This window comes from Neovison vison, chromosome 8 (genome assembly GCF_020171115.1).
Source record: "Neovison vison isolate M4711 chromosome 8, ASM_NN_V1, whole genome shotgun sequence".
Lineage (NCBI taxonomy): Eukaryota > Metazoa > Chordata > Mammalia > Carnivora > Mustelidae > Neogale > Neogale vison.
In genome coordinates this window covers 70,846,739-71,090,299 of record NC_058098.1, presented here as the reverse complement: position 1 = coordinate 71,090,299, position 243,561 = coordinate 70,846,739, and the positions used below count along the sequence as shown (strand labels likewise).

The following is a 243,561-nucleotide window of genomic DNA, read 5'->3' as shown; positions in this document are numbered from 1 at the left end:
TGGGTCCCGTCTTGAAGAACCGTGGCCCCCGGCAGATTGTCCTCCTGAGCGAGAGAAAGTGGCACCCCAGACCCTCACCCGGTGCATGCTGCAGTGAGGAGAGGGCCATTCCTGGGTTTTGCGGACTGGCACTAAACCCTGTCCCCATGCACATAAGCAGCCGGCAACCCCAAAGCATATGGTCCAACTTCTCATGGCTCTGAATTACCTCCGCAGCATTTAGAATCCTGGCCCAGCCTAGCAGCTTCCTTCTGGTCGTCAGAAGTGATGTAGTCACAGTTTTGACAGGTGGGGGTGGGGAGAGCCATATGTTGCCTACCGATGTATATAAATAGAACAGCCGCTACACACGGAGAATGGTGTAGTATTATGCAATGAGATGAAACACAGCACCAACTTGCAGACTGTGGCATTTCCCTGAGATCTGGAAATTGGGATGGTAAGGGGCTCAGCTGGCCTTTCTCAGCCTGGAGTTGGTGCATTTAGCCCCACACACAGGGCAGCTACTCTGAATGCTGGAAACCCAGGGTGGCCGCAGGGAGGGGAGCACACAGGCTCCCAAGCCCTGTTTTGCTTCAGCCAGCTGATCTCTGAGGCTGGGGGTGCATCACAGAATCCCCCAACCCTCCTTTCTTCTACCAGTGTTGTCCTTGGGAATGCTTTTCATTACCAATCAGGAACGTCTGAGTCTTCTCAGACAAGAGCTTGCTTTGTTGGTGTGGATTTCGGTTCTTAACTCCCCCGTTGAGCAGCTTGTTTTCCTCCTAAGGGTGCACAGCACAGCCTGTAAAACCCCCTTTTCCTCCTCTGAGTCTGAGCTCTGCCGCACCAGGAACCCAAAGCAGCCATCCTGAGAATGTCAGAGAATTTGGCTCCAGGGCCCATAACGTTTTTGCGGACAGATCCCATTCTAAACCCTGTTTGGCCTCCACTGACAGTCAAGTGAATTTGTTTTCTCCATGCACAGTCTGTATTGGAGGTGGAGGAAGGCAGGAGCGGGGGGAGCTGATGGATGGGGTGGATGGAAGCGGTTTTAGAATTAGTTTTGTGCTGGTTGATTGTCAAGTTGAGGGACTGGTTCTCCGCCCTCTGCTGCAGAGGGGTCCCTGACCTGGAGGAAGGCCAGATGCTGCCTTCATTGAAAGGAGGGGGTTCTTGGACTGTGTAAAGGAACAATCCTCTTCTGGCCCATCTTCCTCATCTAAAGAGATCATCCCAAGGACAAATGCCAGAGTCTAGTCAGACATGGTGTGACCCACCAATATCCATAGCTTCTGACGGGAAGTCTTGGAGAAACACCAGGATGCCTCACACTGTATGCCCAAGAGGCATGGGAGGCCGTGAAATCTCCCTTCCCGGCAGTGAAGGAAGCGTATGTGCCTGGAACACACACACACATGCACACACATTAGGAGTCATGTTTCAATGTCAACCTCCCCTTTCCCTGCTCCAATTCATGACCAGAAGGGGAAAATGTGTTGGGATCCGAATGTTACTCTAGCTACTTTGATTAATTTCTCATTGGGATTGGGATTGAAACCACAGACCCTAATCTGTGGGTGAGGCAGGGAGGCAGAGTGGTCAGGACAGAGGTCAGTCTCACTAAATCCTGAAGGCCCACACTTCAGGAGTCACAGTGACTGTCACTCAGGCCAGCTGGTGACACCCCTGCCCCACCCAAGCCATGGCTGGGGTCACACTACAGAGATAGCACACTGAGAGGGGCACATATGCTCTAGACCAAGGCCCTCTCATAAGGCCTAGAAATACATTGTCATGCCAATCCCTCTAAAAGAAGGAAAGATGAAAAGGCATCCAATTAGAGGTGTCACCCAGGCAACAAGCAATAACTTGGGGATCTGAAGCAGACAGAGGGGGTGAGAGAGCCCCATGACGGAGGCATCTAGACCATGAGGACTCGTGAGCAGGCAAAACAGCAGCCAATGCAGAGGACATGAGCCCCAGCGACAGCACAGGAAGCTTAAGACCTAGCTAACGAGGTTCTTTAAGCTAGACAGGCCAAGGAGGTGTCCAGGGGATCGCACTGACCAGCACACAGGACTGCACAGAGCTGTGTCTCCACGGGAGGGAGCAGGACCCGCCTCCAGAGAAGAAAAATTCACAACCTTCCTTGGCAGTCTTCTCTGTCAGCAGTGCTTCCTAAAGTCTATCCTAAATTGCTCATGCTGCAGCCTTCGCTGTTTTCACTTCTCCACTGCTTTGCCTTGGGAAGAAGACAATTGCGAGCAGCTTGAGCAAGCTTCTGAAGGAGCCATAAGCCTGGCTGAATGGGGACAGGGAAGGGACCCTTCCCTCTCATCAACCACCCAGAGAAACACCAGCCCTCCAACATACAAAAGGAGCTTAGGATCCAGAGTCATGCTTGTCTTTTTGCCCATGTTCCCCTAGTGCCCTCACCCAAATTCAGTACATTGTTGTCCTTCACCTCCAGCCAAAGGGCTCAGTGTCCCAAATGCCAGGGGCTGCTTCCCAGGGGGGTGGGGAGAGGCTGGGTTCCCAAAGTTAGGGGGATTGCTGGAGTCCCGACCCCTGCCCCAAGGTCTCTTTGGCATCCTTCTCGAGAACCAGAACTGGGGTCCTACCATCATTTGGGAATAATAATGTTGATATGGACCCCTTTTCTTTGGTGCAGTTTCTTCTGAACCTCAAGCTAAGTAAGGCTCCATCCTCTTAGCTACTGTGCCCTCTCCCACCATGTGGGGATCTCCAGTTGGAGCCACGGCTGGTAGCTCCCAGTGGTCTATGACTCCCCCCGCTCCCAGCTCCTGGGGTTGCTGTCCCACCTTATGTCCATACTCATCCCTCTCAGGCTGGGGCTGTGGGGCTCTACGCAGCCCTGCCACCCGCTGTGGCGAGACAGAGGCCAGGGTCTTAGTGAGTGGCTGTGGGACTTCTCCAGGATGAGGAGACAGGTAAGGAAGCCTGCCCTCCGTCCCCCACATCCTTGCTTGCTAATGAGGCCAGGTGGTCAGGCTCCTCTGTCCTCTGAAGCCAGAGTCCCCAGGGCCTGGAGAAAGAGTCAGAAAGCTCAGGCTGTGTCAGGCCCTCAGCTTGTGGAAAATGCTATACAGTCCTAGGCATTTGCCCAGGAGCTTCACACATCACCATATCATGTGTACGTACATGCACGCATGCACACACATGCACACACACACACACTCACACACACCAGCCTTACCAGGAGCTACTAGCCCCTTTCCCCAAGGAAAAATCCCAGTCTGGATCACGTTGAGAAGAAAGCTTTCCCATTTTTAACTCCCTGGAGATCTACTAGGGCCTGGAAAATTCCTCTCTGCCTTGGGGGAGTTTCACATACACTCTGCATGCATTTGAATCTGTGTTTTACATAGAAGCCGGCGTCCAAACCCAAGCCAAACCGTGGAAGATAGCTGCTAAATTTACGCAGGCTCCTCCACCCCTCAGACAGGCCTCCTAACAGATGCCCTCTTCCTGTATGCTTCGGGGTGAGGGGAGCTGAGTCCTCACAGCCAAAGGAGAAGCTTCTGGGGAACCAAGGCGGATGGAGGCCCACAAAGGTGGTGGCCCCAGGAGCTGTGGGCCAGGCGGGTTCCATCTTACTGTAACTTTTTACATTCTCAACAAACAAAAAGCACAATTCCACACGCACACTGTCTGGAAAGCATAGCCAGACAGACTGCTTCGGGTCCTTCTGAGTCCAGAAAAGATACTGGGGCTTCTGGTTGCAGGGCTGCGGCTGGAGGCTGCTGCAGTCTCTGTGGGCTGGGGTGGGGGTAGGGTTGCCAAAACCATTCCTGAGCCAGGGCACATTCCTCGGCGTGGACTCGGGGCCTGGACTTGTGCCCTGGACTTGTGCCCCCTTCCTAGGAGCAGCCCTGGCACCTTCAAGCGCCTTCTTAAGTGCTGAGAAGCGATGAGATTTCTGTACTCACAGGGCCTGAGACCCTCCTCTCCTTTCCTTCAGCCTCTTCCTCCTCTCCCCTCTCCCCAGGGAAGCTCCCCCTTGCTTTACAAGTCATTTTCTATGCTACTGTGTTCTCTCAGGAGGGGGGTTAGAGCATGTGGGGCAAGCCTGCAGGGTTTCTTAAACAATACATTTATTTTTCTGAGCAGTACTCCAAGAGAGGAGTTGAAGGGTGTTGAAATTAACGATGAATAAAATGCAGCCTGCCACCCCTTTAAGCTGTTTGCTGTCTGTCTGTCAGAGCCTCCTGTCTCCCCACATCCCTGATCACACCTCCTCTCAGGGGCCCCAGGAGACCTGAGCTCCTTGAATTGGGCCCCAGCAACAGCTCCCTGGGGAAGTTACTCAGCAAAACAACAGGGACATCCATCTGAGCTGGGAGGCACCAATGTACCTTGCAGGCAGCTTGGCTGAATTGGGGCTGGGCCAGTTTCTAATAGCTGGGCCCAGAGAGAAGATGAGCACAGAGGAAACTGGCTCTATGGTGGCAGCGGTTTCCAATCCTGGTCCTGCACTAGATTCTCCTGAGGCAACTTGAGAAAATACTGATGCCCAGTCCACCCCCCACCCGCCCCCCGCCAGCCAACCCCCTTCCGCAATGTCCAGCCCCTGTGGAGATTCTGATTTCAGTGGTCCTAGGAGGAGCTCAGGCAGACATTGGAATTTTGTGGGCGGTGCCCAGGTACTCCCAATGGGCAGCCAGTGTCTTGAACCCACACTCTAAACACAGAGCACTCTCGTCATGGTGTGGAAAGCAGGCTCACTTAGAAGTTAGGGAGTCTGACATCTAGTTCCGCATCTGGCAGTCACCTGCTGGCTCAGATCCTCAGTTTTCTCATCTCTGAAGTAGGATAATGATGTCATGGACACCCCATCTCTCCCCCCACCCCAGGAGTCTTATGAAAAGTAAATGAGAGGTTGAGAGCAGAAAAGTGTCAGATCTCCACAAATGCCAAGGGTCCCCCTGAGAGGAACCAGGCAGCCCCGAAGCTTCTGCAGTGCCAACTGGGGAAGAAGGTTCCATCCAAATGATTGCTTCTGCCGATGGGGCCATCATAATACTGCAAACTCCACAGCCCGTCCCCGGGTCACCCTTCTCCCTTGGGGTGCCCTCCCTCCAGCTGAGAAGTAGTTTATGGGTCCCTCAAGTATGGCCCTGGCCACCTCAATCCACAGAATCACCCTCTCGCCCCCAGCCCCAGAGGTTTCATAGGACTGTAGTGACAGGCAGCATCTTATTTTCTGTTTTCTTTTGTTTTAATGCTAGTCAAAGCCGTTAAATTGATTTCCTGATGAATCACACCCAGCAGTTTGAAAAACGCCAGCCTGTAGTGGAATGATAGCGTCCTCTTACCCTGCTTCCAGCTAAGGCCCATTTGCCAGCTGTGGCATCGGAGGGGCCCAACTTCTGGTGCCCCTCAACCCTCTTCTCTCTCTGGGCTCTGGGCCCCAGCTGTGTGATCAGCTCAGGCAGGGCAGTCACCTGCACAAAGGGCTCCTTACCTTCTTTTCAAATGGGAGGTCTATGAGTCCTTTGCCAGTTTTGATCCACTGCCAGCCACGCCAATGGGCAGACGACCCTCTCCCTTCTATGGTCAGTTCCCCTTCTGTTTTTCTGAAGGAGAAGATAAGAAAAAAGAACTTACATTTACCAAGCCAGGCCCTCAGACAAGAGTTTGCATATTGATCTCACTGTCTCTTACCTACCCTAGGAATTTGGTGCCTTCCCCCATTTTGTCCTGGGTCAGAGGGTAAGTAACCTGTCCAATTTAGGGCCAGCCACCCCCCTCTTGTTAGGGATGGTCCCGGAATTTTTTTTTTTTAAAAGATTTCATTTATTTATTTGAGAGAGAGAGAGCGAGCAAGCATATGAACACAAGCAGGGGGAAGGGGCAGAGGGAGAGGAAGAAGCAGACTCCCAGCTGAGCAGGGAGTCTGATGTGGAGCTTGATCCCAGGACCCCAGGATTGTGACCTGAGCCAAAGGCAGGCATGTAACTGACTGAGCTACCCAGGCATCCCGGGAGCTAGAGAGACATGGGTGAGAAAGACAGCATAGCCCTCACCATCCCTGAGCTCCAGGCTTATGAGACGGGGCACCACAATAGGCAGGACAGGTGCCTCAGATCCACGGGAAAGCCTGGACCATGGGGGGACTCAGGGGAGGCAGCCAAGGCCTCCTCAGGGACGGCCCTCAGAGGCAGGCTGTCCAAACTGAGCGTGCTGATGAGGGGCAGGAAAAGTCCCAGGCAGGAGCAGTGGCAAGTGAAAAGACCAGAGAGGGGAAGTATAGTGGAGTGCTCTACTGGCTGAAAGAACTGGAGTCTAGGCCGTCCCTCGACAGAAGAATGGATAAAGAAGATGTGGTATATAGATACGGGAATACTATTCAGCCATCAAAAACCTGAAATCTTGCCATTTGCAACAACGCGGATGGAACTAGAGGGTAGTAGGCTGAGCAAAATAAGTCAATCAGAGAGAGACAATTTTCATATCTCACTCGTATGTGGGATTTAAGAAACAAAACAGAGGATCATAGGGGAAGAGAAGGAAAATAAAACGAGATAGAATCAGAGAGGGAGACAAACCATAAGAGACTCTTACTCATAGGAAACAAACTGAGGGTTGCTGGAGGGGAGGGGGCTGAGGGGATGGGGTAACCGGGTGCTGGACATTAAGGAGGGAGGGCACGTGACATCATGAGCACTGGGTGTGATAGAAGACTGATGAGTCATAGACCTCTACCTCTGAGACCAGTAATACACTATATGTTAATTAGTTGAATTTAAATCTAAAAAATAAATAAGTAAAGAGGGCGCCTGGGTGGCTCAGTGGGTTAAGCCGCTGCCTTCGGCTCAGGTCATGATCTCGGGATCCTGGGATCAAGTCCCGCATCGGGCTCTCTGCTCAGCAGGGAGCCTGCTTCCCTTCCTCTCTCTCTGCCTGCCTCTCTGCCTACTTGTGATCTCTCTCTGTCAAATAAATAAATAAAATCTTTAAAAAAAATAAAAAAGAGGGGCGCCTGGGCGGCTCAGTGGATTAAGCCACTACCTTCGGCTCGGGTCATGATCTCGGTGTCCTGGGATCGAGCCCCGCATCGGGCTCTTTGCTTGGCGGGAGCCTGCTTCTCTCTCTCTCTCTCTGCCTGACTCTCCGCCTGCTTGTGATCTCTCTCTCTGTCAAATAAATAAATAAAATCTTTAAAAAAAAATAAAATAAAAAAGAAAGAAAGAAAGAAAGAAAGAAAGGAAGGAAACTGAAGTCTGGCAAAGCAAATTATATCCATGGCCTCTTGCTGCTCCATTTGGAGGGAAATGTTCACAGAAGGGATGTTGATGGAATCACTAAAGGAAAGGCATAACCGGAGGCCATGAGTGCTGCCTTCTACCCTGTGACTGCTGCTCTCGCTAGCAGCCAGCAGGCCTCTCTCCCTCCCTGGGATCCTTCTCTGTGTCAGCCCTGGGAGGGCCAGGCCTTTGGGCTCTGTCATTCTGGGGCTCAGGAGGAGAGAGGGTAAGGAAGAAATGAAAGAGTCCACGGGGCTGCCTTCAAGAACCATGCTCCACAAACACCTGCCAAGTGCCTAACCCAACATGGACCATTTGTCCCCCATCTTTCTCCCTGGACTGCACTGAGCAGGACTGGCCATCTGGACACAGGATGGAAGGAAGTGTGTCTGCGGTGGGCTGGCCAGCTTCCTGCTGAAAGCTGCAGCTTCTGCACACATTCCCAAGCCTGTGGGAACCTCTGTGAGCTCCAGGCCTTTGTCTTTCTGGGTCCCTGCTTCCTCCAGGACCTGTCAAGGACCATGCTGGATTCTGTCTGGTGCAACACCCACCAGCCACACCCAGCTATTTACATCCAAATGAATTTAAGTTACCAATTAATTACCAATTCAGCTCTTTGGTTGCAGAAACCACGTTTTAAGTGTTGAACACTCACATGTGGCTAACAGCTACCATATTGGACAGCACAGATAAAACCTATGTCTGTCGCTACAGCAACGCCCATTCCATAAGCTCTGGGGTCAGAAAGCTCCAACTCCAGGGCAGCCACAGGGCTGGGGGGTGACAGTGGGTATTCATCAAAACACCCAATGAACATGGGAGTTTATAGACCTCTTCTACCCAACCCCCAACCTCTCTGTTCCTCCCCCATCAGATCGTTCCAGATCAGGTTCTTACAGTCCTTCTCCTCTTTTTTTTTTTTTTTAAGATTTTATTTTATTTATTTGAGAGAGAGAGACAGTGAGAGAGAGCATGAGCGAGGAGAAGGTCAGAGGGAGAAGCAGACTCCCCATGGAGCTGGGAGCCCGATGTGGGACTCGATCCCGGGACTCCAGGATCACGCCCTGAGCCGGAGGCAGTCGTTTAACCAACTGCGCCACCCAGGCGTCCCAGTCCTTCTCCTCTTAATCAGGTCCCAGTTCTGCTGGCTTTCACTGAGGAGGCACAAACCACAGTAGTCGGTCATACCCACAGCTGGGGTAATACGGCCTGCAGAGGAGTGATTAGGGGTTGTTGATAAGGCCCATCAAAGTACCTGGTGGAGCCTTTGCCTTCATCAGTCTAGGACACTCTCCTATTCCCTTTGTCTGGGAACAATATCCCTGTCCTGTCCTATTGAAAAACTACCCCATCTCCCTGTGGTCTAGCAAACCTGTCAATCCCAGGATGCCTCCTGTGTTAGTTAGGAATGCATTCAGCTGCAAGTAACAGAAAATCCAATAGAGAGGAGCTTAAAGAAGCAGAAGAAGGGGATTTGATTCAAATAACCAGAGTCTGGTGGCAGATGCTGCCATAAGACAGGAAGGCCAGCCCTTCCTCTCTACCCACTTGCCATGTTTAGCGTGTTGTCTCTGGTTCTCATGCTGGTCACCTCGGTGGCGAGGTGGGAGACCTCCCAGTCTTCCATCTGTGTTACCAGCAGCAGGCAGTAGGAAGGGAGCCTTCCTGGGAAGTGGCTTTTCCAGGCCTCCCTGTGCCATTCTGCTGACATCTCATTGACCAGAACAGTGTCACACAGTCACCATCCCCTGCAATAGTTCCTCTACAGGAGGATGTAGGGAGTGAGACCGCCTCTGTACAGGACCTGGCACCCTCCCTCTAGGCCAGATCATCCATGGTTCCACATCCTCCGACATGGTTACTGGTCTAAGGGAGGGCACATGGCCAGGCCAGGGGAGCACCTCCTTGGCATTCCAAGGATCAGGGTGATTGAGTGTCCCTTTCCCTTTATAGGTTACGAGCTAAGCCCAGTGCACCAATCAGGGCCAAGTTAATACAATAGAATCCAGTTCAGCTGGTTTAAGCAGATGCAATTTATGATTGGGGACGAACTCTGACCTGGCCACCAAGGTCACTGACACTGACAGCCCGGCTGAATTTGCGGGGCACTGGTGGCATAGCCCCCGGGGAGAGACCCCTGGACCATAATCCTGAGATGGGCATCTCCAGCACCCAGTAGGCCCCTTCCAGTCCCCCATGCTTAGACAACTGACAGATCAGTCAGCATCACTACAAGACTTGGCTTTCCTGCTCTGGGACACAGAATTTGCAGTCTTTCGATTTTAAAAGATGTCACCCATTTCTCCTCCTTAAACCTCATCTGAACAGCCTTCCCAGACCCTGTCCCGGATGGTTTCCTGCTTGGCTGTACCGTGTTGTCACTCTTTTTCTGGTCTAATGGCCTGTACTTTGTATTTAACCCGGGCTATCAAATGGCCTGTGTGTCACCAGGAAAGCCGAAAAGACTCTGGGGGATGCTCTCAGGACTGACTCTTGGGAAATACATACCAAGACAGCCAGGTCCCTGAGAGGGTTGCTATCTCTCCTACAACTGGGAAGCAGCCGTTTGTGTAAAGGCCACCCTGGTAAAGAAGTCACTCCAGAAAAATCAGACATACCCCCTTGTCAGCAGCCAACAGCAGGGGCACAGGCTCTCTCTTCCATCTGCTTTTCACATCTTGTGCAGGCACATCTAACATGCAGAATCGAAATCTCAGCCAGATCAGTAGCTGCAAGAGAGTCTGGGGAATGTAGTTTTCAGCCTCCTAGTCTCTGCGGTACAGGACAGCCCTCTAAAAAAGAGTGTGGAATGGATGCTGAGTGCCTGTCCACCACATCCTGCCTGCAAGGGCTTTGGGGCAGGGACTATCCTCCCTCCTGGGCCACAGGGAGCCTCAGCCTGCAAGAAGGGAGCAGGAAACCATGCAAAGGGAAGTGGAGGCAGGCCTGCCTTAGCCCAGTGGTGCCCTCTCAGCCTGGCGCCTGCATTTCTTCCCCCAAATCCTCAGCTTTCTTCCCACCAGTACGAGCCAGTAATTTCCCCCTTGGTCTATGAACTGAGTTAGGTCACCCTGCAACAGAAAAATGTGAACTAACATTGTCCTTACCCAGGATAACTCCTTTCCTGCTCTTGGAAGGCTGCAATGTCTTTTGTAGCAATAGCAACTTTCATGGGAAAATTCAGTCTTGGAATGCAGACATCCAGGGAGAGAGAGTGCAATGACATATTCTCACTAAAGTGTAAATGACTGTCAGTGGAGTCTCTTCCAAGACCAGATTCTGATGGAGCAGAAGGAGGCGAAAGCCTAGGCTCCCAGCATATGGAGATGGGAACCCTACTAATCAGTTAAAGGTCACAGAAAAGGTCATTCTAGAGCATCATTGATTCACCTTGCTGACTTCGGGCTTCAGAGGACTGAAGATGAATGTAAGCCCTAACACTCCTTCCTTTAAAAGACAAATTCCTGGAGCACCTGGGTGGCTCAGTTGGTTAAGCCCGGTCTAATGGGCTTTACTTTGTATTTAACCTGACTTTTGATTTTGGCTCAGATCATGATCTCAGGGCCGTGAAATGAGCCTTCTGTCAGGCTCCGCACTGGGCATGAAGCCTGCTTGAGATTCTCTGTCTCTCCTTTTCCCTCTGCCCCTTCCCCTCCTATCTCTCTCTCTCAAAAAAAAAAAAAAAAAAAAAAAAAAAAGACAAATTTCCAGCCATCTCCTGTTACATTTCTAACGAATACTGTCTCCAGTGTTGACTTAGTATTTAAGGAACAGGGTCTCTGTCAGTCCAGCTTCTGATACTATTAACCAAACACCCCAAGATTCACAAGAGTCTCTCAATCTGTCTCCTTCTTCCATGTTCCAACTTCCCTAGATTCTCTTCCGAACATCCAGAGCTTGGGGCAAGAGGGCAGGAGCGAGGTTTCTACCAGCTAGAGAGTCTCTCTGTTCTGGAAACTGAGAACATTTGCCCCTCCACAGCCCACTTATCCTCACCTCACCCTCCCCAGTAGGGGATTTCCCTTTCCACTGGTTAAAAATCAAAATAATAAAAGTGGGGGAAAATTATGATTATGGCTATCTTATTCATCCTAAACAAGTTATCGGGAATAATGCAAAATCCCTGGGGGTGGACTCAAGCTTTCTGGCCAGGAGATGTCTTAGGGCCCAGCCTTCTCCTGGATGTTGCAGCTCCTCACCCCCCTTCACTGAAGGTATCAAGCCCCTCGCGGCCTGCAGTCTTCCCGCAGTGAGCACCCCCGTCCTCTGTGGGGCCTGAGCGTGGACTCCAGGCTGGGCTCATGCCCCGCTGCTCCACCACCAATGCCACTGGGAAGCTTTGCTCCTGCTGCAGAAACTCCAGACAGATCTGCCACCAGAGCCCAGTGCCCCCTTCAGGGCAGTGGGAATGCAAGCCAAGCATTGCTGGCTTCCCTCCAGCTCACCCACTGCACACTAGGGAGACCAGGGAGACTGGGGACACAAGGAAGGAGCTGCCGCTCCCCGCTCCCCACTCCAGAGCCTGTGCTAGCCACCCTTCGCCAGGGTTTAGCCTGCCCTCCTGTGTTACAGATGAGGAGCCTGGGGAGGGAAGGGAAGTGATCTGCTGTCCTGGTTGTATATGGGAAAAGCCTAGAACAGAAGCAGATCTGCCTCTGAGGTGAGATTTCCAGGCATCTCCTCCCTCTTTCACTTAAAGAAAAATAACTAACACTCCCTACCAGCTCCTGGTGCTGAATGCCCGTGAAACCACCTCCTATAGAGCCTTTGAAATAAACATGGGACTCAGGTCCTGGCACGTTTTGTTGAGGTCCTCAAGACTACCCTTAGGTTCGATGAAGAACTCATAGAACTCAGAAAAGCTATGTTACCCACAGTTGTGGCTGATCACAGAGGAAGGGTAGAGATTGAGATCAGCAAAGGAGAAAAGCACAGACTGCCGACTCCCGGAGAAACCAGCTGCAAGCACCCAGTTTTCCTCTCCTGGTAGGATCCTGGGGTTGTGCCAGGAAGAGGCTAGTGGCCAGAGTGGCAAAAACAGTGGAAGCCACAGACACCCTCCCAGCAGAACCAACCCAGCCCCCAGGCCCCAAACCCTCTTTCCTGCAACAGGGACCTGAGGGGCTGACATGTTCTCTTTGGTGTCCATTACAATGGTCCTGCTCAGGCTATCTGTGGTGGCCTTTATGGCCCTGTGGAAGCCTCGCTATACCTTGTCCCTTCTCCTCCCTGATGCCACGCAGTGAGATGGCAGCGGGAGGGGGCGGGGAGGAGGGGAGGACGACACACTTCTCTCCCGAAGCCACAGCTGACAACCCCTCACTTTGTCACTTTCACACACATCTTGTTTTCCACTTTCTGGGGAGTTAGGATTTCTCTCCCAACCAGCGTTACAGTTTCTAAGAGTGTCTCCAAAAGGGGCCTGGCTGTTTTTTCTTCTTCTAGTTCTCTTGCTCAAAGAGCCAGGGATAACGAGGGTCAAGTGTACTCATAGGGCACCACACAGACAGCTTCCCAAAAGTGCCTCTCCCCACAGAGTTAAAAGGTCCAGCACGAGTGCCTTCAGCCTCTGCCACCTCATGGGGACTTCCTCCTCTACCTCATCGACTCCCTGGTGGAGGAGAGGGGGCAACCTCTTCATCTATCTTGGGGTTGTGTCCCAGGAACCCACTCCAAAGGACACAAGGACTCCTGAGGTCTCTGTACAGAGGTGCGCCAATACAGCCTGGGCCTGCCAGAGTGGTCAGGCAGGGAAATGAGTCCCCCACAGAGATGCAAATAAAACGGGGTTATAATCACTCCAAAAGACAATATATGTGAAAAAATAATGTCTACCATTGAAGGCCATATGACTAGAAATGAGAATTAGTATTCTCTGACAAACTTTATTCTCCTTCGGATGACTTGAAGTGTAAATAACTAGGAAGAATGAGTAGGCTGCACTGGTACCTCAAGGGGATAGGGAGAGGGGTTTGTGGGGAGTTCACAAAAGCTGGGTAGCTTTACAGTTTGTCAGAAACTCAGAAGCACCCCCCCCCCAAAGAGGACAGAGCAATTGTGGCAGCTTGTCGTCAGGGTGGGCCTGCTAACAGAAGCCCTTCCCCCCACCCCACGAGACAGCATCTATGAGGGACAGGCCCACCAGGGCTAGTTGGCATAGACTCTGGAACCAGGATGCTCCCGCACAACAGACGGCCATCATGCGGGCAAGTTAACATAAAGGATTTGATCTCCAGAACCAAATCCATAGTCTGGGCTCCCAAACCCTGCTGCCCGGTGACTCCCAGCCTTGTCTCCTTGGATGGTGACATCAGCTTGAGGCCAGGCCCAACAAACGTTGTTCCAGGCAGCCCCCAGCTGGCAGTACTCGGCTTCCGCTCTCCCCTCCTCTGAGGGCTGCCATTCAGGTAACTCTCGCTCTTAGCCTTTACCCTCTTCAGTAGGCACTGAGAAGGGTACAGTTGTTTGCGGGGGGGAAGGCAGGGCTGGGTGACATGGGAGGGGAGAAGGCCACCCCCGGTGGCACACAGCACCTTTTTTTCCCCCCCAAAGATTTTATTTATTTATTTGACAGAGATCACAAGTAGGCAGAGAGGCAGGCAGAGAGAAAGAGGGGGAAGCAGGCTTCCTGCTGAGCAGAGAGCCCGATGTGGGGCTCGATCCTAGGACCCCGGGATCCTGACCCGAGCCGAAGACAGAGGCTTTAACCCACTGAGCCATCCAGGCGCCCCCACTTTTTTTTTTTTTTTTTTAAGATTTGTATTTATTGATTTGAGAGGGAGAGTGGGTGTGCGTGAACGGGAGGGACAGGGAGAGAGAATCTGAAGCTGACCCCATGACAGAGCCCAAAGTAGGACTGGAACCCACGACCACAATATACTGACCTGAAGTGAAACCAAGAATTGACACTTAGCTGACTGAGCCCCCAGGCTCCCCCTCCCCAGCACACAGCATTTAGGACAGGTATGCTGAGGGCATGGCCACACCTCTCCTGACTCCTCTGGAACTAACGAGGGCAGCCAGTCTTCCTGGGCTGATACTTCCTCGGGGAGGCCGGATCCTCCCTCACTCCCACAGCACACCCTCATTCATGCCCAAACCGGCTCCACCAATCTGCATCCACAGATTTTTGGGGTCAGTGGGTAAATCACTGGGTTTACGACTGGGTAAACCACATCGTAAAAGCCAACTCTCGGTGCCCACCTGGTGCTGGGTTGACTTTTAGAGTGTGTGGGTTTTCTATTCAGACCAGTCGAGACGAGGGTCCTATTAAGCGAATTCCCTAGTCCTTGGGGTATTAAACACCTTGAAATGAGAAAACAAACCCACCTGACTGCATTGGTGTTGTGATTACCGAAATGGTTATAAAGTGCCAAACATAGTGCATAGCAAGGACATTCAATGAATATCAGCTCCCCTTCTCACCTCCCCTCCTGAATCAGCAAGTTCTACTCTTCTCTTCTCGTGCTAACCTGCCTATCAGGGGCCATCCATCCAACCAGCTGTCCATCCATCATGTGCTTATATTACATCTTTCATTGAGCACCTTCCATGCATACAAACCACTACAAATTGTCCACAGAAGTATATATAGGGACATACCATCTAGAAGCAAAAATTAAACACTAAGACCAGACACAAATAACTTGGCAGAAAGTAAAGAGTGTCGTAAAGGAGGTACAGAGAAAGTGCTGGGAGATGGAACATTCCCAGTCCTCTCTTCAAGCTCCAATAGAAAGCAATTGCCAGGATTACATACGATTTAATAAAACATTTCTTTCTCTAATGGAGAACACCAGGATAGTGGTTTTTCCCTTCCTTTTATAGAAGGAAGAAGCCTCGAATTCTAATTATCCTAACCTGAGCAATGGCTTTGTCTCGCTTTTCATTTTACTCTTTTCAGCTCTTAGTTGGTCCACTGAGGACAATGTACACAGCCCAGATTCCTTCCAAGACTTTAGTTATTAGACTCTCCATGAGGGATTGTGAAACCAGCAAAATGAGCTAAATGAGAAGATGATGGATATGTTGAAGACAGCTGCCTGGGGCCAGACTGTCCCTGGACAGCGGCACTCAGGTGAGCTGGTGAAAGGAGGCTCAGTGCCTCAGCACGAACCTCCACCTCTTACACACCTCTACTCAGCACGTGGGTCTGGCCCATACTTCAGTCAACCAAAGGAGGAATTAGAGAGACAGTATCTTGCTATAAAAGTGTCTGATAAACAGCATGGAGATGCATCTCTCAACATGAAGGAGGAAAATCTGACAAATTTTGTTGCCACCTTGAGAAAGGACTCACCAACATGAGAAAGGAAACACTGAAATCTCTGCAGACCACGCAGACCACGACTCACCCCCACAGGAGGAATTTAACTGCAAGATTCCTACGAAGATGTCGTGGAGCTAATGCGGCCCCCGATCCTGCCCCCACCATCCCAGTGAGTTTGGGCAAATTCCTCCAGTCCTCTGAGTCTCCGTGTCCTGGTCAGTGCATGGGGAGTACTCTCTCGGTGAGCACTTCATGGGGGTAGGGATGAGGGGGAGCAGGAGGCATGCGGGGCAGCCGTCTCCATTATTCAACTCAGTGACCTCAGGCAAGTGACTTCCCTTTTCCCAGCCTCCATTTTGGTGTCCCTACAGGTGGCAGGTCTGTGTGTGGAGTAAATGAGATTATGTGTGCAGAACGTATGGTGCAGACTGGGTGCTCCAAGGCTTTCGTTCCCTTCTCCTAGACTTCTGCTGTCCATGTTCAGCTCCCCTTGGCCCAGGACAGGGTCTCCCTGAGGCCCCAAGCTACTCCTTGACTAATGAAGTCATAGTAGTTCTTGGCCTCTAGAAAGAGATTTTCCAAAACGCTTCCTCATTTCACTCTAGCTACAAATTCATGCTCCCATTCAGTGTTCCTTTACAAGACTTTAGAATCATTTTTCCAGCGCTGGCCTTCGTGAGTTCAGGGATTTTAGCTCTTTGTGCCTCAACACAAAGATATCTTTTTCTTCCAAGAGGCCACCGCTGCTCATACAGGGTCTTTGTGGGAATGAGAAGGAGGTGGCCCTTGGAGCAGACAAAGCCTGGCCCAGAGCACACAGAGGACACAGTGGAGCAGGCTGGCATACAGCCAACTCGGCGACCAGCTGGCGGCCCTCATGAAAGGCTCAGAGCACAGCCCTCCTCCTGTCCTCTCCATTTCCCCCTCTTTTCACCCCTTCTCCTCCCCCCGCCCCACCCACCCAGCGCAGCAGCTGACTCTTTCAGAAGGCTTTGAAGTCGCAGACACGGCTCACCCTTCCCCTGCTGTATCTCTTCTAATGTTCCCCTCCTGCAAGGCAGTACGTGGACATGCTGTTCTCAGCCCTTTACCCCTTCTTCACTCCTTTGGGTCACGATGCTTCCCATTTCCTCTAGGGAAACTGTCCTCCCCAGCGCAGGGGCAGGGGTGAAGCTGGACAGCAGGCGGCAGCCCCAGCAGAGCAGAGCGCAGGAAGTAGCTGGGCCGGGGTGCAATGGGAAGACCCAGTTGCTTGTGGTTAGGAGGACTGGCCTCAGCATTCGAAGCAGTGAGAGTGCTTGGTCCTTCAGCTGCCTGGGCTAGTAGGGAGCATCTGGGGCTGGAAAGGCAGAGATCTGCAACCTCTAGGAAAGGAACCAGAGGCGGTAGGGGCTACATGTGGACGGGAAGCAACTCAGCTTCAGGCCAAGGAGGTTGGGACTTGTTTTCCTTGGCCTTTGGGCTGCTAGGGCCCAGGCGAGATATACAAGAGAATGTCTTAAAGCTAATCAGAAGCTAAGCCCCTAGAGCTCCCAGGGGGCGGTGTCGGAGCCGGTCTCTGAGCTACCACTTGGGACCTCTCTGGCTCTGGACGTCTCACAATCCCTCACAGGAGTCACTAAGGGACTAGCTCCAGGGGGCCATGTGTTGCCTCTGTAAGGCTCACCAGTGCTTCCAGCCCCAAGGGTGGAACTGCTCACTAGCCGGAGACTCAGGGCTGGCTGCCTTCGAAACCACAAGGCCAGCCAAGGACAAACAGGAGACCACTTTAAGTAAGAAGGAACCAAGAGACAGGCATGGATTAATTTCAAGCAGTCTGAAGGATAATATCATTCAGCGAGCCACAAATACCTGAAAAGTCAGAAGAAAGCAGAAATGGCTTCAGAAAAACAAAAACAAAACCAAGAAACCCCTATGAGGTGACCCCGGGCCTCTGTCAGCGAGATTCTGGGAAGGCAGGAATTTGGCCAATGACCTTGTAATTGTCTGGGTAAGTCCCGAACTGGCCATTCGTCCCCTGGAATGTGTTCTCCGGTGAGGTGTCCTTGAAGCACGATTCCTTCCCTGAGGGGAGGACGGTATTTACAGCGCTGCCCTTTAGAAATATGACACAACTCCTAGAAAAAAGAAACTGTTCTTTCTTCCAGCTCATTTATTTTCTGGCTCCTCAGTTCTCAACACTAAGGGGGGGAAAAAAAACTGGTGGGAAGTGGGGGAGAGAAAAGGATCCTCTTAATAAGTATTACAGTCTTCGGAAGTCTATAAACAAGGTACAAGAACAATAATTACCATTTAGACCTGGTGCTCAAAAAATCACTTCAGGTCCATTATTTCCAGCTAAGCTAATCAATCCCAAGAGGAGGGGAGGAGAGGAACAATTTCCGAATACATAAGAATTTATTATCCATTTCTGTTTTCTTAATGATGCTGTGTGATGAGGCTTTGCCTTGAAATCAGTGTCCGACTGAGCTCTGTGGTCTGAAGAGGTGCCTGAGTGTCGGGAGGTCCACCCACCATCCAGACAGCTCTGCCACCAACCAGCCATGAGACTCAAGGCCCGTCTCCACAGCTCTGCATTTTGGCTTCAACACTCTCCCAGTCTATTCTGTGGAAGGTCATTTTGTTCTAGCCATGCCCACATCCAAGGGCTTCACACCCTTCATGACAGCCCAGAGGGAGAGGTATACATGGGGCACCCTGGAGTGCTCAAAGGGGCCGATAAATGGGTTCCCCCCGGAGCTTACACTCTCCACACCGGTATGCCCTGAGAACCTATACCATGCCTACTATACTCAGGACTGTGAGCAAAACTGACAAGATCCTGAATTTGGAGCTTAGTTGGATTCAGTGGAAACAGGATTACAGAACAGACTAGAATCTGAAGAAGTTATTACACAGGAAGGAGAACAGAAACCAAAGGACACTTTGAGAGGAAATAAATATTAAAGAAAAGGGGGGGCAGTTTCGAAGATGGTGCAAGAAGAGGAAATAGCATTATCCCAAAGCATTTACCAATCACCAAATTAAAAATCCCCTGCCATTCCTAAACACACTTTTCAAAACGAGTTTTACCAAGTGCCCCAGTGAGGAAGGGCAAACAGCCAAAGACTGTTCCCCACCTCCCTCGGCACAGGCACGTGACTTGATTCTGGCCAAGAAGATGCAAGTGGAAGCAATGTGTACCACTTCTCCATTTCCTTAAAGTTAGCAAGAACATCCTCCTAAGCACCTCCTTCCTGCTGTTTGAAGTGTGGTGCATTGGCTGGAGCCCGGTGGTCATATTGCGCCATGAGGGCCTTGAGAAGAGATGTCACACACAGTACAGAAACAAGCTCAAAGAATCCAGGGTCCCTGATGTTCATGGAACCACAGTACAGTACTGAGATTTTCTACCTCCAGATTTCTTTTACATGAAAGAAAAAGAGGGTTTTCAGAAACTGTATTATGAGATTCATAATGAAAATGGCAGTCCCCCCTCTCAGTGCTGTCCTGCTCACTGTCCAGAGGGGGCTGCTTTCAGCTCTTAGAATCCTCTGGCATTTGTCTCCATGCTTTTTGTAACATGCTCATACTGCTATTTCTTTATTTTGCAATTAGAGACATTACCTTAGCAGAAAGAATGTCAGATTTCCTCTCTTACACCCTTCCTTATCCCAAATATATGTATTTTTAAAAATTATTTTTCTTAAATTACTTGTTGGTGTTTAAATTATTATGATTAACTTAATAAAATAAAACAGAGTAGAAATTAGTGAAATGGAAATGGACATATGATAGGAAAAATCAAGGAAACCAAAAGCTGATTCTTCCAAAAGTTAAATAAAATTGACATAATGAGCACTGAGTAATGCATAGAATTGCTGAATCACTCTATTGTACACCTGAAACTAACAGGACACTGTTTGTTAGAGAGACTGGAAGTTAAAAACTCAATAAATTAATATGACTAAAGGAGCAAGATTCATAGTTGAAACAGTTAGTATATATTTTTTAAATGAAATTTTGATATTCCCAGCGTTAATAATCGCACCTACCTTTCTTCCCAATCACTTTTTCTTTGTAACTATTATTCATTGAACCCCAAACTCCTCCGCTACACGCAGACCCAGGAGGCTAGCTTTCCAGGGATTCCTGTCCTCCACCTGGTTGCTGTCTAAATTTGCTGAATTTGAAGTTTACTTAAGTCAGAGCGAATTCCGAAGGTCACAGCCTGCTCTATGTCCTCACCCTCACTCTCCCCAAAACCTGGGCTTAAACTCATGGATTGGAAGTGCTGCTTTGATCCAACCACCTAGCCTTTCCTTGGTCAGGTAACCAGAGGTCCTTCCCCATTCTACATCCTTGGGATTCACTGGGTCTTTTTTTCTCCATGTCCCTTTCTAGGGAAGGAACCACCAAAAAAGTTTCAGGGAAACGCATTATCAATGAGTATTTCTACACCTCGACATACTCGGGTGCTAAGACCACAGCTGATAATAGAAAATAAAGCAGCCAAGTGTGCTGTTCCTGATGACAGAATTACCAGCTGGATCAGAAGCCTGATACTTGCAGAGGGAGCAAGGAGGACGGGACCCCATGGGGGTAGCAACTGGGGTACCGGCGTAGACTACAACAGAGGCTTGAGCCCCTTTTCGGCAAGTGTACAACATCCATTTCATATAATCAGGAACTATTAGACCCCAACGAACAAACACTGGTGGCCCTTGGACAAAATTAGAAGCAAAGACATATTCTCTTGGTCAGCAGCATTTCTAAACTTTTGAATGCCTTTAGGTTGGCATTAGCCTTCACCCCACTACCCTCTGTACCCTGTACCTGCCTGGCCCTGGGCGTGTGGCATTGGAGAACTCTAATAATCCAGTCCCTTTAAATTACAGAAGATGGGGGGAGAGCTATCCGAGGAGGGCCAGCTTCAAGTCACGCTGCTAAGCGGCGAAGCAAGGACGAAGCAACTGCAACAGCCATCCGGATATGCCACTTGGCCGCTCTCACTCAGCCGCGTGTCCTGGCCTGTGCAGGCTGAGTCATCAGTTTACTCACTAGGAACAGATTAAGAGCAGACTGACTGAGAGTCGCTCGGGCTATTCCCCAGAGGCTTGATCAAACATTCCCAGCTCAAGAAAGGACATTTATAACCTCCAAGTCAAGTGATCAGAACATCTGAGTGCACCGGCTTCAGTGTCCTGCTAGCAAGGCCGCTGACTTCTTATTTTATTCCCCCATTTTGCAGGCTTCTGGCCAACCCTCTCATTTCATTTCAGCCTAATCTTTTGTCCAGAGTACAGTGCAATCACTTGATTAGATGGCAGCATTTGGTGATGGGTAAGCATCTGAAAGAAAGTAGGAGCTTCTTAGCTGCCCAGTGTCCCCAGGCTAATAAGCCCTAGATGGCGGCCAATGGGCAGCCGGGCCTTCGCAGATGGAGCCCTCTTGCTGTGTCCCCAGCTGCCACGAGAAGCCTTCCACAGGAGTGGCGGCTTCCACCCCAGAATTAGAAATGCCTCACATCTGCAGCACACCTCCCTCGATTTTCCTTAACTCCTGTTCCTTTGCCTACACCACTCATTTTGACACTAAATAATATTTAGAAAGATTAAATTTATCACCAGTGTGCCTTTCAGATCCCTAACTATATTTTAAGTATCTAAATGGAAAAGGGGAAAAAAAGCACAGATTTTGGAACACGCTCCTGGGGCACAAATCCTCATTCTGCCACTTCCTGGCTGTGTGACCCGGCCAAGTCCCTGAACCTCTGAGGCCCGGTGTCCTTGTCTGTGGAGCACAGACGGTGCCTACCTCTATGAGCTTTTGGTGGAAGCAGCACAGGACCCTGTCGTTTCAGATACCCACCAAGTATTTAATGTTGCCAAATTCTTCACCCAGGTTAAAATACTCAGGATTCATTGTGGAAAGTCATTTTCATGATGTGGCTGGGTCACACAATGTTTAATAATAAAATATCACATTAAAATTGATACTAAATAGGAAGTCCTGATCATTATGTGAAGAAAAGATGGAGAAAATAAAAATACATCTTGCTGGATGGACAATGCATACTGAAATTTCAGATTGGTGGCTGAACTGAAAATAGACACACTGTCCTAGATTTAACTATGCTTAATTTGGCTTTAAGCTATTTCCATTCAAGATTATTTGTAAAATTAAACTGACTGCTAGTTATAAGTGTCACCAAGATTCTAGGAAATAAACACAATAGTAATAGTGTGATGATATAGGTTGACTGCTATGGTTAAACGTACTGGTTGGTTTTGAACACCAAGGGATTCATAGCTATTGTTCTTTTGTTAGAGCTAATGAATTGTCCACTGACAGAATTTTCCTTTCCTCCTCAATTTAACTGTTTAAGGGAGTTTATAATTTCTTTTTACCTCTTTGAAGTGAATCGAAGGCAACAGCAGTGTGGTCTTCTGTTCACCAAGTCTAGAAATAAGATCAGGATGGTCCAGTGACAGCAGCCCAACATCCCATATTGTTCGAGCCATTGCTGAACTTCCCACAGAGCTGGATGAAAGATGTGTGTGGGCACTTCTGTTGGACAAACCACAAGCCAAAGCAAAAATATGCTAACATACATTGAATTTGGACCATGTTCTGAATGTTGTCTGACACCATGAAACATTGCTTCCAGGGAAGTGGGGAAGCTGCTGTGTCAAAGGCAAGGCGAGGTCTCCCCATTTCCCTCTGCAGAGGGAGGAAGGCATTGCTACAAGTGACGAGACGCTTCCTACAAGGGACTACTTTCTCTGTGACAGTGAGCATGGCCGCACAGTGTCCACAGACAGCTGAAGGACACATGGATAAATCCGATGCAGAATTAAGAGAAAGCTGCAGCTCTATCAAGGGAAGTAGAGTGGGGAGAATATCAGGCAGAAAACTATTACTTTAATTTAGGCCTAAATTAAAACTTCCAGTTTTAGCCTCAAACCGTGTGCATCACTCTGGGCATTTTCACATCGGCCACACCCAATACCTTCCCCACTCCCCACAAAAAGACACTGCACCCGGGAAGGCAGTGTTAGATTTCCTTACAAAATCCCTTTTACTCATTTGTTCCTCTTCAGAAGCTGATTAACAGTGTTTAATTTATTTCAGACCAGGAACCAGTTTTTCTTCTGATGTTCGGCGTACCATTCTGATCAACAGAATGTAACTAACAAGCTTAAAGAGCCACTCAATACTGAATCAGCAGCTCATACCATATGCTGTGGGTAAAAACATACTTCCCAAAAAAGCTAAATGCAGAAAGACCAAGGATAGAAGATGCATTTAATACTTAAGAAGTCTAACAGGATGTGCTTAGTATGTGGAACACTGAGATTTTAAGGGGAAAAAGTTATTCTTTAAATATATCTATCCTAAAACATCTTTCTTCTGTTCTGTTACAATTTTTATCTCAAAACAGTATTTTAAGGGAAGAAAATTAATTACAAAAACAACTGCATCTTGGATGAATCCTTAGTGCTAACTTTAAAAAAAATGCAAAAACCATGTATCTTCTCAGAAACGTGGTTATGTGGCCCACAGACTTCATGGTAACAGTATGGTTAAGTTCTAAATCTTGGAAAGTAACTATTTGACTTTACTCTGGTAATATCCAAGTTCATGTTTAAGGGAAGAAAACCCAAATCACATTATAATTAAAATTTTTAAATGCAATGGTCTTTTGCTTTATATCCACCATTCCAAAAGAAGGGAGACTCACTGAAGGCCTGGTTGCTTCATTAGCATATTCATGTAAGAAGCCTAGCTTAGGTCTGAAATATCTTGAAGGGCTCCATTATGTGTTTTTCATTTTCAAAAACATCTTACAACTAAACACTAAATCTCTCTGAGAGAAATGAAAGCCGCCTGATTCATCAGAGCTTGATAGATTACGTTTTCTTAGCATCAACACCCCCTCCCCGTTTCTTATAGGGCTAACAACTAAAACTGTGGGCGATTTCCGTTTTATGCAGGCTTTTGTGTAGCAATCTAAAAACACTCTTTCCCGGCTAAGTAAGGGATGAAATATTTCACTGGAATTTTAAAAATTGCTTTTTGAATGATATGACAGTCTTCCACTTGGAAGTGACTAAACGATTTTGTCACCAATAAAAATTTCCACATTTAACTTTTTTCTAAGTTTACATTCTTCTCAAGCTTTTGGTATCCAGAAAAGAAATGATACAGAACTCAGCCTAAACTGTTGATGATGAAAAAGAGCACAGTAAATTAAAATAAGCATTTTTATTAAAGGGCCCATTGGGTCTTAAATTTTCATTTGCTCTCCTAACAAACAATGGCAGTTTAACAGTAACTATAAAATAGCACCTGCACATCTACCACCCTGGTTGGAAGACAGAATGCTGTAGCACTCTGGAAGCCTCCTAGGGGCCGCCTCCCCCTCAGCACCCCAGTCTCCAGAGACAACCACTCTGCTGACTTCCATATTCCATGTTCTTTAGTCTCATCCCCTATGAATGCACCACCAAACAGTATTTACCTACTATTCAACTATGAATGAGTGGGGAGAAAACTATTATTCCTTTTTCTCATTCTTTTTGCTTATTGTTAAGATTCCATCCAGGATGTTTTGTATAGCTGTAGTTCATTTCCATAGCTGGGTTGTTTCCAGCTAGGGACGATCACAAATATTCTTGCATGCTCATCGTAGTACAACACATCCAAGCATTTCTAGAGCACGGACCTAGGAGAAACTGCTTGGTCCTATGCGTGTTTTCACCATACTAGATATTCCCACCAGCAGTGTTGTCATGTCACATCCTCACCAACAGTCGGCACTGTCGCACTTTAAATGACTGTCCGTCTGGGGGGAGGGTGGGGTGACCCGGCCTAGTTTTCATTTTCATTTTTCTAAATGGTGATCAAAGACCTTTTCATGCGTATGGACCATTTAGATTTCTCTTGGGTAAAGTCCCTAACTTTTTTTGAACCAAGTTTTATGGAGATATAATTCATACAATGCACCCACTTCAAGTGTACAACTCAATGGCTTCTGGTATACTCAGGGTGCAACCATCACCAGTTTTAGAACATATTCATTTCAAAAAGAAAGTTCAGCTATCACATCACCACCCTAGCTACCCATTTTCTGCACATCAGCCATGTGCAACTGCTAAACTACTCTTTTTATATTCCGGACTCTCATATTAACGGAATCATACCATAAACTCTTATACCTGGCTTCATCACCATGTCCATCCATGCTCATCCAAGTTGTAGCATGTAGTAGTCTTTCATTCCTTTTGTGGCAAAATAACATTCAACTGTATAGGTATCCCGCATTTTGCATGTTCCTTAATTCATCCACTGACCTTGGGGTGCTTCCACTTTTTGGTTATTGTGAATAATCCTGCTATGAATTTTTGTGAGCAAGTTTTATGTGGATAAGTCTCTCTTGGATATATACCTAAGGGATGGAAATGCTGAGTCATATGGTAACTCTGAGAAAATGCCAGGCTATTTTCTGAAGTGACTATACCAACTACATTTCTCAGTGTATGAGAACTTCAATTCCTCCACATCCTCATCAGTACTTGTTAACCAACTTTTGATTTTAGGTGTTCTAATGGGTGTGAAGTGGTAGCCCACTGTGGTTGTCATTTGTATCTCCCTGATGGTATCCCGTATCCTTTCACGTGCTTACTGGCCCTGTGTACATCTTCCTTGGAAAAGGATCTCTTCCGACCCTCTGACTTTTAAATGAATTGTCTTTTTGTTACTGAAATGTATTTACTAAGACTCTTAAAGACCACTTTCTTTGTAACTGTATAGTAGTTCTTTATATATCCTGGTAATAAATCTTTTGGTATCTTATGTATTACCAATATATTCTCCCATCGCAGATCTAGTCTTTTCATTTTGTGGTGCCCTTTAATGAAAAGAAACACTTAGTTTCAATATAGCTGAGTGGATGGTGTTGTGACTTAGCACATCCTTTCCAAAGCCAAGGCTATCATGAAAATATATTTCCCTGTATTATTTTCTTTAGAACTGCAGAACTAAACATTAAAAGCTTTGCAGTTCATATTGCAAAGTATAAGTATGTAAGTTTATACAGCTTATACATTTAGGTCAAAAATTCACTGGAGTTCATTTTTATATATGGAGCAGGGCTCCAATTTCATTTTGTTCTTATCTGGATACCTCATCATCCCATCACTATTTATTGGAAAGATGGTCCTCCCCACCCATATTCAGCAGGGTTAACCATTCCAACTCTTTCCTATAAAATAAGAGAAGTAGACTAAATCAGCATTCCCAATCTGAAAGGTTTTATTAGAATGCAGATTTCTAAGTGTCCCCACAGAGGGATGTGGGAGAATGGCACACAGGGTGGAGGATCATACACACTCCAGGTTTATAATAAATTCCTTGGCTAATGTATATCCAGTCAACCTGGCTCCTGCCAATAAACAGACACTGTGGAAATTATTTAATAAACAGACCAATGGAAATGATTTCCATGGTTCCTTCTAGCTTTAGGAAGCTTTAGTTTTGCAAAGTCTTTGGGTATAACTTGCTTTTCCCATACCATTTTGCAAGAAACATGTATACAAGTTCTATTACAAAGAAATACAACGCATTTCAAATTCCACAAACTACATGACTTTATTTGTAAAATTCAACACACTGCCTACTGCCCGTGCCCATTTAAGTATCCCTCAGCTACAGCTCTCATTCTTCGAAAATAAAGATCCTTGACAATATACTCAAAGTATTACTAAATATTTTATTAAGTTGATATCCCATGGGTCTCAAATTGCCAGCACTATGAAAACAGGGTTAGTATAAAACAATACAAAAGTGTTCTAGACAACAGCTTATCAGTATTCTCTTTACTCCTTTGGTGGGATTTTCTCATGTAGTAACTTTGGTTCGTGAAATGATTTCATTTACAAAACTATTATTCTTTGCTACTACCTCAGCTTTCAGCTGTTTTAACTTCATTGTGATGTTTTCTTCCGACATTTCAGTAAAAGGCACTTGCTTCACCTTGGATAAAAACTCCTGAATAATTTTTTCACCTTGCTGAAAGATATATGAATGCTCCATTAGTCTTTAAAATGTCTTTTTAAAAAGTCAAAATAAATTGTAATCAATTGTTCCTATAACACACCACCCAATAGTCAAAGAACATTCTTTACATTGTGAGGTGAACTATCCAATATACAGAAAGCCCTTATTTGACTGTTATTTCTCCAAAGCAAGTCATTAAAGGATATTTATAAATACATTTTCAGCTGCTAATGAAAAGGGACTCAATATTTTAGTAGTCCCCCAATCCCTCACCTTTCATTATTGATATATAAACTTAATCTTCTGGGAAAAAAAGAATTCAAGGTTTATAAATACTATAAGGCATAAACAGTCACTGAAAATTCAGTACTCAAATATGGACAGAATTTTTAAATTACTATTTTACTGGCCAATCATTGGCATTCTAAAGAGCATGGCCATTACTTGCCATGTGACCATGGGGAAATTACTTAACCCACATTCCTCATTCACAACAAGGGGATGATAGTATTTTCAACATCACAGGGCTCCTGGGAGAAATGGAGAGTGAATGTGTGTGCCTGGAATTACATAGAACAGTGCCTGGGAAAGGGTAAGTGTTGTGTAAATGTTTATCATCACGTATGAAGCAGAACTAAAAGCCTGCTTTTCATACCGGGAGCTAGTTGGTAGTAAGTACCTTAAGGGTTGACAGGTAGATATCCCAAATGGTAAGGTAAAGAAGATATATTTCTCTATTAAATAACAAATGCACTCTTTCAAATAAAGACAGATTCTAGACTGAACATCGATAGTTATACATCTCCTTTAAAGTTTTTTTCAAAAAACTTCACAATTTATTTAGTATTTTTTTGTACAATGTAATTAATGTTATCAAAAGTAGATGGTTTCTGCTCTATTTAGAAATTAGGGATTACATAAAAGAGCCTACCTAACCCCAGACCACCAACAGCTGTGGTGCTGATAATAACACTCTACCGCAACCTCCCTAACTTAAACTAGTAACAAGATATAACACATTTCTCCTGCCTATCTAAGGACAAAAGACAAAACTATACCTTTTAAGCTTAAAAATCATATACGATCATCTATTATGATCAACCATTATCTATCCTTCAAGTAAAAAACTCACTGGTAAAAGCTAAAATCATGACAAGAAGTATATGCTGCTGGGACCCAGCAGTGAATTAATTTTATTTTCATTATTGCAGAGAATTACCCTCTACTTTAAAAAAAATATGTTGAGCATAAGCTGTACCTTTCTGTACATCTAAATTTCACTCATCACTCAGAGAAGGCCTAACTTAAGATATACTTCTCCCATGAGAAGTGAAACATCCTGCCCAAAAAGAGCTGTCCAGAGTAAACATGTCATATACTGCATGACTCTCCTTAACATGTTCCGTAATATCTTCCCAACCAGATTCTAGACAAATGGAACGCAGGAACTGTTTCTTTCTTATTCCCTTAACTAAGCAATTAACTGAGTAAATATACCATTAACTGACTTGACCTATTTGTTTATGAAGTAATCAAAAAAGTGCCTGGACATCTGTAACTCCTTTGAATTACTTTAAACCTAGACTAACGTTCCTGTCCTCCTACGTTTTAAATGTGGTACTTACATGCTCTCTTTTTGTCAGAAATCAAAATGATACAGATGAAGTCTTTGCAATGCAAAGAAATCAAAGTGAAAGGCAACAATGAATGATCAAGTAAGTATTAACATCACTTGGGACCTGATGGATCTAACACAGGGTTAAATAATTACAAACACAATATGACAAACCTCTCTTTCCAGATAGCACCTCTTTGCTGCTGGTTCCGTATCATCATATCCTTGTGATTCTCCAATATTCTGAAACTCCTCTAGTTCCAGAGCTTTCTGTCTAGCACACTCTATTACATGCCTAGGGAAATTTGCAAGCTCTGCAACGTGAATCCCAAAACTTTGATCACAGACACCTACAAGAAATTTGGGAGGTGTGAGGAGCAGGCAGAAAGAGAAAACAACTGATGTAAATAGAACTTATCCATCTCACTTTGTCATTTGGAAACTTAATTTTGTATTTCAAATACATTAGCCGAATGTTTCAGAGTAACTTAGATGAAGGAATTTTAATAAGTCTTTAGTGGAAAGTAACGCACACAGTGTTTTTTTTGTTTTGTTTTGTTTTTTTTAAGATTTTATTTATTTATTTGACAGAGAGAAATCACAAGTAGATGGAGAGGCAGGCAGAGAGAGAGAGAGGGAAGCAGGCTCTCCGCTGAGCAGAGAGCCCGATGTGGGACTCGATCCCAGGACTCTGAGATCATGACCCGAGCCGAAGGCAGCGGCTTAACCCACTGAGCCACCCAGACGCCCCCGCACACAGTGTTTTATCTTATCCTTGACAAATGCAGTGGGAAAAATAAAAATATCCAAAAAAAAAAATATTGATAGTGATTCCTCAGAGGTCTGGACAAATATCAGAATCTGAAGAAAAATGAACTCAACTGTCCCTCTGACGTTTTCCCATTTCATAAGGGAGGAATTAAAGTATGAAGAAAAAAACAAGATAAATGTGTGTCACTAATAAAGAGCATTTAACTCAAAATATACGGCTTATTACTGAACAGTCCATTCTCTAGATCTGCCTACATCATTTTCTAGATAGACTTCAGGAAATTGGCTTGATAAATAAATTTAAAATACTGGTCTTAGAAAAGTTACGTACCATTCTTACGTAATCTTTCTTTCTTTTTTTTTTTTTTTAAAGATTTTATTTATGACAGAGAGAGACCGCAAGAAGGAACACAAGCACAGAGGAACTGGAGACGGAAAAGCAGGCTCCCCGCTGAACAGGGGGCCCGATATGGGGCTTAATCCCAGGACCCTGGGAGCATGACCTGAGCCGAAGGCAGATGCTTAACAACTGAGCCACCCAGGCACCCCCCGTTCTTACATAATCTTATTCTGATTCTGAACTACTGCAAACACATGACAATGTAATTTTGGACCCAAATTATTAGTAAATTTTATAGACTAGGTAGCTTATCTTCATCCCTGTTTACAGAAAATAAATGGAATCATAACATTCCTTCCAGATGTTTAATACAAGTGATGCTTACAGAGTTATCATGGAGCTTCCACTTTTGCCTCAACTACGTATCAACTGTAAAAATTTTTTTGGCCTAGTTATATAGCCCATGCATTCTGGGGCTGGATACTCCACACAACTAAGAGAAACAAACAAAAACAAAACAGAAGCAAACGTCTGATAAACAGCCATAGTGATGCATAGACACATCACTATTTTCTCCTTGGGTTAACTGGTCTTTCAAAACTCTGAACCCAGGGGAGCCTGGGTGGCTCAGTTGGTTAAGAGTCTGACTTTGGCTCAGGTCATGATCCCGGGGTCCTGGATCAAGCCCCTCACTGGGCTCCCTGCTCATTGAGGAGTCTGCTTCTCCCTCTTCCTGCTGCTTGTGCTCTCTCTCACTCCCTCTGTGTCAAATTAAAAATAAAATTTTGAGCCACCTGGGTGGCTCAGCTGATTAAGCATCCAACCCTTGGTTTCGGCTCAGGTCATGATGGGGCAGGTGGGGCTGTGAGATGGAGCCTCACAGCATGCTTCAGGCTCAGGGGGGAGTCTGCCTGAAGATTCTCTCCCTCTGGGGCGCCTGAGTGGCTCAGTGGGTTAGTCTTCGGCTCAGGACATGGTCCCAGGGTCCTGGGATCAAGCCCCGCATCCAGCTCTCTGCTCAGCAGGGAGCCTGCTTCCCTCTCTCTCTCTCTGCCTGCCTCTCTGCCTACTTGTGATCTCTGTCAGATAAATAAATTAAATCTTAAAAAAAAAAAAAAGATTCTCTCCCTCTGCCCCTCCCCACCCTCTTGCATGTTCATGCTCGGTCTCTCTAATAAATCAAATTCTGAACCCATTTATCATACAAAACACAAAACAAAAAGCAAAACTTCAACTTCATGCTAAATGCCAGGTCCAACTAAAAGTATCTGTATCTTATTTTATTTTTTATTATTTTATTTATTTGACAGAAAATAGGAAAGCTCAAGCAGGGTGAGCGGCCCTAAAAGTATCAACAATAATGTGAACAGAGTAAGTCAAAAGGATTCCCACTGAAGCATAAGAACAAAGGATAAAAGAACCAAAAATATTTTTGTACTTGTATCAACCAACTGATGCAGTAAAAATGTGTTCTTGGAAAATCAGATAGCTATCTGAAAAAGCTATTCCAATGACTGGTGAAACGCTTAGGCAGCACAAACTTTACAGCACATTAATCTCATCAACTTGGTAAATCTCATTAGCTGCCACACCCACAAAATGACACTTTTCTGAAAGGACAGAATGCCTACAAGTCATTCCCTATGTGAGAACTACTAACAATTTCAGGATCTGTGGAAATCCTATCTTTAAATGAACCTGTTTGTGGGGCGACTGGGCAGCTCAGTGGGTTGAAGCCTCTGCCTTTGGCTCATAAAACCTTTAAAAAAATAAATAAATGAACCTGTTTGTGTAATACACCATTAAAATTCCAATGAAGTAATTATAATATGTGGTTTCTTAAACAGTAACAGCGCCCTAGAACTTCAAAGCTTATTATTGTCACTATCTACTTTGACAAGAAATCAGGCTGCCATGAGGTACAAAACCTTCTGTGGTAATGTTGAAGAGTATGGGTTATTCTTTGTATAACTGTCATCCTACTGTGAGACACAGAAATATAATGCACCTTGTCCTTGTACCCAGATTATGAATTAAGGACACGTGGGAGGGGTTAAGCCTCTTCCTTTGGCTCAGGTCATGATCTCAGGGTCCTGGCATCAAGGCCAGCATCGGGCTCTCTGCTCAGCAGGGAGCCTGCTTCCCCCACCGCCCCCACTCCCACCCCACCGTCTCTGCCTTTCTGCCTACTTGTGATCTCTGTCAAATGAGTAAAATCAATCTTAAAAAAAAATTTTTTTTAATTAAAAAAAAAAGTAAACGTGTTCTGACAAACATGAATAATTCACTCAGAATAAGGCAATGGTTCATGAGGTCATGGGTAGAAATTTCCCACTGCCACACCTGAATTTACAGTATACCAGTGGTATACACTCACCTTTCTTCACCTGATAAAGCATAGTTAAGGTTTCTTCAGTAGTTAGTGCTGTGACATGTAGATTATTAACAGTTGGTATGTGATTGGCCAAGGCAGTAAGTTCATGAAAATGTGTTGCAAACATACAAAAAGCACCAATCTTTGTCGCAATGTACTCTGATATAGCCCACGCTAATCCAAATCCATCATATGTAGAGGTTCCTCTTCCCAATTCATCTATGATTATTAAAGAATCTTTGGTTGCAGACCTGAAACACACAATTACATGAAAATCGCCCATGATACAATATGTGACAATGAAAATAAACAAAATTAAGACAATACAATGGGAAAGATGTGCCACAAAACCCAGATTATCTTCATATATAAAAAATTCAATAGTCATTTAAAAGAATAATATGGGCATGGTCATAAACAAGTGATGGAGAAATATTTTTTGTAAAAATTACCAATCTCACAAATAAAAGAATTTCGAATCATCTATCATTCATTTATTGCCAATCAAACCAGCCCAGACTTTACCAATACCACATGAAGATAGGTCAAGGGTGTCATGTTAAGGATGTGCAGCTGGTGGTCATGTAAACAGGCACGCTGGCTGCAGCCCTACCAATCAGATATTAGCATTCTTCCTTTTCTCTTCTTTAAGCGAATGTAAGGAGGGGAATTTTTTTTTTCCTCAATTAAGAGAATTAAGTGGCTCCACACCCAGCATGGAGCCCAGTATGGGGCTTGAACTCATGACTGTTAAGTCAAGACATGAGCTGAGATCAAGAGTTGCACATTTATCTGACTGAGCCATCCAGGAGCCCCAAGAATGCAACAGTTCTTCATGTGCATATCCTTCATTTATTTTCCTGTGAATTTCCACTGACATCTTTTTTTTTTTTTTTAAAGATTTTATTTATTTATTTATGAGAGAGAGAGGGAGAGAGAGCGAGCACAGGCAGACAGAGAGGCAGGCAGAGGCAGAGGGAGAAGCAGGCTCTCTGCCGAGCAAGGAGCCCGATGTGGGACTCGATCCCAGGATGCTGGGATCATGACCTGAGCTGAAGGCAGCCGCCCAACCAACTGAGCCACCCAGGTGTCCCTCCACTGACATCTTTTGCTTATTTCTTTAAGTTATGAATATAGCTTGCTGACCAATTACTATACCAACTCTTTGTACTGTTTCTGTACTTCCCCACAAACAAAAAATGAGCAGTAATTTACTAGGGATCTACTATATGTCTTGTGCTTTAGAAGACACCAAGAAATGAAAGGCATAGCTTCTTTGCCTTTAAAGAAGCGCCTTAAAAATGAAATAAGGAAAAGAGATTTCAGTAACCTCTAAAATAAAAAACCAAATATATTACAGGCATGTCAAAGAGTTCAAAGAAATACCCATGACCTGAAGCTTAATTGATAAGGGAAGTCATCAGAGAAGTAGAATTTCTGTCACTAAGACCTTTAAAGACTGGAAAGGACATGGGTAAACATTCCAGATATTGTGAACAGTTTAAGCAAGAGCATGGCAGTGGTGGGGGTTATAAGGTGAAAAACTACCAGAAACCTTAAGACAAATGAAAAATCAAAGTTATGAATTACTCTTTTAGGACAATATGAAGTGTATAAAGTTCACAAGAAAACTATTAAACTGGATCTGGAACTATTAAACTGATGTTTTATATATGAATATGCAAATGTACATCACAGGACAGGGATATTCATTTCCATTTTGAGGGGACTGGGAAAATCACTCACCTGAGAATAGAAGCAGTTTCTAGCATTTCAGCCATGAATGTGGAGACTCCTTTCAACTGACTGTCGCCAGCCCCTACGCGGGCCAGGATGCAGTCCACAATGGATATTTCCGCTGACTCACACGGCACAAAACACCCAATCTGGGCCATGAGAACTACCACCCCAGTTTGGCGAATATAAGTGGATTTACCTCCCATATTGGGGCCTTTAAAATAAATTACATCAAAAAGCAAGATTATTAATTTATTTCTGCCACTAATCACACATTTATGACTAATCACCTGGTTGCATGGATATGGCATATAAGCAGCAGAACCATCAACTGCCAGAGAAATGCTCTTTTTCCTTCACACAAACTTACACTGCACTTTTCATTGAGAGGACTATGAAAAATATACCTTACCTGTAATTTGCCTAAAAGAACTACAGATTTTCCCACAGCTCATACAGCTGCCGGCAGGGTAATCTTATGTCATCCAGAAAAACAGTACACACCTAACTGATTAACTAAACACTGTAAATCATTAATAAATGAGGCTATTAGTGAATGAGTTAGTATGGTCTAATCCTTCAAATCACTTAAACTCCATACTAAAGCCCTAAGACACAACCTTACTTAACGCTGCTATGAACAACTTGAAAATCCATTTGGGGAACTGGAATATTATCACTGTTTCCCAAATACATTTGCCCAAAAAGTACCCCCTCCACTTTTGTTGTCTAGAATCTGGTTAACATCTAAAAATACTTCAGCTTGAGACATGCTGCATTAGTCTATGAGCAAACTTTTTTCAAATTTCACAGAAATACAGTCCCATGTCTTTAAAAGAATTGCTACCCTAAGCTGAGGTCATTCCAGCAATCAGTTTTGCTTCACCTTCAATGACCTCACTATTGAAAGGTCTGGCTCAAAGGTAGGCTTTGAGGTTGAAGGGATGTTCACTTTTAAACACACGAAACCTTTGGAACAGAAGTTTCATATAAAGATGACATTTGCTCCTTAAGGCCTTCCCCTCCTTCTAAATCTTCCCTCTAACCCAAAAGTGAACATATCAGTAACTAGGATGAATAACACGTTCTTTTTATAACATCAAGAACTAGGATTCTCTTTATCAGTTTTAAATAATTCCACTCCAACATAAAAAAATGGAATCATTACCCCCCAAAAAGCCCATAAATTACCATAAATTAGGTGTTCTTTTTTTTTTTTTTTTTTTTTTTTACCAGTAATGATGTGGAACATCTGTTTATCTTTTTCAAAGTGAACATCATTAGGTATAAATGCAACTTCATCCTGAACTTCAACACAAGCATGTCTGGACGCTTTCAGTGTAATTCTTCCTTGTCCTTTTTCCAAAATGACCGGACGTACATAGGGAACAGGTGCTCCATTTGACACGTGAGCAAAGCTGACAACAGCATCTAGCTGAGCTAACACATCATTGAGTGTCTGCATTGGTTCTACGTATCCTGTATAAAAACAGAAAATGTGCCAAGGAATACTGAACAAAGAAAATACATATAAGCAGTTATAGAAATAAATTTAACTTCCCTATTTGGGAATTTAAAATCCATTTTCTAATTTATTACTTTTCAAAAAATTAACAGAAGTTTGCCATAACCAAACCTGAACACATAAAGCCTTAACACAGTTAAAATGTATTACTACATCTTCCTCTACTATGAATAGATTTCAAAAATAGAAAGAGTATGATGTCCTCTCTTACCAAAATTCATTAAAACAGAAAACACACAGCTGCTTATCAGAAGATACATGCAAACACCAGGCTGTAATAAAATAATGTCACTATCAAGGCCTGTGCCTGTATAAACCTGACCATACGAGTTGTTTGAGCCCCCCCCCCATCAGTACCACATGCAGTTGAATTTTAGCAAAATTTAGATGCCTAATTGTCACTTAAAATACTTCCAGTGAGATTCTACTCTTCTAGAACATTAAAACTAAAAGCTATTATGTATACTAAAAAACCCCTGATATGTGGCAGGCAATTCAGTCCAAGTAATAAAAATGGTCAAAATTTATAGAATAGATTCTAAAATTTTAATAGCTTGGAGGGGTTAGTGAAACATCCCATATGTTATGTAGAACTATCACACAGGCATCAATGTGTCAAAAGCTTCAAAGGACATTCATGAGAATACTGCATTATTTAAAAAAAAAAGTTAAGAGTTTAATCAAATGGCAGTAAATAGGATTCATCTTTGATTCCCTGCTCCCCATAAAAGTGATATAATGTTTTACAAATAAAAATTAACTTATGAATGGCTGAATACAAGTAATTGTCTTACTGTTTCACCACTTCCAATTTATTCCTGTTTTATCTAACAGGTATTCTTTTTAAAAGAAACAAAAACAAAAACAAAAACAAAAAGAATGGTTCACAAAACCCTTTCATGTAGGAACAAGAATCTGCAAGAATTACTTAAACATTAACAGAGTACTTACTGTAACTACTTTAAAAAAGGAAAACTGAAGCCTCTTAAGGTATTTCTTATCACCTAGCTCTTAGCAGCATCACCTATTCTGGTTTAATAGCAAGATAAAGAACCACAGAAATGATCCATTATATTTTTAAATACAGATAATGTGTATATTAGACCAAGAAAAGGTTTCATTTAAATTCAAGGTAACTCTAGGGGCATCTGGGTGGCTTAGTTGGTTACGTTATGCTCTGATCATCTGGCTCAGGTCATGATCCTGGGGTCTTGGGGCAGGGCCCCACACTGGGCTCCCTGCTCAGTGGAGAGTCTGCTCCCTCTCTCTCAGCCCCTCTTCCCTACTCGTGCTCTATTATTCTCGCTCCAAATAAACAAATAAAACTAAAATAAATAAATAAATAAACGACTAAAGTCAAGGTAACTCTAAATACAAAACACCCTCCATTTAAATGTTTGAAGCTAGCACCTTTTTTAACCTAGAAGGTACTTGATGAATCTGAGTTGATACTATTTCTTTTTGAGGAAGACTCCCAGTTTGAATATATAGTACTTAGAGGGTCCTTAAAAATGCAATCTAGGCATTTTCAACTATAGTTATCTGATACCACCAAGCAAAAAACAGAATATTTACAAAACTCATTCACCTCAACACTAATACATAAAGTGTATTAAAACCCTTTTGGGGTGCCTGAGTGGCTCAGCTGAGCATCAGTTGAGCCCCTGCCTTTGGCTTGGGTCAAGATCTCAGGGTCCTGGGATGGAGCTCCCCATCAGGCTCCCTGCTCAGTGGAGAGTCTGCTTCTTCCTCTCCCTATCCCACTCACATTCTCACAAATAAATAAAATTAAAAAACAAAACAAAACTCCAACCTTTAAGTTTTATGTTTATTTTACTATAAAATTCATAATAGTAAAATAATTAATTCACAGAATTATACAAGCACATAGTTTTTAAATGCATGAATACCTTGGAAATGAGGACATCCTCCTACTTACAATACACACCCCAAGAAATAGGATACCAATATTATGTTATGTCTTATCAAATTTCACCAATTTGTCCTGAGTGTCCCTGATAGCTCTTTCCCACCCCCAACTCCTAGACCTGGATCCATTCAGGACCATCTGCTGATCTGCTCGTTGTGTCTCCTTAAGTCTCCTATAATCTAGAACAGATCATGGCCATTCCGTTTTTGCTACCATGACACAGACATTTTTAAAGAGTACAAGCCTTAAAAAGAATGTCCCACAATCTAAATTTATCTCCCTTTCCCTTCTTGTTAACAATCAGGTTAAACATTTTTGTCAAGAATACCACATGGACAATACTGTGTTCTTCCCTCTACATCACATCAAGGTGCACATAAAAAAGTCATTTGTTCTATTACTGATGATGCCAACTTTGATCACTTGAAGTAGTTCGTTGGTGTATTTTTGGAAGGCACAATAAAAGTTATAGTCAATATACAAGTGATGACAGGCAAAACCTTCCAGTTTAACACATCAGCCCCACCTTATGCTAAACATACATTCATTCTGTGTCAAGGGCAACACCACAGTGTTAAGCAATGCAATCAGTGTCCTCCACTCAAACAGTGTCCTCCAGAAGGAAGTCTAAAAATCTACAAAATGGCATATACAACTCGATAAGGCTTGCTTCATGTATCATGTACCATTTCCTATTTGTTTTTTAGTGATATTTATTTCCAAAACTTAGAGCATAAGCCCAAAAATAATACAAAATTATTAGTGCCTTCAGTCCTTGGTGTTTCTTTTCCTTGTTACACTACAATAAATTTTGTGTTTATACGGGTCTGTTTCTCAGGGTATTCCCACTCAGCCTGCACTAGCTTATCTTTCTGTGTAAGAGTTATTTCCAGTTACTCTTCCCACCACAATACCACACACATTATTTTATAGGTAGCCTAACATAATAAACAGTGTGTTAACATCTTTAAAAAAAAAAAAAAAAAAACACTCTTGAAACATATCTTTTCTATTTTTTTTTTTTTTAAAGATTTTATTTATTTATTTGAGAGAGAGAGACAGTGAGAGAGAGCATGAGCGAGGAGAAGGTCAGAGAGCGAAGCAGACTCCCCATGGAGCTGGGAGCCTGATGTGGGACTCGATCCCGGGACTCCAGGATCACGCCCTGAGCCGAAGGCAGTCGTCCAACCAACTGCGCCACCCAGGCGTCCCCACATATCTTTTCTATTACTAAAAACCAGGTTATGTTAATAACATTTGATGCATTGGTTCTGTTAATTTACCTGAAGAAATATTGACAATTTCTTTAACAATGGCATCCTGGGCTTCCTCGTACTCAGTTTTATTTTTGGTATACTCTTCATTGAGAGAAGTCAGTTTACTGCAAGTCAAGATAATCACATTATTAAAAATATCAAAACATCTACTGAAGTAATATGTTCTACATAAAATATGTCCAGAGCATCTATCCTATAAAGCACCAAAACAATAATTAAAGCGAAAATGTGAGTAGAAAATGGGCAACTCATTAGGGGCAGATGTGGATGGAATTCAGTGTATTAACATTTATGCTGTCTGAAAGAGCCTACTGGCACCAATTCTTGCTGTAACATTTATTCCCGAGTATTGATCTGACCTTTTCTAAAATATTTAAATGGAATTAAGTCTTCATCCTCATTTCAGATAGAGACCATCTTACCCCCCACTTTTTTTTTTTAAAAGATTTTGTCAGAAAGACAGAGAGAGAGAACAAGCAAAGGGAACGGCAGGCAGAGGGAGAAGCAGGCTCCCGTTGAGCAGGGAGTCCAATGGAGGGCCCAATCCCAGGACCCTGGGATCATGACCCAAGCCAAAGGCAGATGCTTAACCAACTGAGCCACCCAGGGGTCCCCATCCCCCCTTTCCAAATTTATACACACACCACACTGTTTCTCTCGTTATTGTAGTATATAGCTGCTTTTGATACTGAAGGCTGTTGAAGTAAGAAAATGTTTTGAAAACAAAATCTTACTGAGTAAAGAAAAAAATGAAAACTATAGGTTGAAATAAAAAATGAGGAAGGGGTCACCTGGGTGGCTCAGTGGGTTGGGCCTCTGTCTTCGGCTTGGGTCATGATCTCAGGGTCCTGGGATCGAGGCCTGCATAGGGCTTCTCTGCTCAGTGGGGAGCTTGCTTCCCCACCCCCTCTGCCTGCCTCTCTACCTACTTGTGATCTCTGTCAAATAAATAAATAAAATCTTTAAAAAAAAAATGAGAAAGGACAAGAATAAAGTAAAGGAAAAATATTCACGGATTCCAAAGGAAGGGAATGAAATAAAAAATAAAAAGACAAGATGGGGGCACAGAGAAGAGATGCATTCATTCTACAGAGGAAGGCACTGACCAAGGCCAACAACTGTAAACTTAATGGATTGGCTGATGGCATAACACATATATTACAGCTCAGAACAGTGCATGGGCAAGCAGCAGCAGCAGCAGCAAGGACTACTAGCAAACAGGCAAACAGAAGGAATTAAAGAAAGTCAAGCAAGAAGCAAAGACATTGTAAAAATGAGACCACAGTGTGAGGAAAGAGCTAACAAGAGATGAAAGTAGATGGGAGGGGACCAGACCCTGCAGGTTACAATAAAGACTGCAGACTTCTCTGGATGACAGACACCGGCAGTTTTAAAGAAGGAAAATTATATGATCAAAGAATCAGATACACAGCAAGATTTAATTTGCAGACAAAAATGAATTAATAAATGAATCTTCTTCAACTTTTAGATTAAATGTGGTCATTCAGCTCAATCTCATTTACTTATAACTAACCCATGATGATTCAAAGATGGTTATAATACCCTAAAAGTTCTGTCTCAGCTAAGCCATTACTGAATATAGTTTGGGCCAGGGATATAGTTTGCTAGAAAGACAACTACTACTAAGTTGGGCAATAGGAGATCTAGCTATGAGTATCAAATGTTACTAGTTATGTAATCCTGGGGAACGGGGAGTTTCAGCCTCTTCATCTAAATAATGAGAAATAAACCTATTTATCTCAGAATTGTTATGAAAAACAAAGCAAACATTGTTTTCATTCCTGGGGTGTCTGAACACCTAGAAATTAATGACTGCACATAATAAACAAAATACTCGCTGAATAAATGGATAAAAGGGGATCATATACACAAAACTACCGGTAAAGTCCTGGGTATATTCAGGATGGGTGGATGTAAGGCCTCCCATAAATTCTAACAGAGTACAGAAGGAAAAAGATTAATGTCCTCACCTCACATCATAGAACATTATTTCAAAATAATTCTTCTTTCACCTATAAATAATTTATTTAAGAAACTTTCTAACATCAGTGAAGGAAAAGAAAAGCTTGTAAAATCTTTTTCAATATGAAACAGGATTTTGAAAAAGCAATAATCTAGTAAGTGGCCTCACTAAAGCTGGTAGGCATCTCCCTATCCTAATTTATATATCCAACTGATATATCAGAATTTTTTAAGTTGATAAATGGTATCAAAGCCTTCTTAGAAAAAGCAAATGTGAAAATAATTATAAACCAGAGATACGATGGGGAACTAATGTTAATAGATATGGAAGTGTAATATAAACTAATATAATCTCATATTGACAAAAGAATGGTGAGACAGATATGTGAAAAAACAATCTTTTTTTATATATTTTTTAAGGGTTTTATTTATATTTGATAAAAAGAAAGCACACACAACCAGGAGGAGTGGCAGGCAGAGGGAGAAGCAGGCTCCCCACTGAACAAGGAGCTCGATGCAGGACTTGATCCCAGCACCCTGGGATCATGACCTGAGCCGAACGCAGACACTTAGCCAACTGGGCCATCCAGGTGCCCAAGAACAATCTTTCTTTTTAATTTTTTAAAAAATTTAATTGAGAGAGTGAGTGGGGAGGGGAAGAGGAGGAGAAAGAGAGAATATCAAGTAGACTCCCTGCTGAGTGGGAATCCTGACTGGGGGCTTGATCTCATGACCCTGGGATCATGATCTGAAAATCAAGATCATAATCCCAAAATCAAGAGCCAGATACTCATTCCCTGAGTCACTCAAGCACCTCGTGAAAGAACAGGTTTTTATTTTTTTAAGATTTATTTGAGAGACAGACAGTAAGCAGGAGAAAGCACAAGCTGGAGAAGGGGCAGAGAGAGAGGCAGAAGAAGACTCCCTGCTGAACAGACAGAGCATGACTCAATCCCAGGATCCCGTGATCATGAAATGAGTAGAAGGCAGCTGCTTAACCGATTGAGCCACCCAAGTGCCCCATGAAAGAACAACCTTAAAAACAGACTGAAAGGGGGCACCTGGATGGCTCAGTCTGTTAAGCATCTGCCTTCAGGTCAGGTCCTTGGATCCCGGGATCAAGGTCCCGTGTCAGGCTCCACACTCACCCCGCTGTTCGTGCTCTTAAATAAATAAAATCTATAAAGATAAAACAAACAAACAAATAAAAAAAGATCCAAACTGTCCCTTCAGTCAATGACGAAAAGAGGAGTTATTTATAACAAGATGTGTTGGAACATGTGATGAGGCTCTTAGAAGAAAATAAAGTTTCATTCTCACCTGATACCTCCTATCAATAAGTAAGGTAAAACTTCCTTAACATAAAACATTCATGTCTCATCAGAGAATAATTTAGTTCCATGGACCTACTGAAGGTTTAACAAAATAATGTAGGCATACAAACCTGTTGGTAAATTTAACACCATTCTTCTGAATGTCCACCGTACTGAAGTTTTTATTGTTACGAAGGACTTTTTCTTCCTTACATGTTACGCGAAAGTAATAACCAAACTGTGCATTGGAATCCAGTTTAATCTGTTTTCCAGGATCCAAACCTTCATTATATGGAAATAAAGACAAAGCATGTCATGGATGCCTACAGCCATCTTTCAATGTAAATGTTTAAAATAATTAACTCTTACTACAAGACAGCACAGTGGAAATTACTATGATGACCTAACCGGGAACTATTCAAGCTTTACTTCACTTAAAAACTACATGAATGAAGGCTATCTATAAAATCCTTGAACTCTGTATGAATGGTAACTTCTGACGTGCAAGTGCTTTCTGGATACGGCCAACCCAAGGCTACAGAACACCGCAGTAGGCTATGTCCAGAGCGTTCACACCATACGGCCCCTGACCCTGAGGAGCTCTGTTCTTTACTTCACTGAAGCATTTCTCTGGAACTAACACAGAGTAGGATTAAAATAAACACACTTTCCAAACAAAAACTTAAGTCTCTCACAATGGAACTCTGTAAAACAAGGACACACAGTTTCTGTTAAATGTAGGAAATTTCACAAAATGAGAAATGATCGATCACCTGGATTTTATTTACCTAAGATTTTTGAGTCTGTTCCCACCCTCTCATTCATCAATGTGATCTTTAGAGTACAAACCAGAAGAAAGAGACCATATTTACAAATTTAATTGCTAAAGCATGGCTATCAAATACTAGTAGTAGCCAGCAACTAAAGACAGACTTCACTGGGCTAAGGAGAGAAGAGATCATAGAAAAAACGTAGAAAGAGCTATGAAATGAGAAGAGTAAAGAAAGGCAAAGATTCTTTACCTGGTTAGTCCATATATGGATTCTCCATGGTAACTCTCTGCAAAATTTTTTGTATATGTAGGTATGGACATATTTCTGGGAAGAGGATTCATCAAATTCTCCAGAAATTTATTAAGAATTACTGCCTGAGGGTTCTACTAATATGCTAAGCTATATTTATTCATTCAACATACATACGAGAGATGCTCAAACAAAAAGGTTCATAAATTCAGAACAAATTAGTGTGAATAATAGGAGACTAACTGGGGAATTAATAATCTAGTATGGGGGACTTGGGCTGCTCAGTTGGTTAAGCATCAGACTCTGGATTTTGGCTCAAGTCATGATCTCAGGGTCCTGAGATCAAGCCCCATGCTAGGCTCTACACTGGGTGAGAAGGAGCCTGCTTAAGATCTTCTCTCTCCTGGGGCGCCTGGGTGGCTCAGTGGGTTAAGGACTCTGCCTTTGGCTCGGGTCGTGGTCCCGGCGTCATGGGATCAAGCCCCACATGGGGCTCTTTGCTTGGCAGGGAGCCTGCTTTCGCCTCTCTCTGCCTGCTTCTCTGCCTACTTGTGATCTCTTGTTCTCTGTTAAATAAATAAATAAATAAAATATTTAAAAAAAAAAAAAAAGATTTTCTCTCTCCTTCTCCCTCTTTCCCTCCCCGAAGTTCCACATGTGTTCTCTCTCTCAAAACAAAACAAAAACTGGTATGGAAGGCAGACATTTAAAAAAAGCTGATGTTACCAACATGCTTACGAATACCAAAGCCAAATCAATGAACTAGCAGAATGACGGTTACAGAGGAGGTGATGTTTAATACAGATCCTATTTCAAGGAAATGATGCAAGGGCCTCTTGGTTGATTTGTCTGGCAGGAAGGTGGGATTATCCTGGGGTTGGAAAGTTACTGAGAGACAAATCTCTCACTAGGTGAGGCTCCAAATGCAAAGCATCCTATATCTCAACTTGTAAGTATCTATAATCTTATTCTGTTGAAGGCAGGCCTGGCACTTTAAGCAAGAAGTGGCAAGATCCACTGTCTTCTAGGCAAGTAATTCTGGCACAAGTGGGGACACTATATAGACAAAAGAATTATTCAAGCCACCAATGAGGCCTTCTTACCTAGATCTCTCGCTGCACTTACTAATGTTGACTGCATCTTCTTTTCTAAGTCATCCATTATTTCTCTTAATTCACTCAGATTGGGATCAAATGAAGGTTTCACAAGGAATTCATGGTTTTCCACCTACAGACAGAACAAAGAATAGCTAAATTTTACAAATGATGTGTAAAGATGGAATAACATTGTGTTTTCTTTTCCTTCATTAAAATTTCACTTGTATTTTGAGTTAAACTTATGTTTTAACTTACTCTGCCATTAAGGAGTTCCCATTTATTAGATGTAAAATTCTGTTTATAAGGAGCTTAGAGGGCGCCTGGGTGGCTCAGTGGGTTAAGCCGCTGCCTTCGGCTTAGGTCATGATCTCAGGGTCCTGGGATCGAGTCCCGCATCGGGCTCCCTGCTCAGCAGGGAGCCTGCTTCCTCCTCTCTCTCTCTGCCTGCCTCTCTGCCTATTTGTGTTCTCTCTCTGTCAAATAAATAAATAAAATCTTAAAAAAAAAAAAAAAAAGAGCTTAGAGCTCTAGACACCCAAAAATTACTTAGATGAAAAAGATGCAGAGCTTATGTCACTAGTAGTATTCAGTATTTTTATTTACACTTCCCCCTAAACAATGTTTAATATGTTCTTCCTGAACATTACTAAAGAATGTTCAATGTTCATAGCCTATAACAGAATGTGTAGTTTTTACCTAAACCAAGGATCCATCTTAGGAACCTCAAAATTATAATTAATTAATTAATTAATTAAAAAGCTACAGAATTTCATTTATTCAAACTGAAAGTTGATCAAAATCTTTCAGGGTAGTGGTGGGGGGGCGCCTGGGTAGTTCAGTCATTTGAGTGTCTGACTCCTGGTTTCGGCTCAGGTCACGATCGCAGTATCCTGGGATCAAGTCTGGCGTCAGGGTCCGTGCTCACAATGAAGTCTGCTTGGGATTCTCTCTCTCCCCCTCCGTCTGCCCCTCCTCCTGCTCCTGCTTTCTGGCTTGTTCTAAAATAAATAAAATCTTAAAAAATAATCTCTCTTAAAGGCTTTATTTCCCTAAATTCTTCTAAGAGTCATCAAAAAATCATAATGAAAGATTTCATTTACAATGGCAAATGTACACACAAAATATTTAGAAACAAAGTCTTACTTTTTTTTTTTTAAAGATTTTATTTCTTTATTTGAGAGAGAGACACACACACACACACAGAGCTTGAGCAGGGGAGAGGAGGCAGAGGAAGAGGGAGAGGGAGAAGCAGACTCCCTGCTCAGTGGGGATCCTAATGCGGGGCTCCATTCCAGAACCCTGGGATCATGACCTGAGCCGAAAGCAGATGCTTAACTGACTGAGCCATCCAGATGCCCCTAGAAACAAAGTCTCAACTATTTAGGACTTTGTTTTTTCAAGATAGATAGATTATTGATTCATTTGACAGAGAGAGAGACAGAGAGACAGAGAGCGTGCGTGCGAGTGCACAGGCAGGCAGAGTGGCAGATAGAGGGAGAGGGAGAAGCAGGCTCCCCGCTGAACAAGGAATCTGGTGTGGAACTCGATCCCAGGACCCCAGGATCATGACCTGAGCCGAAGGCAGACACTTAATCGACTGAGTCATCCAGGTACCCCAACTACTTAGGACTTTTATTAAAAATAACTGCTTACTGCAATACTGAAAACAACTGGTAAGCAAAAAGGTTAACTACGAAAAGAGAAAACCAAACCCGATATTAACATCTACTCATTCCTAAGAGATGGTCCAATAGGAATCCCCTTTTTGAAATAAACTTAGACAAAATTAGGAAAGAATACCTTTTAAAAAAGAACGAAGCATATCCTTACAGACACTAAGAACTATTAAAAAGAATTGGGGGGGGAAACAAGTAAAAATTATTAAAAAAAAAAAAAGAATTAGGGGAGGGAAGCCCGAATGTCCCAAAGCAACCAACTCTCATCTCGGGGATTAAGTTAAAAGCCCCACAGTTGGGTGTGGAGCCCATTTGAAAACAGAAAAAAATAAAACAAACAAACAAAAACCTACTAAAAATAATTATGTAGAAAAGCACAATATAAGAGAGTCAGTTTTCTAAGGGAGATTTTTAAAAAACTTTATAAATGGGATTAATAAGATCTCTTGCCAATTACTCCCCACTTATTCAGAGCACACCTTCTTCACATACCAAACACAAGAATAAAGAATTAAAATTACAAAAAGTCAGCAAGAAAACAAAGAATAAAACATTTATCAAATAACTTTCTAAATTTAAACCGACAAGAGATTTATCATACTAAAATACAAATTTTTGAATAAACCTAACTGAAAAAAATACAAAAAGATCTGTAAAAAGTAGCTATACAAAATGTAAAAATGCAAAGATCAACTTTTTCTTTATAAAGGAACTTGGTCTGCAAGTATCTGAAAAATATCAAGGTCGTTAAATAGACCAATATAAAAACACACAATTCACAGAAGAGAAAGTAAGTAGTAAACTAACCCACAGGAAAATGTTTAAACTCAACGATAAAAGATATGAATATTTAAGTAACTTAAGAGACTATTCTACAGCTATTTTATTTTTTTAAAGGAAAAGAAATCCTACCACCAGATACTAATGAGGCTACAGTGAAATTAGTATACTCATTCACTTCCGGTGAGAATCTAAGTTGTTATAACCTTAAAAAAAAGGCGGTATGAGACAAGATTCAGAGATATTTGTTATACTCTTTGACACAAAAATTCTACTCCAAGGAATTCAACCTCAGGAATAATGCAACAGTTGCAAAACAACAAGGGATGAATAAGGTCTCTGTAGATTTATCTGTTACAGCAAAACCCACAAATGATAAACATTTGCACAACGATACATCATTAATATTACACATTTGATTCAAACAGTGAAGATGATGTAGAAAAAAAACCTAAGACTTACAATAGTTTCAAGAAAAAATAATGCTACACTGGTGGGCTAATACTGCTTAAGAATTTGCCTCTTCCAGTGAACTTAAGGGAGGCAGAGCCATGTCAAGCTCTTAGCCTTGCCCCATCTTCCAGAAGTCTTCTGGTGAACTGACAAAACCCTGAGAATACTCACTAATAATCTAAATCTGGAGAAGAAAGCAGAACTGGTATCCTTCCATTTTCCATTCTCAGGAGGGGGAATGACCTCTAATTGTCTGTCCAACTACATCAACCACCTATCACCAGAAACACACACACACTCATTACATCAGACTATACACAGGAGATGGAGAAAAAGAAATCCAGGCTTGGAACTCCAAAATGGGATAATGAAATTAAGAAACAAGGTAAAAGAACAAAGAAAGGAAATTAGGTCATTTAAATAAGAATAAACACAATACACCAAAGAAGAGAAAAGATACAGCTGGATCAAATTACCTGTAGTACAAATACTATATATTATAAGCATTTTTTTCAAATAAATACACAGTTGAGTTAAAAAAAAAAAAAAAAAAAAACTAGAGGTGAGAGCCCCTGCAAAGTAAAGGGTTGCCAGCATAAACCCAGGTTACAAGGCCATTTTTAATAGCCATCTGTAGGGGGCACATGGATGGTTCAATAGGTTAAGCATCTGACTCCTGGTTTTGGGTCCAGGTCAAGATCGCCATCAGGGCCCCTTGCTGTGGGGCTCCATGCTCAGCAGGGAGTCTACTTCTCTCCCTCCCTCTGCCCTTTCCTACCCCTTGCTCGCATTCATTCTCTCAAATAAATAAATAAATAAACCTTAAAAAAAAAAAAAAAAAAAAAAAGAAATCCTCTATCAGGCTGAGCCCCTAAGAGAGGGAAGAAAAAGACGAAATTTCCTCCCTGACAAAAAGTTGGCTTTCACTGGGGTTGGGATTTCAAATGTCTATTTTTGTTGGCAGTGGAAAAGCCTGCTGATTGTTGTCATTTCTACTATCCTCTCCTTCTACAGATAGATCTGACCACTTCTTACAGGATATGTAACTACTAAGAACAAAGACTCCATCTCCAGCATCCCTTGCAGCTAGGTGTGGGGATAGGACTAAATTCTGGCCAAGAGAACAATGAGCAGAAATGCTGTGTACCATTTCCATAATGTGCCCTCCTCTTTCCCTTTTGTCTTCTCCTGCTTGCTGCAATAAAGATAAGGTAGTAAGCTGATGTGTACCTTGTCAGGCAATACCCGAAGGATTCTGTTCTGGAGCAAAAGAGGAGGCGGCAGATCACAGAGACAGCAAGGCTATCCTGACAGCCTCTGCTGCTTCGCTCACACTGCTCTGACAGAAAAGTAAGCCCATATTCTTGCTTATGCCACCATTATTTTATTTGGGGCTTCTTTTTTAGCAGCTAAATCTTTGCTCCAACAAATCCAAAAAGCTCCAGGCTGATAAATTAAAAGTGTTCCTGGCTTATGGGGTGCTGGGGTGGCTCAGTCAGCTCAGGTCATGATCTCGAACCCGCATCAGGCTTCATGCTCCTCTCTCCCTCTGCCGCTCCCCTTATCCACATAATCTCTTGCTTTTTCTCTCTACATAAATACACAAAATTTTTAAAAAACAAACAAACAAAAAACAACAAAAACAAAAGTGTTCCTGGCTTACATTGCGGATATATGGCAAGGGCAAATTTTATCTGAGGGAGGGGGAGGATGTAAGATTTGCATAGACAGAACCGAGATAGGTGCAAATTCAAAATCTAAATATACGTAACAGACAAGGAAAGAAGCCACCAACAATAACAGTCAAAAAAAAAGACTCAGCAGAAACAAGGGGTAGATTTAAACCAAGAAATTTTAGATATGGAATATTAAGTATATTAAAATATTTGAAGTAATAGAGAATGGAACACATGAGCAAAGAACAAAATGCTACTTAAAAATAAAAGGACTAGACAGAGTTAGAAATGAACAAAGTAACTTTTATAAATAAAAAATACAGTCATTGAAAAAGAAAGCCCTATGGACTGGTTAAACATATCAGCGCTAAAGACACTCAATGAAGTGGAACATCTGAAGTAATCACAAAGAGAGCAGCACAGACGCATGGCAGAAAAAGAATGTGAAAGTCTAACATATGTCCGATCACAATTCTAGGAGAAGAGAATGAAGAACACAACATTTAAAGAGATAATGATTGATAATTTTCCAGAACAGATAAAAGATACAAATTCTCTGATTAAGAAAACATAGCAAATCCAAATAGAAAAAAGAAGTCCACTTCCGGACTCAGAGCAATAAAAGCAATCAGTATCTGGAACCAAGACTTCCCAACAATAATAATTCAAGCCAAAGAACGGCACAATACAATCTTACAGATACTAAGGAAAAATAACTATCTGGAATCATACACCCACTAAAATCTCCTTCAAGAGCATAGAGACCTTTTCAAACAAACAAAACCTAACTAAACAGACTGACAATAGAAGAACTCCTGAAGAATACTCAGGAAGAAGAAATGAATAGCAAAGAAATTAGTAAGCATATGGGCAAATCTAAACTTAACACTGACTATATAGAATAGAAATCTAAAGGGGTAAAAAACACAGGACTAAAATACCAGCCCATAATGAAGAAATGTAATCTGATCTCAGATATCCTAAGACCCTATTATTTTGGGAGATAAGTGAGAAGATACTGATAGACTTGATTTTGATAAGACATGTATACACATTTTGTAAAAATTTGCGAATAATTTACAAACCAGTGGAGGTATGATAGGATGGGGAGAATAGGAAAGGGAAAATGGATTTTTAAAAACCCAATCGATGGGGCACCTGGGTGGCTCAGTGGGTTAAAGCCTCTGCCTTCAGCTCAGGTCATGGTCTCAGGGTCCTGGGCTGGAGCCCCGCATGGGGCTCTCTGCTCAGCGGGGAGCCTGCTTCCTCCTCTCTCTCTCTCTCTCTGCCTGCCTCTCTACCTACTTGTGATCTCTGCCTGTCAAATAAATAAATAAAATCTTAAAAAACCCAAAAAACAAAAAACCAGTCGATATATAAGAAAGACAGAACGAGTAAGGGGAACCAGAAAGAATAGGAATCACATAGTAATGGGATAGAAATAAATCCAAATTGTCACTTAAATAAAGATTATCAGGGCGCCTGGGTGGCTCAGTGGGTTAAGCCACTGCCTTCGGCTCAGGTCATGATCTCAGGGTCCTGGGATCGAGTCCCGCATCGGGCTCTCTGCTCAGCAGGGAGCCTGCTTCCTCCTCTCTCTCTCTCTGCCTGCCTCTCTGCCTACTTGTAATCTCTCTCTGTCAAATAAATAAATAAATAATCTTAAAAAAAAAAAAGAAAAGATTATCAAAATTTAAAATAAATAAAATCCAGCTATAAGCTCTGTTACTATAAAGACTCACAAAGGATGGAAAACTACACACCATGTAAAAAACTAAAAAGAAGAACTCTGGGATATCCCTCTTACTATCAGACAAAAAAACCAAACAAAAACAAAACCAAAACACAACAACAACTAAGGCAAAAAGCATCACTAAGGACACGGTCTCTAAAGAATGACGAAGGCTCAGTTCACCACAAAGAAAAATATAGCTGTGTGTTGAGAAACGTATAAAGCAATAATGGACTGAACCAGAGAAAGAAATCCAAACTTCTCTCAATAACTCAGTAGATCAATGATTAGCAAGCATACAGACAATGTGAACAGAACTAAAGCTTTATCTAATCTAATGGACACACAGAAAATTCTGCAACCAAAATTAGGGAGCATGCATGATCCTCAAGTACACAGAGAACATTTATGAAACTGGGATGTACCAAGCTTAGAAATTAAATACACACACACACACACATTTCTAAACAAATGGTAAAGGAATAAAATTCTGACAAGTGAGTAAGAGATTGTACCTTTAAAAACCTGCAAGATACATTCAGCTAAAGCAACACAAAAAGAAAAGTATAATCTTAAATGCTTACTGAAAAAGAAAAGGCTGGAAAAATAGTGAGCACTCAATTAAACAGGTAAAAAAAATAGGTGGATAAATATACATAAGAATATTAATGAAATAAAATAAGAATATATAATGAAATAAAAAGCAAAGATACAAAAGAGGATTTAAAAAAGTCACAAACTGAGTCTCTAAAAAAAATACATACTATGGAAAGGAGGCACAAATTATATTAAAAATAAGCAGGAACGGGTGCCTGGGTGGCTCAGTGGGTTATCTCTCTGGCTTCGGCTCAGGTCATGATCTCAGGGTCCTTGGATCGAGCCCCAGAGCCCCGCATAGGGCTCTCTGCTTGGCAGGGAGCCTGCTTCCCCCACCTCTGCCTACTTGTAATGGATCTCTGTCTTTGTCTCTCTCTCTCTCTCTCAAATAAATAAATAAATCTTAAAAGTGGGGGGAGGGCAGGGAATATTTCAGCAAATACAGCAGTGTTTTTTAAAAAATAATAAACATCACTATGAACAACATGAGGCAAGTGGAAAATGTGAAGTACGTGTTTCTCAGAACAAGGGTCTAGTATCCAAAATATAGACAGAAGTCTTACAACTCATCAACAAAAAGACAACCCAACTGTAAAATGAGCAAAGAATCTGGATAGAAATTTCTCCAAAGACAGATGAATAAATGGCCATCAAACATATGAAAACAGGCCCAACATCATTAGCCTCCAGGGTAATGCAAATCAAAACCATAACGAAATACCACTTCACATCCACCAAAATGGCTATCAAGACAATGCCCAAAAAACAAATATGGTGGCTCATCAGTTGGTTAAGCAGCCGCTCAGGTCATCATCTCTGGGTCCTAGGATCAAGCCCTTTGTTGGGTTCTGCGCTCAGGATTTCTCTCCCCCTCCCTCTGACTGCAAGACCCCACAAGTGCCACCTCTCTCACTTTCTCTCTAAAATAAATAAATCTTTTTAAAAAAAAAAATAAATAATTATTAGTAACAATGTGAAGAAACTGGAAACCTCCTATATTGCTTGTGGCAATGTTAAATGGTGCAGACACTTAGAAAAACAATCTGGTAATTCCTCAAAAAGTTAAACATAAAATTACTACATGACATGGCAATTCTATTCCTAAATAAATACCTAAAAGAACTGGAAACAGGTACTCAAATACCTGTATATCACTGTTCATAAAAGCCCCAATCATAACAGCCAAGAGTCAGAAACAACCTAAAGGTCCACCAACAAACAAAAGCAGAAACAGACCCATAAATACAAAAGAACTGGTAACTGCCAGAAAGCAGGGGGATGGGAGTACGAGCAAGACCAGCAGGGGGAGTGGGAGGTACCAGCTTTCCATTATGGAATGAGTAAGTTACAGGAATGAAACATGCAGCTCAATGGTACTGTAGGAGCATTGTGCATTGAGCAAATAGCATTACATGCTGACTTCTCCATGTCGTACACTGAAACTAATATTAACATAGTGTGCCAACTACACTATAATCAAAAAATGAAAAATAAAAAATAGGAAACAAAAAATGTCAACATGTATTTAGAGATAATTCTAGGTGGGAGAATATGAGTACTTCCTTTTTTAATATTTCTTTTTCATTTCCAAGAACAAAAACACTGAAGCATTTATATACTGCAGTACCTTTATAGCTTACATACACTCACACAATGATATAGCTGTATTAAGATCATGCAACTATGGCTTTTTAAAAACTATTTCAATTTTTGGTCCCAGTATTGTCAGTAAAGATTTATCGAACATTACTTCTTTTCCAGTAATAGAGAAAATGTCAGTTAATAAGTATATACAAAAATTAATATTGAAAGGTAAAGTGCTCAAATATGGTGTAGAAAGATTTTTAAAAATTTAATGTATCTCACTGAATCACCCAATCTAACTGAACCTATTTTTTGGTGAAAATTCATTGCCTTTTTGAACCTTGTCCTGGGGCAGCATAGATCTACATTTCTATTTACTTCAGAAATAGAAAATTTTTTCCATAAGATTTATGGAAAGCAGACATAAAAGCACCTGTAGCATTACATACAAAACTAAGCCTAGGAAAAAAGGCAAATTAACCCAACCATACATGTAAATTACTGCTCCCTTCGTCACTTAAGCTCCTAAGTGCACAGCTGGAAAACATGAGTAAAGCTTTCAGAAATCATACATGAAATGATTGCTCTCCTCTGAGATCTGTTCAAAGTAGTTCTGAGTCATATAATTTAAATGTATAAATTCATTAAAAATATCTACAATGACAGTGGAAGGGTTGAATTCACTTTATAACCCAAGGTAAGTTTAAAGGTTTATAACAGAATAAAGAAGATACTGTATTAGGCTGATTCCCTAGAGAATCTAGAGCAGGTTATAACTAGGAATCATAGTTATTTAAAAGTTAGCCTCACACTATAAAACATGAAAACCTTTAGTTACAGGACAGTATCTTAGTAGACATGGCTGACTGTCTACACCCCAGTGACTCCCCTTCTTCCCCCTTTCCAGTAGTGCTCTCTCATTTGTCTATCTCCAAAAGAGGGATACCAACCACCCACTAGTTGTCTTAGGCCCACATCATGGCCACAATCACGGCTTAAATGGCCCCATAAAGGCAACTTGCAGGGATCTTGCTTGGAATGTTGCATGAATTGCTACTGATAGGCAGCCAACCTAGGAGCAAAGAGGAACCAGCAAGAGTTAAACTGAAATTCAAATCACGAAGATAGAAAAGATCGAGAAATTAGGTCCTCTGGATGGTGTCATTGAGCTGCTGGATTAAGCAACTCTAAATTAAAGCTAACCCTATTTCTAGACTTCTAATTTCATACACCAGGGTATACTGAGATTCAAGTTATGTGCAAAATAAACAGTCCTAACTGATACTGAGTTTAACCTCAAACAGTCTTGTGGGGGTGGGGTAGGATCCACAATTCATATCTTATTGACAGAATAGTTAATGTTGATGAGGGGTCCAGAATATGTCATAATGGCATAAAAATTACTCCAAGATGAAAGCATCCGAGAAAAGACTTTGTTTTTGAACACTCTTATCTCCCTAAAAGCAGAAACTCCCCAAAGAACTGTTGTTGTAAATCCCCTCTGAGGGAATTTCACAACCAAGGAAGTCAAAATTATCATAAATCACTCCTAAAAGTCATTTGTTTTCCCCTTAGTGCTCTTTTTCCTCCTCTGCTATTCCCCAAGCAACGTATATAAGCCCCAAATTCTAACAGCCTCTTGAGTCACATTTTTCTGTGAACTCAAAAATCTGACCTCTTGCTAATCTATCAGTTTAATTAGCAGAGCTCCAAACAATGAACAGAAGAGAACAGAAAAAAAGTTTTTCTTCCCCTACAAAGAACTTAATGTTCTACTTTCAGATTAAGAAATCAAGGTTTGGGGCACCTGGGTGTCTCGGTGGGTTAAAGCCTCTGCCTTCAGCTCAGGTCATGATCCCAGGGTCCTGGGATCCAGCCCCCGCACTGGGCGCTCTGCTCAGCAGGGAGCCTGCTTCCCTCCCTTTCTCTGCCTGCCTCTCTGCCTACTTGTGATATCTGTCAAATAAATAAATAAAATCTTAAAAAAAAAAAAAAAGGAAAGAAAGAAATCAAGGTTTGTTAAAATTTTAAGTGACAGCAATGAAATTACGACAAATAACCTCTTCTTTTCCAGTCTATATCCATATAATTGCACTGCCTGCCTTCCTAAAATCCACTCTTCCCAGACACAAAATCTTACAACACTCTAATGTTGAGAATTAACACTACTATTTTACGGTCACAGTATAGTTTAGTTTAAAAGATATATGTCAAGTATTTCAGATCAAAGTAAAAAATCTTAACCCACAATAAGGAAAGTTAGTATATTTGGAGGTGGAGGAAGCAGACCAGACTGCCAACATTGTCCATCTGAAGAGGGAAGAATGGTCAACTTTTGCCTCTATACTTCTTCGTATCATTTTGTTTCACTTGTACCAATAGTAGGTGTTAACCTTTACAAGCAGAAAAGCTTCAAATAAAGAAAACACTTTAAAGATTCAATTCTGGCATTTTGGTACATCATCATTTTGGCTTATCTGCTGCCAGTATGTATCCCAAGGGCTGGATGTATGCAGTCAAAATACTGCAGGATTTCTGAAAATAAATAAATTGAAAAAAAAAAAAAAAATACTGCAGGACAGGAGGGAAGGCAGGCCGGAAGGTGGGAAAGGAGTAAATCAAAAAGCATAATATGAAGTCAAAGTATCCAACCTTTTATCATTCTGTACTTTCTGTAATTATCATAGGAGTGGCTAATATCTTAGATATGATGCAAACAATCTGCTTACTGCAGAGGACAGCTTTTAATGTCCCAGAGCAGGAGAGGGAGAAGAGAGGTCCTATTAGGCAGGGTCTCTGCATCTATTGGGCAGGATATGAATGTGATGACCCAGATAAAAAGGAGACGCATGGGGTCTTCAACAGAATATCTGTTGAATATTTACATAGGGGGCTATAAATTTTTTTTTTTTCCAAAAGATTCTACTTATCCATTTGACAGACAAAGATTGCAAGTAGGCAGAGAGGCAGGCAGAGAGAAAGAGGAGGAAGCAGGCTCCCTGCCGAGCAGAGAGCCCGATGCGGGACTAGATCCCAGGTCGGGGCTATAAATTTTAAAAAACTCTTCAACGTTCTCAATTTATACACACCAACTTCTGGCCAGATAATGCCCAGTGACTGCCCAAGACCGTAGTACTTGCAGCAGGCTGCAAATTGGTAAAAAGAAATCACAAGCTCATTCTCACTTTGAAAAATGATTGCATTTCTAATTTATTAGGAGTAATTTATTTATAAATTCTCAAAGTGTGGTTGCCAGACAAGCAGCAGCATCTGGGTACATGTGAGAAATGCAAATTCTCTAGCTTCACCCCAGACTGAACGATTCTCATTCTAGGGATGGAGCTCAGCAATCTTAGTTTTAACAAGCCCACCAGGTGGTGCAGATACATGTTTTATGTTCGAGACCCACAATATTAAAGCATGGCAACTTTTAGAAGAATAAAGTTGGCCACAAAAGGCAAAAATCAACTGCAGCATTTCAGGAAAGTTAAGCTGTGGAGATAATGGAACGCTCTGATTCTTGCCTTCCTACCTCCCTATTTTAGACAGTTTTTATTAACCACCAAGAACTATACCTTTACATGCTTTCACCTAAAGAATGTTTACAGAAGCATCTGGGTAGCTCAGTCAGTTAAGCATCTGCCTCCTGGTTTCAGCTCAGGGTCCTCAGTGAGGAGTGTGCTTGTCCCTTCCCTTCAAATAAATAAATAAAAACTTGAAAAAATAAAGACCATTTACAAATATCCAACTCTGCCCCATCACAGGTAACGTCACATCCTCAGCTCCTGATGGCAGTGGTGGTTCCAGTATCACATGTCTGTGAGCATCATTTCTGCCCCTCCCCCGCTTATCTGAAAGTTGTATACCTAAAATCATTCCATTAATAGCAACATGACAGAAGTAACAATGCTAAAATGCAAGTTTTCCCAAATGAGAGCTGAACAATGCAAGTTTTCTGGCTGCTTGAAGCTATCACTGACAAAACAGTACCAGGAGAGGAAAGGATCTATACTTACATATACATATGCAAGGACTTCTAAATCCAAAGAGCACACAATAAATGAGGCTTAAATTGTTTTAACCCTGGGGTAACAATCCAGTGAAACCAAAATAAATCAACGTACCATAGGGCAAACTAACTCAAATCCAGTTATTAAGAATGCAAAGAATCTAACAATTAGCAAACCAAACTATTACCTTAATACAAATAATGTGAGAGCCCGTATTTTCTGTATGATCATTTTTGACAGAAAATTTAGTGTAGAAAATTTTAAAGATATTATTTTTAAAGTCACAAAATTGAAAAACATTACATTTAATGGTCCCATATTAAATGTGTTCTATAAACAAACTTTTGACAGTAAAATTTACCATTCCATAAACTTCACTTTCAAATTAACTTTCATACAAGGATATTTTTAGCTATTTCAGAAACTATTCCCATTTTGTATTTATATATAAAATTACTGCTTAACATTGTTAAAAACCTGAGGATATAGATCGCTTCTTACACCCTAAATGCTCTTCTCGCCTAACAAGAAATTTGGAACTAAATAGTATTTAGAGAATGGTTAACTTTTTAGTTATATCAGCAACTTTTTAGGAAATACACACATATTTTAACCTCTTCCCCCAAAGACTTTCCTACATGAAAAATAAACAAAGGAGAAGTTGCATTCTCATGTGTTCCACATTTACCTTTATCTTCGTCTCTTTTCCAGTGACTACAATTTTCCTTCTCTTTTGCAATTAAAACATAACTCAGCTTGCATATGTGGACTCTTGTACTTGTGAGATTTCCTTTAACCAGGCCAGTCATTTCCTATTAATCTTTATTCATCCACTAAAACAACTGTTATTTTTTAAAAAGCAACAAACTCGCCCATCACTTAATCTTATGTCCATGGTCTCAAAGGTGCCTCACAAAAATACCAAAATCAAATACTAAAGAAAAAAAAACTCTGAAAAGTTTTCTGTCACTCATTTCAAAAATACTTTGCTGCTTGAATTCAAGAGTAGATTACATACCTGATCCATATCTAAAGTTGTTTCTATCATTTCCTGAAATTTGGAGAAATCAGAACGAAGATCAATAAGAGGAGTGACAAAAATGGCCAACAATAAACTCTGGTGTTTTCCTAAAAGAGAGCAAAAAATAGTAAATAAAATTCATCTCAGATAACAACCAGCATTTGATCCAAAAAAAAGTGCAGCCGGTCTCCAAGTTACTATTTACTCCTGTATTTTAATTGAAATGTGTTTAATATTTATTTTATAGGAAGGGAGATCATCTGGCACGCAATGCTTCCTAATAAAACACTGCCTCCCCTGCCTGTCTGTAATCTCCTTCATAAGGAGCACTAGAGATGCAGAAACATGAAATTAATTACAACTAAATGAACTGTATTTCTCTGCAGATTTAATAACCCAAAGTCAAAGTCATTAAAATAAAATGCCTCTAACTTACCCTATCCCTAATTTCCACTAATAATACAGTGTTCGAATTAACAGAGGTTAAATCAAGCCAACTATTTACACTGGCACTTTACTTGATGTTATTTAAGAGCACAAGCTGCGGAATTATATGAGAACGAGTAAGTGAAGCAACAGAGTCTACAGTGTGAAAGGCATGAGGTACAGACCTGGGTGCCAATCCCAACTCTGCTACCTACTGGCTCTGTGAATCTGGAGCACGATACTCTGAGCCCCTTTCCCTTGTCAACAGGAATAATGATAACAGCGACCCAGGAGAGGAATAAGTAAGATAACTCTACATTAACACTTAATATAATATGCTTGACAATTAACAGGAGCTCAGCTATGGTTACCATGTATTGTTACTGGTTACATTGCAAGGATTTTTTTTTTCTGACCTCCAATGAAATCTTTTACAAGAATTCTGCAAGTGATCTCTAGCCTACTGCATTTTGCTCCAAAGCAAGAGTTTCTTCTCTTTTCTAGAAGGAGCAATAGCTCTTGATTGAGAAAACGATGAAAAACTATGAAGTCAGCAATATTACTGCAAGAATTCATCTTTTATTAATCACAACAGCATCTACACATATTTAGAAAATAGTACATATGTGTGAAACATTATTTAGACAGTCTATAAACAACACTTTGCCCACATAGTGTCTGTTGTGCTTCAACGCCTGGTTCTTTATTCTGAATGAACTAGCTCACACATTATTGGTAAATAGGAGAATGATGGAAGCAAGGTGAGGAGGTGGCACTGGTTCACAAATAATTTTTTCCTAGCCCACTAATGTTTTTAAGTGATCAAGGGCAAGCTTTCAGAGTAAACTTAGCCATATATGAAGACCTTGGAGTAATTAGCCCAATGGCCAGTGTACTCACCACTATGCTAAGATACCAAGAAAAGCAGAGTAGAGATGAAAAGAACAAAAACATCTGGTGTTTAAAAGAATTTTTTTTTCAAACTAAATTCTGTACCCTGGTTCAGATGTTTAACTTTCATGAAACTGACCTTTTTTAGAAGCAAACAGCCTTACAAGGCATCTCAAAGGAGGAACAAGAACCCAAGACTTTAGGGCTGCATGCAAAGAATCACCTGATGCTCATGCTAGGTACAAAGCAATGAAAATGAATGCAGGCTACTGTTCTATTAAAATTTGCTAATGCTTTTGCTAGTAATCATTTCAAAATTTTCATGTATTTTGAGGTCTACCTAAACTCCCCCTTTTTTTCCCTGTAAGTTCTGTTATGTTTTCCAGCATACAACATTGAAGAAAGTAAGTTTGCTAAGAATAAACACGTGGTATTTTTACAGAAATACCTGTACAACTTCAAAACCTGTCATCCTCAGAGTTAAGAGGCCCCTTCTGAGTTCACCTACTCCTTATCCTGCAAACTCTCACTAAAGTCTAGAATTCCTTCCACTATCTATAATTTGTACTGAGCCCCAGCTGCCAATATCCAATTGGGTTTTTCCCCCCAAATGGTTATGGTTTTTTAAATTAAAAATAATAGAGATGTAATTCACATACCAAACAATTCTCCATTTTATTTTTTTATTACTATTTTTTTTAAAGATTTAATTCATTTATTTGGCAGAGAGATCACAAGTAGGCAGAGGCAGGCAGAGAGAGGAGGGGAAGCAGGTTCACCACTGAGCTGAGAGGAGAGCCCGATGCAGGGCTCGACCCCAGGACCCCGAGACCATGACCTGAGCTGCAGGCAGAGGCTTAACCCACTGAGCCATCCAGGTGCCCCACAACTCTCCATTTTAAAATATACAATCCAATGGTTTTTAATTTATTGACAGATTTGTGAAACCACCACCACAATCAATTTTCAAACACTCACTGCTCCTGAAGAGAAAGGGAAACCTGTACCCGTCAGCAGTAACTTACCATTACCCTCCAACCTTCTGCCACTCCTCCAAGTCCAGGCAACCACTCTCTGTATTATAGATTTGCCTATTCGCATATTCCACGTAAACGGATCATATGATACTGTGACTGCCTTTTTTTACTTAGCATAATGTTTTCAAGGTTCATCCTTGTGGCACCATGCATCAGTACTCCATTCCCTTTTATTGATGAATATACTGCATTATACAGATACAGCACATTTTATTTATCCATACATCAAGTGAGCGACACCAACTGGTTTTTTATAGACTTCATTTTTTCACTAGTTATCACAGCCTAGAAAGCCCTACAGTCTTTACTAGTGTCTTAACACAAGGACTAGACTCTTAAATTCAAAGTACTACATAAACACAGAAAAGAAACATTTTCTCTAACCTCTAACCAGAATGTGACATCTCCTTCCATTATTAATGTGTGCAATAAACCACAGTGGTATTCCCAGTACCTACGTCTTTGTCATCGAACAAAATCCCAGATATATTTTCATATCATTATTACAGTTTTGGAGATGATTTTAAGTATCATTTAAACTCATTATTAGTTTGGGTTATTTTTAAAGATTTTATTTATTTATTTGACAGACAGAGACACAAGTAGGCTGAGAGGCAGGCAGAGAGAGAAAGGGAAGCAGGCTCCCTGCTTTGCAGAGAGCCCTATGCGGGGCTCGATCCCAGGACCCTGGGATCATGACCTGAGCCGAAGGCAGAGGCTTTAACTCACTGAGCCACCCAGGTGCCCCTAAACTCATTATTAGTTTGAAACTTAAGACCTTAGTAGAACTTTACTCAGAATCATGTTATTTAATGCATTAAGAAAGAGGATGTATTTATCAAGTTTGTTTTTGATTTTGACAAGCGTGTTTCAATATACTTGGCTGCCTCTACGAGTCTGTATTATTTTATGCATTTAAAAACACTATTCTGAAGAGGGTTCATAGGTTTTTTAGGGTCCACAGCACACAGAAAGTTAAAAACCTCAAATAGGCCTTACCTCTCTGGCCTCTATTCCTAACATGGCCCTTATTCTCTATCTCTGTGCTTGATCACTCTAACCTTCCCTTGCTCCTTCAACAAGTCAAGCCTTAAGCACTTGCACTAGCTGGTTCCACTAGCCTCCCCCCAGATCTTAAACAACTGGCTCCTTATCATCATTCAAGCTGTGGAACTCAGGTAGCAATTCTAGAAAGACCATCCTTGACCAACAGTTTGAGTGTCTCCCTGGCCCCAGCCAAGTCACTCTATCATATCAATATATTCTACTTCTTTTACTATACTTATCACCACTTGAAAGTCTTGTTCACTGATGTTTATTGTCTGTCTCCCCCTATCCTTCTAGTATTGCTGACCCTCCATAAAAACAGGGACATTATCTGTCACATCTACTGTTGTACCTCCTAGAACGATGCCCGGAACAAATGAACTAGCTGTTGAACGAATAACTTATTGAAGGAAGCAATCACGGGACTGGTGAAGCAATCACTGGTCATTAGTTTTGATACACACCACGCTCACGTAGCAAGCATACCAAATATGACACAAGGAAATAACTGTTAGCTTCTTAGGTGCATCAAAATATGAAATGTCCAAGTAATGAAATAATTAAAATTTCTGTAGGAACGCCATTCACTGTCAAGCACTAAAAGATATATAACTTCTCAAAATTGCTGACAGCATACACAAAAATAAACTTGAAATGGATCAAAGACCTAACTGTGAAACATGAAACCATAAAACTCCTAGAAGAAAACATAGGCAGTAATTACTTTGACATTGGCTGTAGCAACTTTTTTCCAGCCATGTCTCCTAAGGCAAGGGAAACAAAAGAGAAAGTCAACTGGGACTATACCAAAATAAAAAGCTTTGAAGTGAAGGAAACCATCAACAAAACAAAATGGCGGGCACCTGGGTGGCTCAGTTGGTGAAGTGACTGCCTTCGGCTGAGGTCATGATCCTGGAGTCCCAATCAAGTCCCATTATCGGCTCCCTGCTCAGCAGGGAGTCTGCTTCTTCCTGTGACCCTCCACCCCCCCTGTTCTCTCATTCTCTCTCTCAAAACAAACAAACAAACAAACAAACAAAAAAAACAGGGCAACCTACTGAAGGGTGAAGATATTTGCAAGTAATGTTACCATTAAGAGGTTAATATCTAAAATATATAATAAGAACTTCTACAACTCAAGACCAAAAAACCAAAAACTCTGATTAAAAATGGGCAGAGCATGGGGCGCCTGGGTGGCTCAGTGGGTTAAGCCGCTGCCTTCTGCTCAGGTCATGATCTCAGGGTCCTGGGATCGAGTCCCGCATCGGGCTCTCTGCTCAGCAGGGAGCCTGCTTCCCTCTCTCTCTCTGCCTGCCTCTCCATCTACTTGTGATTTCTCTCTGTCAAATAAATAAATAAAATTTTTTAAAAAATGGGCAGAGCAAAGAAAAAAAAAAAAGGCAGAGCATTTGCGACCATGTGAATAGAACTAGAGGGTATTACGCTTAGCGAAATAAGTCAATCGGAGAAAGACAACTATCATATGATCTCCCTGATATGAGGAAGTGGAGATGCAATGTGAGGGGTTTGGGGGGTAGGATAAGAATAAATGAAACAAGACGGGATTGGGAAGGAGACAAACCACAAGAGACTCTTAATCTCACAAAACAAACTGAGGGTTGCTGGGGGGAGGGGGGTCGGGAGAGGGTGCTAGCGTTATGGACATCGGGGACGGTATGTGCTATGTTGAGTGCTGTGAAGTGTGTAAACCTGGTGATTCACAGACCTGTACCCCTGGGGATAATAATACATTTTATGTTAATAAAAAAAAAAAGGGCAGACGTCAAAAGAAATGAAATCTTGCCATTTGCAACAACGCGGATGCAACTAGAGGGTATTATACTGACTGAAATAAGTCATCAGAGAAAGACAATTATCATATGATCTCTCTGATGTAAGGAATTTGAGAGGCAGTGCGGGCGTCGTGGGGGGTAGGGAAGGAAAAAATGAAACAAGATGGGATTGAGAGGGAGACAAACCATTAGGAGACTCTTAATCTCACAAAACAAACTGAGGGTTGCTGGGGGGAGGGGATTTAGGAGAGGGGTGTGGGGTTAGGGACATTGGGGAGGGTATGTGCTATGGTGAATGCTATGAAATGTGTAAGCCTGATGATTCACAGACCTGTACTCCTGGGGCAAATAATACATTTTATGTTATAAAAGTAATTTTTAAAAAACGGGCAGAGGACCTAAATAGACACTTCTACAAAGAAGACATAGAAATGGCCGACCAGACACATGAAAAAATGCTCAGTATCATTAATCATCAGGGAAATGCAAATCAAAACCACAGTGAAATATCACCTTACACCCAACAAATGGCTAGAATAAATAACACAAGAAATAACAAATGTTAGTGAGGTTATGGAGGAAAAGGAACCTTTACACTCTGTTGGTGGGAATGTAAACTGGTGCAGCCACTGTGGAAAACAGTATGGAGGCTCCTCAAAAAATTAAAAACAGAAATACTACATGATCCAGTAATTCCACTACTGGGTATTTTTTACCAAAGAAAACAAAAATACTAACTTGAAAATGATACAAGTACCTCTCCATTTACTGCATTATTTACAATAACCAAGATATGGAAGCAACCTAAGTATTCACTGACAAATGAATGAGTAAAGAAGAGGTGGTGTATACACAAACATATACACACTGATTATATCACTCAGTCATTGATCCTGCTATTTGTGACAACATGGATGGACTGAGAGGATATTATGCTAACTGAAATAAGTCAGACTGAGAAAAACAAGTATCATATGATTTCACTCATATATGGAATCTAAAAAACAAAAGAATAAACAAGCAAAAAGCAGAAAAAGACCCATAAATACTGAGAACAAACTGATGGTTGCCAGAGGGGTGGAAAGTGGGGAGATGGGTAAAGGGGAGCAGGAGATACAGGCGTCCAGTTACGGAATGCATTAAGTCACAGGGATGAAACATACAATATAGGGAATCTAGTCAATGGTACTGTCATAGGGTTCAGGGTGAAAGATTGTGGCTCTACTTGTGAGCACAGCATAACAGCAAACAGAGTTGCTGAGTAACTATATTGTATCCTTGAAATTCGTGTTATCATTGTGTGTCAACTATACTGATATAAAAAAAAAATTTAAGTTAAAAAAAAAACAACCACTATGTGACTGCTAATTTAATTAAGTTAGATGAGCAAGTAACACTGAAATCAAAACAAACTATAGTCTAGTTCTGGAGAGCAGAAAGAAGTGCCTCCTTAGCCATGCCCCACTGACACTAACCTCAGAGTCGAGGCCTGGCATTAGTCACAAGTCTGCTACATCAGAATGTTCAAATAGTCCATGACTACGAAAATCAACCTGAAGTCTAAATTAATTACACAGTTGGCATGAACATTTTATTCTATTAAATATTTTGGTAAATGGTAATAAAAAGACATCAGTTTCAATTAACAAAGATTTAAACATATATTCTATGCCTATATTTCCTTGACTAATTTTACATAAATTCTTTGTATTACTAATTTCAATCTTGAAGTTTGACTAAGCACTATTAAACTTCACCTGACCCCTTTAATGTATTTATGATATGTATTTAAAAGTCCAGGTCAGGGGCACCTGGGAGGCTCAGTCAGTGAGGGTCTGCCTTCGGCTCTGGTCACGGTCCTTGAGTCCTGGGATTGAGCCCCATATCAGGCTCCCTGCTCAGCGGGGAGTCTCCTTCTCCTTCTCCCCTTCCCCCTGCTCATGCTCACTCTCTCTCAAATAAATAAATAAAATCTTTAAAAAAAATTAAAATAAAGGGACGCCTGGGTGGCTCAGTTGGTTAAGCAGCTGCCTTCGGCTCAGGTCATGATCCCAGCCTCCTGGGATTGAGTCCCACATCGGGCTCCTTGCTCAGCAGGGAGCCTGCTTCTCCCTCTGCCTCTGCCTGCCATTCTGTCTGCCTGTGCTCACTCTCTCTCTCTCTCTCTGATAAATAAATAAAATCTTTAAAAAAAAAATTAAAATAAAATAAAATAAAAAGTCCAGGTAAGTGGAAAAGATGAGGATAAGATACTCCTAATGACCATCTCTGCTCTTCTTTCCCTGTTGTCAGCCACTTTGCAGTATGGGCCTCTCATGCTTCCTCATGGGCCCCGCCACTTACTTCACTCATCCTCTCTTGTCTGTTTCTCCAGCCACATCATCCCTTTTGTTAAGCACAGCCAGTTGTCTCAGTTCCCCCACTTGCAAGTAATACTTTCTCTGACACCACCCCTCATTTTCCTTTATTACTACTGTCATTTTAACAAAATAGTACTTTGCTTTCCTACAATGATTTTTTCTTTGGATTCCACTGATATTTGAGTATCATTTTACACTTGTGCTAGCAGTCCCTGTGAGGTAATAGAAAACATACTCACCACACAGGCACAGAACTCTTATAAACCCTTGTAATTTCCTAAGTATTAAGAACACTAGGAGCATCTCTTATTCAAAAAGGGTGATTTCTAGCGGCTCCTGCCTGGCTATGTCAGTAAAGCATGCAACTCTTGATCACGGGGCTATGAATTTGAACCCAACAATGGGGCAGAGTTTACCTAAAATAAAAGGGTTGACTTCTAGAACTTTTGCTCTACCCCTTCATTCTCCAGGGACAGGAGAGGGAATAGAAATTGAGCATGCCTGAGGAAGCCCCATAAAATCTCAGTTAACAGGGAGTTCAGAGAGGTTCCAAGTTGAGTAAATACAACCCAAACCAAGGACAGTATCCCTGCCCCTCCCAGACCTGGTCCTGTGTATCTCTTCATCTGGCTGTTCATCTGTATCCTTTAATGAAACTGGTGAATTTGTTTCCCTGACTTCTGTGAGCTGCTCTAGCAAATTAATCAAATCCAAGGAGTGGGTATCAGAGGAACCTTCGATCTATAGCCAGTTGGGTCAAAAGAACAGGTGACAACCCCATTTGTAACAGGTAACTTGTGGAACTATGCCCTTAACCTGTGGGATGTGGTGCGATCTCCAGGTAGATAACGTCAGAGCTAAGTTACACTGCAGGATACCCAGCTGGTGTCTCAAAACATTGGTATGGAGGGAAAAGTTCCACACACCTAGAGATCGAAGCGCAGGGCTGTGTGTGACAACAAAGGAGAGACACAGGAGAAAGACTCACAGGAGGAAAAGACAGGAATAAACTGAGTTTTCCTTTACTGTCCCAAGTTCATAAGATTATTTTTAGTTTCTCTCACCCATCACTTACAGCAATTTTCTAATTCTTTTTCTTCTGGTATCTATTCTTGGACCAATAGACTGCATCTTGGACTGTATCTCTGTCCTTCCATCCAAATGATCTTACACCCAGATCCCACTAAACACTTCCAACAAGATATACTAACCACTAAAACATACTAACTAACCACCACAATGAAAAGTAAATAGTGCTTGTGAGTGTATAAAGAAATTTTCTTATTAATCTTATGACTGGAGGGGCGCCTGGGTGGCTCAGTCAGATAAGTATCTGACTTTGGCTCAGGTCATGATCCCAGGATCCTGGGATGGAGCCCCACATCAGGCTCCCTACTCGGCAGGGAGTCTGTTTCTTCCTCTTGCACTGCCTGCTGCTACCCCTCCTTGTGCTCTTATATCAAATGGATGAATAAAATCTCAAAAAACAAACAAAACAACCCTGTGACTATAACTATAAATGAGCACAACCTTCTTGGTAAAGTAATTTGTCAGTAAATAATTACTTGCTGTTAAAATTCAGACCAGGGGCGCCTTGGTGGCTCAGTGGGTTAAGCCGCTGCCTTCGGCTCAGGTCATGATCTCAGGGTCCTGGGATCGAGTCCCGCATCGGGCTCTTTGCTCAGCAGGGAGCCTGCTTCCCTCTCTCTCTCTGCCTGCCTCTCCATCTACTTGTGATTTCTGTCAAATAAATAAATAAAATCTTTAAAAAAAAAAAAAAATTCAGACCAGACCCCTCTGGTCCTACAGGTCAGAGGAAGCAATTACTGTGTTCTGAACTGAAAGGGAAGAAATGATACAATCAGATGGGAAACATCACTATGGGTTCACTGAGCAGGATGCACAAACCATAGGAGGGAAAGGAGCAAATATGAGTTTTTTAAGAAGCAATTAAACATCAACATGATTAATTGGATATGGGAAGAGGAAAAGTTATGCACCTCAATGTGATGGCTATTAGAATAAAATTTATCAATAAAATAATCTAGATATTTAGAGTTGTTTTAAGCACTATCAGAGATTTCCCTAAATGCGCAGCACCATTATTTTACGTTTTGCCTCAACGTTTTAATTTTAAAAGCTACAAGGAATAATAGAAGTTAAGTATACATTTCAAAAAACTATTTCTTACAGGAGAAAGATGATTCAGAGTAGAGTTTCTAGCACTCAATGCAAGTTGGCTTTCTAGACTGTTGCTGCCCCCTGCTGTCTCTGAACTTACTTTTATTTTTTTCGGGAATAATGTTAAAATAACTTTAAACCTAGACTTAAATAAAAGCCAAAAACAAAGCAGGAGAACATACTCAACTTCTAGCAATATACTAATATACTAAAAAGGAGTGCACATGGGGATGGGCTTGGGCAGAGGGACACAATCTCAAATAGGCTCCATACACAGCACTTCATAGATGGCTCAGAGTTTGATCTCATGACCCTGAGATCATGACCTAAGCCAAAAACCAAGAGCTGGACACTTAACCCACTGAGCCACCCAAATGCCCATAGAAAGAACTTTCTTATATTATGATTCTACTTTTAAGGACAATGCATGGGCACCTGGGTGGTTCAGTGGGTTAAGCATCTGCCTTCTGCTCAGGTCATGATCTCAGGGTCCTGGGACTGAGCCCCGCATCAGGCTCCCTGCCTGGCGGGGAGTCTACTTCTCCTTCTCCCTCTGCCCCTCCCCGTTGTTTGTGCCTTCTCTCTCTCTCTCTCTTAAATAAATAATAAATAAAAAGTCTTTAAGGACAGTGCATTTGGTTTATTTTCCCCAGAAGTTAGCCTCAGTTTTGGCTTTCTCCATGCAATCAATCAGCAGGCTAAAGAGCTACACAGAGCTCAGCAAAATGCCATGCCCTTTTTTTTTTTTTTTTGCACCCAACATGTGGCTCAAACTCCCAATCCTGAAATCAAGAGTCGCACGCTCCACTGACTGTACAAGCCAGGAGGCTCCATTTTGTTGTTTTTAAGAAAAATTCAGATTAGTTAGGTTCCCAATGACTAGGGCACACCTGGGGTCGCCAATGTTTTTCTTTCTTTCTTTTTTGTTTTTTTTTTTAAAGATTTTTATTTATTTCACAGAGAGATAAGGTGAGCAAGAGAGAGAGAGAGAGAAAAAGCACAGCAGGGGAGGGGCAGAAGCAGACTCCCCACTGAGCAGGGAGCCCCCTACAAGGGGCTTCATCCCAGAATCATGGGATCATGATCCAAGCCGAAGGCAGACACTTAACTGACTGAGCTGCCCAGGTGCCCCATCCAAAGTTTCTTATAGAATGAAAAGCGGGGTGCCTGGGTGGCTTAGTCGATTAAGCATTTGCCTTCAGTTTAGGTCATGATCCCAGGGTGCTGGGACTGAGTCCCATAGGAGGCTCCCTGCTCAGAAGGGTGACTTCAACTATCATAAAGCAAACATCAGTTGCCAAACTGATAATGTGATGCTTTTGATTTAGATAAATGTTATGTTCTCTTACAGGTATATATAACTAAAGTGTACCCCCTAAAGTAGGAAATCACTGACCCGTTGCAAAACTCTCAAGTACACTGAGCCACCCACACATTTGCAGGAGGAGGACAGTCAAGCTACTCTTAAGCTCAATTCCCAGCTTCTGTGCTTATTTCAGGGAATGAGAAAGATTCCCCAAAGAATGTGCACAGCAGTATATTTTATCCTTTCTCTTGGGAGGAGGGGAGTTTTACAAATGCTTTTGAATATCTGATGAAAGCTACAGATCTCGTCCCAGAAAAATGCAAAATCTTGTATAAAATGTCAAGAAGCTTCTTAGAACGCATGCAAAAGTCCCAGCATTGGGGCGCCTAGGTGGCTCAGTGTGCTGCATATATACAATGGATTATTCAGCCATTAAAAAAAAAAGAAAATCCTGCCATTTGTACAACATGGTGGACCCTGAGAGCATTACACTAAGTCAAGCAGAGAAAATCACTTATCATCTCACTTATATATGGAATCTAGTAATATTAATCTCACAGAAATACACAAGAATGGTGTTTCCTAGCAGCTGGAGGTGGGGAAATGGGAGACGGTCTTCAAAAGGTACAAACTTCCAGTTATAAGATTTAAGTTCTGGGGAATATAATAACATACAGCATGGTGACTTATAGTTAAAAAATACTGTATTATATATTTGAAATTTCTAAGAGATTAGATCTTAAAAGCTCTCAACACAAGGGGCACCTGGGTAGCTTAGTCAGTTAAACATCTGCCTTTGGCTCAGGTCATGATCCCAGGGTCCTGGGACTGAGCACATTGGGCTTCCTGATCTGCAGAGAGCCTGCTTCTCCTACTCTCTGCCTGCCGCTTCCCCTGCTTGTGCTGTCAAATGAACAAAAATCTTAAAAAAAAAGAAAAAAAGTTCAACATCGAGAAAAAAACTATGTGAGGTGACATGTTAACTGAGCTAATTGTAATTATTTCGCAATACATACATATTTCAAATCATGTTGCACACCTACACTTACACTATGTTGTATGTTAGTTATAGCTCAATAAACCTGGAAAGAAAAAAACAGTCAAACTCAGCAGTGAAGGCTGATAAGATAATGACTAAACAGCGCTTGCTGGATTCAGCAGCAATAAGTAACTTAGCAAATTGCTAAGGCAAGGTAAGCTGAGCAAATGGAAGACGGAAATGCAGGCTTTCAGAAACTTGGGTGGGAACAGAAAGTGAAAAACAGGTCCAGGTAAAAGAGGACACAGGAACAAAATTTTTTTTTTTCCCTACAGGAAGGAAGAGATGCAGGAGAGAAAAGGTTCAAAACAGCTGATATACGAGGATAAGAGTGAATTAATTGTAAAGCCTATCGCCATGTAAATCTGATTACTATAGCCTTGCTACCGGTCAGTCCCCTTGTGCTCCCAGTTGATCCTGCTGGAATGGAGCCAGAGCACATGGAATCAGAAAAGGACCAGAGTAGAAGATCTTCTTTTATTGGATGAGGAAACTGAAGTACAGGGAGGGCAAATGGCAGCCTAAGCCACACTAAAGAAATGTGGGCATAGGGTAAGACCCATTTTCTTTAATTCCACTTTGGTGGAACAAAATGCAAGGGCTTTTAAGTGTCATCAGTCTAAAAAGGAGCCTTGGCTACTAGAATGGGAATACTCTTTATACACTGGTACTTAAGGTAAGTGCTTAAGGCATCTTTCATACTTTGCTAGATAATTAAGTGAAAAGGCTGCCATAAAATTAAAATTAAATCTATGCTTATTTATATCCTGTGATCACAGAATTGAGTTTTTTAAGTCTGTCTGCAGAAAAAGCTTTCTCATAATACTGAAAGGTTTAACAGTTCAAAGGAATGGTGATTTTTAACTCTGAAACTTAAAATGCTTTATGTATTAGACATATAATTTCATATAACTTTCTGCAACAAATAATTTAGTACTTACGTTCACAAAGTTAAAAACAACGCTTGTAAGAGAAAGCTGGTTTTACCCACCAATACCATATTGATTGACTACTATGTGACTTTTCATATTTTACGCCGGTAACTTCACTTTGATGTCAACTGTTAGACCACCAAAACCCTGTCTTAGGGCACCTGGATGGCAAGGCTGGTTAAGCAGCTGCCTTCAAGCGTGGGCTGTGATCTCAAAGTCCTAGGCTCGAGCCCTACGTGGCCTCTTGCTCAGCAGAGACCCTGCTTCTTCCTCTCCTCCCTGCTTATGCTCTCTATTGCTCTCTCCCAAATAAAATCTTGGGGAAAAAAGAAAAAAGGGGAAGAACAATAGGAGCTAGTGCCCCTGGACCTCCCCTGGCCTACTGCTGTGAGACTTTGGCTGTGATGCATTATACTTCCTTTGGTGTTGTTGCTAGACTGTACCTTTCTCCTTTAATAAACTATAGATTTAAAAGCAATGTTGTTTTGGGTCCTGAGAGTCTTTAGCAATTGAACCCTGTTCAACTGCCACTGCTAACGCAATAAATCTAGTTACCCCTATATTCACTACTAAAAAGCAAAAATGCAATGTTGTCTTATGATTCCAACTTCTGCAACATAGCTATAGGTCAATACAAACCCAACTTTAGAAGGACAGCACATTTGCTAAGTATATTGAGAGTGAAGGAAAACAAAAACAAAATCATTGTTACCTTCATATTTTTCCAGAGCCCGGATAACATTAGGGAGTTGATTTATACCCTGATACAGTCGGTAACAATCTTGTAAGTTTGCTGCTTGTCTCTGAAATTTCTTGGCAAGTCGGTTAAGATCTGGGAATCGACGAAGTAAATCTTCTTGTAAACTCTGCCTCAATTCTGCATCTTCTACAAAAGCCTCCACTAAATTCAGTCTGAAATAAATTGCACTGGAATTAATCTTAAATATTTCAGTATAATATTAACATCTGTCTACTAGGTGCATAAGAACCAACAAAATGAACTAAAAAATTCCACGCAGGAAGCCTGACTCTATCCTGAGATGTAAGCTTCTTAGAGAGGATGAAAAGCTCCAAATACTGTGATGAAAGCAGTTTCTGATCAGTTAATAACCAAATTAACATTAAATAATATCAGAAGATACTAATACATACCCAATTTCATTTGCCTTTCATCAAATTGCCTTTTCTTAAACCAAAGAATTTTATTATTGAGACACTGTTGTTACTGACACATTAGTGCACATGTAAACAGTGATCTTCAATAAAACAATTACAATTCAAGAATGTTGCCAAATCTAATACTTATTCTATCAGAAGGTCTTATAAATTTTCAGAATGCATTCTAAAATTACCTTATGACAGTACAAAGCCAAAAATTTCTAGCCTGGGTGGCTCAGTGGGTTAAGCCGCTGCCTTCGGCTCAGGTCATGGTCTCGGAGTCCTGGGATCGAGTCCCGCATTGGGCTCTCTGCTCAGCAGGGAGCCTGCTTCCCTCTCTCTCTCTCTCTCTGCCTGCCTCTCTGCCTACTTGTGATTTCTCTCTGTCAAATAAATAAATAAAATCTTTTAAAAAAAAAAAAAAAAAAAACTGAAATAAGTTTATTGCTTCCCTAAAGTCAATATATAAAATCTTGGCCTGTTCTAAGACCTACAAAGCATGCAGTCATATTGTCTTTTTGCATTTAATTGGAATCCACAGCTTTCCATTTTCTTACTTGTAACTCACAGCAAGAAATGTTTTGGGGTGGGGAGAATGCAGGGAAAAAAAAATGTTTTTACATCATGACAGCACACGCATGTAGATATTATAGGAGGCATAATACAATACCTCAAAACTTGCCACTTTAGAGCGGAGGTGACAACAATTAAGCAGCAAAAAGAAAAAGCCCTCTGCCTTTTCCCTGTTTGCCCAAAAGCAGGATATAAACTTACAGATGTCCTCTCCCTTCTCTCTTTACCAGAAAGGACAAAAGTTAACCACAACTCTGAACCCTTATCAGCCTGGAAATGGTGCCAGAGGAATCTACACAACAAATTTTAGCTTTTAGCTACCATTAGCTCCCCATAATTTGCAGCCCTAGGAACTCAAAATCCTTGTCCTTTGTCTTGTCTCTGAAAATTTATTGATCCTTTGCTAAGATGCTATATATGCCCAAATTCTTCTCATCAACCCTGGAGTTACTCATCTCTGAGTGCTCCCATGTATAAGCATAAACTTCAGTTTGTTTTTCTCTTACTAATCTGTCTTTTGTCAGTCTCTAATTCACAGGGCCCCAGCCAGAGAACCTGAGATTTTCCTTCCCTACAATATATAACTAAAATAGGCTTCACAAATACTCATTACTCTTACTATAAGTAATGTACTGTTATTTGTCTTTTTTTTTTTAAGCTTTTATTTATTTATTTATTTAAGGATTTTATTTATTCATTTGACAGACAGAGATCACAAGTAGGCAGAGAGGCAGGCAGAGACAGAGAGAGAGGAGGAAGCAGGCTCCCTGCCAAGCAGAAGCCTGATGCGGGGCTCGATCCCAGGACCCTGAGACCATGACCTGAGCCGAAGGCAGAGGCTTTAACCCACTGAGCCACCCAGGCGCCCCTTATTTATTTATTTGACAGAGAGAGATCACAAGGAAGCAGAGAGGCAGGCAGAGAGAGAGAGGGAAGCAGGCTCCCTGCTGAGCAGAGAGCCTGATATGGAGCTCGATCCCAGGACCATGGGACATGACCAGAGCTGAAGGCAGAGGCTTTAACCCACTGAGCTACCCAGGTGCCCCTGTACTGTTATTTTTCTCACATATTTAACTTATCAAAAAAATGCTAGTTTTCACCCACTAGACTAATTTCATAACCTACTACTAGGTCACAACTCTCAGTGTGAAAAGCTACACTGTGTATGTTATAAGGCAGTAACACAAACACATACACACATTAACTGCAAAGTAAATTTTAGTAATCAAAGGTAGGGTGGGGGTGCCTGGCTGTCTCAGTTGGTACAGCATTCGACTCTTGATCTTGGGGTCATGAGTTTGAGCCACACCTTGGATGTGGAACCTACTTTAAAAAAAAAAAAAAGGGCAAGGAAAATTACCATGAGCATAGCAAATGGTCTTAGGTTCAGAAGGCTATGTATGAACAACCATTTCCTTATATCTGTAAACTAGAAGAGTAGTAAATTAACCCTCAAATCACACAAGGAAAGAAATCGGCTTTCTAAGTTTCTCAACTGTTTACTGACCTCTCCATCAGCATTTACAACTCCTCCATCATCAAAATGTTAACCCAGCACATTATAGGAGGGGAAAACTATGCTGGCCCCCACCGAGTAATCACATAGACAAGATTTCTGAATCTCAAAAAATACTGACATTTAGGCTAGACAATTCTAAGCTCTTTAACAGTTTCTCCAAATTCTACATGACAACCTGGTGACAACCCAAAATGTCTCCAGGCACTGCCACATGTCCCCTTACCCCAGGTTGAGAACCAAAGCTTCAAGAAACTTGAATAAAAATCCACTTTTTAAAAGGTGGAAAGAGAAAAGTAACTAAAATTCTATAGAAATGTCAAGATTTAAAAAAAAAAAAAAAGAAGAAATGTCAAGATAATTTCTGGGCAGCTGGCAGCAGATATAAGCACCATGGCAAATGTCAAATTAGAGGGGAGAAATCTGCTACCAAGCTGATATTATAATGTGTACCAGCTCCTGGGGCTACACAGAAACATCTAGAATACTTAGGCACTTACTGCTCCAGAAAAGACTCTCATGGCTTGTACTGTAGATTTAAACAACAAAACAGAACTTGAGCAGACAGATGCAGTCAAGTCCCATAACCCAATAAAGCAAATTCGAGGGTTCCTACCTAAGCCTCTGGCTCTAACTGGGCATCTCTAAGTCTGATTCAAGATCACCAGCATGGAAGTCACTTGGGGGTGGATAATACAATATTCCTGGAGGTGAAATTTCTACAAGCTCCTCAGGCACCAACAGTTGATAAAATCTGAGTCCTAACAATCACAAGAAATCCTTGAGTTCTCATGACGAAGTGGGGAAAGTGACACAATGGGTTGAGAAAAGGATGAAAGAATCCTGATGGTTGGCTGACCATCCCCTGATCTTTCTATTTTTCCCTTCTTTTCTTACAACTTCCATATCCTTAAGCCACTCCCAGGTAAATTTAAGAATCCACAGAGAAGGTTATTTCTGATCAAGAATCTTCCGGGGGGTGGGGTTATGGACATTGGGGAGGGTGTGTGCTATGGTGGGTGCTGTGAAATGTGTAGACCTGGCGATTCACAGACCTGTACTCCTGGGGAAAAAATACATTATATGTTTATTTAAAAAAATTTAAAAGTGAATAAAAAAAAAAAAAAAAAAGAATCTTCCAGGGGTCCCTGGGTGGCTCAGTCGGTTAGGTGTATAACCCATGGTTTCAGTTCAGATCATGATCTCAGCATCATAGGACTGAGCCCCTCATGGGGCTCCACACTCAGCGGGGAGTCTGCTTGAGATTCTCTCTCTCCCTCTGCCCCTCCCTAACCTCCACTTATGCTTGCGCTAATAAATAAATCTTTAAAAAAAAAAAAGGAATCTTTGCATGCTTCTTCCCTATTTCAACTATTTTATCACTGTTTCCTCTCAAACTGACCAGGGAATAGGTCCTAAGTCATCAACACCATCTTTCAGCCCTGTAATCCACCAAAATGACCAACACAAAGAGAGAGGGGCACACACTATATTCCCTAGGCCTTTGGATAACATGTGGTCCTTTGGCCACAGACAGGCACATCTACAAGCAAGATGATGAATGACACTGTATAGACATCAGGGGAATGGCGGGGTTCGAAAAGTTAACACCCCACAAACATTACCATGGCAAAACTCGAAGAGTCTACAGTGTTATTCAGCATGCTGTTAGCATTGTTGCAAACAAGTTAAGGGCAAGATTCTTGCCAAGAGAATTAGCATACATACTGAGTATATTAAGCACTTGGTTTCCCAAACCTGTGAAGGAGAATGATCAGAGAAAAAGGAAGCAGAGAGAGAGAGGTACCAGGGTCCAATAGTAATATGAACAAGGTTTTGGTTTTTGTTTTTTAAGTATTTTTGTTTTATATACAAAGAGGTAGCGTAGGGTAGGTATCTTGGACATCTGTAATTAGTAAGGTAGGTCTCTTGGGATGACCCATTCAAGGAAGTTCACTTAGACCAACTTAATGAAGCCCATATTCTTCATGCACTAACAAACACTAGTGGCACATGTTAAGGCCCTATTTCTTTTCCTTTGAGGCCCTATTTCTGGATCAGATCATGCTAGTTTATGCTGAGGGAAGGACAAGAATCCTGGCTGAATTTTTCTTTCTTTTTTTCTCTTTAAGATTATTTATTTATTTATTTGACAGACAAGCAGGCAGAGAGGCAGGCAGAGAGAGAGGAGGAAGCAGGCTCCCTCCTGCGCAGAGCCTGATGCGGGGCTTGATCCCAGGATCCTGGAATCATGACCTGAGCTGAAGGCAGAGGCTTTAACCCACTGAGCCACCCAGGAGCCCCCCCCCCTTTTTTTAAAAGTAAACTCTACCCCCAACACAGGGCTTGAACTCATGACCCTGAGATCAAGAGTTGCACACCCTACTGACTAAGCCAGCCAGGTGCCCCTTGCCAATTTGTTTTTTTTTTTTTTAAATGACTCAAGGAAAGTGACCCATCTTGCTCTCTTGGAAGCAATGAAGCAAAGGGTGGACTGAGTTCTTATAATTTCTAAGCTGATTGTTTGCTGAAGTACAAAAAAAAAAAGGAAATACATAGATACTCACTCCTGAAAGGTAATAACTTAGCATTCTCACTGAAGACAAAAGTATTTAAGCCACTAGCTAAAAATAAAAAAGTATCTGTAGTCTCAGTGCAAATAGGTTTTAGTGAATGGAAACAGGAGCATGACAACAGATAAAGCCATTCTGTGGATATTACTTAAATAAAAGCCAAAATAATATGTTCCATGTCTGATATTAAAGTCCAATCTGGGAGAGGCAGGCTTGGACCAGCCCACCGAGCTGCAGCTGCCCTTCGTGCCTCTCCTCACCAACACCATGCTGCAGTTCCTGCTTGTATTGACTCTTGGCAATGTGACTGGATGTATCTGCTCAGAACTATGACATACCAGACCTGGTTTAAAAACTAGAAGAAATTAAAAAGGACTTGGATGCCAAGAAGAAAACCCCTTGCTCATGAGGTGGACTCCAGCACTGCCTTCTGGATATACTGATTCTGCTGTTCTTGAGGGCTTCCTTACCATCTGAACCAAAAGTTTTTGTTTTAAATTCCAGCCTCAATAATTTTCCTGTTAGATCCCACACTGCCTGAGAGCATAGATGGGGCCACAAGTTAAGAACTACCCTTTTCTGGGGGCAGCTGGGTGGCTCAGTGGGTTAAACCTCTGCCTTCGGCTCAGGTCAGGATCTCAAGGTCCTGGGATCGAGCCCCACATCAGGCTCTCTGCCCAGCAGGGAGCTTGCTTGTTCCTCTCTCTGCCTGCCTCTCTGCCTACTTGTGATCTCTCTATCAAATAAATAAATAAATAATCTTTTAAAAAAAAAAAAAAAAAAAAAGAATCCTACTTATCTTAGGGGATTACAGGTGCATCTGACGTTACATAACAGATACATGACAAGTTGTAAAAGAAATTTTATGCCTCTTCACATTAAAAATGTTTTTACATTAAAAAAATAAATAGAGTCCAATTTGGATCAAATTAAGTATCACCGACAGAAGTAATAAATACAGTGCAGCAATTAAGCACATGGGCTCTGTAGACAGGCCAGCCTGCCTTTAAATCCAGTCTCCACCACGTTACAGCAGATGAATCTGAGATGCTTGCAAAATGCCAGGCACAAAGTAGATACCAGTCTTATCACCCTCCACCTTCTAATAGCTTGACAATAATCTAAGAATAATCCCATTTTCATCATTATTCCTAAAGCTATCAACTGAGCTACTATCCTTTATAAATGTATACACCAAACTCAAAGATCTAGTCACATCTACCTCTGCTCTAATGAAAACAGAATAAAGAGAGATTTTTGCTCTCCTTAACAGAATTCACCCATAGCAACATAATTTAAAATTAACTCTTGACTGCCTGGCTGGCTCAGTCAGTACAGTGTGGAACTCCTGACCTCAGGGCCATGAGTTCGAGCCCAATGTTGGCACTAGAGTTCACTTAAAAAATAAAAGTAAATTAACTCTTCACTTACAGATTCCCACTATTTACTCTTCTGGAAATCACCCCTAAATAATGACAGTAAGAAATAGAAAACATGATTTCACTGTTATCCTGAAAAAGATCAATCCTAAATGCTTGAAGAGGGAGACAGGAGATTTGCCCCGATGCCCCTGGAAAGTGTAAACCTGAGGTAGCAGAGCAGGCAGAGTGCAGAAAGGGAGATAAAACAAGGACACTATTCAAACAAGCACCTGAATGAGGAGTATAACTTTCTCTGTCTACTATGTGGAATTTCAGCATTTAGTCTTGAAAACCAAGGGCTTTCCTACTTGCTGGCAAACAAAAAAATTCTCACCAAGATAAAGAGGAGAAAGTATGTCTTCTCATCTCACAGGTTCAGAACAGCAGATCATATTGATTCACAAAGCTCTCCTCACAAGTGTTATTTCTAATTAAGAAGTCTTTTAGACTACCAGATTTTGGAAGTTACTACAAGGTCTGTGGGGAAAAAACCCTTTATTTACCCTCTTAAAAAACCCTTAATTTTGCTATCTTACTAAGTAATTTGTTATTCTCATCCCAGGTATCAGAAGATTCTAAATACATACGTGCCCTAGTTGTTAAGCCAGAAGGGGACCACTGACACTTGCTCTGTTCCCATAAAACCAAAGTAAAAAATATAACCAATGACCTAGAGCTTGAGTGTTAAGTTGTCTTAAAAAAAAAAAAAAAAAAAGACTGGCTGCTCCCAGGGCAATGGTGGCAAAGGGTACAATAAGAAATGTGTCCCTGGGGCGTTTGGGTGCCTCAGTTGGTTGAGCATGACTTGTGACTTGGGCTCTGGTCATGATCCCAGTGTCCTAGGATCAAGACCCATGTTGGGTTCCCTGCTCAGCAAGGTGTCTGCTAGTCTCTTTCCCTTTGCCCCTTCCCCAACTCGAGCTTGCTTGCTCTCTTTCTAATAATTAAAATATTTAAGGAAAAAGAAATGTGTCCCTGGAGCTGTACAACAGAGAGGCTCTAAGAAGAGGTCCCAGGGAATTGGAGGATAAGAATAGGAGAATTATCACTGTAAATCCCTCTGTCCTGTTTGAATTTTGACACATCTAAAAACATCTAATTGTTATTACTTATTCACAGGTAATTAAAATTAAAAATTGTAAACCACCTTGGTGACTTGCAAATATCTAATCCTTCCTATTTATCTTAAATTACTAAATCCAACTCTTCTTCCCCAACAAACCTGACTTCAGAAAGTCATCTTAGCATCTCAAATTCTGCATTTTCAATAAAATACCAGCACTCCCACAATCACTAACCTCCTGAGTTATTTTTATTGTAAGCCTCTTTAGAATGCACAGGATTAACAAAATGAGCTTAGTAGTTATGTGCAGGGTGTCTTAAAAAACACCGACCAACTACTTTATGTTTGCCTTGAAATGACGCAAATACTGAAGAGATCATTGTGCTTTCGTGTATTATCAATCTTCAGTAGGTATTCAACAAATTCTTGAATGATTTGACATGATAGCCATAAAAATCAATCTTTTGCCAATTCTGGCAATGCAATTTAATTTACCAAATGGAAAACATTAGGTACAAAATAAGACCATTAGAAAGAGCCCAGGGATGCCTGGGTGGCTCAGTTAAGCTTCTGCCTTCAACTCAGGTCATGATCCCAGGGTCCTGGGATCAAGCCTTTGCTCAGTGGGAAGCCTGCTTCTCCCTCTGCCTGCTGCTCCCCTGCTTGTGTGCGCTCTCTCTGACAAATAAATTAAAAAAAAAAAAAAAAAAAAAGAAAAAAGCCCAAGTATTGAGAAAGGTAAAATAAAGTACATCTCGTCAATAAAATAAACATTGAATATGAAGATAAAACAGCAATGGTAAAAAATGTTTATGATAATATAAGCAGAAGTGGGGAAAAATCGGGGCACAAAACCATTATTAGGGGGTGCCTGGGTGGCTCAGTGGGTTAAGCCTCTGCCTTTGGCTCAGGTCATGATCCCAGGGTCCTGGGATCAAGCCCTGAATCAGGCTCTCTGCTCAGTGGGGAGCCTGCTTCCTCCTCTCTCTCTGCCTGCCTCTCTGCCGGGCAGATCCTCTCCCACCCACAAAGATCTACTTGTGATCTTTGTCTGTCAAATAAATAAATAAAATCTTTAAAGAAAAAAAAACTATATTAGGATTTATGATTTTTTTTAAAGATTTATGTATTCATTTTAGAGAGAGAGAGAGAGAGAACATGTGCACACAAGTTGGGGGAAAGGCAGAGGGAGAGAATCCTCAAGCAGATTCCCCAATGAGCCAGAAACCCAATGCCAGAACCCGAAGCGGGACTCAATCCTACGGCCTATGAGATTATGACCCAACCTTTAACTGACTGAGCCATCTAGGCACCCCTACAACTATGACCTTAAAAAAAAAGGACTAATGGGCGCCTGGGTGGCTCAGTGGGTTAAGCCGCTGCCTTCGGCTCAGGTCATGATCTCAGGGTCCTGGGATCGAGGCCCGCATCGGGCTCTCTGCTCAGCAGGAAGCCTGCTTCCCTCTCTCTCTCTGCCTGCCTCTCCATCTACTTGTGATTTCTCTCTGTCAAATAAATAAATAAAATCTTTAAAAAAAAAAAAAAAAAAGTACTAATGTAAGAGTCCACCATAAAAAATGATTCCATTTATATAAAGTTCATGGAGGACCTGGGCAGCTCAGGTGGCTAAATACCCAACTCTTGGTTTCAAGCTCAGATCATATTTCAGGGTCTTGAGATGGAACCCAGTGTCCAACTCTATGCTTAGTGCAGTTTGCTTTGGATGATCATTCCCTTCTCCCTCTGCCCCTCTCCCACCCACATGCACTCTCTCTTTAAAATCTTAAAAATAAATAAATAAATAAAATAAAAATAAAGTTCAAAAACAGGCAAAACTAATCCATAATGTTTGAAGGACATTAATCGCTTCTGAAATGAGGAGGGGTAGTAACTAGCAGGAGAATCCAGGAGAGTTACTAGAGACGCAGTCATGTTGTTTCTTGATCTGTTGTTACTCCAAAGTGTTGCTCACTTTCTGAAAATCCACTGAGCTGCACACTTAAGATTTGTGCTCTTATGGACATTATATTTCACTGAAAAATCTTAAAACTCCTATCTAAAACAAAAGATAAACATAAAATATACCCAAATGCTAATCATATTCAGGTGGCAGGATTATAAAACTTTTTCTTTCATTTCCTGAATTTTAGAGATTTTCAGAAATACATGCTTAGGCAACCTTAAATCCTTTCTAAAATAATTAAGAGTAAGTGCTTCCTATGTACTAGACCTTCTTCAAAGTACTTAATGTATCTATATTAAATCATCTAGTCTTCGTAACAACCCTAGTAAGAGGGTATTATTGTCATTTTAAAAGGAAAAACTACAACACTAAGGTTAAGTAACTTACTCAAGATGACTCGGCTAATAACTAGGAGAGCCATAATTTGAACCAAGATAGCCAGGCTCCCAAGTTCATGGTTTGAAATACTATCCGTCCATCTTCATAATAAAACCTTACTTTTTTTATAGTGAAAAAAACAGTAATTAATAAACTAATTTATTCTATCAATCTGAGTCATTACTACTGTACTACTACGTGGAAGCTCTCTGGGCAGTCGGATGCTAAAATATAGGAGCAAATTTGCATATTAGAATAAGTGGCATAATCCTGGAGTAATTAGAAGTTACTTAAAGCTTATAGGAGCATACATGAGAAATATACCTCTCTTCTATTCTGTTCTTATCCAGGAGAGGCTGCTTAATCCACTGGTTGACCAGTCTTTGTCCCTGAGGGGTTTTGCATTTATTCAGCAGTGCAGCCAGAGACTGAGAGCCAGTAGTATCTTCAACAGAACCCTAGCAAACAAAAAACAAAGCAGGAAGAACGGCGTGCTCATTAGTAAAAACCTTACTGTGCCATGAAAAAGAATTAAAGAATTTTAGAAATAAGAACACTAGTATTCTTCAAATACTAAATGAGAAATTTGCACAAAGGTTCCTCTTCCTCAGCTGGGTCACTGTCAGGCTGGATGTCAGTCTATACTGCAGCACCTGAGTATTTTGAATCCACACAGTCAAAGCAGTAGCTTCTCATATGCCATCCCTTGTTTAACCTAGCACATCCCATTTCCATTCTTTTATGACCTCCAAAGTATGGTGACCTCACTTTAAATACTGTCCCATTTTGGGACGCCTGGGTGGCGCAGTCAGTTATGTGTCTACCTTCAGCTCAGGTCATGATCTCAGGGTCCTGGGACCGAGTCCTGCATCAGGCCCCCTGCTCAGCAGGGAATCTGCTAGAAATTCTGTGTGCTTCTCCCTCTGCCCTGCTTGTGCTCATGCTCGTGTGCTCTCTCTCTCTCTCATGTAAATAAATAAAAATCTTAAAAAACAAAGTCCTGGGCGCCTAGGTGGCTCAGTGGGTTAAGCCGCTGCCTTCGGCTCAGGTCATCATCTCAGGGTCCTGGGATCGAGTCCCACATCGGGCTCTCTGCTCAGCAGGGAGCCTGCTTCCTCCTCTCTTTCTCTGCCTGCCTCTCTGCCTACTTGTGATCTCTCACTCTCTGTCAAATAAATAAATAAATAATCTTTAAAAAAAAAAAAAAAAAAAAAAAAACAAAGTCCCATTTTGTCATTCTAACCCATCTCTGGGAAACTGGGACTAATGGCCAGAAAAAGCCCGTTGAAAGTCTTGGATAAAGCAAACCAGTGATCACTTGAACATGGCACGTTAGAGGCCCCCAGCTGGGTGGAAGCCTAGCCTATGTCTCACAGTGCTTTAAAATGTTTTTATGTGTGTATAAATGCATGACACATATTCACATGTGTTGCCACGGCCATATGTTGACAGCCAACATAACTGGCACACAGGGTCCATTAAAGGAAATGAAAGTCTTTCTGGTGGCTATTAAAGCAAAGTGTGTATAAAGAAATAAACATTTTTTCTAAAAAACAAAAAACCCTCTTCCTAAAATAAAATTTTCAACCATTAATCTGTATTTTCCGTAGTGTATTTTCCATAAACCAAAACCACTTTATAATACTACAGTTCTAGACATAAAAGTTCTTAAACTGTAATTTTTAAAAAACTGCTGTGATAAAACTAGTCATAAACCCAGGACAAATACTACTTATACAGGTGGCAACTAGCAAAATTTTAAAAACTGCTTATCTATTCTAACTATAATATTTTAAAATATTTAAGTTCCTTAACCGTATTCTTCAGTATACAACAAAGGAAACATCTTATAACCATCAAAAAAAATTTTTTTTTAACATTTTGTTTATTTACCTGACAGACAGAGATCACAAGTAGGCAGAGAGGCAGGCAGAGAGAGAGAGGGAGAAACAGGCTCCCCGGTGAGCAGAGAGCTCAATGCGGGGCTCGATCCCAGGACCCTGAGATCACGACCCAAAGTGAAGGCAGAGGCTTAACCCACTGAGCCACTCAGGCACCCCTACCATTCAATATTTTTAATCCATGTGTTTTGTTTGTTTGTTTTACCTGGAAAAGGTTAAGGGCTCTGACTGCTGCAATATCCAACTTCATGTACTGGCTGAAGTCAAACATAGTCAGTTCAAACTGTCCGAAGTTCGAATCATCTGATAGGAGATCTAAAAACTTGATTACTGCAGACAATGATGAAGCTGCAACCTAAGATAAAGAATTTAAAATAAAAGATTCTATCACTAGAATCTTAGAAGGCAAAATGGAAATAAATTCTAAACATGATCATTTTCCTTGGTGTTCCTTCCCAATCTAAATCCAGAAAATGAGAAGAGTTTAAATAAATCTCACTTAAGATTAGAAAACGACTTTTAGAAAGTGAAAATTTACTTTAACAGTAGCACTATTTACAATACCCAAAAGCAGAAATGACTCAAATGTTTACCAAGTGTGGTAAGTTCACCCCTATGGTATACTGCACAAAAAAGCATATAAGCACCAACAATCCAGAGACACATGAAAATATGGATAAATCTCAAAAACATAATACTAAACAAAAGAAAACCAGCACAAAAGGCTACAAACTACATGATTCCATTAATATAGACTATTAAAAACAGGCCAAACAAATCTGTGCTGTAAGAGTTGAGAACCAGGGTTACCCTTGGTGGGGTAATGACTAGAAGGAAGCATAAAAAGGGCACTGAGGTACTGGTACTATCTAGTCTCATGGACACTGATTATTTGAGTATTTGCAATTTATGATAATTCCAGTTATACACTTAGGATATATGCATTTTCCTACACGTGTATTTAATAGGAATTTCAGGGTACCTGGGTGGTTCAGTCAGTTTAAATGCCTGACTCTTAATTTTGGCTCAGATCATGATCTCAGGGTCCTGAGATTGGGCTCAGTGGGGTTCTACATGGGGTTCTATACTCGGCGTGGAGTCTGCTTGAGATTCTGCCTTTCTATCTGCCCCTCTCCCCATCAGAACACCCCTTCTCTAAATAAATGAAATCTTTTGAAAGTAAATAAATAAGTCTAAATAAACTGTCTGTTATTACTATAACATAAGAAGTTTCAGGACATTAAACTGATAGCCCAAGGACAAATCCTACATATTAAAGTATAGTTAAGGGCAGCTAGGTGGCTCAGTCAGTTAAGCATCTGCCATCAGCTCAGGTCATGATCTCAGGGTCCTGGGATGGAGCCCCGCATTGCACCCCACATCACATCACACAGCACACTGCATCTCACTGGGCTCCCAGCTCAGTGGGGATTCTGTTTCTCTCTTGCCCTCTGCCCCTCCCCCATTTGTTCTCTCTCTGTGCCAAATAAATAAATAAAATCTTTAAAAATAATAAAATGGGGTGCCTGGGTGGCTCAGTGGGTTGGGCCTCTGCCTTTGGCTCAAGTCATAATCTCAGGGTCCTGGGATCGAGTTCCACATCAGGCTCTCTGCTCAGTGGGGAGCCCGCTTCCCGCCCCATCTCTCTCTGCCTGCCTCTCTGCCTACTTGTGATCTGTCAAATAAATAAAATCTTTTTAAAAAAATAATAATTAAGTAAAATATACTTGGTATTAGATTGTGAATTGTAATTTATTTTCCCTAATCGAAAACAGTCATCTATGTGTCCTTACCAAACTCCAGCAAATGCCTAAGACTGTCAGAATTTCCTACAATGTCACCACACAGATAAAAACACTTGTTAATAACCCTAAGAGTTTCTTCATATTTTCAAGAAGTAAGTTTCTAATACCAGTATTACTACTCATACATACTGGCTTTTGATTGTGCCACACACACAAACATTCAAATAATTACTTAAGTTTATAAGAATCAACTATTACACAACAGTAAATCACCACAAAATCCCGTATCATTAATAGTCCAAGTTCATTCTAGTTCTAACTTTACTTTCAGAATTCTAAGTCATAAAGCTTGTTCTTTTATTTATTCTTTTTTTAAAAGATTTTATTTATTTGACAGAGAGAAAGATCACAAGTAGGCAGAGAGGCAGGCAGAGAGAGAGGGGTAAGCAGGCTCCCTGCTGAGCAGAGAGCCTGATGCGGGGCTTTATCCCAGGACCCTGAGATCATGACCTGAGCCGAAGGCAGAGGCTTAATCCACTGAGCCACCCAGGTCCCAAGCTTGTTCTTTTTGAAGCATACAATAGAATTTTTCATTTTACTTATCAGGGATCCACCAAATATCATGTAAGAGCTTCCAAAGTATTTTTAAATACATTAAGAGTACATCTCAAACCATACCCATCCCAAAGACATGAACAAAGAAACACTTCAACCACTGAAAATTCTGTAAGAAATTACATTATTTCCATATTCATTTTTACCACTAAACATACATAACTAGTGCCATTCTTTCAGCCTGTTTAAATGTAATATTTATTATGCGCTACATACTATATTTACTTTCACCCTTATTACTTCCTGATCTTCGCAACAATCCTTTAAGATTATCTATTTAACAAACAATGAAACTGCCTCTCAAAAAGGCGAAGTAATTAATTAAAGAACCCAGAACTTGTACATTATAATGCTGCGATAGGTCTTTTTTCCCTCCTACAACCACTATACTATCTCGTCCATGTAAGAGACAGGATCAGGCTCTTTCCTGTAAAATCAATAAAACTCTTTCTTGTCCCCAAAGACATATGTGTATAAATAATTATATTTAAGATTGTTTTAATTTTTCTAGTCATTTCCTTAAGTTTTTCACAAACTTCCTCACGGTAAAAATAAACTTCGTATCAATGATCCATAGTTTAGACTTTGAGAGAGATGAAACAGTAGCCTTCTAAAAGTCATGATTATAATTTATACAATTTATATGTAAGAGTAAATTTGTATTTTAATCCACATACCTGATTCTCCATTTCTGGCAAGACAGCACTATTCACCTGCTCTCCCTTTTTGCCTTTCAACAACCGGTTGAGGTCCTGATAGATATCTTTTGTCAAAAAGTCAGCTCTTTTTCTTTCTGTGATCAGAATTCCTCCTCTCTGAATAACCTATTTTACAAGAAATAATTTAAATTACTTCAAGAAAAGGATTTTTTTAAAAATAATTTATTTATTTATTTGACAGAGAGAGAGAGATCACAAGTAGGCAGAGAGGCAGGCAGAGAGAGAGGAGGAAGCTGGCTCCCTGCTGAGCAGAGAGCCCAATGCAGGACTCGATCCCAGGACCCTGGGATCATGACCTGAGCCGAAGGCAGAGGCTTTAACCCACTGAGCCACCCAGGCGCCCCAAGAAAAGGATTTTTTTAAAAATAAGAAAAAACTATATACCATAAGTACAGTAACAACAGCTTAACCAATTATTAGCCCACATTAAATTTTTATATAATGTGAAAGATACTGGTAATTTATAAACATGTATTTTTAAAATCTATGTTTCCATGGCAATTTAAAATTATTTTCACATAAAGCTTTCAAAAAATAGTTCCAACAGTAAAAACTCTAAACAAAATAAGTAATTGTGGAAAGTTGCTTAAATACTAACCTATGCTAACAATGCCCATCATAGTTTTACTCTTTCCCAAGCAGTTCCTATGGCATTTGAAGCCCACAAAAAGAAAAACAATACCTAAATAAAGCATACACTTACCCAAACAATACAATCAGAATTTTTTTTTTTAAAGATTTTATTTGTTTATTTGGCAGAGAGAGAGATCACAAGGAGTCAGAGAGGCAGGCAGAGAGAGGAGGAAGCAGACTCCCTGCTGAGCAGAGAGCCCGATGCGGGACTCGATGATGACCTGAGCCGAAGGCAGCGGCTTAACCCACTGAGCCACCCAGGCGCCCTACAATCAGAATTTTTTAGAAAGACTCAGTAAAAGAGACTAAAAGTTCCATGTGAACTATCAAAAAATAACCCTGAAGCTTTACATCTTACTTATTTGATAAACCCATAGTGTCCTCAAAGATAGAAAGTTTCTGTGAAAGATAAACATCAAGATTATCCTGAAAATACCTTACTGTACTTAGATAAAAAAAAGTTGAGCTCTGAATTTTTTTTTTCTTTAAATAAAGGTGTTTGTTATGTTAATGAGTCTTTCCTAGGCTTAGATTCTCCTCCATCACTAACTTGATTCCCTTACCTGCCTCAGTTTTCCCATGTCTCCAGCAGTCTCTCCTCCTGGTAGAACACATTCCTTTGGTCCAATCTGAATCAGGAGAGCCTCCAAGTTGGAGAACTGATCATTATCAGGGAACTCACAAAGTCCTAGCTTCCTCTGTATGGAGTCAACATACCCAACTCCGACCTGTCTTTGGCCATCAACTGTAGACATTTTAATACCCACAACACCAATGGAAGCTGACATATCATTGTTACCAAAGAGAATGTCTTCGAACTGCGAAAGATTGCCTGGAGAAGCCTGAACAAAAATAAAGAAAAATTTTCAGAACTGTTGAATGTACTTAAAATTTTACTAACAAACAAACATTACCCAACCTTGACCAATTTCATTAACAAAATGTTCTCTTAGAAAAACTGTTTATAACAATATATTCTAATTATTATTATCTCATTTTCTATAAAGCATCCTCCCTGTTTTTTCCAATTATTTTCAGGACATTTGATCAGATCTAAAAATAAATTTATCAGAACAGATTTTCAGGACGCCTGGGTGGCTCAGTGGGTTAAAGCCTCTGCCTTCGGCTCAGGTCATGATCTCAGGGTCCTGGGATTGAGCCCTACAACCGGCTCTCTGCTCAGCAGGGAGCCTGCTTCCCCTCCTCTCTCTGCTTGTCTCTCTGCCTACCTGTGATCTCTCTGTCAATAAATATATAAAATTAAAAAAAAAAAGAACAAATTTTCAATTTGAAATCCCACATCTGGATTACACACACTATCATTTAGGTGTCCAAAGTTCCTGAAGGTTTTTATCAGTATGATCATGATAAAATTTATTTTTTTACAATACGAATCTAAATATTTTAAAACTATGGATTGTTGATTAAAATCTAGATCAAAAATCAAATGGAGGGGGGCACTTGGCTGGCTCAGTCAGAAGAGCATGGGACTCTTGATGTCAGGGTCATGAGTCTGAGTCCCATGTTGGGTATAGAGATGACTAAATTATTTATTTATTTTTGAAGATTTTATTTTTTTATTTAACAGACAGAGATCACGAGTAGACAGAGAGGCAGGCAGAGAGAGAGGGGGAAACAGGCCCCCTGCTGAGGAGAGAGCCCGATGTGGGGCTCAATACCAGGACCCTGAGATCATGACCTGAGCTGAAGGCCAAGGCTTTAACCCACTGAGCCACCCAGGCACCGCGACTTAGAATCTTTAAAAATATATACATATATTTTATTTATTAGTATTTTTTAAAGGTAGGCTCCATGGCCATATGGGGTTTAAAATCACGATCCTGAGGATCAAGAATCACATGCTATACCAACAGAGCCGGCCAGGCACTCTTTAAATTTTTTTAAAAAATGAAATGGAGAAAGCATCTTGCATTCAAATTTTAAAAGCACTGATTCAATTACAAAATGTAAACATCATATTTTTACATATATACTTTGGATTTGTACAGATTATGAAACACACCTTTAAAAAAGTCTCTGAACCAGTAGCTAATAAAATTGTGTTCTTGAGGGTCTTTGAAAATGATAAAGACTGGTAATCTGTGAACTAGATGGCATCCAAGGTCTTTTCCTGCTCTGAATGAACATACCACTGAGAACATGCAAATGCAATCAATCATAGAAATCAACTATTTTAAATATCACTAATACTTTATTATAGACTCAATAAGCTAAAAAAATGTAAAGATAAATCAGTTTATGCAGTTTTAGATCTGAACTTAAAATGTCAGGATGAAGATACCACCTTTTTAATCTGATAAAGATATATATTTGAAAAAACATCCCCCTGACCTAAAATGTAGGCATTAAGAATTCATCTTTAAGGATCTGGATATAGTATAGCATAGTAAGGTGTGATGGGCTGATAATCATGGTAATCTCTTGTACACTTAGGAGTCCACATTTTGGTGTTAACTAATTGAGCTCTATGAAGAATGAAATAGAAAACATCACTTTGTGGTGATTTCTATTAAAATCTTTCTATTAATTTTCTATTAAAATCTTTCAAGACCTAGGCTAACACTCTAAGTAAAAGCCCCACTGTTCTCAGTAAAACACCAATGAAAATCCCCAGGGAACTCTATAATGTACAATGCTATATTCTCCCAGATATTATCTTCAGTAAATGTCTACATTTACAAAGGCTGGCAGGGGGAAGAGGACACACTATGAAACAAGAATTGAACAGAATTATGTTTGGGGTAGTACCAAGATCAAATGTTAAAGGATTCTATTAAACCTCATAAGGGAAAAAAAAAAAAAAAAAATCACAGGACTTTCAAGTTGGAAAGCATCCAAAAAAACCTAATTTTACTGTTTATGGAGAAACAGATACAGAAGAAGGTGGGGAAATTTGCCAAGGACACCCAGAGAGACAAGAGAAGAAAATAAAGAATATATGCTGACTGTAAGCCCAGAGCACGGTCACCCTTATCACACATTCATTCCCCTTCAAGAATAAATCTTGCTCCCCAACAACATTCTGCCATTAATTTATTCCAGTATTTATTTAGAACCTACTCCCCACAGGCAACTGCAGTTGAACAACCAAGAACAGGACCTTAGAGACTAACCGCGAAGTTAGTCATTATAGCAAACAAAACAGTACTACTATCTCCTCGAATGCATAAAATACGCACGTCAATAAGCCTTTCTAGGGACACCAAGGAACAGGATTACCATTAAACAAAGTTCCTGACTTATAAAAAATTACACATTTAATGGAAGAGAAAAGCATATAGAAAGATACAAAGACATTACAAACGTGTACAAATGAGGGGCTCCTGGCTGGCACATGACTCAATCTTAGGATTGTAAATTCAAACTCCACACTGGGAGTAGAAATTACTTTAAATAAATAAATAAATAAAGTAAAAAAAAAAGAGAGAGAGAAAATTTGAGTAAAAAGGGGAGGGCACGGGGCGCCTGGGTGGCTCAGTGGGTTAAGCCGCTGCCTTTGGCTCCGGTCATGATCTCAGGGTCCTGGGATCGAGGCCCGCATCGGGCTCTCTGCTCAGCAGGGAGCCTGCTTCCTCCTCTCTCTCTGCCTGCCTCTCGGCCTGCTTGTGATCTCTCTCTGTCAAATAAACAAATAAAATCTTTAAAAAAAAAAAAAAAAAAGGGGGAGGGCACACACGTGGGTGGCTGATCCTGTTAAGCTTGGGACTCGACTTCCATTCCCATCAAGATCCCAAGGTAGCCTGGGGCTCCATGTTCAGCAGGTTGTCTGCTTGAGATTCTTTCTCTCTGCCTCCTCCCTAATTTGCTATTGAGCATTTTCTCAAATAAATCATCAAAAAAAAAAAAAAAATTAAAATAGGGTGCTTGCATGGCTCAGTCTGTTAAATATCCTACTTGGTTTCAGCTCAGGTCATGACCTCAGGGTCCTAGGATGGAGCCCTACATTAGGCTCCATGCTCAGTGTGGAGTCTACTTGAGACTGTTTCTCCCTCTGCCCCTCCTACTCACACTGTGTCTCTCTCTCAAATAAATAGAATCTTAAAAAATAATAATAAAAATTATAAAAATCTTTAACAAGTATGTAAATGAGGTATTTGGGATACAGTTAATCTGTGTGATACTACTTTAAAAACAAAATCAAATCTTTGTTTAATGCTGGTATTCAATTTTACATAAAATCTATTTTCTTATTTAGGTTTCAGGGATACTGACAAAGCTTCACGTATTCATACTCCTAATAAGGATTTACTGAATTTCTAAACTGCTATTAAACCATGATTTTAAAAACCACATGCTGAAGAATATTTCTCAAAGCATTTTATCACAACCTGATTAAAATATTAAAACACACAAGCGAAGTTCCTCACATCTTTATTTTTTCTACTCTTAAAAATAATAACCAAATTAAAGAGGAAGATAATTACCTTAAATGCCAAATACCAATCATTCTCCTTTGAGGCCTTATTTCCAGCTCTATTCTTATAAACTTCGACTCTGTACTGTCGAACTAGAAGAAGATCTTTTACAAAAGACTCAAAATTCATTTTACTAAGCACAACACTCTCCAAGGTCTTTGTTCCTAAAGAAAAATATTAAAAATACATATTACACATTTGAGGATTTAAAGTGGTTAAGTGTTCAGGTACCTAACATGATGGCGCTCCCCCAGCAAAGCTACATTCTTCTCTCAGTAATTCATTCCTTCAATAAACTGTTAAGTACTTACTACTCATCCCAGTTGAAGGGTATAAAAAGATGAATAGATGTAGCACCCAACCTTTTTCTGTGGAACCTATGCATCAAAATAAAAAATTAAAAAGATACAAAGATAGGAGCACCTGGGTGGCTCAGTCAGTTAAGTGTCTGCCTTCAACTCAGGTCCTGTTCTGGGATCGTGGGATTGCAGGGCTCCCTGCTCAGCATGGAACATACTTCTCCCTTTCCTCCCCACTCATGTTCTCTCTTGCGGTTTCTCTCAAGTAAATAAATAAATAGAATCTTAAAAAAGAATAAGAAGAAGAAGAGGAGGAGGAGGAAGAGGAAGAAAATAATACAAAGACGGGGGCATTTGAGTGGCTCAGTTGGTTAAGTAAGTGTCTGCCTTCACCTTGGGTCATGATCCCAGGGTCCTGGGATTGAGCCTCGTATCAAAGATAAAAAGAGTAAATGCATATCCAGCTAAAACTTACTTGTCCTTTCTTATAATTAGTTTCTCAGAATTTTGAATAAAAATCTTATAACTAGGGGCGCCTGGGTGGCTCAGTGGGTTAAGCCGCTGCCTTCGGCTCAGGTCATGATCTCAGGGTCCTGGGATCGAGTCCCGCATCGGGCTCTCTGCTCAGCGGGGAGCCTGCTTCTTCCTCTCTCTCTGCCTGCCTCTCTGCCTACTTGTAATCTCTCTCTGTCAAATAAATAAATAAAATCTTTAAAAAAAAAATCTTATAACTATACAGTATTTATATGTAATTAAACTTTTCCTGAAAGGCCCATAAAAATGTATGTCATTATTCACTGCCAAATGTTCTAGGTAAGGCAGGTTAAAATTCAAAGGTTCAAAGAAGTACTGCAAAAAGAAGGACTTCCCTTTCACCAATGATCCCCTACATAACCAATTCACCAGCCAAGTGCTATCAGTTTATAAAATATACTCCCAAACACAAGCTATACACATACAAGCATTACTTTGTTCCTCTCTTACATCAATAAGGACATACTACAAACACTGTTCTGTATCTTGGCTTTTTTTTTTTTTTTAAACATTTGAATATATTTTGGAGGTTGTTCCATCATTACAATCAGCTTCTTTCTGTTTACAGCTGTAAACATTCCAAGGACTCTGAGGATGTTCTGTAATTTAATTAGTCTCTTACTGATGGACATACAGGTTGTTTCCAGTCTCTACTATTACAACGCTGCACAATCTTGTACATGCTTCACTCTCCAAATAGGTGAGCACATTTGTAAGACAAAGCCCCCAACTGGACTTTGTCAAAGAATGTGAGTGATTTTGATAAATACTGCCAGAATATTCTCCTTGGTTGGCTGTGCTAATTAGCACCATCATCCATAAAGTATGAGTGCATCTATTTCCCCTCTCCAATCAACACAGAGTTTTCAAACTTTTGGTCTTTATTTTTTTTTTTAAAAAAAGATTTTATTTATTTATTTGAGAGAGAGAGCACGAGAGGAAAGAGGACAGCGGGAGAAGCAGACTCCCTGCCGAGCAGGGAGCCCGATGTGGGACTCGATCCTGGGACTCCAGGATCATGACCTGAGCCGAAGGCAGTCGCTCAACCAACTGAGCCACCCAGGCGCCCCTGGTCTTTATTTTAGATCAATGGTTTTCAACTGGGAACAATCTTGCTTCTCTAGCAGACACCGGTCAATGTTTGAAGGCATGTGGAGTCTTACAACACTGGGTTTCATTCAGTAGAGGTAATACTGATTATTCACTTAATGGTAATACTTCTTAGGGCATCTGGGTGGCTAAATTTTTAAGTGTCTGCCTTCGGCTCAGGTCATGATCCCAGGGTCCTGGGATTGAGCCCCTGCATCGGGCTCCCTGCTTGGTGGGAGGCCTGCTTCTCCTCTCCCACACCCTCTGCTTCTGCTCCCTGTGTCAAATAAATAAAATCTTAAAAAAAAAAAAAAAAAGCTAATACTTGTAGATTATTCTGACAATTCTGGATCTTATTAAAAGTTTAACCTAAATTTAATAATAGATCATGCCAAGTACAAATATCAAATACAAACAAGCATAAAGATTAATTAAATGACATAAGGCAACTGTTTTGTACAGCTAAGCACAGGTGATACTTCCAATATCTCTTTCATTAGTTACAAGTACTAGCAAGAATTCCCACTGTGTGACATGCTGAAAAAGGGCTGAAATCTTGCCTCTCTTAAGGTTCTTCCCTAGAACATTCTGTACCTCACCCAGGACTGGCAAACAATTATCTACAGCAACCAGGCAGGTATCAAACGAGCAAAGGAAGAGCAACAGACCTGACATGGCAGGTGGCTTCAAAAGAGATCATATGGAGTGGTCGGAACAGTGACAAAAGAAGGAAAAGCACACTGGGGTAAAGGGCTATGTTAGAGAGAGCAGCCACTCAGCTCCAAACACACTGCTGAACCATGGGGATACTTATACCCAGAGTTTTCAACTGCGCGGAATTTTCAAAAAGCAGCTCAAAATATGAGTTTTTTTCCTGAAATCTCCCTATCTTTAAAATATAGTCAATCAGGGCGCCTGGCTGGCTCAGTGGATTAAAGCCTCTGCCTTCGGCTTGAGCACCGGGCTCTCTGCTCAGCAGGGAGCCTGCTTCCTCCTCTCTCTCCGCCTGCCTCTCTGCCTACTTGTGATCTCTCTCTGTCAAATAAATAAATAAATAAAATCTTAAAAAATAATAGTAAAATAAAATACAGTCAATCAGTTCAAACTTGGAGCAGAACAATATTTAGGACACCAATTTCAATTCAGTAAGTTTAACAGTCACATTTTCTTACAGACTTGAATACCATGTGACTGCTGTTTCTTTAGGTTGCATTTAGACAGCAAGTTGCATGAGAATTATGTTTACTCTAGAATCCCATTCAACAAGGTCTGTACTCACGTTCTGAGGCATGGGCAAGACTGAAGGCCTCCAGCCTGCAACAGGCTCGTATCTCCCAACTAACACTCACTCAGGATCAGAACCTGAGTGGAATGGTCAGCCCTATCTAAATTACTTCCTGGTTTTGACTAAAACTCTTACCATTTTGCCCGAGACTCTCCCAGTTTTAATACTGAAAGTTTGGTGTTCCAGAAGCCCCCGCAGTCCCAAGCAAATGAGAATGATCGCTCAGCCTAACAACCCATCTAGCTAAATTCCCTGTGAGTAACATTATTCAAAAGATGAGACATCATAAAAATAAAAACAAGGGGAAAAAAAAACTTCAAGAAAAACAGCACAGGCACCAGGGTGGCTCAGTCAGTTAAGCGTCCAACTCTTGGTTTCCGCTGAGGTCATGATCTCATGGTCTTGAGATCAAACCCCACATTTGGTTCTGCGTGGAGTCCACCAGAGATTCTCTCCCTTTGCCCCTGCTCCTATTAGTACAGACTCGCTCTCTCTTTAAAATAAATAAATCTTAAAAAAAAAAAAAAAGCAGCAAACTAGAGTTAATATAAAATCAGAGAATTTCTCCCAAAGGTTCTGATAAACACCACTGTGAATTTACCAGCAACTTCCAGTAAATACAATAGTGAGTTTCAAAAACAGTTTTTCATATCATCCTTTAAATTAAAAGGCAAAATGTAAAATCCAACTCAGCAAAAACAATTCTGAGAGGGGGAAAAAACAAGATTAGTCTGGCAAAACTCTGAAACAGCTCTTAAATCAAACCAGGATATGCCAGCCGAACTGTCTGCCCAGCACAGGGTTTTTAAAGTACTTGATATTGAATGCCATTACAGGATGAACAAGCACTCTCAGATCCACAAGCCCCACCTCTCCCTATTATACCCAACTACTTTGCACATCAATGTTATCTACCTGGATCCGGAGCAAACTGGTCAAAACATTCTACTGCCACTTTTTTAAAAAAGATTTTATTTATTTATTTATTTATTTGAGAGAGAGAGAATATGAAAGGAGAGAGGTCAGAGGGAGCAGCAGACTCCCCACAGCACAGGAAGCCTATGTGGGATTCGATCCTGAAAGTCCAGGATCATGACCTGATCCGAAGGCAGTCGCTCAACCAACTGAGCCACCCAGGAGTCCCTCTACCCACAACACTTTGAACAGAAACACAGAGTCACAACAGTGGTGATTTCTTAAGAGCTGGTGGGGTGAAGAGACAAGTGAGAGGATTCCTCTCCCCCATGGCCTCCTCTACCTCTATTGCTAATAAGACAGTCCAGCCACCCAACTGCCAAGGTTATCCTGCGAAGTTACTATTTCTCTCAAAGGAGTTTTTGTGACACACTGGGTGGTGGCGCATTTTAAGTACTTACTGATGAGAACCGAAAGTGCTACTCTACGTCCCTGGTGAAGAGACTGGCATTGTATGCTTTATCTAACCTGCTGGGAAGTAAAACTGACGTGGTGTAAAATAAGAGAACAGGAACAGAAAGATACCCAGCCTCCACCTAGGGTACAGCAGAAGGAAGAGCCTCAGGTTCATATAAGATTCTTCAAGAATAATTTGGAGACCCCAACCTCATTGAAATGACAATTACCATGTGTCTGCTACATGTGGGCATCATGCTAGGGGCTAGAGTACAGAGGAAGACACTGCTTAAAATACAGGTTCTGCTAAGAGCTTTCAGTCTATTGGGATACACAGGCAACAGGTAGAATAAATGCTTTGTCTAGGGTAAGAAGGCCCAAGAGCAGCGAATACCTAAGAGGGGTAAGGCAGCTAACCAGGCAGTCTTAACAGGGAAATCAAGAAAGGCTCCCAATAGGAGATGCTTTCTAAGCTGAATTATGACAAAAAAAAAAAAAAAAAAAAAAAAAGGCGGCAAAACCCAAGTAATTTTCTTTTTCAGTGACTCAGATTTCTTATCCATAAATTGGAGCTCGGTACTGACCCATCTCACAGGGCTTTTTAAAAATAATACTGTGATCATTAAACGTTGAAGATTAAAAGTAGCTTAAAAGACGGAAGTCTACCTGCCAGTAGAATGAACCAGAGGAGAGGAAACAGAAAGCCAACTCTGAAAGAGGGGATTGGGATCCAGACCACAGCAAAAGGCTCACCTCTTCACTGGCACAATAGGGAGGAAAGAATGGGTACAGATGAAATTAAAAAGTACAAGAAATAACCCAAATGTCTGTGAACTGGCAAATGGGTAAAAACAAGATATGATATATCCATACAATAGAGTATTTTTTGGCAATAAAAAGAAATGAAGTACTGATAGCAGAGATGAACCTGAAAATATTAAGTGAAAGAAGTCAGTGAAGACCACATATTTTATGATTCCTTTTTTTAAAAGATTTTATTTCTTTCTTTGATAGATACAGCAAGCAAGCATGAGCAAGGGGAAGGGGCAGAGGGAGCAGCACACTTTCCGCTGAGCCCGGAGCCAGCAGCAGGACCTGGTCCCAAGACCCTGAGATCATGACCCGAGCCTGAGGCAGATGCTTAACAAACTGAGCCACCCAGGTGCCCTTAGGATTCCATTTTTATGCAATGTCCAGGGTAAATGAAATCTAGATAAATGAGAGGTTAGTGGTTGCCCAGCATTGGGAGAATGAGGGGGGGGGCGGTGGGGGGTGTGACTGCTAATGGGTACAGGGTTTCTTTTGGGGACAGACAAAAATGTTTTAAAAATTTACTGTGGGGGCACCTGGCTGGTTCAGTTGGTAGAACATCCATCTGACTCTTGATCTCAGGGCCTTGAGGTCAAGCCCACGTTGGGTATAGAGATTACTTTAAAAACAAATATATAAATAAATAAGATGTACTGTGGTGGGGCACCTGGGTGGCTCAGTAAGTTTAGCATCCAACTCTTAGCTCAGGTCTTGATCTCAGGGTGCTGAGTTCAAGACCCATGTGGGGCTCCACACTGGGCATGGAGCCTACTTAAAAAAAAAAAAATATATTGCCATGATGGTTGCTTAACTTTGTGAATATACTAAAATCCACTGAATTGGGGCGCCTGGGTGGCTCAGTTGTTAAGCGTCTGCCTTCCACTCAGGTCATGGTCCCGGAGTCGAGCCCTGCATCAGGCTCCCCGCGTGGCAGGAAGCATGTTTTTCTCTCTCCCACTCCCCCTGCTTGTGTTCCCTCTCTCACTTTGTCTCTGTCAAATAAAATCTTTAAAAAATAATAAAATAAAATCCACTGAATTATAAAACAGAACACCGAAATGTTTACATGTGTCAATCAAAAGTAAATGCATGAATCATACTGTATGTGAATAGTATCTCAACAAACCTGTTATATTAAAAAAAGTATCCTTTTGGGGTGCCTGGGTGGCTCAGTGGATTAAAGCCTCTGCCTTTGGCTCAGGTCATGATCCCAGAATCCTGGGATCCAGCCCCACATGGGGCTCTCTGCTAAGGAGGGAGCCTGCTTCCTCCTCTCCCCCAGCCTGCCTCTCTGCCTACTTGTGATCTCTGTCAAATTAAAAAATAAAATCTTTAAAAAAAAAAAAAGGATCCTTGAAGGCAGGAAATTGAGAGAGTTCTAACAATTTGTCTTCTACAGTCAGAGACAAGTTTGACTGCTAAAGAATGTGAGAAAAGGTCGGAGGCTCTGAGATTTGCCTCAAGTGCAAGTGCACGTGACCCTCATCAGGTTATTTATAATTCATCAGGCCTTACAGTCCAGGCATAATTTACCAATCTAGGGTCATTTCTCAATAAGCAATGCTGCCTAGAAACATAACTAACCTTAATTTGATCAAGGTTACCAGGTGGAATAGAGAAGCACAGAAAAAGGTTTTGTTAACCCTTTACCTAAATGGTCTAATATTGAAATGAAGGAAAATTCTTTCCAAGAAGCAAGTATTCGCAGCCTCACACCAACATATATTATTTAAAAAGATGCTCAGTTACACTGCATCTTGTACAGTGAAAACTGCAAGACACCCACTTTGGGGATCTCCAAGACATTTGTGAGAACATCCCTCTTTCACTTATTTCAGCCAATTTCTAGTAACAAATGATCAACCTTTTTCTTTTTTTTCTAATTTTATTTATTTATTTGACAGACAGAGATCACAAGTAGGCAGAGAGGCAGGCAGAGAGAGAGGGGGAAACAGGCTCCCCGCTGAGCAGAGAGCTGGATGTGGGGCTCCATCCCAAGACCCTGAGATCTTTAACCCACTGAGCCACCCAGGTGCCCAGATCAATTTTTTCTGTTATTATCCAGGGCACCTGGGTGGCTCAGATTGTTAATCGTCTGCCTTCAGCTCAAGTCATGATCTCCTGGTCCTGGGATCCAGCCCCATTGTCCGGCTCCCAGCTCAGCAGGGGAGTCGGCTTCTCCCTCTCCATTTCCATCACCCTCTCCGCCTGCTTGTGTTCTCTCTCTCAAATGAATAAATAAAATCTGTAATTATTTAATTTAAAAATTTCACTGTTACTATCCTACCCGAACATATAATAGAACAATCTTTTACCTAAAATGTGTGTTTGGCATAAATGTTTAACCTAAGAACTAGATCCTTAAGAATAACTCACATTTACTTGCTAATCTCTGAAAAGTTAAATTCACCGTTAACACCGTTCTCAATATGAACAAGAAGTGACTAGATTATTCTTAGGAATGCGTTAGTAAACGCCTACATTTTAACTTTCAAGAGCAATGAAAGGAAAAATTGTTTTTTAAAAAGTCTATACTCCACTATAGAAGATTCTGGATATTCATACTAAACTTCCTTCCCAGTAAATGGGTGTAAAGCTTAGCATCCATTATTCGTTTCATAATCTAAATTAGAAAAATAAAAACATTAGAATCATTAACGGGTGCTAAAAAAAATCAGTGATTCAATTTACAGAACCATATAAGTATGTTTACAACTTTTTACATCATTTTATTTATTTTTTTTTTAAGATTTTATTTATTTATTTGACAGAGAGAGATTACAAGTAGGCAGAGAGGCAGGCAGAGGGAGAGAGGAGGAAGCAGGCTCCCTGCTGAGCAGAGAGCCCGATGCGGGACTCGATCCCAGGACCTTGAGATCATGACCTGAGCCGAAGGCAGCGGCTTAACCCACTGAGCCACCCAGGCGCCCTCTTACATCATTTTAAATGCTTAAATTATTCTAAGTTGCATAATACAAAAATAGGAGAACTACATTTACTAGCCTTGAGTAACTTTAAAACTGGAAAGTGACTTAGACCATCATTAACTATGAAGCCATCCATCCCTCACTATCTCTGGCTGGTCTTCATTGATCCTAACACCTCTCCTCTTGCCCCTTCTAACCGAGCCCCCATCTTACAGCCAAACATCCAACACACCTCTCCACCTTTACTTAAGTCATCCAACTTCTGGGCCTACAGCATAAAATTTCAACTCAGCACAACGGAAAAAAAGCCTTCCATCCTCTGACCCCACCCACCTGGGCCACCCTCCTCCCGGTTTTCTGCTCCAGGGACACCAATCTGCCTTTTTTCAGACCCTCTCCCCAGCGAAAGCCTAGTCCTTCAAGACGCAAGAGAAATTTATTCTCATCCAATGCTGCTTCTGTGGTCTCCAATCCTTGCCATTCCTGCTTCTACGCCTCTTCAACAACTTGCTATGGAGCACACACTTCCACAGTTCTTCACTTTCAATAACTGATTATTTCTGCCTTGCTCTCCACTAGAGTGAGCTCTGTGAAGGCAGAGATACTGTCTTTCCCAGTGTCCATAACCCTCTCTGACACAGCAACACTCAATAAATTTTTGCCAGATGAATGAAACATTAACATTCCATCTGCATGTGGTAAAGGCAGGACTAGAACCCACGTCTCCTCACTACACCCTCCCCCTCACTCCGTTATGATGGAAGAATGCTCCATCATAACGGTGCCGGGGAGTAAAGCAATCAACACGAAACATCTAGAACGTCTAGCTCACATAGTGTGAAAAGTCTGCAGCCTTACAGGGAGAGATAATGCGAGACATGGGGCTGGATTACGGAGGGCACGCACAGCCGAGCTGAGGCCAAGACAAACGTGACTAGTCCAAAGTCACAGATGTTAAGTGGAGGCGCCGCGACGCGAATCCAAGAATTGTGGCTCCAAGTCCGAGGTCCTGACCACCTGACACTGCTGCCTGTCAATAGCAACCCGTTCCAGATCCCGGCACTGAACCAGAGTTAAGTGGAGGGTGGGCAAAACCACACCGATGACATGAAATGTTCTCCCAAGCCCCCTTCTATTTTAAATCTCACTCCTGGGCCGGAGTTTGCGCGGAGAGCTACAGGGCCAAGGCGGGACCGCGGGCAGACACCCACGTGACCGCTGTGCAATTAAAAAAAAAAAACAAACAATGTATTAAAACGCCGGGCAGAGGGGACGTTCCTTTCGTGTCTCCTGTTTGTTTAGGTCTGGGGCCGCTGCAGAGGGACCGACTCAAGGGCGGAGGCGGGGCAGGGGCGGATGGCGCCCCACTTGGCCAAGGCGGCGGCCAGAAGAAGCGCCATCCCTGGGAGGCACCGACGTCCCCGCCCCCGTAACTCCTTGTCCTAGAGTCCGCTCGCTGCCCACCGCCCGAGGGGAGCCCGCGCAGTCCCTGCCCTCACCTGCCGGCCCTATGTACTTGACTACCCCCTGGGTCTTGAACACTTCCCGGGCGGCCAGCAGCGCGTCCTCGTGGTGCGCCGTGTAGAAATCGCCCCGGTCGAAGAGGCGCACCGTGGTGGTCGGCTTCTCCGGCATGGCCTGGAAGAAGCGCACGAAGCCGACCTCAGACGCGCTCTCCAGCTGCAGCGTCTCCTTCGGCTGCACCGCCATTTCGGAACCTCTCCGCTGACTGCCGAAAGGAACTGCGCGACCCCGCACCCCGTAAGCTGTTTCCCGCCTCCCTTCCCTCCCTCCCGTGCGGCGTCCGGCCTTTGCTGAGACGCCCAATCAGCACCCACCGCTGCTTTTTGGTGGGTGGGAGCCCGCCGAAGTAGCCAATCATAAGCGGACGCGGCCCAGCTTCCCGCGCACGCTGACGACTCTTGCCTACTGCGCATGCGTAAACCTAGGTCGCGCGCCGACCCTGGCAGACAGCCATCCTGAAAAGATTTCAGATCCAGGTGCTTCTTTCTGCTGCGCTCGCGTGGAATCTGGGTGGATGAATAGTTAGGGAAGGCGGCCAGGTGGGCGGTTCTGGCGGTTTTTAGTTTGTTACGTACCCAGAAGCATGAGAGTGAAAGCAGAAAGAAACTCGAGAACAAGGAAAAACTAGCCTTTCTCCCCATCCTACTACATTTTTTTAAAAAAACTTCACCTCCTCTCTGAGCGCTAATGTACTGAATCGTTGAATCACTATATTGTACACCTGTAAGTAACAACACTACGTTCATGCAACGTGGGAGGTTTGGGGGGTAGGTAAAGAATAAATGAAACAAGATGGGATCCGGAGGGAGACAAACCATGAGAAACTCAATCTCGCAGAACAAACTGAGGGTTGCTGGGGGGAGGGGGGTTGGGAGAGGGTGGTGGGGTTATGGACATTGGGAGGGGTGTGTGCTGTGGTGAGTGCTGTGAAGTGTGTAAACCTGGCGAGTCACAGACCTGTACCCCTGGGGCTAAAAATACATTGTTTATTAAAAAAAAATTGAAAATTAAAAAAAAAAACTGCACCCCTCTCTCCCTTTTCCTTGTTAAGCAAACTGACCAACATCAAAATTACAGGTTTTTCCATTGCCTCCTTATTGTTCTGTACTAGCCACATTCTTGTTTCCTCCACTCCTTAAATGACTGATTTATTAAAAAACATGTGGCCTTCTATGTGCCACCCTCTTCTAGAATTTGAGGTTCACTAGTAATGTTCAGTTTACACTCAAATAAATGAATTCAGATGATACAGTAAGTAAATTAACAGTAGTAAACTGTTAGAAGATAACTGTATCGGTGAAAAAAAAGGATGAATTTTTTTATTTTTGTTTTTTTTAATATTGAGCAAAGACCTACAGGTCAGGATGTGTTCTGCAGTTACCTGCCTTAGGAATGGTATTGCACGCTCCTGTTTGGCTCACACTTACCCTGTGGAAGCGGCCCCAACCCTGACTCAGCAGCAGAATTACTGTGGAGTGGGAGTGGGAGGGCTTTCCAAAGGTATTCCTGGGCCCCATGCACATATAAAGGCTTGGAATTTCTGAAGGTGGGGTATTGGGATCTTTTTAAAAAGTTCTCCCTGTGGGATGCCTGGGTGGCTCAGTGGGTTAAAGCCTGTGCCTTCAGTTCAGGTCCTGATCCCAGGGTCCTGGGATCTAGTTCTGCATTGGGGCTCTCTGCTCAGCAGGGAGCCTGCTTCTCCACCTCTCTGCCTACTTGTGATCTCTGTCTGTCAAATAAATAAATAAAAATCTTTAAAAAAACAAAAACAAAAAACAAAAAAAAACTTCTCCCCGTTGTCTGAGTGGCTCAGTGGATTGGGCCTCTGCCTTCAGCTCAGGTCATGATCTCAGGGTCATGGAATCGAGCCCCGCATCTGGCTCTCTGCTCCGCAGGAATCCTGCTTCTCCCTCTCTCTCTGCCTGCCTCTCTGCCTACCTGTGATGTATCTCTCTGTTAGATAAAAGAGTTAGTGGTCAATGTATAATCCGGAGGCGCTTAGCTGTTAAAATACCCAGACAAAACCTTAGGAAAAAATAAATAAATAAATAAATACAAACCTCTCTGGGTAGGTCTAACTATCAGCTCAGTTCCGAAACCACTGGCCTGCAAGTTAAAATCCAAATACCTTGGGACACAGAGGAGTTTGGATCATCTGACTTCAGACTACTTTCCAACAGACTTACATCCCCTACAGCCTGCAGTACTCCCTGCCTCACTGCAGCTCTGGAATCTGGGCCAGTAAATTCCCCTTCCCCAGTGCCTGGCTGTCTCAATCCATAGAGCACAAGACTACTTATCTCAGGGTCCTGGATTCAAGCCCCACGCTGGGCTGAGAGCTTACTGAAAAATAATAATTATAATTAAATTCCCCTTCTCTTTTGACACTTGTGGCTCCAACACAAAATTGTCCCTCTTCTGGAATGGCCCTTTCCTGCTCTTTGTGTAGCAAATTGCTAGTATTCATTCTTTCTTCAGGCCCAAAAGTATCCTCAGTCAAACCTGCCCAGTTCCTGCAGATATACTTAGTTGCATTATCTTCTGGAGTACCACCTTCTTCATATTCATATTACAACAAAATTCGCTGCATTGTTTTAGAAATACCTGTTCGCTTCTTTGAGCACTTAGAGAAGCCACCAATGGGTGTTTATGTTTGTAGTTAATGATAATGGCTACTGTTCATCAGCATTCATTGACTGTCAAGTGTTTTCCTTATTTTTACATGTGTTTACTGTTTTAATCTTTGAAACTCTAGGTATTACGTCCTATTGTTATACTTATTCTACAAATGAAGAAATGGAAACATAGAGATATAAAGTCGCTTGCCCAAGATTACAGAGTTAGCAATAAGTGATAGAGCTAGAATTCTGTTTTGCTCCAGATTCTGTATGCTTACTCATCTGTGTGATATAGGTTTTTTGAATGTTGGTATGTTGGTGGGGCCCAGAGCCATCAGCCAAGAAAGAATTCCTGAGACATCTTTGGTGCAAAAAGATTTTATTAAAACACAAGGACAGGAACTATGGGCAGAAAGAGCAGCTGCTCTCTGCCTGCTGCCTCCTGCTGCCCTGGGATTATGAGGGACAACTGATTATATACCTTCGGGCTGAAGGGAGTAAAGATAAAGGAAGTTCTAAAAGGATTTTCATATGCTAAAGAGTCAGGATCCTTTTGTCAAAGGACTGCAGGTAATAAGGGCATTTAATTTTATCTACATTTCCTTCTGCCTTTGTTTCCCACATCCTGTAGGCCATAAGGCCTGGCACCTATTAGGTGTGCAGGAAATGTTTGTAAATGAATGGGCTGTGGATCACAATAACTGCTTCTATATGATAACTTGGCTTTGAGTGTCACCTCATCTCTCCCCCAGTTCCCAGTTCGTGTCCTAAATAGTTCAGAGGGAAGCAGCATGGTAATAATAAGATCTATCTCCAGGGTTGATGTGAGGATTAATGGAGGTAATAGCTTTGAAAATATTTTGCAATCCTGGAGCAACTGGGTAGCTCAGTTGGTTAAGCGTCTGCCTTTGGCTCAGGCAGGTCATGATCCCACGGTGCTGGGATCAATTCCCACGTCAGGTTCCCTGCTAAATGAGGAACCTGCTTCTCCCTCTGCCTGTCACTCCTCCTGTTTGTGTGTGCTCTCTCTCTCTCTGGCAAATAAGTAAATAAAGTCTTTAAAAAAAAAATCATCCACCATCATCAAGTGGGATTTATTCCTGGGATGCAAGGGTGGTCAATATTCACAAATCACTCAACATGAAACATCACAACAATAAAAGAAAGGATAAGAACCATGTGATCATTTGAGCAGGTATACAAAAAACATCTGGCAAAGTACAACATCCATTCATGATACAAACCCTCAACAAAGTAGGTTTAGAGGGAACATACTTCAACACAAGAAAGGCCACATATGAAAAACCACAGTTAATATCATACTCAATAGTGAAAAACTAAGAGCTTTACCCCTCAGGTCAGGAGCAAGATAAGGATGTCTGCTCTTGATGAGGGAGCACGAGGCTGGCTGAAGACAAAGCAAAAGCTGGCGCCTTACACCCCCCTCTCCATCCGCTCCCCCTCAGTCATATGTGTAGCATTCCTCAGGCAGCCCTGACTGCCAAGAACAATAAGCAAATAGTTAACTTGCAGGGTTCACAATCCTGCAAGACGGGAGTCTCCCTTTGCTTACAAATGTCTGAAATCTCACTAACAAAGACTATTGATAGCAGGATTGTGATACCCCACGAAAAAGTCTCCCAACTATCTTAATGTTAATGGCTGGTCTAAAGACAACATTGATTAACCCACAAGGGCAAGGCCTCAGGTAGGCCTCGGACATCCTGGCACCTTGTAGGCCCTCTTTAGCATATGAAAACTCCATTGAAACCTTCCTTCCCCTCACCTTCCCCCACTGTAGGGTACATAACCTGCCATCCCTCACAACCCGGGGTAGCAGCTCTTCCTGCCCACGGGTACTGTCCCCGTGCTTTAATAAACCACCATTTTGCACCAAAGATGTCTCAAGAATTCTTTCTTGGTCATCGGCTCCAGACCTCAGCCCACCAAACCTCCCCTAGGTTCTAGAACTTCATCACTCTCTCTGGGGCGCCTGGGTGGCTCAGTGGGTTAAAGCCAATGCCTTCAGCTCAGGTCATGATCCCAGGGTCCTCCAATCGAGCCCCGCATCAGGCTCTCTGCTCAGCGGGGAGCCTGCTTCCTCCTCTCTCTCTGCCTGCCTCTCTGCCTACTTGTGACCTCTGTCTGTCAAATAAATAAAATCTTTAAAAAAAAACAAAAAGAAAAACAAAACTTCATCACTTTCACCACTTTTATTCACTCACTAGAAGTCTCAGCCATAGCAACTGGACAAGAAAAAAGAATAAAAGGCATCCAAATTGGTAAGGAAGAAATAAAACTTTATTATTTGCAAATGGCATAATACTACCTATAGAAAACTATAAATACAGATTCCACCAAAAATAACTACTGGGGGGGCGCCTGGGTGTCTCAGTGGGTTAAGCCTCTGCCTTCAGCTCAGGTCATGATCTCAGGGTCCTGGGATCAAGTCCCACATCAGGCTCTCTGCTCGGTGGGGAGCCTGCTTCCCCCAACTCTCTCTCTGCCTGCCTCTCTGCCTACTTGTGATCTGTCAAATAAATAAATAAAATCCTAAAAAAAACAAAACAAACAAAAAAAACAACTAGGACTGATAAATTAATTCAGTAAGATTGCAGGGTACAAAATCAATGTACATAAATCCATTGTGTTTCTATATACTAATAATAAAGCAGCAGAGAAATTAAGAAATCAATCCCATTTACAATTACACCAAAAAATAATAAAATACTTTGGAATAAACCTAACCAAAGAGGTGAAAGACCTGCACTTTAAAGATTTTGTTTTTAATTTCATTTATTTATTTGAGAGACAGAGAGCACAGAGGAAGAAGGAGAGGGAGAAACAGACTCCCCACTGAGCAGAATGTGATTGTCACCTGAGACAAAGGCAGACACCTAATGTCTGAGCCACCCAGGCACCCTGCTTATAGTTTTTAAAGTACAGGTCTTGGGGCACCTGGGTAGCTCAGTCAGTTAAGCATCTGCCTTCAGTTCAGGTCATGATCTCAGGGTGCTGGAATAGAGCCCCACATTGGGCTCCCTGCTTGGCGGGAAGACTGCTTCTCCCTTTCATACTCCCCTTGCCTATGTTCCTTCTCTTGCAGTCTCTCTCTCTCTCAAGTGAATAAACAAGAAAAAAAAAAAAAACACCCTATCAAGCAATGGGGGAACCTGGGTGGCTCAGTAGGTTAAGTGTCTGTCTGACTCTTAGTTTCGGCTCCAGGTTATGATCTCAGGGTCATGAGATTGAGCTCCTCCACAAACTCCACTCAGCGCAGAATCTGCTTGAGATTCTCTCTCTCCCTTTCCCCCTCTTGCTCGTCCTTGCTCTCCCTCTCTCTCCCTTTACTTCTTTTTTTTTTTTTAAAGATTTTATTTATTTATTTGATAGATAGAGACCACAAGCAGGCAGAGAGGCAGGCAGAGAGAGAGGAGGAAGCAGGCTCCCTGCCAAGCAGAGAGCTCGATGTGGGGCTTGATCCCAAGACCCTGGGATCATGACCTGAGCTGAAAGCAGAGGCTTTAACCCACTGAGCCACCCAGGTGCCCCTCTCCCTTTACTTCTAATAAGTAAGTAAATAAAATCTTTCTTTAAAAAAGCTATCAAACATTGATGAAAGAAATTCAAGGTAACACAAACAAATGGAAGGATATTCCATGTTCATGGACTGGAAGAACAAATATTGTTAAAATGTTCATATTACCCAAAGCAATGTACAGATTTAATATAATCCCTACCAAAATACTAACAGCATTTTTCACAGGACTTCAATAAGCAATCCTAAAATTTGCGTAGAGCCACAAAAGACCCTGAATAGCCAAAGCAATCTTGAAAAAGATAAACAAAGCTGGAGGTGTTAACAATTCCAGATTTCAAATTATACTACAAAGCGATAGTAATCAAAACAGTATGGTATTAGCACAAAAACACACACAGATCCATGGAACAGAATACAAAGTCCAGAAATAAACCCATGATTATGTGGTCAATCTTTGACAAAGGAGGCAAGAACATCCAATGAGAAAAAGACAGTCTCTTCAACAAATGGTGCTGGGAAAACTGGACAGCTGTATGCAAAAGAATGAAGTTGGACCAATTTCTTACACCATACACACAAAAAAACTCAAGATGGATTAAGGACCTAAATATGAGACCTGAAACCATAAAAACCCCAGAAGAGAGCACAGGAAGTAATTTCTCCGACATTAGCTGTAATAACATTTTTCTAGATAGGTCTCTTCCAGCAAGGTAAAGAAAAGCAAAAATAAACTATTGGGACTATACCTCCAAACAAAAAGCTTCCACACAGCAAAGGAAACTATTAACAAAACTAAAAGCCTACTGAAGAGGAGAATATATTTGCAAATGATATCCAATAAGGGGTTAGTATCCAAAAATATATAAAATACTTATATAACTCAACAACAGAAAACCAAACAATCCAATTTAAAATTAGGCAGGAAACATGAAGACATTTCTCCGAAGAACACATACTGATGGCCAACAGACATAGAAAATGATCCTCAGGGGCGCCTGGGTGGCTCAGTGGGTTAAGCTGCTGCCTTCGGCTCAGGTCATGATCTCAGAGTCCTGGGATCGAGTCCCACATCGGGCTCTCTGCTTGGCAGGGAGCCTGCTTCCTCCTCTCTCTCTCTGCCTGCCTCTCTGCCTACTTGTGATCTCTCTCTGTCAAAATAAATAAATAAAATCTTTAGAAAAAAAAAAAAAAAGAAAAGAAAATGATCCTCAGTATCACTCATCATCAGAGAAATGCAAATCAAAACAATCAGATATCATCTCATACCAGTCAGAATGGCTTAAAAAAAAAAAAAAGTACAAGAAATGGGGCACCCACCTGGCTCCGTCAGAAGAGCATGCAGCTTGCGATCTCAGAGATGTGAGTTTGAGCCCCACATTTGGTGCAAAGATTACATGAAAACAAATAGTACATTTATTGTGATGAGCAGAGTAATGTACAGAATTCTAGCACACCTGAAACTAATACAACACTGTATGTGAACTACACTGGAATTAAAATAAAATTTTTTAAAAATTAAAAGCTTGGTAAGAAAAGAAAAAGGAATGGTGCCTTGTTAGGGAGGTCAGTGGGAATTTTTAAAGGAGTTTGGGGGGATGTTTTAGAATGATGGAAAAGAGTTGTGAAATTACGTTCTATCTATCAGAAGTGTATTTGTGGAGGACAAACTTTCCTCTACCCACTTAGGTCCAGTTCCTGGCAGTATGTGAATTAATCTGACACAAGGCAGATCAACAGGAGGCAGTTTTTAGTATTATATCCACAGGAGCAGAAAATTTTAATAAGGCTAAATCCTGAGAACATCAGTATTTCAGAGTCAGGGGAGACTAACACCAGTTAGAAAATCTGTAAGTAGGGGCGCCTGGGTGGCTCAGTGGGTTAAAGCCTCTGCCTTCAGCTCAGGTCATGATCCCAGGGTTCTGGGATAGAGCCCCGCGTCGGGCTCTCTGCTCCGCAGGGAACCTGCTTTCTCCCCTCTCTCTCTCTGCCTGCCTCTCTGCCTACTTGTGATTTCTCTCTGTCAAATAAATAAAATCTTTAAAAAAAAAAAAAAAAAAAAAGAAAATCTGTAAGTAACATACCGGCATAGGAAATGAGTCATCGTGGTGATTAGCTGTGGAGAGATCACATGATTAAACACTGGGGAAAAAGGGCCATTGACAATTGGTAGGTCAGTGTTGTCTTTACAAGCGTAGCTTCAGAAGACAGGACAGAAATGTGAGGGCATGGATTGAAGAACATGTTATTATCGATTTATTGCCTTTTAAGTGCACATCCACTTTTTTCGCCTGCTCTGTAAAGATGCACCTGAAGCTTTGTCAGTAGAGGGCGCAGCACAGACGGAACAAGAGGAAAGGGGTTAGCTCCTCTTGCAACACCTACTATTTCCCCAGGGCACAGCACCCAGGGCTTCTCCAGCACTCGCTCTTCTGTGGGCAACAGCAACCAGCAGCAGCCAGCAGCTTCCACCAGTGCTCCCACTCCCAAATTATAAAAGGCACCTTTATGGAGGGTGTTTGCTGTCTACACCTCCCTAAGAATAGCTCTTTCCCAGCACCGGTGAGCAGGGGTCAACAAGCATTTTCCTTCAAGGACCAGAATAAATATTTTAGGTTGTGCCAGCCATTGGGTCAGACACTAGTCTTTTTCACAGTACAAAGCAGCCACACACAGTAAATGAACATATCTATGGCCCAACAGAACTTTATTAATAGACTGACATTTTTATTGCACGTAATGTTCACATACATGAGAACATTCTTTTCAAACATTTAAAAATGCAAAAACCATTCTTACCTCCCAGACTACGTAAAAACAGGTGGTGGGCCAGGCTGCAGGCTCAAGTTCAAGGTCTCCTGTCCTGGAGAGCAGGTTTTCAGTGAGCCCCTCCAGTGCAGCCTCACAACAGCAACTTCTTGCTCTTCAGGGAGCCACCATGCCCTCTCCCATGTGGTCTAGATCCCAGTCCATGGAGTAGGGCTTAGGAGAAAGTAGAGCACTTTGGGTGCTCTCATCCCTGGGGTAATGGCTGCTCCTTATTATCTGCTACTCCCATTCTCTTTTCATGTTCTCGTTACTTCCTACTGGCTGTATCCATTTCTATTGCTGCATAACAAATTACCACAAATTTAGCATCTGAAGACCATGAACCTTTACAACCTCAGTTTCCATGGGTCAGGGGTCTAGGCATCACACTAGAGGATCTTTTCCTCAGGTTCTCAAGATTCCAGTGATGTTGGCCAGGGCTATGATCTATGATCAGGGCTGGATCCTCTTTCAAGGTCACTCTGTGCTGGCAAAATTCAGTTCCTGAGGTTGTAGGACCAAGGACCGCCCCTCAGCCTGATGTTTCCTGATAGGCGACTCTCTCCACAACATGGCAGTCTGCTTTAAGGATAAAGGGAGAACACATCTAGTTTCTACTTCTTGTCTCCTACCTTTGGGCACTTTTATAATCTCCCTTTTAACTAAGTCAAGTTATTACGGATCTTAATCACATCTACACCTAAAATCTCCTGGCCATTGCCAGAAAATGTAACTTAATCTTGGGAGTGAGAATTCATATTCACAGACCCTACCCACACTCTAGGGGAGGGGATTATATAGAGGATACACATCAGAGATAAGAACTCTTGGGGCCCATCCTAGAATTCTAACTACTATAGAAGGGATAAAAATCTTTGTTCAATCTAGCTTTTACATTTTCTTTAATGTTGTTCTTTTCATAGTGTTTTATTTATTTTTTTTTTAAAGATTTTATTTATTTATTTGACAAAGAGAGATTACAAGTAGCCAGAGAGGCAGGCAGAGAGAGAGAGAGGAGGAAGCAGGCTCCCCGCAGAGCAGAGAGTCCGATGCGGGACTCGATCCCAGGACCCTGAGATCATGACCCGAGCCGAAGGCAGCGGCTTAACCCACTGAGCCACCCAGGCGCCCCTTTTCATAGTGTTTTAAAACATTTCCTACTGAAAGCAAAATACTTCAGGATACTTTAACTTCATATAAAATGTGTTTGTACTGCAATTACTCATTACATAAGATGTTAAACGACTGGTGCTTTAATTCAACTAAATACATCATTCATGGTTCACAACATTCTCCATCAATTCTGCCCCAAGGCGTTAAGTGTTTGCCAAAGTGATTTGTTTAAAACAGAAACTTAGATTCATTCAGAATAAAACTGTTTGATTTTCCTGTTAGAACTTAGGTATTTTAGGTTACACATTTTATATTGAATTCACAAGATTATAGGTACTCATACAAAACTCTTGTAATTTGTAGTTAGCATTTAGAGCATTTCTCAACATGTTACCTTATGTATATACTGTGAAATTTGATTCAATGACTCAAAAGTTAGGAAATTCAGTTTTAAAATGTTTTATTTCATAGTTTATAAAAAAAAGTATTATGTACAAGACTCAAAGTAAATAGAAAGGCAGCTTTCAATCACAAATGGATGAGACAGTCGTCATTCAAACTCTACTGTGGAAGCATATTTAAGGCACACACCTCAATGTTAGGCATAAATAATTTTAACTATGCTCCAAGTTCTGGGTTTTATATCACATCTGCAAATATAAGACCCTGTGGTCAAATTTAAGATTGGTAAAGTCAATCCAAAACTGCTTATATACTGAGTACAGGCTTTACTATTACAAATACAAGATGTTAACTAACAGAATAGCAGTCCTCAAAGATCTTTGTCCCACGCTTGTACACCAGCAATCTGCTAATTTCCCTTCTTGTAGTTACTCTTCAAATTGTAGTCCTTATGCATTGAGTTCCCTATGCATCTCACCCATCTCCTTTATCTGAAATAGAAGAGAAAAAAATTTTAGGTAATTTTCCAGCCTTTTGTTCATCCTGAAAAGTTATTAAAAAAGAGGAAAGCAAGATGAATTATTCAGTTTATGAGCCTTATTTGGAAAAAGTAAAAAATGTACTACAAGAAAGCACACACTGAATGCATGACCCAAAGAATTTGGAGGTATGATGGCCAAAGTGACAGGGAAGTAGCAGGTGAGCTAGATCTGTAAGAATGGATACGGGCTTTATTAAATGTATGCCGTTTTTATATCCAGTAAGAATCAATGTATTTTCTATGATCAATCTTTTAATTTTATAGATGAGGACACGGAGTTCAGAATTAGGTGACTTGTACCAGACCACATAGTTAGTTATATAGGCAGAGCTGAGACAAGATGATGGAAACTACCACTGCTGGCAAACATTCTACCATGTGGCATGCATGGGACCAATACTTTATACTATACCAACTACTCTGTTTAATCCTTACAATAGGTCTGTAGTATCATCCCCAGTTTATAGATAAGGAAACACGGAGGCTTAAAGAAGTTAAATAACTTGCCTGCCCAGCTAACAAGTGGTCAGACCCACATCTGTATTACCATACTATAATATACTGTCATTCCACCTTTCTGTTGTGCTTCAGTTCAGGGAGTCTGTCCCCTAGACCTGTGGTCACTAAACCAGGTAAGCCAGATGATCAACTATGATATGGGAAAAAAAGTTACAACCTTCTAGTTCTACTGGATTGTTTTCAGTATTCTTTTACATTTCTGTGTTTCTTGGTAAGATATTATTAAAAAGCACATATACAAGTATAAGTAAATGCATAAATATGCAAAATGGTGGGTATACTGAAAATGGTATTGACAGGGTTTAGGAACAAGTGTGTTTCACATCCAGTTCCAAGTGACTGACATACTAATGATCTGACAGTCTGTTTCCACACTAATGTACATGACTAGGTAGCATGCAACTGCTCCAGTAGGACATAAACCAAGGTCTTTTTTAATGATTATTTCACTGGCATAGACAGTAAATCAGGTCATCAGTCACAAGGAGCTTCTCCAACATGAATCCATAGAGTATGCCTCAAAGATTCCACTAAAAGCTGACACTTCAACAAACAAAAATGTAGGCTTCCTATCCACTCCTCTGAGGCAAAACTCAGTACTAGCTGGTCTGCTGTGGAACTCATGCAAGAGAATGTAAGCATGGGGCGCCTGGGTGGCTCAGATGGCTAAGGGTCTGCCTTCAGTGGAGGTCATGATCTCAGGCTCCTGAACCCGCAGCCTGTCTCCCCTCAGCAGGGAGTCTGTGTGCCCCTCTGCCCACTTATGCTTGCTCTCTCAATAAATAAAATCTTAAAAAAAAAGGGGGGGGGATGTAAATAATGAAGCACTGAAAGATAGTCCCTAACCCTAAGGACTATACTATAAAGGGGCACCAGCATAACTGAGTCCTATCAGTGTCTAGAAAGGTACACTGATTATCAGGAATAGGAAATTTAAAAAGGGGGTCTTTATATAAAGTAATCCATTTACCTCAGCCTTCTCATACTTGGCCATTCTGTTCTTTCTGGAAATAACCTGAATGGAAAAAAAATGATGACTATTTAAGGACTGCTATCCAAAGAGAAAGTTGATCTAAATTAACATATAAATGTTTTTCATGGATACAATTCATATCTGAATAAATTTAACTTAAAAAATCTATCCACAGACATTATTTCTTAAAATTTCCCTATGAAACTAAAAGAAAAAAAAAGCCTACACTTATCATGAGGTACACTATGTATAGAATTGCTGTATCATCATGTTGTACACCTGAAACTAATGTAACACTGAATATTGTATTAAAAAAAAAAAAAATCAAAAAAAACTTTCAAGACTTCTTTCCCCACAAACCAGAATCTTTTGGAACAACAAAAAGCCTAGCACAACCAGTGAAACCAAAAAACTGCACTGAGGGCGCCTGGGTGGCTCAGTGGGTTAAGCCGCTGCCTTCGGCTCAGGTCATGATCTCGGGGTCCCGGGATCGAGTCTCACATCGGGCTCTTTGCTCAGCGGGGAGCCTGCTTCCTCCTCTCTCTCTCTCTGCCTGCCTCTCTGCCTACTTGTGATCTCTGTCAAATAAATAAATAAAATCTTTAAAAAAAAAAAACTGCACTGAGAAAACTATGAATAATCTTTAATAAAATCTAACAGCCTGGTAAGCAACTTTGCATTTTCTGTTCCATCCTTATACAAATATATACAAAAATACATGTGCATGAGTTCTGGGGAAGGGGAGGCAGTCTAAAAAAATGGGATCATACAGTATTATTTCTCTCTTTGCACAGCCTGTATAATCATTGGAACTTTTCCAGATTAAAAGCTATAGATTATACTAATTTTTTAATTAACTTTATTCCATACCATGGATATTCCACAATCTACTCATCAGTTCTCCTACAAATGTACACATAAGTCATTTCCAGATTGATCCTTAATAGCAACACTATAATACATAGCCCTGACCATGCTTCCTATGAACCTGTGCTTTTGTTTCTGCAGGACAATTTGATTTCTATGATTCTCTCATGTGTTTATTTCCCATCTGGATTTCTTCTGTAAATCCTCTATCCAGGCCTTTTACTATTCTTTATTTAAACTCATTATATGTTATGCTTAACAACCTTTTTCATTTTACCCATCATGAAGATTTTCCCCCAGCCGATCATTGACATTTTTCACTTTCCAGTATCTTTGCCATACAAAATGTTTCATTTCAATTCAGTCAAATATGTATCTTTTTGTTCATGGATTCCAGATTTCTCCCCTTACTTGTTTCCCTTTACCACTAGATTGTACACACATTTCCTAAATTAATTTTGAGAGTTGTTCTAATTTTTTAACACTTTGGACTATCATCCACCTAGAATTTGGGTTTGAAAATGAGTGCACTGCTCCATGATGTGCCTTTCACACAGGTGTGCAACATGGCCTGCCATGGCGGGGTGAAATAGGAACAAACATTTTTTTCCTTCCAGATGGAGCCAAGTGGAATTCCACTGAACCGAAAATCCACGTTCCCACATACCCTCTAATCTATTTCTAAATTCTGCTACGCTGTTAAGATTTGTAATGGTGGAGCACCCTTACATTTCTAGAGTAAACCCTGCTGTTCAGGTGGTGCTTCTACTGAAGCACTGCTAAATTCGATTTGCGAATCTTGTTTAGAATCGCTCTTCGTATTTACCACTTCCAATTCTTTCCATGGTAACGTTAACTGGGTTCTGTTGTTGCATTTCACTGAATGGTCTGGGAGTGCAGGGACTTTGCACTGATGCTAGCAGGACTGACTCGTGGACTGTTTGAGCGAGAGAACTGATGGACATTTGCTGCCCGACAGTCACATAACTGACCTGTGAGGGGCTTGGCTACAGGCTTTTCTCAGATTGGTATCCTTTCTTGCTTTAGAAGTGACTATTTTATAAAAAAGGACCAGATGCAAGAGATTTGTTCACTATATGGAATTATAAAAAATGAAGCTTTTGTTTCATGAACATGTTCCAGAACACGCGTGTAGCTCTCAAGCTGTCACCTTTTCATGAAAGAATATGCCCTTAAGAGAAAGTTGACTTGTTCTATACTCACCAGCACAACGATTCCAGCAATAACTGCTAAGGTCACGACCACAATGACAGCAATAATACCAGCTTGTAGACCCTGCATTGAAAATTCAGGTGGTTTTTCATCAACATAGTAAATTGCAGTTCGACCGGGTTCCAAATCCAGTTGTTCCCCATTTATTCTCAGGTCCATTCTGTTGGAATGGAACAAGGATTCATCTTTAACCTGTATTGAGAAGGAGAGGAAACAATTTAAAATATTTAAGAAAACCCACCATGGGGATGCCTGGGTGGTTCAGTCATTAGGTATCTGCCTTTGGCTCAGGTCATGATCCTTGGGTCCTGGGATCGAGTTCCACATCTGGCTCGCTGCTCAGCAGGAGCCTGCTTCTCCCTGCCTCTTCCCTTGCTTGTGCTCTCTGACAAATAAATAAAATCTTAAAAAAAAAAAAAAAAAAAAAAGAAAGAAAGAAAGAAAAGAAAACCCACCACGGCCACACAGAATTACTTGTCAATTATACACCAAAAGAACTGCTGCCAAAGATTTTTGTAGTTTCAGTGGTAACATTCTCATGTGCTCAAACTTAAAAATACTTTATTGCGGGAAAATTTCCAACATATATGAAAGTAGAAAGAATAGTATAATGAAGTCCCGTTATCCCTATCATTCTGGATTCAACAATATAAACACATGGCCAACCTTCTTCAACTCATTCGTCCTTCCATCCTTCCTCCCTCCCTCTCCTCCAGGCCAGTTTATTTTAAAGCAAATACCAGGTTTCATCAGAAAATGGCTCAATAGAATATATTAAAGTTTATTTTTTATAATAATAAAGTAGAAACAAATGATTTATCTTTTTAAAAAGATTTTAATTTATTTGACAGAGAGAGAGAGCAAGTAGGCAGAGCTGCAGGCAGAGAGAGAGGGAGAAGTAGGCTCTCTGCTGAGCAGGGAGCACAGTGCAGGGCTTGATCTCAGGACCTTGGGATAATGACCTGAGCTGAAGGCAGCCACTTAGTCGACTGAGCCACCCAGGTGTCCGAAACAATTTATTATTATTATTATTATTTTTTAAAGATTTTACTTATTTATTTGACAGAGAGAGAGAGAGCACAAGTAAGCAGAGAGGCAGGCAGAGAGAGAGGGGGAAGCAGGCTCCCCACTGAGCAGAGAGCCTGATGTGGGGCTCGATCCCAGGACCCTGAGATCATGATCCAAGCTGAAGGAAGAGGCCTAACCCACTGAGCCACCCAGGCACCCCCAGAAACAAATTATTTTAATCACACTAGTTCCACATCATTTCTTACTTAACTTCTTGTGCACGGACACCATAATGGGATATACACACAAACTAAGTAACTATCAAGGATGCAATAGGTCAGAATTATGAGAGAAAATATTCTAGGTTAAAGAATTTGAAAAAAAGGCATAAATATCCAATAGGTCAGAAAGGTGTGTGAGAAAGATGAATGGGTCAGATGAGGGCAAAGTTAATCGCAGCATAAGAACCACAAGGACAAAGTGAATTGCAGCACAAGAACCACTCGGGGAACAGAGGGGTGGCTGATGTGTAAGTGGAGAAAAAGATGATGAAAGATCTTCAATCCATTGACAGACAACATTACATTTCTAAACACAGGAATAAAACGAAGAAGATTATACTCACATCTTTTTCAAAATAGTAAGCCACATCAGCTATGTCCACATCACTCTGAGTTTTCTGAGATGAATTTTGCATCAGATCAATAGTGATAAGATCATTTTCATACTGGGGGAGAAATGAAAAATGCAAATCATTATCAATACAACCAAAATCATGTAAAAATATGTTTCAAAAATCTGTATATTCAGTTTTCTATTTTCCGTAATCCACATGTGTCAGTGTTCCTTTCCATTAGTAGGTAACTGTAATTCACAAATCTTTAGGAGATTTTAAAATCTACCCAAGGGAAGACAGCAATACAAATAAAGGTAAAGATGATGCGTATTTTGTTTTCAGAAGAGTATTTTCTTCCCTTGGAAAAAACTTAAAATAAGATATTAAAGTATCTTATTTGAGGACACCTGGGTGGGAGCTAGGTTCTCCCCCTTTTCTGCTTGCCATTCCCCTTGCTTACGGCTCTCTGTCAAATAAATAATTAAATCTTTAAAAAAATTTTTTTTAATAAATAAAGTACCTCATTTGAAAAAAAAAAATTTTTTTTTACTTGAGGGTGCCTGGCTGGCTCAGTCAGATAGAGCATGCAACTCTTGATCTCAGGGTCATTAGTTCAAGCCTCACACTGGTCAAAGAGCTTACTTTAAAAACAAAACAAAACAAAACAAAAAATAAAGTATCTTATGTGGTTAGGACTACTTTAAAAATAAAATGCTAGGGCGCCTGGGTGGCTCAGTGGGTTAAGCCGCTGCCTTCGGCTTAGGTCATGATCTCAGGGTCCTGGGATCGAGTCCCGCATCGGGCTCTCTGCTCAGCAGGGAGCCTGCTTCCTCCTCTCTCTCTCTGCCTGCCTCTCTGCCTACTTGTAATCTCTCTCTGTCAAATAAATGAATAAAATTTAAAAAAAAAAATGCTAGGGGCTCCTGGGTGGCTCAGCTGGTTAAGCATCTACCTTTGGCTCAGCGCATGATCTCACAGTCTTGGGACAGAGCCCCACATTGGGCTCCCTGCTCAATGGGGAATCTGCTTCTCACTCTGTGCTCACTGCGCACTCACTTTCTCAAATAAATAAATAAAATCTTTAAAAAAATAAAATGCTTAAGAAATGCAATTGAAAATGCAATATGCATTTACCATGTTCTGCTTTTAAGGAGCAGAAAAGTATAGTCCCTCCTGTCCTTAAAAATGACATCAATTTTCTGTCTTGAAAAAGTTCCATCACACTGGGGCACCTGGGTGGCTCAGTGGGTTAAAGCTTTTGCTTTCGGCTCAGGTCATGATCCCAGGGTCCTGAGATGGAGCCCTACATCAGGGTCTCTGCTCAGCAGGGATTCTGCTTCCACCACCCCCCTCTCTGACTATTTGTGAGCTCTGTCTGTCAAATAAATAAATAAAATGTTTAAAAAAATAAAAAAGTTCCATCACATCATTCAAGTATTTTTCAACCAGAGATATTACATTTTCCTTAAGGATAAAACAGGTTTTCAAAGATTATGGAAGGAAAACAAGAAATTTGAATTATTAAGTGTCCTAGTTTAAACGGTTGTTCAAATGCAGCTTAACCACTATCAAAAGGTGGCTCAGTAGGTTAAGCCGCTGCCTTCGGCTCAGGTCATGATCTCAGGGTCCTGGGATCGAGTCCCGCATCGGGCTCTCTGCTCGGCAGGGAGCCTGCTTCCCTCTATCTCTCTCTCTGCCTGCCTCTCCATCTACTTGTGATCTCTCTCTGTCAAATAAATAAATAAAATCTTTAAAAAAAAAAAAAAAAAAAAGTCATACCCCAAACACTCTATCTCACTAAGTCTCAGCTAAAGCTCATTTACTCAAAACAAACATCTTACCAGAATATTTGTGATATATTTTGGATCCAGCTGATAACGAGTTGTGATTACCTCCTTAAGTGCACTGTAAATAATTAAAAAACTGTGTTATTAAAAAATGCATACTACATAACATTAAGAAGCACTATTTTTTTTAAAGAAGCACTACTTTTTTTTTTTTAAGATTTTATTTATTTATTTGACAGACAGAGATCACAAGTAGGCAGAGAGAGAGAGAAAGAGAGAGAGAGAGAAGCAGGCTCCCTGCTGAGAGGAGAGCCCAATGCGGGGCTCGATCCCAGGACCCTGAGATCATGACCTGAGCCGATGGCAGAGGCTTTAACCCACTGAGCTATCCAGGTGCCCCAAGAAGCACTACTTTTTAACTAAGCAGGTAGTTCAAGCTCTAGAACTGTCATTAATCAAACTCGTCTTTAAAATGTTATGCCAGGGGCACCTGGGTGGCTCAGTGGGTTAAGCCTCTGCCTTCGGCTCAGGTCATGAGCTCGGGGTCCTGGGATCGAGCCCCATATAGGGCTCTCTGCTCAGCAGGGAGCCTGCTTCCTCCTCTCTCTCTGCCTGCCTCTCTGCATACTTATGATCTCTCTCTGTCAAATAAATAAATAAACAAAAATCTTAAAAAAAAAAAAAAAACCCCGTTATGCCATTTTGCAACTAACAGTGATGCTAAAACTGCTGAGTTATAGTTTGATTAGAAATAGGATATTTAGGGGCGCCTGGGTGGCTCAGTGGGTTAAGCCGCTGCCTTCGGCTCAGGTCATGATCTCAGGGTCCTGGGATTGAGTCCCGCATCGAGCTCTCTGCTCAGCAGGGAGCCTGCTTCCCTCTCTCTCTCTGCCTGCCTCTCCATCTACTTGTGATTTCTGTCAAATAAATAAATAAAATCTTAAAAAAAAAAAAAAAAAAGAAAGAAATAGGATATTTAGGGCTCCTGGGTGGCTCAGTTGGTTAAGCAACTGCCTTCAGCTCCTGTCGCAATCCTGGAGTGCTGGAATCAAGTAACACATTGGGCTCCCCGCTGTGCAGGGAGTCTGCTTCTCCCACTGACCTCTCTCTCTCAAATAAATAAATAAAATCTTAAAAAAGAAAAAAAAGAAAAACAGGATATTTAAACAGGATCCTAGTTCTGCTCACAGATTATAATTATTAATTACAAAGAGGTGAGGCACCTTGGTGGCTCAGTTAAACATCTGCCCTCAGCTCAGGTCATGATCCCAGGGTCCTGGGATTAACTCCCGTGTCAGGTTCCCTGTTCTGCAGGGTGTCTGCTTCTCCCTGTGCCCCTCTCCCTGCTTGTGCACACTCTTTCTCTCTTTCAAATAAATAAAATCTTTTTTAAAAATTAAAAAAAAATTATTACAAAGAAGTAACCAGTAACTCTACATTACAAATCTGATAGATACCTCCTTAACCAGAGTTAACATCACTAATAAAGAAACAAGAAGACATCATGTGCTTCCTGATGTGAAGTACTAAGAAGGACACACGATCACTTAACGAAGTTTTTCTGTCAAAAATGCTTAGCCTGGATTTAATTATGAGGAAACATCAGGTAAATCCAAATCTGAGGGACAGCCTATGAAATAATCTGCCTATACTCTTCAACAATATCAACACCATGAAGAGGTGAAGGACTAAGAAAGGCCAAGACCGTGTTCCATATTAAAAGAGACTAAAGCATCACAACAACTAAATCCGTAACATGATCTCAGACTGGGTTCTGGATGAAAGGGGGAAAAAATTACCATAAAGATCAATGTTGGGAAAAATGACGCAATATGGTATAACATTAAATCTCCTGAATCTGGTAACTGTAGAGTGGTTACATAACAGAGTGCCTTCTGGGGAGCCTGGCTGGCTGAGTTGGTAGAGCATGTGACTCTTATTGGGGTTGTGAGTTCAAGTCCCACATTGGGCTTAGAGATTACAAGAAAGAAAAGAAAAAAAAGCGTGTCTTTTATTCCTAAGGAAAGATACACTGAAGCATTTAGCTATAAAGGGACAAGTCTACAACTTGTTCTCAAATGATTCTGGGAAAAAGATATTAATACATGTTTAGGGAGATATACAAAATACACATCAACATAAAAAGAAAATGGGGCAAAATGTTCATTGATGACTCTGAGTGGAGAGTACCACAGGAATCTGTACTATTCTTGCAACTCTATTTCATTATAGTATACTATTATTTTTTCATAAACACAAAGAAGTATTAAGACTTGTTTTAGTTCCTCTAATGGCTTAGAATGAAAACCTGAATACCACCTATGCAAATATAATGCACCTAACAGTACGTACGTTCTCAAACTTTCTATATCATAAGGTGTTTCTCTTGTTTTGTGCTTCAGTTCAATGATGATCCAGCTGTAAGGTAAAAATACAGTATTTTATGACTATAACAACTCAGCCTTTTATAGTATTTTCCTAATAAGCTAACAGCAAAATTCCCAAGTGGAACTCCAGTACAATCAACAAAAAAAGATTCATGCAATAGGTTTGCCCTTCATTTCTTCCTTGGCCCCCACACATTGCTCATAAAGCACTCATCCAGGAGAAAACACCCTTTTGAACACGTCAACTCTGGCTCTGGGCCATCATATTCAAGGTCATGTAAAGTCAAGGCTTAGCTGGTCATGCTAGGCCACATTCATGGGAAGAGACAAAAAGGCACTAAGAGAAAGAGAAAAGTGACCATGAGGCTCCAGAAGACCAAAGGAGAGAGTGCCTTTCTAGGTGTGGATGACTTTCCAGCTCTAGCCACTTTTAATAAAGCCTCTTTTGTTTAAGCTAGCTTGAGTGTGGTTCTGTTCCTTTTTACTGTATAAAATAAATTTTATTGAGACACCTGGGTGGCTCAGTTGGTTGGACTGCTTTCGGCTCAGGTCATGATCCCGGAGTCCCGGGACCAAGTCCCGCATCGCGGGCTCCCAGCTCCATGGGGAGTCTGCTTCTCCCTCTGACCTTCTCCTCACTCATGCTCTCTCTCACTGTCTCTCTCTCAAACAAATAAATAAATAATATTTAAAATAAATAAATAAATAAATTTTATTAGTTTTTATTTAAATTCTAGTTCATTAACACAGCGCAACACTGGTTTTAGGGGCAACCATATCTCGCTTTAAAACACAATAAATGAGGGGCACCTGGGTGGCTCAGTGGGTTAAAGCCTCTGCCTTCGGCTCAGGTCATGATCCCAGGGATCTGGGATCGAGCCCCGCATCGGGCTCTCTGCTCGGCAGGGAGCCTGCTTCCTCCTCTCTCTCTGCCTGCCTCTCTGCCTACTTGTAATCTCTGTCTGTCAAATAAATAAATAAAATCTTTAAAAAAAAAAAAAACACAATAAATGAGTAAATATATAAACAATTTAAGCTTTTCACATACACTAACACTAACTGAACTTTCAAATCTGAGGAGTGTTATGGAAAAATAGAAGAGGAAAACCATGTTTAGTATACTACCACAAGGAAAATTTTTTAAATAAGAAAAACATATTGCTAGTGAAGGGTCTATAACAATCTGGTAACATCAGTTCTGTGGAGGTAAACTGGGTAGTTGGGGGAGGGGTTGAGATAAAATGGAAACTGCACTGTATACATACCCTTTCCTCTCTTTTGAATTCTAAACCACCAAGTCATATTACATAATCAAAAATAAATTTACTTAAACAAATCTGAAAAGTATGAAAACAAGAATATGAGAGCCCGACTCACTAGGTCCGCACTCGTTCGGAGCAGGATATTTCCTCCTCATTATCCTTATCTGTTCTTCGGACCCCTGCAGTGTTCACACACCAGCACGTGGTGGTGCCATTGCACTGCTTGGCTTTAAAGAGCCCCTTCTCATCACAGTCAGGATCATAGAGCCCATCATTATTCTGGAAAGCCCCTTCAGGTCTCACTCTTCTCCCAGATTTTGAGCTGGTCATTTCCGCCTTCATCACCAAACATTTGGTTGCCACTGTAAAGAAACTTTAATGTCACACTGAAAAGGAACTGCAGTTTTATGCTTAAGGAAAAAAAATTTAATTTGGGGTGACTGGGTGGCTCAGTCATTATGCATATGCCTAGAGCCCAGCATTCGGCTCCTTGCTCAGTGGGAGGCCTGCCTCTCGGGAGGCCTGCCTCTCCCTCTCCCACTCCCCATCCCTGCTTGTATTCCCTTTCTCTCTGTCAAATAAACAAAATCTTAAAAAAATTGAACTCCAAACTCCCAGAGCCAAAGATTATTGCAGACTTACATGTTCCCATGTTCACTTTTTAAATTTTAAGACGCTTCAGCTACGAGATGATTTTGACAAAATAATGATTCAAATTTGAGCCCCCAAAATGCTTCCTGACTTGAGATACATAAATTTAAAAAGACTAGGTCAAAATACAATTTAAAGGCAATGAGGATATTCTACTCACGTTTTGAGCAAATGACGGAATTTTGTGCACCAAGCGAAGTACACTCGCACTGACCGTGTGTGTTCAAAGAGCAGTTTGTGGTCAGTTTATAGTTTTCACAGACACATGCTAGATAAATTAAAAAAACAAAATCCCTTTTTACAATGTGAATCCGACTATGAACTCTGGTGTCTCAGCTAAATTACACTCTAACAATAATGCCTAAGTTACAGAGCCACAAAGCCTTAAAATGTTTTACTTTTCAGCTGTAATTTGAGTGGTTGATACTGTGGTGAATGGTTTGTATATATATATTCTACAGGCACATAGTCTCATTTGCATGCATTCCCATCTCGATTTTTTTAAGCCAAGAATATAGCCTTCCAAAAATCAGATTCAGCTCTGTCTCCATGATGACACTCCAGTCTCAGATCCTTCCCTCCCCAGGTACTGCTAGACAAACCCTTGCCTGTTAGCTACTGACTCTTCCTGAAAATCAACAATTACAATTCGGAGATCTGGAATAACTCATTTCCTCCCTCCTCTCAGCCCGTTTCCTTAAAAAGAGATGCTTGCTTTTGAGCTTAATGGTAACACGGCCAACCCGTGGACAATTTTGTATCTTGGAAAAATTATACTTTCACATGCACTTGGGAGCACTTTTGTTTGTGACCTTCCTAACCAAATTAAATCCTAGTACCCAACTTCAAAAGTGATATTACACAGCTTATGTTGGATAGTAATGCCAGTTTAATAGTTGTATCTTTGGGCACCTGGGTGGCTCAGTCGGTTAAAGCAACTGCTTTCTGCTGGGGTCATGGTCCCGGAATCCTGGGATCGAGAGTCCCACCCAACATCAGGCTCCCAGCTCAGGGGGAAGTCTACTTCTCCCTCTCCCTCTGCCCCTCCATCTGCTCCTTCTCGCTCTCTCAAATAAATAAAATCTTTAAAAAAAAAAAAAAAAAAGGTTTTATCTTTGACTACCTCAAAAGTTCGTTTTAACTTCAAAATGGCAAGTCCCCCTAATTCATTTTAATTGTTAGCTATATTTATATTAGCTATATAACAACAAAAACCAATGTGACAAACCAAAGAATTTTTATACTGCTTCATATGTCAAGTTGGCTTTAGTTATTCCCTGTTTAAGTTATAATTAATATGAACCACCTATATAATCCGTCCAGCACTAAACTCAGTATTGGGATCACAAAAGGAAACAGTGGCTGTCCTCAGGGAGTTAAAGCCTTATGCAGCACTTTTCTGTATAGAGGCTCAAAAGCACCTTTTCATGTCCAAGGGATGTGAAATTTAAAACAGACCAATCAGGTACAGATTTTTCTGAACCTAGAGCAACTACCATCACTTTAAAGCAATTTAAGATTAAGTACTTAGACTTGGACTGGAGCTAGAAAAACAGGAGTTGATTACACGCATTATTTGAAAGTGTAATGAATTAGACCCATGCTCTGTTGGTGAAGGTTTCCTTTCCAGAAAGCTCTGGCCAATTGCCACTCTATCTCTGGCCACCGTCTCACAAAAAAAAAAAAAAAAAAAAAAAAAAATCAAGAGATGGCAGACAAGATGTTTATTCCAAACTAAGAAAACTGTGATCAAACCACATGTCCATTATGGGGATAGGAGCGCGGCGACCTTTCACACCAGAGATTGTCCCGTCACCACTTACACTGTGGTTTCCAAGACTAAAAGAAACGGAAAACTCTAGATGTTATGTGGGACTAAAAACACATATACGCACACAAGATATAGAACTGTGTTTCCGTCTAGGGCAATGTTTACAGCAATGTCTAAAAGAAAAACATACTGGAATTAATAATGGGATTCTCTTCAAGTGCTGGGATTGTGGGTTTGTTTTGGTTTTGGCTTTTACTCTTTACACATACCGGTATTTCTGGGTTCCCTACAGTAAACTTGGCATTACCTACAACATGCTTAAAAAAGGGGAAACACCCCACTCACACGACAGGTTGTGAAGGCCCAGGACTAGCTCCGCGCGCAGGTGCGTAGCGGCCCCGGCGGCCTCCCTGCAGCCACCTGTCCCGCCTTCGAGACCCACATCCGGGGCCAGCCACAGGTGCGGAGGGGAGGAGCGGGGCGGGCCAGCAGGGGGGTCGCCGCCAACTCCCGCTCCTGGCGCCTGCTAGTTTCCGCCCGCTAGGACCCCAAGCGTGCGCCCAGGCCGGAGGAGGCAGGCGCGCACAGACGGCGCCGGAAAGTCCCTGGACATGGCCACTCGGTTCCCTGCCTGCCCCGCGCCCTTGCTCCGGGCCACCTTCTTGGAGAGCGGTGCAAAGCGGCGAAATGAGGCGGCTCCCTCGCGGCCGTGCGAGCGGGCGCCTTCCCGCCGCCTCCTGCGCGCAGAGGGGCCTGGGCTGGGGCAGCCCCGCGGTCCGTTCCAGACGGGCAGGCGCGGCCGGCCGCTCCTTCACCACCATCTCCGCCTCGGATGCCGAGGAGCGTCCCCGCCCGGCCCAAGCCCAGAACTCTGTTCCTTACCTTTCTGAGCCACGGCCACCGTCACGGTGGCCGCCGCGAACAGAAGCCCGAACGCGAGGACCTGGGAGCGCGCCATATTGCGCGCGCGTCGTCTAGAGGGGCGCGAGGCGGGCTGGGGGCTCGCGGGAAGGCGCGCGGAGGGAGCGGGGCGCCGGGAGCCCACTGGCAGGCCGGGGACGCGCGGGACCGCGTCGGAAGTACCGCGGCCAGGTGCTGCGGGGCGGAGGGTGTGAGCTCGCCAAGGGACTGCGCACTCTGCAGACGCGGCGGGGCGGAGCAAACCTGCCCGACCTGGCGGCCCCGCCTCCCGGGCCCGGCCCCAGGCTGCTCACCTCCGCCCGGGGACCGGCGGGCGGGCGGGAGCAAGCGCTCCTCCCCCACACCCGGCGCGGCCGTTGGGGCGCCCACCCTCCCCAGGTGTTAGCGAGCGGCGCCCAGCCCAGGGCGGCCGGCAGGTGCTTCCTCCTGCGGCAGCCCGTGGGGGCTGGAAGGACGGTGGGCTGCGACTGTGACGGTTGGCAAGGACCGTTGGTGGCCACGGAGAAAAACTGAGTCTTCCTTTTACCAGAGGAAGCACGACGTTGCACCTTGAAGAAATGGGGCCCCAAAGAAAGAGAGGTCTGGGAAGAGGAAGGTGGAAGCTGAAATGGAGGAATACAAAGGGAAGCGGGAATACCGTCCGAACCACAATAAAAAAAAGTCGACCTTTGGGCTTCACCTGGCGGCCAGACTCCTTTGAAACTAGAGAAGAGAACTCTTCCTGGCTTCCGGGGTGGGGTGGAGGGGATGACAAATTCATGATCTTTATAATTCTCATTCTTTTACCGTTTTTATAAGCACTTTTAGCACTTGAAGATGTAAGAAAAGATGTTCCCATAGAGCCAACTGATGAGAAGTGAGTTGATTACGGCTTCGATTAATATTGCAGAACAATGTTGATGAATCTTTTGAAGTAGATATGAAGGACAGTCATTTGTTTCAGTGCAAATGAATTCAAATTACGACATGCTATTATTACGGTCTTAAAAATTGAAATGCCTCGAGGCTTTCTAAGTATTGTTTTTAATGTTATTTTGACTAGCTGTAATAGGATAACCTGTTTTAAAAGGCTTTCTTCCCAGTTTTAGAGTTCAAAAGAGGAAAGATGAAAAAGCAATTTTAAGATTCAACTAAATTCGATTAATATTTACAAGTGTATATCAAGTAAAAAATTATGAGGAATAATTACTGAGCAATAATGTAAGTTGTAGTCCTGTTGCCAGTTGATTAATGTAAATAGTCCCATTACAGTGAGTACCTGTAAAACTTGAGTTTTACGTGGACATTAAATAAGCTGTTTAACTACTTAATGGTTAACTTTGTAAGAAAATCCTGTCAGTCTTCTAAATCTGTAAATCTGAGTTACTAGACCTGATTTTGGAACTTCGCAATCTGTTCAGCAATTTCAGGGAAAAGAATAGTAGTATCAAATCGGGAACAAGTTATCAACCCGCTTTTTTGCATTTTGGATATTTTCAGGAAGTTACACACTGCCAGCCCCCAAACCATACATACTTTTCCCAAGAATAATCTCACTGATTTTTGTAGCTTTATTTGTAAAGTGTTCCATTGCGTGGTCTAACTCTGACCTAATCAAGAAGAAACTTGTTGGGTACCTGGGTGGTTCAGTTGTTAAGCGGCTGCCTTCAGCTCAGGTGGTAATCCCAGGGTCCTGGGATCCAGGCCCACATCAGGCTTCCTGCTCAGTGGGAAGCCTGCTTCTCCCTCTCCTGCTCCCCCTGCTTGTGTTCCCTCTCTGTGTCTCTGTAAAATAAATAAAATCTTAAAAAAAAAAAAAAAGAAGAAGAAGAAGAAGAAACTTGTCTTTTTTTTTTTTTTTTTTAAGATTTTATTTATTTGTCAGAGAGAGAGAGCGCACAGGCAGACAAAGTGGCAGGCAGAGGCAGAGGAGAAGCAGGCTCCCTGCGGATCAAGGAGCCCGATGTGGGACTCAATCCCAGGAGGCTGGGATCATGACCTGAGCCAAAGGCAGCTGCTTAACCAACTGAGCCACCCAGGCGTCCCAAGAAACTTGTCTTTAAACTTGACGGATGTTTATTAAATTGTTCATCACAAAGTGAATTGAGTATGATTACTAAATAAATGACAAGATACCACACTAATCTCTGACTCACTGTAGCTGAGTATATGACCAAGATAGTTTGTTTTTAAAGCTCTAACACCTCTGCAGTTTGTCACTCACTGCTCAAAATTACTCTAATTTTATGATTTGATTGTGAATCTTATAGGGTACCAGGGCCATATTGAAGAACATGTCTTAATATTTTTTAAAACTTTCATACCCAAGTATACTCCTAAAACTATTCTCAGATTTTACAGATGTTACTTTCAAATGTTGACAGTAGCCAGTTTGCCGTATAATATTTGACTAAGAAATATGACAAGATAGCCCCATTTTGAGCTCCTTGGTCAGTGGGGAGTCTGCTTCTCCCTGTCCCTTTGCCCCTCCCCCTGCTTGTGCTAGCGCTGGCTCTCTCCCTCCCTCTCTCTCAAATAAATAAATAAAATCTTTGTGGGGACCTGTGTGGCTTAGTTAGATAAACGGTTGCCTTTGGCTTAGGTCCTGGGATTGAACCCGGAGTCTGGCTCCCTGTTGAGCAGGGAGCCTATTTCCGTCTCTTCCTCTGCCTGCCACTCCCCTTGCTTGTGCTGTCTCTCTGTCAAATGAATAAATAAAATCTTTTTAAAAAATCTTAAAAAAAAAAAAGACAGGATTAAAAGTTAAACTTTTCTGACCAAACACCTGCCATCAAATAAGAACCAAATTAAAAAACCAATACCAAGGGGCACCTGGGTGGCTCAGTGGGTTAAGCCGCTGCCTTCGGCTCAGGTCATGATCTCAGGGTCCTGGGATCTAGCCCCACATCGGGCTCTCTGCTCAGCAGGGAGCCTGCTTCCTCCTCTCTCTCTGCCTGCCTCTCTGCCTGCTTGTGATCTCTGTCTGTCAAATAAATAAATAAAATCTTTAAAAAAAAAAAAAAACTACCAAAACCAAAGAATGCATGGAAATGGAAAGAAACTAATTAATAAAAATATACTTGGTAGTAGAGGTGTACCTGGGTGGCTCAGTTGGTTAAGCATTTTTATTTTGTAAGATCTTATTTGACAGAACAAGTAGGGGAGCAGCAGGCAAAGGCAGAGGAGGAAGCAGGCTCCTGCTGAACAGGGAGTCCAGTGTGGGACTCAATCCCAGGACCTTGGCATCATAACCTCAGCTGAAGGAGCCACCCAGGCACCCAACATTGGCTCTTGTTATCAGACCAGGTCTTCATTTCAGGGTCATGAGGGTCACGCCTGTTGAGCTCACTTAAAAAAATAAAAAATAGAAAAAATAAATGGGATGCCTAGGTGGCTCAGTCAGTTGAACGTCTACCTTTGGCTCAGGTCATGATCTCAGGGTTCTGGGATTCACCCCTGCATCAGGTTCCCTACTCAGTGCAGAGCCTGCTTTTCTCTCTCCCTCTGCTGCTCCCCCTGCTTGTGCTTTCTCTCTCTGACAAAAAAAAAAAAAAAAAAAAAACTTTACAAAAAATTGTGTGTGTGTGTATCACAAAATATTGATTGAATAGGGGTTTTGGTTTTGACTTTTTCTTGACTATGTAAGGGATACTTTTTTTTTAAACTTTTTTTTTTTTTTAGATTTTTATTTATTTATTTGACAGACAGAGGTCACAAGTAGGCAGAGAGACAGGCAGAGAGAGAGAAGGAAGCAGGCTCCCTGGTGAGCAGAGAGCCCGATGCGGGACTCAATCCCAGGACCGTGAGATCATGACCTGAGCCGAAGGCAGAGGCTTTAACCCACTGAGCCACCCAGGCGCCCTTGTAAGGGATACTTTTTTAAGTAGACTCCACACCCATGGAGAAAACTGGGAGCTCAAAACTGGGCTTAAACTCAAAACCCTGAGATCAAGACCGAAGCTGATATCAAGAATCTGACATTTAACCAGCTGAACCACCCAGGCACTCCAGTAACTTATAAGTAAAACAGAATCAGCATTGAAGAATCATGTTGCTTAAAAAACAATTAGAAATTTTTAAGAAAAATTACCTAGTTACTAACCTACTACTTAATTTTCTTTAAGAAAATTACCTAGTTGGGGTATCTGGGTGGCTCAGTGGGTTAAGCCTCTGCCTTCAGCTCAGGTAATGATCTCAGGGTCCTGGGATCAAGCCCCATATCAGGCTCTCTCAGCAAGGAGCCTGCTTCCCCCCCTCTCTTTGCCTGCCTCTCTGCCTACTTGCGCTCTATCTCTCTCTGTCAAAAAAAAAAACTTAAAAAAATTTTAAAAAAGAAAATTACCTAGTTAATATCCTATAGTAGCTTCTTCACATAGATTTTAGAGTGTGTGGGTGTGTGTGTGTGTGTGTGTATGGATAATATGTGAATTTAATGAAACCTTAAATTGGATAATTATTCTTGCAGATGGCTAAAGGAAAGTATAATGTGTAAATATTTACTACAAAAGATTGCTAGTTTTTAGAATTTTTGTATTTTGGGGAACCTGGGTGGCTCAGTGGGTTAAGTGTCAGACTCTTGAATTCAGCTTAGGTCATGCATGAACCTAGGGTTGTGAGATGCAGCTCGGCCCTTTGCTTGCACTGGTTATGGAGACTGCTTAAGATTCTCTCTCTCTGGGGTGGCCTGGGTGGCTCAGTCATTAAGCATCTGCCTTCAGCTAAGGTCATGATTCCAGGATCCTGGGATTGAGCCCCGCATATTAGTAGAAAGGGGCGCCTGGCTGGCTCGTTTGGTAAAGCATGCAACTCCTGATCTAGGGATTGTAAATTTGAGCCCCAAGTTGGGTATAGAGACTACTTAAAAATTAAAATCTTTTGAAAAAGAAAAAAAGAATGAAGAATGAAAGTTCTCCCTGCTCATGCTCTCTCTCTCTCACTTTCTTAAATAAATAAAAAAATTTTTTAAAGTTTTTTTGTAGAATCCACAGAGGTGTCTTTCTTTTATCCCTGTTATGATAATTTGTCTCTTCCCTCTTTAAAATGACCAGTCTAGCTAGAGATTCATAAATTGTATTGCTTTTTACAAAAAGCCAATTTTTGTTTTATTGATATTGCTTTATTGTTTGTCTGTTTTCTATTTCATTGGTTTTCTCATTTTTATAATTTCCTTTTTCCCACTAATTTTGGAGTTAATTTGCTCTCCTTTTTCTAACTTCCTAATGTAAAAGCTTAGATCAGTGATTTTGGACTTTTCTTCTCTTATAACATAACCCTTTAAACCTATAATATCCTTCTAAGCACAGCTTGAGCTGCATCCACACATTTTGTTCTGTTATAATTATCATTCAATTAAGAATATTTTCAGTTTTCCTTATGGTTTTTTTATTGGCCTATAGATTATTAAGCAGTGTATTTTTTAATTTATTGGCCTATAGATTATTAAGCAGTGTATTGTTTAATTTCCAAATATTTAAAGATTTTCTAGATATGTTACTGATTTCTGATTTAATTTCATTGGGGTCAGAGAATAAACTCTGGAAGATTTAAATCCTAAATTTATCAAGACTTGTTTCAAAACCCAGCCTTTCTTGGTGAACATTCTGTGTGCTCTTGAAAAGAATTTTGGTAGGTGGAGCGTTCAAGTTGGTTGATGGTGTTTTTCAGGTCGTGTCTATTCCTTCTGATTTTGTGTTCACCTCTCTCAAATATCGAGAGAAGAGTATTGAAATAGCCAAACCTAGATCATACCCGTTTCAGTTATCAAGAGAAGAACATTGAAAGAGCCAAGCCTAGATCATACCGTGTATGCTTTACTATACTTGTTTTATCACATACCTCTATTCATCTGTCTGTCCATCTATCATTAATCTGATGCATTTCCAAGCTAATTGAAGACTTTGTACACATTTTTCTCTAATTGCTGCTATATGTGTACTGTTAATTGAAAATCAGTGTTTGCTTAGAGCTTGTTCTTTCTTTTTTTTCAGTAAAACAATAAGAAGGAAAAAATGTGTTTGATACATACATACACTTGTGATACAGACTCTTATCAAGATAAATATAACTGGGACGTCTGGGTCGCTCAGTGGTTAGGCATCCACCTTTGGCTCAGGTCATGATCCCAGGGTCCTGGGATTGAGTACTGGATTGGGCTCCCTGATCAGGGGGAAGCCTGCTTGTCTCTCTCTTGCACTCCCCCTGGTTGTGTTCCCTCTCCTGAAGTGTCTCTTTCTGTTGGATGAATAGATAAAATCTTTCTTTTTTTTTAATATTTTATTTATTTATTTGACAGATGGATCAAAAGTAGGCAGAGAAGCAGGCAGAGAGAGAGGGAAAGCAGGCTCCCTGCTGAGCAGAGAGCCCGATGAGGCTCGATCCCAGGACCCTGGGATCATGACCTGAGCCAAAGGACCCTGAGATCATGACCTGAGCCAAAGGCAGAGGCTTTAACTTACTGGGCCACCCAGGCAACCCTGGATAAAATCTTTTTTTTTTTTTTAAAGATATATTTGTTTATTTGAGAGAGAGAGAATGAGCAGGAAAGGAGGGGTAGAGGTAGAGGATCTTAAGCGGACTCTGCACTGAGTGTGGAGCCTGACACGGGGCTTGATCCCACAACCCTGCGATCATGATGATCATGACGTGAGCCAAAACCAAGAGTCAAACTCTTAACCCACTGAGCCACCCAGGTTCCCCAGGCATCTGGCTCTTAATATCAGCTCAGGTCTTGATCTCAGGGTTGTGAGTTCAAGCCCCACAATCTCACACTGGGTGAGTACCCTACTTTAAAAAAAAAAAAAAAAAAAAAAGATAAATCTAACCATCATTTCCCAAAAGTCCTATTTTTCTTTCCTAGTCTATCCCCACTCCCTGCAGACATAATCCCAATTTTGATCTGTTTTCCAGTATTCATTAGTTTACCTAAAAGGCGCTCAAGGGCAGTTTCGTGGACATGCAAGCTAGACAGTCACACAGGACCCCATGTTTAGAAGGGTAACATACTTGGTATAATGCAAGCTGTAACAACCTTGAAATTTTCAATATTCTAAAAGTAGTCCACATTTTCATTTTGTACTGAGCCCTGGAATGTATGTGGTTGGGCTCATTAGAGTTGTCATATAAATGGAATCAAACCATCTGTCATTCTTTATGTAAAGCTTCTTTTACTCATCATAAAAATTTTTGAAATTCATCATATTGCATGTGTTGGCAATTTGTTCTCTTTTATAGCTGAGAAATATTGAACTGTATGAACATGCCACAATTTATTTAATCCATCCTGCTATGGGTAGACAGGTGGGATGTGTCCAGTTTGGGGCTATTATAAATAAAGTTGCTATACACATTATTGTTACAAGTCTTTTATGGACACAAGAATGCCTTAGACTAGGTGTCTTAACAGGGGGCACTATATTGTACTTTTGGATAGGATATTCTTCAAAATATTTCAAGGAGATTAACTTCTACCCACTTAATCTACTCAGTCATTTAGACAACTCAAAAAAGGCCTCCATACATTTCCAGTCCTTTGGGCAAGGCAGTTACCCCTTCTAATTAAGAACTATAGCTTTAGGGACACCTGGGTGGCTCAGTTGGTTAAGCCACTGCCTTTGGCTTGGTTTGTGATCCCAGGGTCTTGGGATTGAGTCCCACATAGGGCTCCTTGATCGGCTGGGAACCTGCTTCTCTCTCTGCCTCTGCCTCTGCCTGCTGCTCTGCCTGCTTGTGCTCCCTCTCTCTCTCTCTGACAAATAAATAAATAAATCTTAAAGAAAAAAAGAACTATAGCCTTAAATTATAGCATATCTTGATTTCAGCAACATATTTTATCTAATTCAGTGTTGCTATAAGATAGAAAAAGTAGACTATGTTAATGCAGTGGATATCTTCTATCTAGTGTTGGGCAGATCCTAGGAACTTTCATCTATCTTTCCTGCACTAACCTGTGTTGCTCAACTTACTGGAGGAAAGAAACTGCCCGGAAATGTTGAGTCACTTTAATATTTTTAGACCAATTAGGCTTCTTTAACATAAATACTTATTTTTATCAAGAGGATTCCAATAAAATACTCTAAAGCCACAAAATAACAACAACAACAACAAAGAAAAAGTGGACTACACAAATTCTGCTGGAAGAACAGAATGAGGTCAATGGGACTAGAATTTTGTGATTGAGAGGAGAAGGACCCAAGGGCAGGAGTCAGCTCAGGCAAAGCCTTAAGGAATGGTAAGGATTTTTTTCTGTTGTAGGGAGAGAAGCAGGGGACAGATATGAGTTATACTGTGGAAATATCACTTCTGAATGTTTTGTAGAGAATGCACTATAAGTGTACAGAGTGTAAGAAGGAAGATGAATTTAGAAGCTATTGAAGTAGTCTCAGTGAGAAATCATGTTAACCTGGAGTGTTGGTACCAAGAGTAGTGATAGTGAAGATGGAGAAAAGTACCAGTACATAGGAGATACATTTTTGGAGTTAGAGCAGGTAGGACTTACTAATTCCAATGCAGAACATGAGGTTAAGTGAGGAATCAAAGATCACTCCTAGGTTCTTAGCTTCAGCAGCTGAGAAGGATAATGGGGCCATTTATTGACAACGGTAAGACAGGTGAAAGGGACTTGGGGGAAAATGTCCAAGTAGTCCATTAATCATCCAAGCAGAGATGTCAAGTAGGGTGTGGCATATGGAAGACTAAACTCATACAGAGTCATCAGTATAAAGATGGTATTTTAGGGGCACCTGGGTGGCTCAGTGGGTTAAAGCCTCTGCCTTCGGCTCAGGTCATGATCTCAGGGTCCTGGGATCGAGCCCCGCATCGGGCTCTCTGCTCAGCAGGGAGACTGCTTCCTCCACTTTCTCTGCCTGCCTCTCTGCCTACTTGTGATCTCTGTCTGTCAAATAAATAAATAAAATCTTTTTTAAAAAAAAAGATGGTATTTTAAAGCTAAGTGAGTATATGAAGAAACTAAGGAGAGTGTAGATAGAAAAAAGAGGAGTTCAGGAAGTAACCCTAAGGTATCCCATCATTTAAAATTTGAGCTGAAGGGGAGGACCCAGAAAAGAACATTGAGGAACAGTGGCCAATGAAGTAGGAGGAATAAGCTAGGAGAAGGAGTGTCACAGAAGCCAAGAGAAAAGGGTTTTCAAAATACAGTTATTGGTCAACTGTGCTGAATGCTGCTGAGAAATCAGTAAAATGACATAGAATGGTCCACTCGGTTTTGGTAATTTTGGAAGAATCACAGTAAGCATGGAGAGAAGTTGACAGGAAATAGCAATTGAGGAGAGAATGTATACAGATAAGTCTTGCAAAATGTTTTCCAAGGGGTCAAGGAAAAGGGGGTAGCACAATGGGAGGCAGAAACAGGGAAGGGACTACTTACTCTGAGACAGCATGGCATGTGTACACAGTGATGGGAGCAACCCAGGAGGGGAGGGGTCACTGATGCAGGAGAGAAGAGGAAGGGGCATTCTTGAGAAGGGGACAATGGAAAGAGAATGGGGAGGAAGGAGAGGAAGGGTTAGCCCTGGAGAAGAGCAGGGGCAGCTCTCCTCCTGGAGAGGAAGGTTTAGCCCTGGAGAAGAGCAGGGGCAGCTCAGCTCTTCTTCCAGAAGGATGGAGGCAGATGCATACCAGCTAATATGGTCGTGAGAGAAGGAAAGTTCACTCCCACACTTGTATTTGATCGTGGATGTATGAGGCAAGGTCACCAACTGAAAGAAGGGTATGAAGATGAGAGGTAAGAGTTATTAGTTTATGTTTTTATTTTGACATAATTTTAGATTTATGAAAGAGTTGAAGAGGTACAGCGTCCACAGTGCCCTGTACTCATTTTCACCTAGTGTTAACACCTTATAGGCCCGTAAGAACTAAACAAAGGTAAAATATTACTAGCTAAGCTATAGACTCTTCAGGATTTCCCAGTTTTTCCACTAATAGTCTTTTACTGTTCAGGATCTAAGATCCCATATTGCATTTAATCATCATACGTTGTTAGTCTCCTTCAGTCTGTGACCATTTCTCGGTCTTTCCCTTTCTCTCACGACCTTGACACTACTAGTGAAAGTAAGGACGAGAGGAGACGGAAGTATCTGCCAGACAAGGGTGAAGAACAGGGACAATGGAGCTCACAGGGGAGGAGCTGAAAGGACAAGGGGTAACAGCAGGGGATTTGAAGGAGCTGGATGTTTAGAAGGACGAAAGTAAAGAAATTGTTTGGATGGGGCGCCTGGGTGGCTCAGTGGGTTAGGCCGCTGCCTTCGGCTCAGGTCATGATCTCAGGGTCCTGGGATGGAGCCCCGCATCGGGCTCTCTGCTCAGCAGGGAGCCTGCTTCCTCCTCTCTCTCTCTGCCTGCCTCTCTGCCTACTTGCGATCTCTGTCAAATAAATAAATAAAATCTTTAAAAAAAAAAAAAAAAGAAATTGTTTGGAAAAGTCAAGCAGAACATCTAGGACACTCCTGGCCCTGAGGTGCCTAGGATTTGAGGGGAAAAGTAAAAGAAGCTTCCAGCTGTGGGGGGTGGGGGGGGGCAGGTTCACTCACCGCCTGGAGGCAGAAGGGATGTTCAAGGAAGAGAGGCTACCACGGTGTTGTATGGTGACAGAGCAGGAGTCAGTGAGAGTGCAGTGGGAGAGTGTGGGGAGGGAAGAGAGGAACTGGATAAGATCCAGTGAGGGGCTCAGGCGTCCTGCAGTGAATGGCCAATGTGACACTGGGTGGCCTAGAAGGCTTTTTCTTCTGACAGTCATGGAGGCAAACGGGACAGAAGGCATAAGCCTGTCTGATTAGCCTGACAGGCTCTTGGAAAGAGATGGGAAATCCACCTGAGGTGCAGATTTTGAATATTAGTGCAAAGGTCGAGGATGACTGTCCTGTCCTGCAGAGTATCCTGGTGGGTGGTGGCAATCTTTGGAGGGAGGGGTGGAGGTGCTCTCTCTGGGAGGACACAGTGAAGTGGGGGCTGTGGGGTATCCAGTCTTAGCTTACTAACCACCTGAAGATTTAGTCATGGTCATGAATAAGTATCGAGCCTTTACCTTGTGGCTGACTTAACCATTCAGCACCAACAGCGTTCTTAGAGCGGGCTGGTTCCAGAAATGGTATTGTGTCCCAGACAGAAGGAACTAGGGTGTGGCAAACAGAAACGGACCTTTACCCTCACCTTATCAGGATCAGAGAGGGGTAGGGTTTTTATGATGGGTCATATACAGGGTATGCCACAGCCGTGACGAACCTGAGAGCTTATTTCAGACAGTGTTCAAGTTTAATGACATCTCCAAAGCAACCAGCTGTACATAACATGATTCTGAGGAAGTTCCCTCTCCTGGTAACTGGACAGGGTCAAACAGGACTGTCACCTGGGTTCTCATATTGCTGGTTGAGAAGGAACATGTTGGCAGCTTGCGAGACATGAGAAAGAAATAACAAAGGAAAAATACACACTTACGTGGCCTTCCTTTCTGGAATTATATGTCCCCATAGGACTTCCTGAGATGTCCCTAGAAAATCAAGGTGTGTGATAAGAATGAGCAAAGTATCATAAACTTAATTTCACTGGCACTCCTACTCAGTGACTTATCAAGTGTCATGGCCCAGATGAAACTCCTATAACACACATCACTGTGTACAATACTGACTCAGAAGGTATCCAGTTTGATAATGTTCCTGAGAGATCTAGGCTGCCCAGCCCTAGTGCTAAGGATCAGCAGTCATTGAGGACTGACTGCATTAGAGGGAGAATGATGGCCATGAATTGGTAGAAGAATGTGAAAGAAGAAGGAAATAAAGGAATGTGGGTAGAGGACAGAGGAAGGAGGACATGTCCCATCTTTGTTGGTTCCCTGTTTGTTGTGGGGGGGTGGGATGGAAAGGAACTTCCAGAAGTCTGTAGAGAAGTCTATGAACCAATGATATCATTACCACATTTCCACTTCCATGCAAGATTTATTAGGTCAAAAAGATAGCTAGGGGGCGCCTAGGTGGCTCAACTGATTAAGCATCTGCTTTCAGCTCAGGTCGTAATCCCAGCGTCCTGGGATACAGCCCTCATCTGGCTCTCTGTTCAGTGGGATCCTGCTTCTCCCTCTTCCTGCCACTCCCCCTGCTTATACTCTCTCTCTCTATCAAATAAATAAATAAAATCTTTTAAAAGAAGAAAAAAACCTGGGCGCCTGGGTGGCCCTGTGGGTTAAAGCCTCTGCCTTCGGCTCAGGTCGTGATCCCAGGGTCCTGGGATTGAGTCCCGCATCGGGCTCTCTACTCAGCCGGGAGCCTGCTTCCCTTCCTTTCTCTCTGCCTGTCTCTCTGCCTACCTGTGATCTCTGTCTGTCAAATAAATAAATAAAATCTTAAAAAAAAAAAAAAAGAAAAAAAACTCAGAAAAAAAACTAGCATGTGGTTCTAAATGCTACAAATACCTCATAGAGTATCTCAGACCAGTAAAGGGTTAGTAAGCCATCTAGACATGGAGGACATCATACTTTGCTTGTTTCCTTGGGTACAAAAGGCTTTGAAGGAGAAAGCAGTGGGCCCACTGAATGGCAATGGCTAAGCAGTGGAATTATAGGAGTATAGGGAACACAGGCATAGCTTGGCTTGTACATCACCCAGGCTGCCTCACTCCTATAGAAATCATCTGTTGAAAAGCACAGGTGAATTCATCTGATGAATGTTATTGGGCATAACATGGAAGGCAAAAATGTGAATGCTGGCCTGTAAGTAAGGCTTAAAGGGATGCAAAATTACCTAAGGAGAATCATATTTCAGAACCAACTGGCAAACAAAAACAAAAATAAAAAAAACAGCTGGCGGGGAGGGGAGATTAAATGATTTCTTTCTTTTTTTTTTTTTAAAGATTTTATTTATTTATTAGAGAGAGGGAGAGGGAGAGAGAGCAAGCACAGGCAGACAGAATGGCAGGCAAAGGCAAAGGGAGAAGGAGGCTCCCTGCCAAGCAAGGAGCCCAATGTGGGACTCGATCCCAGGACGCTGGAATCATGACCTGAGCTGAAGGCAGCTGCTTAACCAACTGAGTCACCCAGGCGTCCCAAGTGATTCTGTTTTAACCAACAATCAAACTGGGAGGCTCGGCACTAGTTCTGTGGGGATTCAGGTTCAACAAGACAGGGATCTCAGGATTCACTGTCTTCACGCATTTCCCTGAGGAGTTTCTAGCTTCAGGAGTGAGACTCACAGAGAACTCAGTGCACAGAATTAATAGAATCAGGATTGGCTGGCTGCTCTCCAGTTGTAAATTATTATAAATGTCAATGAAACAGATTGCTTTCTTTTTTGTCGCTTGTTTTTTTAGATTCTTCAAGAGTTTTCAGAGACTTATTTGGCTACTGATCAGGGATCTTCCTCACCAGCCCGTTCATTCAGTTGACTACGTAAGAAAGGAAGAGAAGGGAAATGAATATTTGTCAAGTGCTCCCAGTGTGCTTTTTTCACTTTATCTTATTTAATCTTCACAGACACTGTAGCTCTTATTTCCATTTTACAAATGAGGGGGCTGGTTCAGCACAGTGAGGTAATGCCCTGGATGGGTTGAATGATGGGCTGGTGAATGGTGGTGCCTAAGTCCTGACCCTGCACTATACAACTCCCAGCCTTCCCCGCACCACACAGCTTCCGTGCCAGCAGCCCTCAGGGGTATGTCTTAGCAGTCAAAACTTAGAGAAGTATTTATGCGTGTATCAGATAAGCTTCGGTACTTAATTTCTGACTGATTCCCAAAGAAGCTTGTAGTTAGGTGCTCCCCTTTACAGGGGCCTTCATCCTTTGAAATGAGATATCATACTTTCTAGCCCTTTCATACTTTCTAGCCAAAGGGCTAGAAAGTATTTGTACTTTGCTTACTTCTTGCGAAAACGCTCAGAAGAATGAAAGCAATAAACCAGCCAAGCCCTGTTAACCATAGGAATCTTCCCTCTCTGCTTCCTACTGGGGTTCGTAGAGGAGAGAGGACCCGGCCTGGTACCCATGACCACCCCCCTCCCCTCGCTTTGGGATGCTGCAGACTTCTGACTTTAGCAAACAACTCACAGAAAGAATAACCTGGGTTTATAAACATGGGAGCGCTGGAGCATAGATATGTCGTGCGTGGGTGTAGTTATGTTTGTGTCCAGATTGCCCAGAATTCAGAAGCTGTATTGGTTGTGGGTCAAGAGCCATACTACATCAACCCAACTTCCCATCATTTTTTTAAAAAGATTGTATTTATTTATTTGAGACAGAGAGAGAGCAGAGAGAGAGAGAGAGAGAGCACAAGCAGGGGGAGGGGCAGAGGGAGAGGGAGAAGCAGATTCTCCACTGAGCTGGGAGCCCGATGCAGGTTCAATCCCAGGACCTGAGCCAAAGGTAGATGCCTAACTGACTGAGCCACCCAGGGTGCCCCCATCATTTCTTAAAAAGATTTATTTATTTTCAAGAGGCAGAGGGAGAGAGAGAGAAACCCAACCATATTCTACTCTGAGCACAGAGCCCAATGTGGGGCTCCAGCTCCCAACCCTGAGATCAGGTCTTGAGCTGAAACCAAGAATCAGAGGCTCCACAGACTGTGCCACCCAGGCACGTCACCTCCCATCATTTTTGAGGACAATTCCAGATGGAAGCCTGAGTTAATAAAACCCTCTGATTCCCCTTGAAATTCTTTCTCTTCTGTTACCCCACGTTGGTTCTTGTTGAGAGCTCTTTACTAAAGATCAGTTCTGGTTGTGTGGAGCCCTCTAACCCAGTTAGGTATTCCCTGCCCCACCCAAAAGAGACCAGGCCCAGTGGACTCCTGCTCTATGCTCCCTCATCTGTCATTGCTGCCCTTGGGCTGCTCCACCTAATTCACACCCCAAAATGGGAGCCGAGGTTCTCCAGCCCTTTCCCCAGACTCAATCCTAGGCCTAAGTTCCCTGCTAGGAAACTGTAAAGACAAGGTCCTACAGATGGAAACCTCCCGAGTTAGATATTTACATTTTAATACAGTTCTCTTGGAGACAGTGTTTTATCCAAAAGAGCTGAGGGAAGGTGGGATTCTTAAGCAGGGAAGGTGGGATTCTTAGGCACAGAAGCTGGTTTTGAGGGGGTGTTGAGGCAACAGGTTTCTTTGCTACCTGTCAGATCACCCTGCTGAAGCACAGGGCTGGCTGGGGATTAATTTGTGACATTGTTGATTTAATACATATTCAGGAAGCACCTGAAAGTTACTAAATTTAATGTATGCAACATAATGCTAAGTATTTTTGGTGTCCAGGAAATAAAAGACATAGGCTCTGTTCTCAAGAACCTCCAGTCCAGTTGGAAGAGATCAGGAACATATGTGAAGTTAAAAGTTAACAGCTATGGGGGTGCCTGGGTGGCTCAGTTGATTAAGTGGCTGCCTCTGGCTCAGGTCATGATCCCAGGGTCCTGGGATGGAACCCCGCATTGGGCTCTCTGCTCAGCAGGGAGGCTGCTTCTCCCTCTCTTCTACCTGCCTCTCTGCCTACTTGTGCTCTCTATGTGTCAAAGAAATAAAATCATAAATGCCTACTTGTGCTCTCTATCTGTCAAATAAATAAATAAAACCATGAAAAAACGAACAAAACATGAGTCTTCTCTTAAAAAAAAAAATTTAACAGCTATGCATTAACAACAGACAATAAAACTAAGGTATTGTACTGAGCTTTCCAGAAGAAAGATAAGTCGTGGTGCCCAAATCCATCCTGAGACTCGGGTCTGGGGAGTCCATAAACTAACCAGAAGAATCTCTTAGGGGAAGTTAATTACTTTTCTTTAGGCTCCAAATTTAGGTCTGGATATTAATCTCCTGAACATCAAGGAAAATTTCACCCATTTATTTGAAAATTTGAACCCATTTATGGCAGACTAGCAAGAAAGCATTTACCCTTTGGCTAAAAATTAAGCATGTTATTATTATATTTTAATTTCTCATGCAAGTCCAGGTTTTTTTTGTTTTGTTTTGTTTTTAGAAGATTTTATTTATTTATTTGACAGAGAGAGATCACAAGTAGACAGAGAGGCAGGCAGAGAGAGAGGGGAAAGCAGGCTCCCTGCTGAGAGAGCCTGATATGGGCCTCGATCCCAGGACCCTGAGATCATGACCTGAGCCGAGGGAGAGGCTTTAACCCACTGAGTCACCCAGGTGCCACATGCAAGTCCAGTTTTAACAAATGGTAACAATTTGGACCTTAAGTGACATTTCAGTAATTTGTGAAATCATATCTAGCATATATGCGTTAACTTATCAAATACTGCTGTCAGCCCTAAAGTGTATGTCTTAGTCATGAAAATGGAGAGAAAAGTTTGTGGATCAGATGAACTCTGGCACTTAATAACTTCCATTTGATTCTAAAAGGAGCCTGTAACTGGGTGTTCATCTTTCCAGGGGACCTTCATTCTTTGAAATGAGTATTAGCATGATTTTTTTTTTTAAAGATTTTATTTACTTATTTGACAGACAGAGATCACAAGTAGGCAGAGAGGCAGGGAGGAAAGCAGGCTCCCTGCTGAGCAGAGAGCCCGATATGGGGCTTGATCCCAGGACCCTGAGATCATGACCTGAGCCGAAGGCAGAGGCTTAACCCACTGAGCCACCCACCCGCCCCGAGTATTAGCATTATTGACTTATTGCCTCCATTTTATAAATACATGGAGGGTAGTAAGGTAGTTCTCTGAAAGTAGAGACAGTAAGTGGAGACATAGCGCTTCCCCCAAAGCTAGCTCTATCCAAGATCCATGTCTGGTTGGTAGAAACACCATTTTCTTTCTTTCTTTCTTTTATTTATTTTAAGATTTTGTTTGTTTGTTTGTTTGCTTTTGAGAGAAAGAGAGGGAGAAAGATCAGAGACTGAGCAAGAGAGTGTGAGCAGGGGAAGAGGCAGAGGGAGAAGCAGGCTCCCCGCTGAGCAGGGAACCCACTGCAGGGCTCAATCCCAGGACCCCGGGATCATGACCAGAGCCAAAGGCAGATGTTTAACCACCTGAGCCACCCAGGTGCCCCAAAATCTTAATGGTTTTTAAAATCAATCTTTATGAGCAGCTATGTGACAACACTTTGTCATGTTTACAGACAAGTGTTTTTCCCAGTTTGTTGTTTGACTTGTATTTTTATTTTTGGATTTAGAGAAAATTTCCATTCTCATATAGTCCCAACTATCAGGCTTTTTAAGGTTTTTCTCCTCCATGACTGTTATGTTTAGGAACAGATTTCCCATCTAGAAAGCACATAACTATTTGATAAATTTTTCTCCTAGTCCTTAAAAATATTATTTTTGCAGTAATTTTTTAATTCATATGAACTTAATCTTGGAGCATGGCATGAGGTAAGGATTTATTTTATTTTTTAAAGATTTTATTTATGTGTCAGAGAGAGAGAGAGAGCAAGCACAAGTAGGGGAAGCAGCTGGCGGAGGGTGAAGCAGGATCCCCGCTGAGCAAGCGATGGGGAACTTCATCCCAGGACCCTGGGATCACTACCTGAGCCGAAGGCAACTGCTTAACCAATTGAGCTATCTAGGTGTCCCATGAGGTTAGGATTTATATTAATACATTAAAAAATTACCCATTTTCCCAACATCACTGTGGGGAAAGGACATCGGGAACAGAGGGGACAGTTTACACAGAGGTGAAAGTTGGGGAAGCTGTGTGACAAGTTTGGGACGCTGAAAGTAGTGGCATAGATCTAGACAAAGGTGCAGCCAGGGAATGGCGGGCATGGGGCTGAAGGCAAAGGCCAGATGACTGGGGAGTTTGGACTTTATCTAAGTGATGAGTAATCCAGGGAGCCATGTGGTCAGAGATGGGGAGAAATTCCTCTGGTAGCGATACAGAAGACAGATTAGAGGGGCAAAGAGGGACCATATCACCGGAGAGAGCAAACAGGGACCTGAACGGACATTGGTAGGGAGGAGGTCCTGGAGAAGAGGATGCAAACCCATGAGGGGCTTAGAAGGTAGAACCAACAGGATATAGGAAATTAAAAAAAAAAAAAAAGCACATTTAAGGATGATTCTACTCTCAGAACTTGGTGATGGGGTAAATGGTTGTCCTATTTCTAGAGACAGGGTGTGAAGGGGAAGGAGCAAGTTTGGCAGTAGATTCCTAAGAGAATGAGTTCACATCTGAGTCTGAGGTGCTCGTTGCACATCTAGGTACAGATATCTAGTGTATTTGAGAACACATGTCTGCAGCTAAGAAGAAAGTTTTGGGATAGGGTCTTCGGCATCTAAAATCATAATTGGAATTTTAAGTGTATATGAACCAATCAGCCAGGAAGACAAGAAAAGAAACCTGGCAGTGGATCTCTGGGAATCCCCATATTTGAGGGACAGTTGGAGGAACTAGGGCCCCTAAGGAATATTGAGAAGAAACAAAGGGAGGGCTAAGCTAGCAGAGGACAGTGGAGCTATGGAAACTAGAGTAGAGAAATTTCCACACTCCTTTCACAAGGAGGCAACAGTTAAAAGAAACGATGGGCAGAGGTCAAGCTAAGGCAAGAACTAAAATTGTTCATTGTGTTTGGCTGCCAGGAAGTTGTGGTGATCTTAGCAAGAAAATTTCAGTGGAGTGTTAGGGGCAAAATATGGAGTAGGTGGGAATAAATGCGACATGAAGAGGTCGATGCAGGGAGCACAGCCTCTCCCTCACCTTGGAGTGAAAACTGGAGGAAGATACTCTCTGGGTCTACAAACATTTATATGAGAACCTACTATGCGTCAATCATTACGCTGAAAACCCTGAGGGGTGAAAAAGCGAGAGGAGTAAAGGAGACTGCTATGGAGAAGTGCTTAGGCTAATGAAAGAGACAATAATAATGCACTAAAATAAGCACCTAGGTAGGGGCGAGACCACCAAGGAGGAACAGAGGAAGGACAAAGGTGCGTGTGAATGAATGGTGTGAGATGAAGCTGCATTTAATCAGGGCACCCAGCAACATCTGCCTCCTGGTCCCAATGAGCGACCCCTTCCTACATCCACTCAGGCCCTCCTCTAACTCATTCTGTACACAACACCCAGAGGAATCTTCCAAAACCCAAATCTGTTTACCCAAGTCCCACTCCAGTGGCTTCCTGTTGTTCTAAGGATAAAACCCCAATACCTAACACTGACAAGGCCCTCATGGTATGGTTCCTGCCCTGTCTAGCCTCCCAGGGCCTCTGCTGCTCTAATCCTATTCTTCCCTCTGCTCTTCTAGCACGATGCGTTCCCCCTTGCCCCTCCCTACCCCTGCAGGGCTTTGCCCATCCCTCCAGTCTGAAATGTTCTGTCCCCTCAGTTTTGTCTAATCAATACCTACTCATCCTTCAGACACCAGCATGATCACTGTTTCCTCAAAGAAACCTTTACTGACCCTACCAGACAGGTCTGATCCACCCCCAGAGTCCCAAGTAGCTCTCTTTTGTTATACCTTTAACCAATGTAATGTTGTATTTCAGGGAGTATTTGAACAACATCCATCTCCCTATCACACGAAGTTCTGTAGAGCAAGAACCAGGTCTTTGTTGTCAATTTTATCTTCACCAATTGTTTATGTAGACAATAAATTTATTTATTTATTTATTTAAAAGATTTGTTTATTTGACAGACAGAGATCACAAGTAGGCAGACAGGCAGGCAGAGAGGGGTTGGGGGGGGGAAGCAGGCTCCCCACTGAGCAGAGTGCCCAGTGTGGGGCTCGATTCCAGGACCCTGGGATCACGACCTGAACTGAAGGCAAAGGTTTTAACCCACTGAGCCACCCAGGTGTCCCTAGACAATAAATGTAAGTGAGGCTTTGGCCTTAAAACCCAGGTTTTGGGAAAGTAGAACATACAAGGAACCACTTCTGCATGGGGTACAGGTGACCTACAGCCAAGAACCAAAACAGACCTGCATTTCTTTCTTCTCTCCTCACTTCTTACCCGAATCTTGGCTCTTTCTGCTCTAGTGGAGTGGAAGGGCCTGTGATTCAAGGTTTGAGAAACTAAACAGAACCATGATATTGTTCTGGATTCTAGGTCAAGGGGGATATGCTTTTCAAGGTGGGCATAATTTGATCCCCATTATCAGCCAAGGGGAAGGAGTCAGAAGAAGGTGAAGATACAGGAAAGAGACATAGTCTATGAAGCGACTGCAGAGAGACCATAATTAGGCTCACTCACATCTGGCTTTGCTGGACACTGTTGGAGGAAAACCACATCACAGAGCAGTCTGGAACAAACGGCCGCATGCACCCAGGTTGAGTGGTTTGTAGAGATGATGCTCCAAATGGGCAAGGGGTGAAGGGGTTGAGAAAGTATAATTTTTGGGACGCCTGTGTGGCTCAGTTGAGCCACCGACTCTTGATTTCAACTCAGGTCATGGTGTCAGGCTTATGAGATTGAGCCCCATGTTGGGCTCAGCATTCGGCTCAGAGTCTGCTTGAGATTTTCTCTCTCCCTCTGCCCTTTCCTTACCAATAAGATAAATAAATAAAATATTTTTTAAAAAGTATAATTTTCAAAAATTTAAAAATGTGATTCTTATACAAATATGAAATGAACATACATAAAAGATTCAACAATCAGTGAATGAACCAGTAAGATAGTAAAGCTTGTTCCAGGAGCATTGAGAAACTGGGTATTTATAGGCAAAAAAAAATGTTAGAATACATTTGCTAGATTAGATATAAAACTGGTTAATGTCCTATGGTGCAACAAGACTGTAGATTATCTTTCCCATCGGACAGAAATAACTTGCATCTCTATTGGACAAAAATCTGTAGCTAACATGTAACTTCACAGTGTCTGGGCTATAATCAATAGTAAATAGCAAAGTCAAACTTGGATTCTTTCTTCTAGATAAATAGATCATCTTAAGTGAACCTGTTAAATTGTGCTAAACACTGAAAGGACAGGCAGTCATGGTCTTGCTTTATTTCCGCATTTGGATGATTTTTCTTCATGGCACTGAAGCTGCTGGCCACAAAGTGGTTCAGGCGGTTCTAGGAGGTGTAGAAGGGAGCAGAGGAAAGGGTGGCCAGCAGGGTGCTGAGCAACTAAGATCAAAGAAAGGAGCAGTCAAGAGCAGGCGGATGAGACAAGGTCCAGGAGCAGTTGTAGTGAGGGGAGGAGAGTGAGCAGACAGAAAGAACTAGAACGTGTGCCGGGATTGGAACATTCCCAGGTTCCAAATCTGAGGAGCTAGGAGCATCGGTTTCACGCTGGATGCGTTGTCCACAAGGATCCCGACTTCTAGTGCTTCCTGAGTCAGTCGGGGTTTGCCCAGAGAAGCGGAAACTTTATGAATGTCATAGAATAAAGGATTTATTACAGAGATTATTTAGAATTATACAGTTGTGGGAAGTGTTAGGAGACAGCACAGCAAAGATGCTGTCCTGGGACCTAATGTTTGGCTTGAAGTCACTACAGGTCACCATACTGGCGGTCAGGAAAGAAAGCTGGATTTGATTGAGATTGAGGACAGATGGGAACTCATGAGGACAAACCAAGACCCCAGGTCTAATTTTTACCCCTTCTAACCTGTATGCTATGGATACTGTCCAGGAGATGCCAGCACCTTTCCTTGGAGCCACACACACTTGAGCCAGCCCATGGAGAAGCTAAAGGAATTCTGGTGGGAGTAGAAAGTGCTGTGGGTCCTGGGGCCTCTTGCCGGTGAACTAGCTGAGCACATGGACTGTGTCAGCCTTTAGACCCTTCAAATCATGGCTGACGTGCATCTTCCAAACACCACACACATTTCTCTTGCAGTCAGTGCTCACCTGGAATATACAGGCAGATGTACACAAATTACGGATACCTGCAACAACACGGATGTATGTCCAGAACATTATGCTAAGCAATCAGAGCCTGATAAAAAGAGTACATATCGTACAATTCCATTTGTATGGAATTCCAGAACAGCTAAAACTAACCCAGGATGATAGAAATCAGAACAAAGTTGCCTGGGGACTGGGGTGGAAGTGGGAGGGGAGAGACTGGCAAAGAGCACAAGGAAATTTTGGGTGGTAGGGGGTAATGGAAATGTTTGCTATTTTGATAGAGTTGTGAATTACACAAGCATATGCACTTGTCAAAACTCTCCAAACCACACCTAACATCTGTCTGTGCATTTAATTATGTTGTGCCCGAGTTTTCGCGTCCGAGAGACCCCCAAGGAGCCAAGCACTGATGCAATCACACGAGGGCAGAGTAGGGACTTGGACCCCGAGTTTAACTAAGGCAGGGGTATTTATGGGTTCCTGTTACTAAAGCAAGGTGGGGGTTTCTGGAACCAAAGCAGGTTGGGGCTCCCTGGAACTAAGGTAGGGTGGGGGTCTTTAGAACTAAAGTAGGGTGGGGCTTCCTGGAACTAAAGTAAAGTAAGAAAAGTTCAGCCCTTGGTCACAGGGGTCTGAGATGGCTGCCCCGGAGCTAAGATGGCTGTACTTATGCTAAAGCTAAACCTGAGGTGGGATGGCCTTAATTTTTCTCGGCCTCCACAAATTATATGCGAGTTATAGCTCAATTTTTTATGAAATGAAAGTAAAGAAAAATGGTGCCCTTAGAGCTAAGGGCAGACTGATAAGCAACCAAGGAAAACATATCAAATGCTGTTTCCTTATATCCGTGTCCAGGCCACTTTCAAGAGTCACATCCTTGCTCTGTGATCGGAGAAGGGTAGACAGAGCCTTGATCCACCATTCTTCACCTTCCACCAGGAGAGAAATCAGAGGAGAGAAGCAAGTAGGAGCCCAAGGGCAAAACTCTCAATAAAGTGACTGGGTAGATAAATTCAGGGTTGAACTGTAGAGCTGGGATTTTCATTCCTATTCTCCAAAATTTCAATTCATAGGCCGTTCAGCAGAGATTTGGTTTCTAAACTCTCATCTAGCTCTCACGGTGTGTGTGCGTGCTCGAGAGAGACTCACACCTATTTCAAATAATGGTGATCATGGTAATCGTGAGGCTAGAGGACACAGTCTCACCGAACCCAGAGGACAGGGACCCCACGTCCACGCAGACACAGGACCCTGTCCTGCTTTTCCTGGGTCTTCCAGACTGGCCGCCCTGTGCTGTTTGCATTTCTCTGAACACCACCCAAAACAGCAACAATCTCATTCAGGCCGTTTGGGTGTACGGTGCTGCCTCTCTGCAGGGAGCAGAGGCCTCTCCCACCTGGCAGGTGGCCAGGGCCTGGGCCCCTGCTCGGAGAGCAGGGGCCTGGGCCCCTGCTCGGAGAGCCTGGAGGTTTGCTCAGAGATCCCAGGGAGGCCTGGGGGTGGAGATGAGGGTGAGGGGTGGGGCGTGGGAGGGGAGGCCCCAAAGGGGTGGTGACTGGGGGCTAGGGCTTGTCCCAAAGCTCTTTCCTTTGAGCTCTGGCCTCAGCACTGCCAACGAATCTGCCAGACAGGTATCCTCCTAAGTCCCTACAAGTACCTTTACCTGTGGCGTCCTTTTACAAGCTCAGGTGAATTTTTAACTTCCCTTGGCTTAGATAAAAAAACAAAGGCAGAGGGGCGCCTGGGTGGGTCAGTGGGTTAAAGCCTCTGCCTTCAGCTCAGGTCATGATCTCGGGGTCCTGGGATTGAGCCCCACATCAGGCTCTCTGCTCAGCAGGGAGCCTGCTTCCTCCTCTCTCTCTCTCTGCCTGCCTCTCTGCCTACCTGTGATCTCTGTTTGTCAAATAAATAAATAAAATCTTAAAAAAAAAACCAAAAAACAAAACAAAGGCAGAAACTCCTGCCCAGTAACAGTGGTATCCTCACCCTCAGGCTGGTTTCTACAGCTCTGCTCTTTGTCCCCGAGTCTCCTCCCCTCTTGTGTCCCCAGGCCCCAGGGGCCTGCAGAGAGCGGGATCACGTGGCTCCAATGCGGAGAGCTCCTGGCCGTCCCCAGGGCTCCCTGCTGGGACCAGGCTTCTAGTATTTCAGGCGGCTGCCCCATTTTTCCTCTTCCCTTTTGTTTTTGTTGTTGATGTGGTTGTGTCCCCACAACCCTGGGATTTCCCCCACCTCAAGTTCCAGAATCCAGTTTCTTAGATTTCAGTGTTTTTAAGGCTGGTGAAAACTTAAAAAAAAAAAAAAAAAAGAAAGAAAGAAAAAGAAAAAAGAAAAGCAACGTTAAGCTAATATATTCTTACTGTACAAAGGAAGCTCTGTTGCTTTATTTCTCCCTAAAACTGATGCTCAACAGTATTTTTTAGATCTTGAAAGATGGGGGTACTATTTATCTGTAGGAAAAGCACCACATCAAACAAAGTTTCTTTTAAAAACAACCAGTCTCTCAGAAACTTCCATCCCTTTCCTTTCTCTGATACCACCTTTTGAAGACCCCTTTATAGAGCCCTCAAATAACTGAGCTTTCAGGAATTATTTCCTAGGTTGTTTGTACTCTGGTGAAATTGCATGGCAAATATTTAATTAAATGCTTTTCTTTCTTTCCAGACTGAAACGGTAAATCTGGGAATCAGCCTGTGTGATAGTATACAGGAAAATGGCTCTTTACCACCATACACACACACACACACACACACACACCATGCGAAGGGGCAAGTATCTAGTAGATGCCACATAAAGATGTTTGAAGGAATGAATGAACAATCTGAAGAAAAGAGTAAGCTGGGGATTTCTCACATAGAATTCCTCTCAGAATAATCAAGAATTGGCAGAGTCATTAAAAATAGATATTTTCCTTTTTGCTTAGCTAGTTATTAGGGAAATTTTTTGAGGAAAAAAAGCATTGGAAATTATTGGAAAACATTATTGGAAAGTTTAGGAGCCTGAAAAATTTTAAGATCCCAGAACTGCCGGGATCCCAGGCCTTACCAAGAAGAGGAGGGGTATGATCTTGGACTTGGTGCTGCCGGCTCATCATGAACCTGGGATGGGGGCAGAAGGCGGGTTGTTGTTCAGAATGTCCTGGCCACCACTTTCTGCTCTGGCTAGAGGGAGGTCAAAAACATTTGGTGAAATGTCACCCAAAGCATCCCTCTCAGACCCTTGGCTGCTGTGGGGGACTAGTACTGGTCGCTCAGTTGACCACACAAACCTAAGGCCAAATTCTGCCTGTGTTATACAGCCAAGTTATACAACCTGATAAAAGAAAAGCAGACACTGTGAGGCATGCCAAAAAAATTCAGTTAGTTTAAGCATTGGAGTTTTAGTTGGATGGAAAGCTGCCCCTGTGAAGAACAAAGACAAGGGGACGGTGGAGGTGATGTGGGTGGTGGGTGGCAGGGAGCACAAGGAAAGAGGGTTGACGGTTCAGGACTAGTTGGTGTTAATGCATCTTGGTATGGGCTGCAAGTCCATTTGTTGAGGCTGATAGCACAGTCCCAAGTTCACCATCAAGTTGTTTTTCTGTTAATATTGACCCATTTTTCTGGAAGCAGGAGTCCTTGAGGAGCCCCAACTCTTGTGATCGATCACATGCTTTCCAGGCTCAGCATCTTACAGCAGGTCCACATGCTCAAGATACTGAAAAATTCATGTATCACACCTCAGCACTATTGATATTTGGGGCTGGATCACTGTTTGGTGCAGGGGGGCCTCTGTCCACAAAGTGTTAGTAGCACCTCCAGTTGTGAAAACCAGAAATGCTTGCAGACACTGGCAAATGTCCCTGAGGGCCAGACTGCCCCCAGTTGAGAACCACTGCTTCAGACACATTACCCTCCATGAAAGTCTTTACAGAGGCTGCTGGGATGATTGGTATTAGCTTGTCCAGCTACCAGAACAAAACCAAGAAACTCAGTATCTGTTCATGTCAAGCTGAAGAGCGCTCCTGCCCAATTCTACATTAGACTCAGAGGAACCTAAGGTCAGTCAGCTCAGGCATTGGGCTTTAGAGGGTCCTGCTCCAGGCCTGTTCCAGCCATGCCTCTTCCCCCTGGGTTAAGGGTCAAGAGGGCCATGGGAATATGTCTACCAGAGCCTGCACCTCCCTTTTAGACCACATTCTGGGTACTCAGGACACCAAAATTCCTTGCTCAAAAGGGTCATGTTTGCTTTCAGGGTTGACTCGGCCTCTTCTCTGGGTCCTTTTTCCAGACTCTGGGCCATGCCACTGGGGAGGCCCAACTGGGGCTAAGAGGTGCTACCTTTTGGGAATGTGGATGGAGCTGGGACATGCAGTCTATTCTCTTACCCTGACTCCTGCAAATTTTAGACAAAGATCTGCCCTCTCCTCCTTACCCACCAGCTCGCCAACAAAATGCCATTGCTAAGAGATCATGTGCAGTTCCATGTCACTCTGTCCCTCCTCCAACTTTGTCACCTTCCTCAGCCTCTGCAGAATGGGGTGATGAACACCAGCCCCATGTGGAGAACCAGGAGGGAAAACAAGAGACTCTGAGAGCCCAGAGAATTGCCCTCTGCTCAAGTCAGGGCCAGACAGCTTTATACCTCTCCACTGAGCAGCGCACACTACTACCTAATTATCATGAAATGTTCCTGGAAAACCCCCAGCATTCCTGGCAGATTTGTTTTCCTCTATTTGTATCTATTGGACACAGAAGATCAGCTTGTCCTTGGGGCAGCAGACTCTATTGTGAAGCATTATTTGGTGCAGTGTCTCCTCCTCCTCCCTGAAGCCTTCTGGCTGATTTTCCTCTAGGTGGAATGAATCACTCTTGATTTTGAGGCCCTGTAGCTAGTTACTCACTTACTTGACTAATTTCTTTGACCTATTTCATTATACCTTTCCCTGAGGTGAGTCCTCCCAGAAAGAGCTTTTCAAGATCGAGGGCATCTGATTCATCTGGCTTTTCTCTGTGGGCCTAACACAGGGATGGGAACACACACACACACACACACACACACACACACACACACCACACACACACACACACACACACACACACACACACACACAGCAAGCTGTTCAAGCATTACTTGTTACTCTCCAAGTCAATTAACTTTAAAATTCACCCTGGTTGAGATGAAAGTCACTGGGTTTTATGAGAGAACCAGTCGAACCAGTTCCCTCCTTCACCGCTCTTAGATCCTGAAGCTGGTTTGTTTTTTCAACTTAGAGCCTTGCTATCCTCCCTGGGCCCCAGAGATTTTTCACCTAGCAGACTGGGAACATGACAGAAGAGCAAGTTTTCAGGACTGTATTGATTTCTTAGAACTGCTGTAACAATCTACTACAAACTGGGTGACTTAAAATAATAGGCATTTCTTCTCTCATGGTTCTGGAGGCCAGAAGTCCAAAATCAAGGTGTTGGCAGGACCACAGCTCCTCCGAGGACCCTAGCGGAAGTCCTTGCTTGTCTCTTCAGGCTTCTGGTGGGCTGAGTCAATCCTGGGTGTTTCTAGGCTAATAGAAGTATCATTCCAGTCTCTGCCTCCCCATAGCCACATAGCACTTTCCCTGTGTCTCTTTCCCCTCTGTGTCCAAATTTCTCTTTTCAAAAGGACACCAGTCTTTACATCAGGGCTCACCATAATCCAGTATAACCTCCTTTATTTTTATTTTTTAAAAATTATTTTATTTATTTTTTTGACAGAAAGAACAAGAGAGGGAACATAAGTAGGGGGAGTGGGAGAGGGAGAAGCAGGGAGAAGTGGGGAGTCTGCTCGAGGAATTTCTCCCTCCCTCTCCCTCTGCCCCAGCCCTGCTGACTCTATCTCTGTCTAGAGATAGAGAGCAGGGAGCCCCATGTGGGGCTTCATTCCAGGACCCGGAGATCATGACCAGGGCCAAAGGCAGATGCTTAATAAATTGAGCCACCCAGGTGCCCATAACCTCCTCTTACCTTGAAGACATCTGCAAACCCCCCATTTCCACGCAAGGTCACATTCACAAGTACTGAGGTTTAGGACTTAAACATGTCTTTTTAGAAGACTCAATGCCATGGGCTACAGGGATGAGGGGCTTAATTCCTACAGCCTTTGGCACAACTCTGTCTTGGTGCACTGTAGGACTCCCACAGTTGTGTGAGCCTGTTCTCCCATCTGCTTTCTCTATATAAGGCTTTGTGATTGGGAGATTTTTTTTTTTTTTAAGATTTTATTTATTTATTTGACAGACAGAGATCACAAGTAGGCAGAGAGGCAGGCAGAGAGAGAGGACGGGAAGCAGGCTCCCTGCTGAGCAGAGAGCCCGATGCGGGACTTGATTCCAGGACCCTGAGATCATGACCTGAGCCGAAGGCAGCGGCTTAACCCACTGAGCCACCCAGGCGCCCGTGATTGGGAGATTTTGATTTGCTCCCAGCTCCACTGTATGCGCAACCTCGGATATACTACATATCCCAGAATACCTTAAAATGTTATTATACCCCTTCATGTAAAATTTAAGAACCTTACAATGATATACTTCCAATTCTTCTCTCCCATCCACCTTTAGGCTATTGTAATCACATGTTTTACTTCTTCCTTCTTTTTTTTACATTTATATATTTTATTATTATTATTTTTTAAGATTTTATTTATTTATTTGACAGAGAGAACACAAGCAGGGAGAGTGGCAGGCAGAGGGAGAGGGAGAGAAGCAGGCTCCCTGTAGAGGAGGGAGCCCCATGTGGGCTCGATCCCAGGACCCTGAGATCATGACCTGAGCCAAAGGCAGATGCTTTACCCACTGAGTCACCCAGGCGCCCCTATTTATTTATTATATATAGAGAGATAGAGTCAGCAGGGCTGGGGCAGAGGGAGTGAGAGGGAGAGATTCCTCGAGCAGACTCCCCACTAAATGCAGAGCCTGATGCGGGGCTCCATCCTAGGACCCTGCAATCATGACCTGTGTGGAAATCAGAGAGTTGGCTGCTTAATCGACTGAGCCACCCGGGTGCCCCTCTGTTCATTTTTTTGAAGTCCTTTTTTTCTTCTGCTTCACTTTGGCTGGTTTCTATTGCCATGTCTCAAGTTCAGTAATTTTATCTTTCATGGTATCTACTCATATTAATTCCCTCTAGAAATTCCTTTTTTTTCCCCAGACCTCCCAATTCTCTTCTGTGTTCATATTTTCATGGAATTTTACTCTATTTACTATTGAGCAAAGATTCAAGGGGACCTTCAAGCTCTTTCTCTATTGTAACTCCATCCTCTCTGGAATTCTGCCCTACAAATTCCAGCTACTGTCCACCCTCTGCCCCTGTACTATGATCTCTCTCACAACTCAGCGAGTCCCCTGGGCTCTCCCTGTGCCATGGTCTAGAATATGTCTCTAGGCAGAAAACCAGGGGAATCACTTCATTCATTTCCCTTCTTTTAGGGACCACACACTTGGGCTGCCAGTTGTCTAACATCTAATCACATTTGCTTTACGCGTTTTTGTCTAGTTTTTTTGTTGTTTACAGTGGGAAGGTAAATTCGATTCCTGTTACTCCATTGTGACCAGAGGTGAAAATTCTGGGTAAGTTACTTAACCTCTCCCCACTTCACCCATTCTGCCCATTCCCCCCACTCGGAATGAAAGGTATTATTAACCCCATTATATAGATGAGAAAGTTTCAGTAAATCATCCAATGTCAAATAGATGATAAATGCAAAGCTGGAATCCTATTCCACAGCCCTTGGTATGCTATAGGTTATAAGAGCTTAAAGCAGTACCTGGCATATAGTAAGATTTTGAGAATTCTAATGTTAGACTCTACCTTTACTCTGTTACCTTCCAGATACCTGGTAGTTCAAAGGATATGAAATTGTATTAGATACGAAAGTTTATATAGGGAAATCCAATTTCTAGTGTAGGGTTCTTTCTCTCCACATCATCCTTGGGATTTTCTCTCTTAAACAGCTCTCCAATCCATTGGCTTTCTTTGCCTTCATTGCCACCCTATAGTCCAGATGCCTGGCCCTGCCTGACTTCCAGGGGAGCCTCCAGAGCGATGCCCTGTGCCACCTCTGGCCTCTCGGACTTATTCTCTTCATCAAAGCCCTGAAGAGTCTTTCACAATCAAATCTGAACAGGTGTCCATTCTGTGTAAGCCAGGAAGAGAACCATTAGAATAAAGTCTACACATCTTGTCAGAGTCCACAGGATTGGTCAGAGTCCATCAGTGTTCCCCATCCCCCCCAAACCCTGCTCTCTGTCTACTTCTCACACTGCACTTGAGCATACTCTCCTGCCCCAGTGGTGACCCTGGTGTCATGTTCCCAGACAAGCTGTCACACATCCGCATTTTCACCTTTTCTCATGTGTCTCTACAATAATGAAGTGTCATTTGAATGAAAATGTCTAGGTTCTTCTAACTTCTCATTTTACCTGAGACCCTATGCTCATCCCCTTGGACTTGCCAAGGCCTGGCTCTGGTTGACCGTCCAGGCGAGCTCTTAAACCTTGGTCCTTGTCCCGAGTCCTGTCACAGAATCCACAGTGATTCAGTTTGCCTTATGAACTCAAGAGGAGAACCCTGGCTCCTGAATGAGGATTATCATCCAGCAAGTTGCCATTTTCACAAGATGGCCCTAGGATTACCAACTCAAAATGTTGATAAAGCAGAAAAGGGTGACCCTCGTTATCCTTGGAGGAGTCTTTTCTTATATCAGAGAAGGCCTGGAAGTTTCTTCCAGTCTCTTTGTTCTCAGATAGAATAAGCCCCACACCTTCTCTTCTACCTTCAGGGCTCCCGTGAGAGCAAATGAGACAGGAACCATAAATGGCTTTGAGTTCCTTGGTGAGAACCAGTGCGTATGTAAATATTATACACCGAAGTTTGTAATGGGAATGTGTAATAAAACCTGACATCACCATTCTGAGCATGCAATGTTGCTCAATGGAGTGGGACTATGGAAATGACCCATTAAAAGCCTATGAGAAAAACATGGAGGGGGAAGGTAGCTTCTGGGAGGAGGTGGGTGGCAGGCTTCTTGAGGGACTGAGTGTTCTTTCACCATATCCTCTTCAGAGCTTAGCCCAGTATGGAATATGTAGGAGCTCCTCAAGACAGACTGTCACCTGCAAAGGTTATCAGAGGTGCTTCTGTGCTCGGGACAGATTAAACAGAGAGCCCAGCCGCTGTGATGAGATCACCTCTGGCTCTGTGATAGCAGCAGTGCTTGGCAGAGGACCTGGCTGGGTACATGTAGCCCTGTATCGGCTGGGTAGATTCAAAGCTAGTTTTAGTGACCCATGAAGAGCAGCTCCCTACATGGTAACCTGGTCTCCTCTATGTATATGTATCTTGCTCCAAAACTAGGAGTCTCACCTCTAGAATTCAATTCTGTTGGGTTATGGTCCCTCAAGCCCCAGGCTGGCTGTAGAGATTACCTAAAAAAAATAAAAAGGTTTTTTTGTTGTTGTTGTTGTTTGTTTGTTTTTTTAAATGTGAACATCTTGTTGTGAATGGTGTGTGAGCTTTCTTTTTCCCCAGCAGGACTTCCAATGGAGCACCACACCTCAGCAGACAAGAGATGCAGAGGTAAAATTAGAGGAAAGCAGCCTGGGAAGAAATCTTCCTCTAGATTCCCTTGGAGCCTGAGGAGGGGTACTGGTTGCCAGAAGGAGCCCAGAAGGTGGAGGAAGGGGAGAGGAGGGGCCTCACAGCCAAACACCAGCCTGCAGCGTGGGCCAGGATTTGGCTAATTGTGGACTGGGACAGGGTACACTTGATCTTAGCCAAAAGGGCTGAGAAGCGATTGGATTGGGACAGGGTAAAGAAAAACAGGTCTCACAGAGGAAATTTCCTGACCCTCACAGGGCACTTTTACACTGGGCTCAGTCATAGGCATGATTAGGAAACAGTTTGGAAGCCAAGCACTACCAAGGACAGCTGGGTCCGGGGCTAGGAGCCAAGACTTCATGTTAGAGGCTTTGGTGTTACTGGGACCAGAGATTCAGACACGGACACTCCTGGCTTGACCTATTACTTCCTCAAATGTTTTCCTCGCCTGCTCACTGATGTCTGACATTCATTTTAACGGGCAGCAAACTTTGCATGTAAGGAAAGAGAGAGGGGATAGGGGAAGGAGAGGGGGAGAGAGAAAGAGTCTAGCAGGGTTGACCTAGGTTGGGGTGGGGTCTACTATGGTATGATTTTGCTTGGTCCATCCCAAGAGAGGAAATCAATTTTTTCCCTCACAACAGCAATGGAATAATTTCAGATGGCTTTAAGGTTCCCCAGAATAGAAAACAGAAGAAAGCAAGGCCTTAACGAAGAATACGAAGGGAGTAGTAGTGACAAGGTTGGGGTGGGGCCTCAAATTGTTTGTTTTTTAAAGGCTCTCAAACTGCCATTCTGAAATACAGTGCTTCCCTCTGGTGGCAGCACTGTGGTATAGCGCATCAAAACCAGCGACGACCGCTAAATCCTTCCCCGCATTTAGAAAGACTGAGGAAAGACAGTGTAAGGCAAGGCAGGAGGCATATCGCACACGGAGTGATTATCCAACCACCAGGACTCCTCAGAAAATAGCCCCGAGTGTCTTTGGCTTTGAATTTAAGCAGATATATCTAACTTCTCCAGCCTGTGCTTAGTGAATTTGGCCGCACTGGCATAAATGTTCAAAGAACAATGGCTCTGAGCACCACCCACCCGACTGTGGGGGCCCCAGGCCCCTTCTGGAGCCCCTCTCAGAAAATCTGCCCTAGTCGGGGCTGGGCGCGGTCTGGGACTCTGAGCACCCCGGAGAGTCCATCATGCTCTTCTCCTGTCTCCTGGGCCCTCAACACCTCCTGGCCAAAAAGTCCTTTGATGGAACTTTCCTCTGGCTACATTGCTGACCCTGGCACTGCTGATTCCTGACATGGCCACAGCTGTCAGGCCCACAGGTGCCAGTTTCTGTGCAGACAGAGGACAAGGGCCCAACAGAGATGTGGGATTTATTCAGATACCCTTGTATGACCAAATAAGTTAGATGCTCTCAGTTGCTTGGTAATGTGTTTGGGTATTAAAACAAGCTACTGTAGGGGCACCTGGGTGGCTAAGTGGGTTAAGCCTCTGCCTTCAGCTCAGGTCCTGGTCTCAGGGTCTTGGGATCTAGCCCTGCAACAGACTCTTGTGCTCAGCAGGGAGCCTGCTTCCCGCACCCGCCCCCCCAGGCCATCTGCTTCTCTGCCTTGTGATCTCCGTCAAATAAACAAAATCTTTAAAAAACAAAACAAAACAAAAACAACAAAAAAGGTACTATGCTTAGGGCCTTTTCTTTACTCTTGTAAAACCAGATCTCTGGTTTTACAACCAGATCCATAACCAAAATAGAAAACTCTACTATTGGTATTTCCTCTCTATTCCCTTATAGGTTTAACTCAAAATCTGCTTTCATTTCCTTTAGAGGCTTTTGAAATCTTCCATAATGAAGTGAGTGTGCATATTCACCCAGGCCCTGGGGTGAGCAATGGAGCCTCAAAGAAAAGGTATTCTCCACACAACTCCTCAGTAGTCAGTGGTATTAAGTATTAAAGTTAAACTGCTCCTTGGAGAGAGAAAAAGTGTTTATGGGTTTATAAAATTTTCTCAAAGGCACACAGGGTTTGAGAAACATGAAACATGGGTCTGATTTCAGAGGCCGGCAGATGGAAGCCTCCCCAGTTTTTAAAAAGCAATCACCAGGCAAGTTATTATATCTGACGCAAACAAACCAGGCACCCAAGACGTTGAGGTACTTTTTGCACCTGGATGGAGCTGATGAGGCAGCAGTGATTCCAATCTGCGGATGGTCAGGTGATACTCCTTGAGCCTTGGCGGATGTTTTTATCCTGTAGTGGGGAGCTTCACACCTCTCCTAATGCCAGTCTGAGGATACATCCAGCTCTGACAGGAGCTACTGGGAGCAACAGAGGACTGAAACCATAAGACACATGTGTTGAAAGTTGTTCCCCAAATGACTCCATGGGTTGCAACCAGTGTGGTCACACAGGCCCCACAATCAGACAGGCCCCACATTTAGATGGGGCCCATATTCAGAAGGTTCTGTATGCAAGATTAATATTCTGTGTCCACTGTCTTGCTACTTGGAACTTTTAATCAATTTAAGAATTATTAAACCAGATAATTTTAAGAATAATTTTACCAGGGATGCCTGGGTAGCTCAGTCAGGTAAGCATCTGCCTTCAACTCAGGTCATGATCCTGGTGGGGGAGGGTTCCCTGCTCTGTGGGGAGCCTGATTCTCCCTCTCCTGCTCCCCCTGCTAGTGCTCTCTCTCTGACAAATAAATGATTAGAATCTTAACAAAAGAAAAAAGAAAAGACAAAAGACAAGACAAGACAGAGGCCTTGATACAGAGTTTCTCTTCCTGGGAGAAAATATCTGCACAATATGAACCTCTGTTGATTTGTCTCCCCAAATCCCAAGAGGCAGTAATTTCAGAGACTTAACTCACAAGCAACATGTCTAATAGTTGATCAGACTGTCCCACAGTGCATACCGTGCCCATGCCGCCTTCTTCCTTTCCTACCCAGCTGGTCTCCACTATCCCTTGAAGCCCTGAGCACCCTGAGCTTTCTCTTCTGAACTCTCACAGCAGGGACCGGACTCGACCTTTTCTAGGTGTGCTATTATTTTAGCATTTGCTCTGTGGGCTTTAGAAACTCCTTGCTTCTTTGAGGTTAAGGACTGTGTTGTTCCCCTACCTTGAATTGCTCTGAAGGTTAACCCCAGGCCTGGACACCTAGTACTTTGACTACGCTGCAGCAACTCAGCCTTCCACACTGTTTCTCTATCACCCGGGACCTGTCCACACCACAGGGCCTTTGTACTTGTCCCCGCCCCAGCCGCCCCCCCACCCTGAAAGCCTTTCCCCAGCTCTCCATAGGGCTTGATCCCTCCTCTCTTTTAGGCCTTTACTTAACGTCACTTCATCAATGAACCTCTCTCTGACTACCCTGTTGAACTTTCCAAACTTTCTCTTATTCCCTTTGGTCCTCATTCTCATTCCCCAACTTTACTTTCCTCTAAACTACTTTCACCGTCAGGCCTACTAAATATTACACTTATTTGTTTATTGCTTACCTTTCTTCTCTAGAAAGGACATTCTAGAAGGATGGTGATTCTGTCTGTTCACTGACACATCCTCACTATCTAGACCATAGTAGATATGCTAACAAAACATGTGGAATTAAACAAAGAACATGTTCAACAGGTTCTTATGTATTCTAGTTGAAGTCCTACCGCATGGTTTGTGGTTCTTGGAGGACCACAAGATCAGTTCCTGTCAAGATCAGAGACAATAAGGGAGTAACTTGGGGGATAAGGAATCCTTTCTCTCTAAAAATTAGTTTGTTACTTTTCTGAGTTCCTAGATCATCACAGAGACTGGCAGTCAGTGTACCCAGTGCCCATTTGTGCTCCAGGCCCTGTTGGCACAGCCATTTAGGGCTTGTGCTGGGGAGGCCAGAGTCACATGTCCCCTCCCTGTGTGAATCACAGCACCAGGCTCTGTTCCATAGTTCTAGCCAGGGAGCGGGGAAACAGAATGAGAAAATGTGGTCAGACTGCAAGAGGGTGGAGCCGGATACATGCAGATCTTTGGTCGTCTGTTTCCTCGTTCAGTCCTGCTGGAGTGAAGGAGGCCCGCAGCAAGGAGGCCTGTTTTGCTCTGGGGCAAGTTGGAGATCCTTCTGTTCTATGAGCCACTTGACAACCGGAGCACAGTGTCCCACAGGAGCCACGAGGGAAGGAGCTACAGGCTTCCCAAGACGCCGGGCTGCCTAGGGGCCTTTGGCGGGGCTCAGCTTTAAGGTTAGCATTTGGCTGGAGGAGAATGCAGGAAGAACAACCCAGGATCAAAGGCTACCTTCAGGAAATCTCCAGGAGCAATGGCTCTTGGGAGTGCGTGGGGGAACCAAGGTGGAGAGGCACAGTGGCGCAAAGTGGAGGGGACATGGGCCACCGCCAACTGGGGGAGTTCAGGTAATGAGAGAGGACTTTCTGAGGAGAAGCAGGACATAAAGGTGTGAGTTCTTCCAAGGGGAGCATATAGTAGCCGCTGAATCAAACAGGACTGTGTAGGGGTTCCTGACCCCCAGAGATGGACTTCAAAAGTCCACAAACCCTCCAAATTTGTAGGCACAAATTTTTGTCAGCAGTTTCCAAAGTTCAAGAATGACTGTGTGGTGGGCATTATTGGTGGTCTACCCAGGCTTCATGTCTACCCCTTCTTCACACAGCCCACATCTGACAGAGGAAGGGGACCCCAGCCCCAGCTCCTGCACAGCCAGTCAGCATGGTCACTGCTTTCACAGGGGCCCCTGTGCCTTGAGCTGACCACTTAGGGTGACTCTTAGGATTCTTGCTTCTCATGTTGGCCTGGACCTGTTTCCTCTCTTCCTGGGGACATTTATGGCCCACCTGAGCCATCTGGCCACCAGGCTGGGGGTATAAGCAGAGTGGGGAGAGAGGGTAGAGCTTAGGGAACCACAGATAAAGGGAGCCAGACCTGGATTAAAGCAACTCTGAAAGGCAAAACCCTCTGCATGCATTTTGGGGGCACTTAGGGACAAAATCAACAGAGAGTCTAACAAGAGGCCCTGTGGAGTCCATTATTCAAAGCATGAAAAACATGGAAACACTGCTGCTTGCAAACTTCTGTCACTTATGCAGATAGCACAACCCATAAGCAAGAGCAAAAGCATGTTACCTTTGTGGACTCCAAAGGTGGCATCAGCGGCTGACTTTCCAGAGCGTGGAGCTGGGGACTAGCTGGCGTTCTCAGCTTGTTCTTAAAGTCCAGGATCAAGCATCAGCATCTTGTCTACTTATGCTCAAACGCGGCTGGGCTATCCCCAACCCAGGGCCGGCTGTGTGTTCTGTCTCACTTGAATCGAGCACTGGTGGCAGGTGCATGCCCCAGCTTCCCGCACGTGTGCAATCACAGGGAAGACACACCGCATGGTCTCCTTAGTGAATGACTGAGATCACGCATGTTGGCCACGAGCGGAAGGGATTGTGAGTCTGCGTCCCGAGAAAGGGAAACTAAAGGTAGAAAAGGACTCCCTTCAAGCAAACAAACCAAACACCTGGCCTCCGTCAGCCAGGTATTCCTCTCTGGTCTTCAGCTTCCAATTTCCCTTTCTGGCTTAGCTGTGGCAGAAGATGGCTGAAAACCTGAAAGTGATTCTTCCTTTGCAAGTCAATGGACAGAGTCTTAGATGGGAGGGAAAAATGAAAGTATAGCTAAAACCTTTCCTTCTGCTTACTGGGAACAGTCCTGTATGTTTCCCTTTCCAGAAATTTCCGGGAGAAATTTCTTGGCCCTTAAAGGCAGATCTGGAAAGGCTGTGGAGATGGAGACAGAGAAGCAGAGGGCATAGCGGTTTAAGGCTAAGCACGGGCAGCTGTGACCTAGAAGCTAAGGGTTGGGAGGAAAAATCATTATATAATCACAGCTCACACTCATGGAGTACCCATATGTGCCACACGCTGTTTTAGTGCCTTACTTTTTTTTTTTTTTTAAGATTTTTTATTTATTCATTTGAGAGAGAAAGAGGGAGAGAAAGCACAAGTAGAAGGGAAGGGCAGAGGGAGGGAGGAAGCAGGCTCCCCGCAGAGCAGTGGGAGCCCGATGTGGGACTCCATCCCAGGATCCTGAGATCATGACCTGAGTCAAAGGCAGACACTTAACTGAGCCACCCAGGTGCCCCATATGTGCCTTACTTTGAATCTTCACTATAGATACTGAAACTCAAGCATAAACGATGTGTCATTGATCATACATACATAGCTAGAAAGTACATGACTGGTGTTGAAGCCCTAATGGTCAGATTCCAGAATCTTCGCTTTGAATGTCAGGATGAGAAGGCCACCACCAAGGACACATGCTGTGGCCAGGAGTCCAGGAGGTGGGGCAGCAGGAGCAGTACCTGTGGTTTTGCAGAGGGCTTTCTTATTCCCTTATTTGGGTGGATTTGGGGTTTCACAGAGCACCAAGTTTCCCCAAATAGAATTTTGTCAAGGGAAAAGCATTAAAAAAAAGTTCTAACATCATTTCATAAAAGTAGATGCAATGTCTTTCTTTTTTTTAAAGATTTATTTGAGACAGATGGCGAGGAGAGAGAGCGGGGGTGCGTGTGAGAGTGAGCCTGGCGGAAGGGACAGAGGGAGAGAGAAACTCAAGCAGACTCTGCACTGAGCACGAGGGGCTCGATCTCATGACCCTGAGATCATGACCTGAGCTGAAACCAAGGGTCCAATGCCTGACAACTGTGTCCCCCACCAAGCCCTCAAATAAATGTAATGTCAATGCCAAGAAGGACACAGTCTGAGAATAAAGGCCAGTCCTTCCAGTGGAGTGAGTCTACCTTTGTGAACACGTCCCTCCATTGTCCTCATTTTCCTCAGCTGACTGTGGGCTGGTGGGAATGTCCTCATGGGTGGCGCCCATCTCAGGTCTTCCAGGTGCCCAGGCCCTGCTCCTGCTTCACCCCACATCGCACAGCTTCAAATTCTCCTTTGTCCTCCACAATCAGAGCTGACAACCACGGCAGTGCCTCATCTGATCCTCAGAAGCCCTCTGCAGAGGAGGCAGAGAAAGTCTTGTTCCCCACTTCATCAATGAAGAAATCAAAGCCCAGAGAAGTCGAAAAATTTAAGGACGCACAGCTTAAAAAAAAAAAAAAAATGGCAGGGCCAAGTTACAAACCCAGTGGTTTAGACTCCAGATGCCATGCTCTTTCCTTTTGTACCTCAAGCCACCTGCCAGATGAGCTGGCAGGCCCCCAGGCTGATTCCCATGTGTGGACCTGAATGTTCAGAAAGAGAGGGAGCGTGTGTAAGCGTTGCTTCCATCAGCAGGGCTCAGAATGTGCTCGTGCAGAGCTGAGAGCCAGTCTCCGGATTCAGGACAAGAGCCGCTGAGGGGTAGGGAAGGAGCATATTTTCCCCTTTCATCCCCGCCCTGCCAGAAATCCTTGCAGCTTAGGCATGGGAGTGTGCTTTTGAAGGCCAGATTTTACTTAGGATTTTCTGTGGAAAGAAGGGAGAGAGGGAAAACGTCTCTGACACAGTTGATAGGATGCTATAGAGAAAAGGCAAAAAAAGCTGGAGTCTGGAAGAGACTGAATGGAGGCATCCGGGCAGTGAGGGGCCCAGGAAGGCAGCAAGAGGGGCCTGTCCCAGCGGGCCCGGGAGTGGGTGCATGGGCAGGCAGGTGGGAGTGAGGCAGAAGCTCAGAAGGGTTCTCGTTCTTACTGCCCTGCCTACTGCTCTGGCCTTACTGTCCCTGCCCGTGATTGCTGTGTGCCCTGATGAGCCATGAGATCCCGCTTCAGGACCTCTGAACTGCTCCTGGAATTGCTCTTCTTAGAAACCAGCACTTACTAATGCGTGTCCATCCTTTGGTGACTTCCCTGAGTACTGTTTACCAACCAGAGGGACAGAGAACCCAGAGCTACATCAGCACATCTCCAAAAAGTAAGAAACATTTCAATGTATTCCAAGCACACCCAGCCTTGGGGCAGCACCTTAACCGAGAGAGGTGCTCCTGACACCCATGGGAGCAGTGAAGGGCACACCTTATCTGCTTCTGGGTGAAGTCAGCACCCTGACCCTCTCCTTCATAACTTTATTATGATTTGCGATTCTGTATGCAGGCGATCATTTGGCCAAAGTCCTTATGCTGCTAAATAGTTGGCTACCTGGGGGCTGGGCTTCATATTTGCTGGCCATGGTGCCTGCAGCCTGGTGTGGAACCAGAGGCTTGCTTGGTGCCCAGTGTTTGATGAATAGCGTCCCTCCTTGGGCTGCTGGGGAAGACCTGTGCTGCTGGCATTTTGCTTTCAACTGACACTATTCCTGGGGATAGGGTAGAGGGTTGGAGGTCATGGCCATCTCTAGAAGACTGTTCCCAGGCTACTCCAGGGTGTGTTTTCTTCCTAGCCCAAGGCTCAGAACCCACGGGGTTTGAGGTCCTTCAGTACTAGGACAGTGGAGCCTATCATCTGCTGACCAGAGTGGGGTTCAGTCTCTTCCGAGAGGCGCATGCTGGCTTGGTCCTAGGGGTTGTCAGCTCTGATTGTGGAGGACAAAGGAGAATTTGAAGCTGTGCGATATAGGGTGAAGCAGGAGCAGGGCCTGGGCACCTGGAAGACCTGTCATTCCCAGTTCGGCCACTAAAGGACACTGTTGCTCTATAGGGCAGAGCCAGGTTGATGGCAGCCATCCCCATGGAGAAACCAGGACAAGCTAAGATCACTGAGTGCCGACCGTGGGCTAGGCACTTTGAATAGTCTAATGCCATAATCGCGCAAGTTGAGATATCACCTTACACCAGTTAGAATGGCCAAAATTAGCAAAACAGGAAACAACATGTGTTGGAGGGGATGTAGAGAAAGGGGAACCCTCTTCCACTGTTGGTGAGAATGCAAGGTGGTACAGCCTCTTTGGAGAACAGTGTGGAGATTCCTCAAGAAGTTAAAAATAGAACTTCCCTATGACCCTGCAATTGCACTCCTGGGTATTTACCCCAAAGATACAGATGTCGTGAAAAGAAGGGCCATCTGTACCTCAATGTTTATAGCAGCAATGGCCACGGTCGCCAAACTATGGAAAGAACCAAGATGGCCTTCAACAGACGAATGGATAAGGAAGATTTGGTCCATATACACTATGGAGTATTATGCCTCCATCAGAAAGGATGAATACCCAACTTTTGTAGAAACATGGATGGGACTGGAGGAGATTATGCTGAGTGAAATAAGTCAAGCAGAGAGAGTCAATTATCATATGGTTTCACTTATTTGTGGAACATAACAAATAGCATGGAGGACAAGGGGCATTAGAGAGGAGAAGGGAGTTGGGGTAAATTGGAAGGGGAGGTGAATCACGAGAGACTATGGACTCTGAAAAACAATCTGAGGGGTTTGAAGTGGCAGGGGGTGGTGGGAGGTTGGGGTACCAGGTGGTGGGTATTATAGAGGGCACGGATTGCATGGAGCACTGGGTATAATGAATACTGTTTTTCTGAAAATAAATAATTTAATTTAAAAAAAAAGAGAGGGATGATGAAATCTATTTTACAGATGAGGTAGAGAGAATCAGAGATTAAGTGACATTTTCAATGTCTGACGGCCTTTAACAGAGGAGCCAGATTTCAAACTCAAGTCTGCCTAAACCCACAGTTAGCACCTGCCCCTGGGCACTCTCTCAGCCACAGTGCCAGATCCTGTCAGGCTTGTCCTCCTAGCAGCCCCCTACCACAGCTGTTGCCCACAGCACAAGATTCCCTCACTCAGGTTAGCTAATTTTGATTATCCAAATTAATATAGAGGCCACTGACTTGTGACTAAAATTTAAAACTGGGCTATTAAAATGGTTTATTTGAGTCTAGAAACCATTCTTCTATGTGTGGGGAGGAGGAGAGGGACAACAGATTTGCCCTCCAGAGCTGTTTCTTCTGGTCTCATTCTGCAGTCCGACCTGCTTGCTCTGCCCCCCGTCACACAGCTACCACCATACTTCCCTCCAGATGTGATCACATCAGGACTGCCCTTGAGCAGTTCCTGCAGCTCCCAGGAAAGTCCCACTCCTTACCCAGCACGTGAGGCCCTTCATGAGGGGGAACTGCCCTGTCACCTGATCACCCATGCCTACAACAAACCACTCACAAACCTGCACTCTCTGCCCCAGCCCTGGAGCACAGCACAGCCCACCCCTCAGAGCTGTGATCTCCGGGGCAGCGGAGGAGAACCCTGAAGCTTCAAGCCACCAGGTGGTGTAAGGAGGAGAAACCCGGTGAGCTGCTGCTACAGGGTTGACCCACAGGGAAGTCCGGGAATGTTTCTGGTCATCCCTTCCTCAGCCCACGGAAATGTACAAGGACAGTAAAACTGCAAAAGCAGATGCATATGGTGTAATGCTCCATACAGTGCGATCTTCATGTAAACATTTCCAGAATAGGCAAATGTCCTCAGGCTGACACCAGAGAAGGCATTTCCTGTACTATTTTTTTTTCCTGGTGCCCATGGTGAGCTCCAAGGTGACTCAAATGCCATCTGGAGGCTAACCTCCTTGAGGACAGGGACAGGTTTGTGAACCCCTGGGTAACCTCCTAAGCTCTACACAACATTGGGTCTTCAGCAGTGTCTTTTCTAAAGATATTAGTCAGTCAATTAATTCGTGACTAGGTGCATGAGCAGCTGTAGGGATGGGCAGGTCATTTCAGGGTAGCATCATCTGAAACAGAAACAGCATTGTTTTGAGAGCCTGTTGAAGTCCGGAAGAAATACAGTACTTTTTTCTTCCTGTTGCAGGAGAGGACTATTTAAAACAGCAGGGCACTAGACCCAGAAGGCCATGAGGAGACAAGTGAGCAGCTTGAACTGAGCTGACGTGCTGGAGTGTGGAAATCAGCAGGACCCACCCCCTGTTTGGGCAGTCATGCCTTGGCCCACTGTCTTCTCCTATTTCTCAGTTAAGTCTTATTCTGAGGTCTGAAGAGACAAAGCCTATGGGGTATTTCCCCAGCTTCCAGAAAGTCCAAAACAGATGAGCTGGGATCATGGGACTCAGTCTCTTCTAGGAAGGGCTGCCCCAGAGCAGGTGAGAAATCAGAATCCGGTTCTCAGCGCAGGGTCTCCTGACTCCAGCCCAGCCTCCGTCCCTCACCAGTAGGGTTCCAGCTTCCCCACATTCAGTGTCACAGGGAACCTGCCTACTCTGGATTGGCAGGTCGGGGAAATCTTCTGTCAGTATATATTTGCCTATCTCTGTTCCACAACCAAGGCAGCTATGATGTCTGTCAGTCGGTCTGCCTGCATACGTTCTCACAGTCTCATGTCATCAAATGCCCTTTGAACCTTGTAAATATGTTACATACAACTTACGCTTGCCTTCTCAGTGACTGTTATATGACATTTAAACTATCTGGATGGTCTTGGGCGCCTGGGTGGTTCAGTTGGTTAAGTGTCTGACACTATTTATTTTTTTAAAGATTTTTATCATTTATTTGTGAGAAAGAAAGAGAGCACAAGCAGGCTTCCCACTGAACAGAAAGCCTGAAGTGGGATTCAATGCCAGGACCCCACCGTAGGCAGACGCTCAACCAACTGAGGCACTGAGGTGTCCCCAAGTGTCTGACTCTTGATTTTGGCTCAGGTTATGATCTCAGGGTCATGAGATGGAGCCCTACATCAGCCTCCGAGCTCAGCAGGGAGTCTGCTTGAGAGTCTCTCTCTCCCTCTCCTTCTGCTCCTCCTTCCTTGTGGGCACTTTCTCTCTCAAATAAATAAATACATCTTTAAGCTATCTGGCTGGTCTTGTATACTCTACCTCCTTTAGAACCACGGATAAAACTGATTGCTATTATTCCCACGAGAGATGGGAACTCTCTAGGGTCTTGTCCAAGGTCATCCTGTAAGGTAGCAATTGATGGGCAGGACCTCTGGTGCCTGTATCTGCAGCCTAACCAGCGAGAGGTCTGTCCATGCTGTGTAGTAGTCCCAAGCACCAGATGCAAGTGTGTTGCTGTGGCAGCTGGCAAAGATGAAGCAACTGCGGAAGCTGGCACAGGTGGGCAGGTGGGTATGGACAGGGGTGGCCAACCAGGTAGAGAATTCCAGAGTGGGAGGCTTCTGAAGGATTGAGATTTGGGGGCTGGAAAGAGCTCTTCAGCTCCCAGATGTCATCTAAACAGAGAATTAAGTCTTATAGTCCAAGTTGAGAGGAGTGGATACAAATCCCAGCTGTGTTCCTTATTGGCATACACTTATTCTATCTGGGACTGTTTAATCACTTATTAGAGATTTAAATAGTACCTATTGTATAGGGTTGTTTGGATTAAATTTAAAAATGCACATGATGGGCCGAGCACTGAACTTAGTTTGTACTGTTCAACAATTGGTTGTTATTGTAAACATGTAGATGGGGGTTATGAAGTTTTTGATATTTCTTTTTTGCTTCTCTAGGTTTTCAGAAAAATTAACATGCACTGCTTTTGCAGTAAAAAATATTTTTGATAATAAAAGTGTTAATTCCCACATTTGCTTTTGATCTATTACAAAAATGACTTATTGGTGGACCAGGGAAAGACATCTAGATTTTTCTTTTATCATCATCATCATCATCACCACCATTATTTTAAGTAGGTTCCACGCTGAGCATGGAGGACATCACAGGACTTTAATTCACAACCCTGAGACCAAGACCTGAGCTGAGATCAAGAGTCCAATGCTTAACTGACTGAGGCACCCAGGTACCCCTGGATTCTTCTTTAAGAAATTGTATTTCCCTCTTGGGGAGAGCTAGATTTTCAAATATTTTAACCACTGTCCCCAGCACAAGACCAGACACCCCTAATGCCCCCTCCAGAGTATTGAGCAGGCTCTTTACTTGCACACTCCGAGCTTCAAAAGCAGGACTGGCTGGTTGTGAAAGGTTTGTGAGAGCTGGAGGGGGAGGAAAGCCTTGGGGAAAGAGGCTTCACAGTGGTGGTACATTGTATGACTGAAAGAAGTTAGCTTTCTGTTGGTCATGACTCAGCTTTGTTGCTTCAAAATGCACCGAGATTTCACACTTTCTTTCCAAGCAAGGGCTAAGAAGTTAAGAGGTCTTGTCTCAGAGTCTGAGGTTATAAGAAGAGTAGACAACAGAGACACAGAAGAGGTTGCCCTTGGAAGGGTGCAGGTGTTCACACGGATCTGGGAGCCACGGCTGCCCAAGAGGAGAGCCAATGTCACTTGAGTGGCACTTCTTCATCTTGGCGGCTTCATGAGGCTGCTGTTTGTTCCCTTTATCAAGGCTTGGGATGCCAGGCTCAAGGAGGCTACAGCACTCTCTCTGTATTGAAGTCTGGGACAGCAGCTCACTTGAGAAAGTCAGTGGGAAACCAGTGGCCTGAGGCTTTCAGGAAAGAACAGGGGTGTTGAAGAATAATGAGGAGCTTCAACAGTGGGCAGGGCAGGAGACCCTGGCTTGCTAGGCTCAAGGGCAGGCGGCTGCATCCTGTTGTGCCTTTCATGCCAAGGTGGCATCCATACCTGTGTCCCCAGGACTCACCACCATTTGTCCCAGCAGGCTACCTGTTAAGTGTGCACAAAGCCAGGGCACCCTGCTAAGGGTGAGACTGAGTATTTGCTAAGATCAATGCATTTCAGAAAACAAGCCCTCCTGCGTCTGTTCAAGATACAGCAATGCTTCACAACAAGGGCAATAGCAACAACACAGGTGTTAATACCCAGACATATAGGAAAAGGAAGATATGATTCAAATTACTACTAGGCCTTAAATAAATGAAAGCAGCACTTTCTAGAGAGAAAAATGGTGGAATCTGCCTTTATTGAACACCTACTATATGCCTGATACTCTGTGCATATTTTTGAGTAATTATCATAGCAGCCCTCTCCACTAAGTGCTATTACATCAGCTAAGTATCATTATCCCCATTTTATTTTATTTTATTTTCATTATCCCCATTTTATGGATAGAGAAGCTGAGGCTCAAATGGGTTTTGTTACTGGCCCAAGTACACATAATTAGCCAGGAACTGAATCCAGATCTGTCTGACCATCAAGTCTATAGTCTTTCTAGTAACTTAAAAAAAAGAAGACTGATTTATTTATTTTAGAGAGAGAGATATTGAACAGGGGAAGGGGCAGCAGAAAATTTTTCAAGCAGGCTCCCCACTGAGTGTAGAGCTCAATGTGGGGCTCAATCCCATGACCCTGAGATCATGACTCAAGCTGAAACCAAGAACTGGACACTGAACCGATTGAGCCACCCAGGCACCCCGTCAATAAATTTTTAAATTAAATGAAAGGGTAGAATGGGAATGGAATGAGGGCGAGGTGATAGAAGAAGGTAAGCAGAGAACTGGGGATGTTGGACACGTTAAAAAAAAAGTCAAGCAGGCAGGGATGCCTGGGTGGCTCAGTTGGTTAAATACTGGGCTCTTGGTCAGCTCAGGTCATGATCTTAGATCATGAGATAGGGCTTCACGTTGGACTCCCCACTCGGTGGGGAGTCTGCTTGAGATTCTCTGTCTCCGTTTACTCCTACCCCTCTGCATGCTCTTTTTCTTAAGTAAATAAATCTTAAAAAAAGTTAAGTGGGCACAGAAAAGGGGAGGAAAAAGCAGAGTGGGCATGGAAATATCTTGGAGTTGCTTAATTTCACAAATGTTTGGATGGAAGATTAACATCTATAGCTTCAGTAATTCTATATGCTCTTCATTAGTTAAAAAAAATTTTATAGCTTCTTTTTGTGGAGTGTGACTGTGGGCATGTAAGCGTGGATTGCTAGGTTTGCAAACGGCCTTTCAGCCCTACTGGGTGGGTGAGAACATGTACACTGAGTGGTCTGCTTGTCTGTCCTAGCCCTATATGGGGAACATTGAGGCTGCGGGAGATTCTGCAGCAGCTCTTGGAGTCACCTCTGTCCGCCATTCTTTTTCATTGGCAGACACTTCATTTCATCTCATGCAAAGGTACAGATCCAGTGGTCTCTTGGCCAGTTAAATTTCCTTTAAGGTGCGTTTCATTCAAGTCAGGTATAATTTTTCATGTTGTTCATTGCATAAGAATAAGCACCTGAAAGACTATTAAAATCCAGAATTCACTTGGGTTTGTACAAAGTCATGGTAAGGACCAGTGGCATCTGCGGTCACTTCACAAATTTATGAATTTCTCTGAAATTCAGAACTGACCCATCTGATTACAGGTACTGAATGTAGCAAGTGACTGGGCCATGGTCATATGAGCTCCAAGACAGGACCAAAGTCTAGGCCTTCTGATTCCCAGACCTGTGATGTTTCTCCTGAACCACTTACTAATACCCTGCCCCACCCTCCATCTAAAGGCACAGAGAAGAGATAGTCCAAGATGGTGGAGGAGTAGGAGACCTTAGTTTTGTCTGGTTCCAGGAATTCAGCTCAATAGCTATCAAATCATTCTGAACACATGCAAACTCAACCGGAGAGCTAAGAAACGAATAGCTGCAACTCTAAAAATAGAAAAGTGACTACTTTCTGCAAGAATGGCAAGATGGAAAAACCTACCTCAAAAAAAGAGAACTAGAGTACTGACTGCTAGGGACCTAATCAGTATGGATATAAGGAAGATGTTGAAACTAGATTTCAGAATAATGATTTTAAAGATACTAGCTGGGCTTGAAAAAAGCATGGAAGATGCTAGCGAATCCCTTTCTGGAGAAATATTAAGAACTAAAATTTAATCAAGTCGAAATAAAAAAAATCTATTAATGAGATGCAATTAAAAATGGAGGCTCTAGGGGCGCCTGGGTGGCTCAGTGGGTTGAAGCCTCTGCCTTTGGCTCAGGTCATGATCCCAGGGTCCTGGGATTGAGCCCCACGTTGGGCTCTGTGCTCAGCGGGAAACCTGCTTCCTCCTCTCTCTCTGCCTGCCTCTCTGACTACTTGTGATTTCTCTCTGTCAAATAAATAAATAAAATCTTTAAAAAAATCCACTTGTTATAAAAAAAATGGAGGCTCTAACTGCAAGGATAAATGAGGCAGAAGAAAGAATTAGTGATATAGAAGATGAAATGATAGAGAATAATGAACCTGAGAAAAAGAGAGATAAATAGGGTGCAGAAACAGGGTATCAGATTGGATAAAAAAGCAAGACCCATCGATTGGCTGTCTACAAGAGACTCATTTTAGACCAAAGACACCTCCAGATTGAAAGGAGGTGGAAAACCATTTATCATTCTAATGGACATCAAAAGAAAGCTGGATAACAATCATTATATAAGGCAAATTAGATTTTAAACCAAAGACTGTAATAAAAGATGAGGGAGGACACTATATCATAATTAATGGGTCTATCCAACAAGAGGATCTAAAAATTGTAAATATTTATGCCCCTAAAATGGGAGCAGCCAATTATATATAGCAATTAATAACAAAATTAAAGAAACACATTGGTAATAATACAATCGTAATTGGGAACTTTAACACCCCCCTTCACTGCAGTGGACAGATCATTTAAGAAGAAAATCAACATGGAAACAATTGCTGTGAATGACACACTGGACCAGATGGACTTCACAGTTATATTCAGAGGATTCCATCCTAAAACAACAGAATACACATTCTTCTTGAGTGCACTTGGAACATTCTCAAGAATAGATCACATACCAGGTCAAAAATCACATCTCGACTGGTACCAAAAGATTGGGATCATTCTCTGCATATTTTCAGACCAAATGCTTTGAACCTTGAACTTGATCACAAGAGGAAATTTGGAAAGAACTCAAATACATGGAGTCTAAAGAGTATCTTGCTAAAGAATGAATGGATCAACCAGGAAGTTAGAAAAGAATTTAAAAAATTCATGGAAACAAATGAAATGAAAACACAACAGTTCAAAATCTTTTTGGGATGCAGCAAAGGTGGTCGTAAAAGGGAAGTATATAGCAATACAAGCCTTTGTTAAGAAACAAGAAAGGATTCAAACACACAACCTAACCTGACCCCTAAAGGAGCTGGAGAATGAAGAGCAAATAAAACTCAAACCCAACAGGAGAAGAGAATTAATTAGATTAGCACAGAAATCAGTGAAATAGAAACCAAAAGAATAGAAGAACAGATTAATGAAACTAGGGGCTGGCTCTTTGAAAGAGTTAAGAAGATTGATAAACTCCTGGCCATACTTATCAAAAAGAAAAGAGAAAGGACCCAAATAAATAAATAATGAATGAAATAGGAGAGATCACAACCAACACCAAAGAAATACAAACAATTATAAGAATATTATGAGCAACTATATGCCAACAAATTAGGTTAGGCAATCTGGAAGAAATGGATGCATTCCTAGAGACATAAACTACCCAAACTGAAAGAGGAAGAAATAAAAAACCTGAACAGACCAGTAACCAGCAAGGAAATTGAAGCAGTAATCAAAAATCTTCCAACAAACAAGAGTCCAGGGCTGGGTGGCTTCTCAGGGGAGTTCTACCTGACATTTAAAGAAGAATTAATACCTATTCTTCTGAAGCTGCTTTAAAAAATAGAAATTTAAGGAAAACTTTCAAACTCTTCCTATGAGGCCAACATTACCTTTATCTCCAGACAAAGACCACACCAAAAAGGAGAATTATAGACCAATATCCCTGATGAACATGGATGCAAAAATTCTCACCAAGATACTAGCTAATAGGATCCAACAGTCCATTAAAAGGATTATTCACCACGACCAAGTGGGATTTATCCCAGGACTGCAAGCTTGGTTCAACATCCAGAAATCAATCAACATCATACACTACATAAATAAAAGAAAGGGCAAGAACCATATGATCCTCTCAATAGATGAAGAAAAACCATTTGACAAAGTACAGCATCCTTTTTTGATTAGAACTCTTCAGAGTATAGGGATAGAGGGAACACACCTTAATATCATAAAAGCCATACATGAAAAGCCCACAGTGAATATCATTCTCAGTGGAGAAAAACTGACAGCCTTTCCCCTAAGGCCAGGACCATGGTGGGGACATCCATTTTCACCACCATTGTTCAACATAGTACTAGAAGTCTTAGCCTCAGCAATCAGACAACAAAAAGAAATAAAAGGCAACCGAATTGACAAAGAAGAAGTCAAACTCTCACTCTTCACAGATGACATGATACCTCTATGTGGAAAACCCAAAAGACTCCACCCCAAAGTTTCTAGAACTCATCCAGGAATTCAGCAAAGTGGCAGGATACAAAATCAATGCACAGAAATTGATTGCATTTCTATACAACAACAATGGGACAGAAGAAAGAGAAATTAAGGAGTTGATCCCATTACAATTGCACCTCAAACCATAATATACCCAGGAATAAACCAAACCAAGAGGCAAAGGATCTGTACTCAGAAAACTATAGAATGCTCATGAAAGAATTTTTTTTGAAGATTTATTTATTTATTTGACAGAGAGATAGTGAGAGAGGGAACGCAGAGGTAGTGGAAAAGGGAGAAGCAGGCCCTTTGACTATCAGGGAACCTGATGCAGGGCTTGATCCCAGGACCCCAAGATCATGACCTGAGCTGAAGGCAGATGCTTAATGACTGAGCCACCCAGGCACCCCTCTCATGAAAGAAACTGAGAAAGACATGAAGAAATGGAAAAACATTCCATGCTCATGGATTGGAAGAAAAAATAGTGTTAAAATGTCTATGCTACCCAGAGAAATCTATACATTCAATGCAATCCCTATCAAAATACCATCAACCTTTTTTTTTTTCCAGAACTGAAATAAATAATCCTAAAATCTTTATGGTACTAGAAAAAAAAACCCAAATAGCCAAAGGAATGTTGAAAAAGAAAACCAAAGCTGGTGGCATCACAATCGTGGTCTTGCAGCTCTATTACAAAGCTGTGATCACCATGGTACTGGTGCAAACACAGACACATAGATCAATGGAACAGAATAGAGAACCCAGAAGGGATTCAACTCTATGGTCAACTAATCTTCTACAAAGCAGCAAAGAATATCCAGTCAAAAAAAGATGGTCTCCTCAACAAATGGTGTTGGGAATATTGGACAGCCACATGTAGAAGAATGAAACTGGACCATTTCCTTATACCACACACAAAAATAGACTCAAAATGGATGAAAGACCTAAATGTGAGACAGGAATTCATCAAAATTCTACAGGAGAACACAGGCAGCAACCTCTGTGACCGTGGTTGCAGTACGCATCTCCAAAGGCAAGGGAAGCAAAGGCAAAAATGAACTATTGGGATAAAAGCTTTTGCACAGCAAAGGAAACAGTCAACAAAACCAAAAGACAACCAACTGAATGGGAGAAGATACTGGCAATGTCTTATCCGATAAAGGACTAGTATTCAAAATCTATGAAGAACTTATCAAACTTAACATCCAAAGAACAAATAGTCCAATCAAAAAAGGGCAGAAGACAGGAACAGACACTTCTCCAAAAAAAACATCTAAATGGCCAACAGACACGTGAAAAAATGCTCCAAATCACTTGGCATCAGGGAAATACAAATCAAAACCACAATGGGATACCACCTCACACCAGTCAGAATGGCTAAAATTAATAAGTCAAGAAACAACAGATGTTGGTGAGGATGCAGAGAAAGGGGAATCTTCTTACACTGCTGGTGGGACTGCAAGCTGGTGCAGCCACTCTGGAAAACAGTACAGAGGCTCCTCAAAAATTTGAAAATAGAGCTATGCTATAACACAGCAATTACATCACTAGGGATTTACCCTGAAGATACAAATGTAGTGATATAAAGGGACACCTGCACCCCAATGTTTATAGCAGCAGTGTCCACAATAGCCAAACCATGGAAAGAGCCCAGATGTCCACTGACAGATGAATGGATAAAGAAGGTGTGGTATATATACATCTATCTAGCTATCTATCTATCATCTATTTATCTATCTCAGCCATCAAAAAATGAAATCTTGGGTGCCTGGGTGGCTCAGTGGGTTAAGCCTCTGCCTTTGGCTCAGGTCATGATCTCAGGGTCCTGGGATCGAGTCCCGCATCGGGCTCTCTGCTCAGCCTGCCTGCTTCCCCTCCTCTCTCTCTGCCTGCCTCTCTGCCTACTTGTGATCTCTCTCTGTCAAATAAATTAATAAAATCTTTAAAAAAAATGAAATCTTGCCATTTGCAACAACATGGATGGAACTAGAGGGTATTATGCTAAGCGAAATAAGTCAAATCAAAGATGATTATCATATGATCTCACTCATGTGGAATGTAGGAAACAAACAGGTTCATAGGGGAAGAGAGTTAAAAATTAAACCAGGTGAAATCAGAGAGGGAGACAAACCATAAGAGACTCTTAATCACAAGAAACAAACTGAGGGTTGCTGGTAGGGAAGAGAATAGGGGGGTGGAGTAACTGGGTGATGGACATTAAGGAGGGCACATGATGTAATGAGCACCTGGTATTATATAAGACTGAGGTGGCTCAGGCGTCTAAGCATCTGCCTTTGGTTCTGATCATGATCATGATCCTAGGGATCAAGCCCCACCTCAGGCTCCATGTTCAGTGTGGAATCTGCTGGAGATTCTCTCTCCCTTTCCCTCTCCTGCTTGTGTTCTCCTGCCCTCAAATAAATAAACAAATCTTAAAAAACAAAGTTCCTTAGATGATTCCAGCCTGCACCCAGGGCTGAGCAGCACACACTAGCTAGCAAGGTCCTAAAAGAGAGAGACCTGGCTTCTTCATCTCTCTTCCCTAACACAACAGCACTCTGCACATAAAAAGGTTGCACATGCACCTGTGCTGGACTAATAGCACTGAGTGATGGACATTCACGTGAAGAGCGATGGCAGCCACTAAAGCCTGCTGGGCTGAATGATATGTAGTGAAATGGAAGCAGGACAACTCTTACTCCACAAAAATAAAATAAGTATACATGCAACGGAAGAGGACTGGAAGTTTACACATCAAAGTGTTATTGTGAGTTACCTCTTGAGTGGCAAAGTTATGGGGGGAGGGTTTTTGGAGTAACTGCCTGTGAGAATTCCTGTAATTCCCATGTCATTCTACATCTCTGGGCCCCAGTTTCCTCATCTATAAATTAGGGGAAATAATGGGGCAAACCTACATCATAGTTTGTCAAAGGAAAGCTGGGAAGCTTTAAAAAACAGAAGAAGAAACTTACTTGCAAAGAGTGCAAGAGAATCAGATTTAAGGAACGGCTCTCAAAATATGAAAGTTGAACAATAACATTTAAGTAAGTAAGTGAACACACACACACACACACACACACGCAGAGTTACCAAGGCTACCAGAGTGGGTTGAATGGCAACCCCCCAAAAGATATGTCCATGTCCTCACCCCAGACCTTGTGAATGTGACTTTATTTGGAAAAATGGTCTTTGCAGATGTAATCATTTTAACATCTCAAGGTGAAATTATCCTGGATTATCCTGATGGGCCCTAAATCGAATGACAAGTGTCCTTGTGATAGATAGGAAAGAAGAAGACAAGGCAGGCACAGAAGGCAGGCCATGTGAGGACACAGGCAGAAACTGGAGGGATGCAGCCACAAGCCAGGAAAGCCTGGAACCACCTAAAGCCAGCAAAGATAAGGATGGATTCTCTCCTAGTGCCTTCGAAGGCAGTGTGGTCCTGCTAATCCTCAATATTGGACACCATGGAGATTAATTATGATAGAAGAGCCATGCGTGCCTGAACCAGTTTCTCCAGGTCAGAACACAAGAAACCTCAGTTAAATTCCCCTGCTTCATTCCACCTCCCGTTTAGTCCCGTGACTCTGTTTCATTTCTCTGGGTGGGAGATGGATTCTGGCATCTTCCATTTCCCCTCTTTTTTTTTTTTAAGATTTTATTTATTTATTTGACAGAGAGAGATCACAAGTAGGCAGAGAGGCAGGCAGAGAGAGAGAGAGGAGGAAGCAGGCTCCCTGCTGAGCAGAGAGCCCGATGCGGGACTCGATCCCAGGATGCGAGATCATGACCTAAGCCGAAGGCAGCGGCTTAACCCGCTGAGCCACCCAGGTGCCCCCATTTCCCCTCTTTTTAATGAGAACATTTTGTTTTTATAGAAAGATTCAGGAGTGTGGCTGGAAGGTGGAAAATCCCAGCCTGGAGCAAAAGTGAGCAAGGTCTAGTGGAAAAGGAGAGGAAAAACGGGTTCGTGTCAAAGGACATCAAGGAGTAAGCTGTGAGAAGGGACGACAGGCATCCATGGGGATTTGTGTGCCCTGTGGCCAATCCCACAGGAGCAAGGCTGGACTGGATAAAATCTACTGGAATCCGATGTGACAAGTGTGCACATGAGCAAGAGGCTGGGAACACAGTTGCAGGAAGCCTGGAGCCTAGCATGGGTGTAGAGCAGCCTTGGGCTGTTCCTTGGGGTCAAACATCTGGATGTTTTCTGGAAGTTCTTTCATTCATTCGTTCATTCATTTACTCATTTATTCATTCATCCAGTAAGCATTTCATTCACTGAGTCCCAAAATATTGATGGAGCAACTACTATGTCCCAGCCCAGGTGCTGAAGCTGTAGCAGGGAACAAAACAGACAAAAATCTCTGCCCTTAAGGAGCTTGTTTTCTAGTGGGAAAGATAGATGACAAGCAAGATAAATGACTGAAAATTCAGTGGGTTACACAGTGATGTGTGCTAAGGAGAAAACTGAAGTGGGGAAGGAGGATAGAAATGAAGAGGGAGCTGTGTGATCTTGTCCCCACGGAAGGCCTCACGAAGAAGTGACACTTGGGTAAGCACCCGAGGATGGTGAAGTAGGGAATCAGGCACGCATCTGGGGAAACATCTGTTGAGCTCCTGAAGAAGCACAGTCTCCATGGGCAGGAGTAGGGAGGGCATGAGCTTCATGAAAATCCAACCGCATGAGGACCCAGCACTTGGGTTTTTATTCTGCAAATGGAAATGCAAAGGGTGCCCCTCATGTGTTTATAAATGAAAACCTAGGATGGTAATAAACTGCATTCAGTAAAGACAAAACATAGAATTTCAAAGTCATCATCGTATTGCATCTTCTTTCTAAAAAATTATCTGTGTAAATTATAGAGCATAGTGCAGAACAAGACCTTAGCAACCATCTGGTATTAGTGTTTTCCAAACTTGCTGGAAGCTAAGAATCCAGTGGATCCTGTGGTTTAAAGATACAGATGCCAGCCTCCCCTGCCATCCAGGCAAGGGGTCTGGGGTTCTGTGCAGTTAACCAGAGTGCCTTTTGATGTTGTGACAGGCAAGTTCAGGAGACACAGACAGCTCAGTATCATTTTCAAAAATGAGGAAATCAAGGCCCCGAGAAAGGACGTCTTGTTCAAACTAGATCTGTCAGGCAGAGCCAGAAATAATGGTCAGATTTCCCATCTCTTCCAGGTCAAAGTTTTACACAGTATCAAGACTGCTTATGATGTTTAAACTTGGGATGTGACAAGACACAATTCATAAACAAACACCCAGGCCGATACTTAGCGGGGGAAGCAGATATGCCTGGGATGAGTAAGTGGCTCACCAAACTCAGTACGGAGCATTCCCACAGCCAGATCTGCAGGAGAAATGGGCTGGGGGATTCCATTTACAGGGTGCAAGAAAATGATACCTAATAACTTCATTTGATAAGAAAAGGTTTTCCCTTTAACAAACACATTTTAAAAAGCTTCAAGCCTCCAGTTTCCTATTATGGCAATTACAGGAGGAAAGGGAAAGAGAGGAAGGAGAAAATGGCCAGTGGAGAGGTATATATATATATATACAGTGGAGAGGTATATATATATATATATATATATATATATATATATATATATATATTCTGAAGAGAAGATGTGACCTCAGACCTTTTGTGGCCCCAGCTGAAAAGAGGAAGAATAAAGTGATGGCCCCTGCAGGAGCCTGCAGTGGGATGCCTGCCTAAGGCCCCTTGCAGTTGTGACATGGGACTCACAGCCCTGCTGGGCTGGGCAGCAGCTTACTGGGTTTCGTGTGTGTGTGTGTGAGGGTGTGTACACTGTGTGTGAGAAGCACCCTGCCACACATACGGGAACTCACACATGACACGGCTTCTGCATTGTGTGGCTGTGGAACCACATCTCTGATTGTAGCTGCTTGGGCAAACTGGTCTCTTGGGGAAAGAAGTTTCTCTTTCCAGGCCTGCTGTATGGGCCTGCAAGGAGACCACAACTGCCTTTGTTGTTTGTTCTTCCTATTGGTTGCTGTGGAATGTACAGAAAGTTCTGTGCCACAGGGCTGCTGGTCCTGGACTGGAACCCCACAAAAGGGGATCAGTTTGGGAGGGGGTAGCTCTCTGCTTCTATCTGCAGCTCCCCTCCCCTGCTCTGTAGCCAGCCTGCCAGCTGCCTGTGTGACTGCCAGAGGGTCCCCTGGTGTGTGTCCCCACAGCGGCCTGCAACAGCCCATTCTCACTGTGGCCCTCAACTTCTGATGGCCTGTGGCAAGTGAGCGTGGTGTCAGGCATGGGGCTTTGGTCCCTCATTCCACCCCTGCCAGCTCTCCAGCCCTTCACTTTGAGGCTAAAGGGACTGGTCTACGGACAGGGAGGTCAGGGGAAGACAGAGCTGAAATGGAGGAGCCAGGTAACTACAAGGAGGAGAACAAACACAAGTGGGACAATAAGGCCTCAAATCATGATGTTTACACTTTTATCCAGTTTAAACAGTTTAAACAGAACAACAGTTTATCCAGTTTAAACAGAACAACAAAAAATGCAACTGATGCTTTGGTGGGGGCAGGCAGTGGTGGGGGGGTGGGTGGGGGGGGATGAAGTAGTGCCACAAATCTTAATAGTGGTGCAAGTGGCCTTTTTTCATGCTATTTACATCCCTGGGTGTTTCCACTGTTGCAGAGTTGGGAGACCCGTCGCAGGGAAACCTGCTGCCAAAATGCTGTGGGGCTGGGCTATTTCCCAAGATGCTATTGTCTGCATGTTTCCAGGGTTGGACAATTCATAGGGTGCTGAAGCCAATGGGTGTTCAACTTTGCTCTAGTTTGTTTGTTTGTTTGTTTTTAAAGATTTCATTTATTTATTTGACAGAGAGAGAGAGAGAGAGATCACAAGTAGGCAGGCAGAGAGAGAGGGGGAAGCAGGCTCCCTGATGAGCAGGGAGCCCGATGTGGGGCTGGATCCCAGGACTCTGGGATCATGACCTGAGCCGAAGGCAGACACTTAACCCACTGAACCACCCAGGCACCCCGTGGGTTTGATGTTAATACTAAACTGCTTGAGAACTTCCCATGTGTTTTTGTTTAATATCTTTGTTTAGATGTTTCATCTCCACTCAGATGGCAGGCTCTTGTTAAAATCTTGTTAATACTTATCTTGATGCATTTTCCCTGTTCTTTCCCCTTTCGTGTCATTCTCTATGCATGTTGAAGTAGGGGCCAGTGAATAAGGAAACCACCCACAACTGGACCAGGGAGACCAACAGGAAGATGGGTTTTCTATGGACTGTGTAGGTCACTGCCACAGGCCCATGAGCACAGGAGCCCTGATGGTGTATGGAAGAATGAAGCCAGTTCACAACAGACCTGTCGACCCTGAGAAAAATCACACACAGATCACACACGCTATCACCACCCCCTAACACAGTAGTTCTAAGCTTACTGAACAATTTTGACCCTGAGGGGATTTCTGAAGACATGTTTTTGGGTCACAACTGTGTGGAGAGTACAACTGGTGGTAAGGGTATTATTTGCATCTAGTGGGTGGAAACCAGGGATGCTGCTAACCATCCCCAACTAGAAGAGAGTTCCATCTTCTCTCCTCTACTCCCCACACAGAAAGAATGATCTGGTTCAAAATGTCAATAGTGCCGAGGTTGAGGAACCCTGAGTTAAGCTGATTCAGCAGTCAACCCCTCCATTATACATGCCCCTAACCCACATTTGATCTACGTGGCCCAAAGATGGGTATTTTATAGATTTCCAGCTCTTTTGATCAGATCAGCAGCTACTAATTTTTCATATAAAAACTCTGTGCTGGCATACATGGATAAATAATAACGTAATGTTGCCAAACTGCATGTTCAGCAGCAGACCAGCAGGAACTAAGGCTGACATTCTTCATGTCAGAACAAGAGTTTTACCAGTCTGGGGGAATCTGGAGGAGTGGCCCAGCTCAAACTTTATAACTTTATGACCTTATGATGTTCTACTCTCTTTGATTATACTGCACAGTTTGAGCTGACAAATCTGTGTGTGTGTGTGTGTGTGTGTGTGTGTGTGTGTGAGTGGGTCACACAGTTGGAAAGAAAGAACTTTAAAAAGGAAAAGAATGAGCCATGGTGTCAGGAGTGAGTGTGAATTGCAGTTCTCTTATGTCCTAGCTATGAAACCGTAGGTAATCTCTTTACCTTGCAGAGGCTTAGCTCAGTTTTTCATCTGCAAAGTGGGATGATAACACACGTCTGACTATGGTTCTAGTGAGGATTACCTAATGCAAATTGGTTGGCACAATGTGGTAAATTGGCAAACTTACAATAATGTTATTTTTCTCTGTGTCACTTTCCTTCCTTTCTCAGCCAACAGTGATATGATAATAATAACACTAGTAATAACAGCAACAATACCAATATTATAATACTATGTAAGAATCTTCATATTTTCTTGAGTTTCATCAGTCCCTTTAGAGTAGCTGAAGTAAAGTAAATCCCATTTTTCAGATGAAGGGACAACTCCAAGGGCAGTGCTGCAGTGAAGTAATAGAAATAATACAGTTATAATTGCTTAGAAGTCCTGTCTGCAAATCTTATAATGGGCTGTTTTCCTGCAACTAGCTTTCCTTCTTCTACATCTTTCCCCCCACTCTTTTTCCTTTTTTTTTTTTTCATCCTTTTCATTTAAAAAAAAAACTTTTTTGTGTAGCATAACAAACAGCATGGAGGACATGGGGAGTTAGAGAGGAGAAGGGAGTTGCGGGAAATTGGAAGGGGAGGTGAACCATGAGAGACTATGGACTCTGAAAAACAATCTGAGGGTTTTGAAAGGGCGGGGAGTGGGAGGTCGGGGTACCAGGTGGTGGGTATTATAGAAGGCATGGATTGCATGGAGCACTGGGTGTGGTGCAAAAATAATGAATACTGTTATGATGAAAATAAATAAAAAATAAATTAAAAAACTTTTTTCTTTTAGATTTTATTTATTTATTTTAGAAGGGAAAGAGAGAGAATATGTGTGTATGTATAAGAGAACAGGGAGTGTGGGAAGGGCAGGGATGGCAGGATAGAGAGAATCCCAAGCAGACTGAGCTGAGCGCAGAGCCCAATGCAGGGCTTAATCTCAGGACTGTGAGATTATGACCTGAGCTGAAATCAAGTCAGATGCTTTACCAACTGAGCCACCAGGCACCCTCTTTTCTGTTCCTTCCTTCCTTCCTTTCTTCCTTCCTTCCCTCTTTCCTTCCCTATCCCATTTACAGGTGAGTGGGAAGGAGCATTATGTTCCTATACATTCTTTCCTTAGGCAATCTCAACCACACACTGGTGTGTAATTACCATCTATATGTAGATGACTCACACAAAGGTTTTTAGAGCTCTCCTCTGAGTTCTAAGTGGGTACATCCAGCTAGCTTCCCCATTTATTCACCATCAACTCTTGGAGTTCTCAAATGTTCCCCAAGATCAACATATACAAATCTAATCCTGTAGTTCTGCTTCAAACCTTTCAATACTTCCCATTGTCCCAAAGAAAAGGATGAAACTAACATAGCCTAACATATTGTTGTGTGCCGTTTCACCCCTGTTACCTCTCTGGCACCACCTATGGAAACACACTTAGAATCCCAGAAATGGTGTGAAGATTATTTTAAGCTGAAGATATTTGAGATTCAATAGATGCAGAAAGAAGCCTTCTTAGAGCTTTCCTTATCTGACTAAATATAGAAACTTTTGGGAGATGGGGATGCTACAAATTCCCTCTTCAGGGTGACTTTTGCTCCTGGGAAGGAGATCAAGAGTTAACCTACCATAAACCCATTTGTCTTTCTAGAAACCCATTTGTCTCTTCTAAAGAAACTTATTTTTCTTCTCAGAGAGGTCTTCTCCCCATTTGTTTTCCCTACTAAATGAGGTTTATAAGCCTCTGACTTTAACTATTTATCGAGCTACTTCTTTTGTAAGCTCATATATATATATGTATATATATATAAGGCCCTTACAGCGCATGTATATATATATATGCGCTGTAAGGGCTAATCAGGCCTTACATATATATATGCATATATATATGCATATATATATACATGCGCTGTAAGGGCCTGATTAGCCAGAGCGAGCCATTTTGTTGTTTAAGCAGTAAATTTAGATTGACCCTGCCCCTCCAGAAAAACTTACTTAGAAACAAGTCTGGGAAACCAGAAAAATATGACTGACCAGCCCCTGATAACAGAGCCCATATACCAGGACATGTCAGGTCAGGGGGAGGTAACAGAGCCCAGAATACAAGGATGAGCCAAGCCAGGTGGAGACATCCAATCAGGAAAGCACCTCCCTAACCACCCAAGAATGTGGGCCCTGACTTTTAGGCACCAATTCTGACCAGAGTGATAAGCTAGTTTAAATAACTACTATAGGGTGAATTGTAATTCAATTGGCCACCTGTGTGTGGCCAGGCTCAACCACATGGCCTTTACTATAAAAGTTAGTCTGTGAGGCTGGGAGGGGTTGCCTCTTTGCAAGAGATGGCTCTGGCCAGTCAGTTTGATTCTCGATGCTTGGCGTAAAAATAAAGCTTTGCTTGACCTTCGCTTTGTATTAGTCTTGCTCCTTTGACCATGGACCCAACATATACGAATAATTTTTTCTCCTGTTTTCTTTTACTAGTTTAATTCACAAGCCCCTAGTACTTAAACTAAGAAGGTAGAGAAAAAATTTTCCTCCGTGACATGCTGTTGATCTCTGTGTTCAACTACACTGGCTTTCTTTTAGTTCCATGATTCTTCCTTGTATAGACTTCTGCCTATACTTTTTCCTCTTCTGGGAATGTTTTTCTTTTTCCTTGGCACTTATTTAATTATCCTCATCTTTCAGAACTCAGTTCAAGTAGCACCTCCCTAAAGACCATCTTTGAGCTTTCTATTTTAAGTTCTCAGGGCACCCTGTAACAGTCCTTTGTAGCACTGGTTATAGTCACAATGAAAATTTGTAGGCTTATTTAATTAAAGTCTTCTCCCTCAATGTAAGCTTCTTGGGGGTAGAGATCCTGTCTAATATTGCTCACACTGTATTCTAAGTTCCTGGCATAAAGTGGGCTCCTCAGAAAAACAAATTACTAAATGAATGAATTCACAAAAGTCCATGTATGACAGATAAGAACCTCCAAGATACCCCTTTCAAACAAAGACACATGGAGCCCGTCCATCACAGTTCTTGAAGGCCATTCAGATAATTGGGACAAAGAAATCCCAAAATAGCCAAAGCTACTGTGGAAAAAATTATTACTCTATAGGGACAAATGTCCTGGTCATGGATTAGATGACAGTTTATCTGAGAAAGGTTGACCCCAAAAAAACCATCCTGTAACATGCAACATGCATAAGGGGACCAGATCAAATCTAAAAATAGTTTTATCACTGGAATTGGAAACACTCTAGTGAGGACTCAGCCTCTCTTCCTGCAACCACTACCTCTATGGAGACTTTTACCCTTTTATTGAACTACAAAATCATAGGATGGTAGTGCTAAGACACAATCTGATGTACTGCTCTCATTTTAAAATGAGAAAATTAGGTCCAAAGAGGCTTAGCAACTTCTCCCATATTACCCAGGTAGACATCTGCAGAACCAGGGCTCAGACAGGTACTATGGGCTTCTCCTCCACAGTGATGGATGGGTTTGCTACCTCCTAGGTTTTAGACAACTTGGGTACTGAAGACCCTGAAAGATTTATATTTTTGTGTGTCACCCAAATGGAAGGCAAGAGAGGTGGGTTTATTTTCCATTTCTTTGGTCCACTATCAACAGGAGCAAATGTTTGGGTAGGGGGAATTCTAGCCAACCACTCAAAGTCTAGCAGAAGGATATCTGGAGTGTAGACTGGGCTGTGGCAGCATGGAGGGCAGGAGCTTGGATTCTGAGGTTTGGTCTTAGCTTGGTCACATGATAGCTTGGGCTATCTCCTAAAAGAGAATTGTGACACCACAATTCTCTCTCTTAATATTTGTTAAATAGGCTAATACTTGGGCTACAGGCTATTGTGAGACCCAAATATGATAATGCACTAAGACGTTTAACCCAATGTCTGGCATTTGGTGATCAATGAATGGAGGTCTTGTTCATTGCCATCCTAATTTCAACTCATAAACCCTTATGGGAGGTCTGCTTTAAAAGCAAGCAGTTGGGGGGGGGTAAAGTAATTACTTTGGAGGGGAAATTCACCCTCCTTCCAAATAACACACTCTTTAGATATGTTAATATATTTAATCAGGTTGCAATCAAGCTGGGTTGGGCTGCTGAGCCTCTTTCAGTGACTTTGGATATCTACTCTCTGATCCATTAGTCACAGGGTTTACAGTTCACCATCTGGAGCAGTCTCATGCCCATATTCTCTAGTAGCTTATTCGTGTAATACTGATCATTGACAAGGAGTACTCATGTTTAGGAGAGGATTGAAGGGGTCCTCTTTTAAGTCTCTGGGACTATGGTATAAAAATTATTTTGAGTTGGAATGGAAATATTTTGAGTTCCTGAAATCTCTTATCTGCCTAAATGCAGAACCTCCCCAAAGAACTCAATTGGCATAAATCCCCTCCCCAGGAGCCACTCTGATCTTCCCAGAGAATGTCTGCCCAAACAGACATTGTTATAAAACTATCCTGTCTCCCATCCTCTCCCTCAACGGCGCATTTATTTTTCCCATATCATGCCCTTCTTCCTCTCTTCTGGTTCATTTCTTCATATGGTATGTAATCCCCGAATTCTAATGGCTCCTTTGAATCACACTGCTTTGTGAACTCCTATACTTTCATGATTAAAATAATCTTTTCTCTTGCTAATCTCTCCTGTCAGTTTAATTCACAGATCCCAAACTTTAAATTTAGTAGGGTAGAGATAAAGTTTTTCTCCCCCAACAAGATCATGGTTAACAGCACTATGTAATAAACAAAAAACAAAAACAAACAAAAAAGCATAAAATAAGCATAAGAAAGTATACTTTATTCTAACTATTTTGGGGTCCCCCCCATCAAACATTAGATTCCTTCGAAAGCATTTTCTTTGGTGCCCCTGCTTTACTAGTGCCTGAACACATCTGCCTAGTGGATAATCCAGCCCTGGGCATCATTATTAGTCTTAATTTTACAGAGTAAGAAGGAAAGGCTAGGAGTTAGGGCATATTATTGGTAAGGAGTGGGCTGAGGATAGTCGCAGCCTGTTGAAGGAGTCAAAGCTACTACATGTTACAAATGAAGCCTTTGGACTGTTTCCAGTTCTCTGGGCACTGAGACAAACATCTTTGGGCATGAAACTTTAGGTACGTGCATCCCCGAATACTTCTGTAGAATGGGTTTTTAGCAGTGGAATGTTGAAGTCAAAGCCAATGAACACTTTCAACATCTGTTTTAAAATTATCTGGTGATTTTTTTTTTTTCATTTCTAAGGAATCAGAAAATCTACCACTTGAAGTTCCTTTTACTTGCGGTTGTTACTTCTACTTTCCAGAAATGAAACTTTGCTCAGGGAAAATGGTACAAAACTTGGAAAATAAGGCAGAGAAGTGATGTTTTAATATTATCTGAGAATGTGTCCTAATAGCCAAACTAGGGCTTGAGTTTGAGGAATTCAAACTAATTCGCTGAGGAATATAACTTCATTTGATGGACAATTGATGATCATTGTCATTTTAACAAATTCACAGTTTTGGAGGTCCTGCCCCTTCACAAGGACTGCCTAAAACAGACAGTAGGCCCTAGATCAAGAACCTCACAGACCTAAATTTGAGATACTTTGTGCCTCCCTGGCCTTCTGATTGCTTCAGCCAACTGATGTGGGAAACAAAGGCAGAAGAGAAATTATTAAATTTCCTTACTCCCTACAGCCCTCTGACAAGTCCTTGAAACAGAATGACCTTCCCCTAGGGATTCAATTGCCTCAATGTTAATACTTTGTTAAAGGCAAAAGATAATCCTAGTCTAATCCTCCCCTGTCCTGCTCTAGGATACTGTGAACCTACTTTACCATATCAAAATCCCTTTAGAAATTTCCAAGATAACACATTGGCAATCACACCCCAAGCATATGGCTCCCCAATATACATCTGAAGGGTCCCATGACTAAGGTTTTATTAGATGGTAATAAGTGAGCTTTTCCCCACAATAGCTAGCCCCCTCAAGTTCCTGGAAACCTTGTTTCCAAAATTCCTTAGAGACTTACACTATCCCTACCCCCTCTAAAACTTGAAAGTATATAATGGGCCACTCCTCATGGCACCAGAACAGCTCTTTCTGCCCATTGGTCCTGTCCCTGTGCTTTAATAAAACTGCCTTTTTACACCAATGACTCTCAAGAATTCTTTCTTGGCATTCAGCTTCGAACCCTAATGCCTTTTCTACATCACAGCCATCGAATTTTTGCCAAGATACAGCAAAATTTGCTCATTTTCAGTCTGTGAGTTTCCAAAGGAGAAGTCTAGACCTGGGCTTGCAGTCTCTGTCAACATTTTAAAGGAATTTCATGGGATGGGACCATGAACGATTCCCAGACTGGTGTTTACCTACAGAGGTTTATTTTTGTTTTTTGTTTTTGTTTACTGTAGGCACATGTGTTAGTGTGTGTATTTGTGTCTGATCCATGGCTAAAGTTAGAGCACTGGGGCTTGTGATTCTTGCTTGTGCATCTGTATGTGAGGGGAAACTTTGCCCCTCCCACACAGGAAAAGTATTGGCAACAGATGATAATCTCTCATGTATCTGTGACTGGCACTGTTGAAGGAAACTTGGTTAACAGATCATAGGAACCTGTCACTAGTACTTGTTATGGGGATCTCAGGAGAAGGAAAATAAATGTAAATAGGCATCGAGCTAACAATTCTGTTCTAAAAATGAATCTGGGATTTTGGGGAAAGATTTTATTTTATTTTATTTTTTATTAACATATAATGTACTATTAGTTTCAGGAGTACAGGTCTGTGAATTGTCAGGCTTACACACTTCACAGCACTCACCATAGCCCATACCCTCCCCAATGTCCATAACCCAACCACCTTCTCCTTACCCAGCCACCCCACCCCCCGCAACTCTCTATTTTGTGAGATTAATAGTGTTATATGGTTTGTCTTCTCCTCAATCCTATCTTGTTTCATTTTTTCCCTCCCTACCCCTCAAAACCTGCACTTTGCCTCTCAAATTCCTCATATCAGGGAGATCATATGATAATTGTCTTTCTCTGATTAATTTATTTCGCTCAGCATAATACCCTCCAGTTCCATCCATGTCATTGGAAATGGCAAGGTTACATTTCTTTTGATGGCTGCATAGTATTCCATCATGTATATATACATCTTCTTTATCCATTCATCTGTTGATGGACATCTAGGTTCTTGCCATAGTTTGCTATGGTGGACATTGCTGCTATAAACATTCAGGTGAACATGCCTCTTTGGATCACTACATTTTTATTTTTAGGGTAAATACCCAGTAGTGCAATTGCTGGGTTGTAGGGTAGCTCTATTTTCAACTTTTTGAGGAATCTCCATGCTGTTTTCCAGAGTGGCTGCACCAGCTTGCATTCCCACCAACAGTGTAGGAAGGTTCCCCTTTCTCTGCATCCTCGCCAGCATCGTTGTTTCCTGACTTGTTAATTTTAGCCATTCTGCCTGGTGTGAGGTGGTACCTCACTGTGGTTTTGATTTGTATTTCCCTGATGCTGAGTGATGTGGAGCATTTTTTCATGTATCTGTTGGCCATCTAGATGTCTTCTTTGCAGAAATGTCTGTTCATGTCCTCTGCCCTTTCTTGATTGGATTATTTGTTCTTTGGGTGTTGAGTTTGATAAGTTCTTTATAGATTTTGGATACTAGCCCTTTATCTGATATGTCATTTGCAAATATCTTCTCCCATTCTGTCAGTTGTCTTTTGGTTTTATTGACTGTTTCCTTTGCTGTGCAAAAGCTTTTGATCTTGATGAAGTCCCACTAATTCATTTTTGCTCTTGCATCCCTTGTCTTTGGCAACATGTCTAAGAAGTTGCTGTAGCTGAGATCGAAGAGGTTGCTGCCTATGTTCTCCTCAAGAATTTTTTTTAAAAGATTTTATTTATTTGACAGACAAGAGTTCACAAGTAGGCAGAGAGGCAGGCAGAGAGAGGGGGAGGAAGCAGACTCCCTTCTGAACGGAGAGCCCAATGCGGGGCTCGATCCTAGGACCCTGAGATCATGACCTGAGCCAACGGCAGAGGTTTAACCCACTGAGCCACCCAGGTGCCCCCTTAAGAATTTTGATGAATTCCTATCTCATATTGAGGTCTTTCATCCATTTTGAGACTGTTTTTGTGTGTGGTGTAAGGAAATGGTCCAGTTTCATTATTCTGCATGTGTCTGTCCAATTTTCCCAACACCATTTGTTAAAGAGACTGTCTTTTTTCCATTGGACATTCTTTCCTGCTTTGTCAAAGGTGAGTTGATCATAGAGTTGAGGGTCTATTTCTGGGCTCTCTATTCTGTTCCACTGATCTATGTGTCTGTTTTTGTGCCAGTACCATACAGTCTTGATGATGACAGCTTTGTAATAGAGCTTGAAGTTCGGAATTGTGATGCCACCAGCCTTGCTTTTCTTTTTCAATATTCTTCTGGTTATTTGGGGTCTTTTCTGGTTCCATACAAATTTTAGGATTATTTGCTCCATTTCTTTGAAAAAAGTTGAAGGTATTTTGATAGGGATTGCATTAAATGTGTAGATTGCTCTAGACAGTATGGACATTTTCACAATGTTTGTTCTTCTAGTCCCTGAGCATTGTATGTTTTTCCATTTCTTTGTGTCTTCCTCTATTTTTTTCACGAGTATTCTGTAGTTTTCTGAGTACATATTCTTTGATTCTTTGGTTAGATTTGTTCCTAGGTATCTTATGGTTTTTGGTGCAATTGTAAATGGAATCGACTCCTTAATTTCTCTTTCTTCCATCTTGTTGGTGTATAGAAATGCAACCGATTTCTGTGCATTGATTTTATATCCTGACAACTTACTGAGTTGCTTTACGAGTTCTAGCAGTTTTGGGGTGGAGTCTTTTGAGTTTCCCACATAAAGAATTGTATCATCTGCAAAGAGTTAGAGTTCAACTTCTTTGCTGATTCAGATGCCTTTAATATCTTTTTATTATCTGATTGCGGAGGCTAGAAATTTTAGTACTATGTTGAATAGCAGTGGTGATAGTGGACATCCCTGCTGTGTTCCTGACTTTAAGGGAAAAGCTCTCAGTTTTCCCCCATTGAGAATGATATTTGCTGTGGGCTTTCCATAGACAGTTTTTATGGTATTGAGGTATGTACCTCTATCCCCACACTGTGAAGAGTTTTGATGAAGAAAGGATGCTGTATTTTGTCAATTGCTTTTTCTTCATCTATTCAAAGGATAATATATTTTTTGTTCTTTCTTTTATTAGTGTATATATCACCTTGATTGATTTGCAGATGTTGAACTAACTTTGCAGCCCAGGAATAAATCCCACTTGGTAATGGTGAATAATCCTTTTAACGTACTGTTGGATCCTATTGGCTAGTATTTTGGTGAGAATTTTTGCATCTGTGTTCATCAAGGATATTGGTCTGTAATTCTCTTTTTTGATGGGGTCTTTCTCTGGTTTTGGGATCAAGATAATGCTGGCCTCATAAAATGAGTTTGGAAATTTTCCTTAAATTTCTATTTTTTGGAACAGTTTCAGGAGAATAGGTATTAATTCTTCTTTAAATATTTGGTAGAATTCCCTTGGGAAGCCGTCTGGCTCTGGGCTCTTGTTTTTTGGGAGATTTTTGATGAGCGCTTCAATCTCCTTACTGGTTATGAGTCTGTTCTATTTCTTCCTGGTTCAGTTTTGGTAGTTTATACATCTCTAGGAGTGCATCGATTTCTTCCAGATTGTCACATTTGCTGGCGTATAGTTGCTCATAATATGTTCTTATAATTGTTTGTATTTCTTTGGTGTTGGTTGTCATGTCTCCTCTTTCATTCATGATTTTTTTTTTGGGTTCTTCCTCTTTTCTTTTGGATATGTCGGCCAGGGTTTATCAATCTTATTAATACTTTCAAAGAACCAGCTCCTAGTTTCATTGATTTGTTCTACTGTTTTTGTTTTTGTTTTGTTTCTATTTCATTGATTTCTGCTCTGATCTTTATTATTTCTCTTCTCCTTCTGGGTTTAGGCTTTCTTTGCCGTTCTTTCTCCAGCTCCTTTAGGTGTAGGGTTAGGTTGTGTATTTGAGACTTTTCTTGTTTCTTGGGAAAGGCTTAGGAAAGGTTTATATCACTATATACTTTCCTCTCAGGACCGCATTTTCTGTGTCCCACAGATTTTGAACAGTTCTGTTTTCATTATCATTTGTTTCCATGAATTTTTAAAATTCTTCTTTAATTTCCTGGTTGACCCATTCATTCTTTAGTAGGATGTGCTTTAGACTCCATGTATTTGGATTCTTTTCAAATTTCCTCTTGTGATTGAGTTCTAGCTTCAGAGCATTGTGGTATGAAAATATGCAGGGAATGTTCCCAAACTTTTGGTACCAATTGAGACCTGATTTGTGACCCAGGATGTAATCTATTCTGGAGAATGTTCCATGTGCACTAGAGAAGAATGTGTATTCTGTTGCTTTGGGATGGAATGTCCTGAATATATCTGTGATGTCCATCTGGTCCAATGTGCATTTAAGGCCTTTATTTCCTTGTTGATCTTTTGCTTGGATGATCTGTCCATTAAAGTGAGGGGGGTGTTAAAGTCCACTAATATTATTGTATTATTATTGATGTGTTTCTTTGATTTTGTTATTAATTGGTTTATATAGTTGGATGCTCCCATGTTACGGGCATAGATTTTTAAAATTGTTAGATCTTCTTGTTGGACAGACCCTTTAAGTATGGTATAGTGTCCTTCCTCATCTCTTTTTATAGTCTTTGGCTTAAAATCTAATTTATCTGAAATAAGGATTGTCACCCCAGCTTTCTTTTGATGTCCATTAGCATGGTAAATTGTTTTCCACCCCCGCACTTTAAATCTGGAGGTATCTTTGGGCCTAAAGTGAGTTTCTTGTACACAGCATATTGGTGGATCTTTTTTTTTTTTTTTTTTTAAATCCATTCTGGTATGCTGTGTCTTTTGATTGGGGGCATTTAGCCTATTTACATTCAGGATAACTATTGAAAGATACGAGTTTAGTGCCATTGTATTGTCTGTAAGGTGACTTTTACTGTATATTGTCTCTGTTCCTTTCTGATCTGTTACTTTTAGTCTCTCTCTGCTTAGAGGACCTCTTTCAATATTTCCTGTAGAGCTGGTTTGGTGTTTGCAAGTTCTTTTAGTTTTTGTTAGTCCTGGAAGGTTTTTATCTCTCCTTTTTATTTTTTTTAAAGATTTTATCTATTTATTTGATAGAGATCACAAGTAGGCAGAGAGGTAGGCGGGGGAGGGGGGGAAGCAGGCTCCCTGCTGAGCAGAGAGTCTGATGTGGGACTTGATCTCAGGACCCTGAGACCATGACCTGAGCCAAAGGCAGAGGGTTAACTCACTGAGCCACCCATGTGCCCCTCTCCTTCTATTTTCAATGACAGCCTAGCTGCATAAAGTATTCTTGGCTGCATATTTTTCTCGTTTATTGCTCTGAACATATCATGCCAGTCCTTTATGGCCTGCCAGGTCTCTGTGGATAGGTCTGCTGCCAATCTAATATTTCAATCACTGTATGTTACTGACTTCTTGTTCCAAGCTGCTTTCAGGATTTTCTTTATCACTGAGACTTGTATGTTTTACTATTAGATGACGGGGTGTGGACCTATTTTTATTGATTTTGAGGGGTGTTCTCTGTGCCTCCTGGATTTTGATCCTTGTTCCCTTCGCCAAATTAGGGATATTCTCTGCTATAATTTGTTCCAATATACCTTCTGCTCCTCTCTCTCTTTCTTCTTCTTCTGGGAATCCAATTATTCTAATATTGTTCCATCTTATGGTATCACTTATATCTCAAATTCTCCCCTCATGGTCCAGTAGTTGTTTGTTTCTCTTTTCCCCAGCTTCTTTATTCTCCATTGTTAGGTCTTCTATATCACTAATTCTCTTTTCTGCCTCATTTATCCTTGCAGTAAGCTTCCGTTTTTGTTTGCACTTCATTAATAGCTTTTTTGATTTCAACTTCGTTATATATATATATATATACACACACACACACACACACACATATATTAAACTGGTGAATAGAACAGAGCTGCATAATTGATTTTGGGTGCATTTTGGTTTGTTAGAAGAAACTGCCTCCCAAAATTTAAAAGAAAGAAAAACATATATATTAGAAAAATAAGGGTAAACACGATGAAGGGATGGAATATGACTGTAAAGAAGAAAATTAAAAAGTATTAAAAAAAAGGCATTGATGATATAAGCAGTTTGTTGAAGAAAGAAAAAAAAAGAGGAAAGAATGTGATCAGGCTGAAGACTAGAATGAAACCATGTGCTAGATTTAGGGCATATTTTAATCTCTTGGAAGAAATTGTATTCTGACATTTTAAAGAAAAAAGTAACCTATATGTATACAAAAAATAATGTTAAATACAATGTAGGGAATGTGACTACAAGAATAAAAATTTTAGAAAGATTTTTAAAAAAAGTGATAAGATAAAAGAGTTAAAAAAGGTTAAAATAGGAAAGAGGAAAAATGAAAAAGAAATAGAATAAGAAAAAAATAAAATAAAAAATATTTAACTTTGTTAGGTGCCTGGGTGGCTCAGTGGGTTAAGCCGCTGCCTTTGGCTCGGGTCATGATCTCGGAGTCCTGGGATCGAGTCCCGCATCGGGCTCTCTGCTCAGCAGGGAGCCTGCTTCCCTCTCTCTCTCTCTGCCTGCCTCTCTGTCTACTTGTGATCTCTCTCTGTCAAATAAATAAATAAAATCTTTAAAAAAAAATATTTAACTTTGAAAGACTAAAGAATCATGGGGGAAAAGCCATGAACTCTATGTGTTGCATTCCTCTCCCTGCGGAGTTCTGCAGCTCTCACTGATCATTGAACTTGGGTGGATGTTCTTGCTGATATCCTGAGGAAAGGGCCTGTTGCCATGATTCTCAACTGTCTTTGCCCAAGGCGGAATTGAACCACCTTTGCCAGGAGCCAGGCTAAGTAATCTGTGTGGTTTTAGTCTCCGGAGCTTTTTTCCCCTGAACGCTTTCCATAGAGCTTTGGAGGATGGGAATGAAAATGGCGACCTCCCAATCTCTGGCCCTGTAGGAGCCAAGAACTTGGGCCTGCTCCACAGTGCACCCTCAGAGAAAAGCAGTCAATCCCTCCTGTCTTCCTTGCCTCCGGCCACACCTGGCCTGTGACTGAGCATTTCTATCACAGGCACATGGCCCTGTTTGGTCTCCAAACCCAGCAGATTCCTGCTGTTCGCTCCCGTCCCAGGAAGGAAGGGGTCTCCACAGATCTTCCACTTGTGGGGACACTTTTTTTTTTTTTTAATTTCTTTTCAGCATAACAGTATTCATTGTTTTTGCACCACACCCAGTGCTCCATGAAATCCGTGCCATCTCTAATACCCACCACCTGGTTCCCCCAACCTCCCACCCCCCGCCGCTTCAAACCCCTCAGATTGTTTTTCAGAGTCCATAGTCTCTCATGGTTCACCTCCCCTTCCAATTTCCCCCAACTCCCTTCTCCTCTCCATCTCCCCTTGTCCTCCATGCTATTTGTTATGCTCCACAAATAAGTGAAACCATATGATAATTGACTCTCTCTGCTTGACTTATTTCAGTGGCCTGGCTGTGACTGGGATTACAGTTAAGGTAAGTCTGAGCTGATAACTGAATCCTCGGCCCCATCTTGCTCCAATACCTGGGAGCTCTGCCACCCTCAGACACTCCTGGTCTTTTTGTGACCCTACGGGTCCTGAGACCACACTGTCCCCGTGAGGGCTCCACTCCCCACTGAACCTCTGGAGCAACATCCCTCAGTGGAGCAGACTTCTAAAAGTTCTGATTTTGTGCTCTGCTGCTCTCTCACTTGCTGGGAGCCGGCCCCTCCCTCCACGGTCTTTCTGTAGGTTGCCTTGGATCCACTTCTCTGCACATTCTACCTTCCAGAAAGTGGTCAATTTTCTGTTCCTAGAATTGTTGCTCTTTTTCTCTTCTACTTCCTATTGAGTTTGCAGATTTTCAGTATGGTTTGACAACTATCTAGCAGAACTCCTGGGACAGGGTGAATCTTAGATCTCCTACACTTCTGCCATCTTGCTCCTCCCTCCACATGTAGTGTTTTAGTCTATCCTTTTCCTTTCCTCTCTGAAGGGAAAATAGAGTGGTGACTGGAGCTTCTTTCTGATTTGAAGGAATGGGAGACAAGAGATTTGAAAGAGCAGTGTTCATGCTGATGTGGTGCTCTGTGCCCAGTAGGTGAGGGTTTGAAGCTTGGACTTGAAAGTGTTGGTGTTCAGGGAGGATGTTTTCTGTGTTTCCTGCACCCAGAGTCGCTCGGCTTTCTGCCCAAATGGACCCGTTCCTGCCTTTTGAAGGACAGCTTGAAGGTGGCTTGAAACCCTAGGACACTGGAAGAATGATCTGGAAGGGACACTCAGTGGGCCAGTGTAGACAAAACCAGGAAATTCCAGAGCTAACGAAGAACATGTTTCTGAGACTGGAGTTGGCTTCTCTGTGAGCAGCATTGCGCTGGGGTGGAAAGCAGTCTCTGGGTTTTGGGAGTCATCATGTCAGCAGGTGTGAGCCTGAAAGGGAAGTCTGATTAGATAGCTGGGAGAATGTGAGGCCGTGGCAGAGGACCTTCGCTCTTGATGCGCAGGCCAGCTTGCTTCAGGGACAGGGCTCTGCTCCCCAGCCAGCCCTCCTGCTACAGATGTGATAGGAAACTTGCTTCCTGTTTGGTTCTCCAGGCCTCTTCTCAGCAGGGGGCTTGGTGTGAAGCAGCCCACAGACAGCATTCTGGATTCTTGCCCAGTGTGCCCCTTGCTTCCTTGGAAGAGGCACTGCAGTTGTCCTTTGCCTGGTGCCTGTGAATTCAGCCAGCAGAAGCACTTCTTCCAGAGCCACACCCCTGAGAAACCTTCCCTTCCCCTGTAGAAGAGGCTGGTTTTCATTTGGAACTGATAGCTCCTGCCATTAGGTTCCAAAGCCCCTAGTCTCCTTGAAGTTCTAGTTCCACATGGGCACTGACATCTGAGACTGACACCGATCCTGGGCAGCCTGCTGCTGTTGCTGCTGCTGCTGTAGGTTCCTTTCTGAAAAGTGTGCAGAAAAGCCTGGTTTGTGATGACATCCCAGGAAAGAGGGAAAGGTGCACCATTCTGTCGCAGCATGGGAGGATGTTGGACCTCAATTACAGGTGGTTGGTACGGGGTGGAGAGGTGTCTTTTTCCCAGGACCTTGGCCAGAGGGAGATTTGGACCCTGGGATGCTTCTCTGCTCAGCTTTCTGTGCTCAGGCAAGGGGAGGACGTGTGTGTGCTCACCTGGAATCGAGGAACATGTCTGGTTTCAGGTTTCATGTGCAAGTGGTTTCCTATTATGGCTCATTTTTCTGATGGTCTTCAGAGTGCTGGAGGGGGAATCACTGTACCAGGCATTCTGGCTGTGCAAGAGCTCTGGTCACCTTTTCCCCCAGGGCTCTGGACTAGGAAATGAGAGGGAGTCCACGGTGAAACCATCCGAGTAGTGTTCTGTTTCCCCCTTGCCAAGGTAGCCTGGTGATTATGATAACTGGCCTGGAAATAGAAAGCTGGAGACAGGGATGGGGAACTGAAGGGAAAGTGGCTGTGATGCTTGCTATTCACATAGGGGCCAGGTGGGTCTTCACTAGGAAGGTGATGCTTGAGTCAAGTTCAAAAAAGGGTGAATGATATCAGTGAAGAGTTTTCTAAATGGTAGGGAAAGCATATGCAAAGGCCCTGGGCCAGGAGCATATCACCTATGTCTAGGAGCAGCAAGCCCTGTGGCCACAGGAGACAGCTTAGGACATGACCTCAGGGAGGTGACTGTAGGGTGTCAGGGCTGTGACCCCATGGGACCCTGTTTCACTGGACCATCCTAGCTACCATGTTGAGAACAGATGACACAGAGTTGAAGATGGGCAATGGAGGTCAATGATGAAGCTTTTCCAGGAAGTCAGGCAAGCGATGGGCTCCAGTGTGGACCAGACAGGCAGCCTTAGAAGGAGGGGTTAGTGCTATTCTGGGTACCTATTGAAGATGGAGCTCACAGGACTTGCTGATGGGTTTGATATTGGGAATGGGAGAAAGGAGGAATTGAGTTAAGTCCGAGCTCTTGTGGGTTGTCCCGAGCAAGGTGAAGGAGTAGGTTTCTGGGGATAGGAGGTAGTCCGTGTTCCACCTGCTGAGAAAGGTGCCTTTCACAGTGGTCCTGTTGATGTTTGTGTCCAGGAGAACTCTGAACTTCTACCCCCTCAGAGACTTTCAAGTACAAGTCTTCCCCACTTTTCTCAAAGTTCATGGTAAGACACTTGGCTTTTTTGAACGATCTATGTTATTACACAGCTCCAGTAGCAGGAAGAAACCTGAAGAGGATTTTTCTCTTATGAAAAAAGTAAAAAAGTGGGCATCGCGTTCAGCATTTGTTTTGTTGGGAACCATTATAGAGGCAGCGTGCACCCCAGCCAGCTCCTTCCTGGATACTGCTCTCCACTTCCAACTACCAGCACTTTGAATTGTGTCTGTGAGCATCTGTTGTGCTTTATCTCCATTTATTTTGGGCATCCATTAGGATGTTGTGTCCTGAGTCCTAAGAAGAGCCAAAGAGAAGGAACTTTTGCTGTCTGAGCATGCTCACTCATTTTTCTGTAGAAATGAATGGTCATTCCTTTTTCCATTTATGCCACTTCTGCCGTGAAAGTTTTCCTAGGAACACTGTACTTTCAAGTAGCGGGGGAGCCTGTGCCTTGTCCTGCAGGGTTAGCTTTTGTCTCCATGCTGCACAGAACATTCCATGACTTGTGGATTTTATCACTCAAACATGACACCTTTGAGTACCTTCACCTGTTTACCCCCACCATCCCTGCAACTGGAACCACCCATCTGTTCTCATTATCTATGCATTCAGTATTTTTTTCCCATGTGGAATGTCCATGAGAGCCTCTGGTGTTTGTCTTTCTGTGTCAATTACTTAGCATAATGCTTTCAAGGTCAATGTTTCCATGTCTGGTTATTGTGAATAATGCTGGCATGAACATGAGAGTGCATCTCTCTTTTGAAGGGAGTGTTATTGTGTTCTCCAAAGAAATACCCAGTAGAGAAATTACCAGGTCATGTGGTAGTTCTATTAATTTTTTCCAAAAACTCCATAGTGTTTGTCACAGTGGGTGCACCAATTTTTAATCCCACCAACAGTGCACAGTGTCCCCTTGTGCACACAGCTTTGACCACACCTGCTATCTGTCTCTGGGCCAATTGGCATTCCCACATTTGTGAGGTGAGAGCTGATTGTGGTTTTGACTTCTGTTTCCCTGATGACAACTAGTGATGCTGAACAACTTTCTCTGTGTCTGTCGGCCACATGTATGCCATCTTCAAAAAGTGTCTATCCACATATTCTCCTCAGTTTTTATTCAGTTTTTGTTTGGATTTGGAGGAGTGTTTTGTGTATTTTGGATACTAGCTTCTTCTCACACATAGTATGTGCAGATATTTTATCTCATTAGAGAGGTTGCCTTTAAGGGTTTGATGGTCTCTTTTGTCATGCAGAAATTTCAGTTCAGTTTGGTGTCCTTCCACTTGTTTATTTTTGCTTTTGTTGCCTTTGCTTTTGGTGTCTGATGTAAAAGTTTCTTCCCCAAAACCAGTATGGAGAAACTTACTACCTGGGTCTTCTTTTTAGAGGTTTATAGATTCAGTTCTTATGTTCAAGTCATTCATCCATTCATAATTTGTATGTGCCGTGTAAGAAAGTGATCCAGTCACATTCTTCTGCATTTAGTGTACAGATTTCCCAGTACCGTTCACTGAAGAGACAGTCCTTTCCCCATTGTATATTTTCTGCTGTGTTGTAAGTTAAGACCATACATGTGTGGGTTAGTTTCTGAGGTTTCTATATTTCTTTCTTCCTTTCTCTCTCTCTCTCTCCCTCTTTCTCTTCTTTCATTTTCTTCTTTCCTTCCTTCCTTCTATCTGGTCTTACAGTTTATTTGTTGGGAAAATATTTTTCCTGTCAGCATATATGCGTTGTGGACTTCATTGGCGACATCTTTGGTAGGACTTTTCTCTGACATCTGTGTTTTTATAAATGAGTAGCTGGATCTATAGCTTTCACCAGGTTGAATATTTGGGCAGAACTACCTAAATAGTATTCTATTCTTCCATCAGACACCAGATTGTGTCTGATTGTCTTCTTTTGTGAGGTTCTCAGTTGTGATGATGGATATCTATATTTCCTTTTCTGTGGTAGTTTTATTAAAGTGAATTTAGTTTTTCCTAAAAGAGTGGATTCTAAATCATCCTTATTTTATAATATATATGTATATAGAACAACATGTTTTAATATCTTTTTTTTAAAAAATATTTTATTTATTTATTTGACAGAGAGAGATTACAAGTAGGCAGAGAGGCAGGCAGAGAGAGAGGAGGAAGCAGGCTCCCCGCTGAGCAGAGAGCCCGATGCGGGACTCGATCCCAGGACCCTGAGACCATGACCCGAGCCGAAGGCAGCGGCTTAACCCACTGAGCCACCCAGGCACCCCTAGAACAACATGTTTTAAAAATGCATTTATTGGTAACAAACATTGGAACAGGACATCAATATTATAAATTCCCATTCAGAGTTAATTAATTCTATCAGAGCTAAGAGTAAATGTACCTTTAATATATGAATGAATAAACTTTGCCAAAAGTACTATGATTATGAGTTTCCAAGCTTTCTGCTATGTTCCATTGACCTGTGCATCTGTTTTTCTGCCAGTACCATACTGATTGATGACAACAGCTTTGTAATCTAGCTTGAAATTGGAGTGTGGTGACTCCTGGTTCTTAGTCGCTTGTTTGCTTTCATGCTTGTTTTCTTTCTTCCTTTCTTATCAATGGCATTATTTATTTATTTTTATATAGTTTACATTTGTATTCTAAATGTTTTTCTTTCACTTCTTATTATGATCATATAGTGTGCTATTTGTTTCAGGAGTACAGATGAGATCCTTCTGTTTCACACACCACACAGTGCTCACTACAGCACATACCCTCCCCAAGCCAATCACCCAGCCATCCCATTCCCTCACCTTCCTCTCCTTCAGAAACCCTCAGTTTATTTCCTGAGATTAAGTGTCTTTTTGCTTTGACTCCCTCTCTGATTTCATCTTGCTTCCTTTTTTTCCTCTTCCCCTATGATCCCCTGTCTTGTTGCTGAAATTCCACATTTCAGTGAGATCGTATGAGAATTATCCTTCTCTGATTGACTTATTTCACTTAGCATAATACCCTCTAGTTCCATCCGTGTCATTGCAAATGGCAAGATTTCATTTTTTGATGGCTGCATAATATTCAATGCTGTATATATCCATATAGAGCCACTCATCTGTTGATAGCTGTCTGGGCTCTTTGCATACTTTGTATCTTTTTTTTTTTAAGATTTTATTTATTTACTTGACATACAGAGACCACAAGTAGGAGAAGAGGCAGGCAGAGAGGAGGAAGCATGCTCCCTGCTGAGCAGAGAACCTAATGTGGGGCTCCATCCCAGGACCCTGGGACCATGACCTGAACCGAAGGCAGAGGCTTTAACCCACTGAGTCACCCAGGTGCTCCCATATTTTGGCTCTTGTGGGCTTTGCTGCTATAGACATTGGGGTGCAGGTGAACCTTCAGATCACTACATTTGTATCTTTGGGGTAAATACCCAGCTCTGCAATTGCAGGGTTGTAGGGTAGCTCTATTTTCAACTTCTTGAGGAACCTCCACACTGTTTTCCAGGGTGGCTTCACTAGCTTGCATTCCCTCCAATAGTATAAAAGTCTTCCCCTTTCTCCACAACCTCACCAATACCTGTCTTTTCCTGACTTGTTCATTTTAGCCATTCTGACTGGTTTAAGGTGGTATCTCATTACAGATTTGATTGGTATTTTCCTAATATCAAGGATGTTGAGCACCTTTTAAAGTGTCTGTTGGCTATTTGGATTTCTTCTTTGAAGAAAGGTCTGTTCATGTCACTGGCCTATCTCTTGATTGGAATATTTGTTCTGTGGGTGTTGAGTTTGGCAATTTCTTTCTAAATTTTGGATATGAGCCCTTTATCTGATATGTCATTTTGAAAATGTCTTCTCTTGTTCTTTTTGTTGTCTTTTGGTTTTGTTGATTGTTTCCTTTGCTGTGTAAAAGCTTGCTATCTTGATGAAATCCCAACAGTTCATTTTTCTTTTGCTCCCCTCACCTTTGGAGATGTGTGTAGCAAGAAGTTGCTGTGGTTGAGGTAAAAAAGGTTGCTGCCTCTGTCTCCTCAAGGATTTTGATGAATTCCTGTCTCACATTGAGATCTTTCATCTACTTGGAGTCTATTTTTTTTTGTGTATGGTATAAGAAAATGGTCCAATTTCATTATTTTGCATATGGCTGTCCTGTGTTTCCAACACCATTTATTGAAGACACTTTTTCTCCCCATTGGATATTCTTTCCTGCTTTGAGGCAGATAAGTTGATCCTAGAGTTGAGGGTCCATTTCTGGTTTCTCTATTCTGTTCCATTGATCTATGTGTTTGTTTTTGTGCCAGGACCATATTGTCTTGATATTATAGCTTTGTAATAGAGCTTGAAGTCTGCAATTGCATTGACATCAGCGTTGGTTTTCTTTTTCAACAACCCTTTGGCTATTTGGGGTCTTTTCTGCTTCCATACAAATTTGGGGATTATTTATTCCAGTTCTGTGAAAAATGTGGATGGTATTTTGATAGGGATTGCATTGAATATTTGGATTGTTCTGGATAGCATAGACATTTTCACAATATTTGTTCTTACAATCCATGACCATAGAACGTTTTTCCATTTCTTTGTGTCTTCCTCCATTTCATTCATAAGTATGGTATCACAGGACCTGTGACCAAGCATTTATGTCTCTGGCACATGACCCAGTTTGGAGTCTCCAAACCCAGTAGACTCCTGCAGCAGGATCAGGCACCACTCCTCCTGGGGTAGGAAGGGGGCTCTCTTCAGTTGTGCTGCTTCTTGGGCCTTTTCTCAAACAACAGTGGCCAGACTGTGCTGTAGATCACAGTTATGGCAAACTTGAACTTAGAGACCACTCCTGGGCTCACTCTTTGCAGCCGGCTTCACTGCTCCAGTACCTGGGAGCTCTGCTGCCCTCAAGTGCTCCTGGTCTTCCTGGGAGCCTGAGGATACTGCAACCACACTGTCCCATTGAAGGTTCCACCCCCTGCCCAGCCACCAGAGCGACATACCTCACCACAGCAGACTTCCACAAGTTCCGATTTTGTGCTCTGCTGCCCCTAGCACTTGGCACTAACCAGCTGACAGAGGCTCCCTCCCACCAGGGTTTATCTTCACACCTATCAACTTAGACTCACTTTTCTTTACTTCCTACCTTGTAGAAAGTGGTCGCTTTTCTGTTTGTAGAGTTGCTGCTCTTCTTTTCTTGGATCTATGCTTGAATTTGCAGGTGTTCAGAATGGTTTGAGAGCTCTCTAGCTGAATAGTTTGTGACAGATGAAATGAAAATGTCTTACTCCTCTGCCATCTTGGACTCTCTCTCTTCTTTCTACAGCTTGCTTTGGGTATGGTGGACATGCTAAGATTATTAACTCTTTCAGTTAATATGTATGGTGTATGCTTCCATTTATTTGTGTCATTTTCCAAATCTTTAACCCATACATTCACCCACCAATATGCACATATTTTTCCTTCCTTTTCCACCATGTGTTCAGTGTACCAGGTCTTCCTCAATCTTTGTTACTAGTTTTGTTTTGTTTTTTGCTTGATGCACTTCTCAATGGCATTGCTTTCTTAATCTCTTTGTGAAAGTTGGTCATTGGTATATAGAAATACAAGTTGGGGGGGACGCGTGGGTAGCTCAGTGGGTTAAAGCCTCTGCCTTCGACTTGGGTCATGATCCCAGGGTCCTGGGATCGAACCCCACATTGGGCTCTCTGCTCACCAGGGAGCAGCTTCCCCCTCTCTCTCTGCCTGCCTCTCTGCTTACTTGTGATCTCTGTCTGTCAAATAAATAAATAAAATAAAATTAAGAAAAATTAAAAAAAAGAAATACAAGTTGGAGCACTTGGGTGGCTCAGTTGGTTAAGTGCCTGCCTTCAGGTCAAGTGTCTGCCTTCAGGTCAAGTCATGATCTTGAGATTCTGGGAATGAGTCTGGCATAGGGATCCCTGCTCAGAAAGGAGTCTGTTTTTCCCTGACTCTCTGCTGCTCCCCCTGCTTATGCTCTCTCTCTGTGTTTCTCTCTGTGTCAATACATACATTCTCTAAAAAAAGAAATGCAACATGTCTCTGTATACTGACTTTTATCCTGCAGCTTTACTGAATTTATTTATTCTAATTTATTCAAATTTGTTTGATTTTTATATTTATTTTTAAAATTTCTTTTCAGTGTTCCAGAATTCATTGTTTATGCACCACACACAGCGTTCCATGCAATACATGCCCTCCATAATACCCACCACCAGGCTCACCCAACCTCCCTCCCCCCTCCCATCCAAAACACTCAGTTTGTTTCACATAGTCCACAGTCTCTCATGGTTCATCTCCCCCTCCAATTTCCCCCAGCTCACTTCTCTTCTCCATCTCTGCATGTCCACCATGTTATTCCTTATGCATCACAAATAAATGAAACCATATAATTGAGTCTCTCTGCTTGACTTATTTCACTCAGCATAATCTCTTCCAGTCCCATCCATGTTGATACAAAAGTTGAGTGTTCATTCTTTCTGATGGAGGCATAATACTCCATAGTATATAGGGACCATATCTTCTTTACCCATTCGGCCATTGAAGGGCATCTTGGTTCTTTCCACAGTTTGGTGACTGTGGCCATTGCTGCTGTGAACATTGGGGTACAGATGGCACTTCTTTTCACTACATCTGTATCTTTGTGGTAAATACCCAATAGTGCAATTGCAGGATCATAGGGAAGCTCTATTTTTATGTTCTTAAGGAATCTCCACACTGTTTTCCAAAGTGGCTGCACCAACTTTTATTCCCACCAACAGTGTAAGAGGGTTCCCCTTTTACCACATCCTCTCCAACACATGTTGTTTACTGTCTTGTTAATTTTGGCCACTCTAACTGGCATAAGGTGGTATCTCAATGTGGTTTTGATTTGAATCTCCATGATGGCTAGTGATAATGAACATTTTTTCGTGTGTCTGTTAGATATTTGTATGTCTTCTTTGGAGAAGGGTCTGTTCACGACTTCTGTCCATTTTTTTGACTGATTATCTTTTTTGTGTGTGTTGAGTTTGAAATGTTCTTTATAGATCTTGGATATCAGCCCTTTGTCTATAGTGTCATTTGCAAATATCTTCTCCCATTCCGTGGGTTGCCTCTTTGTTTTGTTGACTGTTTCCTTTGCTCTGCAGAAGCTTTTGATCTTGATGAAGTCCGGAAGTTCATTTTTTTTTTTTTTTTTTTTTTTTTTTAAATCTGTTTTTTTTTTTTTTTTTTTTTTTTTTTTCCAATTTATTTATTTTCAGAAAAACAGTATTCATTATTTTTTCACCACACCCAGTGCTCCATGCAAGCTGTGCCCTCTATAATACCCACCACCTGGTACCCCAACCTCCCACCCCCCCGCCACTTCAAACCAGTCTGAGGGGTTTGAAGTGGCGGAAGTTCATTTTTGCTTTTGTTTCCTTTGCCTTTGGAGACATATCTTGAAAGAAGTTGTTGTGGTTGGTGTGGAAGAGTTTACTGCCTATGTTCTCCTCTAGGATTCTGATGGATTCCTGCCTCACATTGAGGTCTTTTATCCATTTCGAGTTTATCTTTGTGTATGGTGTAAGAGAATGGTCGAGTTTCATTCTTCTACACATAATGTCCAATTTTCCCAGGAATAAGGGGTGGTTCAACATTTGCAAATCAATCAATGTGATAGAAAAAATCAATAAGAGAAGAGAGAAGAACCACGTGGTCCTCTCACTTGATGCAGAAAAACCCTTTGACAAGATACAGCAACCGTTCCTGATTAAAATGCTTCAAAGTATAGGGACAGAGGGAACATTCCTCAACCTCATAAAATCTTTCTATGAAAAACCCACAGCAAGTATCATCCTCAGTGGGGAAAAACTGACAGCCTTCCTTTGAGATCAGGAACAAGACAAGGATGCCCACTCTCGCCACTCTTGTTAAACATTGTAGTAGAAGTCCTAGCAACAGCAATTAGACAACAAAGAAAAATAAAATGTATTCAAATTGACAATGAAGTCAAATTCTCTCTTTGCAGATGATGTGATACTTTATATGGAAAATCCAAAAGACTCCACCCCCAAATTACTAGAACTCATACAGTAATTCAGTAAAATGACAGGATACACAATCTATGTAGAGAAATCAGTTGCTTAGTTATACACTAACAATGAAAATGCAGAAAGGGAAATTAGAGAATCAATTCCGTTTACTATAGAACCAAGAACCATAAGATACCTGGCAATAAACATAACCAAAGAGGTAAAGGATCTGTACTTGAGGAACTACAGAACACTCATGAAAGAAATTGAGGAAGACACAAAAAGATGGAAGACCATTCCATGCTCATGGATTGGAAAAATAAACATTGTAAAATGTCTATACTGCCTAGAGCAGTCTACACTTTCAATGTCATTCCAATCAAAATTCCACTGGTATTTTTCAATGAGCTGGAGCAAACAATCCTAAAATTTGTATGGAACCAGAAGAGATCATGAATTGCTAAGGAAATGTTGAAAAAAACAAAACAAAACTGGGGGCATCATGTTGCCTGATTTCAAGCTTTACTACAAAGCTGTGATCACCGAGACAGCATGTTTACTGGCATAAAAACAGACACATAGACCAAACTTGTTTATTTGTTAACAAAATGATTTATTATTATAATTATTTTTTTTTGGTGGACTCCTTAGGGATTTCTACATATAGTATCATGTTATCTGCAAGTAGTGACCATTTTCTTTTCCTATTTAGATTTCATATATATATATATACACATATATATATATATTTGTCTAAATGGTTTGACGATGGCTTTCAATGTGATGACAAATGAAAGTGGTAAGAGTGGGCATCTTTATCTTGTTCTTGTTGGTAGTGGGAAAGTTTTCAGCATTTCTCCCTCAAGTATGTCAGCTGTGGGCCTTTGGAATAGGGCCATTGTTTTGTTGAGGTATGTTCCCTCAGTACCCAGATGGTTTAAGGTCTTTATTGTAAATGCATGTCGAATCTTGTCAAGTGTTCTCTCTGCATCTATTGTAACAATCCTAGGATTTTTATCTTTTATTTTGTTAAGGTGATGTATGCTATTGGTGGATGTGCAGATATGGAATCATCCTTGCATCCCTAGAATCAATCACACTGGATCATGTTGTGTGATTCTCCTGATGGATTAATTGATGTTGCTCATAATTTGTTGAGGATTTTTTTGTATCTCTGTTCATGAGGGATATTGGCCTTTCCTTTTCTTGTAGCACTTGTAGTCTTCTTTTGGTAGCAGGGTACTATTGCCTTTATGAAATGAGTTTGGACATATGCCTCTTTCTCCTTTTCTAAAAAGAGTTCGGGAAGGTTGATATTAATTCTTCTTCTCCCATCTGGTTGAATTCCTCAATGAAACTGTCTGGTCTTCGGCATTTGTTTTGTGGGAGGGTTTGATTATTGAATCAATCTTTTTACTAGAGATCAGTCTGTTCAGATTTCCTTTTCTCTTCACAGTTCATTCTAGTTAGTTGTTACGAACTCATCCATTTCTTCTAGGTTGTCCAAGGTGTTGGCCTCTACTTGCTCATAGTACCTGTAACAATCCTTTGTATTTTTGTGATATTCCTTGTAATAGCTCAAGTTTCTTTCTTTTTTAAAGTTTTTTACATTTTTAATTTAAATTCAGTTAGCCGAGGTATAATTTTTGATGTAATGGTCAATAATTCATTAGTTGCATGTAACATCCAGGGCTCATCACCACATGTCCCCTCCTTAATATCCATCACTGAACTACCCCACACCCCAACCTACCTCTCCTCCAGTTTATTTCCTATGATTAAGAGTCTCTCACGGTTTGTCTCCCTCTCTTATTTCTTCCCATTCAGTTTTCCCTCCCTTCCCCTGTAGTCCTCCACGCTATTCTTTGTGTTCCACATATAAGTGACACCATATGACTATTGTTGTTCTCTGCTTGATTGATTTCATTTAGCATAGCCCCCTCCAGTTCTATCCTTGTTGGTGCAAATGGTGGGCATTCATCCCTTCTGATTGCTGACTCTTATTTGACCAAGAGTCAAATAAGAAATCAAAAGAAAATTTTTAAGTACCTTGAAACAAATGAAAAATAGAACCTATGAAAAGTTATGGGGTGCATAACCATTCTATGGTACATACATACCATGGTATGTATGTACCACATCTTCTTTATCCATTCCTCTGTTGAAGGACATCTCAGCTCCTTCCACAGTTTGGTTCTTGTGGACATTGCTGCTATGAACATTGGGGAACATGTGTCCCTTTGTTTCACTGCATCTATATCTTTGGGGTAAATACCCAGGAGTGCAATTGCTGCGTTTTAGGGCAGCTCTACTTTTAACTTTTTGAGGAACCTCCATGCTGTTTTCCAGAGTAAATGCACCAGCTCATATTCCCACCAATAGTGTAAGAGTGTTCCCCTTTCTCCACATCCTTGTCAACAGTTGTTTCCTGTACTGTTAATTTTAGCCATTCTAACTGCTGGAAGGTGGTATCTCATTGTGGTTTTGAATTCCCTGTTGATAACTGATGTGGAACATTTTTTCATGGACTGTTGGCCATTTGTGTGTCTGCTTTGGAGAAGTGTCTCTTTTTGTCTTCTGCCCATTTCATTGTTTCTTGGGTGTTGAGTTTGAGGAGTTCTTTGTAGATCTTAGATACCAGACCTTTATCTGTCATGCCATTTGCAAAAATCTTCTCCCATTCTGTAGATTGCCTTTTAGTTTTGTTAACTCTTTCCTTTGCTGTGAAGAAGCTTTTTACCTTGATGAAGTCCCAATAGTTCATTTTTGCTTTTGAATTCCCTGGTCTTTAGAGACATGTCTTGCAAGAAGTTGCAGTGCCCAAGGTTGAAGAGGTTATTGTCTGTGTTCTCTTCTAGGATTTTGATGTGAGACAGGAATCAGTTATCTTTCTTGCCTCATTGTATTTGAGCCCTCTCTCATTCTTGGTGAGTCTAGCCTAAAGTTTGTCAGTTTGGTTTATCTTTCCAAAAAAGGCAGCTCATATTTTCATTGATCTTTCATCTTTTTAGTCTCCATTGGATTTATTCCACTTTCCTTTTTGTTATTTCCTTCTGTCTACTGATTTGGGGGTTTACTTTTTCCCCCCACTACTTCTTCCCCATGTATATTAGGTTGGTTATTGGAGAGCTTTCAGATGAGGACCTGAATTTCTATGAACTTCCCCCTTAGAGCTACTTTGGCTGCATCCCATAACTTTTCATAGGTTCTATTTTTCATTTGTTTCAAGGTACTTATAAATTTTCTTTTGATTTCTTATTTGACAATGCGTTGTTTACTAGCATGTTGTTGAATTTCCCCATATTTGTGACTGTCCCATTTTCTTCTTGTGACTGCTTTCTACTCTCATACTATTGTAGTTAGACAACATTTGAACCACAGTGTGAAGGGAGCATTCAGTTTAAAGGTTAGTTTCCTGGGGTATTATCTGAGGGCAGACCATGAATTTCATGGGGACAGAGGAAGGTTTTGTGAGACTGGGGGTGGTGGTGGTCAACCACCACATTAGAACTACTGATTACTACCATGCCAGCTGCATACCACTGTTCACACTGTAGCCCTGATGGACATGTACTTCCTTAGAAACATTTTCCAGGAGGTGCATGTTGGCCTTCTTTAATAGAAAGTTGCCATGTGGGTTCATGCATGGCCCCAACTCATAAACCAGGATGTATGGTAAATTGGGGCATCAGAATCTGACTTTCTTTGGAAGTGACAGGAACAGGGCATGGTGAGTTTCATGACAATAGCCAAGGTCCAGAGTGACCGACTGGGTGTTCATGGTGGATGGGGAAGTGGGACCTGTGGTCTGTCTCATCAGAACCTGTGGAATTCAGGGACACTCCTGTCTGCTGAGTTGTGTGGAGAAATGTAGACAGCAGTCTCTGACCATGCATGAGGGTCACAATAGACTGCCACCAGAGGGGCAGTGTGTGGTGGGAGCCAGTGTGCAGTTTCCGTGAAAACCAATTGGGATCTGGTGACTGATTCCTAGCAGCAGCATGCAGAGAGGAGGGCAGTGGTGGTGCACACTTCCTAAGGTTGTGGTCAGCACTAAACTGGGGTCCAGTGAAGTGAACTGTGTCTGGCACAGAAGGTGCCCAGTTACTGTAGCTGTGGGCACTGTGTCCATGGCACTTTCATGCCAGGGGCTCCCATGTTGCTGCCTCCTACTTTTCATCATTTTCATGGTCATGAGCCTCTGCTCTTCCCCCATGCCCCTCGGGGTATTGCCCTCCCTCCATCTGCCCCTCATCCTCTGTACAAGCCGATGCCAGGATAGACTTCTCAAGAGGCAGCTCTGTCAGTCCCCTGATGGAACACTTCCATCGATCCCCTGTGAGGTGAGGATGATGTGCTGCCTGGAAGGAGGCTGCAGGTTCCCAATCAGGAGAGCCACATCTTCCTTTTCAGACTGGCCCATCCTCCCCTCCATTGTCCTCTGGGAAGCAGTCGTCCCTCCTCAGGTAACAGCTCTGACCTTAAAAACCAATATTGTTTTCTGTTTCTCCATGCCTTAGTTCATCCATGGCATGTCTTTCAAATCTCTCAGTGGGTTTTCAGCAGTCCTACAGGGATGTCTGCTCAAAGAGGGGATGACCTGGGAGGGCCAGCCTTCCCTGCCACCGCCCGCTGTATGTCCCTGAGCCCTGGAGCCAGCTGCCCCACTGAGTGCTGAGGGACCCAAGCCAGCCCATTCTGAGCTCAGGCTGTGTCAGCAGTGTAGACTGATGTGTGCCGAGAGCAGTGGGCAGGTGGCATGGGCCAGGTGCAGGCAGTTTCTCTTTCTATTCCTTCCCCTCTCTCCATGCCAGAGGTAACTCAGAGCAGCCTCCACACCCCACATCACAAGATCCCTTGACCTGTGCCTCCAGCATTCAGCCGGGGAGCTTGGTGGCTTCCCATTTCTTCTGTCTCCTGTACCTGCACCCATGACAGTTCCTGGATCAGGGGAGGGATCATATGCTTGTCTGTACTTGACCCTCTTCCTATCCACCACTGAGCCCACCCACCTTTGTGTCTTCCATGGATGTGCTTGGAAGCAAGCTCATCCACAGGAAATCTAGTAGCCCAATGGATCTAAGTAACAACTGCTGAATTAGTGATCCAGGAGAGAGAACAAACCGGCTCTGAAACCTGTTCCACACTCTGTGACCATCTCATACTAAAATAGATGCAGTAATAACTTTCTGGATCATGGCATCTTTCTCTACTTACACTCTCTGGAATGCATAGGTGCTGATCCTGTATGAAAAGGGACCACGGCTCCTGTAGGCTAGGATTAACAGGTTAAATATAAGAATTTAGTGAAATTGGAATTTGAGGCATAGAATGGATAAATATTGATGAAAAAATACTCTGAAGTAGGGCATATGAACATTGTGTATTAAAGCTTTTTCAAATAGGTTACTGAAAGAAAAATCCTTTTTATTGTTTACTTTTAGTCGAGTTAGCATACAGTGTTATATTAGTTTCAGGTGTACAATAGTGTGAGTCATAATTTTTTATATTACTCACTGCTCATCAAGACAAGTGTGTTCTTAGTCCTCTTCATCTATTTTACTTGTCCCTCCAATCACCTCCCCTTTGGTAACCATCAGTTTGTTTTCTATTGTTAAGAATCTGTATTTTGGTTAGTCTCTTTTTTCTCCTATATTTATGTATGTTTATTTCTTCAATTCTACATAAGAGTGACATCATATGGTATTGTCTTCTCTGACTGACTGATTTCACTTAAGATAATCCTCTCTAGATCTATCCATTTGGTTGTAAATGGCAAGGTGTCATTCTTTTTATGATTGAGTAATATTCCTGTGTGTGTGTGTGTGTGTGTGTGTGCATGTACACATCTCTGATCTCATTTAGCACTTTATCAATGGACACTTGGGTTGCTTCTATATTGTGATCTTATAAATAATGCTGCAAGAAACAAAGGGGTGCATGTATCCTTTCAGGTTATTGTTTTCATATGCTCTGGGTGAAGACCCAGTAGTGCGGTTGCTAGATCCTAGGTTAGTTCTATTTGTAATGTCTTGAGGACTCTCCATACTGTTTTCCAGAGTGGCTGCAGCAGGTTGCTTTTCCACCAACAGGGCATGGGGGTTCCCCCTTTTCAGCATCCTCTTAGCACCTGTTGTTGCTTATGCAGTTGATTGGAGCCATTCTGACAGTATGTGGTAATATCTCATTATACTTTCCCTGAGCTTGGGTAATGGTGAGCACCTTTTCATGGGACTGTTGGCCATCTGTATTTCTTCTTTGGAGAAATGTCTGTTCATGTCTATGGACTATTTTTTAAAAAAATATTTTATTCATTTATTTGACAGACAGAGTTCACAAGTAGGCAGAGAGGCAGGGAGAGAGAGGAAGGGAAGCAGACTCCCCGCCAAGCAGAGACTCCCAACGTGGGGCTCGATCCCAGAACCCTGGGATCATGACCTGAGCTGAAGGCAGAGGTTTCAACCCACTGAGTCACCCAGGTGTCCCGGACTATGTTTTAACTGGATTGTTTGTTTTTTGGTGTTGAGTTGTATCCACTCCACATATTTTGGACATTATCCCTTTACTACATAGGATATTGGCAAATATCTTCTCCCTTTCAGTAGGTTGTCTTATTATTATTACTTCTTCCTAATTCTTCCGTTGTGCAGAAACTTTTTATTTTGATATAGTGCCAGTTGTTTATTTTTGCTTTTATTTCCTTTGTCTCAGGAGACAGTCTAGAAAAATGTTGCTTGGTCCATGTCAAGAAGTTACTCTCTGTGCCCTCTTCTAGGATTTTATGGTTTCAGGTCTTCCACTGAGGTCTTGAAACTATTTTGAGTTTATGGGTCTGTATGGTGTAAGGAAGCAGAGTAATTGCATTCTTCTGTGGGTAGATGTCCAGTTTTCCCAACACCGTTTGTTGTACAGATTGTCCTTTTCCTTTTCAATATTCTTCCCCGCTTTGTGGAAGACTAATTGGCCACACAATTGTGGGTTTATATCTGAGCTTCTCTCCTGTTCCCTAGGTCACTGTGTGTATTTGTGTGCTAGTGTGGACTATTAGGATGACTACTAATGTGTATTTGTGTGCTAGTGCGGACTATTAGGATGAGCTTTTTAGTATAACTTGAAATCTGGAACTGTGACTTCTCCAGCTTTGTTTTTCTTTCTCAACATTGCGTTGGCTGTTCAGTATCTTTGGTGGTTCCATACAGACTTTTAGGTGTGTTTGCTTGAGTTCTTTTTGTTTAACCGAATGTCAATTGTTATTGATAATGGTTCCGTGATTAAAGGAGCGAGACTGATACAAAGTGAAGGTCAAGCAAAACTTTATTTCGTGCCAAGCATCAAGAATCTAACCGAACGTTCAGGGTCGCACGTCTTACAAGAGAGGGCGACCCTTCCCTGTTTCACAAACTAGCTTTTAAGGGCAAAGGCCATGCGGTTGGGCCTGGCCACACACAGGTGACCAATGAGATTGTAACACACACAGGAAACTCCACAGTGATGCTAGGTGACCAATTGAATTACAATTTACCCTAGTAGACATTTGTACCAGCCTATTACACCTTGATTAGGATTGGCACCAAAAAGGCTCCCAAAGGGCGGGGCCCATACTTCTTGGTAACCAGGGAGACAGTACACCACCCTCCCACTGATTGGAGGTCTCCACCTGGCCTGACCCACCCTTGTATCTGGGCTTTGTTACCTGGAGCTGGTTTCCGGGACTTGTTTTTAAGTGAATCCCCTGGGGGAAGGGGAGCAGGGACAGTTTAACTTTAATGAAAGCCTCTTGCTTAATTCAATGAGCCAACTTATAGTACATCATTAGTTTCAGATGTAGTGTTCAGTACTAGATCACGTGTGCATAACCCCCAGTGCTCATTGCATCACGTGCCCTCCTTAATGCCCATTAGCCAGTTACCCCATCCCCCATACACCTCCCCTCCAGCAACCCTCAGTTTGTTTCTGTAATGAAGAGTCTCTCATGGTTTTTCTCCCTCTCTGATAACTTCCCATTCAGTTTTCCCTCCCTTACCCTCTGATGCTCTGTGGTGTTTCTCCTATTTCATATATGAGTGAACCCATAGGCTGATTGTCTTTCTATGATAGATTTATTTCACTGAGCATAATACCCTCCAGTTCCACCCTCTACATCCAGGGGGATGTGATGGTAAGTCTTCATCCTCTCTGATGGCTGAATAATATTCCATTGTAGATATGAACCACATCTACTTAATCCACTCATCTGTCCATGAACATCTGGGCTCTTTTCATAGTTTGGCTAGAGTCGATAATGCTGCAATAAACACTGGGGGGCAGGTGCCACTACTTTTCACTCAATCAGTAACTTTGGGGTAAATACCTAGTAGTGTGATTGCTGGGTTGTAAGGTAGCTATATTTTAAAATTTTTTTTTTTTTTTTTAAAGATTTTATTTATTTATTTGACAGAGAGAGATCACAAGCAGGCAGAGAGGCAGGCAGAGAGAGAGAGGAGGAAGCAGGCTCCTTGCTGAGCAGAGAGCCCGATACGGGCCTCGATCCCAAGACCCTGAGATCATGACCTGAGCCGAAGGCAGTGGCTTAACCCACTGAGCCGCTCTGGGCAAGTCTGCAAGATGGATTCTATCTCAGGAGTTTGGACTCCCATCTTCCCTGCTCCTATGGAGTTCCCCCATTGGACACAATGGCTGTTTCCATGGAGATTTCCCAGGGCAACACTGGACTAGTCAGTGTCTTCAGGGTGTGCCCACATGCCATCTGATGTGGTGGAGGGGCCATGAGCAATTCTGAACCCAAACAAAGTTTCGGCTGTTCTGCCTTACTTGCACCCAAATAGCAGTGCCTGTGTCAGTCCTTCATGGCAACAGCTAAGCTGGCTCAGTGAGGACCTTGCCCAGGACACTAGCCCCATGACACTGTGAGGGCACTCAGAGTCCACAGTGAAATCAGGCAGTGCGACAAAGGATTCTATATCAGGGTAGATGATGCAAGGTATCATTTCCCAGCAAACAAGACAAAAAACATTTAAATGACAGAGTAGTAAGTAGTTCAACATACTCTATATGATGGCAGTGATGGGAAAAGTGAAGGATAGGGTCAGGAAGGGGAATGGGAGTTCCAAGAAGAGGGCTGGAGTCATCAGGGGTTTGGGAGTGTCTCAGGGAGGAAGGGACAAGGAGGTTCATCACAGGTTCCAATAGGACAGTATCAGGGTGTGTGCTTGGCCTGATCCATGACCCCCAGGGGCACTGGGGCCATTCTAGCTCCAGATGATCTACAGAAATGCAAATTGACCTAGGTGGAGCCTTCTCAGTATGTCTTCTTTGTTCCTGGGGTGGCTCTTTCTCTGCTTCTGCAGGCTGTTGATTCTCCTTTGTTTTCCTCTGAGTGGCACTATTTGGTGTGGATTCAGTGCTGGTAGTTGACACAAATTGCTCCTGCTAGGAAGTGGACTAGAAGCCATCCTTGTTTCCTAAGTAGACCTGAATGGATTCCATAGTCATAGTCCTTTCCCAGACCCCTGGGCCTTCACATGCTCTCCAAGTCCAAAATTTTACAAAACCTCATGTATTCTTAACAGGTTAATAGATTAGTTTGGTTGTTAAAAAATTCAACAAAGTCACACTTTTCATCACCTCTACCTTGATCTGTAAACATTGAATGAACAAGGTTTGACAGGATTAGGAAAGAATGGGCTTTGCAGTGGGGTTTGGGGCAATGGTTACTTACTGTTGCTGCCATGTGGCCAATCTACCGACAGCACGTGGCCGAGTAGGTTCTGAGTTACCGGATTCAAGGGAGAATAAGACTGAAGAAGGTTGGTCCCTGAATTCCTTAGCATCCGAAAACCATCCTCTAATTTATGAGCAGTATTCTAAATCGAGTATCTCTTAACTAGATATTAGGGTTAGGGTCAGGGTCACGTTATATACATTAACTAGGGACAGATTTTTGTAGATCAATATTATCTGCCTAAGGGGTTTTTAAAAACAAAAATATACAAGGGGAGAGGATATAGTCACCAAAGCACTGAGCACATGACCTCTCCCCAGAAATAGGTCACTAAACATTATGATTGTTTCATCTTAGCTGAGGACCAGGAGCTGGTCCTATAGGTACTTGGCAGGTAGCATCTGTGGCCAGCTGGCTATCTCCCCTATACAGCCACACCAAGCTCAGCACATCGTCTGCTCTGCTCAAGGGCAGCAAACAGACGGACCAGGTGCAGGTGGGACTCTCTCCTGTCAGGCACGCCTTGCTTCCGACTGGTAGAGAAGTGGGCCAGCTCACAGGCACATGACATGTGCCTTGCTATCAGCCTCCACTTCCTATCACCCTGGTACTGAACATTTAGCTCCTGTGAAAACTTGGCTTTGCAGATTTCTGTGGACATTCCGACATGTTGATCTGTTTTGCTTTTGTTCCCTGTCCTGGGGTTGGAGATGAAGGTAGGAGAAGTCATTCTACTCTGAAAGCAGCCAAAAGAAATATCAAGAGTGTTCTGCCTCTGGGACCTCAGGTTTGAAAGCCATGGCCACCTATGTACTTCATGTTCTATACAATCAGATTTAGGTACTAACAGATGCATGTGACATGAAAGGGCACTGAAAGAAACCTTGTCACTGAACTTTTGCCTTGCAGAAGACAGTTTAGGGACACCGCCCCTTGACTGCCCTGTCATTTCCAGTCTGGCCAAGACCCAGTCACACTGACATGTGTAGCCACACAAGGGCACAGCTGAGACATTCTCCTGTATCATCCCTGGTTCCCCTGCTGCCCGCTCTGGCCAACCCTCCACACCCCCAGTCCTCCTGATTATCTTCTGTCATGGCCCTTGTCACACAAGGCTGTCATTCATCATCTCTCTGTCTCTCCTTTTTGCTTGAAGTAGATCTCTCTCACAGAAGCCTGGCTGGGTAACAGATGGATGAATGGTTTGGGGATCTTTGGTCCTAGAACAGCAGGCATCCTTCAAAACCCTCATGGGCAAGGGGAGTCTCTGTCCCTCTGTGTGCCCCCAGTCTCGGTGGAACCTTGTGTTCAGAACAAGGGACTTAGGAGTCCTCCCAGATGAGGTTTGTTCTATGAAGGTGGCTTCCTTCTGAGATCACTATGCAACCACATTGTGTGGCCATTCCTGTGGGACAGAAAAGGTGCTACTGTATTGTATTCTCCTTGCACACTGTGGCTACCGAGGAGTAAACACATATTCACCCTCACAAGTTCACACTTACACCTCCATTTCTGAGCTACACTACCATGGAAATGACAGTGAATTCCCTTTGGGCTGCAGACTTGTAGCCATGCCATTCTAAGTGTCAATAGAGGAGGATGGAGATGGTGTTATGGCTCGAAGGATGGAAGTCCTTGCCTCTGGGGATGAGGACATTAGATTTGACCCAGAAGGTGCTATGCTCTATTTAAAGAAGAGACATGATCCTAGGATCTTTGAGACCAGGGATTGGTATAGATTTTCTGGAAAGTCTTCTGTAACGATTTCCTGTTCAGTGTTGCAGTCCATGTGGTGTCTTTGATAATGACTCCACTTTTGCACTGTGGCTTGAAAACAGCCACAGACCATCCACAACTAATGTTCCAGACACACTGGATTGAGAGAATATGGGGGGAGATCCCATTTGGCCCATGGGTGGTAGTTTCCCACACCCCAGATCTGCAACATGATGGATGATGGGGGAGAGGGCTCTTCTTTTCCAGTGGCAGAGTGGGAAGACACTGGGGTCTATCCTGCCTGGCCCTGGCCCCCGCACATGAAAGGAAAAAAGATAGTGACACTGGCCAAAAATGAAGGCCTCAGAAATTCCACCCCCCCCCATTTCTCTGTAGGTCTCACGATTCCCCCAACACATTTGTCTGTGGTTGACTTCCATGTAGGTATTTTTTTGGCTGAGTCAGTCCCCATTGCTTGGTGGGTATATCTCGCAGGCAGGTTTGTGGGGGGAGGGGTCAAATGGGTGATGGCTATTAGGGAGGGCACTTGATGTGATGAGCTCTGGGTGTTCTCTGCAGGTGAGGAATCATGAAATCCTATCCCTGAAGCAAAGGAATTAACACTGCATGGAAACGAATTGGAATTGAAGTCAATGAAGAAAAGAAGAGGACCCTGTTCTGCTTCATGAAGAGTGAGGTAAAAATGGCATGATTTTCGCTTTCCTCTTCTGTAGATGATCATTTTCAAACACACTGTGGTAGGATATGCTAGTTTCCTTTTGCATGAGGAGTCCTCAGAAAGCTGCCATGAAAGATTCAGATGTCAGAGTATGTCCATGTTCCATTGATATGTTCCTTCCTGTTTTCCCAGGTACAAAGGTAAGTGGAGAGAAATAGGACAGAAGAGGAAAGGAGGTGTTAAGCATTCAGGAGGTAGCCTTTTTCTGTTCTCATGAAAGACTTGAGTCCGTGTAATTTTGGAAGAAGGAGGGGGGAATCCCAAAGCTTGGTGGCAGGTGGGAGCTCCAGGTCTGCCTAGAACTGACAGGGCTCCCTGAGGTGAGCTGAGTGAAGGGCATGGCAGGCCCGATCTGCTAGTGCTGAGGCAGGTTCCTTGGGGTGCTGGGTTGAGGACGGGTGAGGCGGCATGTCAGCTGTGGGTTTGTAGACAGAGGGCTGAAGGAGGTGGGGTGTCCTCAGGGAGGCATGCGGGTTTCTCCAGCTCTGAAAGGTTCTGCACAGCTCCAAATGGCACAGTTTCCATCTGGGTGGCAAGCAGATGCCTGGGATGTGGCTCTGGGGTCCCGAATCTGGAGGGCTTGGGGGTCAGGCCTCTGGGGGTGGAACACTGACAACCCAAAATAGAGTTAGGGTTCAGGCCTCAGTGCATGGTCAGTCCTATCTGCCAGTGCTGAGGCTAGATCACTGGGGGATGAGTGGAGGGTGTTTTTCAGATAGGGTGTCAAGTCCAGTTTTGTGGCCCAGGGGGCCGCCGAGTATGGGGTGGCCTCAGGGGTACATGCAGGTTTCTCCCACTCTGAGAGTTCTCTGCAGCTCCAAAGGGCAGTTTCCTCATGGGTGACAGGCAAAATCCTGGGTTGTGGCTCAGGGGTACTCTATCAGAAGGCCTTGACTCCTGGCCTCTGGGGGCTGAAGCCTGAGAACCCAACCAGGCCATAGGGTTAGAGCCTAGGGGCATGATAGCTCATCTCCCAGTGCTGAGGTGGGCTCTACAGAAGACTAAGTAGAAGAAAGACTTGGTCAGCATTCGAAGGCAATCCTGGAGGATTCCTGGTTATCATAGCACATCCCCAGTTCTCCTGAGTGTCCCCTGTAGTGTCACTTGTCACACAAGTTGTTGTCTTTTGACCTGTTGTTGTCTTTTGACCTGTTATTTTTGCTTGGAGTAGATCTCTCTCAGAGATGCCTGGCTGGGTGACAGGTGGATGAATGGTTTTGGGATTATTGTCCTGGAACAGCTGGTATCCTTCAGAACCCTGATGGGCAGGGGGAGGCTCTGCCCCTCTGTGTGCCCCTAGCCTTGTTGGAACCTAGTGTCCAAGGTAAGGGATTTGGGAGTCCTCCCAAATGAAGTTGGTTCTATGAAGGTGGCTTCCTTCTGAGATCACTATGCAACCACATAGTGTGGCCATTCCTCTGGGACAGAAAAGGTGCTACTGTACTGAATTCTCCTTGAACACTGTGGCCACCAAAAGGAAACACATGCTCACCCTCACAAGTTCACACTTACACCTCCGTTTCTGAGTATCACTACAATGAATTCCCGTTGGACTGCAGACCTGTAGACGTGCTATTCAAGGTGTTAATAGAGGAGGGCGGAGATGGTGTTGTAGCTCAAAGGATGGAAGTCCTTGCCTCTGGGCATGAAGATATTAGAATTGACCCAAAAGGTGCTATGTTCAACTCAAAGGAGGGACATGGGCCTAGGATCTTTGAGACCAGGTATCTGCTCAGACTTTCCTGGAAAGTCTTCTGTAAAGATTTTTCTGTTATGTGTTGTGAGCTGCTGAGCACCCGCAGGCGCCCGCGCTACAATAAAGAACCTCTTGCTGTTTGCATCCTGTGGCAGTGTTGAATTCTTGGGTAAGGGGATCCGCGGGTCTTTCAGTTGCAGTCCATGTGGTGTCTCTGATGATGACTCCACTCTTGCATTGTGGCTTGAAAGCAGCCACAGACCATCCACAACTAATGTTCGAGACACACTTGATTGTGAGAATACGGGGGGAGGTCTGTTTGGCCCATGGGTGGTAGTTTCCCACACCCTAGATCTGCAAGATGATGGTGATGGAGGAGAGGGCTCTTCTTTTCCAGTGGCAGAGTGAGAAGATACTGGGGTCTATCCTGCCTGGCCCCGGCCCCTGCATGTGAAAGAAAAAAAAGATGATAGTGACATTGGACAACAATGAAGACCTCAGGAATTCCCCCTCCCCCCCAATTCTTTTTTAACCTTAAGCTTCCCACAACATGTTTGTCTGTGGTTTAATTCAACATAAATATTGTTTGGCTGAGTCAGTCCCCACTACCTTGTGTGCGGGCCTGGTCTAGGCCACTTGTGCTGTCACTGTAAAAAAGCCTAGCTTTTTCCATCTTCCTCTACCCTGTCAGCATGTGGGTTTCCCACCAACTGTGTCTTTGCACACAAATTCTGAGATAGTTTATGGCTTGGGACTCCACTGACATTCCAGAGTCTTGTTATAACCAGTGCCCGAGGTTTCTGTGGCCCTGACATGACAGTTGTTCCCAGAATATGCCCTGTGAAGAGTCCCATGAGAGTCTGGGAGTACAGGAAAGATCTTCGGGGACTGAGGCAGGATCGCTAGGATGGTAATGGAGAGCTGTGTTCAGATGGGGCATCAGAATCTGGGTTTGTGACCGGGGGGCTACCAACATTGGTGGTGGCCTTAGGGAGGCATGCAGTTTCTCTCATTCTGAGTTTTCCTGCAGTTCCCAAGGGTCCAGGTTTCTTCTGGATGGCAGGTGGAGGCCTGCTGTATGGCTCAGGTGTCCTTAATCTCAGAGCTTGAGGGCTAGTCCTCTAGGAATGGAAGCCTGAGGAACCTAACCAGGGTTAGGGTTCCACTTGGTGGCATGGCAGGCCCTACCAGCTGTTGCTGAGGTGGACTCCCTGGGTGCTGAGTAGAGGGTGGATTTTACCAGCATTTGGAGGTGACAGGGACCACACGAGCACATGGCATTTAGAGTGCTTTATCCCAGGCTTCAGGTGATACCCTGTGGGACTCCAGGCCAGGCCCAGGTGCTCCCTGGAAGGACCCCGCCATTGGAAGACAGTTTGGTGGGGCTTTCCGGCCAATTCTCACGAGGGTTCTGCCCAAATCTACATAGATTTGGGCAGAAATCTCGTGAGAATTGGCCAGCGCTGGATGGCGATTCAGGACACGTGCTTGCGCCCTGCTGGGAGTGCTTTCTCCCTAGGTTCACTTTGGGGGTGTGCGGGACATGGAGCTCAGCCCAGGTGGCTCCCTGGGGGCACCAGCAGAAGAAAACTCCCTGGGGCAGGGCTGTATATTAGCTTCAGGATCCGTTTTTTTTTTTTTTTTTTTTTTTTTTTTGGCAGAAGTGGGCGCTGAAGGTGAGGGTGGCCTGAGATGGGTATGCAGGTTTCTCCCACTCTGAGTGTTGCCCGCAGCTCACAAGGGTACAGTTTCCTCCTGGGTGGCAGGAAGAATTGTGCTATATGGCTCAGGGGTCCCCAAACTGGAAGGCATGAGGGCCAGGCCTCTGGGGATGAAGTTTGTGAACCCAACCCAGGGTTAGGGTTCAGACCTGGGGAAAGTTAGGCCCTACCTGCATGCCTGAGGTGGGCTATCTGAGGGGCTGAGTAGAAGGTGGGTGTGGAGGGCATTCCAAGACCTAGGCTGTGAGTGTATACCGCGTTTAGAGTGTTTTCTCCCAGGCTTCAGACGATACCATGCAGGACCACGGGCTGGGCCAGGCGGCTCTCTGGAAGGTCCCCGCCACTGGAGGCGAGTTTGCTGGGGGCTTTCTGGCCAATTGTCATGAGCTTTCTGCCCAAATTTATGTCGATTTGGGCAGAAAGCTCATGAGAATTGGCCGGCACTGGGCGGTGACTCAGGCTGCACTCTTGCTCTCTGCTGGGAGTGTTTTTTCACTAGGTTCATGTTGGAGGTGTGTGGGACAGTGAGTCAGGCCCTCCTAGCTCCCTGTGGGTCCCTGCAGAAACAAGCTCCCGGGGGGCAGATTTGAGGGAGGGGATGCGCATTAGCGTCAGGCTCTGGCCTTTTTGGCAGAAGGGGGTGCTGAAGGTGAAGGTGGCCTGAGGTGGGCATGCAGGTTTCTCCCGCTCTGAGTGTTTGCCCCAGCTGCCCAGGGCATAGTTTCCTACTGGGTGGCAAGCAGAATCGTGCTGTATAGCTCAGGGGTCCCCAATCTGGATGTTTTAAGGGTCAGTCCTCTGGAAACAGAAAGTTGTGAACCCAACCCCGGATTAGAGTTCAGGTCTAGGAAAAGTCAGGCCCTACCTGCCTGTGATGAGGTGGGCTCTCTAGGGAGCTGAGTAGAAGGCAGGTGTGACTGCCATTTGAGAGGTCCAAAGCTGCGCATGTACATGACATTTAGAGCGCTTTCTTGCAGGCTTCATGTAACACCATGCGGGAGCCCGGGGTGGGCCCAGGGGGGCTCACTGGAAGGCCGCCGCCACAGCAAAGAGTTCACAGTGGTTTTCTGGCTGATTGTCATGAGCTTCTGCCTAAATCGACATCAGTTTGGGCAGAAAGCTCATGAGAATTGGCTGGCGCTGGGCGGTGATCGGGCCGTGCTTGTCCTGAGCTGGGAGCCCTTTCTTGCTAGGTTCATGTTGAGGGTGTGTGTGACTGTGAGTCAGACCCTCCTAGCTGCCTGTGGGTCCCTACAGAAGAAAGCTCCCTGGGTGAGATTTGAGGGAGGGGGTGCACATTAGCATCAGGCTCCTGTTTTTTTGGGCAGAAGGGGGCGCCGAAGGTGAGGTTGTCTTCAGGTGGGTATGCAGTTCTCTCCCACTCTGAGTGTTTCCCGCAGCTTCCAAGGGCACGGTTTCCTCCTGGGTGGCAGGCAGAGTTGTGCCCAATGGTTCAGGGGTCCCCAGTATGGAAGTCTTGAGGGCCAGGCCTGTGGGGAAGGAAGATTGTGAATCCAACCCAAGAGTAGTGTTCAGGTCAGGGGAAAGTCAGGCCCTACCTGCCTGTGATGACGTGGGAACTCTGAGGGGTTGAGTAGAGGGCAGGTTTGGCTGGCATTCCAAGAAGATCCAGGCTGCGCATGCACATGGTACTTAGCTTTCTTACAGGTTTCAGGCCATATTGTGGGGGACTCAGGCTGGGCCCAGGCGGCTCCTCTGAAACCCCCTGCCTCTGGAAAAGGCTTCGCTGGACTTTCCAACCATTTCTCACAAGGTTTCTCTCCAAATCGACATTGATTTGGGCAGAAAGCACATGAGAATTGGCCGGCGCTGGGTGGCGGCAACTCAGGCCACAAGCTTTCACTTTGCTGGGAGTGTTTTCTTGCTAGGTTCATTTTCGGTGTGTGCAGGACTTGGAGCCAGGCCCCCATGGCTCCCTGTGGGTCCCTGCAGAAGGAAGCTCCCTGGGGGCAGAATTGAGGGAGGGGTGCGCATTAGCGTCAGGCTCTGGCTTTTTTTGGCAGAGGGGGCACCGAAAGTGAGGGTGGCCTGAGGTGGGCATGCAGGTTCCTCCTGCTCTGAGTGTTTCCCCACAAGTGGCAAGGGCACGGTTCCCTCCTGGATTGCAGGCAGTCATGCCATATGGCTCAGGGGTGCCCAGTCTGGAAGGCTGGAGGGCCAGGCCTCTGGGGATGGAAGCTTGTGAACCCAACCCACGGGTAGGGTTCGGGCCTGTGGAAAGTTAGGCACCTGCCTGGGATGAGGTGGGCCCCTTGGGGGGCTGAGTAGAGAGCGAGTTTGACTGGCATTTCCAGAGGACCCAGGCTGTGCATGCACATGGCATTTAGTGCACTTTCTCCCAGGCTTCAGGGGCTTCAGGCCATACCAGGAAAAACCCCAGCCTGGGCCCAGGTGGTTCCCCAGAAGGCCTCCACAACAGAAGCGAGTTCGCTGGGACATTCTGGCCAATTCTCACGATTTTTTTTTTGCCGAAATCGATACTGATATGGGCAGAAACCTCGCGAGAATTGGCTGGCATTGGGCAGTGATTTGGACCACACTGTCACCCATGGTCTAGAGCCCTTTTTCCCTCGGTGCATGTCGACGCCCCCTGGGAAACAGGCCGTAACCACGTGGATCTCCTGAGGGCCCCAGCGCAGAGGAGCTTTCTCAGGGGAGAGTTGAGGGAAGCGTGTTGGGCGGGCGTCAGCCTCCCGAGTTTTTGGCCCAGTGTGGCTCCAATGGTGGGGGCAGGCCTCTGGGGGGTATGCAGGTGTCTCTAGCTCTGAGGGTTTTCTGCAGCTCCAAAAGGCACAGTTTCCTCTAAGGTGGATTGAGGACTCATGGAGTATGTTTCATGGTTCCCCCAGTTGAGCGCTCGAGGGACAGGACCCTGGGAAAGGAAGACTGAAAAAACAAGCGAGGGTTAGGACCAGGGCCTAGGGGCATGGCAGACTCCAATTGCCAGTGCCAGGGAGGGTACCCCAGGAGGCTGAGTAGCAGGAGACATTGGCCTTGCATGCACCTGACTCACTGAGTGTTTTCTGGCAAGGTTTGAGCCGGGACAACTGGGGATCCCAGGCCAGGCCCAGGGGGAGGCCCTGGAGACATGTGTTGTGAGAAGCGAGTTCGATGGGGTTTTACCTGCCAATTCTCAGGAGTGTTCTGCCCAAATTGATATTGATCTGGGCAGAAAGCTCCTGAGAATTGGCCAGCATGGGACAGCGATTCGGACTGCACTGTCCAGTTTGGCGCAGTTCCAAATGGCTTGGTTTCCTACCACGTGGCAGTCGGAGTCCTCGGGTGTAGCTCATGGGTTCTTAATCCATGGGGCTTGGTGGCTAGGCCCCTTGGAATGGAAGCCCGAGAACCCCAACTAGGGTTATAGATAGGGCCTAGGGCATGGCATGACTGATCTTCTGGCACTGAGATGGGCTCCCCTCAGGGCTGAGTTGAGGACATGCATTCCCTGGTGCAGTGGAGTTTGGCTTTATGGCTAGGAAGCATATCATAAGGGCATGCAGGTTTCTCCCCCTCTGGTGGTTTGGTACAGCTCCAAACTTCAAGTTTTCCTCCTGTGTTGTGGACAGAGATGTGGGTTGTCACTCAGGGTTCCTTAATCTCAGGGGCTTGAGGGCCAGGCCTCTTCAGATAGAAGCCTGAAAACCAAACTAGAGTTAGGGTTAGGGCCCAGGGGCATTACAGGAATGATCTGCCAGCACTGAGGCAGGCTTCCCTCAAGGTTGAGTGGAGGGCATTCATCCAGCACTGCAGCAGTATCTGGCTTTATGGCCAGGGGCCGCTGATAGTTGGGGTGGCTTTAGGGGGACATGCAGGTTTCTCGTGCTCTAAGGGTTTTGCGCAGCCACATTGGGCATGGTTTCCTCCTGGGTGGCAACCAGAGTCCTGGAGTATGGCTAAGGTGTCCCCAGTATGGAGGGCTTGGGGGCCAGTTCTCTGGGGATGGAGGCCTGAAAAGGCAATGTAGGGTTAAGGTTAGGGCCTAAAGGCATGGCAGACCCAATCTGCTGGTGCTGAGGCAGGTTCCTTGATGGCCTGAGTTGAGAAAGGGGTCAAGTGACATGTCAGGCTCTGGGTTTCGTTGTTCTGTGGGCCGTCTGTAGTGAGGGTGGCCTCAGGAATGTATGCGGGTCTCTCGCGGTCTGAGGGTTCTGGGCAGCTCCAAATGGAAGGATTTCCTCCTGGATGGCAGGCAGAGCCCTTAGGTGTGGCTCAGGGGTTCCCAATCTGGAGGGCTTGTAGGCCAGGTCTCTGGGCATGGAAGCCTGAAAACACAAACTAGGGTTTGGGTTAGGGCTTAGGAGTATCCAGGCCTGATCTCCTGGCCCTGAGATGAGAACCCTGGGGGCTGAGTCAAGCACAGGGTTCAGGAAGTATGTCAGGCCGCGAATTTGTGACTGGGTGGGGGGGCATTGAGGTTGGGGGTATCCTCAGGGAGGCATGCGGCATGCGGGTTTTTCCACACCTAGGGTTCTGCATAGCTTCGAATGACATGGTTTCCTCTTGGGTGGCAGGCGGACTACAGGGTGTGGCCCAGACGTCCCCAATCTGGAGGGACAGTGCCAGTGTGGCTTTAGATCTGTGGAGGGTTTGTGAGCTGCACAAGGAGTCTGTGGAAGGCCCGACTGTGCCAATTCACGCCACTGGAGGGAGTGGTGAGCTGTGGTGCAAGAGACCATGATAGGCGTGGCAATGCTTCCTGCCACCACTGGAGGCAGTGGCGAGCTGCCATAGGAACCACAAGAGAAGAGGAGTCCCTGCAGCCTGCTGGCCCTGAGGGCAGTGATGTGGTCCTGGGTGAGAGACCCTGAAAGGTGAGGCACTGCAGCTCGTTTTTACAGGATGGAGTGTTGAACTGAAGATTCTCTTTCCCCAGGCTCAAGAGTGGTGGCAACAACACTGGAGCCAGGCCCCCACTCAGCATTGTGCCCCGTTGCCCCAGGTTGATGGGAATGTGCTGTCAGGATGGTTCAGGAGGATCCTCCCAGTGGGTCTGGAGTCGGGGGGAACCAAACCCGACACATGGTGCCTTTGGAACTGAGGAGTTGAGTGTTTGTTTGGAAGAGTCTATTTGCTTCTCCAAAAAGGACAAGGGCATTGGCCAGCTTGAGAAGGAAGTGAATGACCACTTAAGAAAAAAGCATGTGTCTTTCCTTCTCCCAGGAATTGGAGCAGGTGTGCAGGCTTTAGGTGGGAGTTGCCTGCTTATCCCCACCTGACAACCCTTCTTTGCTCTGCCTCCATGAGGCCTGAAGTTTGGAAATCAGCATCTGAGTCAGTCATGCCGCTTGTCCCAGGACGTCAGCATTCAGAGAAAACAGCAGGCCTGTGGGGCAGAATGGCACATCCATGCTAGCATGGGAGGAAAAACCTCTTTCACCCCAAACATCCTGGGTTTTCTCTCGTCTCCAGTGGAGCCCAAAAGTCACACTAATGCAGCTGTCAGCAATGTAGAGTGGATGCTAGAGTTCCTGAGTTTCCCTGCAGGGAAATCCCTTGGATTCGAAAGGGAAGATGAGATGGACTCAGTGTGTGTTTGGAACCTAGAATGTGTTCCTTCACCAAACAGTGTTTATTCCATTGGTCCCAGGCTGTGGTGGAATGACTAGTATCTAGAGTGAGGTGGCTGTTTGTGGTCAGATGGAGGCTTTGGTTATAGCTTCTCCTTTGTCTAATGTGATGTATCCTAATGATTCATCTTTTTTATCCAAAGAGTTCCAATGAGGGCAGAGGGAACATTCAAAAGGATTCCAAGGAGCCTTGGACAATTGGAAAGGGAAGCTTGACTTTCTAGTTTCACTCAGGACAATCTAGAGAGTTGGACATGTCATTCTTTCTCTGCAGTTTCATGGGTGGTGAAATCAGAAGGAGAATCTTTGGGAATTCTACTGGATAGAGGCATTCTGATGGCTTCCCAGGGCATGGCTTCAGGAACCCTGGGGTGAATTTCTGGGGCTGCTTGCCGGACATGGGTGAATCATGTTACCCCCCAGGTTTTCTGTTTCCTCCTTAGGAAATTGCTGGCAGGGAATGTTCTGCTTCAAGTGGAACCCTCCTGTACTGCCGGTGGGCAAGCGGGTTGCTGCAGCCACTCTGGAAATGAGCACGTTGGTTCCTCCAAATGCTAAGAACTGAACAACCCTAGGATCCAGCAGTTGCCCTCCTAGGTATTTCCTTAAATGGCACAAAAATGCACATTTAGTGGGGTACAAGCACTGTGATATTGACACCAGCATTATCAACCATAGCAAAACGATGGAGGGAGTCCCAAAGTCCATTCACTTATAAGTGATATATATATATGTATATATATATATGAATGTAGATATATAATCTTCCACATCTTCTTAATGGAATAGGAGCCAGGCTTAGAAAGAATGAAATCTTACTATTTGCAAGGATGTGGAAGGATCTAGAGTGGATTTATCTAAGCAAAATCAGTAAGAAAAGAACAATAGCCTATAATTTGACTTCTATGGAATTTCAGAAAGAAAACATGAACATAATGAGGGGAGAAAGACAGGTGCATGAGGAAAGAGAGAGCGCTGAATCCTAACCACTAGACCACCAGGGAGTGAATGAGGAAAGAGACTCAAACTTAGAGCGCCAACCGAGGGCAGCTAGAAAGCAGGGGTGTGGAGGGGAAGGGTTCAATGGGTGATGGCTATTAGGGAGGGTACTCGTTGTGAGGCACTCTGGGTGTTATATGCAGGTGAGGAATCATGAAATCCTACCCCTGAAGCAAAGGAATGAACACTGCATGGAAACAAATTGGAATTGAAGTCAAGGAAGGAAAGAAGAAGACCATGTTCTACTTCATGAGGAATGAGGTAAAAATGGCATGATTTTTGCTTTCCTGTTCTGTTGATGATTATTTTCAAATGCATGGTGTAGGAGAAATAGAACAGAAGAGGAAAGGAGGTGTTAAGCATTCAGGAGGTTGCTGTCCCCCTTTCTCAGGAAAGCCTTGGTCCGGTGTCAATTGAGAAGAAAGAGAGGGGATCCCAGAGCTTTGTGGCAGGCAGGGGAGTTCCAGGTCTGCCCAGAGCTGACAGGGGTCCCTGAGGAGAGCTGAGCTAGGGTGTGGTAGGCCCGAACTGCTGGTCTGAAGGTGGGTTCCCTGAGGAGCTGAGTTGAGGATGGGAGTCAGGCAGCGCATCAGACTCATGCAGACACGCAGATTTCTCTGGCTCTGACAGCTCTGTGCAGATCCAAAAGGACTGGTTTCCTCCTGAGTAGAAGGCATATCCCTGCGGTGTGAATCCAGGGTTCCCAAGCCAGAGGGCTTGGGGAACAGGCCCCTGTAGAAGGAATCCAGAAAATGAAATTTAGGGTTAGGGTCACGGCATTGGGGAATGGCAGCTCCGATCACCCAGCACTGATGCGGGCTCACCTTGGAGTTGAGTTGAGGAAATAAGTCCTGCACTGTGGCAGAATAGGGGTTTCTGGCCAGGGGGAAGGCTGATGGTGGGGTGGTTTAGAAGGGTGGGAAAGTTTCTTGCTCTCCAAAATTGATACCTTTCTGGGCAGAACGCTCCTGTATTGGCTGGCATTGGGCAGCCCACGGGCCGCCCTGTCCTCTGTGGCCGAGGATCCTTTCGCACTCCGGGCATGTCTCGGCTATCCGGAAAATGCGCCAAGGCAACGCGGCCCACCCGGGGCCCCGGCGCTGGGGAGCTTTCCCAGAGCAGAGTTGAGGGAGGGGGTGTGGCCGGGCGCTTGCCTCCTACTATTCGGGCCGCTGGGCACCCAAGGTTGGGGCTGGCTGCAGTGAAGACACGAAGGTTTCTCTCACTCTGAGGCTACTCTGCAGCCGCGAAAGGCACTGTTTCTGCAGGGATGGCAGGGGGACTCATGGCATGGGACTCAGGGTTCCCCAGCTGGAGGGCCCGAAGGACGACCCTGGAAATGAAGGCTGAGAAAGCAGGTGAGGGTTCATACCCGGCGTCAGGCGGGCCGGGCCCCATCGGCCAGCGCCAGGGAGGGGACCCCCGGAGGCTGAGGAGCCGGAGGCGTCGGTGACCCCTGCACCTGACTGATGAGGGTTTTCTGGCCGGGTTCAGATGCGACCCCTCGGCATCCCAGACCAGGCCCCGGAGGGCGGCCCTGTAGACGTGTGGTGCCCGAAGTGAGTTCACCAGGCCTTTTCCGGCCAATTCTCACGAGCATTCTGCCCAAATCAGCATTGATTTGGGCAGAATGCTCGTGAGAATTGGCCGGCGTTGGGCGGCCCTGTGGACCGCCCTTCCCTCGTGGGTGAGGGCCCTTTCTCACTGGGGCATGTCGCGGGCACCTGGAAAATGTGCGGAGACGACATAGCCGCCCTGGGGGACTCGGCGCAGGGCAGCATTCACTGAGCAGAGTGGAGGGAGAAGTTGTGTCCGGGCGTCGGCCTCTGACGTTTCGGGCAGCTGGGGCGCCCAGGGTTGGGCGCAGCAGCAAAAGGCACCATTTCCGCCCGAGTGGCAGGGGGACTCATGGCGCGGGACTCAGGGTTCCCCAGTTGGAGGGCCCGAGGGACAGAACCCTGGAAACGGATGGCTGAGAAAGCAGGCGAGGGTACCAGCCAGGTCCTAGAGGCAGGCCCGGCCCCAAATGCCAGCACCAGGGAGGGGACAACCAGCGGCTGAGGAGCCAGAGGCATCAGCCTCACCTGCGCCTGACTCATGGAGGACTTTCTGGCTGGGTTCAGACACCATGCCCCGGGATCCAGTCCAGGCCCCGGGGGGAAGGGGGCAGCCCTGCAGCCCTGCGGCTCCCAAAGCGAGTTTGTCAGGCGTTTTCCGGTCAATTCTCAGGAGCGTTCTGCCCAAATCCGCATCAATTTGGGCAGAAGACTGGTGAGAACTGGGCAGCACTGGGAGGTCCTGCAGATCGCACTGTCCCCCGTGGGTGAGGGCCCTTTCTCGCTCGGGGCCTGTCCCGGCCACCTGGAAAATTTGCCAAAATGACACGGCCCACCCGGGGGCCCCGGCGCTGGGGAGCTTTCCCGGAGCAGAGTTGAGGGAGGGGCTGTGGCCGGGCGCCCGCCTCCGACTTTTCTGGCCGCTGGGGCGGCCAAAGTTGGGGCTGGCCTCATTGGAGTACGAAAGTTTCTCTCGCTCCCGAGGCTTGTCCGAAGCGCTGAAAGGCACCGTTTGTGCTTGGGTGTGAGGGGGAGTCATGGCGCGGGACTCAGGGTTCCTTAGTTGGAGGCCCCGAGGGACAGGACCCTGGAAACAGAAGGCTGGGGAGCAGGCGCGGGTGGGTTCATACCCGGGCCTCGGGGCAGGCCCGGCCCCAACGGAAAGCTCCAGGGAGGGGACCCCCGGAGGCTGACGAGCAGGAAGCCTCGGCCTCGCTGGAGCCTGCCTCCCAGAGGGCTTTCTGGTGGGTTCGGACGCGACCACTCGGGATGCCGGGCCAGGCCCAGGGGGCGGCCCTGCAGACGTGCGGCGCCCGAAGCGAGTTCGCCGGGCATTTTCCAGCCAGTTCTCACGAGCGTTCTGCCCAAATCGGGATCAATTTGGGCAGAATGCTCGTGAGTATTGGCTGGTGTTGGGAAGCTCTGTGCACCACCCTGCTCCCCGTGGCCGAGGGCCCTTTCTCGCTCAGGGCGTGTTGCGGCCACCTGGAAAATGCGCTGAGGTGATGCGGCCCACCCCTGGGTCCTGGCACAGGGGAGCTTTCCCAGAGCAGAGTTGAGGGAGGGGTTGTGGCCGGGCGAACGCTTCTGACTTTTCGGGGGGCTGGGGCACCCAAGGATGGGGCTGACCTCCGTGGGGGCACAGATGTATCTCTCGCTCGGAGGCTTGTCTGCAGCTCTGAAAGGCACCGTTTTTGCTGGGTCTGTAGGGGGACTCATGGCGCAGGACTCAGGGTTCCCGAGTTGGAGGCCCCGAGGGACAGGACCCTGAAAATGAAAGGCTGGGGAAGCAGGCGAGGGTTCGTGCCCAGGTCTTGGTGCACGAACCCTGCCGGGCTCCATCGACCAGCGCCAGGGAGGGGACCCCCTGAGGCTGAGGAGCAGGAGGCTTCGGCCTCGCCGGAGCCTGCCTCTTGGAGGGCTTTCTTGCATTGATGGAGCCTAGACCACTCGGGATCATGGGCCAGGCCCAGGGGGTGGCCCTGCAGACGTGTGTCGCCTGAAGCAATAAGAAATTTTTGGAGTCTGATCATGCTTACTAATTTTTCTGTATAATTTAATGGTAATTCCTTCTTTACACAATTTTTGCTGTGAAAGTTTTCCTAGGAAAACTGTACTTTCAGAGAGCAGGGGAATTGTACCCCTCTTGCAGGGTTAGTTTTAGCCTCCAGGTTACACAGAACTTTCCATGACCTGCAGATTTTATCACTCAAACATTGCTCCTTTGGCCACCTTCATCTGTTTCCCACCTCCCCACCCCCTGCTTCCCTGAATCTGGCAACCACCAATTTGTTTTCAGTATGTGTGTGTTCATTATGTTTTTGTTTCCATGTGGAACGAACATGAGAGCGTCTGGTGTTTGTCATTCTGTGTCTAAGTTACTTAGCATAATGCTCTCAAGGTTTATGTTTCCATGTCTGGTTATTGTGAATGATGTTCCAGTGAACTTGGGAGTGCATCTCTCTTTTTGAGGGAGTGTTTTTGTGTTCTCCAAAAAATATTCAATAGAGCAATTACTGGGTCTCATGTTGGTTGTGTTTATTATTTTCAGAACCTCCATACTGTTTGCCACTGTGGCTGCACCAATTTACATTCCCACCAACAGCCCATAGTGTTCCCTCATCTACACATGCTTGACCACACCTGGTGTCTGTCTCTGGGAGAATTCTTGTTCCAACAGTTGTGATAGCTGACTCCTGTTGACTTACAGTTCCCTGATGATGATTAGTGATGTTGAACAACTTTTTCTGTGTCTGTTGGCCACATGTTTGATATCATTGGAAAAATCTATTCACATATTCTCCCCATTTTTTATTTTGTTTTTGTTTAGATTGGTATGTGGGTTTTGTATGTTTTGGATATTGGCCTCTTCTTACGCATATGATTTACAGATTTTTTGTCATTGGGTAGGTTGCCTTTTAAGTTTTTGATGGTTTCTTTGCTGTGAAGAAGATCTCAGTTTGATGTCGTTCCACTTGCTTATTTTTGGCTTTGTTTCCTTTGCTTTTGGTGTCTGATCTGAAGACTTTGCCAAAACCGATGTTGAGAAACTTAGTACCTGTGTTTTTTTCTTGTAGTTTTATGGATTCAGGTCTTCTGTTCAAGTCATTCATCTGTTTAAAATTTCTGTGTGTGATGTTGTGATCTAGTTACTTTCTTCTGCATATAATGTCTAATTTTCTCAGTATTGTTCACTGAATAGACAATTTACATTGTACATTTTCTGTTCTTGTGTTGTAAGTTAAGACCATATATGTGCCGGTTAGTTTCTGAGCTTCCTATTTTGTTCTGTTCTATTCTCTGTGTGTGTTTTTATGCCAGTGCCATACTGTTTGGATGATCATAACTTTGTATTCTAGCTTGAAATCTGGGAGTGTGGTGACTGCAGCTTTCTTTCTCCAGATTGCTCTGGGTATTTGGGTATCTTTTGTAAAATAGTATGAATTTTAGAACTGTCTTCTATTTCTTTGAATAATGTCATTGGGATTCAGATAGGGATTTCATCACATCTGTAGCTTGCTTTAGGTATGATGAACATGTTAACATTATTAACTTTTCCAGTTAATGAGCATGGCATATGCTTCTTTTTATTTGTGTAATCTTCCATTTCATTGACCCACACATTCCTCCCACCCAACACACTCATGCACTTCCTTTATTTTCCATCCTGTGTCCAGTGTACCAGGTCTTACTTATTCTTGGTTACTCTTATTCCTAGATATTTTTTCTTCATGCAATTGTAAATGGCATCCCTTCCTTAGTTTCTCTTTGTTAAAGTTTGTCTTCAGTATATAGAAACACAACAAGTTGGGGTACCTGCGTGGCTCCATTGGTGAAGTATCTGCCTTCAGGTCAGGTTATGATTCTGGGGTCCTGGGATGGAGCCCTTAATCTGGCTCCCTGATCGGTAGGGAGCCTGCTTTTCTTTCTCCCTCTGCTGCTCCCCCTGTTTGTGCTCATGCTTCCTCCATCAAACAAATAAATACAATCTTTTAAAAGAAGAAATGCAACATTTGTATGCCAACTTAGTATCCTGCAGCTTTACTGAATTTGTTTTCTCTAACAGTTTTTTTGTGTGCAATCTTTAGGGATTTCTGTATATAGTATCATGTCATCTGCAAATAGTGACTATTTTCTTATTTGGAATTCATATCAATTTTTGTCTAAATGTTTTGTCTAGGACTTTCAGTGCTATGTTGAATGAAAGTGGTGAGAGTGGGCATCTATCTTTGTGTTGTTCTTGATCTTAATGAAAAGTTCTCAGCTTTTCACTCTTGAGTATGGTGTCAGCTATGGGCTTTTCATATAGGGCCTTTAAAAAAAATTATTTATTTATTTATTTAAAAATTTCTTTTCAGTGTTCCAGAATTCATTGTTTATACACTACACCCAGTGCTCCATGCAACATATAGAGCCTTTATTGTGTTGAGGTATGTTCCCCCAATACCCAGATGGTTTAGGGTTTTATCATAAGTGCATATTTAATCTTGTGAGAAGTTCTTTCTGCATCTATTGTAACAATCATATGATTTTATCTTTTATTTTGTTAAGGTGGTGTATCCCATTGGTGGATGCGCAGATGTGGAATTGTCCTTGCATCACTGAAATAAATCCCACTGGATCATGTTGTGGGATTCTCCTGATGTATTGTTGAATTCAGTTTGCTGATTAATTTCTTGAGGATTTTGACATCTATGTTCATGAGGGTTATTGGCGTTTCCTTTTCTTGTAGTGTTTCTTGAATCCTTTTCTGGAATTTTTGGCCTTGGACATCTGTTTCTTGGGTGGTTTTTGATTATCAAATCAATCTTTTTACTAGTGATCAGTCTGTACAGATTTTTTTCCTTTCATGTTTTAAGTCTTTCTAGGTTGTTAGTAGGGACTTACCCATTTCTTCTAGGTTTTCCAGTGTATTGGCTTCTTGCTCATAGTACTCTTACGATCTTTTGTATTTTTGTGGTATTCATTGTCGTGGATCATCTTTTGTTTCTTTATTTAAAGTTTCTCATTTTTAAAAATTTAAATTCAATTAGGCAAGGTATAGTACATCATTAGTTTTTGATGTAATGTTCAATGATTCATTATTAATGATTTAATTAATTCAATGATTCATAGAGTATAACAGTCAGTGCTTATCACCACACATGCCCTCTTTAATGCCCATCACCCAGTTATCCCATCCCCCCCCACTTCCCTTTCTGCAACCCTCAATTTGTTTCCCAGAGTCAAGAGTCTCATATGGTTTTTCTCCCTCTCAGATATCTTCCCATACAGGTTTCCCACCCTGTCCCTATGATCCTCTGTGTTATTCCTTATATTTCACATATGAGCGAAATCGTATGACAACTGTCTTTCTCTGCTTGACTTATTTCACTTAGCATAATCCCCTCCAGTTCCATCCATGTCAATGCAAATGGTAAGTAAATACAAATTCATTATTTATACACTAATGCAAAGTAATGCAAATTGATTGTTTCTGATGGCTGAGTGATATTCCATTGTATATATGAACCACATCTTTTTTTTTAAAGGATTTTATTTATTTATTTGACAGACAGAGAGAGAGAGAGATCACAAGTAGGCAGAGAGGCAGGCAGGGAGAGAGGGGGAAGCACGTTCCCCACTGAGCAGAGAGCCCTATGCATGCTCGATCCCAGGAACCTGAGATCATGACCTGAGCCTAAGGCAGAGGCTTAACCCACTGAGTCACCCAGGGGCCTCTGAACCACATCTTCTTTATACATTCATCTGTTGAAGGACATCTCAGCTTCTTCCAGTTTGGCTGTTGTGGACATTGCTGCTAGGAAAACTGGGGTGCAGGTGCCTCTTCATTTTACCAAATCTGTATGGTAAATACCCAGGATTGCAATTGGTGGGTCACAGGGTAGCCTTATTTTTAATGTCTTGAGGAAACTCCATACTGTTTTTCAGAGTGACTGTACCAGCTTGCATTCCAACCAACAGTGTTAGAGGGTTCACATCCTCACCAACATTTGTTGTTCCCTGTCTTTAAATACCATTCTAACTGGTGTAAGGTGGTGTCTCATTGTGGTTTTGATTTTTATTTTCCTGATGGCAAGTGATGTGGAGAATTTTTTCATGTGTCTGTTAGCCATTTGTATGTATTTTTTGGAGAAGTGTCTTTTTATGTCTTCTGCCCATTTCTTGAGTGGACTCTTTACTTTTTGGGTGTTGAGTTTGAGAAATTCTTTGTAAATCTTGGATACCAGACCTTTAACTGTAATAGCATTTGCAAACATCTTCTCCCATTCTACAGGTTGCCTTTTAGTTTTGTTGATTGTTTCCAAGCTTTTCATCTTGAAGTACTGAAAGTTCATTTTTGCTTTTGTTTCCTTTGCCTTTAGAGACGTGTCTTGAAAGAAGTTGCTGTGTTGGAGGTCGAAGAGGTTGTTGCCTGTGTTCTCTAGGATTTTGGTGTGAGACAGGAATTAATCATCTTTCTTTCCTGATTGTATTTGAGCCCTCTCTCTTTCTTGGTGAGTCTAGCTAAAAGTTTTTTAGTTTTGTTTATCTTTCCAACAAAGGCAGCTCTTATTTTCATTGATCTTTTGTCTTTTTAGTCACCATTGTATTTATTTTCACATTCCTTTTTGTTATTTCCTTATTCCTACTGATTTGGGGCTTTGCTTATTTTTGTTTTTTTTTAATACTTCTTTCTCATGTAAAATTATGATATTTATAGGAGAGCTTTCTTGTGGATTGATGAGGACCTGAATTTCTATGAACTTCTCCCTTAGAACTAAATTTGCTACATACCATATATTTTTGTAGGTTCTTTTTTTTATTTTTATTTTTTTGTCTCAAGGTACTTTTAAAATTTCTTATGATTTCTTCTTTGACTGTTGGTAGTTTAGTAGCATGTTGTTAAATCTCACATATTTTTGACTGTCCCATTTTCTTCTTGTGACTGATTTCTAGTTTTATACCATTGTGGTTGGACAAGATTTGAATCAGAAGGTGAAAAGAGCATTCAGGAAATAGGTTTGTTTTCTGGGCTTTTTTTCTGAGGGCAGAGAAGGAGCTCCATACAGTGGCAGGTTTTGCAAGATGGTGGGGGGCAGTCAGCCCTTGTTAGAATTACTGACTACCATGCAGGCAGTGTACCACCAATCACACTGTATTCCTGATGGATTTGCACTTCATTAGAAACATTTTCTATGAGGTGCAGGGTTGGCTTCTCTAACAGAAAGGTGCCATGTGGGTTCATGGAATGGCCCCAGGTCAGCAACCAGGATGTATGGTATTGTGTGGGAACAGAACTTTCTTTGAAAGTGACAGAAACAGATCATGGTGAGCTTCATGACAATAGCCAAGGTCCTGAGTGACTCACTGGGTGTTGGTGGTGGGTGGGGTAGTGGGGTCTGTTAATCTGTCTCATAAGATCCTGTGGAACTCAGGGACACCCTCCTGTCTGTTGAGTTGTGCAGAGACAGGTAGACAGCAGTTTCTGGCCAAGCACAAGTGTTGCACTAGACCACCACCAGAGGGGCAGTGTGCCGGGAGCCACTCCTTCATTTCCATGAAAATTGACCAGGGTCTGTGACTGCAATTCCTAGCAGCAGAATAGGAAGAGGAGGGCGGTAGTGGTGCACACTTTTAGGGTTGTGGTCAAGACTAGTCTGGAGCCTCGTGAAGTCAGCCTTACCTGGCACAGAAGGCATCCAGTCACTGTATCTGTGAGCACTGTGCCAGCTCCCATGCTGCTGCCTCCTATTTTTCATCATCTTTATGGTCCCGAGCCTCTGCTCTTGCCCCATGACCTCCAGGGTATTGCCATCCCTCCATCTGGCCCTACTCTTCTGCCCTGTGTAAGCTGATGCCAGGGTATCTTCTCAAGAGGCAGCTCAGTCAATTCCTTGATGGAACACTTTCATGGATCCTCTGTGAGGTGAGGACAATACCTTGCCCTGGAAGGGGACTGCAGTTCCCCAATCAAGAAAGCCACATCTCTCTTTTCAGCCCGACCTGCCCTCCCCTCAGTCTTCTTCAGGGAAGATCTTCTCACTTCATGAGCTGAGAGCTCTGAACTTAAAAATTAATATTGTTTTCTATTTCTCAGTGACTTAGTTCATCCATGGCGTGTCTTTCAAAACTGTCAGTGGGTTTTTAGCAGTCCTGGAGGGCTGCCTGCTCAAGGAGGGGATGACCTGGGAGGGGCAGCACTCCTTCCCATCTCCCTCAGCATGTCCCTGAGCCCTGGAGCCATCTGTCTCACTGAGGGTTGAGGGACCCAAGACAGCCCATCTTGAGCCCAGGCTGGGTCAGCTGTGTAGACTGATGTGTACCAGTAGTGGTGGGAAGCTGGCATGGGCCAGGTGCAGGCAATTTCTCCTTCTCAGTCCTTTTCCCCTTCCTGCCCAGAGGTAGCTCAGAACAGACTTTAAGCCCTGCATCTCAAGATCCCGTGACCTGGGCTCTCTGCTTTCAGCTGGTGACCTCAGTGGTTTCCTGTGGCTTCTGCCTCCCATACCCACTCCCAAGGCCATTCCTAGATCAGGGGAGAGATCAAAGCCTTGTCTGTACTTGGTCCTCTTCCTGTCCCACACCAAGCCCACCCACATTTGTCTTCCATGTATGTGTTTGGAAGCAAGCCCATCCACAGGAACTTATCAGTCAAACAGATCCATGTAATGACCACTGAATTAGAGATCCAGGGTGTGTAACAAACCTGCTCTGAAACCTGTCCCATACTCTATGACAATCTCACACAAAAACAGAAACAATAATCGCTTTCTGGACAGTGAAGTGACATCCATCTCTACATATACTCTTGAAAGCATAGGTGCTCATCCCGGATGGAAAGGGACCATGGCTCCTGTGGGCTACAATTAACAGGAAAAGTATAAGAACTCAGAGAAATTTGAATTCCAAGCATAGAGTGAATAATTATTGTACAGTAAATACTCTCAAGTAATTCTTATGAACATTGCATAGCAAAAGCTTTTTCAAATAGTTTACTGAAAGAAAAACACTTTTTTATTGTTTATTTTAATTCAGGTAGAGTTAACATACAGTGGTATATTAGTTTCAGGTGAACCAATAGTGATTCAGTGAATCTATATATTTATTACTCAGCAGTCATCAAGAAAAGTGGACTCTTAGTCCCCATCATCTATTTCACTCATCCCTCCATCCACTTCCACTCTGGTAACCACAGAGTCACTATTTTGTTTTGTGTCTTCTTTCTCCTTTATTTATGTATGTTCATTTCTTAAATTCCATGTAAGAGTGACATCAAAAGGCATTTGTCTTTCTTTGACTGACTGATTTCACTTAGGATAGTACTCTCTAGCTCCATCCATGTGTCTGCAAATGGCAAAATTTTATTTTTTTATGGCTGAGTAATTTTCCACTGTGTGTGTGTGTATACCTGTACCATCTCATTTATCAAATTATCAAGACATACTTGGATTGCTTCCATATTGTAATATTGTAAATAATGTTGCAAGAAACATAGGGGCACATGTATCCTTTTGAGTTATTGTTCTCATATTCTTTGGGTAAACACCCAGTAGTGTGATTGCTGGATCATAAGGTAGTTCTATATTTAACATTTTGAGGAACAGTCATACTGTTTTCCACAGTGGCTGCAGCAGTTTGCATTCCCACCAACAGTGCAAGAGGGTCCCCTTTTATCCACATCCTCCCAACATCTGTTTTCTTGTGCTGGTGCTGTTAGCCATTCTGATAGTATGTGGTAATATCTCATGGAACTTTTCATTTGGATTTTCCTGTTGATGGGTGATGGTGAACATCTTTTTCATGTGACTGTTGGCCATCTGTATTTCTTCTTTGGAGAAATGTCTGTTCATGTCTTCTATTTTTTTTTTAAAGATTTTTTATTTTATTTATTTGAGAGAGAGAGACAGTGAGAGAGAGCATGAGCGAGGAGGTCAGAGGGAGAAGCAGACTCCCCATGGAGCTGGGAGCCTGATGTGGGACTCGATCCCGGGACTCCAGGATCACGCCCTGAGCCGGAGGCAGTCGTCCAACCAACTGCGCCACCCAGGCGTCCCATGTCTTCTATTTTTTAACTGGATTATTTGGTTTTTGGGTGTTGTGTTGTATCAGTTCTACATATTTTGGACACAACCCCTTTATTGCATATGATATTTGCAAACATCTCCCTTTAAGTAGGTTGTCTTCTATTTATTACATTTTCATTGTTCTTCTGCTGTGCGATAAGTTTTTATATTGATGTAGTTCCAGTAGTTTATTTTTGCTTTTGTTTCCTTTGCTTTAGGAGGCATGTCTAGAAAATGTATGGTTCATGTCAGAGAAGTTACTGTCTGTGGCCTTTTGTAGGATTTTTATGATTTCAGGTCTCACATTGAGGTCTTGAAACTGTTTTGAGTTTATTTGCCTGTCTGGTGTAAGAAAGCAGTCTAATTTCATCCTTTTGTGCATAGCTGTCCAGTTTTCCCAACACCATTTGTTGTAGAGACTGTCCTTTTCCCTTTTAATATTTTTGCCTGTTTTGCAGAAGATTAATTGGGCACATGATGGTGGGTTTATGTCTGAGCTTCTATTCTGTTACCTTGGTCGCTGTGTGTGTTTTTGCACCAATCCCATACTGTTAGGATGACTGCAGCTTTGTACTATAATTTGAAATATGGAACTGTGACTCCTCCAGCTTTGTTTTTCTTCATAACATTGTGTTGGTTGTTCAGTATCTTTTGTGATTCCGTACAAATTGTTAGGGTAGTTTCTTTGAGTTTTTTCATTTTTTTAAAAATTTAAATTCAATTAGCCAAGTTATCATAAATCATTAGTTTCAGATGTAATGTTAAATAATATATCAGATGTGTATAACACCAAGTGCTCATTGCATCACATGCCCTCCTTAATGCCCATTACTCAGTTACCCTCTCCCTCCATCCAGCAACCCTCAGTTTGTTGCTCTAGTTAAGAGTCTATCATGATTTTTTCTCCATCTCTGATGACTTCCCATTCTGTTTCCCCTTCCTTTCCCTACGGTTCTCTGCCTGGTTTCTGATATTTCACATATGAGTGAAATCATATGATAGTTGTGTTTCTTTCATTGACATATTTTACTCAGCATAATATCTTCCAGACCCATCCAGGTTGATGTGATGAAAAGTATTCATCCTTTCTGATGGCTGAGTAATATTCCATTGAATATATGAACCACATCTTCTTTATCCATTCCTCTGTCCATAGATATCTGGGTTCTTTCCATAGTTTAGCTATAGCGGATATTGTTGCAATGAACACTGGGGTGCAGGTGCCAGTTCTTTTCACTACATCTCTATTTTTGTGGTAAAAGCCCTGTATGCAATTGCTGTGTTTTAGGGTAACTTTACTTTTAAATTCTTGAGGAAACCCTGTACTGTTTTCCAGAGTGGATGTAATAGTATGCATTCCCACCAGGAGTGTAGGAGGCTTCTCCATTCTCTGCATCCTCAGCAACATTTGTGGTTTCATGTCTTGTTGATTTTAGATATTCTGCCTGGTGTGATAGGACACCTCAATGTGGTTTAGATTTGCATTTCCCAGAAGCCATGTGATATGGAACATTTATGCATATATCTGTTGGTCACATGTGTGTCATCATTGGAGAAGTATCTGTTCATATTTTCTCCTATGTCTAGAACTTACCTTGGGTTAAGGCCCTGAAGCCTGGATACAATCAGCCAGAACTTGGAGATCTTCACAAAGTCTGAGTTAAAATGGAGTTTTAGGGTGTGTATCAAGCTCAGGGATTGTGTTCAGAGGGTGGATGAAAGTGTAGGTTCACTGACATTGTCTCAGGTTTGCATTCAGATTTTTCATGCTCTGAATCCAGTCTGGAGTAAAAAAGGAAGTTTCCTTTTGTGTGGCAGGCAGATCATCTGGTTTTGCTGAAGTGTTCCCACTACCTGGGGCTTGGGAGCCAGGCCTCTACAGATGGAACTCTCAGAACTCCAAATAGGGTTATGGTTAGGACCTAGGAGCATGGAAGGTCTCAACTGCCAACCATGTGGTAAGTGTCCTGGAGGGCTGAGTTGACGGCATGGGTTGGGGTGAGTGTCCAGCTCAGGGTTTCAATCCATGAGCCCTCGAAAGTGGGAGTTCACTGAGATGGAAACAGATGGGCCTTTAGATTTCTACTGACCTATATACTTATTGGAGGCCATTATGGAGAGATTTCCTTCCAGGTGGGAAGCTGAGTCCTCTGGTATTGCTCAGGCATTCCCAAATCCTGGGGCTTTGGAGACCAGCCTTAAGAGACGGATACCTGAGAACCAAACCTAGGGATAGAGTTAGGGTCAAGGGGCATTGCAGGCCCAAACAGCTGACAGTGTGTGTGGTTCCTAGAGGTTGAAATTAAGG

General features: G+C 43.2%; 2 protein-coding genes and 1 pseudogene across 2 annotated transcripts; 1 reads left to right on the top strand and 2 right to left on the bottom strand.

Moving 5' to 3' along the window:
• Positions 1–26,125: 26,125 nt before the first annotated feature.
• MSH2 (mutS homolog 2) lies at positions 26,126–100,863 on the bottom strand. Its single transcript, XM_044263894.1, has 16 exons — positions 100,593–100,863; positions 90,788–90,942; positions 86,906–87,184; positions 85,668–85,814; positions 82,836–82,985; positions 81,054–81,187; positions 70,797–70,996; positions 57,070–57,179; positions 43,550–43,673; positions 41,556–41,706; positions 38,135–38,232; positions 34,630–34,875; positions 33,406–33,610; positions 31,663–31,910; positions 28,349–28,524; positions 26,126–26,571 (listed from the first exon to the last, which is right to left on the bottom strand). The coding sequence occupies exons 1-16, from the start codon at positions 100,801–100,803 to the stop codon at positions 26,401–26,403; spliced, it is 2,805 nt and encodes a 934-aa protein (XP_044119829.1). The 5' UTR covers positions 100,804–100,863; the 3' UTR covers positions 26,126–26,400.
• Positions 76,151–76,313, top strand: LOC122916460 (annotated as a pseudogene).
• Positions 100,864–111,137: 10,274 nt separating the features above from the next.
• EPCAM (epithelial cell adhesion molecule) lies at positions 111,138–125,832 on the bottom strand. The gene is made up of 9 exons (XM_044263893.1): positions 125,594–125,832; positions 123,101–123,208; positions 122,405–122,651; positions 120,993–121,058; positions 118,695–118,758; positions 116,863–116,964; positions 115,221–115,421; positions 113,127–113,171; positions 111,138–111,587 (listed from the first exon to the last, which is right to left on the bottom strand). Exons 1-9 carry the CDS (start codon positions 125,667–125,669, stop codon positions 111,546–111,548), a joined length of 951 nt encoding a protein of 316 aa, XP_044119828.1. The 5' UTR covers positions 125,670–125,832; the 3' UTR covers positions 111,138–111,545.
• Between the last annotated feature and the right edge of the window lie 117,729 nt (positions 125,833–243,561).

Coding starts and splice junctions, on each gene's coding strand:
- MSH2 (XM_044263894.1), bottom strand. CDS start 100,803: ATGGCGGTGCAGCCGAAGGAGACGCTGCAGCTGGAGAGCGCGTCTGAG. Junction 34,876..38,134: donor AATTGTCAATATTTCTTCAG/GTAAATTAACAG, acceptor GTTTTTATACAG/GATACGTAGAACCAATGCAG. Junction 31,911..33,405: donor GAAACTGCTTCTATTCTCAG/GTGAGTGATTTT, acceptor TGTGTGTTTCAG/GTCTGCAACCAAAGATTCTT.
- EPCAM (XM_044263893.1), bottom strand. CDS start 125,669: ATGGCGCGCTCCCAGGTCCTCGCGTTCGGGCTTCTGTTCGCGGCGGCC. Junction 115,422..116,862: donor CTTACTATTTTGAAAAAGAT/GTGAGTATAATC, acceptor TTCTCAATACAG/GTTAAAGATGAATCCTTGTT. Junction 111,588..113,126: donor CCAAGTATGAGAAGGCTGAG/GTAAATGGATTA, acceptor CTTCTATTTCAG/ATAAAGGAGATGGGTGAGAT.